General features: G+C 47.8%; 9 protein-coding genes across 15 annotated transcripts; 1 reads left to right on the forward strand and 8 right to left on the reverse strand.

Annotated features, from left to right (window-relative positions):
* Positions 1-30769: 30769 nt before the first annotated feature.
* On the reverse strand, positions 30770-70921 carry LOC116978509 (homeobox protein EMX1-like). Its single transcript, XM_033029690.1, has 3 exons — positions 69813-70921; positions 45765-45949; positions 30770-31693 (listed from the first exon to the last, which is right to left on the reverse strand). Exons 1-3 carry the CDS (start codon positions 70162-70164, stop codon positions 31526-31528), a joined length of 705 nt encoding a protein of 234 aa, XP_032885581.1. The 5' UTR covers positions 70165-70921; the 3' UTR covers positions 30770-31525.
* Positions 70922-92225: 21304 nt separating this feature from the next.
* On the reverse strand, positions 92226-105044 carry mat2b (methionine adenosyltransferase 2B). 2 transcript variants are annotated; one of them, XR_004413465.1, is made up of 8 exons: positions 104863-105004; positions 99782-99976; positions 97904-98018; positions 97015-97167; positions 95979-96172; positions 95499-95612; positions 93616-93976; positions 92226-93426 (listed from the first exon to the last, which is right to left on the reverse strand). XR_004413465.1 is itself a non-coding variant. In XM_033029691.1 (7 exons), the coding sequence occupies exons 1-7, from the start codon at positions 104923-104925 to the stop codon at positions 93806-93808; spliced, it is 1005 nt and encodes a 334-aa protein (XP_032885582.1). In that variant the 5' UTR covers positions 104926-105044; the 3' UTR covers positions 92226-93805. The 2 variants fall into 2 exon arrangements, 1 of the variants encoding a protein (XP_032885582.1); XM_033029691.1 differs by having other exon boundaries at positions 92226-93976; positions 104863-105044.
* Positions 105045-109015: 3971 nt separating this feature from the next.
* hmmr (hyaluronan mediated motility receptor) lies at positions 109016-136161 on the reverse strand. Its single transcript, XM_033029692.1, has 22 exons — positions 136012-136161; positions 135755-135853; positions 131848-131930; positions 130932-130997; positions 130058-130246; positions 129479-129565; positions 127276-127387; positions 126787-126852; positions 125411-125484; positions 124690-124776; positions 124119-124219; positions 123485-123571; positions 122419-122597; positions 121362-121498; positions 120121-120335; positions 119599-119715; positions 118973-119131; positions 117715-117852; positions 115817-115919; positions 113384-113560; positions 112150-112303; positions 109016-110262 (listed from the first exon to the last, which is right to left on the reverse strand). Exons 1-22 carry the CDS (start codon positions 136055-136057, stop codon positions 110243-110245), a joined length of 2496 nt encoding a protein of 831 aa, XP_032885583.1. The 5' UTR covers positions 136058-136161; the 3' UTR covers positions 109016-110242.
* A 4750-nt stretch (positions 136162-140911) lies between these two features.
* On the reverse strand, positions 140912-156985 carry nipal4 (NIPA like domain containing 4). Its single transcript, XM_033029694.1, has 6 exons — positions 156872-156985; positions 148766-148993; positions 148159-148215; positions 144310-144400; positions 143792-143952; positions 140912-143071 (listed from the first exon to the last, which is right to left on the reverse strand). Exons 1-6 carry the CDS (start codon positions 156894-156896, stop codon positions 142455-142457), a joined length of 1179 nt encoding a protein of 392 aa, XP_032885585.1. The 5' UTR covers positions 156897-156985; the 3' UTR covers positions 140912-142454.
* A 2124-nt stretch (positions 156986-159109) lies between these two features.
* On the reverse strand, positions 159110-196422 carry cyfip2 (cytoplasmic FMR1 interacting protein 2). Of its 4 annotated transcripts, XM_033029695.1 has the most exons (31): positions 196377-196422; positions 195686-195775; positions 195017-195094; positions 192644-192745; positions 192208-192389; positions 191051-191147; positions 190514-190642; positions 190296-190400; positions 189366-189457; positions 187473-187590; positions 186649-186768; positions 186150-186275; positions 185786-185952; positions 185099-185246; positions 184207-184360; positions 183289-183445; positions 182365-182461; positions 181708-181784; positions 179797-179905; positions 179145-179264; positions 178017-178216; positions 176226-176313; positions 175185-175328; positions 174680-174770; positions 172233-172363; positions 171199-171271; positions 169251-169345; positions 168196-168234; positions 167321-167559; positions 160582-160729; positions 159110-159709 (listed from the first exon to the last, which is right to left on the reverse strand). In XM_033029695.1, the coding sequence occupies exons 3-31, from the start codon at positions 195044-195046 to the stop codon at positions 159542-159544; spliced, it is 3546 nt and encodes a 1181-aa protein (XP_032885586.1). In that variant the 5' UTR covers positions 195047-195094; positions 195686-195775; positions 196377-196422; the 3' UTR covers positions 159110-159541. The 4 variants fall into 4 exon arrangements, with proteins under 4 accessions (XP_032885586.1, XP_032885589.1, XP_032885588.1 ...); XM_033029698.1 differs by lacking the exon at positions 168196-168234; XM_033029697.1 differs by lacking the exons at positions 195686-195775; positions 196377-196422 and adding an exon at positions 195460-195494.
* Positions 196423-208067: 11645 nt separating this feature from the next.
* Positions 208068-238361, reverse strand: itk (IL2 inducible T cell kinase). Its single transcript, XM_033029506.1, has 18 exons — positions 238135-238361; positions 233678-233782; positions 228895-228976; positions 225728-225856; positions 224171-224208; positions 223498-223661; positions 220091-220156; positions 219592-219646; positions 219026-219105; positions 218858-218951; positions 217751-217883; positions 217034-217108; positions 215305-215476; positions 214031-214247; positions 212362-212426; positions 211163-211281; positions 210558-210715; positions 208068-208451 (listed from the first exon to the last, which is right to left on the reverse strand). The coding sequence occupies exons 1-18, from the start codon at positions 238270-238272 to the stop codon at positions 208377-208379; spliced, it is 1965 nt and encodes a 654-aa protein (XP_032885397.1). The 5' UTR covers positions 238273-238361; the 3' UTR covers positions 208068-208376.
* A 7307-nt stretch (positions 238362-245668) lies between these two features.
* On the reverse strand, positions 245669-249784 carry med7 (mediator complex subunit 7). The gene is made up of 2 exons (XM_033029704.1): positions 249706-249784; positions 245669-247936 (listed from the first exon to the last, which is right to left on the reverse strand). The coding sequence occupies exon 2, from the start codon at positions 247914-247916 to the stop codon at positions 247233-247235; it is 684 nt and encodes a 227-aa protein (XP_032885595.1). The 5' UTR covers positions 247917-247936; positions 249706-249784; the 3' UTR covers positions 245669-247232.
* Positions 249785-252614: 2830 nt separating this feature from the next.
* Positions 252615-267112, reverse strand: rell2 (RELT like 2). 3 transcript variants are annotated; one of them, XM_033029701.1, is made up of 7 exons: positions 266655-267112; positions 259823-260025; positions 258393-258455; positions 257354-257417; positions 254663-254851; positions 253780-253945; positions 252615-253648 (listed from the first exon to the last, which is right to left on the reverse strand). In XM_033029701.1, the coding sequence occupies exons 1-7, from the start codon at positions 266681-266683 to the stop codon at positions 253571-253573; spliced, it is 792 nt and encodes a 263-aa protein (XP_032885592.1). In that variant the 5' UTR covers positions 266684-267112; the 3' UTR covers positions 252615-253570. The 3 variants fall into 3 exon arrangements, with proteins under 3 accessions (XP_032885592.1, XP_032885593.1, XP_032885591.1); XM_033029702.1 differs by lacking the exon at positions 266655-267112 and adding an exon at positions 263897-263969 and having other exon boundaries at positions 253066-253648; XM_033029700.1 differs by lacking the exon at positions 266655-267112 and adding an exon at positions 263686-263856 and having other exon boundaries at positions 253066-253648.
* Positions 267113-267282: 170 nt separating this feature from the next.
* hdac3 (histone deacetylase 3) lies at positions 267283-284853 on the forward strand. Its single transcript, XM_033029699.1, has 15 exons — positions 267283-267404; positions 268352-268434; positions 269630-269772; positions 271112-271193; positions 272511-272567; positions 273263-273318; positions 274091-274224; positions 277098-277178; positions 278093-278166; positions 280088-280152; positions 280585-280674; positions 281313-281371; positions 282822-282901; positions 283256-283413; positions 284050-284853. The coding sequence occupies exons 1-15, from the start codon at positions 267350-267352 to the stop codon at positions 284117-284119; spliced, it is 1287 nt and encodes a 428-aa protein (XP_032885590.1). The 5' UTR covers positions 267283-267349; the 3' UTR covers positions 284120-284853.
* The last annotated feature ends 3505 nt before the right edge of the window (positions 284854-288358 follow it).

Below are 288358 nucleotides of genomic sequence, written 5' to 3' on the forward strand. Positions count from 1 at the left end.
TATTGCCTACGCATGCTGACGCATTGGCTACGCACGCTGACCCATTGGCGTCGCACATTGGCGTCCTGACGTCTCACGTGTATCGCGTGGTGACGCATGGTTACGTCACCGTGCGTCGACGTCCATAACCATGCGTCGCTGCGCGCCACAGGGTATTCTAATGATGTCACGCGCACCAGACGGCTGTGCTGATGCGTGATTTGTGCGCGACATAGCGCATCACGACGCGTCAATCTATTTTACATATGACGCGTAAATGAGGCGCAAATTCACGGCCAAGTGGGACAGGCCCTTCAGACATTAAGAAGGTGGGCCTGATATGTTCTGAAGGCTACTGCAAGTAAATTGCAACGATGGACATTCTCCAATAACTCACCAAAGTTTCTACACTTGCCACCTTCAATGAGATGTGTTGTCAGAGAAAGATAGTTTTGAAGTTGCAATTTGGAGCAAATGTAAAGAAAGACAAGAACAACTTGGGATGTCAGCAACAAGATTTGCTCTATTGATGGTCTAGTCCATTAATTGCTTGAAACTCTTTACTATTCTTTTTCCTGTAAACCTGAGAATAAGCCAAAATATACAGAGTGTTTGAAGAGCAACCTTTCCTATGCATTGATGGTCTACTAGATGTAAACAGGTGGATTGAACAAGTGCTGCAGCGGTTGAGATCTATCAATTATAACTGCTCAGGCCTTCCTGTAAATAAAATGCTTTAGTTCCCCCTTTCTTCCTCGCAACTAAAGGTATCTATGACTGATGGTTCTCACAACAAAACAAAACTAAAATTCCCGAAGTTTTCAGAAAAAAAAACCTAAAAGGCAAGAGTGGAAAATGTTTTGTGTTGTAAGTGACATTCAATCTGCAAACAGGTGTGAAGTTCTGGTGTACCGTTTCCTCAGCTCAAATTCTTGTCATAATCAGGGATCGAAAGCTTTTCTTTGCAGTGAGTTCCCCAACCTCTGGTCAAACACTCAGTGTCATAACTGCTAAAGGCAGAATTAGAGCAGAGAAAGGAAATCTCCCTTGACTTTCAACCCATTTGCCACTTTTTTTACTTCACTCTCCTGCTATTTTCTCCATTGTTTAAAAATTCAATGCGAATAGCAGAGATATGCATGAGGGGCTGGGAGGAACACAGCACCTGATCAAAACACTGCCAGAATATCTCCATACACCTTCAACCCACTGCTGCACAAGTGACATCAAAACAAATTGGCTCTTTGGAATTCCTTTGATGGATTTCAGCTGAAAACAGTACATTAAACACAGATTTTATTTTTGTAAAGACGTAACATTACTATCACAGTTGAGGTGTCTTTTTAGATAAGTTTCAAAATAGAAATCTGCTTTCAACATCAAAAATGTTCTACTTTCCTACGGCAAGCAAGACATTAAAATTGAGTTCATGGAATCTAATACAGGATGGAATGTAATACTTTGAGACTTTGGAGATACAGTGTGGAATCAGGCCCTTCGATCCACCGAGTCCGTGCCGACCAGCGATCACCCCGTACACTAGCACTATCCTACACACTAGGGACAATTTACAATTTCACTAAAGCCAATTCACGTACAAACTTGTACGTCTTTGGAGTGGGGGAGGAAACTGGAGAACCCGGAGAAAACCCATGTAGTCATAGGGAGAACATACAAAATCCGTACAGACAGCCCCCATGGTCAGGATCGAACCCAGGACGCTGGCACTGTAGGGCAGCAACTCTAATGCTGCACCAGAGTGCTATTCACTTCAATATTTTGTTTTAACCAGCAACTGCAGTTGTTTGTTTCTACTACTTATACAATGATAATACCATACACAGTTATAGCGGACAATTGACAATAATGGACACCATTTCCCTCCCCCTACAGTCTGTTATTACGAGGGTTCACTATATATGGATTTCAACAAGGCATTTGATAAGGTTCCACATGGCGAACTACTCTGGAATGTTAGATCGCATGGGATCCAAGGCGAGCTGGCCAACTGTATGGAAAACTGGCTTCACGGAAAGAAGCAGAGGTTGACAGTGAAAGGTTGTTTTTCGGACTAGAGGCCAGTGACCAGTGGGTGTGCCTCAGGGATCGGTGTTGGTCCCCATTGCTGTTTGTGGTTTATACCAACGCTTTGGATGACAAGGTACAGGGCATGATTAGTACGTTTTCAGATGACAGTAAAGTGAGTGGTATGGTAGATAGATATGATGTTATCAAAAATTACAGCAGGATCAGTTCGGCAAGTGGACTAATGCCCCTGTCCCACTTAAGAAACCTGAACGGAAACCTCTGGAGACTTTGCGCCCACCCAAGGTTTCCGTGCGGTTCCCGGAGGTTCCTGGAGGTTTTTGTCAGTCTCCCTAATGGTCGAAAGTGTTTTCCGCTTCTTCTATGTCCCGGAGATTATTTCAAAAAATTCAAAACCGGCCGCGACTATAAATAGGTTACCGTTTTAGAAATCGGTAATTTTTTAGTTGAAGCCGGTTGCGATGCTAGTTGAAGGTGGTTGCCGGAGGTTGCAGGTAGTGGAAGGTCTTACCTTCCACTACCTGCAACTTCCGGCAACCACCTGCAACCTCCGGCAACCACCTTCAACTAGCATCGCAACCGGCTTTGACTGAAAAACTACCGATGGTACCAATTAAGGAATGGTTAATGATGTTCCATGCAGATAAGTGAAGGTGTTGCATAGTGGGGTGCCAAAGCAGGGCAGGTTCTTCACAGTAAATGGCAGGCCTCTGGGAAATGTTATTGAGCAGAGGGATCTAGGAGTGCAGGTACATAGTTCCTTGAAAGTTGCATCACAGGTAAATAGGGTGGTCAACAAGGCTTTCGGTACATTGTTCTTCATCAGCGAGGGTATTGAGTATAGAAGTTGGGATGTTATGTTACAGATGTACAAGACATCGGTGAAGCCATATTTGGAGTAGTTATGTTCAGTTTTGGTCAGCCTGCTATAGGAAGAATGTTGTTAAGCTGGAAAGAGTGCATATACGTTTTTATGAGGATATTGCCAGGACTCGAGGGCCTGAGCTATAGAGAGGTTGAACAGGCTAGGGCTTTATTCCTGTGGAAGATTATGAGGGGAATAGATAGAGTAGATGCGTCAAGACATTTACCCAGAGTAGGGGAATCAAGAACCAGAGGACATAGGTTTAAGGTGAGGGGGGGAAGATTTCCTCCGAAAGGAAATGGAGCAGCATTTTTTTCACACAGAGGGTGGTGGGTATATGGAATGAGCTGTCAAAGGTGGTAGTTGAGGCAGGTACTATAACAAAAATGTTAAAGATATTTGGACTGGCACATGGATAGGAAAGATTTTGGAGGATATGGGCCCAACTAGTGTAGATGGGGCATTTTGGTCGGCATGGGCTAGTTGGGCCGAAGGGCCTGTTCACATGTTATATGGTCTATGACTCTATGTCCCTTTATCTTGCTTGCCAGATCCATTTCATGTTCTCTTTTTGCCCTACCACTTGCCTTTTAGTGAATTCCTGTACATACTCGAGGAGGCATTCGACTGATCCTGACCAGTTATATCTGATACATGCCTCCTTTTTCCCGATCAGACCCTCAACATCTCCCATCAAACAGGCTTCCCTCAAACTGCAAGACTTATCCTTCACTCCAACAGGAACATGCTGCCTCCGTATCTTATTATCTCATATTTGGAAAAGGTCACATTTCCCAGCCATCCCATTACCTGCCTAATGCCTGCAAAATCGGCCTTGCCGCAATGTAGCGCCTTGGCTTGGACCAAAGATAGACACAAAGTGCTGGAGTAACTCAGCTGGTCAGGCAGCATCTCTGGAGAAAAGGATGGGTGATGTCTCAGGTCGGACCCCTTCTTCAGACTGGACTAGTTCTATTCTTCTCTATTAATACTTTAAATCAGTGATTCCCAACCTGGGGCCATATGGCCCCAAAGGGGCCATGGCAAATTTCAGGGGGGCCACAGAAAATTTTGGGGATTTAGGGGGCCACAGGTTCAATGAAGGGGGCCACAGAGCTACCACCCTGTTGCCTCAAGCCTCAAATTTCAGTTCTAATAAATTTAAATTTATGTAGTTGAAATATTTTTGATGTTTGTGGAATAGAATAAAAGAGAATATATGTGCAATTAATAGACACTGATATTTTTATGGAAGGTATTATAATATTGAAGTACAGGTACTTTTTTTCCGCTAATAATGTCAGGGGGGGGCCACAGTAAAATTAAAAGATCCCAAGGGGGCCATGAGCTAAAAAAGGTTGGGAACCACTGCTTTAAATCCTCATCATCGTTGAAAACATCAACGGGCACGGTGCCTTACAATGCTATGTACAACAATCATCGCAACTTCTACTGAAGTGTGGATGGCCGTTGGCTCGCTAGGAGCTCATCCGCCCTTTGACAGGTCTTGTTTTTGGTCCTGCTGGGGGTCCACAGCCCCCTCCTCACCTGGCAAACCAGGTGGGGGAGACAGTTTAGTCGCCGACTATCCGACCATGGAGCAGGTAGCATGGGATTACATGGTACCCGTGGCGGGGGGGAACCCGACCTGACCTAAATACCTCAAAGTGGTGATACCTTTCCCCTATAGCTTCACTGGGCATTTATCTCTAAGCACTGTAGTTATGAACACCCAGATCAAAAAGGCAATGTACATTCAGCTGCCAGTCCTGCCCTTCTCTCAGAGTTTGCTGCCTCACTTACTAAGCTTCTAGATCTCTGTTCTAGATCTTCTAGATACCTGCCTGCTCTGTATGCTGAGCTTCCTCTTGGACTGCCGTATTTGTTCCCAACTTCTCATGTGCCTCCTTTTTGCCCTGTGATCCTACCCCCTACCAATCTTGTTTAACCCATCTGAATAGCGCTAGCTCCCGATGTTGGGGAAGTCCAGGACAAGGGGTCACAGCTTAAGGATAAGGGGGAAATCCTTTAAAACCGAGATGAGAAGAACTTTTTTCACACAGAGAGTGGTGAATCTCTGGAACTCTCTGCCACAGAGGGTAGTCGAGGCCAGTTCATTGGCTATATTTAAGAGGGAGTTAGATGTGGCCCTTGTGGCTAAGGGGATCAGAGGGTATGGAGAGAAGGCAGGTACGGGATACTGAGTTGGATGATCAGCCATGATCATATTGAATGGCGGTGCAGGCTCGAAGGGCCGAATGGCCAACTCCTGCACCTAATTTCTATGTTTCTATCTCGTTCCTATGATATTGGTCCCACTTCAATTCAGGTGCATCTCCCTCTTGTACGGGTCACCTCTGCCCCAAAAGAGATCCCAATAATCTAAAAACCTGAAACCCATTCACATTCATCTGTCCTCGCCAGCAAGTGGCACTTGGAGTAATCCAGAGTTTGCCAACCTCATGGTCCTGATATTAACCTCTTAATACCTGGATTCACCCCACAGGATCCCATCTATTTTCCTACCTATGTTGCTGGTACTGATGTGCACAACAACCACTGCATGTTCACCATCCCCCTTGAAAATATCTTGCAGCCGCAACCGAGGCATTCAGGATCTTGGCACCAGAGAACTAACACCCGATCCTGGACATGTGCTATACAGAGAGGTTTGGTATTTTCGGATTTTATTACATGGAGTGCAGAAGGCTGAGCCATGATCTTGTGCAACTATAAAATCGTGAGGGGAATAGATAATGCTGAATGCACATTTTCTTATTCCCAGGGAATCAAGACCTAGAGAGCATAGGTTTTTTACACCACCAATTTTGGTGTCATCTGCAAATTTGTTAACTACATTGTCATCCTAATGGGCCCGTCCCACTTAGGTGACTTTTTAGGCGACTGCAGGAGACTTTGCAGTCGCCGCATGGTCGCATATGTTCGCGGGTGGTTGCCGGGGAGTCACCTTCATGGTCGTGAGGAGTTCCCACATTCTGGGAACTAGTCGCGGCCTCATTATGGTCGCCGAGAATTTTTCAACATGAGTAGCGAGAATTCTCGAGCCGTAGGTGGGTTGCCAGGAGGTCCTAGTGCGTTGCCAGGAGGTCCTAGTGCGTTGCCAGGAGGTCGAAGGTTCTCTTAGGTTCTCGTAGGCTGTAGCCGGTGCTGACCGGTGAATTTCATTGGCTCATTGGGGGAAACAAAACTTAACCAGTAGTTTTCAGAACCAAGGATAACCGACCGGTAATGTTAAATGTCCGCCGAGCTTCACAGCCGTGTGTCTCTGGCTTCTTAAATGTTGTCTGGCTTCTTAACAGGTGTCTCCACTCTTTCACCCTCCTTCTCCCCCCCCCCCTCTTTTAAAGGACTTACCGTGCACTGTGCTAGCCATCTTAATTGCAGCGCCAATCTTCCTGTTCATCGCGGTGTGTGTCTGTATCACCTTGGCTTTGCACTGTGTGAATTTCAGACAGCAACTTGACTGTCGCCGGCAGATGCCTGAAAAATCGCCTAAGTGGGACAGGCACATAATTGTTAACATAGATACCAAATAACAGTGAACCAAGACTGATCTGCATCAAAAAAAACAACCCACCACAACTACCCTTTGACAGCTGCCTTTGTGTTCTGATATCTGGGTGCAAAACCATACCATTGTATTAAAGGAGAATTGGTCTGGCAATACCATTGGATTGGGAAAGTAACTGGGAATGAGCTGGGGATGGGCCGGAAACAGCAGCTAAAATAGCACAGGAAACAGAAACATGCCCAAGAGCAGCGGCCTAGGTCAGGCTGGCCCAGTCTTCCCACTTAAAATCTATAATGCAAAAACCACACCCCCCCCCCCCCCCCCCCCAGTAAAATAGGCTGGTTGCGGAGAGTCTATAGGTTTAGAAACGTATAAATTATTTAACAATTCAACATTTTAGAAAATAAATTTAATTAAAAACAGATGGAAAAAGATATCCAGTTCAAAACATTCAGTGACATATGTAACTTGCTTTCGACTCTAATATCTTAGCCTAGTAATTGCCATTAAAATGAACAGGTGTGACCTGACGGAGGCCACAAGTGGCAATTCCACAGGAGAGGCCTCAGAGAAGACCGGGCGGGCTCTGTCATTGCACTCAATGTGCATTCAAAACTTAGTGATCTGCTCGTTAAGATCAGTCTGCCAGTCTCATACTTTGTTTCCCAGATCTTGTGAGGAACTCCAGGACTCGCTTTGGTTTTGAACACTGTCTGAATGCCTGCTATTTTCACCGAAGCTTTCATCCCATTGTTCATAAAAAGAAAATCAGCACCATGCCTGCAGTGGACCATTACAACAAAAATACGGAAATGATTAGTTGAAATGTTCTCGAGCTTCCTGTTGCATACATTGGGGCAGTGGGCATGTGCTATAGACCGTCACGGGAAGGTATATGCTCCCGCCCCCATGAGTCTCGGGCAGATGGGGCTTGTCAGCCTGGGAAGGCAGTCCATCTAGGAGAGGGGAAACTCTGATTTAAAACCTCCACTGCCTTGTGGCCATATCCAGTCATGGAAAAGGCTCCTGGAGTAAACCTCAAGAAAATCCGGCGTCGGAGCCCCTAAGGCAGTTCGTCGTTGTCTCCAACCTCGCTCTGGCAGCTCTTGCGACGGCGCTGGTGCCAACTGTAACGGCCCTTTGGATCGATCAGTGACGTGGAGAGGGGGGACGTGCTGCAAGGGGAAAAGCCTGTCCTCCATATGACATCGCCCAGCCTTGCATCCGACCACACATCACCTGCAAACTAGGATGCATCACCCATGGTCAGTCATGACCGAGGGGGGCCTTCTACTACATTGTTGAGACAAATATCAATACCTCCAGCAACCAATTGAAACCATTAATGATTTTCTCATGTATTCGAAACAATTTTGCTAATTGAATTATGGACATTTATCGCGTCCACTAACAGAATGCTGTGAGAAGATCTATTTTTTAGAAATGGTTAAACTATACATCTAATGTTTTACATAATTTAAATGTTATGCTGCTCTTAAAACATATTGTTACTTGGAAAGTATTGGAATTTTGATTTGAACATCTACTATAACTATAATTCCTGGACATAATTCATACATATGCATAAATACAGTGAAATATAAATACAGACTCCAGGAATGCACATGTGGAGAGAAATTTATATAGTACATATAATTAGCGCTTTTTTCAAAATACACATTGCAAGTGCGTACAAAGTACGATATGAACAACACTCTGCATCAAAGTGCTAATGTTGTCCAGGAAACGGCTGATTTTCTCATTACATTCTAAGTATTAATTAAAGAAAACTAATTATATCAATTGAAAAAAGCTGATGCAAACATAAAATCTAAGTAGCTGCAACTTTTGAAGCTGTTGTATATGATGAGCAATTTAAGGCGCAGTTATAGTGTCACATTCAATGCAAAGTAGTTTTGACTGTGAAAGTTACTGTATAACTCTGTATATAAATATGTCAGGTTGGCAAGTTCACTTCAAGAACACTAAAGCATATTTCATCAGTGGCAAGGTGGAATGTATCAGAACTCTTGAAGCCTTTATACATCAGGATTCCAATGTAACATTTGTGGGAGTCTGCTGCTCTGTCATAATCTCCTAACATTAATAAGTTGCCTTTCAGGGAGTGGAAGTATGTGCATAAATTCTTTCATCACTTGGTCCAATGTGACCTACCTTGAAATGACTCGAACAGCATTAATAGTAAGATTAAACGAGAACTTACCAGTTTGAAGTTTGATCTGTATTTTATGAGGAGTTACAATGAGGGATTACGTGAAGAACCCGTCCAGCACGCATGCGCAACATACTTCAAAGCAGCGGTGTGGAATCACAGAAACAACACAATAATTGAAATAAACATAGTAAAGACAAGGAGAACTAAGTTACCAGTTGATCTCTATAATTGAGGGCGGGAGCGCGGGGCACGTAATCCCTCATCGTAACTCCTCATAAAATACAGATCAAACTTCAAACTGGTAAGTTCTCGTTTAATCTTACTATTTTACTTCGGAGTCACGTGAGTGACTACGTGAAGATTTTAAAGCTCTGTGATTTCAAACCGTGTAACAGTTCATACTTCACTCGCTGCCGAAGTCATCCAAGGGAGGAAGTATGTTATCGTAATCAACCATGAATCTGTTTGTAAAACAATAATGGTATTTATTTGAACAATAACAAAAATAAAATAATGCCACCCCGGGCTTAAATTATATGTTTGCAGATTCTAAAACTCTTTCTGCAAATAAAACAGGTTCTGCTAACGGCTTGTCGTAGAACGTTTGGAATGTTTTCTCCATGGACCACCCTGCTGTAGCCAAGATGTGGTCTAATGGCACGTCCATCCTTTTAGCCGCCGATGTGGATGCTGCCCTGGTGGAGTGAGATGTGTAAACGTCAGTATCCACTCCAGCAGCTCCCAGTACCTGCTTGAGCCATCTGGAGATGGTTTGGCTCGACACCCAACCATGAGGTTTTTTGTGGCTGACCCATAGAGCTTTTTCTCTCCCTCGGGAATATCTTGTTGTGTTGATGTCAACCAGCAAATGAGTCATGACACATAACCGTGGGTCAGGTGGGTACGCCCGGAAATCCATAACAAGGCCTAAAGTCCCTGGTCTGCTCTGCTTTACCAGCTCCTGAATAGTAAATGTGATACGGTCTGGTGTTATAATCATGTTGTCCAGTCTGAGTAAGTGAAGGGACTGGACCCTTTGTGCTGAGCCTGGCGCCATCAACATGACCGTTTTCAGGGTTAGCTGTTCCAGAGTGAGGGATCTGGCTGGTGACCATCCCCTTAGGTGTGTCAGGACAACACTGACATCCCAGATCTTGGTGTACCTAGGTCTTGGGGGATTAGAATTGAAGATCCCTCTCATTAGTTTGATCACCAGCGGATGAGACCCTATGGCCTGTTGTCCTGGTGCCTGTTTTAAGTAGGCTGACAGAGCACTTCTGGCGCTATTGATGGCGCTATAGCTCAGTCCTTCATTATGGTGAAGGCCGGCCAGGAACTCCAGTACATTAGTTACGGTGGTTGATGAATATGTTGTCCCTGTTTTCGAGCAGTATGTTTCCCACTTCCTTATGCTCGAGAGGTATTGTTTCCTGGTGGACATACGGGGGGGCGCTGTCATCGTGTTCATGGTCCTGTTAGATAATCCCAGGCCCAGCAGTGGTCTTTTCAGAATCTGCAACCCAGTAGGTTAATTCTGTCATGGCATGGGTGACTTATGCCTGACACCGGGTGAATCAATAGATCTGGACTACTGGGAATGGTCATTGGAGTTTCAATGACCCTGTCAAGGACCACTGGGAACCAAGGCTGTGTAGGCCAGTCGGGTACTACCAAAATGCCTGAAGCAGAGTCCATCTGTGTTTTGCGTAGTACCCGACTGATGAGGCAGAAGGGGGGAAAAGGCATAGAAGAAATAGTTTCCCCAGTCCAGCGCGAATGCATCTATCGCTGCTGCCTCAGGGTCTGGTTCCCAAGCACCATACATTGGTACCTGGTGATTCAGTCGGGATGCAAAGAGATCGATATCTGGTGTGCCATATTGCTTTGTGATTTCAGCAAATACTTTAGGGTTTAACATCCATTCGGTGTTATCATTGAACTTGCGTGACCTGGTGTCTGCCACTGTATTTAGCTTACCTGGTAGGTAAGTTGCTGAGAGCCAAATATGTCTGTCGGCACACCATTGCCAGATTATGTTGACCAAATTGTCACATGATATCGATTTTATCCCGCCGATATGGTTAATATAGGCCACCACCGTGGTATTATCAATTTGTAAACGAACATGCAAATGGTGCATATTTGTAGAATATGCTTTTAAACCATAGAACGCACCCAACATTTCCAAATAGTTTATGCCCAGTGTCTGTAGTAGTGATGATTCTAGGTTAGTCCATCTACCACCTGTGCTGGACATGGTATTAGTTGCTCCCCAGCCTTGAGCACTGGCATCTGTTTGTATAGTTAACATTGGGTTATTGATGATGATAGGACTGGAACTATGCCAAATGTTCTCTATCCACCATTGTAACTCTGATATTGCTTCAATGGGTAATTTCATGGTTTGGTCAAAATGACCTGCATGTCGTTTTAATGCTTGCACCTTTGCTCTTTGTAAGTTTTGATAGTGCAAAGGTCCAAATTGTGTAGCTGGAAATGCTGCTACTATTTTGCCAATTACTCTTGCCACTTGTCGGATGGTTGGTCGATTGTTAACCATTAAATTGTTACACGTCTGTGCCAATTCCGCTGATTTCTCTTTTGGCAACGTTACAGACATATGGACTGAGTTCATTGTGAATCCCAGATAGTCCATAGTTGTGGATGGCGTCAACTTAGATTCATCTGGATGTAAGACAAATCCCAAGGTTTCAAACAATTGTTTAGTAGCTAACACAGCTGATTTAGCCAATTCCATGGTTTTGCCTACTATCAAAATATCATCAAGATATGCCATGACAATATGTTTTTGTTTTCTTAATATTGCCAAGGCTGGTTTTAATATCTTGGTAAACAGTCTTGGGGCTGATGTTAATCCATTAGGCAATGCTTTGAACTGCCATTGTTGCCCCATCCAGGTAAATTATAGGTATCTACGATGATCCTTTTGAATAGGTACCGAATAGTAGGCATCTTTTAAATCGATGCTTGCCATAAAGTATCCTTTGGAAACCAGTTGTTTGGCAATTACAAATGTTTCCATTTTGAAATGTATATACTTAACGAAAGTATTTAATGTAGTTAAGTTAATGATGATGCTACATCCACCATCTTTTTTGTTTTTGGTAAATATATTTGAGACAAATTCCAAAGGTTCATGTTTAGATTTCTCAATGATACCCTTTGTAAGTAACATCACCAGTTCTGCTTGACCCTCTAGTTTTTCTTTTACTGAGAGGGTAAAGGCCCTTTGGGGTACATGCTGAACTGGTGGCATATTTTCTTGAATAAATTCAATTTTGTATCCACAAATACTGTTAAGTATATAACTATCATTTGTGATAGTCCTCCATGCTTCCATGAACAGGTGTAATCTCCCCCCTGTTAGTATGGTTCCCCCACTTTTTATGTGCTGGTAGGAACCAGACCCACCTACCTCCATATTTATTGGTGTGTTCCTTTCTTCTGTTTCTGACTCTTCGTCTGTCGGGGTGGAGCTGGGTGGGGGTGGCGCATTTTCCATGGGGTCCGCTCTGGGCCCCGGCCTAAAAAAGGCTTCCGGGGATGGTATGCGGACCCCGAGCTTTCACCAGTCCCATGAGGTTGACGTCGACTGGCGGATGCGATGGGGTACTGCCGTCTGGGTTGAGTGGGTCTGCTCGATCCGGGGCCTGCCCTCATGAGGCCAAATGCTTTTGACTCCTCCTCCAGGTCTTTGACTTGTTTGGACAAGTCCTTGCCAAATAGCAGGATCTGTGGCTCTGAGGCCGGTGTTTTGCACTGTCCTGCAAATTTGGGATTGAGGGCAGGTCTTATTGCTTCCTCGCGGAGGTTATTGATCTCGTACTGAGTATTACACAGTAGAGCCAGGGTATCTTGCTGATTAGTAGTCATGTCTACCCCGTCCACGGAACGAGAATAGGAGGTGATAGCTGACGTCAGGAGCTTCAGTATGCGCTGCAGTTTCAGTTCTTGGGTTCTGATACCCTGCCCAACGTACCCCCAGATTTGTCTGTTTACGGCGGGTACGTTGAGTGAAACGCAGTTCTCCGGAGGCGAGTAGAGTTCCAACGCCTCATTGACTACCTGTTCTTGCACAGGTTTAAAGGACAGGTAGTCAATGCTGGCCGCCAGTTTTGGCTGCAACGGCCGCCCCGCTCGTGGTGTAGCCACGTAGCGGTTTACCACACCCAGCAGCTCTTCCTGTTCCTGTACCCCGTGCATACTCCCGACATCTTCGGCCAGTGACCCCTGTTCTTGACCAGCCCAGCCCTGGTCGCCAACGCTCCCCTCGGCTGAGGGAGATGGGATGGCCAGTGCATTGTAGTGCACTGGTGCGGGAGTGCCTGTGCTCCCTTGGCGAGCTTGCCCCAGCTCCCGGAGCAAGTCTCGCTGGAGCATTTGCTCCATGAGCCTCTCCATGCGGCTCAGGCGGCTGCCTCTGCCGCTCTCGGGCGGCGAGTCTTCCTCTCCAGATTCATCAGAAATTACCGGCCGGTCCGACTTCCTTTTTGCTTTGCTCCAGTCCGCTGCTGTTGATCAGGCTGTGCTAGCGGTACTGGGCTCGGCTCGGAATCAGTGATTGTGGACCGCAGCGTTTGCGGTCCAGGTGCCGCCGATCGTCCCCCACTGATGGAACGCTCCTGTTCCGTCGGAGTCGAACGGGGAGCGACCTTCTTTCCCTGGTTTGCCTTGTTCATTCTGCGAGTGCACAAAACAGAACAAGGATTTGGAAAATCAATACCTCAGGGCAAGTTACTTACCTGAAGGTCCCGTTTTTAAACTTCTCGCGGGAGCGCCTGTACTCCCGTTCGTCGCTGTTGCACTGCGTGTACGCTCATGTCGCGCATGCGTGCTAGACGGGTTCTTCACGTAGTCACTCACGTGACTCCGAAGTAAAATCAAGACTTCCAAGACTTCACACTCCATTAATGTCTGTTTGAGAGCAATATCTGCAGCCTATGCACTTTCAGCAGTAGATATTTACTACTTGTATATTAATGTTGCAGATTAGGTTTATTACTGTCATGTGTACTAAGGTACAGTGAAAAGCTTTGATTTGTATGCTATCCAGTCAAGTCAGGTAATACTAAACATTAATGCAATCAAGCTATACTCAAGTACAATAGATCGAGCAAAGGGAAAGATACAGATTCAGTATATAGTTCTCAGCATTGTAGTGCATCAGTTCCAGAGACAAAGTCCAATGTCCTCAATGAGGTAGAAAATTAGATTGCACCCTAGTTTATGGAAGAACCGTTCAGAAGCCTGATAACATAAGGAAAAAAACTGTTACGTGGTAAATGCACTAAAGAAGACAGAATCCAATGTGCGAATAGTCCAAAGTTGGGAAGTGGATAATGGAATGAAGATTGGAATCCCAATTGTAGGATCTCTTATTGTGGACTAGGAAACCCCAGAATACCTGGGGTATCCTTTAAAGGGGAGTTTGGGCCTCAGTGTAATAGGCTTACCCAGGGAACAGGAAATGGCCAAGGGGTGTGCAGCACTAACAAGAGGCCTGGAAAACTTGACAGACTCATCTGTTTTACGCTTCCTCTCACAACCACAGCAAGAAGCAGGAAACAACAAAAAGGGGGAGGGGGGGGGGCTCAAGACGAAGAGCCATATGAGAAGAGGTATAGTTAATGATGTAGGCACAGCCTTTAGTGCTACAACATCTACTGACAATGCCCTTGATCGGGAAATACTAAATGGCAAAGCCTAACTCAGATAATCAAAGAAGTTCTGACAAAATTGAATAATAAGAAGAAGCTAGACACGAAGATGCAGGGAAATTGGGCAGAAGGACCGGTGGTCACAATTCTAGAAGGCCGTGCAAAAACAATGAATCAGATCATAATGAAGATTAATGTTTATGAGCTCCAGCAAACCAGGGCCCTGTGTAATATCTATGGGAATTGGACGCTAGAACAACTGAGAGAAAATCCTCAGAGCAGGACGACCAAAGAAGAGTCCCCTCTTGGATTAGCCATGAACAATTGGGAAATTTAACAAATAAAAACTACATCCAGGGATACCAAGGTGTCAATTCTGCTGATTAATGTAAGTCTGGTGCAAGGAAGATTGTGGTGGAACTTCTAGAAAGCCTTTGGAATGATACTGAGAATTCCAATAATTCCTTAGGACAAACATCTTTACCAGATAGCAAATATAGGCTTTATTAGAGAAGGCGTACAGCTTGGAAATGAAGACATTCTACCTTATGAAAAGCATGAAGGATTGGTAGGTACAGCCCTGACTAAATGCTGAAAACCCTGAAAGATTGTTGTCTGTCCATACCCTATACCCTATATACGCTAATGACCAAGATTTGTGTGGATTTGAGACAAAACAAAACTTAAATTGTATTATGGAAGCTAGGACACTCAGGGCTGATATCACCAAGGTGGCATATAAAAGGAAATAGAAATCCTGTATCACCACTTACAATACAATACGGGTTTATTCGTCACATTGCACATAAAGTGCAAGTGAAATGAATATGTCAGCAGCGATACAATGTGAAAGAACACACAATACACAATAAAAATTTAACACAAACATCCACCACAGCATTCATCACTGTGGTGGAAGGCACAAAAATTGGCCAGTCCTCCTCCATTTCCCCCCGTGGTCAGGTCCAGAGCCAGTCCATAGTCGGCTCTTCCCCACCGGAGACCGCGGCTTCAGGATGGTGTAGGCCGCAGGCCGGCGGTCGAAGATTTAAAGTCCCCGCCGCGCCGCAGCCAGAAGCACTACAGACTGCAGGGAGGGCGGTCGAAGCTCCCCTCCAGGGGTGATGGTAAGTCCGCGCCGGGCCCACGGTAGAAGTTGGCCGCGGGCCGGCGGTGGAAGCTTCTTCTTCCCCAGGGTCCCCCACGAGGGATCCCGGGCTGTAGACGCCGCGCCAGCTTGAGCTCTGCAGACCGCGGCTTCAGGCTGCCGGCTGCCGCGGGCCAGCGAAACGGAGCGCTCCCCTCCGGCGAGCCACAGCGAGGGCTCGCCCGCTCCACGCCGAGAGTCCCCGCTGCGCCCGACGCTGGAGTCCCGGGCGCTTCTCCAGGAAACTCCACGCCGATCCTTGCTGTTAGGCCACGGGGAGGCGACCTGGAAAAAGTCACCTCTCCATGGAGGAGGCGACCGAAGCGGTTTCCCCATCACCTCCCCACACCACCCACCACACAAAACACACAGAGAAACACACAGAAACACAAAACACACAGAGAAACACACAGAAACACAAAAAACATACTTCAAAACATTACACTTCTTTACAGGAATGTCAGTACTGTGTTCAGACATGTCCTATTACCAATACTACCTTGTGTACTAACCCACAAATACCTGCCTGAATATGTAAAATCGAGTTGATTGATATCCATGAACATAATGAAATCACTGTGGAAGTTACTGAGGGAATAACAAGAGATTTAGGCTAATACTTTAAAGTATATAACTGAATTTAGGCTTCTGCCTGAGGACTTAAAATGGATTAAGAAACAGCTAATTAATGCCCACAGTACATTCATTAAGGTCATCCAGCACACTGGAGAGATTGAGAAGGATATTAATGAAATTAAAGAAACCAGCTGGTGGGATGATATTTGGAACTGAGCAACAAATCTACAAATTCACCCATGGGGAATGATTACATCCCATAGTGCTATCATTGTAATGGCTTTAATTTTTATATCTGAAATGTATACATTAATGATGTTTAAACGTTGGAAAGTTGGAATGGAGAGAAAGCTAAACATAGAACTGTACCTGCAAAAGCGTGATCTAAGATCAGAAACGTGAAATGTTAAAGAGGAACGAATAACAACTGCTACGTAAATTATAGAGGCAGCAAATAGCATTTAAAACATGTACCGATACGGTAAATGTGAAGGGAATTGATGCTAAAGGGATGGAGGGAAGGCAGGTACAGGATACTGAGTTGGATGATCAGCCATGATCATATTGAATGGCGGTGCAGGCTCGAAGGGCCGAATGGCCTACTCTTGCACCTATTTTCTATGTTTCTATGTTTAAGAGTAGCATAATAGTTTTAATTTCTATTTGCATGGGTATGCTTTGTAGAAAATTGCAACATAGCATGTCCTCAGATAGCTACGTTGTATGAGAGGAAATATGGCCAGTGTGATCCAATGGGCTAAACCCTCAATGGATCAAAGGTGGGATATATGTAGCCGGAAACGATGTCAAGTGCTCCAGCAGGCTTTGGGAAGTTATTGCTAGCTATAGAGAGAGAGAGAGAGAGAGAGAAGTGCTGGGACCACATAAACAAAAGATACTGTGAAAACGGTCACGTGATTGACATCGTTGGTTGGCGTAGTAGAGTTGCTGCCTTACAGCGGCAGAGATCCGGGTTCGATCCGGACTACGGGTGCTGTCTGTACGGAGTTTGTACGTTCTCTCTGTGACCTGCGTGGGTTTTCTGCAGGAAGTTCCAGTTTCCTCCCACACTCCAAAGACGTACAGGTTTGAAGACTATTTGGCTTTGGTAAAATTGTAAATTGTCCCTAGTGTGTGAGTAGGATAGTGTTAGTGTGCGGGGATCGCTGGTTGGCGCGGACCCAGTGGGCCAAAGGGCCTGTTTCCATGCCATAGTCTCTAAACTAAGCTAAACTAAAAATCCGGTGAGAGCATAGTTGAAGGTAACTTCATGGCTATGTAGTGTGGGCTTGAGAAGATAAAGTGTCAGAGAATGGCCATCTTGCAAAGGGTCCGTATGATGAGACCAGTTAACATAACTAAAAGCTCTCTGTCCTGTGAAGGAACGGTTTTGTTTTGTTTATTCAGTTCTTGGATGCGTGACAACTTAAAATGATTGACCTCAGAGCCACGAGAGCCTTAGGATAGAACAAAGGCTTCCTTTAAAAAATTGAAGGACAAAATAGTCTAAAAGAAGGGCAGTCTGACGCATCGGCAGTGACAACCCAGAACAGCCATCGCAAGAAGGAGGGAGCCGAGCTCGAAGCTCAGAGATTACTCCCTACCATCAGAGTGCAACTGGCCAATGCATTCATACGGGTAATATCTGAGTCCCAAGTCATGAGTCTTGTGATTTAGTGTAAAAAGTGATAACATAAACTAGTAAACCAAATGAGAACTTATTACAAGTCAGTGGTTTGCATGCATGCTTTAGTCATTTGAGTTAATATAGATTAAGTTGTACTAATCCTTGGTTTGGACTCTTTTATTCGACATGTCAGTTGATATCCTAAATGGGGTAATAGAGTCAACACCTCAGAATAGCACAGTACAAGTTTCTATTCTGGATCCTCCCGCTTCTGGTTGTGAGCAGGGAGTACAAGAACAGGCAAATGGTCAGATTTACCAAAGGGCGATCAGGGATGGAGTGATATGCATCTTTGATGGTTGAGTAGCGTGGTCAAGGGTGTTTGGACCTCTGGTTGAACAGGAAATGCTGTCAGGATAGCTGTAGTGAATTCAGCAGGCAGCACGGAACGGCAATTCTCGTAAGATATTCCAGGTGTGGGTAGCAGGAGCTTGCCAGGGCCACCACTTCTGAGCATTTTGAAGAGTTAATTAGGAAACAGACCCCTCTGCCTTCTGCTATCTGCCCTCTGCCCTTTACCTTGCTTGGGGACATTGTGTGGTCTATCAGGTGTCGTGAGAAGCCTTCACGTTACATGGTACAGTCAGATGAGGCAAGGGAGAACCATGACTGTAAAACATCAGTCCCTCAGTTCTTTGAAGACAGACACAAAAGGCTGGAGTAACTCAGCAGGTTGGGCAACATCTCTGGAGAAAAGGAATAGGTGACATTTCGGGTGGAGACCCTTCTTCAGACTGAGTGTCAGGGGAGAGGGAATCTAGAGATATGAAATGGTACAGAACAGATCCAGCACCGATGACCAAAGAGCCCACAATGGTTCATTGTTGGTTGTGGAAGAGGTGATAACAAGGCGATAGAAACTATAAAACTAGCAAGACAGCTAGGGTGGGGGAGAGAGGGAATGCAAGGGCTAATTGGAATTAGATAAATCAATATTCATACCTCTAGATTGTAAGCTGCCTAAATGAAACAGGAGGTGCTGTTCCTCCACTTTGTGTGTGGCCTCATACTGACAGTGGAGGGGGCCCAGGACAGAAAAGTCATTATGGGAATGGGAAGGGCAGTTAAAATGTTTGGCATCCGGGAGATCGAGTAAGCCACGACAGACTGAGCGGAGGTGTTCCGCGAACCAATCGCCCAGTCTGTGCTTGGTCTCACCGATATACAGGAGTCCACACCGAGAATAACGGATACAGTAGATGAGGTTGGAGGAGGTGAAAGTGAACCACTGCCTCATCTGAAAGGACTGGTGGGGTCCCTGGATGGAGTCGAGGGAGGAGCTATAGGGACAGATGTTACATCTCCTGCGGTTGCAGGGGAAGGTACCTGGGGAGGGGGCGGTTTGGGTGAGATGGGATGAGTTAACCAGCGAGTTGCAGAGGGGATGTTCTTTGCGGGAATCAGAAAGGGGTGGAGATGGGAAGATGTGACTAGTGGTAGGAACCCATTGGAGGCAGTGAAGCCTTCGGAGAAGTATGTGCTGTATGCGACGGCTGATGGGGTGAAAGGTGAGGACAAGGGGGGACTCTGTCCACGTTGCGACTGGGGAGGAGGGGGAGCAAGATCGGAGCTACGCGATATCAACAAGACACATGAGAGGGCATCATCAATAACAGATGAGGGGAAATCCCGTTCCCTAAAGAATGAGCACATCTCTGATGTTGTGGTATGGAACACCTCATCTTGGGCGCAGATGCGGTGGAGGCGGAGGAATTGGGAATTGTGGATAGAGTCTTTGCAGGAAGAAGGGTGAAGGAAGTGTAGTCAAGAGTCGTCAAGAGAGAGTCAAGAGTCAAAAGCGTTTTCTTGTCATGTGTCCCAGATAGAACAATGAAATTCTTGCTTGCTGCAGCACAACAGAATATGTAATAGTCTAAATAGCTGTGGGAGTCAGTAGGTTTGTCATAGATGTCAGTGGATAGTCTATCTCCTGTCTTGGAGATGGTGAGATCAAGAAAGGGGAGGGAGGAGTCGAAGATGACCCGTGAATTTGAGCGCTGGATGGATACTGGTAGTGAAGTTATTGAAGTCCATGAGTTCTGCATGGGTGCAGGAGGTATCCCCAATATAGTCGTCAATGTAGTGGAGATATAGTTTGAGGATAGAGCCAGTGTACACCTAGAATAGGGATTGTTCAACATACCCTACAAACATGCAGGCATAGCTGGGGCCCGTGGAAGTGCCCCTAGCTACGCCTTGGATTTGGAGGAAGTGGGAGGGGTCGAATGAGAGGTTATTCAGAGTGAGGTGCAGGAGAGTGTTCATAGAGGGAAATTGGCAGGTTCTGCAGTCAAGGAACCAGCTTTTTGATCTTCCTGCTGGGGAATAGAGGTGTAGAGTGACTGAATGTCCATAGTAAAGATGAGGGAACGGGGGCCTGGGAAACAGAAGTCATTAAAGAGATGAAGGATGTATGAGGTGTCTTGGACATAGGTCGGGAGGGATTGGACCTGGAGAGTTAGGGTGGAGTCAAGATTCATGGAAATGATTTCTGTGGGGCAGAAGCAGAAGCAGAAACAATGGGTCTGCCATGGCAGTTCTGTGTATGGATTTTGAGGAGAAGGTAGAACTGGGCTGTATGGGGCTTGGGAACTATAAGGTTGGAGTCTGTGGAGGGCTGACAGCTGGAAGTGCTGGAATCAGAGATGGTCTGTGAGATAATGGCCTGGTGCTCACCTGTGGGGTCATGGTCCAAGAGGAGGGGTCTGAGAGCTGGCGCCGGGACTCAACCCAGTCGAGGTCACAGTGCCAGACTACCACGGCACCTCCCTTGTCAGCAGGTTGTCATAGGGCTTGAGGTTAGAGTAGGTAAGGGTAGTGGAAAAGTTAAGATGGTTGATGTCACGCCAGCAGTTAGAAATGAAAAGATCTAAAGTGGGTAGAAGGTTGTCCGGGGGAGTCCAAGAGGAGGGGGACTGGTGAAGATGGGAGAAGGGGTCATCACTGGGTGGTGAGGACTCCTTTCCATTGAAAAAGGCACAGAGGCGGAGACGACGGAAGAAAAGCTCTACATCATGGCGGGTGCTGGAACTCATTGAGGTGGGGGCAGAGGGGAACAAAGGTGAGGCCCTTTGTTAAGGACAGACTATTCAGTATCGGATAGGGAGCCAGGGGGGGCAGTGAAACCCCAAGGGTCTGAGGGGGGTGGACAGAGTTTAGAGCTAAATCCTGAGGGGGATGGTGGGGGTTTAGAGAGCAGGAGGGCGTGAGGGTTCATGTATGGGTGGGGGGTAGTTGGGGTAACCTGATTAAAGAGGGGGAAGGGGAAGACCCAGTGGGATAATTACTGAGGTTTCCTGTAAGAGGAGAGGGGGAGCAGTAGGATCCAGGAAAGTCAGACCCCGTGGTGTAGGAGTGTGCAGAATGGAGGCTGTGGGCCTGGAGCTGGGTCATGGAGCCTGCAGCATGGAGGCTGTGGGCCTAGGTTCTTTGAGGTAGGTGAGTCTTGCTTTATGTTCATCTATTTTGTTTTCAATAACTTGAACGTTTGCTAGCAGTAAGCTGGGGGGGCCTTGAAACCACACTGTTTCAGTTTCACCTGCAGTCCACCTCCCATGTTTACAAATTTCCTGAGTGGATGGCTGCACCTGATCTCCAACAGTTGGAGTGTGCGGTGGGCTGCTCCATAAAGTAGGTGGTCGGGCTAGGTGTTGTCCTGGAGTTGGGCAGTGGTGGTCGGCAGTCCATGAGGATGAGCTCGCAGTCGAGTCAGGCCTCGACATCATGCACATAATCATCAATTATATGCCCATTTTATTAGAAAATGGTCTTTGTTTTAGCTTTCTGTTTTTCCTTCCCCTTAAAGCTATAAACAGGCATGAAAATACAATGTGGTATTTACTGCTGTATATTGGGCTTTGTTGCTTGTTGAATGGCAACCTTCATGTCTTGAGCAGACTCATCTCTTATTCTAAAAAATGTATGGGTTCAGATCCCACACTTCAAAGTAAATGCATCATCTTGGCTGATACTGCAGTCATATTTTGGAAAAGGCTTTAAACTGATGTCTCCTCTGGACTCTCATTTAAAGGACTTCACTGAAGACCTGAATCCAGATCAATATTCCTTTCCAGTAATGAGGATGTGGTGCAATCAACGAGAAACGATGTGCCCTCTATTATACAGGGAGAAGATCCCATGGCACTATTTTGGCAAAGAGAAAAACTGTTTTTTCAGTATCCCAGCAAATAAATTTTGACGCACTGCTTAAAAAAGGTGATGCAATTCATTATTATTGGTGTAACCTTTTTGTGCGCAAATTGGCTGTGAGTTATTAATTATTAGTTGTAAGACATTTAGGGGACTTTGAGGCACAATACAAATAAATTATTTCCATTTGTTTTTTAATTCCTTTAATTCCTGTGATTACCAATCTACATCAAGAGTATTGTGGAGCTAGCGTCCCCTTGTTAGGGATTGACTGCAGGAGCTCCAGCCGCAGGAGCTTCTATCGCCCCGATCGCGAGAGCTTCGATCGTCGACTGCGGGAGCTTCGATCGTCCCGACTGTGGAAGTTTCGACTGCCCCGGCCGCGGGAGAAAAGGAGGAAAGAAGGTATAAGTTATTTGCCTTCCATTACGGTGGGGAATGTGAGGTCGCAGAAAAAACAAGATGGACGTGCTGCCTGCACTGTCGAGGACTCGGAGGGAACGCCGTGTGTGCAGCGATCTCGGTGTTTTGTGGGGACATGGCTCCATGGGGACAGCCCGGAGTCTAGTGCGAGTGTGAACGGCTTTCTGACGGTTTGGGCGGACAGGGACTGCAGAGAGAGTGACAGCGGTCGGTACAACTCTGGTCACATAATGGTGAAGGAGCATGTGTGTTGCCTGAACATTGAACTTATGGCTGTGGGTCTCCGCTTATGCTGTGTGTCCTGGGGATTCTCACATACCGTTGTGGTGACTGTTTAAGGTTATGTTTAATTTTTATGTGGTTATGTATCTTGTCGCTTTTTTGTATGACTGTTGGCAAATCAAATTCCTTGTATGTTTGCATACTTGGCTAATAAATTAATTACAATTACAACTACAAAAAAACAATGACGATGGTTATGTAGATTCTGAAATCATTTGTGTAAGAAGGAACTGCAGATGCTGGTTTAAACCGAAGATAGATACAAAATGCTAGAGTAACTCAGCGGGACAGGCAGCATCTCTGGAGAAAAGGAATAGGTGACCCAATAGGTGACCCATTTTGGGTCAAGACTGAAGAAGGGTCTCGACCCAAAACGTCACCCATTCCTTCTCTCCAGAAATGCTGCCTGTCCCTCTGGGTTATGGTCCTGTCCCACTTAGGCGATTTTTCAGGCGACTGGAACGGCGACTGTCAGAGTGGAACACACACACACATCGCTTCCTTCACCAGCCCGTTATGCAGGTGGGGGACAGGGCAAGCGGGGGAGAGCACGGTCTGAGTGAAATTCACACGGTGCAAAACCAATGTGATACAGAAACACATCGCGATGAACAGGAAGGTTGGTGCTGTAATTAAGACGGTGAAAGCACAGTGTACGGGAAGGGTCACGTAAGTCCTTTAAAAGAGGGGTGGAGAGGGGGGAGAAGTGGGGGGAAGGAGTGAAGACAACTTTTAAGAAGCCAGAGATACACGGCTGTGAAGCTCGGCGGACATTAACATTACCAGTCGGTTATCCTTGGTTCTGAAAAGTACTGCTTACGTTTTGTTTTCCCAATGAGCCAATAAAATTCACCGGTCAGCACCAGCTATAACCTACGAGAACCTACCACAACCTTCGACCTCCTGGCAACCCACTACCACTGCACCTGCGGCACGAGAATTCTCGCTACTCTCCATAGTGGCTTCATTCTGGTCGCCGCAAATTTTTCAACATTTGTTGAAAAACTTGCAGCGACCGTAATGAGGCCGCGGCTAGTTCCCAGAATGCGGGAACTCCTCACGACCATGAAGGCAACTCCCCGGCAACCACCTGCGAACATGTGGCGACCATGTGGCGACCGCATAGTCTCCTGCAGTCGCCTAAAAAGTCGCCTAAGTGGGACAGGCACAACACTCCAGCATTTTGTGTCTATCTACTGAAATCATTTGACTTCCTTCTAATTCTTTCTTTCAACTTCAGTGCAATATGAAGGCTTGCCATGAAATAATTGAAAATCATTGCTTTTCTGAAACAGATTTTGTGGCGCATTTGTTGTACTTCAACCCACAGATCAACAGCAAATATGTGCTTTCAGCAATAGCAAAGGAATCTCTTGGAATATGAACAAAAATGTTAAACGATAACTATTCTGGCTGGAGGCCATATAAGGAGCAGAATGTACAGGAAACTCATCGAGTTAGAATGTCATAATTAAGTATTAAGAAAAAGGAAATTAAAAATGAGTAGCTTTTATATAAACAAAGGTATCCGTCTAATAAGAACCAATTGCCAATAAAATGCATGTGTATAGTGCAAGCAATGATTAATGTGTTTAGTGCCACACTTATCATTTAACATCAATTATAACATCATTTATTTAATCTTCACGGGATTTTCTGTAATTTAACTATAGATAGTAAATGTTAGAAGCATTTGCCAACTGGCACTTAACTGCACTATTGCTATTCGAGGTAAATCTTTTCTGCGTTTAGAATGACCATTTGGGTGTGTTGGAGATAGGCAACGAGAAACACCTCAAAAAAAGGAAAAGAAAGCTTTGAAGGCAGAATACATTGATAGGAAGAGCACAAAGACTTTAGAAGTAAACTGGAAGAGTATAACATTTTTAAGTCAGTAAGGATTGAAAAGCTGAGCAAAGGCAGAGAGAGCAGCACGGTGGTTCAGCAGTGGAGTTGCTGCCTTACAGCGCTAGAGACTCGAGTTAGATCCTGACTACGGGTGCTGTCTGCACAGAGTTTGTACGTTCTCTATGTGACCATGTGGGTTTCCTACCACACTCCAAAGACCCACAGGTTTGTAGGTTAATTGGGTTCAGTAACATTATGAATGGTCCCCAGTGTGTAGGTGCTAATGTATGAGGTGAGTACTGGTTAGTGTGGATTCAGTGGGCCGAAGGGCTTGTTCCCGCACTGTATCTCAAATGTCTAAAGGCATTCAGAAATGCATTTGATAAGGTTCTGCATTGTAGGCAGCTCTGGAAGGTTAGATTGCATGCAATCCAAGGAGAGCTAGTGGACTGGATAGAAAATTGGCTTCATGGAAGGAAGCAGAGCGTGTTGGTGGAAGGTTAGTTTTGGACTGGAGGCCGGTGACCAATGGTGTGTCTCAGGGGTCAGTGCCAGGCCCATTGCTTTTTGTGGTTTGTGTCAATGACTTGGATGAGAATGTACAAGGCATGATTAATAAGTTTGCAGATGTCACTAAAGTAGATGGTATTGCAGATGGAGAAGATGGTTATCAAAAATTAGTTATAGGGCGAGGTTGGACAGGCTAGGATGTCATTCCTTGGAGTGCAGGTATATGATTTTATAGAAATATGGAAGACATGTGGGAAATAGTTGGGGTAGACACGCAAAGAGTCTTTTACTCGGAGTAGGGGAATCAAGGACAAGAAGACATAGGTTTAAATTGAGAGGGAAGGATTTAATAGGAACCTGGGGGGCAACATTTTCATGCAGTGGTTGGTGGGTATACAGAATGACCTGCAAGTGGGGGTAGTTTAGGCAGGTACTATAACAGCATTTACGATATTTGGACATATACATGCATAGGAAAGGTTTAGAGGAATATGGGCCAGTGGGATGAAGTGTGTATACCTTGAATATGGGAGTGTAGATGAAGCATCTTGGTCGGCATGGGCCATAATTCAGCGGGTCAGGCAGCATCTCTGGTGAAAAGGAATTGGTGAGGTTTCGGATCATCAACTACGTATTCAAGACCAGTCTGAAGAAGGGTTCCGACCCAAAACATCACCTACTCCTTTTCTCCAGAGATACTGTCTGACCTGCTGAGTTACTCCAGCATTTTATGTCTATCTTCAGTTTAAACCAGCATCTGCTTTGCCTTCCTACACATTTGAAGTAATGTGTGCAGTTCTGGTGGCCCCAATACAGGAATAATGTGGAGGCCTTTGAGAGGATGAAACGTCAGGTTGAGAGGAAACTTGATAGAAGTATATAAAATTATGAGAAGCATAGACAGGATAGACAGTCAGAACCTTTTTTTTTCCCTGAGTGGAAAAGTCCAATATTAGAGGACGTAGCTATAAGATGAGGTAGCTAAAGATGACGTAGATGGCGTAGATGACGTAGCTAAAGTTCAGCTCAGGTGCAGGAAGTTTAATGGAGATGTTGAGGGCAACCTTTTTTTACACAGAGAGGGTGGGGGTCTGGATCATAATGCCAGCAATGGTGGTGGAGGCAGATACGATAGTGGCATTTCAGAGACTTTAAGATAGGCACATGGAAGTACAGGAACTGAGTAATATAGATCAGGTACAGCCAGATGAGATCAGTTTAACTTGGCATCATGTTCGGCACAAACATTGTGCTCCAATGAGCCTATTCCTGTGCTGTACTGTTCTATGTTCTATGCAGGGAGACAGCGTAACAAAACTAACTTGTATTTCCAAATGCCTTTGATAAAGTAAGTCATGTCAAAGCTTTTAGAGCAGAGTTTTGAGGATAGTGTGAGTTCAAGGTATACACGCTCCTTGTAGAATGTGGAACCGGGGAAGGGTAAGGAACCCTGGATGACAAGAGAAATTGAGACTGTTCAGGAAAAAGGAGGCATGGGACATGGGAGATATCCAGGAGGAGATAAGGAGAATCCAAAGAGATTTATGTATATTAAGGGGAAAAAGTAATTGGAGAGAGAATAGGGCCCCTAAGAAATAAAACTGGTCATCTAAGTGTATAGCTGCAGGAGATGGGCGATATCCTCAATGAATATTTCTCTTCTGTTTTTACGATAGAAAAAGTCATGAAGATGAGGGAATTTGGGAACTTAATGGCGATGTCTTGAGGACAGTCCATATTGCATTCTAGGAGTTTTGGGAAGTCTTAAAACGTGTGGAGGTAGATAAATCTCATGGGTTTGATCAGTTCATATCATAGGAGCAGAATTAGGCCATTCGGCCCATCGACTCTACTCTGCCATTCATGGCTGATCTATCTTTGCCTCTCAACCCCATTCTCCTGCCTTCTCCCCATAACCTTTGACACCCTTACCAATCAAGAACCTGTCAATCTCCACTTTAAAAATACCCAAAGGTTTAACCTCTGCTGCCATCTGTGGCAATGAATTCCACAGAATCTCCACCCTCTGGCTAAAGAAATTCCTTCTCATCTCCTTTCTAAAGTTACATCCTTTTATTCTGAGGCTGTGTCCTCTGATCCTAGACTCTTCCATTAGCAGAAACATCCTCTCCACATCAATTCCATCTAAGCTTTAGTCTTTATGGATACAGCATGGAAACAGGCCCTTCAGCCCACCGTGTCCGTGCCGACCAGCGATCCCTGGACACTAGCACTATCTTACACACTTGGAAACAATTTACAAATTACCAAAGACAATTAACCTGCAAACCTGTACTTCTTTGGAGTGTGGGAGGAAACCAGAGCACCCAGAGAAAACCCACGTGGTCACATAGACAACATACAAACTCCAACGTAAAAACAGACAGCACTCGTAGTCAGGATCGAACCCGGGCCTTGGTGCTGTAAGGCAGCAACTCTACCACTGACCTCGCATTATTTGGTAAGTTTCAATGAGGTCTCCCCTCAACCTTCTAAACTCCAGCGAGAACAGGCCCAGAGCCATCAAACACTCATCATACCCAATCATGAATAACCTGATCATCCCTGGGATTATTCTCTTAAACCTCCTCTGCAACCTCTCCAATGCCAGCACATCCCTCCTAAAATATGGGGCCCAAAACTCACAATACTCCAAATATGGGCTAACCAGTGTCTTCTAAAGCCTCTACATTACATCCCTGCATTTATATTCTAGTCCTCTCAAAATGAATGCTAACATTGCATTTGCCTTACTACCGATTCAACCTGATAATTAGCCTTTTGGGAATCCTGCACCAGCACTCCCGAGTCCCTTTGCACCTCCCATTTCTGATTCTTCTCTACATTTAGAAAATGATCTACACCTTTATTCCTACTACCAAAGTACATGACAGCACACTTTGCTACTCTATATTCCATCTACCAATTCTTTGCCCACTCTCCCAACCTGTTTTTCTGCAGACTTCCTGCTTCCTGTTCGTTACCTATCCACCGATCTTCATATCATCTGCAAACATGGCCACAAAGCCATCAATTCCATCATTCAAATCATTGATATATAATGTAAAAAGTAACAGACGAAACACCAACCCCCGTGGAACACCACAAGTCACCTCCATCCAACCAGAAAAAGCCCACTTTATTCCCACTCTTTGCTTTCTGTTATTCAGCCAATCTTCTATCCACTCTAGTATCTTCTCTCTAATACAATGGGCTCACATACAACACTTTATCAAAGGGCTTTTGAAAATACAAGTAAACAACATCCACTATACTCTTCTTTGAGACAACCTTTTTCTGATCATGTTCTAATGTGTGGGACTTTTTGCGACATTAAAAGTACTATAATGATTAATTTTGATTTGACAATAAAAGGCTATTCTATTCTATTCTAATTTTGATTTGATTTATCCAAACTCTGTTATCATTTGTGCATCAAATGTAACCATATATAGTGGCACTTTGGAGATATCCAGGATGAATCAACTAGGATGGGATAACTGGCTCTTCTTCCTTGTGTTGACCATCAACTGTAAGGATTGTTGTTGATTTGTTCGTGTGTATTGATTACGGAAATCCACAGCAAATAATTCACTAATCTGTTGTTGCTTTGTGTGTCCAATTTTCGATCTAGTTTACATCCAAGTGAATTTCGAGTTTTTACCACGTGCTATCTAAATCAGTGATTTCCCAAATTATCCACAACTGTGGTGTGTCATTTGTATTTGTGTGTTGACTTGTGAATGCTCTCTTGGGTGAATCTTTGTATGCATGTGTCAGTGGTGTCCTAGAAGAAATATTAAAATAGCTAGTTTTATGCTTAAGTGCTGGAGGAGTTCAATGAGTTCCACACAGGCAGAAACCTTGGAGGGAGATGGACACGATGAATATTTTTCAAGATTCCAGCGTCTGCAGTCTCCTGTGTCTCCATTTTGCTGCTCCACAAAATCTTCCCAACGTATATTACTTTGAAGAAATCCTCACTCTTCCCACCCACTAGATGGCTGGATTATGGGCTATTATGTACTGGGAGTGCTTGGACAGACTTAAATTGTTAGCCTAGAATGTCAGAGGTGAGGAAGACCTGATAGTTGTATATAAGATTATGAGAATGGTGAATCTGTGGAATTATTTGCCACCGAAGACTGTGGAGGCCAAGTCAATGGATATTTTTATAGCAGAGATAGATAGATTCTTGATTAGTACGTGTGTCGGGGTTGTGGGGAGAAGGCAGGAGAATGGGGTTAGGAGGGAGAGATAGATCAGCCGTGATTGAATGGCGGAGTAGACTTAATGGATCAAATGGCCCAATTCTGCTCCTATCACTTATGACCTTATGACCATAGATAGGGTACAGTCAGAACCTTTTTTCCCAGAATGGTAAAATCAAATAATAGGAGTTAATTTCAAGGTGAGAGGGGCAACAGTTAAGGGAGATGTGGGAGGCAAGTTTGTTACCCAGAGGGTGGCAAGTGCCTGGAACAAGCTGCCAGGGATTGTGGTTGGGCAGATATGACAGTAGCATTTAAGAGACTTTTGGATAGGCATTTTGTTTTGCAGAGAATGGAGAGATATGGTTTATATGCAGGTAGATAAGAGATGGGCTTGGCATCATGTTTGGCACAAAGGACCTGTTGCTGTGCTGTATCTGCCAATCACTCTCGTCACCTGTATCAACTTATCACTTGCCACTCTTTGTACCACCTCTTATCCAGCTTTCTCCCCCATCAATCCATCAATCTGATCCAGACCCAAAACGTCATCTGTCAATTTCACTCCACAGATGCTGTCTCACCTGCTGAGTTCCCCCAACATTTTCTCTTTGTTTTCTCAAAATTCCCTCGTCCACTCTCTCTTGTGTCTTCGTTCTACTGCCCCAAGGCAACATCTCCTCAAAGCAAGCTCACTTTGAAGAAGGTCTCACTATCCCCACCCATCTGCCAATTGCCTCCACCCACCTTTCACCAGTACCCACAAATCATTTGCCCCTAACTCTCTTTTTGTTCGCTTTCTCTCCCCACTCAATCACTGAAGAATAGTCAGCCATGATCATATTGAATGGCGGTGCGGCTCGAAGGGCCGAATGGCCTACTCCTGCACCTATTTTCTATGTTTCTATGCTTCTATGTAATAGTCCCCATCGGTTAATTGTCTATTCATAGAATTATAGACATAGAAACATAGAAAATAGGTGCAGGAGTAGGCCATTCGGCCCTTCGAGCCTGCACTGCCATTCAATATGATCATGGCTGATCACCCAACTCAGTATCCTGTACCTGCTTTCTCTCCATACCCCCTGATCCCTTTAGCCACAAGGGCCACATCTAACTCCATCTTAAATATAGCCAGTGAACTGGCCTCAACTACATTCTGTGGCAGAGAATTCCAGATATTCACCACTCTCTGTGTGAAAATGTTTTTCTCATCTCTGTCCTAAAAGATTTCCCCCTTATCCTTAAGCTGTGACCCCTTGTTCTGGACTTCCCCAACATCGGGAACAATCTTCCTGCATCTAGCCTGTCCAACCCCTTAAGAATTTTGTAAGTTTCTATAAGATCCCCCCTCAATCTTCTAAATTCTAGCGAGAACAAGCCGAGTCTATCCAGTCTTTCTTCATATGAAAGTCCTGACATCCCAGGACCTCCATAGATGCCGGCTGGCCCGCTGAGTTCCTCCTGCACTTCGTTTTTTTTTTAAATCAAGATTCCAGCACCTGCAGTTCCATTATAATGCTGCAAACGTGTACGTTCCCGGCCAACCCCGTATCGCCTGATGTTATCAGGGATAGCAGACACCCCCTGCCCACGTACTTCTCCGCATGGGCATTGGGCGAATTAATTGGCCATATGTAGCCTTTACTAAACATGGGGGTTTTTTTGCAATATATTTTATTGTGGAAAAAATATTTCCTTATTATTTTGTGGTATGGGACATATCATTGGTGACACGTTTATTTACAATCGACCAAAAAGACCATTATAAAACAGATCTATGCGGAGGGGGTGAGATGAGACATTAACATCAAGTAACGGGAATCACTCAGTGCCATTCCGGTACAGGAGGTCTTCGGCGCTAACCTCCTTTAAGACCGTCCCTTCCTCAGTTTAAAACCCGTAGAAACTTGCAAATGAATATTTTTTTTGTTCCTTGTGTTCAGGCTGCACGCAAGGCTACGCCGGGCCTTGCGGTCATTTATATTTAATTTTTTTAATCCTCCAACCTAAAACGAGAAAAGAAAACACAATCCCGTGGCATTAACTGCGAAGACGCCGGATGCTACCAAATCCATGTGAAACCAATTCAATGGTGAATGAAGGGCGTGGGCCCAAGTGGGCTCCACCCACGGCCAGCCTGCCTGCCAACCTCTAGCGAGAACGAACGCTCCTTCTTCCACTTGCTGCACTCAAACTGTTTTCTTAACAAAGATTCTTTTTAATTAAACTATAATCACACGGTTGAAGTTTTTTTAGTCCACCTTTGTGTCGTGTGACTTGATCAGAAGTGGAATCGGGAATTCCATGATGGGCCAGGTTGGATATTCAAGCCATCTATCTGGCTGCTCGCAGTCATCATTGCACGAATTATACTGAAACATTGGAATGGTTTATGTCTGAATCCAGGCGACCTCTAATCTTCTGAAATCACATCAATGTCCTCCGGGCTGGTCTGCCTGGTGGCCATTCTCCACCTGCTCACGTGTTGTGTCCCTTTTCGTTTCTGCTGCGTGTCGGGGCTCTCTTCCTCCAGCTTCTGTCGTTTGTACTTGGTCCTTCTGTTCTGAAACCAGACCTTTACCTGAAGGGAAAAGCAGAAAAATGTGAGTCCTTCTGTTTCCATTTCGTGGTGAAATAATATTGCTCAGAAATATGGGGGGGGGGGTTAACAGGAATGGTTTGAAAGGACCAAGTCCCGAAATAATGCAGAAGGTGTCACCGTGTACGTGGACGGGGAGCTTTTGGTGTTAAATTCGCCTTCTCTGGGTTTACCTGTCTCTTACTCCATCTCATTGGTTTTCGCGGCAGGAAATCGAACACTAAACTGGACAACAATGCTTGAGAAACTCAGCGGGTGCTGCAGCATCTATGGAGCGAAGGAAATAGGCAACGTTGCCTATTTCCCTCGCTCCATAAATGCTGCTGCACCCGCTGAGTTTCTCCAACATGTTTGTGTACCTTCGATTTTCCAGCATCTGCAGTTCCTTCTTATACGCTAAACTGTACAAAACGACTCCAATCTTCCAACTCCATTTCCTTGCGTTCCGGACTTCTTCTCGAGGTCCTTGTTCATTTGTACGGGGACATGATCTGTGGTGAACTATGCTGAAAACGTGCAAGCCGCTACGAGCTCCACTGACCCCGTCTCCTTCTACACACACAACAGCCGCATTAATTTGGAATGCCATAATAAACCAACCCCCTCCTGTCCTTTCTCAAGCTACTGTTCCCTTTCTTCCCGGAGTATTTAAGTAACTTTTTGTCTTTTCTAGTTCAGCAGAATTTCCAGAACTATGCGCAATATTGCATGCACAGGGTGCTCACTGCTTTCCACGGAGACGGGGTCATCATTCTGAGTTAGAGCAGTACACTAGTTTGATGCATTTCTCCCATTTTCTTTTCGTGGTCAATAATGTGCACCCATTAAACCTGTGATCTCTCTGTCGGTTCCGTGTCAAGCAATCAATCAAAAATGTGAAGAGAGAAATCAGGGAATTTACATTTTGTGAGGACTTAGAGGATAATATTTTTTTATTTCTCCTCTAACTATTTTTTTATTTCTCCTCTAACTCCTCACAAAATCTAAATTCCATGATTTCTCGCTTCACGTTTTTAATTGATTGCTTGATTGATTGATACTTTGTTATCACATGTCGCGGTGAGATTCTTTGTTTTTGCAGACCATACGCAAGGTTACATCATATTAACTGCCTCTGGTACATTTAGTTCACATTCGGAGACCGGGTGAACATTCTGTGTGGAAGGGTTTCCTTGCATTTTAAACATTGTCATTTACCTGGCGGTTGAGTGATCCGGGGTCATTGTATTGTCAATTGACTTGCAATTACAGAAGGGAATCTGCACTTACATGATAATCGATTTGTGTACAAAAGGTTAAACTGGTAGAATCAACAGAAGTGTGGAAGAAGTCATTCATGGGTCAAGTCCGCGCCACAAGAGCAATCTAGTTAGTTCTACTTCCGCACCTTTTCACAACGCGTCTAATGAGATAAATGGCCAGATCATTTGTTTTGTTGATGTTTGCTGAGAATATATACGACATGGAAAGCATATTTTAAGAGAAGAAACTTAATCATGTCTTGACCATCAATCCTGTTCCCAATGTCATCCTCGGTCCCTACTTTTCCACCTCTTATTTGTCTTCTCCAGGGATATTTACACAGAACATAGATCAGTACAGCACATGAACGGGCCCTGAGGCCCACAATGTTTGTACTGAACATGATTTCAAACGCATATTATTTGAGATGGTATGCAATATATCATTGCACAGATTATGCTCTTCAGAAATGGTTTTCTTATTTCCACGTATTATTCTCTATTGATGTTCTAACTGAGAAGATAACTTTGATCCCAAGACACCAAGTTGACCACTAAAATGTGAGCCGATATTTCCACCCACCCCGAAAATAAAGCATTTCTAGAAATGAAAATCAACGTGAAGAATGGTCTCGACCCGAAACGTCACCCATTTCTTCTCTCCAGAGATGCTGCCTGTCCCGTTGAGTTACTCCAGCATATGTTCGGTTTAAACCAACATCTGTAGTTCCTTCTTACACAGATAGATACACATCTTGTTCTCAACTTCCATCAATGTATCCGAACATAACACTACCAGGGATTAGAAACTGCAGATGCTGACATCTAAAACAAAGACGAAGGAGGAACTCAGCGGATCATAGAACATAGAATAGCATGAGCAGGACCTTCGGCTTGCAATATCTGTGCCGAACATGATGCCCAGACCATCTCTTGTCCACCTGTGCCTAATCCATATTCCTCCGATCCTTGCATGTCCAAATGCCTAACCAAAAGCCTCTTAAAATACACTGTAATTTCTACCTTACACAGAGGGTTTGAGGCACTCACACCCTCTGTGTAAAAAAAAAGTTGCCCCGCACATCTCCCTTTAACTTTTCCCCTCTCAACTCAAAGCTGTACCCTCTTGGGTTTTTTTCCATCCTGGGATAAAGGTTCTGATTGTCTACCCTATCAATGCCTCGCATGTGTATATACTTATATCTGGACTCCCCGTTCCAGAAAAAAACAAGATCCAACTTCTCCATCGAGCTCATATCCCCCTAATCCAGGCAACATTCTGCTAAACCTCCTTTGCACCATTTTTTTCTCCAAAGCCTCCACATCCCTCCTCTAATGGGGTGATCAGAACAGCGCGCAACATTCCAGGCATTACCTAACCCGTCCTATAAAGATGCATCATGATATCCTGACTCTTATACTCAGTGCCTTCTTTACCACTCTAGTCACTTGTGTTGCCACTTTCGGGGACCTATGGTGTTGGACCCCCATGATCCCTGTGGACCTTAAAGCTGATGAGGGTCATGCCAATAATTGTATATTTTCCCCTTACATTTGAGGGTCAGGCGGCAGCTGTGAAAGGGATAGACCGAAGAAACAGTAGATGATGGATCAGTAACCAGACTGAATAAGAATGCTGACCCGAAACGTGGTCTGTCCATTCCTCTACAAATGCTGTCTGATCCGCTGAAATCCTCCAGGCTTTTTATCTTTTTGTGCTTACAATACTACCATGTTTGTTTTCTTGAGCTATTCTGCAAAGAGACTGCACCTTTGAGAATGGGATTTTGAGAAGATTTACAGAAACCTGTTAATGTTACCCTTTGATGCCTTAATTTCACGAGTTATCAGTTATCAGTTATCAGTTATCCAAAGGCCTTGATTTTGATTGTTATGCCTAGAATCACCGCAGTATTTATGTGAAATTATTCGACCCACTCGGCCTCGGCCCAGATTTCCTCCCACGCCTCCCAGTTCCATTTTTAGACAGGGGAAGTATATTTTATCTTCTCCCAATCGGCCACGTGGGAACTAGACTTCTCCAACGGCACACGAGAAACAACACATTGTATATTTCTTTTGAGGACAGAGAAATTATGCGCTCAGTCCCTTAGCCCGGGTAATTTATTATATAAAGCTATTTTTGTACCCACGATGCATTTCTAAATGTATGACAACAATTTCAAGGTTCTCGAGGGTATTTCTTCGAGTGGTGTGAGTTTCCTTAGAAGCAGAACAATAAAACGAGGGCATTTTACAAAGGGCTAATTAACCTGCAAACCCACGTCTTTGGGATGTGCGAGGAAACCAGAGCACCCAGAGGAACCCCTCGCGATCACAGTGAGATCGGACAGCACACAGGTCAAAATCGAACCCATGTCTCTGGCGCTGTGTGGCCGCTGTGCCGCAAAAGGGTTGTGTCAGTCCGCTTGTGCGCAGAAGGATCCGATGTGATCAAATATTACCTACATGATGGGAATGAGAAACATTTTCATATTTACGATTTTGGAACACGGCATGATGAAATATTTTTGAAACGAGAATAACATTGAACGTGAAGCGTATTGAAATTAAATAGGAACCTGAGGAGTAACTTGTTCATGCAATCAAGTCAGGGTTATTAGAGTCAGAGAGTCGTGGAAACAGGCCCTTCGTCCCAACTTAACCACACCGACCAACATGTCCCAACTACACTGGTCCCACCGGCCTGCATTTGGCTCACATCCCACTAAACATGTCCTATCCATGTGTTTAAGAAGGAACTGCAGATGCTGGAAAATCGAAGGTACACAAAAATACTGGAGAAACTCAGCGAGTGCAGCAGCATCTATGGAGCGAAGGAAATAGGCAACGTTGTACCTGTCTAAATGTTTCTTAAACGTTGCGATAACTACATCCTGCCTCAACTATCTCCTCCGGCAGCTCGTTCCATACACCTATTACCCTTTGCGTGAAAATGTTATCCCTCAGGTTCCTATTAAATAAATCTCTTCCCACCCCCACCTCCCTTAAACTTAACCCTATGTCATGTGGTCCTCGTTTACATTAAACAGAACCTATTTCTTCACATTTAACTCTAATGCTTGACAAAATATATTACATATATTAATGGAAAATATACTTAGAGATAATATATATAAGCATCTGGATAAACAGGGTCTGATTAGGAACAGTCAGCATGGATTTGTGCCTGGAAGGTCATGTTTGACTAATCTTCTTGAATTTTTTGAAGAGGTTACTAGGGAAATTGACGAGGGTAAAGCAGTGGATGTTGTCTATATGGACTTTAGTAAGGCCTTTGAAAAGGTTCCTCATGGAAGGTTGGTTAAGAAGGTTCAACTGTTGGGTATAAATGCAGGTGTAGCAAGATGGATTCAACAGTGGCTGAATGGGAGAAGCCAGAGGGTAATGGTGGATGGTTGTTTGTCGGGTTGGAGGCAGGTGACTAGTGGGGTGCCTCAGGGATCGGTGTTAGGTCCTTTGTTGTTTGTCATGTACATCAATGATCTGGATGAAGGTGTGGTAAATTGGATTAGTAAGTATGCAGATGATACCAAGATAGGGGGTGTTGTGGATAATGAAGAGGATTTCCAAAGTCTACAGAGTGATTTAGGCCATTTGGAAGAATGGGCTGAAAGATGGCAGATGGAGTTTAATGCTGATAAATGTGAGGTGCTACACCTTGGCAGGACAAATCAAAATAGGACGTACATGGTAAATGGTAGGGAATTGAAGAATACAGTTGAACAGAGGGATCTGGGAATAAATGTGCATAGTTCCTTGAAGGTGGAATCTCATATAGATAGGGTGGTAAAGAAAGCTTTTGGTATGCTAGCCTTTATAAATCAGAGCATTGAGTATAGAAGCTGGGATGTAATGTTAAAATTGTACAAGGCATTGGTGAGAGCAAATCTGGAGTATGGTGTACAATTTTGGTCGCCCAATTATAGGAAGGATGTCAACAAAATAGAGAGAGTACAGAGGAGATTTACTAGAATGTTGCCTGGGTTTCAACAACTAAGTTACAGAGAAAGGTTGAATAAGTTAGGTCTTTATTCTCTGGAGCGCAGAAGGTTAAGGGGGGACTTGATAGAGGTCTTTAAAATGATGAGAGGGATAGACAGAGTTGATGTGGACCAGCTTTTCCCTTTAAGAATAGGGAAGATTCAAACAAGAGGACATGACTTCAGAATTAAGGGTTAGGGGTAACATGAGGGGGAACTTCTTTACTCAGAGAGTGGTAGCGGTGTGGAATGAGCTTCCAGTGGAAGTGGTGGAGGCAGGTATGTTGGTATCATTTAAAAATAAATTGAATGAATGAATGAATACGTTTATTGTCATTGCCCAATACTGTGCAACGAAATTCCATTACATCTCCTCCGGTTAAAAAAAATACAAACACGACAACCATTAACACATATGTACACTTATTAGTTAAAAATAAATAGGTATTTTAAAAGAATTTAAAAGAATTTAAAAGAATTTGGCGGCATTTCTTGGAATTACATTTTGCTTCCCCAGCATTCTCTGTTGGAATTTACCTCTTTTATCGCACATGGGTAGAAACTATTTTTTAGTCTACCGGTGCGAGCCTTCAGAGTCCTGAATCGCCTCCCAGAGGGTAGCAGAGTAAAAAGGTGGTTGGCAGGGTGGGATGTGTCCTGCTTGATATTTGTGGCCCGGCGCAAGCATCGGGCCCTATACATGTCATCCAAGGAGGGCAGTTGGGCGTTTGTAATGACATATGGATGAGAAGGGAATGGAGGGTTATGGTATGAGTGCAGGCAGGTGGGACTAAGGGTAAAATGTTGTTCGGCACGGACTTGTAGGGCCGAGATGGCCTGTTTCCGTGCTGTAATTGTTATATGGTTATATGGTTATATACTGAGTTTTAAAACGTAAACTACAGAAAGAATAGCAATGTTTATGTTCCAGACTTACTAGAACATCTGTTTTACAATTTGTTTAACAGATGAGTTAATAACTGGACACGTAAATCAATTCTACACAAGTTAAACGAGTGGATATTAATGATAACGCGAGCAGCACTAGCGTCTGTCTGCGGGGATCGCTGATCAGCGCGGTGGGCCGAAGTGCCTGTTTCCGTGGAGAATTGTGTAATTGTGGTATGCGGTGGGATTGGCGAGGGGAGTTCTGTCGTTTCGTCCTTCAATCATCTCTCCAGTTTTGATTTATAAATCAGTATTAAGCAAATGCCTCATTTGCACGAAGTATTTCCAGTTTCGATAAACTCAGAAAAAGGCAATCTGGGTATGGATTGTCCAGTGTGGCAGAGGGATGCCTAGGGAAACATGTATTTTTCTAACACAAAAAAAATCTAATACATGTATTCAGTCTCCATGCAACGAATTTCTCCCTGTTCTCTGGTTGACAATGATAGTAACTGAACAGGTTGGCATTATTTGTACAATATATTATGTTATGTTATATATATATATGTATACACACACACATATGTACACATATATATATATATATATATTTATATATATATATATATATACACACACACACACACACACACACACACACACACATATATACACACACACACACACACACACACATATATATATAACATAATATGTGTGTGTGTGTGTGTGTGTGTGTGTGTGTGTGTGTGTGTGTGTGTGTGTGTCTCTGTGTGTGTGTGTCTCTGTGTGTGTGTGTCTCTGTGTGTGTGTGTGTGTGTGTGTGTGTGTGTGTGTGTGTGTGTGTGTGTGTGTGTATGTGTGTTTTGTATCTGTCCAATGTTATAAGGAGCCTATGGATTCCATAACACAATGACTGTAGAGAAAAAGCACGCTAAATCCTATCATCGATTTTACGTATAATGCATAAATCCCTGAGATCAGAGCATGATCTAATCGGCATTTCCACTGATTAAACACGGACTCTGCAAACCAGCTAAGTTCCTTATCGTAACGAAACATCCTTGCAAAAATGCCATTCAGTAATAATATGGCACTGAATGAATTAAAGCGGAATTAAGGTGGATGCAGAAAATGTGCCGAGAATGTTTACGGGGACAAGGTTTAACACGTCGAGAATACCAAATGTATTCAATCTGGATTAATAGACGTCTAAATCAAAGGTTGCTTTTATTTAAATTATTTATGTCAATTTACTGACATGAATAATGTGAGTTTGTACAACCTGGCCATCGGTTGATCGCTGCCTTCAGGCACAACATGGAAAGAATGACAGTGTTTCGATGTGATTTCAGACCCGAGTTAGCCCGCTCACTTTTACCTTTAGCGTTTAAAACTTTCAGACAAGTTGGGAGAAGTCAGTAATCTGTGAGAAGGGCGGCTGCGTGCGACCAACACATTTTTTCTAATGTTCTCAAATAACCGTGCGGCGTGTTTTTGAGAAGATAGGTTACATGAGAAGGACCCGCAGAACCTTTCGTGAAGTATTTATACAATTATAAGGACTTTTGCTTTGTACTTCCGACAACGACTGTGCCACTTCAGTGAAGCATTTCGAGCTCATAATATATAAAGAGCTTTGAAACTTTCGCAAGCTATGGTGCAGGCATTTTATAAATATATTTATGTACATTTCTCCTTGCAACAATATGTCCCATCCAATTTAAAATTATATCCTTGTGCGCATCAAATGTTTGATCATCAAGAAATTCCAAACCGATACAAATACCCTGGATTGGTTCATTTTGGGAGGTGATTGATTTTCACACAGGTACAGGGTGCAATTTAACCATAACCAACTTTCCGTCCTGCTCCCGGGGTGGATCTGGGGAAGGTGGTAAATTATAGACTGGGACATGCAATGTTATGGAAACCCAGAGAGAAGTGGAAACAAATATAGAAAGCAGCAAAATAAGCAATTGCAGAAGATTTGACACATTTAACATAACTCGGTCTACTTTAAACCTTTTCTATCAAATATTCTTTATGACCCAATACATTTCTTGGACGATTTTCTATTAATCCTAACTCAAAATATATTACCCCATTTCGATGCCTTTTAACTTTCCTCATCCCATTCATTCATTGGGTCTCTCCTCCTACCTCTCTCTTTAGTGCCCGTGTTCTAAAGAAATTGAACTGTCGGGGATCTCTGCGTTTTATTTGAAGAAGGGCACATTACCATTAACTCGAATGAATAGTGGAGGGGATTAGCCACATCCCCGTTTTACTTTCATTTCACACACTGCGTCGAGAAGCTCTTTGAATCCTCGGCGTTCATGCGCAGCCCACTAACTATTTTTGTTGTTCTCCTGGCCCCCAGAATTATTCAAATCCGAGGCACATCGGTGGCTCATTTTGCTCAGGGTGTGCTTGAAATTACACGAGCGTGGAACAAATGAAATGTAAAGGCCCTTAGTAGTCAGAATCAGCACAAGTGTGGAGTGTTTGTCAGCACACTTGTCATGAAATCTCATAGTCGTGAAGGGGCATGTCCAGTTCCTTCTGCTCTTTAAATTGGGGTTGAATCATTATTAAGGGAAAGTTTCTGTCTGTGGCGTAAGTACCTGTCCATTAACTCGAAACGTTTCAGAAAATATTCAAGCTGTTTAGAAAAAAAAATGCTTGCCTCAAAATATCGGTTTGATAACCAGAAATGAAATATATTTTCCTCACTCAATAAATGCAATATCCAGTTATATTTCGACTAGGACAGTCTTTGAGATATATTCTGCGGTGTACAATGTATGACCTAACACGAAGAAGGTCTGAAGAAGGGCCTCGACCCGAAACTTCACCCATTCCTTCTCTCCAGAGATGCTGCTTGTCCCGCTGAGTTTTTGTATCTATCTTCAACCTAACGTGGATCTTGGATAATCTACTGACAACCTGGAATTGATGTTGAAAGACAACTTTATCGTGGTGTCCTTTAAAACCAATGAATTCGACTCCGTCTTAATACGGTGTGATTATACGGTCTGGGCAATTGAAAGCATGTTTTTTCCCCGGAGTTACCAACAGTCCTGTTCTGTCGATTCCGTGAAAGGATAGCACAAATAAAATAATTGACTGCGATGAATAAAAACCTGAACGAATTTGGCCACCGGGGGAAATATCTTTTCTTTTACATCTTTACATTTCTCGAATAGATTGTGGGACTAGTGTTTGAAACAGCGGCTGTACATACATGGCAGCGATCCAGTTAAAGGGATTAGGAGATGTGCTAAGTAAATACTTGAGGAGAACAGGCCAGGCTTGTAACCGCCGATGCTATAACACGCCCAAACGATATTAAAGATTATGAGTTTAAAACAAAACCAAAAAATATCCATTATTTTTAATCTAACAACAGATAATGAATGAAATGTACACGAAGGCACTCGCTCTTTTTCACCATTGAACAACAATAGCCATACACATTACCCCTAACTCTTGAGCCAGTGGCGTTGGTGACAGCATGGAAGTTCATTATCATTAAAATAAATTTGAATATAATGTTGCTTCACCAATATTTTAATAGAGCTTTATAGTTTAGACACTTATTCTGGACAGTTCGGGTGCCAATGCAAATATTGTGCCCGAAGGAGAACTGTTTCATATTTCAGTAACAAATGCATTTCTTGCAGAAGAACCACGACCCGAAAAGTCACCCTATCCAAAGATGCTGCCTGTCCCGCTGTTAGTCCAGCATTTTGTGTCTATCTTCAGTTTAAAGCAGCATCTGCAGTTCCTTCCTACGCGTTATTTATGTGGTCAAAATCGAATATGATTCACGGGGAGAGTCCAGTGCATTATTCTGCAACAATAGGACGCACGCCAGCTTCTTCAATGCTCTGAGCGGTACCGGACTCCATATGTCAATGTACAATTAACACTGTAATAATTCCTTGCGCTCGGACAAAATAGCCATGAAAGAACTGTCAGTTCAGATTTCCTTCCTTCTTTTCTAAACGATCAGTGCTGTAATGTTAACCAATTTATTAAACTTGACAGTAAGTCAATGGAAAATTATTACAGTTAATCGCCAACATCTTTAAGCAAGTTTTGATCAATGATTAGATTTGCAACTCTGGTGGCTGCAAATTTATTTAGCTATGGAAACTTCTTTAGCTATGGAAAGAAGGAATGCGCGTTAACTGGCAGGGGTTTGGGGGCCTGGGTTGGATAGTCTTCCAATTAGTCGGAATGAGCCGGAAGCCACGTCCCTTCTTTTCTTGTCCACGAGAAAATGAAGATTGATTATTTAGTATTCAGCCTCTTTTTATGAAATTGGGGAAAATGGGCCTAACGTCTAATAAATATCCTCTGAAAGAAGGCATGTCGAGAGTTTGACGGATTGCTGAACCGATGTTCAACATAAAACAGAAGGCAGACACAGAATGCTGGAGTAACTCAGCGGGACAGACAGCATCTCTGGAGAGAAGGAATGAGTGACGTTTCGGGTCGAGACCCTTCTTCAGACTGAAAGTCATGGGAAAGCTTTCGACCCGAAACGTCACCCATTCCTTCTCTCCAGAGATGCTGCCTGTCCCGCTGTGTTACTCCAGCTTTTTGTGTCTACTGTTTAAACCAGCACCCTTCAACATAAAACAACCCGAATCCATGTTTTGCAATTAAAGGCCTGTCTCACACTGATTTTTTTTTTTTATGTATTGAAAGAAAATTAACTCATCTTAAGACTGCACATTACACACTGATTCCCCTCAAAAAAAAAGATTCGGGACTAAAGTTATTAGATTTAGTGTCCCAGTTAAGAACAAACCATACTTAATCTCCTCCCCTCTCCCTTTCTCTCTCTCTACGTTGCAAAAGAGAGAGTGAGGTTGCATGCTTGTCGTGTATGTATGTGTGTATACAATACAATACAATACAATTTATTGTCATTTATGTATGCCCCTGTATGTGTGTGTGTATGTATGCGCCTGTGTGTGTGCGTGTGTGTATGTATGCGCCTGTGCGTTTGTGTGTGTGTATGTATGTGTGTGTATATGCGCCTGTGTGTGTGTGTGTGTGTGTGTGTGTGTGTGTGTGTGTGTGTGTGTGTGTGTGTGTGTGTGTGTGTGTGTGTGTGTATGTATGTGTGTGTGTATATGCGTCTGTGTGTGTGTGTGTATGTATGTGTGTGTGTGTATATGCGCCTGTGGGTGTATGTATGCACGTGTGTTTGTGTGTGTGTGTGTGTGTGTGTATGTGTGTGTGTATGCGCCTGTGTGTGCGTGTGTGTGTGTGTGCGTGTATGTGCCTGTGTGTGTGTGTGCGCGCCTATGTGTGTGTGTGCGCGCCTATGTGTGTGTGTGCGCGCCTGTGTGTGTGTTGGTGTGTGTGTGTGTGTTTTTGTGTGTGAGCGTCTGTGTGTGTGTATGCGCCTGTGTGTGTGTGTGTGTGTGTACGCGCGCCTCTTTGTGCGTATGTGTTTAAATCTACTCGTGCTGATTTTATACCTCCGTTGTTTTGTATGTGTATGTGTGCCAGAGTATTTCTATATATCTAACTGTTTGTACATGTGAATTCGTATTCTGTTCCCGTACGTATTCGTGTTCGAACTAAAGGACCTGAATGTGTGTTGCTTGTACGTATCGCACGGGTCTGCAAATATTTGTTTTGTTATGTGGAAAACAAAACAATATTTGTAAACCTTTATAAATTGACATATGATGACAGGTATTTTAACTCTTTCTTTCGCCACAGACACCGTCTAATAACCTGATGAGAATTTCTGCTCCAGGATTTTCTGTTTCACGGGCAAAATTATGTAAGGTCTCCTCGCTTTACTCAGCCGACCTTGATAGTTGTGGCTGTATACTTTATCTCCAAACGTTGAGATCTCCAGGCACAGTGAAGCTGCACAATGCCGCAGCGTCTGAGACCCGGGTCCGTTCCTGACCATGGGTGCTGTCTGTACCGAGTTTGTACGTTCTCCCTAGGTGACCGCGTGGGTTTTCTCTGGGTACTTCGGTTTCCTCCCACACGTTAAAGACCCACTGGCTTCCTCCCTCACTCCAAAGACTGAATTGTCCCTAGTGTGTTGCACAGTGTTAGTGTACGGGTGATCGCGCGGACTCGGTGGGCCGAAGGGCCTGTTTCCGCGCTGTGTTTCTAAAGTCTAAATGAGTTGCATCTTATGAGTTGATTCTAAAGGGCAGCATGTGGGACGGCAGAAATTATATTCTTCACCTAAATTACAATTTCACTGCGATTCGACTTACCTATCTCACATGAGTTGTGAAAGAAAAAAATATCAGTGTGTGAGTCAGGCACAGATTTGTATAACAATTCAACGATCATAGGATTTGATTAATTATCAGTTTCGTTCACTCCATACGTAGACAACTAATGTGTCAATATGATTCACAGTTTGATTCAACAGATTCCTAATGCATTGTGTAAAGCAGAATTTCTGGACAAATTCGGTTTGTGTATTAAATTCCAATACATTTATCGCATCCACTTCTGTTAACAAAATGGTTAAAAATGTTCTGTGTGCAAACACATTTTCTGATTCCTTATGATTACAATGCCAGCGCACTGGGGACTGTTGTCCTCACAGACTTGTTCTCTCGGAACTGGCCCCTTTTTTCAAACACTTATGTAGATCAAATATAAGCATTTGCACCTCTGTAGCCGAGCCTTCTCGACACCATTTAAACACAGTGCGAGCATAATTCAGACCTCAATGCGGGATCGCAGATGATACAGGCTGAGGAGTACATCCTAACACATGCATTTGTTCATATGCAGTCTGTCCGAACGCCAAGCCAACTGACAATGACTAACATTGCATTTGTCAACACTGTATAATTCTAAGAGACTCCATCTAACTGCACCTCTTTAGAATACCCTTTTATGTTTAAAGTTCTGATAATTTGTTCCCAATAAGCGAGTATCCCTGCTTGTTCATTTTTGGTTTTAATGTTCTTATTTTGGAACATGTGACCTGTTACATTAGTAAAAGGTGATACTTTCCATTTTACACCAGACTGTTTATGGAGATGGCACAATAATCACAAGAAACCCATTCTACAGCAACACTTGTGTGTGCCGACAGAAGGTTCCATTTATTACCAGCTCCTTGTCATTTGCCTTTCTGCTTCAGGAAGACAACAATGCCCGCGGAGTAAGTTAGTACACCGTCCCGTCTTTAATTTCAACCCGAGATGTCTTTATCTCAGGGAACTAAAGGTATTCCGTGCATTTTCTTTATGCTCAATTCATACCATAATCCGGAAGGTCCCGGAAACCCAGTGGGACAATAAGATGGCATCTTGTCAAAACATTGTCAGATTCAAAGACGGTTTAGTGCCCCGATATGGAAGCAGAAACGCTCGGTGTATTTCCGAGATTTGTCATCATTGTAGCCCTCCCCCACCCCCACTGCATGCAAAATTAAATTGGTTGATTTTACTTTTTGTTTTAATTGCTCAATGTAATTCATTAAATGATAGATTAGGCATTCACATGTACAAAGATTTCTTGCTATTTGTAAGCAGACAGGGAAACAGGTGAACTTTGATTCAATTGTCCACCAAATATTTCCCTTCCGACAAATGCAGGGACCCTAAAGGCATTGTGCGTGCGTGCGTGCAGCGGAGAATGAGGTCGATCGGCCATTTCAGTCTTCGGCAAATCGAAAGAGTTATTTAATTAATCCCACTCTCCCGCTCTTTTCTCACAGGTCCGCAAGCATTTCATTGTCAAACATGCATCTATCCTCCCCAGTAATTACTGCTTCCACGTCGTTCCAAATCGTTGCATAAAGACCGTTTTCTTATCACCCGCTTATCCTCTCCCACTCAGCTCGCGTTTCTTTTTTGCCAGCTCCAGGTATCCCCCACCATGGCCCATGTAGTTCCATATTCCTACCTGGGTTTCCGTGAGACACAAGCTGCTTGCTAATTGTTTTCGCTCGGCGCCCACCACGTAGTGGTTTTTCTCGAAAGCTCTCTCTAGTCTAAGGAGCTGGGACGGTGAGAACGCTGTTCGAATCCGCTTAGGCTTCCTGGTGAAAGGGCCGTGGAGAAGCAGGCTCTCCGCTCCTCCCTCGCCACCTAGAAATAGAAAACACCAGTACACTTATTCGGAAGAATACATTTCTGGTTAATGTCCCAATGCTCTAGCATGAGATTTGATTTGTTTGATTGGGATATACGATTAAGTATAACGATTTTATATTATGAGTTCTTTAGCTATCGATGGTTGTAATTATACACGCACGGCTGTCACTACACTTCAACATATTGGTAGCTGTATAGCAGCAACAATCGCACTTTAGCCAATATGTTTTTTCTCCGTGCCAATACTCGTGATACTTTTAATTTATCACTTCAAATTGTTCCATAGCCGTCCTAATGATAAACCTGTTAACAGCAATACATCACCCCCGCGATGTACAGTTTTAAATACTCTCTCCAATTACATAGCACATTTGAAGGACAATGTTGTCCTTCATTTCTTTGCTCTATGTCTACTGGACGTAATCGCGAATTTAGGCGGTTCTGTTGCCGTATCACTGGTATCTTAGAGGCAACACATGGTAGCTATCTAAATAATATGCCTGGTGTCAAATGTAGCTATGAACTTTAAACCAATTATGTTTATTCAATGTACTTAGCTGTCCTATCCATCAGATAGAAATGAAATGAGTCCAACTAACATTATTTTGTAATAAAGCAATTTGCATTAGTAAAGAATACATATTACTTTGCAGTTATTAGTATCTGTGTGATCGCTGTAAATGTAAGAATGTGTTATAAATTAGGTATGCACAGTGCAATTAAACACTATTATTCTGCAATTTGCCAACAAAATTCACACTTTAAAAGGAAAAGAAAAAGAACACTGATTTTGGCACAATTCCCATTCAGTCAACAACATCACCATTAGAGTAGATTCAGCAAAGATTTATTTTGGGACTAACTTAATTAGATTCGCAATCTTTTGTTCAGGATATGGTGAAGAATCGGTTGACAATTCATGTAAATTACCTTATCTTTTTGAGTTTACAGTTATTTCGGCTAGGATTATGAAGGGGGTGGGGTCGATATGATTGCATTATAACAATCATGATAACTATAGTGAAGGATAAGAACATTGCTATTTTATTTTGGAATTAGTTTAAGCAGAAGTGACCATCTTGTTTGGAGGTTTGAGCAAAATGGAGACACAAGAATTTCGAGTTTATTAGCCCTTGGTTGAGGGATTGCAGAAAGTGATTTTTATTGAGAATTAAATTCAATATTAGAATTAGATCCAGGTCTTTTGAGATGAGTATTTTATGCAAGGATTGGGGTTTAGTATTTAGTTATCAATATGATATAATTAAGGGTTAGAAATAGATGCTTTTTTTTTAAACATTGATTAGCGATTTAGATTTAGATGTAAGAAGCTGGGCTTGATTTTAAAGGCGTATCAGGTTGTCGTAATAAACTTGAAGTTCGCTCTTGGTTTAAGATTAACAGTAACGGCACGATTGTTAAACTCAACAACACAATGATAGACTGGGAACCGATGTTTTTTTATGATGGCTCACTTTATCTTGGTGTTGAAATGATATCTGTCACCGAATGAAGTTGTCATCCTTTGCTCCCCACACACTCGAATAATTCGACAACTCGCTAATTTATATAGCCAGCAAAAAATCATTACTGCTTTTGCAAAAACAAAATTAAACGGCGACTTGCGCGAGTTTGTGGAGGAATCTGATGCTCCGTGGGTGCTTCGTGGGGGAATCTGATACTCAGAACGGTTGTCAGCTTTGGTGAGGTGAAGTGAGGTATAGCGTGGTTCTGACTAGGAAACCCTTTGCGGCAAATGTCGGGCGGCCATTGTGTCTGATAACCTTTACCTTCAAGTCGAAAGTCAGCTTGCAGAAGAAGTCCGGATGTCTATGTGGGTTTTTTTTTAAAGTATTTTAGACTTTTCATTTAATATTTACTCTTCGCCCTATCATTTTCCTACACTTCTTGTATTTATGATGCTTCCATCGTTCAACCGTTAAATAATCAACACACTAATCCACATACTACACAACCCAAATACAAAAAGCCATCAGCACAAACGCCCTACATGTTTTTCTTGTAGCTATGTTTTGTTCCGCACTTTAAGTTTGCGCACAGAACCGTACGCATTAATTCACAGGCACGGCATCCAAAGATAACGCTTAGATCTGTATGCCAAACCCCTCCTATTGACTTAAACAAGCGAGAAGCATTGTAGATGGGTCCATTAAAGTTTATTACAAAGGGCTACGCTCCGAATCCATGTACGTTTCATAATTATTTCTGACAACGAACAGAAGACACGCGTTAATTACATCGACCAAAGACTCTCGGTCAACGGAAATATGAAGCTAACGAATAGCGAGGCTTTAAAAGCTTCTCGGTTAGTTTTGCAAATGCTTAACCCAAACAAGCTTCCTTGAAATGTTGGTTCGCAGTCCAGTTTCTGCCGACCATGACACCATCTGAAGAAAGGTCTCGACCCGAAACCTGACCCATTCCTTCTCTCCAGAGATGCTGCCTGGCCCGCTGAGTTACTCCAGCATTTTGTGTCTAAATCAGTATTTTCAACCAGAATCCGGAATCGCGGTAAATTACACTGTGAAGAAATGCAAGCTTTTGTTCCGGAGATTGGAGGGGGGGGATGAAAAAAGAGCATGATGATTGTGTTGGTCAGCCGAAAATGTTATGTTCACCAGAAGTATATGGCTGATATGTACTGCAATGGAGAAATATTTGCATGGATATAGGAATGAAATAGCGAGAGTTTCAGTATTACCGTCTACATATATACCTAGAGTGAGAGAGAAAGCTCGGCAAGGAGAAACTACCGTAGGTCAAAAGACTTTGTTTCATGAGTTGTTACTGTTATATCTGTATTTGCCAGAAATCGCCGCATGGATCAAACTGAACACTGAAACGTAAAACAGCTCGCTCCTAGGGGAGGGGGAAAGTGTATCTGTTCAGAAGAGATTTTGGAAGACAATACATCATATAAATCCTCAGTCTGGTGAAGGGTCCCGACCCGAAACGTCATTCATCCATATTCTCCAGAGATGCTGCTTGACCTGCTGAGTTACTCCAGCACGATGTATATTTTATTCACCATCTCAGGGCTTAGAACCATAGAACACGGAAACTGGCCGGTCCAACTCGTCCATACCGAAGAAAATATAATCTCACCATTAAGCTAGTCTCACCCCCCTTCCCCGTTTGGCTCATATTCCACTAAATATTTCCTATCCGTGTACCTGTCCAAGTGTCTGTTAAGTGATGTTATGGTAACTGCCTCAACTTCCTCATCTGTTAGCTCGTTCCATATACCATCCACTTTCTGAGTAAAAAAGTGCCCCTCAAATTCCTAAGATGCGTTCTCAGTCCCCGACCATACTACCTTGCACTAAGGGGTGTACGTCCAAATTCGCCTCTAATTCCATCTACAAGTCTGCAAATGACAGCACGGTGGTGGGCCGGGTCACTAACGATGACGCGACCGATTACAGGAGGGAAATAGTGAATTTAGTCACATGGTTTCAGGACAGTAATCGCTCCCTCAATGTCAGGAAGGTGCCCATCATGGACTTCAGGAAGCATGTTGGAGTACATGCCCCAATCAGCATCAAAAGTGGAAATGGTTGAGAGCTTCAAATTTCAAAATTACCAATGATCTATTATGGACCAACCACATTGACGTGGCAGCAAAGTAGGCACTTGGCAATACTTCCTCCACTGAAGAAATTCAGCGTGTGTCCAATGACTCTTACAAACATCTACAGATGCATTATAAAAAGCATACTGTTGGGTAGCATCATAGCTTGATTTGGGAACAGCTCTGCCCAAGACACCAAGAAATTGCAGAGCTGTAGATGTAGCCCAGTCCAACACACAGATCAGACTTACCACTATTGACTCCATCTGCACTTCACGGTGCCTTGGAAAAGTAGCCAACATAAGCAAAGACTTGTCCTACCTTGGTCATTCCTTCTTCTCCCTACTCCTGTCTGGCATAAGGTACATAAGCTTGAATGTATGCACACTAATCTCAGAAACAACTTTGTCTCCTCTGTTGTCAGGCTTCTGAACAATCCTTCCAATAGCTAGGATACTATCTGATTCACCTCTACCCCTTTTTAGTGCCTTCTCTCACAGTGAAAAGTGTTGATTCTGCTGTGGGGGGACGTTCATGTTAAATTCTATAGTGTGTTGTGTCTTTTTAATTTTTTTATTTTATATGGGTGTATGGTAATCTGATTTATTCTCTGTAAAACACTTTGGCTTCAAAGTGATTTGATTTTAAAGTGCTATATAATTTAAAATTACTTACATAGAAACATAGAAACATAGTAAATAGGTGCAGGAGTCGGCCATTCAGCCCTTCGAGCCTGCACCGCCATTCAATATGATCATGGCTGATCATCCAACTCAGTATCCTGTACCTGACTTCTCTCCATACTCCCTGATCCCTTTAGCCACAAGGGCCACACCGAACTCCCTCTTAAATATAGCCAATGAACTGGCCTCAACTACCTTCTGTGGCAGAGAATTCCAGAGATTCACCACTCTCGGTGTGAAAAATGTTTTTCTCATCTCGGTCCTAAAAGAATTCCCCCTTATCCTTAAACTGTGACCCCTTGTTCTGGACTTCCCCAACATTGGGAACAATCTTCCTGCATCTAGCCTGTCCAACCCCTTAAGAATTTTGTAAGTTTCTATAAGATCCCCCTTCAATCTTCTAAATTCTAGCGAGTACAAGCCGAGTCTATCCAGTCTTTCTTCATATGAAAGTCCTGACATCCCAGGAATCAGTCTAGTGAACCTTCTCTGTACTCCCTCTATGGCAAGAATGGCTTTCCTCAGATTAGGAGACCAAAACTGTACGCAATACTCCAGGTGTGGTCTCACCAAGACCCTGTACAACTGCAGTAGAACCTCCCTGCTCCTATACTCAAATCCTTTTGCTATGAATGCTAACATACCATTCGCTTTCTTCACTGCCTGCTGCACCTGCATGCCTACTTTCAATGACTGGTGTACCGTGACACCCAGGTCTCGTTGCATCCTGGGTGTCATGGTACACCATCATTGAAAGTAGGCATGCAGTGCAGCAGGCAGTGAAGAAAGCTTACTTACTTACATTGCAGACATTGGACTTTGTCAATGGAGCTGATGCAATGCTGACAACTATATTCTGCAGTCTGTATCACCTCCTTTGCTCTATATATTGCACTTATGTTAGACTTGATTACATTTCATATTGCAGTTTATTGTTAGACTTGATTATATTTTGTATTATGTATCGTATTATCTATTCTGTTTTCACAGTACCTCAGCACACGTGGTAATAATAAACTCGTACCTAAACCTAAATCTTGCTCCTCTCACTTTAAACCTTCTTATCTGTTTATGATACCACCTCTCATCTGCAAGCTTACTAATCAAGTCTTGCCTTGTGGCCCAAAGCATGCTATCTGAATATTTTATGCATTGAACTCTTGTTACTAATTCAGAGCTTGTATATTTAATAATAATAATATGATACTGAAAATAACAGAGAGAGATGATACATGGAACTGCAGATGCTTGTTTACAAAAAGAGGCACAAAGTGCTGGAGTAAATCAGATTAAAGAAGAGTCCGGCCTGAATTATCACCTCTCCATGTTCTCCAGAGAACTACCTGACCTGCCGAGTTACTCCAGGACTTTGTGATTTTTTTCATCCATTTGTCCTATTTGCTGTTTCTATGGCAGATGTGTTTGCAAGGGAACCCAGTTGCTCGCTTGTCAATTAAATAGCATCCACCATCTGAACACATCCAGCATCAGCATAAGTGCAATGGACAATGAGAGAAGGAGCAAGGGACAATTCAACATGGAAAGCATGTTACAGTTTAAATACATTCAGCTGATCTAGAATGGTGCCCATCTCATGTGGAAGAAGGAACTGCAGATGCTGCTTTAAACTGAAGATCTTACTCAGCTGTATGGGGAACATTCTGTGGACGTACTCTAATGCTGAACCATTGCAATGTGAAATCATACATCTCTTTGCATATTATATTGAAAGCTTACTTTAAATGTGTGGGAAGAATGAACAGGCATTTCTCACATGGCATAACATGGCAGATTGCCACTGAACATGTGATATCTGCAGAAACATTTGTAAAATGGGTCATAGGCAGAGCAGAAGCATATCTTACAGCTTCATGGGTTTAGGAGTTCTGGTAGAGCAAAGACACAATGCATGGGTTCCTTTCAAGCAAATATTCAGACAATAAATACTGAGAAATATCATTGCTTTGTGGATTTGCAACATTAGATGCCATACATGATGGTGAACAAAATAAGGTAGAGTTCAGGAGGTGCACAGGAGGAATATTTTTAAATGGCTCGAAGGGCCGAATGGCCTTCTCCTGCACCTATTGTCTATTACTTTGTTCTCAGAACAAACATATTGTATAGGAAGGACCTGCAGATGCTGGTTTACACTGAAGATAGACACAAAATGCTGGAGTATCCCAGCAGGGCAGGGAGCATCGCTGTAGAGAAAGAATCGGTGACGTTTCGGGTCGAGACACTTCTTCAGACTGAGAGTCAGGGAAAAGGGAAACGAGAGATATCGACAGTGATATAGATAGATATAGAACACAGAAATGAAAGATAAGCAAAAAAGAATCATCAAGGATCCATTGTTAGCTGTGGGCTAAGTGAAAACGAGTTATACAGACAACGAAACTCACCAGGACGCCTGTGCAACTAGTACAATGACTAGGGTGGGGGAGGGACGGAGAGAGAGGGGTGCAAGGGTTACTTGAAGTTAGATAAATCAATATTCATACCACTGGGTTGTAAGTTAAACATATCGTATACTGTACCAGTAAGCACGACCTGTCAAAAGCATTGAGCAATCCACCAAAGTAAGACCCTACCACTCATCCAGGAATTATAAGATTGATCACTCATCCAGACACTCTGTATGTCCTGTATATCATTCTTGGTTTTGCACCAACATACCAGCATTTTGTGTACAAGTACTTGAAATTAGAATATTTGCAAAAAATCTCTGTTTTCCTTTGCCTTTGCGATCAATAGTTAATTAGATGTGTGGTAAAGAAAGTAACAGTTGTAGAATCATACAGCTATGCTGCATGGAAACAAGTCCAACTCATCCATGCCGACAAGTTGCATAATAGTCCACCTTGCCTATACCTGCCCCATATCCCTCCAACACTTTCATATCTACGGATCTATCCAAGTTATTTTTAAAGGTTGTATTTGTCCCGCATCAACCACCTTCTGTGGCAGCCCATTCCATGTATCCACTTCACTCTGTGTGAAAACGTTGCACCTTGGATTCCTTTTAAATCTTTACCTGGTAATTGAGTTTCACTGTACCTTAATTAGTACACGTGACAATAAACAGACCTTTGAACCTTTGGGCAACCTGAGAAGTACCTGCAGCAACAGACTGGTTTCACCAAGATGCAGGGCAGAATGCCACAGGAGATCCTTCTTCCCTGTGGCTATCAAACTGTACAACTCCTCTCCCCACTGTCGTGAGGTAGACTAAGGCTGACTCAGATTCACCACCCTTTGACTAAATAAATTCCTTCTCATCTCCTTTCTAAGGGTACTTCCTTTTATTCTGAGGGTATGGCCTCTGGTTCTAGACCATCTTCTCCACATTCCTTCCTTCCAGGCCTTTCACTATTCAATAAGTTTCAATGAGGTCCTCCTCATCCTTCTATACTCCAGCGAGCACAGGCCTAGCACCTTCAAATGCTCATCATACATTAACCCAATCATTCTTGGAATCGTTCTCGTAAACCTCCTCTGGACCCTCTCCAATGCCAGCACATCCTTCCTCAGGTATGGGGCCCAAAACTGCTCACAATACTCCAAATGTGGTCTGACCAGTGCCTTATAAAGCCTCAGCATTACATCACTGTCTGTATATGGTAACCCTCTCGAAATAGATGCTAGCATTGCATTCACCTTCCTTACCGATTCAACTCGCAAATTAACTTTTTGGGAATCCTGCATCCCAAGTCCCTTTGCATCTCCGATTTCTGAATTCTCTTCCCATTTATAAAATAGTCTACGCCTTTTTTCCTACTACCAAAATGCATGACTCCACACTTTGCTGCACTGTATTCCATCTGCCACTTCTCAGCCCACTCTCCCAACCTGTCTAAGTCCATCTGCAGAGTCCCTGATTTCACTACACTACCTCCCCCTACACCTATCTTCGTATCATCTGCAAAACTTGCCACAAAGCCTCAATTCCCTCATTCAAATATTTTACCTACACCGTGAAGAGTAGCGGTCCCAGCACCGACCCCTGCAGCCAACCAGAAAAAAAACCTTTATTGCCACTCTCTGTCTTCTGCTATCCAGCCAGCCTGCTATCTATGTTAATATCAAAGATCTTATAGCCTCTGCTATAGGATCTTTGGTTAATATATACCCTCTGATACCATGGCCTCATGTGTGGCACCTGATCAAAGGTCTTCTGAAAATCCAGGTAAACCACATCCACCGACTCTCCTATGTCTATGCTGCTATTTACTTCCTCAAAGAATTCCAACATGTTCATCAGGCAATATCTCCCTTTAACAAAACCCTGTTGACTTCAGTCTATTTTATCGTGTGCTTCTAAGTGCTCAGAAACCTCATCTTTTATAATGGACTCTATTCTTACCAACCACTGAAGTCAGGCTAACTGGCCTATGGTTTCCACTCTTCTGCCTCCCTTCTTGAACAGCGGAGTAATATTTGCAATTTTCCTGTCATCCGGACCCACCCCTGCCTCCAGTGATTCTTGAAAGTTACAACTACCGCCTCCATAATCTACAAAGCTACCTCTTTCAGAACCCTGGGGTGCAGCCCTTCCTGTCAAGGTGACTCATCCACCTTCAGACCTTTCAGCTCCCAAGCACCTTCTCTTTAGTGATAGCCACTCCATTAACTTCCACACCTTGACTCTCTTGAATTTTTAGCACGTTGCTAGTGTCTTCCACTGTGAAGACTGATGCAAAAAACATATTCAATTCCTCCGCCATTTCTTTATTCCCCTATTATCACTTCTCGTGCATCATTTTCCAATGGTCCAACGTCTACTCTTGCCTCATTCTAAACACTTTATATACCTGAAGAAATTTTTGTAACCCTATTTTATTGGCTAGCTTACTTTCGTATTTCATCTTTTCTCCCCGTATTGCCTTTTTAGTTACCTAATGTTGTTTTTTAAAAGCTCCCCAATCTTCCAGCTTCACACTAATCTATGCAATGTTACATGCCTTCACTTTTAGTTTTATGCTAATCTCCCTATGGTAGTTACAAATCTGCTTGATGGCACTGGGAGGAGTAACCACCACATAGTCCTGTGGAGTCGAAATATCATCTTCATACTGAGGATACATTCTATCATTTTGTGTGGCACCCCTATTGTGCCAATGGGAATGTCCCCAGTCTCAGCAATGGTGGGACCCTGCACACAAATGCTAAAGTCGGTTTTCACAACTAAGTTCAGCCTAATGTCCCAAGTGAATGATCCCTCTTTTCATCCTCTTGAGATCCCCCAAAAACAGACTACAGCCAATTCGATTCACTCCACATGGTATCAAGAAAAAGTTGAGGGACCTGGATACAGCAAGGATTACAGAACAAACAATATTTTGGCAATAGAACAGAAGATTTCCAAAAAAGAGCCATGCCTCTTTCTTTTAGCTGTTCTCATTCAATGGTACATACCCAATAATTTGGAAAACTGCATAGACAAGTGCCTGGAAGAACCAGAGAAAATCCAAAAAGATTAATTATCACCAAATCAGTCTATTTTCAATCATCTGCTATCAAGTAATCAACAGTGCTATCAAGCACACATCTTATCCAACATAGCCCAAAGACTCTAGCATCTGGCATGGACATCAAGGCAGCACTTGACTATTCAGAGCATATCAAGAAGAAAACTGTTCTATTGTTCGAGACACACCATTCAAATTGGAAAATGATTGCTTTTTTATGCCAATTAATCATTTTAGTCCAGAACATCAATTTAGGTTGTTTCTCAGGTCAATGTCCAAGGCTCAGCCATGTTTGAAAGTTTCATTGGTGATTTTCCTTCTACTATAATTTCAGAGCTGAGAATGTTTGCTGATGACATCTACAATGTTCAATCCATTCACTACTCCTCAGCAAATTAAGCAGCTGCAAAGTCTATACAACACTAAATCTGGACTGGACGTGGCAAATAATGTTATAATGTAATAATATTAATTACACAAAAGTTTACTTTAGAGATACAGTTCAGCTTTAAGATACAGCGGCGACACAGGCCCTTCAGCCCACCGTGTCCATACCAACCAGCGACCCCCTTACAATAACATTAGGGACCAACACTCTAGGGACAATTGTTGATTTTTCACAAAGCTAAATTAAGCTGCAAACCTTCACGTCGTTGGAGTGTGGGAGGAAACCAGAGTACCCGGGGAAAACCCACATGCTCACGGGGAGAATGTACAAATTCCACGCAGGCAACACCCATAGTCGGGATTGAACCGGGGTCTCTGGCACAGTAATGCAGCAGCTTTCCCACTGCACCACCATGCTGCCCTAAAAGTGACCATCTCCAAAATGGGAGAGGTATAATCATGCAGCTCTGACATTTAGTGCCATTACTGTCATTTAGTCAACTACCATAAACATCCTGGATGGCCAACAATTTGAAACTCAAGTGGACCATCCACATACAGTAGTAGGTAAGAGGTTGGGTATCCTTGGGTACGTGATTCACCTCTGAAAACCTTAAAGAATATCTGTCATCCACTCGGCACAAATGAGGAGCAAGATAGAAGAAATGGATGTCATGTGGCATGGATCAAGTCTTCTTCTTATCGAGTCCACACCACAAGATTAGAAATAGTTCAGCCAGAGCTGAACACACTTCTCGGCATCTGCATACAATGACGTCTTGCGCTTCTTGTTCTTCTTGTGCGTAGTGGTGGAAAGATTGGTAGAAACAGGGCCGTAACATGAACTCTCTTTCCTTGACCCCATGGATCAAGTGAGAAAAGTATTCTAAAAGAAAAGGCCACAGACTTAAGGTGAGAGCAGAGATAATTTAGGGACCTCAGGGCAATGCTTTCACTTAAAGGGTAGTCTATATCTTGGACAAACTGCAAGAGGAAGTATTAGAGGAGAAACAGTTACAACTTACAAAAAGCATTTGGACACCTATATGGACCAGAAGTGCTTCAAGAGATGTGGACCACATGCAGGTAAATGGGACTGGCCCAGAATGCCAACTTGGTTGTCAAGGATAAGTTGGCCAAATACTCATTGAGTCATAGAACTATACAGCATGGAATCAGGCCCGTCAGTACCTCAGTTACTCACCTAGGCTACCCTAACCGCACCGCCAAACCCACGTTTCATTACCAGGATGGACACGAGCAACAGGTGCCTATGAGCATCGCCACCCTACAAGTTTCCTTTGAAGTCACACATTAATCTGACTTGGAATTAAGTTGCCAATCTTTCATCCTTGCTGGGTCCAAGTCCTATAACTCCTTTCCATGCAACATCCTGGGTTATTTTCACCAGAAGGATTACAGTGGTTCACCACTGCTTCTAAATGGCAAATGTGGATGGATGTCTAATAGTTTTCTGGCCTGTTGGTGATGTCCAAATCCTAAAATATGAATAAATATAATAACATTGGGGGGCTTTTGAGACCAATGCTGTCAAGGGTGACCAATGGTGCAGGTACAGTGGCTTGCAAACGTTTTCATACCCCTTGAACTTTTCCACATTTTGTCACGTTACAACCACAAACGTAAATGTATTTTATTGGGATTTTATGTGATAGACCAACACAAAGTGGTGCATAATTGTGAAGTGGAAGGAAAATGATACATGGTTTTTTTACAAATAAAAAACTGAAAAGTTTGGCGTGCAAAAGTATTCAGCCCCCCTGAGTCAATACTTTGTAGAACCACCTTTCGCTGCAATTACAGCTGCAAGTCTTTTGGGGTATGTCTCTACCAGCTTTGCACATCTAGAGACTGAAATTTTTGCCCATTCTTCTTTGCAAAATAGCTCAAGCTCAGTCAGATTGGATGGAGAGCGTCTGTGAACAGCAATTTTCAAGTCTTGCCAGAGATTCTCAATTGGATTTAGGTCTGGACTTTGACTGGGCCATTCTAACACATGAATATGCTTTGATCTAAACCATTCCATTGTAGCTCTGGCTGTATGTTTAAGGTTGTTGTCCTGCTGGAAGGTGAACCTCCGCCCCAGTCTCAAGTCTTTTGCAGACTCTAACAGGTTTTCTTCCAAGATTGCCCTGTATTTGGCTCCATCAACTCTGACCAGCTTCCCTGTCCCTGCTGAAGAAAAGCATCCCCACAGCATGATGCTGCCACCACCATGTTTCACAGTGGGGATGGTGTGTTCAGGGTGATGTGCAGTGTTAGTTTTCCGCCACACATAGCGTTTTGCATTTAGGCCAAAAACTTCAATTTTGGTCTCATCTGACCAGAGCACCTTCCTCCACATGTTTGCTGTGTCCCCCACATGGCTTGTGGCAAACTGCAAACAGGACTTCTTATGGCTTTTTTTCAACAATGGCTTTCTTCTTGCCACTCTTCCATAAAGGCCTGATTTGTGGAGTGCACGACTAATAGTTGTCCTTTGGACAGATTCTCCCACCTGAGCTGTGGATCTCTGCAGCTCCTCCAGAGTTACCATGGGCCTCTTGGCTGCTTCTCTGATCAATGCTCTCCTTGCCCGGCCTGTCAGTTTAGGTGGACGGCCATGTCTTGGTAGGTTTGCAGTTGTGCCATACTCTTTCCATTTTCGGATGATGGATTGAACAGTGCTCCGTGAGATGTTCAAAGCTTGGGATATTTTTTTATAACCTAACCCTGCTTTAAACTTCTCCACAACTTTATCCCTGACTTGTCTGGTGTGTTCCTTGGGCTTCATGATGCTGTTTGTTCACTAATGTTCTCTAACAAACCTCTGAGGCCTTCACAGAACAGCTGTATTTATACTGAGATTAGATTACACACAAGTAGACTCTATTTACTAATTAGGTGACTTCTGAAGGCAATTGGTTGCACTGGATTTTATTTAGGGGTATCAGAGTAAAGGGGGCTGAATACTTTTGCACACCACACTTTTCAGTTTTTTATTTGTAAAAAAATTTGAAAACCATGTATAATTTTCCTTCCACTTCACAATTATGCGCCACTTTGTGTTGGTCTATCACATATAATCCCAATAAAATACATTTACGTTTGTGGTTGTAACGTGACAAAATGTGGAAAAGTTCAAGGGGTATGAATACTTTTGCAAGCCACTGTAGCAACATTTAAATTCTTAGCTCCAATTCAGAGCCTCTGGATATTGTGGGTCTCTGACCTGATCAGGAACACAATGGTCTAGGCTTCTAGAATGGGTGAATCCTCTGTAACTTAGTATTGCTCCTCATTTTCATTTTGTTCTTTGTGTCATAATAGCCAACGGCAAACACAACATTGACAAAATAAAAATACATGGTTGCCTTTGACTTCTGCCATAGCAGGTTAATAACACCTTCAGGTCAACGCTGAAGTGATATACTCACTTCAATTCAACTAATAAATGCGGAAACTAATATTGTTTATTATTCACATAAATACCAAATTGCGAACATGTAAAAAAACATATTTATTTGTAAAACTACTATGCATAACATTGAAAAAATTGTTATATGAGAACAATGATGCGACCATTACTCTACAAGTGCTTTTTACTTATACTAGTACATATCGTTATATCTATGGTGACTGTCTGATGAAGACAATGTTTGTCTCCAGTCTAAATATGTGCTATAGTTTTATTTTCCACTGAAGATATATGTTGCTCTTAAAATAATATTCTATTTGATTCATACAACCTTATCCAAACAACACTGACTGACAAGCAATGATCCTAATTCAAAATTAAACAATCCTATTGACATGCCTGCTACCTGAATAATCTGTTGCCTATTATCAATGTTCTATTCTCTACCACCCTATCCCCTCCACCCACCCCCCACTCCTCAATGCGCTCCCACCCTGCTTTCTTATTGGAATAGTATATCCTTCTCTGTCTTGTACAGATTAATCGCAGTTTAATCTGGAATTTGTAACCAATAGTTAGAAACTGCAGAAGACATTGTGCCCAAGTCTCGTTCTCATCTCACGCAATATTTAATCAGTCAGACTTCAGAAGTGTAAAATCTGGCCACATTAGTTTTCATTAATGTAACAATACAAAGACTTATTCAATTCCTTAAAATTACACCTTTGAATTGAATCTTAAAATTGAGTCTGAATCTGGAAATGTCTTGACTTTAGCTATTATCTGCTGGTGGAGATGATACAAGTATCAGTGGTAACAGGGAGCCTAACCTGCTCTTTATTGCATATCAAAACATCCAGAGCATGTAACCTGAGATTTTAATATTTAGAGACAATGAATGATGTTCATCACTGTCACTTTATATGTTTGCAAATGTTCTCCCTGCATTGGCACAACAGCAATGTCGGCTCGAGTTGAGTTGTGCTGATGAACCTCTGGGCAGCTACATATTCTGTCTGCATTCAGTTAGGGAAATAACTCAATTTCTCTGTTAGACATTCTCTCTGTACTATCATTATTTCATTACAGAATAGGAGCAGTATAAATCCAGTGTGTCTCTGCAATAGCACAAATATCCTTTTATAGTGGAGAATCAATGAGAATTCATTACCATTTATATCTGATTTGCACATTAACTTTGCTCACTAAAGCAATTGAACTTTACTCTGTGGTACCTCACTCTGCTCTATTCGCTATAGAAATAGGAAGAATAGTTTCCCCGATCATTTATCAAGTTAAAGCTATATGTTCAAAATTTATACTCATATTGCAGAAATTGCATCGAGTTGAATTTACTTTCAATTGATGTGCGCACATTATAAGTGGCCCAGTGATTTCTGAACAGGATTCTGATTGGAATGATATTCCAAAAACAACAGAAGGGAAAAGGGACGTTTATTAGTACCAGAAAAAATAGGCAACAAATCATTCAGTTAGCAGACATGGCAGTAAGAGTGTTGATTTGTTGATGTGATTAGGACCTGGAACAAGATTTGATCAAATCAAAATCTTGGGAACCAGGAATTAATGCATGGTGCTAGCCTAAATTTTATACAAAGTGAAGTGACTACCTCGTTACTCAGGCACCCTCCAGAAACAAATCTGAGAGGAAATGTTTGTTTAAGGGATATGACTGTTCAATAAATACACCCTTTAGAATCTGTGCAGTTTGTCACATCCTAACTCCTATTTCATAAACAAACCCTCAGTTTCAAGAGGAATGATTATTCCTTAAATTAATCTTCATACAGTGTCAAAGAAAGATAATTATTTTCTTTAATAGCTCAAGCTATTGGGAGTAAAGTCCACAACATGTCTTTATATAAAATTATATAGTTTCAAATCTGTTAAAAAATCAATTTTAATAGGATTACATGTTGCTATAAAACATCATTGATTTTTCTTGCAAAACATGAACATTTACACTTTGTAAGGAGGCTATAGAACCACGTGTTAAATCTGGATTTTTACTATAATAATCCAGATGTTCCACTCTCCACAAATGTTGGCTTTAAAATTTGTATCTAATAAATTTTTGTTTGAATTTTTACCAAAGGCAAAGCTCGAAAAACCGTGTTAAAATATGTCTCATGCCTCTCTCTTTTTGTCTCATTTTCAATGGATAACCATGCATTTCTGACTCACTAATGGAAACTGTACTTAACTGTTAAATATATATTTAATATATTCAAACAAATCCTTCTCATATCCTTCTCCACTGCGATAATCCCAGTATACAGTAGTATCTAGAATTTCAAATCACAGCAATAGTTTGTCACCTTTTGTGTCGCCCAAGTGAATCTATGCTCCATATTCCCTTGGTCTTATGCCCTTGCTATAATTATTCTTTAATATGAAAGCTTCAGACAGGAACAGCAGTGGAGACAATTATCAAGAGCTCCTAAAATTGCAACACTTTTAGAGAAAGCATTTCCATGATATTGAACATTTCTGCTAAAAGAATGATTATAATCAAAAATAATAGGAAGAATTGCATGAAATTTAATTTTCTTAACCATGGTATATGTGGCTAAATGGTGAATTTAAAAAATGCCATACAGTATCATTCCAGCTCATCAATGCCTCTACTTCCTTTGAATACTGAGGAGATTTGGTATGTCACAAATACGCTATCAAACGTCTGCAGATGTACAGTAGACAGCACACTGAATGGTTGCATCAAGGCCTTGTTCAGACTTATACGCTCATGAATGAAGAAGGATGCAAAAAGTGATGGACATTGTGTGGTCCACCATGGGTATTGAAATCCCCAACACAAAAGGATTTACAGAAGGTGCTGCTGCCTCAAAAGTAGTTATTGTCATCAAAGATCCACATGACCTGACATGCTGGCTGCTACCATCAGGAAGAAGATAGAGGAGCCTGAGAACTGTGACCTCCAGGGTCAAGAACAGCACAACACTGACCACAACCCTATCCCAGCAATGATCTACTATGGAATGTGTTTTTGTTGCACTCCCTACTTTGGTTTTGCACTATTATGTTCTGGATACCTCACATTACTTTCTGTTTATTTATTGTATTATGGATTATTGTATTCTGTTAATAGGATTGCAAAGCTATAGCAAATTAGAATTTCATTATTCCTACCCTACTATGTATGACAATTAAACACTTGCGACTCTATCTTAACTCTTGACCTGGAGATACAAAAACCTAACAGTGTCAAACATATTTTCCCTCAGCAACATATCCATGTCATCATCAAGACCACCTCTTTTTATTTAGATTCAGAGTTTAGAGTTTCGAGATACATGGTGGAAACAGTCCCTTCAGCCCACCGAGTCCATGCCAACCCTGCACACTAACACTATCCTACACACACCAGGGACAATTTACAAATTTATCAAAGCCAATTAACCTACAAACATGTACATCTTTGGAAATGAAGACATCATCCATTTCTGGCCTTGTTTCAACTTACATTCTGTTGAAACACTTGTGTTGCCTTTGTTATCGGTTTTACACATACTCTTCATGCCTTCTTCAAACATCCATAAATCTGAGGTCTTGCAAAACTGCTCCTCATGACCTAGCACACCAAGTTTTCTTCACCGGTTGTCCCCATACTTACTGACCTGGGGAAGCAATTCCATTTCTGATCATTGTGTTCAAATCTCTCCATATCTCCATAATTTCCTCAAGCCCTATAATTCTCCAAGAAACTTACATTCCTATGATTCTTCAACATCTCCAGATTTAACCATTCCACCTGTGGTGGCCACAGTTGCCATGACTTCAGCTGTCTGCTCTAACCATTGCAATTTCCTACCAACAGTCTCCTGTCTCTCTATCTCACTTGATACCTTGAAGATGCACCTTCTAATTTATCTCTTTAACAGAGGCACCCGTGAAGCACCATTCTCTTTTACCAAGCGTTTGGTCAATGGTCCTGCTATGTTCAAACAAGGAACTGCAGATGCAGATTTACAAAACGAACACAAAATGCTGGAGCAACTCCGTGGGTCAGGCAGCATGTCAGCATAAAATGGATAAGTGACGGGAGAGAGGATAGGCGGAGGAGATGACAGGTGATAGATACAGATGGGGGGGAGGGGGGGAGAGGGGTGGAGGGGGGGGGGGGGGAGTGGGGAGGGGGGGGGGGAGGGGGGGGAGGGGGGTGTTATAGGCTGATGGTTAGAACAAAGGCCAAATATTAAAATAGAAGATCTGAGAGAAAAAGATTAAAGAGTTGAAATTGTGAAGCCAGAGGAAGAAATGTGGGCAGAGGGCTTCGTAATTCACAACTCTTCATTCCTATTGGGCGGCATAGTGGCACAGCAATAGGGTTGCTGCCTTACAGTGCCAGAGACCCGGTTTCAATTCTGGCTACGGGTGCTGTCTGTATGGACTTTGTATGTTCTTCCTATGCCCATGGTGAGTTTTCTCCAGGTGTTCTGGTTTCATCCCACATTCCTAAGGTGTGCAGGTTTGTAGGTTAATTGACTTCTGCGAATTGTCCCTAGTGCGTAGGATAGAACTACTGTACGAGTGAACGATCGCTGGTCAGTATGGATTCGGTGGGCCGAAAGGCCTGTTTCTAAGATATATTTCTAAACCAAACTTCTGACTCACACCCTCAGTTTTAATCTTTGGCCTTTGTTCCAACCATCTGCATAGCAAACAATTCCTCACCTGTGCCTACCTGTCACGCTTTGTCCTGCCTCTCCTCTCTCCCACCTTTCTCTCCCCCACCCTCACCACCCCCCCCCCCCCCCCCCCCCCCCCCACCCCACCCCCAACAATCAGCCAGAAGAAGTATCCCAATCCAAATAACACCTATCCATGATCTCCAGAGATCTTGCCTGACCCGCTGAGTTACTCAGGCACTTTGTGTCATTTATTACCCTGTATGGTGTTGAACATAAATTTTTCCTGATATTGATCCCATGAAATCTCTTTGTACATTTCTTCTACGTCATTGTTTCATGGTCCAGCGTCATGTTGCAGAGAACTTTGAATAGTTTGGTTTAACATGTCAGTAGGCAAGCAAGCAAGCAACTCTCTGTCCTGGGCCTCCTCCACGGCCAGACCGAGCAGCACCAGAAATTGGAGGAACAGCACCTCATATTCCGCTTGGGGAGTCTGCATCCTGGTGGAATGAACATTGATTTCTCAAAATTCTGTTAACCCTTACTGTCTCCTCCCCTTCCTACCCCAGCCCTCGGGCTCCTCATCTTTTTTCCTTTCTTCTCCCCGCCTCCTCCCACCCCCTATCAGTCTGAAGAAGGGTTTCGACCCGAAACTTTGCCAATCTCCTTTGCTCCATAGATGCTGCTGCACCCGCTGAGTTTCTCTAGCATTTTTGTGTACCAAGCAACAATTAAGTCACTGCCAATTTAACAACCTCAATTCTTCAATAAATGTTCTCATATTTTACTAACTGGAAAAAATTGCAAAAAGGTTTACGAGTTAACTGTCCAAACATAACTGCACCGCAAATATTAAATAATAACTCAGAATGGGTTCTGTGTTCCAACTTGCAGAACTATTTTCAAACATTAGCTAGCAAATGGTGAACAATAGTGATAACTCATTTAAAACACACTCATATAATTAGAGTTTCAGGTATTAAATAATTTGATGTTGGAGAGTTGAGTCCACACCTACATCATACACACGTATATACATTTGACATAGGGGATGAAATTCTCGGGCACTAATATAATCAATAGCTCATCCAGCCATCTGTGGAGAGAGGAACAGAGTTAATATCCCAGATCATTGATCTTTTATCAGAAAGATGTGATCACAGGTCAGCAACATATATAATGAATTGAATTTATCACACCGTAGATGATACTTGACTAGCATTTGCAGCACTTTCTGTACTTATTCTGTACTTGTAAAGGTGGCACAATCATGGCATAGCTGCTAGAGCTGCCGCCTCAGGTTAATTGACCTCTAAAAACTGCCTCTAGTGTGTAGGTAGTGGATGAGAAGATGGAATAATGGAGAACTAGTGTGAAAGGGTGATCGATGGTTGGTGTGGGCCTGGTGAGCCAAACGCCCTGTTTCCATGCTGTATCTCTGAAACTTCAATCTAAAAACTAATACTATTTAAGGTTTGTAGCATTGATAATATTTTTCAAATTTAAATAATAATTTAGGTTATAACATCAATAATAGAACGATAAGTTTTGTCTTTATATATCTCTGTCATCTTCCCCATCACCACAAATCGCCAAGGTCTCTGTTCTGGTGCTGTGATCATGCCTGGTTGCTTTTCCTTACACAGTAGCAGCTTCTGCCACTGTCCCCAAATATTGGAATTCCCATCCTAAGCCTCTCTACCATCGATGACTAATTGATCTAGCTTTTGACACTTGCCATAATTACTCATTGTTGTACTAAGTAAAATTTGCCTGAACATGTTCCTCGGAAATGCTTTGGGACGATGTTTTGTTATTGTGAGATATATATATATATATATATATATTATTGACGGTTTAGCCAATTTGAAGTGTTTACAGCTCATGCCTCTGATTTGACTTTGGCCTAATTACAGGGCCCTAATTTTAGATTGTCCTAGTCACATGACAGTATTTTTTCTTCTCTCCAACCTTCTCTGGTCGTTGGGATTGCACTTCGTATTTAGCAGGCAAGCTCTGATTCAATGTACACACTCCATTTAAAAGGCCATCGGTAATGTATGCCGTAAGCACCAGTTTCCTTTGGCATCCGTTCAACGCTTTAAATGTGTGTTTTTTTCTGTCTGAGTTCGTCTTGTTATTTGAGTTTGAAGGTCGTGGTCAACCCGTGAACAGAGAATGAAATTAAGTACCAACCGCATTGGTATCACTACAGGATGATATATATCCTCCGCTGAAAGATATTAATAAAACAAATGTTCTTTTTTAATTCGATCCATTAGTTTAGTATCCTCCATCTCCCCAGGTTTATTTAATTACTTCAATTTAAATACCCCAGCTTCACAGGGCGATGCGAATTCTTGTCTCATCTCCGGAAAATAAACAAGTAATTTTACTTTTTTTGTATAAATATGCCACGTTTCACACATTTGACATAGTGTGCAAAATGCGTTATTTTTTTCCTTACGAACCACACTCTGAAATATGCACACTTGTGCTATGATGGGTACATACACTACTTCGCAGCTTGTAAGCTTGCAGTAGGCAGTTTAGGACAAGTCACCGGGTTCCACAGTAAAGTCACCTTGCTTCATAAATATCCAAGTTCCCTTGTCTCCGTGTTGTACAATATGGACAAGTATTTTGACCCATTTTGTTGTTTTATTTTGCGTAGTGCTGATGATGATAAATATACATTTGCATCTGAAGTCACAACATAATGTTCCAGAGCCAATTCACTCCGTCGATGGACATAAAAAGCTGGAGTAACTCAGCGGGTCATCTCGACCCGAAACGTCACCTATTACTTTTCTCCAAAGATGCTGCCTGACCCGCTGAGTTACTCCAGCTTGTTTGCCCATTCCCTTTCTCCAAAGATGCTGCCTGACCCGCTGAGTTACTCCAGCTTGTTTGAGTCTATCTTCGGTTTAGAGCACCATCTGCAGTTTATTCCTACACTAATTTCTTCCGTCTTTCCTTTCGGTTGCGACACTTGGTTTAAATTTACAGGTCGCGTGTAAACACAAACTTTCCTCAAATTGCGCAAAATCTCCTTTCTCTAATCAGCTGATTTGTGGTTATTCGAACCAATGTGTCAATGTATTTTTATCTTTTTCTAAACAAGAGTCAAGATAGTCAAGAGAGTTTTATTGTCACATGTCCCGGAACGAAACAATGCAATGCACAGGCAATGCAGCAAAACAACAGATATGTAAACATGTTTAGGAAGGAACTGCCGATGCTGGTTTAAACCGAAGACAGACACAAAAAACTGGAGTAACTCAGCGGATCAGGCACCATCTCTGGAGAAAAGGAATAGGTGACGTTACAGGTGGATGCCCTTCTTCAGACACAGTACTATGTAAACACCACAATAAACAACAAAAATATTCAATATATAAATACATGCGCCAGCGTCCCACCTATCCCCTATCCTAAACCCTCATCCCCTGCTCTTCACCGCTCTAATTCAGCAGCAATATCCAATTTCACCCTACCCTACCTCTTTCTCTTAATCCAACTACTGTCCTTCAGAATTGGTTGAATTTAAGGCTAGAACAGAACTGGAAAGTACAGCATATTAACAGGCCATTCGGCCCACAATGTCTGTGCCGAACATGATGCCGAGATAAACTAATCTGACCTGTCTACACATGATCCACAGCCCTAAACTCAGACCTCGCCAGGATCCATACCCTGCCGAGGTAAGGTTACTTCGTCCTTCCGTTCTGGAAACCTTTTTTCAAAGTTTAAAGGACCATCGTTCTGTGTTACTGTTCGTGTATTAAACGCTCATTCACATTCATAATGTTGATTTCTGTATATTTTTCATTTGTCCTTTTAATCCATCCAGTTTAATTCTAGTAAATTTAGTACACAGACGCAAATCCCATTAACTGTTGCGTCTTTCATGTCCAAAGGCCGGAAATATTGGTCATTTTACGGAACAAGTTGATATTATAGAACGTATTTTCACTAATGATATGAACCAATTATTACATATATTGACCATTTGATTTAATGATATCATCATACAACGATAATTCTTTAAATACTAAGGCAGTTCAACTGTTACTAAAGAACCATATATTTGCATTCCAAACATCGCGGTGCAATATTTGTGAAACATTTGTGCAAAACTATTAGGTACACAAATTGCTCACTCTTGTAACTTGTTTTTAATTTATTTACCAGAAAAGCTCGTGCAAAAATACGGCATTGCGCCGTCTGCATGTATAGCAATACATCTCCATACTTGAAGAAGTTTGTATTAAAAATCTGCGCATTGAAGACGGATATTAATAGTAAAGAGAGAATACATTTAAAAAAAAAGATTCCAAGCGTTTACAACAAAGGGCATCATTTTCAACATTCATAACATATACTTTTTTTTTTAGCAGGAATGTTCATAACGATTGAGCAAAATCAATGTGAATTCTTTGATTTGTGTTGAAATGTTGGTGGCTTATGACCGGGCCGCGCTGCATTCCATCTTGTGAGTTAGCACGTTGTTTGCTAGTAACAGTTACAGAGACTTCGATCTTTCGGATAAGCTGAACTACAAACTAGATACGGGGTGACATCGCGCACCTAACCCGCCGGTAAAGTGTGCAAGGTAACCATTTGACAGAGGCTACATCCGACAGACAAAGCACCAGCCGTCTTCCCCATTCCCCAGTGAATTCAAGGCAGACCGCGATTTGAGGGGTTGGGAAACTTTAAACCAACCCATCAACTTTCAAACTAGAGTCGGGGCGCTGATGAGTACACTATCAAATACTTTAGTGGTTGTTCTCTCTATAAACCTAAATTAAATCCACATTGAGAACGCAGATTTTTAAGTCCACAAAGCGCTGCGCCTGTCTTAATACTGCCGTAAATTCAAAACCTCGCCGGGAATCTTCCATGACAACTGAGGCTGACGGGGTTGGGTGCACCATTCTTGATAGAGCCTGATTCTCACTGAGTATTGTGTAGGAAGGAACTGCAGATGTTGGTTTAAACCCAAGATAGATACAAAATGCTGGGGTAACTCAGTGGGACAGGCAGCATCTCTGGAGAGAAGGACAGGCAGCATCTCTGGAGAGAAGGACAGGCAGCATCTCTGGAGAGAATGACAGGCAGCATCTCTGGAGAGAAGGACTCAAGTCTGAAGAAGGTTTGCGACCCGGAACGTCACCCATTCTTTCTCTCCGGAGAAGCTGCCTGTCCCGCTAAGTTACTCCAGCATTTTGTGTCTTACTGAGTATTATTATTTTTAAACGATCGTCGCCTCTTGACACTCCGCACATTGCTTGCATGTTTTAACTTGATTTCCATATGAGCTGGCCTAGTTCTACTTTCTGTTGCAGTCCGGTTTACCAGCGTGTATGGCCTGCGCCTCGCTGGAGCAACGTTTAGTTAATTAGCAGAAATCGTTTCCTATGGATTTACTCGTTTAAAGCAAAAGTCTAAAAATAGACTGACAAAATACAAGCCCGTCTTGTGTTAGCAAACGCCAGGTATTTAAGACATAACCTTTCCATACAAGCGTGTTCAGGTGTAAAACAACTGATGTTACATTAATACAGGGTTAAATTGCATTACACAATATATTTATTGGCGCAATAATCGTTACAATCGCGTTCATTTACCTTGAAATCTGTGACCCAGGTATCTGTTCCTTAAAACCCATGGGTAAAAACTTAGTGCTTCTCTCTGCTGGGGCGCAAAGAAAGACTGTGCGGACAGATGATGTGCGTTGCCTGGGTGAATTGAGAGAGCGGGGCTGGCCGCGTGGGTTACCGGGTCGGGAAACAAGAGCTCGGGGCTGCTGTAGAGAGTCCTGCCGGCGTTCTGAAAGCCACTTCCGAAGTGGGAGGCGTGCAGCGAGTCGGCGTATCTCAGAGCTGTCGGTCGGAGCGGTTCATCCCCCAGAGTGGACGCGTTGTCTTTGCCTACCAGAGCCTCGATGGTGAAGCATCTCTTGGCCGGAGGCTGGAACATGGCTTTCGCCAAATGCGTTGGCCCTGGCGGCGAAGATCAAGATTTAGGGAAGTCCAAAAGAGAGTCGAAGTAAGTTTATTTCCCCCACCCAGTAGGCACAATTCCTTGGATCCAATGTGGACTTTAATCTATAAAACAATCCATATGCGCACTTGGCGACGTGCGATTCGGTTTAGGAAACTTGTATTGCCGATTTGGAGCTGGATGATCTAATTAAAAGGGGGCTGACACTAAACAACCCTCGAATGCCAGCAGTTTCTCACCGATTGGCTCCATTTACCTGCCTTGCTATTCGTGTCATTTACAGGCGTGGTGGACATGCGCAGAATGCGAAAGAAAATAAGGTCTATCCTATTCAAACAGGACCGAGAAGCCAAAATCCAACACCCGGCTCTGCGTAGAATAATAACAGAGAGGATGAAATATCCCTGGAAAAGCGCCAACTCCTCCAGACTCAATCAAATTCACCAGACCCATTCGCCTTTATAATCAGAATGATTAGAGTCTTTTCGCCGTGAAATAAATACAGTAACAACTCTGTAAAAAAAATCACTGTATTTTTGCAATATACATTATATCTGCCTTGATTTATCCAATGCCGAAGCCTTAAGTGATATGTTTTTTTTTCCATCTATACTTATACCTTTTACATCTTTCTGGTAATAGTATAGTACTTGCACTTGTTATATCCGCCCCATAACATTTGCGTATATTTCTTTTTCTCCCCGTCTATCATCTAGTCGTAACTTCGCCCAGCATCTGTCTTACGGCAACGCACTGTTGACATTACTCTGAAGTGCAGGTTATTCTCACCTGCTACAGGCTTGGCCGAGACTGATTGCCCAAAAGCATCCATGCGTTCGACCGTGTCGAACCGCGCGGGGAGCTTCATCCTCATTGGAAAACTAAGTGAAATAAACGCCTGAAGTATCTGTAAGCAGACGGGGGGGGAAGCTTACGGAAAGAATTGAGACATCTCGCAAGGATGGAAGTAATTCTTGCAGGTGAATCAACAATGATCCGAGGGGTTGAGACTAGGCGCCTTTGACACCTCCTGCTGGACATCTGTGCACACTTTACCGGCTAGAATTTAAATTAAATGATGACAGAAACATATCAAAACTTTTTTGTTGGCTTTCCTCTATCTCTACAACTGTGGCATTAATCAGCGACAGACGAAATGTGTAGGAAGGGACCGGAGCTGTTGGTTTACACCAAAGATAGACACGAAATGCTGGGGTAACTCAGCGGGTCAGGCAGCATCTCTGGAGAGAAGGAATGGGCCATTCCCGCCTGTCCCGCTGAGTTACTCCGGCATTTTGTGTGTCAATCTTAATCAGTGACATTCTGTTTCGCTACGGGCACGTTTGCTTCTTTAAGAATTGTTCTGTACGAAAAGATTGTTACTTAAAAAATGGTTACTATTCCGCTACTTATAGAATTTTACTTTAAAATAATTAAGTTGTTGATATCCTATTAATAATTTGAATCCACTGTTGCACAAATTAATACGAGGTACTGGGTTTTTTTCCCCGCTGTGCCATTACTAAGTGCTGAGACTATGCCTGGTTTTCAAGGAACTGCCATTTGTACAGTTAACCCGAGCGAACGTCTTGGTGCTAGATGCGCATTTCATCCCTCAATGGAAATGAATTTCAAGGAATTTGCACCGAAGCAGGCCAGCGTCTGAAACATATAGTTACATCCCCGATTTCATCCCGACTGTGAAGATGGAAACTCTCCCGTGTTCTATTTCGTTTATAATATTTTCACCCTTCAAACAGCCCCTGTTAATTATTTTCTGTCGCGAATTTAGATATTTGGTGACAACAGACAAGGAGTAATTTTTACATATCCAATATTGCTATCAGTTTTCACACTAACGTGAAAGTGAAATTCATATGCGTGAATTCACACAGGAAGGAACTACTTTGCCTATGTACATAAATAAGAAAGGCTGGAGAATCCACTTCTCACATTTGAACATTGCTGTAGACAATTGCGCGTCCACACAACTATGTGTATAATCACACGTAACCAGAATGTCCTCCCTGTGAAACATCATGGCAAGTAAGTGAGGATGTTGCCAGGACTCGAGGACCTAAGCCATAAGAGTGGGTGAGCAGGCTAGGTCTTTACTCGGAGCGCAGGAGGATGATATAAGATCCATAAGATCATGAGAGAAATAGGTGGTGTAAATGCACAGTGTCTTTTACACAGAGTAGGGGAATCAAGAACATGAGTTTAAGGTGAGGGGGGTAGATTTAATAGGAAATGGGGCGGGTTTATGGAACGAGCTGCTAAAGGAGGTAGTTGAGGCAGGTACTATTACAATATTTAAAATATATTTGGACGGGTACATGGGTGGGATAGGTTTAGAAGGATAATGACAAAACGCAGGCAGGTGGGACATGTTGGTCGGCATGGGCATCGGGGCTGTTTCCACGCTGTATGATTCTATGATCTTCCTCGCCACAGCTAACAGTATCGGAACACTATTGTAGTTAATCTGCACTTTCATCTCAATGAAACATTGAAACAGTTGTCTGCGCTTCTCTTTGAATGAATCTATTTCCTTCCAGGTGGTTCTAGCACGGCATCGATTCTCCCTTCGAAGTGCGTTAAATGTTCAGATGGGCTGTCAAATGCAGCACGGGACATTTTGTGGGCAGCCCTGCCGCTGACACACTCGCAGATCTTCAAATGAGCAGCTGAGTGAAAAACGCCAGTGATAACACCTGAGACGGCGCCATCAAACTGCACACCATTGTGGGCAGTGAATTTCCAAAAAAGTTTCGTTTTAGGTAGCAGCTGTCCTTGTCTGACACTTCATACATTAATATATTCACAATCTAAGTGAGTTGATGTTTCATGTTTGCTCAATAATCAAAAGCTCATAAGCGCCCATCAAGTCTACTTCGCCATTCAATCATGGCTGATCTATATACCCCTCCAAACCCCATTCTCTTGCCTTCTCCCCATAACATCTGACACCTGGACTAATCAAGAATCTATCTATCTCTGCCTTAAATATATCCACTGACTTTGCCTCCACAGCCTTCTGTGGCAAAGAATTCCTCAGATTCACCACCCTCTGACTAAAGATCTGTTACTATGCTTCAGCTGTTTCGTATAGTATCACTGAACCACAAACAAATTGATACCTTAAGATGTTTAATTACAAACCTATACACAACTGCAGGTAAACAGTGTTTTGCGATTAATTGTTTGTGAGATTCTGCTTTGCACTAACGCCCCTCTCCCATCATCCGAAAACAGCATCATTTTTATCTAAATTCTTCTTTATTCCACAACTCTTGTTATTTGAACATCTACACAGTTGTCGAACTGAATAAATTAGTTACAAAGGTGGCTACTTTTATGAAAAAACGAAATTATATGTATTTTATATGTTTCATTCCTGAGTTCGCAACGCCTAATTGACATCGGAAGCTTCACACTCAGTAATCACATTACAAACAACAGTTTTTACATTGGACTCGGTGTGTAGTTTCCTATTGCACTTGGCGATCTTGCGTGTGAAAACCTTATATTAATTTTACATTGACTTTTTAGACGGATTTTTGAGTTTAACAAATTGTAATCTTTGCAGACAAGGACCCATTTTAGACCTGTATTTAAATTAGTACAAATCTTAACATCTACACATATCAAGCTGAGATGGCTGCGATTTGAAAATTGAAATGTTTCACTGCATTCTGCCTGGGTTTTACGTTTTTATTTATTCGGTTCTGGTTCTAATGCTTTAAGTAATAAATATCGGCGATGTCATAGGTTTGCAACTGGGACGTCGAGCTCCGTTTTGGCTACATTACAATAGTCCAGATACTGCAAAGTAATTCATTATGGGCGAAATGCTTTGAGATGCTCCCGAATGGTAATGATGAAGACACGTGTAAACAGGCCGTTTACTGTTCATAGTAAGATTACCACAAAGGGGTGAAGTGATTGCAAACGTGTTTTTCTTTCTAAACCACTATTAGTTGGAAACTACTTATCGCATGGAATATAAAGCGTGTAGGAGAGAACTCAAGCTGGCCTTTAGAAGGGGCAAAGAGGGGAATGGAATGGGAAGGGCTGGAAAGATTAAGGAAAATCCCATGTTTTTTTATACATTTGTTAACATTCAGAGGGTGATCAGGGAGAAGGTAGGATCCCTCAAATATAAAGGAGGGAAGTAATGCTTGGAGTAGGAGGATGTAGGTAAGGTAGGAAATGAGCACGTTGCATCTGTATTTGCCAAGGAGACTGACTAGGATATCAGCAAGATCAGTGTGGAGAATACAAAAAAGCTAGGGCAGTTTGAGATCAAGAAGGAGGTGATGCTGAGGCTCTTGAAGAGCATTAAAATGGATGTCCCCAGGGCCTGATGGGATCTATCCCAGGTTATTGAGGGAGGCAAGGGAGGAGATTGTGGGGGCCCTGACGAGGATCTTTGTTCCTTCTCTGGCCACAGGGGAGGTTCTGGAGGACAGGAGAGCAGCCAATGTTGTTCCTTTGTTTAAGAAGGGAAGGAGTGAGAATCCAGGCAACTATAGGCTGGTAGGCCTTGTGTCAATGTTCGGGAAACTATTGGAGATAATTCTTCGAGATAGGATTTACATCCACAGATGTGAATGGGCTAATTAGGAATAGCCAGCACTGCTTTGTACATGGCCGGTTCGTGTCTCACTAACTTGATTGAGTTTTTTTTGAGGAGGTGGCAAGGCAGATTGATGAAGGTGAGGCAGTGGATGTTGTATACATGCATCTTAGTAAGGCATTTGATAAGATAGCACATGGTCGGCTGATCCAGGAGATTAAGATGTACAGGATTCATGGTGACATGGTCATATGGATTCAGGACTGGGTCATTCATAGAAGACATAAGTATTGTGGTTGACGGTAGACAGTCTGGCTGGCGGTCTATGACCAGTGGAGTTCTGCAGGCTTCTGTGCTGGGTCCTCTGATGTCTGTGAAATGACCGAGACACAAATGTAGATGGGAAGACAAGTAAGTTTACTGACGACACCAAACAGGAGGAGTTGCAGTCATTGAGGAATGATGTCAGAGATACAGCGGGATATAGACCCGAGAAAGTGAAATGTTGCACTTTGGGAGGTTGAAAGTGAGGAGAGAGTATACAATTAATGGCAAGACTCTCAACAGCATTGATGTGTAGAGGGATTTTGGAGTCCAAGTTCATAGCTTACTTAACATGAATAGGGTGGTAAAGGAGGCATATCGAATGCTTGCCTTCATTGCTAGGCATTGAACATAAGAGTCAGGAAGTCATGATGTATCTCTATAGGACTTTGGTTAGACAGCATTTGGAGTATTGCGTGCAGTTCTGCTTGCCCCATTACAGGAAAGACGTGGATGCTTTGGGAAGAGTGCAGAGGAGGTTTGCCAGAATGGTACCTGAATTAGAGTGTTTCAGCTGCAGGTAGAGGTTGTTTAGACCGGGATGTTTTTCTCTGTATTCTCGGAGGTCGGGGGAAGACACGATAGAACTATAAGAAATTATGAGAGGCATAGATAGGGTAGAGTCAGAACCGTTCACTCAGGGTGGAAATGTCCAATACTAGAACCATAGCTATGAGGTGTGTGGGCCTGGTGAGGGCCTGGAACACATTGCCAGCGGTGGTGGAGTAGGCTGGTACATTAGGAATAGAGGAATATTTATCAAGTACAAGCAAATGAGATCAGCTTATCTTGGCATCATGTTTGGCACAAGGGCATATTTTTGTACTGTATTGTTCTATGTTTAATGTTTTATGTTCCATGTTCCCAACTTCTATCTCTTACCATGCCACAGATTTTTTTTTTGAATTAATTATTCTTGAACGATGTCATGCGAATTTATATGCTGTACCAATAACAAATATTTGTTACTGGTCAATATAAAGAATGATATCACATATCAAAAGTACCAGTAACATCACTGTTTTCTACCTAATTAGTAGGAAATATCCTAATTCCCACAGACTGTTAAAAAAAGACGTGGCCTATAATTTCCTTTTCATTCCCTGTATAGGGAATCAACAATGACTTATATTCCACACATCAGGAGCAAATTCAGAGTAATATCAATTACATTCTATATGTCAGGAATAAAAATGTGATTTTTTAAAACATTTTTTTTGTAACCCAACATCTGCGCTTCCATGTTTCTACATTTCTCTATAAAAATGTGTAATTTCATTTCTAGCCCCATAAAAGAGGATATAGAGTATATTGGCCTTGATCATATTTGGTTGGAATTGACTTGATAGATTGAAATCTTTAGCCTTTTTAACATGATTAATATTGCCAGGAATGTCTATTTGTCATGCAGTCATGTTTATCTGCATTTGTAACATAATATTTGGATCCACTAACTTAAATTGAAAATTGCTGTTTTAATAATTTTCGTCAGTCTTTATTTTGACCTGTAAGTGGAATTGTAGAAATGTTGTTTTATACTTGAGGATACTTGACACTTGAGGATGCCCTTCATCATGTTTCAATGCTGCAGTTCACACTATTGAAAATACCTGCAACCTACTTGCAAGGGACACATGTACCCAGCAAGTTCAGCAAGCTTGGTTACAAATGGACAGTCCCATGGTTTGGGATCATAAGCATATTCACGGACGCAGCTGGAGTTTCTCTGTGTAAGATAACTTTGTTTCATCTAAATGTGTGTTGTGTGCAGCTATACTTGCTGACCAGCTACATTTTCGAGAACACCATGCTGTAATCGGATAGCCTTCCATTTATACCTCACCTGCATGAGAGACTCCAGTGCAAATTGATCGAAGCCTATCATTTTCACTCAGAAATCATCTTTCACAACAGGACTGAATAATTAATCTTATGGTGATTTATTGCTGTTTACGCTATTCAAATATGCCTGCAATCATCAGAACTCCTTCAATTCCAATATTGCTTGAAACTGTAATATTAGGAAGGTGTAGGTTTAAGGGAAGGCAAGAATTTCTCCACAACATTTGATAACCCACCGTTAACCCTCAATAGTGCAGCAGCTATACATTCCTGGCAGTTATCTCAGTAATATGTACTTGAGTTGCAATTTCATTTCAATTTATTGCACCATTATAAAACCAAACTCTTCATTTTCTAGATTAGCTTTAAATGTTAATGGGGAGGTGAAATCACAGCAGTGCAATGATTGGGAACATTGCATTGGTGTCTCTGTGTGAGTCAATGACACATTCAGATGCAATCTTTTCTCATTACAGCGAAATTATCACATTTCTCAAGAATCAGATTAAAGGTGTGAAAGCTGGCTGCTGTTTGAAATTTCTTTAATCATTTGTGAGTAGGAGGACATGCTGTACTGAATTTCAGCTTTTAACTAATGAGGTCGGTTATTATCAGAGATTCAACAATACAACATCAAACAGGCAAAGCATCTCATAAAAGTTATCAAACATCTCATTACTTGAGTTGGAAAGTATTTCCACAAGAGTTTATTACCAACATTTTCCGTGTTCCTATCTATTGTTATCTCCCTTCTTTGTTTAGTTTAGTTGAGTTTAATGATACAGCTCACCGTGTCCACGCCAACCAACAAACCCCCATGCACTAACATTACCCTGCACACTAGGGACAATTTTTACCAAAGCCAATTAACCTACAAACCTGTCTTTGGAGTGTGGGAGGAAACCTGATCAACTGGGGAAAACCCACACAGTCATGGGGAGAACATACAAACTCCATACAGACAGCACCCGTAGTCAAGATCGAACCCAGGTCTCTGGTACTGTAAGGTAGCAACCTTGCTGCTGCACCACCATGCTGCCAACAAACTATATTTTACCATTTTTAGTGGCTCTCTGTATCTATCTTTCTTTACAATTAATGTTCTTTGTCATTGTTGATTTATGCTCAGCATTACTATTTTAGTTTATCGATTCAATGTTTATTCTACTTTACTTCTTTCTCAAAAAGCGAAGAGATGGGCAGTACAGCTGGTAGAGCCACTACCTCACAGCGCCAGAGACTCAGGTTCAATCCTGGCCTCGGGTTCAGTCTGTGCAGAGTTCGCATGTTCTCCCTGTGACAGTCTGTGGGCATCCTTCGGGTACTCCAGTTTCATCCCATGTGGGTTTGTAAGTTAATTGGCTTCTGCAAATTGCCCCTAGAGTGTTGGGAGTGAATGGCAAAAGTGGTACAACATAGAGCTATTGAGAATGGGTCAGCATGGACCCTGTGGGTTGAAGGGCCTATTTTCATGCTGTATGATTAAACTATCCCATGAAACTTCCCATGAAAGCCTCTAGTCCGAAGAAGGTCCTGACTCAAAACATAGTCTATCCATTTCCTTCCACAGATGCTGTCTAACAGGTCTGCTGTGTTACCCCACAAGTTAGTTATTTAGACAAGAGTCCAACATCTGCAGTCTCCTGAGGAAGTAGAGGTGTTGGTCTGCATTCGTGACTCTTGCTTCAATGTGGTTGCTCCACAGCAGATCGGTGGTAATATTTATGCCAAAGCTCGCAAACATTTACTCTTCTCAAGCTCATGAAGTTCTCAAACATTTCCACTTGGGCATCATTGATCTGTTTGAGCATACTTCATCACACTTCCTGAAGTCATCTTGCTGATATTGATGTTGTTGTCTTGACACTATGTTACCAATTAGTTCTCTAGTTCCTTCCTGTACTCCGTCTCATCATTGTTCATGATCTGAAACCTTATTGATGGAGTTTGAGCTGAATTTGGCTGCAGTGTCTTGCGTGTATTGGCAGTATAGTGGGGGGCTAACACCACATCCTTGTGGGGCACTGATGTTGAGAGTTATTATGGAGGAGGTGTTAATATATATCCACTGATTGTGGTCTGTGAGTTAGAGAGTCAAGGTTCTAGTGGGATAGGGGTCCAGACTCCTAAATTCAGGAGTTTGGAGATGACTTTGTCTGGGATTACAGTGTTGAAAGCTCTGTAGTTGACAAATGAGAATCTGCCATTGTTGTCCTTGTTGTCTGTGTGTTACAGAGATGAGTTTAGGTCCAGAGAGATGGCACCTGTTCTGGCAATAGGCAAACTGAAGTGGATCAAGGCTGTCCGGGAGGCTGGAGTTGATATGCGCCATCACCAGTCTCTCAAAACACTTCATGATGGTGGATGTTGAAGCTACTGGATGCCTCTACTATGGCACCGGGATGGAAGTGGTCTGAAAGCAAGTGAGGACTGCAGAATGGAGTCGTGAAGTCCACGAATACCTGTGACAGTTGGTCCATACAGGTCCTGAGGATCCAACTGGGGGCTCCATACAGTTTTCTTCTGAGGATTCACCCTCAGGAAGGCAGATCTTAAGTCTGCAATCGTAACCGTTGGTACTGAGACTGACGTAGCGGGTGGCATTCATCCACCAACCTTTCAAATGTGTGGGGAATGCATTGAGCTTATCTGGGAGGGATTGTTGTTGCAATCGATACTGTCTGCCTTCGCTTTGTAGCCTGTTATAGCACGGAAGCCTTGCCATAATTTACAGATATCTCTGTCATTCGAACTCCGCCTTGGTCCAGAATTCTCTCTTGGGATCTTTAATGGGCCTGCAAAGATCGCAGGCACATCTCTTGTACCGCTTCAATTGATTTGAACGTTGCAGACTTGGATTTCATCTGGGAGTGGACCTCACAGTTCATCCATGTTTTCTAGTTGGGGAACACATGTAGCGTCCTCTTTGGTCCACAGTCCTCTACACACTCATTGATGAAGTCTGTGAACAGCAGTGGCTTATTCATCTAGGTTAGCTACAGAATCTTTGAATATGGACCAGTCCATCGACTCAAAGTAGGGTCTTACCTGTTACCTCAGACCAGCCTAGTATTACTTTCTGAACTGGATCCTCCTGCTTCAGTTTCTGCTTCTGCACGGGGAATAGAAACACAGCCAGGTGGCAGATAAAGTGCATTTGGGGGATTTATGGGTAGGCATCTCCGATGTTTGTGTAGCAGTGGTTGAGGTTGTTTGGCTCTGGTTGGGCATGTGATTATCTGGTAGCACGCTCTTGAGATTGGTCTGATTGAAGTCACCATCTATTATGAACAAGGTTTCTGATTACTTAGTTTAAAGGCTCTTGGTAATGGTGTGTAGTTCCTCAAGAGCAAGCTCAGCATCAGCAAGGGGTGGGATGTAGACTGCTGTCAGGATAGCCGAAGTGAATTCCTGTGGCAGGAAGTAGGGGTGACACTTCACTGTGAGATATTCCAGTTCTGGCGAGCAGGGATCTTCAGGACTACATCCAAGCACCATGCAGAGTTAATAAGGAAGCAGACCCCTTTGCCCTTTACTTTGCCCAAGGACACCATGCTGTCCATCGGTGTAGCAAGAAACTCACAGCTTTATGGCATATTCAGATGAGGCAGGAAATGAGCCATATCTCTGTACAACAGAGCGCAAGCAGCTCTCTGAGGTAGGTGAGTCTAGCTTCATCCAGTTTGTTTTCAATAGCTTGGACATTTGTCAGCAGTGTACTGGGTTGGTGGATTGCAACCTTACTGTTGTAGTCTCACATTCAGTCCAGCATGTCTCCTCCGTTTCCTTGGAGGATGGCTGCTGTGGGTCTGGCCAAGGAGCTGGAGCATGGCATTGGTTGCTCCATGAGTTAGGTGATTGTGCTCAGTGCACTGTGAGAGTTGGGAAGCAGCGTCGGGTGTTCCGGGAGGTCAGGACTTTAGTAAAGTCCTGGATGGTAGGCCACTCTGGAAAATTGATCACATAGAATTCAAGGTGAGCTATCCAATTGAATTCAAAGTTGGTTTGGAAGTAGCGAAAAGGCAGTTGAGGAGGTGAAGGGTTGTTTTTAGGATTGCCCATATTTAGGCCTCTGACCAGTGGAATGCCACAACAGTGCGGGGTCCACTGCTGTTTATTACACACATTAACAATTTGAATAACAATGGAGTTGACATAGTTAGTAACTTTGCAAATGATACCAAAATAGGTGGCAATAGTAAACAGTGAGGAAGGTTATGTAAGTTTATAAGAGAATCTAGATGAGTTAGGAAGGTGGATTGAGAATGGAATTTAATTCTGACAAGTGTGAGGTGTCGCAATTTGGTCTGCAAAGCCAGTGTAGGACACAAAGTGCTGAAGTATCTCAGCGGATCAGGCAGCATCTTTGAAGAACATGGCTTAGATTGGGGGGGAATTGTCAAATGTGTTCAGGAATGTTTCTTCAGGCAATATGTAAAGAATGCTATAAACGATAGGGCAAAGTTTGTCCTGCTTTTAGGGAATTGGACAGGGCAATTAACCGAAGTATCAGTTGGGCAAGAATTCTTCAACCAGCAACACAGTACTACTAGCTTTAAAATAGTTATGGATAAGGGTCGCAAGTTAAAATTCTAAATTGGGGCAAGACCAACTTTGATGGTATTATATAGTCACTTGAAAACGCTGATTGGAATAGGTAAAGGGACATCCAGGGGATACTTCTAAAAGTGTGAGTGAGAGTTCAATACAGGAACGTTCCTGTTAGTGGCAGATGGATGTAATGAAACCTGGCTGTTGTCAGGAAAACAAAGGATGTATGGGTCAGATAAAGAGCTAGGATCAAGTGTATCTCTAGAGAGGTACAGGGGATTGAGGAGCAGAATTTAAGAAGGAAATTATGAGGGCAAAAAAAGGGACATGAGATAGTTCTGGCAGATAAGATTAAGGAGAATCCAAAGGGATGAAGGGTAACTAGAGAGAGAACAGGGCATCTCAGGAAACAAAGTGGTCATCTGTGTTTGCAACCACGGGTGATGGTCAAGGTCCTCAATGAATATTTGTCCTCTGTTTTAACTGCAGAGAGAGATATGAAGATGAAATAACATGCAACAGTTAATGGAGTTGCCATGTGGGCACTGAGGTACAAAGTGGTCCAAAGACGTATGAGGTTAGATACATTTCCGGGGCTTGATCAGATATATCCAAGGACAATGCGTGAAGCTTGAGACAACATTGCAAAGGCCCTGGCTGAGATACATGAATCAAGTGAAGTGCCAGCAGACTGGAGGGTGATTATTGTCATGCCTTTATTTAAGTAGTGCTGCAAAGAAAAGTGTTGGAATAAGAGAATAGTAGACCTATCATCTGCAGTAGGGAAGCTACTGGTGTGTATTCTGAGGGATAAGATATACATGATTAGAGATTGTCAGCATGGTTTGGTGGTGGTGATGGATGTTTGTTTTTTGGTCTGCAGGCCTGTGACTAGTGGGGTGCTTCAGGGAACATGTTGGGACCATTACGTTTGTCATCTATATCAACTATTTGGATGAGAACGATCAAGACGTGTAAATTTGCAGATTATACTAAAATAGGTGGTATCATAGTAAAGATGGTTCTCAAGAATTACAGTGAAATATTGAACGGCCAGGCAGGTGGGCCAAATTTAAAAAGGAAGGAATCCAGAATGTATCACATGTCTTTGAAAAGTGACAAAGAGCAGGAGTTATTGAGAAATAAACCACCAGGAAAGTTTCCACTGAACTTACTCAATCATTAAATCAATAAGAGTGATTCACACTACACCTAATACCTGATAGTTTCGTTTAGAGGTTAGAGATACAGTACAGAAACAGGCCCTTTGGCCCACCGAGTCCATACCGACCATCAATCACCCGCTAGATCAGTTACAATGAACAGATCCTTACAAAATCCCTGTCGGTGGTTATGGTATTGCAGTAGATTGAGAATATGAAACCTGAAAATAAAATTAACTCTGGAATCAGCTTAAAAACCACAAACCTGTGTAATTGATAGGACCCACCTGGGAAGAAAAACTGCTGACTTTACCATCCAACTCATACATGACTGCAGTCAACTACCAAACCTCTCTGGGTGAAATGTCATATGTCCTAGTGATACACACATCTTCAGAGGTGGACTAATTTATAACGCGCTATCTGCCAAGTGCGTTCGTCTCCAGTGTTCCAAATGTGCTGTGCAAACAGACGCTGGAAGGGGTTAATGAGAAAATTCTTGCCAGTTGTTCTCATTTATGTGCCAGTTACAGATCCCGTAACTCCTGTAATCTCCTTCTCCATGGCTTCTTGCCGCCAAGGGTCTCAGTAATAGCTATCTGAGGTGTCCTCTTTGTACAGAGACTAAAAGACAGTTAGTTCTGTGAAGCTTTGCTCATACAAGGGGAAATAATTACTTTTAACTGCACACAGCCTCTGTTCGCCTTTATTTTCTTGCAAAGTCCAACCACTAAACCCCACATAATGCTTTCTTTCAGCAGACCACAGCTCTTTGCTTGTAATTAATTGCTGGAGGCAAAAGTAATGAATGTTAATTGATGATTTGGACAATGGCTGATATAAAGCCAGCATGTTAGGTATTAATTAAATACCTGGGAATTTAGGGGAAGTAGACAGAGGGAGTCTACAAGGCTGTAATCCTACTCGGTCACCCGGACAATCCCTCTCCTGCCAGGTTCACATGGGATTGCGGGGCCCAAATAGTGATCAGCAGCAGGGAGGCACTTTTTCAAGGGAATCCTAGCATTTTGTTCAGGAAGATGAAGAAAACATTAAAGAGACCAGAATGAGTCAAATTAAGACTAGTCTGCAGATACCAGAGTGACTTGGAATAATAGATTCTGAGGTTAGAAATAAAAAATGGATTTTGAAGGCAGTACGAATCAATCAATATTGGCGTGACCAAGCACAGTCTGGGCGATCATTTTGCTCAACACCTTCACTCAGTATCTTGGCCAACATGATGTCCTGGTTGCCAAACACTTCAACGCTTTTCCATTCCCATACTCACCTTTCTGACCTGTGCCTCCTCCATTCTTAGAGTGAGGGCAAATGCAAATTGGAGGAACAGCACCTCATATTTCGCTTGGGCAGCTGACAAACCAGCAGCATGATATTGATTTCTCTAACTTCAAATACCCCTTGCATCCCCTCTCTCTCTGTGCCTTCCCCACCCTAGTCGTTGCACTAGTTTCACTGACATTCTGTTGAGTTTTACTGTCAGTATAATTCGTTATCATTTACCCCACAGCCAACAATGGGCCATTGTGGGCTCCACCTTTCCTTGGTCATCACTGCTTTCTGCATATCTTTCATTCATTTGTTCTATGTGCAGTCTATATCTCACGTTTCCCTTTCCCCTGTCTCTCATTCTGAAAAAGGGTCTCGACCCAAAATGTCACCTATTCCTTTTCTCCAAAGATGCTGCCTGACCCATTGAGTTACTCCAGCTTTTTGTCTTCAAGTTATGAGTTAGGAAGGGGAATACTCAACTGTTGATAATTACTTAGCGATCTCTGTTGTTAGTGTTTGCCACTGGATATTGGAAAAGAATGGAAGCTGATGCAACAGTAAAGTGGTCAAATAATCCTGCTTTTACTTCAGACTTTACTTTAGACTTTAGAGATACTGAGCAGAAACAGGCCCTTCAGTTCATGCTGACCAGCGATCACCCCATACACTAACACTATCCTACACACCAGTGACAATTTACAATTTTACTGAAGACAATTAACCTACAAACCTGTACATCTTTGGGATGTTGGAGAAAACCACGTGGTCACAGAGGGAACGAACAAACTCCGTAAAGACAGCATCCGTAGTCAGGATCGAATCCGGGTCTCAGGCGCTGTAAGGCAGCAACTCTACTGCTGCGCCACCACACGTCAATAATGAACATATTGGACATATTCTGAAACCCAGTTCAGCCATGGCACAGACAGGGTTTAATATCCTTTGAACAGGAATACACAGGAAAACTATTGCAGCTAGGAGAACGAAGCATAATTGTTGGAGGCAACAGCTGAAGCATTAAGAATCTGTTGATGATCAGGTACTCGGGCTGGCAAGTTCTACTGAATGGTGATCATAACTCACAGAAGGTTTCATGACTGTTGAGAGTTGATAGGGTTGTCATAATAGGAGATATTAACTTTACCAATATAGACTGCCACTATCATTGTGTAAAAGGGTGGAATGTGTCAAATGTGTTCAGGACGTTTCCTCAGGTAATATGTCGAGGGCGCTACATGGGACCTCTTGATCTAGTTTCAGGAAATTGGGAAGGACAAGTGACTGATGTGTTTGTGGGTGAGCCTTTTGGGAGAGTCAAACAACATGGAAACAGGCCCTTGGGTCCAAATTGTTCACGGCGACTAAGATGCCCCATCTACTCTAGTCCCACATGCCTGCATTTGGCCCATATCCTTTGAATCCTTCCTATCCATGTACCAACTGTTCCACGTGTCCACTGTTCCATGAGATGGTATTAGACAGGAACTCGTGCAACTTGATTTGAGTAGGTTGTTTGCAGGCAATGGAACCTCTGGAAAGTGGGATGCTTTCAAAAGTGTGAGGGTGGAGTGCAGGGCATGCATGATCCTGATAGAGTGAAGGGCAAGCAGTTGAGTGTAAAGAAGCTTGGATGAAGAGAGTAATTGAGACTCTGGGCAGGAAAAAGAGGCCTGCGACAGGTATAGGCAGCTGGGAGCAAGTGTATGCCCAGAGGAGCTTCGGGAACTGAGGATCATACTTAAGAAGGAAATCAGGAGGGCAAAAAGGGGGCAGGATGGCAGGATAGCTCTGGCAGATAATTTTAGGGAAAATTCAGAGGTTTTATGTACATGAAGGGATAGAGGGTAACTAGAAAGAAAATCGGGTCCCTCAGAAACTAAAGCAGTCACTCCTGTGTGGAGATGGGTATGTTCTACTGTGCTGAAAGACATGAAGACTGGGGAACTTGGGCTAGTCAATGGAAGTGTCTTGAGGACAGTCAGTATCACAGTCATAGAGGTGCTGAATGGACAAAGGCGTATGAAGTTAGGCAAATCTCCCAGGCCTGATCAGATATATCCAAGGACGCTATGAGAAGCTAGAGAAGAATTTACAGGGGCCCTGGCTGAGATATATGAACTCATCATTAAATACGGATGAGGTGCTGGAAGACTGGAAGGTGGCTAATATTTGTGCTATTGTCCTGCAAGGGGCTGCAAGGCTAACTCTGGGAACTATAGACCAGTGAGCCTCACATCTGTGTGGGCAGGTTGCTGGAGGGTATTCTGAGGGATAAGATACATGTACAGCTTGTTAATCAGTGGCTGATTAGGAATAGTCAGCATGGTTTTGTACATGGGACATCATGCGTCACGAGTCTGATTGGTATTTTTGAAGATGTAAACAAAAAAGTTGATGAGGGCAGAGCTGTAGACATTGACTGTATGGCTTTCAGCGAGGCATTGAATAAGATTCCCCATGGTAGGCTGCTCTGGAAAGTTAGATCGCCGAGAATCCTGGGATAGAAAATTGGCTTTGTGGAAGGTACCAGAGGGTGATAGTGTAAGGATGATTTGCGAACTGGAAGCCTGTGACAATGGATGTACCTCAAGCATCCAAACAGCCTTTGCTGTTTGTGGTTTATATCAACAATTTGGATGAGAATGTACAAATCAGGATTATGAAATTTGCAAATGACACTAAAGTGGGTGGTATTGTAGATAGTAAAGATGGCTAACAAAGATTTTGGGCAGTCAAACCAGGGCACGATCTTCATATGGAATGGCAGGGCTCTGGAGTGTAGAGCAGTGTGATTTATGACTGCAGGTATATAGATCCTTGAAAGTTGTGTCACAGGTAAATAGGTAGTTACACAAAAATGCTGGAGAAACTCACCAAAAATGCTGGAGAAACTCCATAGATGCTGCTGCACCCGCTGAGTTTCTCCAGCATTTTTGTGTACCTTCGATTTACCAGCATCTGCAGTTCCTTCTTAAATAGGTAGTTAGGAAGGCTTTTGGCACATTCGCCTTCATCAGTCAGGGTATTGAGTAAAGAAGTTGGGATGTTATGTTACCATTTATAACATGTTGTTGAGGCCACATTTGGCATATTGTGTTCAGTTTTAGTCATCTTGCTATAGGAAAGATATTGTTAAGCTGGAAAGAGTGCAGAAAAGATTTACGGGGATATTGCCAGGAATTGAGAGCCTGAGCTTTTGGGAGAGGTTGGGCCGGGTATGACTTTATTCCCTGGAGCACACGAGGATGAGAGATAATCTTATAGAAATGTGTAAGATTATGAGGGCAATAAATAGAGGAGGGGAATCAAGAATCAGAGGACATAGGTTTAATGTGATGGTAAAGATTTAATAGGAATATGAGAAGCAATCTTTCCACAGAGAGGATGGTGAGTATATGGAATGAGCTGCCAGAAGAGGTAGTTGAGCCAGATATAATGACAGCATTTAAAATACATTGGAACAAGTATATGTAGACATGAAAGGTTTAGAGGGATAAGAGCCAAACACAGGCAAACTAAAGGTTCTTTAGTAACTTGTCAGTTTCTTTGTTGAACTAAATTAAGGCGCATGCTGCAATCAAAAGCGCTTGAACAATTGGTTGGGAAGAAAGCCAAACACAGGCAGGTAGGACTAGTGTAGATGGACCATCTTGGTCAGCATGGCTAAGTTGGGCTGAAAGGCCTGTTCCGCTTCTGTATGACACTATGGGTGCCAGAAAAAGAAATAAGATATTTGAAATGTAAAACCAGAAGGATGGATATGGGTGGAAGGGGACAGGAAAGGGGGAACTAGGGAGCTAAAAGGACATTTCCTTTTCTCCTTCAGAATTCATCACCCATCTGCCAATCACCCCCCTCAGCTGGATCCACCTACCATTTGCCAGACACTACAGCACCACCACTTCTCTTTTCCAGGGTTCTCCACCCTACCCCATCAGGATGGGTCCTGACCTGAAATATTCAGTCCATTCCCTCCAGAGATGTTGCTTCACCCGTTGAGTTCCTCCAGCACTGTGTGTTTTGTTCAACATTCCAGCATTTGCAGTTTCACATGTCTCCCAAGGTTGTGAGAGTATTGAGACAGGAGAAGAATTGTCAAAGTACAGTGTTGGTTGCAGTGGTCTTCTCAACAGGCACATTAGATGAAGCAGTATAATGGTAAGCTTTGGAGGAAATGTGAAGCATCTGAGTCCATTGTCCCAACTACCAAGCTGCATGATAATTCCTTTCATACCCTTGAACTGAAAAACAGCTTAAATTGGGAAATAGCTGAGAAAAAAGTACAATTTTTAGCCAGTAAAGTTTCCTAAGGAAGAGCAAGACAATTGGAATCTGATGATCAGACCTAGTCTGCCATCTGCTGGGAATTGTCTTAACTACTCATGACCGATTACCTTGAAAATGTAATGTTTCAATTAACACAGCTCCTACTTGATTTACTTTTCCACTCTTTTTGTCTTCCATTATATCCTTCCTTGAAATATTTTGTCTAAGACATGCAGCAAGACAATTGCCCTCATCCAGAATATGGATGAACTCCTCATTCTACACAGACATGTCCATCCAAAGAGTCAATATGAACAAAACAGACGATACTGGATCTTGATCAGAGGCTGGAAACATGACTTTTTTTCCTTCCCTTGGTACCCAAAAACTAGCAAGCAATCTAAGTTTGTTTACACTCTCATCTAGTTGAGATGACAGAACAGGTCAAACCCTAAAACGTGCCAGAATGGTTGTAATCCATCCCAGAAGTGTGGTGAATAATTCTCAATGTCAATCACTATCCTGAGATTTGTTCTAAGAAAGCCGTGTACACAGATAATGATTATGCATGATGTTCTCTTCTTGGCTTGATGCTCAGTGTGGAAGAGTCCAATGGTGTTTTGCCTCCCTGGTGTCAGGGTCCAGGATATCTCTCAGCTGTTGCACAACATTCTCAAGGGGGAGAGCGAGCAGCCAGAAGTCGTTGTGCATATTGGCACAAATTGCATAGGTAAGAAAAGGGATGAGGTCCTGCAAAGCGAATATAGGGAGTTAGGCAGATTAAAAAGCAGAACCCTGAGGGTAGTTATCTCTGGATTACCCGATGGCTTGTGTTAGTGTGGTAGACATAGAAAGATAGGACAGATGAATGCTTGGCTCAGGAGTTGATGCGGGGAGCAAGGATTCCAATTTTTAGACCATTGGGATCTCTTCTGGGTCAGAGGTGATCTGTGTATTGGGGACAATTTGCATTTGAACTGAAGGGGGATCAGTATCCTTGCATGGAGCTTCACTAATGTTACTGGGGCACGTTTAAACTAGAGAGGCAGGAGGTTGGGAAACAGAGTAGTAGATCAGAATTGGAAGGAATGATGGGAAGGGGGACATTGGGACAAGTTAGTATCAAAGGAGGGACAGGCAAGGAGAGGTGAAAGAATAAGATGATGCTGATGGGCTGAGGTGTGTTTATTTCAATGCAAGGAGTATTGTGGAGAAAGCAGACGAACAGAGCCTGGATTCTGCTTGAAACTATGATGTCATGGCCATTGTAGAAACGTAGTTGCGGGAGGGACATGACTGGCAGCTCAATATTCTGGGGTTTCAATGTTCCAGACACGATCGACAGGGAGGCAAAAGGAATGGAGTTGTGCTATTGTCCAGAGACAGTCACGGCGACATACTGAAGGCAGTGTGGGTGAAGATGCAAGCACTCAAATGGTTTTGTACTATAGGCCCCCTAATGGAACATGAGAGATACAAAGCAACAGATACTGTATGTGGACCCATTATTGAAAGATACCAAAGCAACAAGGTTGTCTTAGTAGGTGATTTTTACTTCCCCAATATTAACTGGGACTTGCTCAGTGATGAAGACTTAGACAGGGCAGAATATCCAAGAGGGTTTCCTGAGACATTATGTGGATAGGGCAATGTGAGAGGGAACATACTGAACCTTATGTTGGGAAATGAGCCTGGCCAGGTGACTGGTGTTTCAGTGGAAGAGCATTTTGGGGGTAGTAATCATAACTCTATAAGTTTTAAGATTGTTTGAATAGGGAGAAGACTGAACCTTCTGGAAAGTTGCTAAATTGGAGTAAGGGAAACCACAATGTTATTAGGCAGGAGCTCGGGGAATACACTGGGAGCAATTGTTATTGGGTAAGTCCACATCTGACATATGCATCTCGCTTGAAGGCCAGTTGATCGATGTTCAGAACTGGCATGCTCCAGTAAGGAGGAGCAATAAGGATGACAAAGTAAGGGAAGCTGGGATTTCTGAAGGTTGTAAATTTTGTCGAAAAGAAAAAGGAAGTGCATGCAGGTTGTGAGGTTGAAATCAGATACGGGCTTTGAGGAATAGAAAGGAAAGAATTCAAGCATGCGATTAGAAATGCCAAAACGGGCCACAAATTGGCTTTGGCAATTCAGAGGAAAGAAAATCCCAAAGCATTTTATATTATAAATAAGAGGATACCCGAGAGAAGGTAGGACTGCTCAATGATGAAGAAGGGAAATTGTGTTTCAAGTCTGGAGATGGAGGCAAGGTATTAAGAGTATTTTGCACATGTTTTCACCAAGGCAAAGGACATGGAGGACAGTGTGGAGAATACTATGCCCTGAACTCGGAAGTTGCCTGTACAGTGTTTGTACCAAAGATCATAGAGCGGATCTATGATCTTTGGTTTGTACGTTCTCCCTGTGACCACGTGGGTTTTCTCCGGGTGCTCCGGTTTCCTCCCACACTACAAAGGCGTGCAGCTTTGGTAAAATTGTTAAATTGCCCCTAGTGTGTAGGATAGTGCTAGTGTATGGTGTGATCATTGGTCAGCACGGACTCGGTGGGCTGAAGGGCCTGTCTCCGCGCTGTATCTCTAGTCTAAAGCTTCTGTCAGACTGTTAAACCTAGGCATGTTGTCAGGGACACACAGCAGGAGCCTGGGCATCAGACCCACGTGACCCTCCTCTCAGATCCAGCACACACTGCACGTCTAGGGAAGATGGCTGAGCTTACCCTTCACCACCATTGGTGGTAGACACAATATAAATTTATAACATCTAGGAACAGAATTAGGCCATTCGGCCCATTGAGTACTCTGCCATTCAATCATGACTTACCCTCTCACCATTCTCCTGATTTTTCCTCGTAACCTTTGACAACCTCACTAATCAAGAACCTATCAATCTCCAACTTAAAAATACCAAATTACTTGGCTTCCACAGCAAGAGCAGGAAGGCAGATTATTATCTGAATGGTGTCGGGTTAGGAAATGGGGAAGTACGAGATCTGGGTGTCCCTGTACATCAGTTACTGAAAGTAAGCATGAAGGTACAGCAGGCAGTGAAGAAAGCTAATTATATGTTGGCCTTCATAACAAGAGGAGTTGAGTATAGAGGTCCTTCTGCAGTTGTACAGGGACCTGGTGAGACCACGCCTGGAGTATTGTGTGCAGATTTGGTCTCCAAATTTGAGGAAGGACGTTCTTGCTATTGAGGGAGTGCAGCGTAGGTTCACAATGTGGCGGGATTGTCATATGTTGAAAGAATGGTGCGACTGGGCTTGTATACACTGGAATTTAGAAGGATGAGAGGGTATCTTATTGGGACATATAAGATTATTAAGGGATTGGACACGCTAAAGGTAGAAAACATGTTCCCATTGTTTGGGCCACAGTTCAAGAATAAGGGGTGGGCCATTTAGAACGGAGATGAGGAAAAACGTTTTTACCCAGAGTTGTGAATCTGTGGAATTTTCAGCCTCAGAAGGCAGTGGAGGTCGATTCTCTGGATGCTTTCAAGAGAGTGTTAGATATAGCTCTTAAAGAGAGCAGAGTCAAGGGATATGGGGGAAAAGGCAGGAATGGGTTACTGAAAATGGATGATCAGCCATGATCACAGTGAATGGCAGAGCTGGCTCGAAGGGCCGAATAGCCTACTCCTGCACCTATTGTCTATTGTTGTCTGTGGCAAATAAAAATCCACAGATTCAACGCCTTCTGGCTAAAAGAATTCTAAAGGCAAATCCTTTTCAGTTCCAGGTATCAGAGCGTTGGAAGCAGGATGCCAGAGGCCACTCAGCCACTCTAGCCTGCCCCCCCCCCCCCCCCCCCCCCTTCCCCACACCGTCCACCATCTCTCGATCCCCTCAATGTTCAGTAATATATTGACGTCCACGGTGACAGACAATCCGCCACTCGAACTAACAAGCACTCCCCGATTTTGTACTCAGCTCCCAGTGAGGTAAAGACGTCCACAGTCGCCCGCCGCTGAGGTGCTTGTGGTGATATCAGCAGTGAAGCACAGCTATAAAAACATTTTTATTGAATGACTGTAAGAAGAGTTGAGAACATCAGAGGGGGTTGTCACAAAGTGGACCACAGTAAATCAAAATGTGGAATCTCCGAGTTCCTCAAACTACAGACAAGAGACCGGAGTCTGGTGATGACGGCAGGAGCGAGTGTGGTGGGGGAAATACAAGCAGCAGGAAAGTCAATCTTCAACAGCGAGAAGCGGCAATGCGTTGCTGTTTGGCAACGCGGGCAGTGCATCAGAACAGGACGGGTCCGTTCTGGGGGGAGGGGGAAGACGCAGTGCCACACCAAGCCCGGGAATGCCAGCGGTTCCCGTGTCTGTACCTAGGGAAGTCCGGCCCCGGCACCTGGAGAAAGAGCGGTAGGGAAAGGCGAGGGGACTGGATTCTGAGAGGGACCGACGCCGAGACGTTTGGCAGGACACCCTTTGGCCGGTCGTTCTCTGCTGACTTGTGGAGAATTTTCTTCATTGACCATCCGAGTCTCCAACCTGCTCCCCATAGGGCTGGAGCTCGGCACTGCGGAACATCAGAGAGGGTGGACTATCAGCTGGGCGATGAGCAGTGGCGCCGCGGCCGAGGGTGGGGGCCTGATGGACGGGCCGCGCACATGGGAGAGAGCGACCGGTGTAGTCTCACTGCCAAGCGGGCTGGCTACAGGCTGGCGAGAGGAACCCCAACCGGAGGCTTGGGACTGCGAGGGGAGACACTGAGAAGCATTTACATCTCACAGCCCCCCCCCCCCCCCCCCCATAGGTTCAGATGCGCTGCATTCGTTGGAATGAGGACATGGACGGGGATTGTAGCGAGGTCAGAGGGTGGTCTACACTGAGGGGAGACTGAGGCAGACAGAGAGGGCGGGACCATCCGCTCCTCACTTACACAAGCAGCCGAAGCAGCCACTGCCAAAGCCTTAGTTCTGGCGCCGGGAGAGGGGGGCGAGGGGGGGAGAGAGGAGTGCTGACCACTGCACAGGGCAGCAGAAGGGCAACAGAGTGGGCGTACACTCTCTCTCTCACTGCGGACGGCGGTCAGGAGCGGGCCGATAAACCCTGACCTGCAAAGGGGCGAGAGGGCAGGGAGCTCCGACTGTCCCTGGGATGAGAGGTGGGTGTGTCAGTATCTCTGTCTGTGCGTGTCTCTGTCAGACCGTGTGTGTCTGTGCACCTATGTAGGTGTTTGCATGTGTGCGTCTGTCTGTGTATCTGTGTTTGTGTCTGTCTGTCTATGGGTAATAAATACTGTGTAAGTATTTGCGTGTGTATGTGTGTGTCTGTCTGGCTGTGTATGTGCGTCTGTGCCTGTCTTGAGTATGTGTTTGCGTGTCTGTCTGCATGTGCGTCTGTGCCTGTATGTCTGTGTATGTGTTTGCGTGTGTGCGTTTGTCTGTCTGTGCCTGTATGTGTTTTCGTGTGTCTGTCTGTGCCTGTCCATGTGTTGCGTGTCTATCTGTCTGAGTATGAACGTTTGTGCCTGTCTGTGTCTGTGTATGTGTGACCCAGACGGGCCATATCCATGGTGTGGCAGTGAGTAGCCGGTGCAGCCCCTCCGGCCACCGTGCCGCCCCACTGGTCAGTGGAAGACCGTCTGTTGGCACTGCTTGTCCCGCAGGAAGGGCCAAAGGCAGCGCCTCACACCCGCCCGGAACGGCGTCCTGTGCCCCAGCCCCATCCTCTCCAGACGCGAGCAGTCCAGGCGGCAATCCCGCGGCCTCGCCGTGCCCTGGGCTGGGGGCTCTGTCACCTGGGGGCGGCAAGGGGGGAGAGGTAAGGAGAGAGGTGTAAGGAGGGAAGGAGAGGGGTATGTTGAGGGGGATGAGAAGGGAGGGGGGGGGGGAAGAGGGGAAGGGCAGAGGTGAGATGAATGGCCCGTCAGAGATGAAAGCCTCAGTCAACGGCTCAGTATCGCACGACGCTGGGGTGAGGATGGGATGTCACCACCCCCCTCCTTCCTAAAACCACCACCACACAGCTCATAAAGCAAGTGTCGCAACCGAAAGGAAAGACGAAAGGAATTAGTGTAGGAAGAAACTGCAGATGCTGCATTAATCCGAAGATAGTCACATAAAAGCTGGCGTAACTCAGCGGGTCAGGCAGCATCTCTGGAAAAAAGGAATAGGTGACGTTTCGGGTCGGAACCCTTCCTTAGACACTGTCTGAGAGATGCTGCCTAATCCGCTAAGTTACTCTAGCACTTTGTGTCTATCTGCGGTTCCTTCCTACACACCTCAATTCATGTTCGGGACAATTGACAATACTTTCTTCAAACATGTGCCCCACGCACCCTTTCCATATCCCACACCATTCTAAACTGGAAAGGAGATGAACAAGGATGTTATCGGGTCTGGAGGCTTTCAGCCATAAGGAGAGGATGCAGGGGCTGGGATCTTTTTGCCCTGGAGCCCAGGAGACTGAGGTGATCTTATCAAAGAATATAAAATCAATATTGGAATAGATGAGGAGAAGGCAGGAGAATGGGGTTGGGAGGGAAAGAATGACTTGATCGGCCAAATGGCCTAATTCTGCTCCTATAACTTATGGACTTAGCTAGTCTTTTTCCCCAGGGGTAGGCTGAAAGTCTAAAGCTAGATGGGTCAGTCTAGGGTGAGGGGGGGAAAGATATAATAGGGACCCGAGGGGCAACTTTTTCATTGCGAGGGTGGTGGGTATATGGAACGAGCTGCCAGAGGAGGCAGTTGAGGCAGGTACTATAACAACATTTAAAAGACATTTCGACAGGTACATAGACAGGAATGGTTAAGTGGGAATGCAATAACAAGAAACTGCAGATGCTGGTTGATAACAAAGATACACACAAAATGCTGGAGTAACTCAGCGGCTCAGGCAGCATATCTGGAGAATGTCTGATGAAGGGTTCCGACCCGAAACGTCACCTATCCATATTCTCCAGAGATGCTGCCTGACCCGCTGAGTTACTCCAGAATTTTGTGTCTGTCTAAGGTTTAAAGGGATACAGGCCAAACGCAAGTATTTGGGACTAGGGTAGATGGAGCATCTTGGTCAGCATGGAGGAGTTGGGCTGAGAGACCTGATTCTATGCTGTACAATCCCATAACACAGGTACATGGATAGGAAAGGGATATGACCCAAACGCGGGCAGGTGGAACTAGTGTAAATGGGGCATGTTGGGCCTGTTTCGGTGCTGTGCTATGACACATCACGGCACTGCACGGGTGCTACACAGCAAGGTTTCCAGCGGGGAACACTGCAGGATGCAGCGCCAAACAACACCCACACACACTTACCGGGCGCAGGTGGGCATTGGGGAGTCTGAAGACGTCTGCCATGGTGCAAGCCATCTGGAACTTGGTCATCTGCTCATTGCCAGACCAGTGGAAAACCCCACTGACCGAGGAGTCCTGTAGGGAGGTATTCCGCATCAGCAGAGGGACCGCACAGTAAAGCAAAGCAAGATTCCAGCTGTGATAGTTTACAGTCAACTGTTCTCCCTCTACCCCCCCATCTCTCCCCCTCGCTCGCTTCCCCACTCCCACCCACCTCCCCTCCCTCTCTCCCGGGTGGGGGAGAGGGAGGGGATCGGGGGTTGGGGCTCTACTCACCCACAGGTGGTGCTCGGACAGCTGCTGACACACCAAGGCACGTGGATGGGGATTGAGTGATGGGGGGGGGGGGGGTGAGTGATGGTATGGGGAGGGGAGGGGAGGTGAGTGACGATGGGGGGGGGGGGGGGGGGGGGTGTGAGCGTTGGAGAGGGGGGCACTGACCTGTAGCCATCGCTCGGACAGCTGCCGGCACACCAGGGCCACATCGGCCACGTGGGTGGGGTAACGTTGCTGCCAGTGGTCTACGCTGGCCATCCGCTCGCACCCCTGCACTGGCCCGAAGAGGATGGTCACCGCACTCTCGCCCAGTTCCTCCACCGGCCCGTACAGCACCGGCACTCGCAGCACCGCCGCACCTGTGGCAGGGAGAACGGCAGTGAACCCCAGGGAACGCACCCCATAGTCTCCCCCGGACCCAGGCGCCCCACACTCTCCCCCAGCTCCTCCATTGGCTCCTACAACACTTTGGTGCCGGGGCTGGGAGATCAGGAGTGACCCCTCGGGCTCACCTACCCCATGCCCACTGACCCCAGGTCTCTCCCAGCTTCTCCGCCAGCTCGCCCAGCACTGGGAATCACAGCACCACTGCACCTGCAGAGGGGCAACACACTCCCTGACATATGTACCCCACAATCTCCCCAGACCCACGTACCCCCCTCACAGCACTCCCCCAACCATAACCCCACCTGCCAAGCCAGTCCTGGGGGTCAGGACCCTCTGCTAACGATAGCAATGCATAAGGCACTCCCATATTGTGTGTTTGCCACCCTCTCCACACTGCATCTCCACCCCCCCCCCCCACGTCAACCCCCGCACCTTCCACTGCAACACCCCCACCGCTCCACTGCACCTCCAACACCCCTCCCCTTCACATCGGTGGTGGGGCCCATGACCCTCAGTTAATGATGAACACTGCATAAGGCACTCCCCCCCATTGCATGGACTCCTCCCCCCTCCCCCTACTGCACCCCCACCCCTCCCCGCACAGCAGTGCTGACAGCCAGGACTGTCAGCTAATGATGAACACTGGACAAGGCATTCCACTCACCCCACCCCCCCCTTCACTGCCCTCACCATCCCACCACACCCCCCCTCCCACAACTGCTCCCCCTCACAACCCCACCCCCCCTCCACAGCGGTGAGCAGTGCAGAGTGCTAACGGTGACCACTGCTCAAGACAGCTCTGCTCCTGCCTCACCGGGGTGATTGTGCAAAACCTGCTTCTCCCCTTCCAGCTTGGTTTTGCCGTAGAGGTTGAGAGGGTTCGGAGTGTCGCCTTCCCGGTAGGGAGGGTGTGATCCATCGAATATATAATCTGTGCTCAGGTATATCATGAAGGCTCCGATTTCAGCTGAAGGGACCAGAAAAATGCTTTAGTTAAAGTAACTATTTTTGACTAATTGGTTCTATTAACATAAACATTTGGTTTTAGAGTCAGAGTCTACTTCATCTGTAGTTCATGTTGCGTTGGGAGTGCAGCCATATAATCCCTCCCACCGTGTCCATGTCAACCATCGATCACCCGTTCACACACGTTCTATCTTTTCCACTTTCACATCCATACCTTGCACTCAAGACATCCACTACCCTCTATGTAATAAAAATCTTGCTTTGTAAATCTCTTACAAACTTGCCATCTTTCACCTAAAATCTATACTCTCCGGTATTTGACAATTTCATCCAAGGAAAAGACGGACTCTCTACCTTATCTACGCCTTTCATATTTTATATACATCTATCAGATCTGCGCTCAAGTTTGTCAAATCACTCCTTGTAGCTAATACCCTCAAATGCAGGCATCATTTTACAAAGCCTCCACATCCTGTAGTGGGGCAACCTGAACTACACATAATACTCCAAATGCAGCCTAATCAAAGTTCCTATAAAGTTGCATCATGACTTCCTGACTCTTATATTCAATGCACCGACCAATGAAGATGAGCATACTGTCTACAGATGTTGCCACTTTCAGGGAACTGTGGACTGGCACCGTCAGATGATAATTTGTACATCATCAGAACGAGTTGCCCAGTCGGTCAGCGGCTGACCAGTCAGCGTGAAGTAGCCAAGGCCACGAGCTGTACTACCTGCTTCCCTGGCGAGGCATCCCGAGCTGCTGACGTTCAGCTGCCTGGCGTAATCGGGCCGGTTTTCCACCACGTCTGGTCTTCGCTCTGCTGCGCAGTGAACGACAACCTGCGGCTGAAACCGATGAACACAAGAGGCCAGGTCAGTGTCCAGACTATCCCTCGTATACCCCCTGAAGGTGACCCTTCATATTTAACCCCATTTTATTCTTCATGGAAAGTATTCAAGTGAATGAAGAGGGTCCCAACGCAAAACATCACCTATCCATTCTCCAGAGATGCTGCCTGACCCGCTGAGTAATTCCAGCACTTTGTGTCTTTATTGGTAAACTAGCATCTATATTCAAGAGACTTGCCCAGTAGTCTAGGCACACAATCCAGGAGTTGGGAGGTTATGGTACAAGCTGGCCTTGTGTGGGTCACGGTGCCAGGTTTGCTACTTGGCCTGGCCAAGTTGGCCATTCATGCGTCATGGCACCAGGCAGAAGAGGGCTCTGCCCGAGCCCACTGCCTGCCCCTTTTCCTGAGTTACATCTGTGCCTGGGTGTCCATGGAAAAGAACACATGGTATCCACAGGCACGATGGGAGGTTTCCGGGACCATTGGGCACCGCGGGGGCTTGACTGTAATCTGGATCAGGATTGTAATATAGTAAATTGATGTTTAAGTGTAAGGAATATTATGGTGGGCAATTTGTTATAGTGCAAATAATTCAATAAATTTAACTTAAGTTAAAAAAAAAAAGACAGTGGAGCTCTCCCTGCACCATCCCATCACATTCCCAGGGTCAGACACAGTATGAAGCTCTCTCTACACCATCCCATCACACAATTCCAGGGTTAGACACAGAGTGAAACTCCCTCTACACTGTCCCATCATACACTCCCGGGCTCAGACACAGAGCGAAACGCTCTACACTATCCCTTCATACACTGCTAGATGGACTGGCTTCTTTTATTTGAACATCATAGCAGTGAATTTCCGATCACACTATTTGGGAGAAGCAGGGAGGCTCCTCCTCGATGTTTAGTTTATTATTGTCACATGTACTGAGGCACAGTGAAAAGCTTTGTTCTTGTGTGCTATCCAGTCAGCAAACAGACTAGATATGACAATAATCAAGCCATCCAGTGTACAGATACAGGATAAAAGAAATAATGTTTAGTGTGAGATAAAGTCCAGTAAAGTCCAATTAAAGATAGTCCGAGGAGCTCCAATGACGTAAATGGGAGATCAGGACTGCTCTCTAGTTAGCGATAGGATGGTTCAGTTGCCTGATAACAGCTACAAACCATCCCAGTCTGGTGTTCCAACACATCCTTTTTCTTCAGAGATGTTGCCTGACCCACTGAGTTACTCCAGCACTTTGTGTCTATCTTTGGTATAAACCAGCATCTGCAGTTCCTTGTTTCTCTGGCACTGCCATTATGCTTGCTGGTGGGAACTGTGGGCAAATTGGTCATAGCCTTCTCCAATCTACAACTGGCCCTGACGTGCTTTCTTATGTGAAAAGCTCTGCAGAAACACACCCCTCTCCATGAGCTGGCACATCCCCTGATCACACACCAGGAGCACTGCAGGAACAGACCAGTGCAATGCACCGCCATGGTCTGTACTTGCAGGTTCTGCACATGACGTGGGCTATCCCACCATCCACAACAGCCTCTGACCTCACTCTAGGCTCTCCAACTCCCCGCCCGCCCCCCCAAAAGTAAGTACCCCCAGAACAATGCCCACTCATCCCCGGCCCAGACGAGATGTGCCCCTTTCCCTCTCCCGAGCCCACACACAGCAGGGACCTGGGCCTTCCCTCCATCAGCCCCATGCACCTCTGTCCTCAGGACACCCAGCAGCCAGTAGAACCTCTAGGCCCCGCACCTTAACGTCTTGTATGATCCTCCGCACGGCCCCTGGGTCCAGCAGGTTCACTGTCTCGAACCGGGGCCGAGCCCTCCTGTAGGCACAGCCCACTGCATCCCAGTCGTTCTCCAGGAACTCCTTGTGCACGGCCCGGCCCAGTAGTCCAGAGGCTCCGGTGACCAGTACCCGTCGGTCGGGAACGTATACATCCTCCTTCAAAACAAGACTACAAAGGTCAGTTCCGGCTGCAAACAATGGGCAGGGGTGCTGTCGCCAGCAGTGACACCCCCACCCCCTCCCCAGTCCCCACCAGCGAGATCCACCCCCAGCAAACATATCCTCACAGGGGTGCGCACACAAGATTTCAAATAGTGTGTATACATGATCATAAGACATAGAAGCAGAATTAGGCCATTCAGCCCATCGAGTCTGCTCAGCCATTCCATTGTGGCTGATCTATCTTTCCCTCTCTACCCCATTCTCCTGCCTTCTCCACATAACCTTTGGTGCCTTACTAATCAAGAACACATCAATCTCCACTTTAAAAATACCGAGTGACTTGACTCCACCGACGTCTGCAGCAATTAAATCCACAGATTCACCACCATCTGGCTAAAAAAACTCCTTATCTCCTTTCTGAAGGTATATCCTTTTATTCGGAGGCTGTGCCATATGGTCCTAGACTCTCCCACTGGTAGAAACATCCTTTCAATATTCAGTCTATCCAGCCCTTTCATTATTTGATAGGTCATCCTTCTAAACACCAGCAGGTACAGGCCCAGTGCTATCAAACATATCAAGAGTCATAGAGTAATACAGTGTGGAAACAGGCCCTTCGGTCCAACTTGCCCACAATGGCCAACATGTCCCAGGTACACTATTCCCACCTGTCTCCAAACGTGTACTATCGATGTACCCGTCTAATTGTTTCTTAAATGTTGCGATAGTCCCTAGTCATCTACCTTCTCTGGCAGCTCGTTCCATACACCTACCACCCTTTGTGTGAAACAGTTACCCCTCAGATTCATATTGAATAATTTCCTCTACACCTTAAACCTATGTACTCTGGTCCTCGATTCCCCTATTCCATTGCAAGAGACTTTGTGTATTTACCTGATCTATGCCTCTCATGATTTTATACACCTCTATAAGATCACCCCTCATCTCACTGCGCTCCAATTTTGGGACATCCGGTGGCACTGTTGATGGCTGCCTCCGCCTGCAGTCTGTTTGTCTTGTTATCTTTTTTATTTTTAGTATGCTTAAAATATGTTTTTTTTTTTTTGTATTTTATGTGGAGGAGGGGGGTAAGATAAGGGGAAAAACGTCCTTCAGTCACTTCCTGGCGAGGATGCGACTATTGATCGCTCCCTCGCCCCACTCCTCGCGGCCTTCCCAACTGGATTGGCGCTGCCTTTCCTGCCGGGACAGGACCAGAGCTTCAGCATCGGCGGCGCAGTGCTGGATACATCCCTCACCTGGGATCGCCGTTTGAGGCTCCGGCGTGTTAGGCCTGCTGCAACGACATCGCGGAGCTGTGGTTTGCGGAGCTCCCAACGCGGGCGGAGCTGACCAACATCGCAAAGTCCTGGGACCTTTTGCCGGTGGCCGCCAGCGTTGAATCTCCGCCCAGCTCGGCCTGTGGACTTCGGGAGCCGCGGATTCCGGTGGGAGGTGGCCGATTCAGAGGTCTAGGCCACTGAGGATGTTCTTCCGCCCGACATCGGGGTTTCATTGTTCCCGGCAAGAGGGCCTGAACATCGGGCCGCCCATAGTGGACTGCAGTGGGCTCGGGAGGCCATGACCAAGTGTGAACATCAGGGAACATCAGCGAGCAGGTTGACTGGACTTTGGTTCCTTCCCTCACACTGGGGAACTTTGGTGGCGCTGTGGGGATGTTTGTGTTGTGGACTATTGTGTTCTTGTTTTTTTTTTAAATTCGTATGACTGCATGGGAAATAGCATTTTGTTGCTCTTACTTGATGACAATGACAAAATTGAATCAAATCAAATCAAAGAAGAGTCCCAGCCTACTCAACCTCTCCCTATAGCTCAGACCCTCGGGTCCTGGCAACATCCTTATAAATCTTCTCTGTACCCTTTCCAGCTTCGCTGTACCCTTTCCAACGTCTTTCCAATAACATGGTGCCTAGAACTGAACACAATACTCTAAATGCGGCTTCACCAACGTCTTTTATAACTGCAATATGACCTCCCAACTTCTATACTCAGTACTCTGATTGATGAAGGCTAATGTGCCAAAAACCTTTCTGGCCACCACATCAACCTGCGACTCCATCTTCAAGGAACTATGTACCTGCACTCCTAGATCACTGCTCTACAACACTCCCCAGAGCCTTACCATTCACCGTATAGACTTCCGAAAATGCAACACCTCACATTTCTCTATATTAAATTCCATCCACCATTCCCCAGCCCACCTGCCCAACCGATCACGATCCTGCTGCAATTTTTCACAACCATCTTCACTACCTGCAATACAACTCACTTTTGTATCATCTGCAAATGTGCTAATCTTGCCATGTACATTCTCATCCAAAACATTAATATAGATGACAAACAGCAACAGGTCCAATACGGAACCGAGGCACACCACTAGTCACAGGTCTCCAGTCTTAGAAGAAACCTTCCACCATCACACTCTGCTTCCTTCCATGACGCCAATTTTCTATCCATTCAGCTAACTCTCCTTGGATCCCATGCGATCTAACCTGCCAGAGCAGCCTACCATGTGGAACCTTGTCGAATGCTTTGCTGAAGTCTATATATATAGCAAGGATATTTTTGCTATTGAGGGAGTGCAGCGTAGGTTCACCAGGATAATTCCCGGGATGGCGGGACTGTCATATGTTGATAGAATGGAGCGGCTGGGCTTGTATACTCTAGAATTTAGAAGGATGAGAGGAGATCTTATTGAAACATATAAGATTATTTGGACTCGCTAGAGGCAGGAAACATGTTCCCAATGTTGGGGGAGTCAAGAACCAGGGGCCACAGTTTAAGAATAAGGGGTAAGCCATTTAGAACGGAGATGAGGAAAAACTTTTTCACACAAAGTTGTGAGTCTGTGGAATTCTCTGCCTCAGAGGGCGGTGGAGGCTGGTTCTCTGGATGCTTTCAAGAGTGAGCTGGCTAGAGCTCTTAAAGATAGTGGAGCCAAGGGATATGGGGAGAAGGCAGGAACGGGGTACTGATTGTGGATGATCAGCCATGATCACAATGAATGGCGGTGCTGGCTCGAGGAGCCGAATGGCCCACACCTGCACCTATTGTCTATTATAAATTAACAACTCTGCCTTCATCAACCTTTTTGGTCACATCTTCAAAAAACTCACATCAGATTCGTGAGACACGACCTCCCACGTACAAAACCATGCCTCATACGATAACCCACATCTGCAGCCTCTGTGAGTTCATGTTCATAAGTTATGGAGCAGAATGAGGCCATTCAGCCCATATAGTACAATGCCATTCAACCATGGCTGATCTATCTTTCCCTCTCAACCCCATTCTCCTGCCCTCCCCATAACCCCTGCCACCCGTACTAATCTACCAGTTCATCCAGCTGATCGTACGTTGCTCCAAAATCTAGAATCCACAGTCTCCCAAGTCTGGATTCCAAATTCTCCTGCAGCCAGTCTATGAGTATCCCAGCAGGAAGAGGATGGATTACTCGTCCCAGAGGAGGAGAGCAGTGCCAACCAAAGATTTGGTGCCAACAACACGCGAGCAGGTCTCAACGGTTAAAGTCATTGCAAAATATCCAGTCCCAGCACATTCATCGCTGCTCCAGGATGCAGAGTGAGACTATGCCACACCCCAGTGGCCAAAACAAGCTATCCCTGAGCCAAAGGCAGAGCTGGACATAGGTTCCAGAGGCTGGGCATTTTCGGCAAAATATTTACATTTAAATCTATACCCATCAATGGTAAACATTACCAGATGCTGAAGTGGGTGCGAGTAAATTATTTGACACATCTAATACAGTGACTACTCTTTAGATTTTAGAGATACAAGCCCTTCAGCCCACCGTGTCCGTGCCGACCAGCGAGCAACCCATACATTAATACTATGCTACACACTAGAGACAATTTAAAATGTCACCAAAGGCAATTAACCAACACACCTGCATGTCTTTGGGTTGTGGGAGGAAACGGGAGCACGCGGAGAAAACCCACACGGTCACAGGGAGAACGTACAAGCACCGTACAGGCAACACCGTAATCAGGACAAAACACAGGTCTCTGGCACTATACCCATTGTGCGTAAACAGATAATCAGATGTGTGTGAGAGTAAACTGCTTCACACTCATCTAATACAGTGACTACTTGTGTGAGGTACTTCAATGTGCCCATTCCTGCTAGACAGTTAGATCCTGGCCCTCTTGAAGTGAAATGCAGAGGATGGGGGTACGGTGGGAGTTGAGCTTTGGGTGTGGTGGCAAATGTCGTGGAGAGATGGTTGAAGAGAGAGCAATGGGCAAAGCTTCCAAAACCTAACAACCAAACTACTTCACAGTGCCGCCTCAACGACATTGCGGCGCCCCCTCAGTACCACCCTCCCACAGTGCGGCGCCCCCTCACTGACCCTCCCACAGTGCGGCGCCCCCTCAGTACTGCCCCTCCCACAGTGCGGCGCCCCCTCAGTACCACCCCTCCCACAGTGCGGCGCTCCCTCAGTACTGCCCCTCCCACCGTGCGGCGCTCCCTCGGTACTGCCCCTCCCACAGTACGGCGCTCCCTCACTGACCCTCCCTCAGTACTGCCCCTCCCACAGTGCGGCGCTCCCTCAGTACTGCCGCTCCCACAGTGCGGCGCTCCCTCACTGACCCTCCCACAGTGCGGCGCTCCCTCAGTACTGCCGCTCCCACAGTGCGGCGCTCCCTCACTGACCCTCCCACAGTGCGGCGCTCCCTCAGTACTGCCCCTCCCACAGTGCGGCGCTCCCTCACGACGGTTCGGCCCTCCCGGCCTAGCCCCAGGGCGGGACCGTCCTGAGGCGGTGTCGGGGCCGCCGGGGCCGGGGATCGGGGCCCACTGCTGCAGAGGCCGGGGTGCGGGGACGGGGCATGGCGTACCTCGACCAGCCGCACCGAGCCCGGGCTGAAGTGAATGGTCAGCTCCTTCTCCTTGCCCACCATGGCCGGGCACCGCTGCTGCCGCTCGGCTCGGCCCGCCCCTCGCGTCCTGATCGACGGCTCGGTCCAAAGATCCTATAGGGCTCGGTCAGCCTCTGTGAGCCCGCCTTCCGCCGCTGAGTGACGTTGCTTCACACCAATCAAATACTCGGATTGTCAGCCGCCTCTTCCTATTCGCCCATGATCGTCACCTTGGCGATGGGCCGGCCAATCACATCAACGGGCATGACAGGACCCCGCCTTCAAAACTACGTCAGATTGACCGCGCTATAGGCTCGCCCTCTGCACGTGAGTGATGGACGCTCCACCAATCAGCTCGCTCTCCGCAGCTTTGCACCGCCTGCCGGAAACCTGTTTGCGGAAGATTCACTGCTGCTGCGGGAAACATAGAAAATAGGTGCAGGAGTAGGCCATTCGGCCCTTCGAGCCTGCACCGCCATTCAATGTGATCATGGCTGATCATCCAACTCAGTATCCTGTACCTGCCTTCTCTCCATACCCCCCTGATCCCTTTAGCCACAAGTGCCACATCTAACTCCCTCTTAAATATAGCCAATGAACTGGCCTCAACTACCTTCTGCGGCAGAGAATTCCAGAGATTCACCACTCTGCGTGAAAAAAGTTTTCCTCATCTCGGTCCTAAAAGATTTCCCCCTTATCCTTAAACTGTGACCCCTTGTTCTGGACTTCCCCAACATCAGGAACAATCTTCCTGCATCTAGCCTGTCCAACCCCTTAAGAATTTTGTAAGTTTCTATAAGATCCCCCCCCCCCCTCAATCTTCTAAATTCTAGCGAGTACAAACCGAGTCTATCCAGTCTTTCTTAATATGAAAGTCCTGACATCCCAGGAATCAGTCTGGTGAACCTTCTCTGTACTCCCTCTATGGCAAGAATGTCTTTCCTCAGATTAGGAGACCAAAACTGTACGCAATACTCCAGGTGTGGTCTCACCAAGACCCTGCACAACTGCAGTAGAACCTCCCTGCTCCTATACTCAAATCCTTTTGCTATGAATGCTAACATACCATTCGCCTTCTTCACTGCCTGCTGCAGGAGCAAAGATTATAGAGGAGCTATATCTATAAATCTTTGGCCAGGAGGCTCAACGCTGCAGCGGACGGGAACCTGTGTCAGGATGAAGTGCGTAGCGGGGAGCCACGACTCAGTTACCCATGGCTACATCCAGCTGTGGAGGGAGATGATGGGCAGTGGGAGCCTGATATTTTAAAATGTTTTTCAATAAAGTCATAGAGCACGGAGAGGCCCTTCGGTCCAACTCGTCCCTGCAAAGAAAAGCCCCATCCGTGCTAGACCCAAGAGACAATCGAGACTGTTTAAATGTCAATAGGGGGGTTGCACGTAAGGTCACTGGGTCATAGGGCTTGACGCACGGAGCCGCTCAATCCATCTGGAGGACATCTTCCGGTATATGTTATTAATGCTAGAAGCGCGTACTTTCCTACCTGTTAAAAACCGCCAAAATGTTTAATATCTGCGCTGAAAAAAATAGTGGAAGTCGAGGTAAGTGTGAGAGACATGTACCCAACTTTAGAATTCCAAAAGTGAAGCGAAATGAAGGTAGAGAAGCGAGAACTGAAGGGACTACAGCAGCTAAAGTGCTTGGTAAACATTGGCTGTGCAGATATCGGAATTGAAAATATTGGAAATTATCGCGTTTGCTCACTGCATTTCATCAACAGTAAGGCATTATTTATGTTTTTTCTTGATTCCTTTGGTATCTAAAAATTCTCAGAAGTAATAAATCTGGCTGTAAATTTTTCTTCGGATGCGTTTTCATTTTGTATGTAAAAACCCACGGGAACCATGGGTGATTTAAAAAAAATTTACAGCCAGATTTATCACTTCTGAAACTTTTTAGATGTCAAAGGAATCAAGAAAAAACACAAATAATGCCTTAGTTGATGAAATGCAGTGAGCAAACGGCCAATGTTCGCTAAGCACTCTGGCTGTTGTTGTCCCTTCAGCTCTCGCTTCTATCTACCGTCATTTCTCCTCACTTTTGGAATTCTGAAGTAGGCTAAATGTCTCACACGCTTATCCCGATTTCCATAATTATTACAGCGCAAAAATTGACAATTTCAGCGGTTTTAACGGGCCCGCTTGATTCTTGGTCCTCCAAAATATTCCAAATGGAATTTAAACTGGAGGTGGTGAAGGAAGGGATGGAAACATTTGGCGTAGCGTAGCACCAGTACGGGTCATGGGTCTTGACCCGACTGCCGTGAAACCTCCCTATATATACCGAAATGGCCAAGGATAAATGCCAGGCTAGCCAGCAACCCTTGCACAAAGCCCTTGGAGGCAGTGTCTATAAGAAGATAGGGAATTTTATAGACACACAAACCCTTTGGATTGGTTTAGACATGGGGTGAGATTAGTTTATTGTCACATGTACCGAGGTACAGTCAAAAGCTTTTGTTGTGTGCTATCCAGTCAGGGGAATGATAATACACAGGCCACCAAGTCCGTGCCAACCATTATCCCACTCCCTACACACTAAGGACAAGTCACAGAGGTCAATTTACAAACCTGCATGTTTTTGGAATGTGTGAGGAAATGCAGTCACATGAGGAACATGCAAACTCCACTCAGACAGCACCCAAGGTCAGACTTGAATCTGGGTCTTTGGCGCTGTGAGGCAGCAGCTCTACCAGCTGTGTCACTGCCTCCTCTTGCTTCTGATGCAAGTAAATATAGTCTAGTTAGGCTAAGTTCCCGTTCATACACCTGCATTATCCTGCCTGGATAATATCAGCAATACAGGAACCCACACTTCACAAAAATACTCCACCCAGTTCCCCGTGGATTTCACACAGTTTTCTCTCATGGGCAATTATTTGGGCTTTTATGAGTTATTATAAGTTTTCTCTCATGGGCAAATAACCTGATGTGTATTCAGTGTAAAAAGATCGCCAAATAGACCAAGAATATACTTAGTTGTAACATTTCATATGATAATTACTGACCATCGACAGCTCAGGACTGAGCAGCATTCTGGAAGTGCCCAAGGGAGTTTTGAGGAATAGAGGGACAAGTCCAAGGATTCCTGAAGGTGGCAGTACAAGCACAGGATACTAGCTATTTTTAGCAGGAGAGAGTACATGAGAACAGAATCCTTGGAATAACATTAAAACAAACAGAACTGCTGGAAGAGCTTAGCAAGTCATGTATAGGACATAGAACAGTATCGCACAGGAATAGACCCTTCAGCCCACAATGTCTGTGTCAAACATGACAAGACCAACTCTCATCTCCCAGCGTCTGTGGAAAAAGAAACCAGGTGACAAGGAACACTAGTACTGAGCATTAGCAAATAATTATTTTGAGGTCGGATCGTCAGGGCGCCGAGCAGCTGTGCTCAGTCTACCACCACTTTAATTCTCAATCCCATCCTCATTCTCACCTGCCTGCAGCCTCCTCCACAGTCAATAATGAGGCCCAAGGTAGATCAGGGGAGCCACATCTTACTGTAGCTTTGCAACTCTGGAATGATCACCAAATTCTCCAACTTCAGGTAAACTGTTTCTCCCCATTTCCCATCATAAAGCTTATATTCCTTTCTCAATGCACTTCTTTAAGAATCCCCAGTCACACACTATCCTGGTTCAACTTCCATTCTTTCATTGTCCTGTACCTCCCTCTCAATGGCATGGGCCACCTCCCCCAGAAGGATCAAGTAGTTCAAGCAGCAGTTTATCTCTCACCCATAAATACCACCCTTACCAATAATGCCAGATCCCAATAAAGATATTTACCCCCAAACACTCCTGTCAGAGCCCATTCAATTCACATAGCCCAGGGTTTTAGCTGCTTGGCACAGCAACAGAACCACACTGACACATCGTTCCAAGAGGACATGTAGTCAGTTCACAGACCTGCAAAACTTGGCCAGAAATGGTTAGCCTAGTGCACATCTTTCCTCAGAAATTGAAAATGACAAATGCATCACACAATGTCAATACTCATGCCCAGTGTTCAGGCAAGGCTGTCAGTCATCCAGTAATATTATAGCAGAACCTACAGCGTGATGTAAAGAAAATCAGGAGCTCTATCTGAAATTATCAAACACCTTTTAACACACATAAAAGCATCTTTATTCATGTTTCAAGCCTTGATTTAAGTCATCAGTGTTGCTAATTAATTTTATTAGTATTACAAGGTTTTGAAGTAATTCTTGTAAAGAAACGTATATATATCCACGGAGAAAATGTCCAGCAGGAACCTTCAATTAAACTACCTTTTTGTAAAGGGTATCATTCTGATTACTGGCACATAGTAATGTTACATGTTACATATTCACAGTAAATCATCAAAAGAGTGAACATTTCCGATAAATTGAACCTCACATTCCAAGCTATACACAAGAAGCATGTGCATGCACACAGACTTTGATGTAGGATTACACTGTAAACCATGACTAGGTATGAGCATGAAGATGGCTGTATTGAATCAAGAATTACCCACTGAACAAAAATCCAGAGGGGCTTTCTTGAAAATGTTGATACTTGAACATGATTGAGAATAACATACAAGAGCAAGCGCTTCACACAAGTACCCACTCCAAGCCTCAACACAAAGGTTTTCCTCACACAATATAGGATTGCGAAAGGACCAACATCTTGCCGACAGTTGAGTACAGATCTTGGACTTCAATAGGTGAAGTGTGCACATAGACTGGATGTCTCAGTCTGTGCATCAATGATATTCACTTGGCTGTTCTGAAGAAATGAGGCATTTACCACACCATCTCAGAACTGCTAAATGGTTAGGTTTACAATTTAGGATTCAACCCCAATCCAGCTTAGCATTAAATTATTTAGATGAATCCTTTGTACAAGTACTTATGAACCATGAGAGACTATAGAAATAACTTCTAAATTTTAAATCACCTGCTATCTTTGTCAACAGTATTTTGCAAGTAATTCCTTAGAAATATTTGCAAAACCAGAACCATTTTCCCCCAGACGTTAATTGACAACTGACCAGAAACCCTACAGAAATATTTACAATACATCACACCTACATTCGGTCTTTTGCAAACCAGAGTACGATTATTATAATAATAAAGTTAATTCTGAATTAATGTAATCCAAAGGGAGTTTATAACTAAATATGTAGTTAAAATTCAAGGCTCAACTCGTATGGAAAAATAAATCTGCGGAGCAAATCTTTTCCTGTGGTGCATAATGATCCATTTGTGGTCTCCTTCAACACAAGCCATTACCAGCATCTCAGTCCACTTGAATCCTCAGCCTGAATACTTGGAATCAGACCTCGGGTCATCAGATGTGCAGTGTTCAATGTACATTTATGTTCCCTACAAAATCAAAATTCATGCATTAGATTCTGTTCAGTTATCCAAGTATCCATCTTGAAACTTTACAAAGAAAGGGTCAATGCATGTTGATGGCATTTTGCCAACATTTACTACCATCCCCGATTGCCTATGAATTGACGGTAGCCTCCATGATAGACCACAGTAGTCAGCTTCAGGCTCTTCCCACCAAAGGTCTTATAGCGGAGCAAGATGGTCCGCTCCGCTAAAAAAAAAAAGCAGTAGTAGGGGCATGGGTAATCTTCATCGCCATTTCGGTAACCGGCTTCCGTCATGGCGTCAAGCTAATTCAGGGAGATTCTGCTATATCAGGCTGAGAGATTAAAGAATAGACACTAAATGCAGCGGGTCGGACGGCATTTCTGGACCAAAGGAATAGGTGACATTTCGGGTCGAGACCCGTCTTCAGACTAGTCAGGGAAAGAGGAACTCAAACCATCCTCCCCCTCCCCTTCCCTCCGACACGGACATGGAGTGATCGCCGGCCCCCCTTTTTTTAATTAAACATCTATTTCCTTCGGATGTTTTTTTAAAATTCCCCCTTACCATTTCCGTACTTTTTCGATAGCTGCCATGACCCGTTTGATGTCATCCTTCGCCCTGCTCCTGGTCTCGGCCCCCACCAATCTGCTGGACATGCTGTGTGCGCCCGTGTGTTTGTTTGGCGGAGATTGAGGGGAGAAGGTACCGGCACCAAGAGCGAGCGAACGTGCGGACAGACGGACAAAAGCAACGATCATAGAGCCGAATAGGTGACATTTCGGGTCGAGACCCTTCTTCAGACTGAGTCAGGGGAAAGAGGAACAAAGAAATATAGGCGGTTCTAAGGACAAATGAATGGAAGATATGCCTATATCTCCCGTTTACCTTTCCCTTGACTGTCAGTCTGAAGAAATGTCACCTTTTCGGCTCTATGATCATTGCTTTCGTCCGCCTGTCCGCGCGTTCGCTCGCTCTTGGTGCCAGCGCCTCTCCCCTCAGACTCCGCCAAACAAACACACACACACACACAGCATGTCCGGCAGGTCGGTGCGGACCAAGACCAGGAGCAGGGCGAAGGATGACATCAAACGAGTCATGGCAGCTATCGAAAAAGTTGACCCAAAATATTACCCATTCCTCTCCAGAGATGCTGCCTGATCCACTGATTTACTCCAGCCATTTGTGTCTGTCTTCAGTTTAAACCAGCATCTACAGTTCCTCCCTGTACAAGGTATGTGACGTTTAAAAAGAAAATGTAAAAAAACATTTAAAAACACATAAACTGTTCCCCCGCCACGCTCATTACACTGCGAGATGCATAACTGAACGGGGTTTACTGAAATAGGGGAAGTTACGCTCTGGTGCATACTACACGTCAGTCCATTGTATTTCACAGGAGTGGACCATCTTGCTCTGCTCTAAGATCTTTGCTTCCTAGTGTCAGAACCCACATACTCTCACAATTCCCATATCCATCAGACACAAGGAATTGCAGGTGCTGAATCTTGCATATAGAACACAAAGTACAGGAGTAACTCAGCGGGTCTGGCAGCATCTCTGGAGGACTTGGATTGCTACTGTTCCAGGTCTTCTTCAGTCTGAAGAGTCCAGACCTGAAACATCACCCATCCATGTCCTCCACAGATGCTGCCTAACCCGCTAAGTTACTCCAGCATTGTGTTTTACCCATACCAATCTGCCAACTTTCAATAGCTGCCCCCAAACATAATCTCAACTAGCTATCCCTGAAGAACTTCTGCAAACGATCACCTGAAACGCATCCCTGATCACGGGTCTGCAGAATTGGTACATAAATGCTCCATGATTCAGGAAAGTAAAGTACAATCAAATTCATCAACACTGTAGAAACACCCAAAAGTGAGTTACCTTCTCTCAGTGGCGTGGTTGGAACCACATTTTCCTTTGCAGTATGTTTGAAAGCTTTAGCTGGATCGAAGCCCTTGATGCTCTGGCCATGCGGTTCTTGGTTTTTCTTCTCAGCCTTCTCCCTGGATAGTTGGCTTCGTAATTTAGTCATCTCCTGTACATGTGACCAGAGCAAACACTAATGCCCAGGCTCTGCACCTTTTGCCATTAAATATATTTACATAAAGTTAACCTCACTAAAATACCATCCCCATGACTTCCATCCAGGAAACGTGCAGAATTTCCAGGAAAGGGAGGAAACCATAGCCAGGTCAGTGCACTAGTGTATTTATCAGACCCAGGACTAATTGCATCAGTTAATAAATACACTGCTGCGAGAATGAATGTGGCTAAAGTGGTATTGTAGTACCTGCAGTTAGCCTTCAGGTAGAGGTCAGGATTGTGAGGGTTTGTACTCAGGCCTAGGCAATAGTACTAGGGTGAAGGCCTGCCAAGGCTTCAGACCCCATACCTCTACAGTGCTGCAATAGGACACTGCATGTTCTCCCTGTGACAGCGTGGGTTTACTCTGGGTGCTCTGGTTTCCTACCACATCCCAAAGACATTCAGGTTTATAGGTTAATTGGCCTCTGCAAAATTGTACAGAGCCAGTCAGCAGTCACAGGGAGAACGTGCAAACTCCACACAGATAGCACCTGAGGTCAGGATTGCACTCCGGGTCTATGGCGCTGCGAGGCAGCGGATCTACCAGCTTTGCTGTCCGTCTGGTTCTGAAGAAGGGCGGACTGCTTCCACTTGGACTAGTGATGCCATGGGCTCTATCGAGTGAGAAGTACGCCAACAGCCCAACAGTTACTTTGATTCAAGTAACTTACTCCTGCTTAGATGGTCAGATCAGAGAACTAGACTGCAGCTTTGTGTTGGGTTAGCTTATCGCAGCTGAAGAAATGAGTTTCAACACTTTTATTCTCACCCTTAGTCAGATTTGGCTTAGACCCTCTCAGTCAAACATCTTCAGGATGATGCTACTCTGGCCCAGACAACATTAGCACTAGGGTGAAGGACTGCCAAGGTTCAGACCCCAATCCCTCTACAATGCCGCAAAAACAAAAAGCAGCTATGTTTAGGACGAGAAATATTTTGGTTCAACTGGCCCTCTGAATCAGAAGATCCCTCCACATGGAGACAGTATGATTTAAAGGAAAGCTGATGCTATTTGCAATTGGACAGTTACCTGTTTTAGCTGCGCGTTCTCCTGCTTCAGCTTCATCACGTGCTTTATCTTTTGTTTCTGGTTTTGATGGCCCAGCAGCTTGGCATAATCTGTGCTCAGGTTATTCAGCTCTTCCTGGGTTGCCCCATGCTCACTCAGGACGGCATTCTTCTCCCTTTCAAACGAGTCCAGTTGGTCCTGCTCACATTAAATGTCATTAGTCTTTACAGTTGTTATTTATATCAACTAAGTGTCCTTTTAAGATTTAAACACAACCAACTCTCTGCAGAACCAGTCATTGATACATCTTGTGGTACAATGCATTCAGAAAGTATTCAGACCCCTTCACATATCCCACATGTTGTTACATTACAACCTTATTTTAAAATGGATTAAAATATTTTTTTATCATCAGTCTACACACAATACCCCAGAATGAAGAAGCGAAAACAGGTGTTTAGAAATGTTTGCAAAGTAATTAAAAAGAAATAACTGAAATATCACATTTACATAAATATTCAGACCCTCTGACACTCAAAATTGAGCTTAGGTTCATCTTATTTCCATTGATTATCCTTGAGATGTTTCTACAACTTGATTGAAGTCCACCAGTGTTAAATTAAATTGATCGGACACGATTTTATAAAGGCACACACCTGTCTATATAAGATCCCACAGTTGACAGTGCACATCAGCGCAAAAACCAAGCCATGAAGACGAAGGAATTGTCCGTAGACCTCTGAGACAGGATTGTGTGGAGACACAGATCTGGGGGAGCGTATAAAACAATTTCTGCAGCATTGCAGGTCCCGAAGAGCACAGTGACCTCTGTCATTCTTAAATGGAAGAACTTTGTAACCACCGGGACTCTTCATAGAGCTGGCCACCTGAGCAATCGGGGGGAGAAGGGCCTTGGTCAGGGAGGTGACCAAGAACCCGATGGTCACTCTAACAGAGCTCCAGAGTTCCTCTGTAGAGATGGGAGAACCTTCCAGAAGGACAACTATATCTGCAGCAGTCCACCGATCAGGCCTTTATGGTAGAGTGGCCAGACGGAAGCCACTCCTCAGTAAAAGCCAAAAGGCACCTAAAGGACTCTCAGACCATGAGAAACAAGATTCTCTGGTCTGATGAAACCAAAATTGAACTCTTTGGCCTGAATGCCAAGTGTCACGTCTGGAGGAAACCAGGCACCGCTCATCACCTGGCCAATACCATACCTACGGTTAAACATGGTGGTGGCAGCATCATGCCGTGGGGATGTTTATTAGCAACAGGAACTGGGAGACTAGTCAGGATCGAGGGAAAGATGAACGGAGGTAAGTACAGAGAGATCCTTGATGAAAACCTGCTCCAGAGCGTTCTGGACCTGACGGGCGGAGAGGTTCACCTTCCAACAGGACAACGACCCTAAGCATACAGCAAAGACAACGCAGGAGTGGCTTTGTGACAAGTCTGTGAATGTCCTTGAGTGGCCCAGACAGAGCCCGCCCGGACTTGAACCCAATCGAACATCTCTGGAAAGACCTGAAAATAGCTGGGCATCGACGCTCCCCATCCAACCCGACAGAGCTTGAGAGGAGCTGCAGAGAAGAATGGGAGAAATTACCCAAATACAGGTGTGCCAAGCTTGTAGCGTCATACCCAAGGAGACTAGAGGCTGTAATCGCTGCCAAAGGTACCTCAACAAAGTACTGAGTAAAGTGTCTGAATACTTATGTAAATGTGATATTTCAGTTATTTCTTTTCAATTACTTAGCAAAAATTTCTAAACACCCGTTTTCAGTTCTTCATTCTGGGGTATTGTGTGTAGATTGATGATAAAACAAATGAATTAAATCCATTTTTAAATAAGGCTGTAACAAAATGTGGGAAAAGTGAAGGTGTCTGAATACTTTCTGAATACACTGTATATCTCGGACTCCATGTTATGCGTGATCAAGCTATAGACGCCACACGTAGCAACAGAAACCAAAACAATGTGCAATGATCACCTCCTCTTGGAAGATGGCACAGCACAAGAACCACCGCTGACAATGATACCAATCTAAAGTAATCCCATCAGGCTGCACATGATCCATATCCCTCCATTGCCTGCATATCCATGTGCCCTTCTCAGAGCCTCCCAAATACTACTATTACATCTGCTTCCACTACCATTCCTGGTAATGCATTACTGTGTGTAAAACAAACTTGCCCTACACATCTCTTTAAAATTTTCCCCCTCTGAGTTTAATCTCCCCTCTAGTAATTAACATTTTCATCTGTCCAGATACTAGAACATTTTCATCAGAAAGATACTGACTATCTATCTTTTCTATGCCTTTCATAATGTTATAAACTTCTATTTAATCTCCCTTCAGCTTCTGGATGTACCAGAGAAAAACAAGGAAGTTTGTTCAACTTTAGCCATAAGTTGTTTGCCAGGATTAGAATTTGATGATGATCATGTACCTGGAAAGGTTTGACCTTGTTGTGTAATTCTTCATAAAGAGCTTGCCACTTCTGTACTTCAGCTTTTAGTTCTGCAAGAACATGCTCCTCCACAGCTACACCCCTGTAACAAAAACCATCTTTTGGAAAAGGAACTCAATTTACTATACAAAAGGACTCCATTATTTGGAGGAATAACAAACTAAGGCACAGCGAGTAGTGCTGCTGCCATACAACTCCAGTGACCCCAGGTTCTATCCTGACTTCCAGTGTTATCTGTGCTGAGTTTGCATGCTCTGCTCGGGTGCTCCAGTTTCCACCCACATCCCAAAGGATAGTTTAGTTTAATATTGTCACGTGTACCAAAGTGCAGCAAAAACTTTTTTTTGCATGCTATCCAGTCAAAGACAAGACTATACATGATTACAATTAAGCCATCCACAATGCACAGATAAAGGGTACAGCATTTAGTACAAGATAAGTCCGATTAGAGATAGCAAGATGTGCTGGATGGTTGGCAAATTAGCTGCTAGTGCTTGTGATGGTAGGAGAATCAACAGGTTAATGGGCATTATGGAGAAGTGAGTTTCTGGGAGGTAAGTGCCTGAGCGTGGTGTGGGATATCTCACAGATAGCATAGATCCAATGGGCAAAGCAACATCCTTGTGTCATAAGGAAAACAAAATGTAAAGCCACAAATATTGCATTGTTAATAATCACTGAATCATTATTCGCAAAACTAGCAAGTAGCAGAACACTAAATTAGTGACTACCCCTGATTAGTAGTTGGTGTTTAAACTAATGAAACCACAGCATCTATTCTTCAGGCAATTTTGTGTCTATATCATTAATTAATTTGAGTCTGGACCCTTGTTCAGACTGATGACGGGGAGAAGGCTGGTCAGCTTGCTCAAAATTCCAACATCTGCACTCTCTCATGTCTCCATTTTGTACTCCCTGTCCTTGTAATGGTTACTATAAGCTCCAAGTAAAGCAAATTTCATCAGTTCAGTTTCGTTTATTGTCACATGTACCGAGGTACGGCAGTTGTGAAACTGTCTCCGGAGAGAGGAGAACTTCTTCAAAGTAGGCATACCTTGAGGAGTTTTTGCAGTGGAGTAGACAAAGTGTTTAAGAAGGAACTGCATATGCTGGAAAATCGAAGGTACACAAAAATGCTGGAAAAAACTCAGCAGGTGCAGCAGCATCTATGGAGCGAAGGAAATAGGCAACGTTTCGGGCCGAAACCCTTCTTCAGACTGATGGGGGGGGTGGGAGGAGGAGAAAGGAAAAAGGAGGAGGAGGAGCCCGAGGGCTGTGGGAGATTGGTTTCTGTGATTGTCTGGGCAATTCGCTGCAATTTCTTGTTGTCTTGGCTGGAACTGTTCCCAAACCAAGCTGTGATGCATCCTGATAAAATGCTTTCTATGGTGTTTTTGTAGAAGTTGATGGGAGTTGTTGGGGACATGCCGAACTTCCTAAGCCTTTTAAGGAAGTAGAGGCGTTGGTGTGCTTTCTTGGTCGTTGCTTCAATATGGGTGGTGCAGGAGACGTTTGTTGGTGACCACCCATAAGTAAAGCCAACTTCATACCTTCACTAATCCATTGCCTTCTGATCTTAATTCTTAATAAGAAAGGAGCTAATAAAATTATCCAGCCAGCACCTGTGGAGAGAAATGAACAAACAAAATCTTGGGTTGGGACCCTTCTCCAGTCTGGAGTCCCATCTGTCCATTTCCCTCCACAGCTGCTCTCTGACCCACTGAGTTCCTCCAGCACTCTGTCTTGCAGTAAATTAGTCAAGACGAGACAAACCAGTGAACCATTCACATTGGAATCATAATAGACTGCAGATAAAACAAAGCAATTCCTTTCATGTCAGAGATTCCAGCACATTACATAACACGAGCTATCTTTACCTTTGTTTCTCGACTTGGAATGCCAGAGCCTGTTCCAGCTTTCTTTCCAACTCATTTACTTTCAGGTTGTAAGTTTCCTCCAACTTTTTAAGTTCAGGTTTCTTCTGAGCCAACTTCATCTGTACTTCCAGCAGCATTCTTTGCGATGAGTGAGGAAGAACACAATCCAATTAATGATTGGGGTTAGGTCAGAGGAGAATCACAAAAAAAGTTGGGCTTTTAATTCTTTAATGAATACAAAAGTAAAGAACAAATTTGGAGCAAGTTTCATTTACTATTAATATTTATCACTGTACTGTGGAGTCACTTGTAAAACAGTTGATAAACATTAACAGCAAATGGAAATGCAAACCCCTTAGACCTACATGATTTTAATGAGAACAAGTAGACCCTTCAAGCCTGCTCCACCATTCAACGTCAGACCGCAGTTCTCCGCTATCATTGCCTCATTCTTTCTCCTTAACCTGCAACAATTTAATCTTCACAACGCTTTGGGTAGAAAATTATAGGGATTCACCATCCTCTGAGAAGTTCATACCCACTTCAGTTCTAATTTTTTAATATTTTGACTTTAGGGTAGTTCCGGGGTGGTTGAGTGGAGAAGGAATAGTGATGGAATTAAGTAGTGCTTTGATAGGGATTCTGGCCCACTGACAGGAAATCCTTGTGGGATCTTGTGGAGATTTGAACTCGTAAAGAGCATTGACATCACTGGAGAATTCCTACACATATTAGGATGTTTCTTTTGCATTTTGTTCCCTACCCCTTCCTGATAAAACAAGCTTCGCAATGAATTTCAGACTTCCTCCTGGATTTACAAGACACTATTTCAATTAAGTGCTGAAATGGCTGATCAAGATAATTTCTAATTTCAAATACTACACATGGAACAAAAGCTCAGACAATTATGTCACTTAATAGAGCATTAAAGAAATAAGAAATTTTGTTTTAAGGGAATGAATCAAGCAGTTTTTAACTGTGCAAGGCAAAATTGGTTCAATGACGTTCATGTGAGGTTATTGCCACAAATTATAAACTGATATCAGAATTTGTAGAAACTATTTACTATTAATGGAAGGTAGACAAAAATGCTGGAGAAAGTCAGCGGGTGCGACAGCATCTATGGAGCGAAGGAAATAGGCAATGTTTCGGGCCAAAACCCTTCTTCAGACTGATGCAGGTGTAATGCTAAATTGGTGTAATGCGGAACCTTCAGGGAGCTGTATCAACACGATGTGGGCAACAGCCATCGACATACCTTGCATATTCCTCTTTTGCCTTGTCTTTAGAGAGTTGACTCTCTGCCAGCTGCTGCTGCTGTTCCTTGATCTGGTTCTGGAACTCCGCAAGCTCCTTGGCCAATGTTGTGTTACTCTCCTGTCGAGATTTCAGCTCCACAGTTACAGAAAGTCTGTAACTAAAGCAGTTTTGGACAGTTAACATGTTACAGAGGGAGGACTGCAACTTTGGGACATAATCTTCAAATTAGTAGTAGAGGATGCTCACCTCCAAAGACAAAAAGCATTTATGACATTGGGAGGAAAGTGGTTTAAATGATACAACAGTAATATACAATTGACGCTGGAAGCTTACTACAAATGCTGGAAACATACTACAAACATTGGAAATCCTCAAATAATCAGGTAGCATCCGTGTAGAGAACTCTGAAGTTTTAATTCAAAGGTTATCACCCTGAAATATATTCCTTTCTCTCTCTAACAGTCAGATCTTTCTGGGCCTTGGGGAGTCACAACCAACATTTATGTATGGAACTAATGCCATGGTGCAAAAGAGCAAACCTCATGTGGTGTGCTGTCACATTGGGGTTTTATCAGACCATTAACACATTTAGTTGATCCATTATTTACACGTGATCAAGCGTACCTTTCAAATTGTGCTTCAACATCTCCCAATTTCCGCAGTGCTTTTCTCTGTTCCTCGCGTAACTCATTGACCGCTTTGTTGTGAATCTCATTGATCTTCCCCAGTTCTGCAATTTTCCTATGGAGAGCAAAGAAAAACTCAAACTATACAGTAAACTCCAAATTGACAGGAACACGATCAAACTACAACCAAAGGAAGCTGGAGCGGTTTAGATACAATGTGCTAAAGTCAGGATTTACAGTCAATATAGGAGATTGTCAGTTGCAAGGAATTTTGGCGTTACAAGAACTACCTACAAGCACATCATCTTGGCTGTAGGAAGTTGTATAATCAGTGGAAATATATGATTGATAATGGTTTTACAGGAATTGTATTTCAATTAACTCACCGAACCAATATAAACCCTCAGACCCTCTCTCTTGCACTGGACTTAATAGCTTTGTTCCTATAGTAAAATAGTGGCTTGGCCCTTTAGCGTTTCCCTTCATCCAGCAAAGAATGGCACATAGGAAGCATACTGACCCATCCAACTCTTCCTGCAATTTATCTAGCTGTCTTGTTTTCATTTCATTCTCTTCCTCCAGCTGTCCAACCAACTTCTCTACCTCCACCTCCTTCAGCTGCAACAGTTCCAGTTCATCCAATGCACATTCCAGCTCTTCCTCCAACACCAGTTTCTCCTTACTCATCTCCCCATGGATGGCATAAAGTTGCTCATGGATGGAAACGGAAAATTCCTGCAGAACAAAGTGCAAGGGTCAAGTCAATATTCAAGTACAAAGTAATCAGGACAAGATGACCATCCGAGATTTACAAAGCAACAATAGGAGATACAGGACCAGAAGTTTGGTACCAGAGAATGTGGCTGCTGTTTCCATGGCAGACAGCGATGGGCTATAGGATATGACACCTATGATACTTCACCAATGGTTTTAAATACCTGGAGTATTTCTCCACAAACATTTCAAGTAGCAAGGTCTGGAGTTTAATCAGTGCAAACATAAATTCTCAACTTATACAACCCTCTATATTATTTTAAATTAAGGTCTTCGTACAGAAAACAGTTGATTCTGATAGCAAGCAAGCCACTTGCCTCATCACCATTCTATCAACCCGTGTTGGCACTTTTACCGCAACCCAAGTTGCACTAGGAATGGTGAGTGAATAGAGGAACCTTGGAGGTTCGTCCATATGGATTCGAACCTCCCTCGCCATTCAATCACCATTGCTAGCAGCCTACCATTTATTGTATATTTGACCATTGTACTTAAATTAAATTCCACCAGCCAATGCTCTACCCAATGTTCCATGATAAACCAGGTAAATGGCCAAAGCCACACATTCCAACAGGGAAAACATCCCTACCAGAACACCAACGGTTCTTTTAAACTCGTGTTCATTTTACAGCAAAGGGAGAACTCGTGTGAAAAATAACACCTTTCCAGGAACAAGAAATAAAAAAATATTTCCCCACAGCTAATCCAATCACAAACAATTAGCCAGTTAAACTGCCTTCACACTATTCAAGATGTTGGTCCATCCCATCCACCCTTCCCTATGGAGTCATTGCCATCAATGAGCAAGAGCTCCTGGCTGACACACACTTTCCTCAGTATCCTGTACAAAGCAACAGATACACTAATTAAAATAAAGTAGTGCCAAATATAATTCTGACTGTAGGATTTCAGAATAAACCATGAAAACAAACTACAGTGGTAAATTCCATAAGTAGATATATAATTTTCCAATTTTTTGTTTTATACCTTTTCTTGTGTGATGGAGAAAATTAGATCTTGTTTCTGCTGCAGATCTTGCTCCGTTTTGTCCAGCTTTTCCTTCAGTAGAGCCAGTTCTCTCGTTAAACTTTGCTCCAGCTCACGGCATTCTGCCTCTACTCTTTCTGCAACGAACAAAAGTTAATTGTAAAGTTGCCATATTCTCAAGTTTAAATCCTTTGCAAAAACGTGTTAACCTAATAGACTCAGTCATAGTTATATAGCACAGAAACAGGCCGTTTGGCCCAACTCGTCTTTACCAACCAAGTTGCTCTAAGCCAAGCTAGTCCCATTTGCCCCCATCCCCGTAAATCTTTCCTGTCCATGTACCTGTCCAAGTCTTTTATAAACTGTTATAGTGTATATATATCAACTACCTCCTCTGGAAGCTCGTTCAATATACCCACCACCTTATATTTAACATTAATATGTAGACAGCAATTAACAGTAGATACAGACCAGCTGCAACAACATCTACGGAATCACGTCTGGTCCTATCTTAAGACAGACTCGATTGGCTCATGCTTGAAGCAGTACCCATCCAGTGGCAGTGCAATGGCTGTGCTGGCCATCATTGGGCCAAACATCTTTTGACCACTTCTGTCGCCATGTGTAAAGTGGCAAGAATGAAATGTCTGACCAATCAAATAATTCAGATGCAGCATTAATAATAACACCAAGCAGTCCTCAAGACAACAGACAACCAAGTTCATTCATCAATATATACACATCACTATTAAACTGTGCAACACAAACATCTATGATCAAAACATAAATGGAATGATTCCTGTTATTATAAATTTCCAGAAAAATAATCTTAAGTACAAATTAAATTCCATTTTAATAGATACAAGTTTTTTTTTTAAACGTCACTAACCAATCATTAGTTAAGGGGCCACTTGTCAAGTTTTCATTGCAAGAGAATTGTCAGACTTGTCAAAATGGGGTGGCTTCTTCTGTATGTTAGTGCTCACCAGTAACACATTAGACACAATTAGAAACTGAACCATGGCTAGGACTGTTGACCCTCAATGCCCAGACATACCTTTCTCCTGTTCAAGAAGCTGACACTTTGTATTTATTTCTTGTATCTGCTCACAGTGAATCGCCTCCCTCTCCTTGAGACAGTTTTGGAGGTTTATGGTTTCCCTTTCCTTCTCAACAAGCTGCTCTGCTGACAGGTTGATTTCTTCTTTAGTACCTTCAAACTGTATCTTTATTTGGCTGAAAGAAATGTTGTTTTTTTTTTTATACACTCTGCACTGTAGCATATCCATCTAAATTAAAATGATTTCATACCAAATTGCTAAATTCACATCAAAATAAACCAATTCCAAAATGGATTTAGAAAAAATTACACTTTGGCATATAGGGAGTTGAAAATAATATTTCAAATTTAATTTGCTTGAGGTATTTCAAAGTGCAATGTATTCTGTTAGAAAACTAAGGCACAAAGACAAGAATCAGATGGGTAGTATCTGTGGCATCAAATGTAGATCTATAGACCTGCAATTTCTCTCAACATTGTGATAAAACACCCACACCTTCACTCGTAAGTACATACATTAAATGTGAGATGGATAATGTCAATCCTTATCACACCCATTTGTCAATTACTATCTGAAATGTTGCTCATCACTACAGCCAAATTTCAAAAGAAGAATATGATGGTTAAAAAAAAATAATTTTGCCAGTGTTAAGTGAATTTCTCTCTCTCACTGACTAGCTGAAGGTCGAGTACATAGGAACAGTCGACAGAATAACCATAATCTGATCATAAAGCTCAATTTATATGTGCCTAGGCAGATACTTCGACACAAGTGTTAGGACACTTGTATTACATAAAAGTAATATAATTGAAAATAATAAACAGAAATCTATAGGCTTTGGTTAATTATTTGTTAAAATAATCCAATACCAATCTTAGGTTTGTTCTCCACATGTAGAACGAAGGATGAAAAATTATGCCATCAAATAATATACACCATTGATATATGCACCTTAATTATAAATTGCTTTTAGTTTATCAAGAATTATAATTTAACATTAATTTCCGATCCCAGTACAAAATAATCAAAATTCACATCCAACATGCCCCAATACCCAAGTACCTGAGTTCTTCCAAACAGCAGGAGAGTTTCAGTTCAGTTTCAATTTTGGCTTCCTCCAGTTTCAGTTTGTGCTCTTCAATTAAAGTTCTGGGCAATGTTAAAGTAATACAACAGTAGTTAAAATCAAGCCATATCGACAAGTCAAGTCAAACACGCAACTCAAACTGCAGCGATTCACTCTTCTGTAAGACGAGCAATGCAAATTTCACACCTTTTAGTTGAAACTGTAAAGAAACTGGTGCTCTACAATTCCATGACTACACTCACCATGGACTTTCCCCAATGGCACCCATTCTTATTGGAAGTTTGTGCACAGACTTCAATATTTATTTGACCATTCCACCAATGGCATTACAATCCTGTATAATCCCATCTCCATTCCCTAATGTGAATATCAGGTAACAGACAAGGAATAGTAAGAGCCTGTGCTAATGCTTCAACGGAAAATAAAAGCAAACTGGGCGCTGAACTGTCCATTACAAATTAGGACTGTGTGGAGAGCAAACCAGTAGCATTCTGTATGTTCAGCCTTCATACAGGGCCATCAAGACACAGAGTAAAAGACAGGCATGAATACAACAGATCACTGTCAGTGATCAGGTAGCTTCCATAAAAAACATCTCTATGTACATACAGTTTTTCCTGAAGATCAGCAATGTCGTCTGTGGATTGCTTCAGAAGATCCTGCATGGCCCCTAGGTCTTTCTCAGTCTGTTGTTGTTTGACTGTTGAAGCCTGAAATTGAAGTTATTAACAAGTTAACACTACTATTAACAAGTAGTAAACGGTCAGGATTATCTGATCAAGCATACAATAGAAATTAACTTCATCCTGCTGCAGAATGGCCATAACCAGTCAGATACAGCGCTTGCTCAGTGAATTAAGATGTTAAACAATAGTTGCTTTGTCCTCTTGCTTTTGAACATGGAGTCAATGGAGCTCACAACCAAAGCAAAGGACGCAGATTAAATTTGGCCAAGGAAATGGGCACAAGGCAGTATGGATAAGATAATTCTAATCACTTCAGATGGCTGTCTGCAATTCCACCTTCCAGGGAATTTCGCCAAGATACTCAAACCTTTATAGAGCTATGGGCTGATGTGGTCATTATAGCAAGAGTGTGTTTACTTTCTCAGTTACTGGATCCTCATAAATCATATGCTATCTAACCTTTGAATACGACAACTAGAGTTATCAAATCTTACCATGCATTTTTCTTCCATGTCAGTGGACATCAGCTGTAATTTATTCTCATATTCACTCACGTTAGAGCTCAATTTTAGTTGAAGATCCTACAAGGAGATCACAGAATCACAAAATGGCTGTCATCAGGAACACAATGTATTAACAATTCAAAAGAAATTGTTAACCCCCTCCCGTAACCATTCCCTATACATCCCATTCCCTTTTGAATGCTACAATAACCATGTGCTGAAAGATTTTCTCCATTTTGGATCTTTTGCCAATTGCCTTCATTCTATAACCAGTGGTTTGCAACACTCATAATTGTGTTGATTCAATAAAGCACTGACATAGAGAACGGTCCAGGGGGATGGATAAACCATCCCTCAAGCAAACCATCTTCAGTTCAAATGCAACTGCTAAATAGTGATCCTGACAGCTACATACATGAAAAACACAGACAACTCCAAGACAATGCACAACTTATAGCTGATTGATTTCCAACTGTCACTACTGACATTAGATCATGAATATTACCAACTCAGATTCAATTCAAAGCAGTTACATTATAAGAAAATAGAGGCAAACAGTTAGAGTTATGCAACTTGAAAGCAGGCCCTTTGGTTCAATTCGTCCAATAACAGCCAAAGTATCTACCAAAGCAAGTCCAGTTTGTCTGCTTGTAGCCATAACCCTCTCCTATCCATGAGCATGTACAAAGTTTTTCAAGCTTTGCAGAATTACCTGAATTTTTTCATTGGCTTTCTCCAAATAATCTTGCAGGACTGTATTCTCTTGACGCAATTCCTCAGTTAGAGCTGTACAAAAAGAAAGCACATAACCGTACAACATGGGAACAGGCTCTTGGTACCACCAAGTCTGCATGATGCTAATCAAGAACATTGTTGTGTATCTGCTTCCACCACTCCCACTGGCAGCACATTTCAGGCACCAGCCACCTCGACACAAAAAAAAACCTCACTAATGTTTTAACTTTTCCTGTCTCACCTTAAACCCATGTTTTTTAGTATGTGCCATTTCCACCCTGGGACAAAGACTGAGTAACCTTATGGGGTTACTCGCATAGGTTTTATATATTCTCATGTTGCCACCGTGGCCTCCAGCACTCTATAGAAAACAATGCAAACCCTCCTTGTATCAGATTTACTCTCGTCAACATTTTGTAGTAAATCTCTTCTACACTCTCTCCAAAGCCTCAATATCCTTCTTGTAATGGCCATACTACTACAAATGTGGGCTAACAACAATTTTACACAACTGTAATATGACCTGGCAACTTTTATAAAGTCCCAAACATTCCTTATGCCTTCATTCCTAACTTTACACTTGTATATCATTTTCTGGCAGTTATGGACTCGCACCCCGTACATCAATGCTCCCAAAAGACCTGTCATCAATTATATGCTTTGCTCTTGCATTTGATCTTCCACGTGTGTACTTACCGACATCTGTCATTTCTCCATCCACGCTTCCAATATATCTATATTTTGCTATATTCTTGACAACCTTCCTTCTTATTCACAACTCCATTTTTTTTGGTTGTCTTATTAATTAGACCACTTAAGGATACTTATCCACCATAATGCTCCCCACCCCACCAAGAGACCCAACTCCACCATCTTTTTAAATATAGACATAGAACAGAACAGCACAGGAACAGGCCAGTCAGTCTACGATGTGTAGAACATTATGCCAAGTTAAACTAAGCCCTTCTGCCTGCACATGATCTATATTTGTATTTGTTTATTGTCATGTGTATTAAGGTAGAGATAAAGACCTGCTTTGCGTGCTGTCTAAGCAGATCGTTAAGTGCAACAGACAGATGTAAACAAGAGAAAGGAGAAAAGAGAAATGTAACATTTCAAGGTGATCATCATTGTATTGTGCCCAGTGCCCAAATACACTGGGCATTGTGCCCAGTGTATTTGCACAAAATGGCCCATAAAAGCTAGTCTAGCCTCTCCAGCAAAAACCAGCAAAGAAAATATTTAGTTTCTTTTCATTTTAGTGCAAGTATATAACTTTTCATACATCAAACTAGCGAAGTAAAATGCCTTGCTTAAGGTTGTTTGAGTCAGTAATGTTTCTCAATCATTTACCATGGAACTTGTCCATTTCCTTTTCCAGATCTTCATTATGGAATTTTGTTGCCTGGTGCATCTCTTCTGTTGGAACAATGTATACTTAATCAACAGGAACATCCAGAATTATGATAAAACTAGGAACTAAGATTTTAATCACAGTATCAAACCTGTTCTTCCCTTACTTACAGGAATGGATGGAATTGCTGTCAAAGCTAAGGATGCCTTGACTACCCCAATCAAACTTCCCTTGCATTCCATTTGATTTACAAAGGCAAATTTGTGCCCCTTCCAAAACAGTTCCATTTTCTAAAATCAGTTTGAGGTGTGTGGACAATGACTTTGCAATTTTAAGTCTGCCTATGATAAGGAAGATCAGTTCAAAACTCCAGCTGAAGGCTCATTACAATGGCGCAAGAATCCACAGGCCCTTACAAGTCCTTGCCACTAAAGAACAAACTTTACATATATCAAACAATGTAAAATTATACAAGATTGAGTACTTGCCCAATGATCGGTTTCTTTCTTGCAATGCAGCCACTGTGGCTTTGGAAGCTTCCTGGTCAGCTTGCAAGAGTTTCACTTGACTTTCCAAACTAATCTGAAGGTAATTAATCTCCTACAGCATTGGATTTGAGCAGATATAGCACAGCAAAGTTTATATCACATGATACAGCACTTCACAGAAGCCACAAGTAATAGAACAATAGCTAGAACATCAAACAGGGAAGGGTAGAGCATTCCAAAGATGTGGAGAAATTGTGCATTGTTATGCCTCCGTGCTGGGACAGGTAACCCATAAGATGCAATATTGGTGCACCCAATTTTGTTATGATCGATTCAAAATGAGTGTTTGCCCAATACATATTAATCACAATTTTACTAATCAATTAAACAATCTACAATACATTACTTTTGAGAGAAAAGTGACCTCAGAAAGTCAACTGCACTGATTCATTTAGCTGAAGCAAAAAAAAAATAGAAACTGCAAATGATGGCTAAAATCAGCAGCTCATGTATTTTTCATTAAAATGTGGTGACTGATTTTTATTAAAATGTGGTGACTGATTTTTATTAAAATGTGGGACTTCTGTCCTTTTCTCAGGTGGCCTGCAAACTCCGAACACTTGAGGCAAAAGCTTTTCTGCTCTCTCATCTTATTTTGTCGCTCACCTTACAGCCAAAAATCAAACTTCAATTAATCCAAGCTTCAATCTAGTCAATGTACAAAATGTGAAGTGAGCGAATCGGTGAATTAAAATCTGAACGTTTTATGCAGTTTAAAAACAAATCTAGCTGTGAAGTGTGAGTTGTTGCTCATTATTCCAGAAAGTCCAGGCGTATCAGGCTGCACAGTCGGATGTTGGACTTTTGGTTATTGTCAGTGCATCACATTCCCTCCTCAACACATTGTGTACAAGGTAAAGAAAGAATGATTTCACAGCTAATGACACTCAAGAATGAATTTGCAGGACTCTGGATGAAGCAGGAGAATTGGACATTTGACTTTCAGCTTGGAACAGGCAGACTCAATGGACAAAAATCTTCTTCCTATTCCTTAACAATTCTAAGTTACATCTAAATCTTTAATTTTTTTTCAACCTATAACTGATCTTGGGCTCAGTCATTAATTTGATAAAAAAACAATACAGGCAAGGATTTAAGTAAAAGGGATGGAAAGAAAATATAATAAATCTGATGGGGTATTTTAACTGCAGAAGATTTCACTGATGCCCTTTAAAGCCAAGTGAAATAAATTCTCGATAATTTGTGAGTGGTGTTAGTATGTTCCCAGATAAATCAAACCTTCAGTACTTCTTCCTCCTGAAGAATTAGAAAACAGATTTACAAAGGATGTATTAGACTTCGTCATGCTTTGTAAGAGTTCAATTAACTATCTGCCTTCTGAATTCAGGAAGAATTTTGAGGGGGGGTTGTAGGATAAAAGGGCCAGCGGATCAGCTCATTCAGTGCAGAAGTAGCCATCCAGAGGTGAGGAAATGAGCTTCAGTGACAGCTCACTCGCATCCATCAACAATTAAATATATCATACCAATTAGATTTTTAATGAAAAAAGGGGGTGAAGAGAAGCACAGGCAGCTCCCTCAAAGGAACGGTACATTATTGTGCCTGCTGCACATGCCAGCTAATGGCTGTTTTGTGCCTCAAGTGTCGAGAATGATTCCAGGAATGAGCAGGTTAACGTATAATGAGCGTTTGTCGGCACTGGTCCTGTACTCGTTGGAGTTGAGAAGAATGAGGGGGGACCTCATTGAAACTTACAGAATAGTGAAAAGCTTGGATCGAGTGGATTTGGAGACGATGTTTCCACTAGTGGGAGAGTCTAGCACTAGAGGTCATAGCCTCAGAATTAAAGGGCATCCTTTTAAGAAGGAGATGAAGAGAAATGTCTTTAGTCAGTGGGTGGTGAATCTGTGGAATTCTTTGCCATAAAAGGCTGTGGATATATTTAAGGCAGAGATAGATACATTCTTGATTAGTACAGGTGTCAGAGGTTATGGGGAGAAATCAGGAGAATGGGGTTAAGAGGGAGAGATTGATCAGCCATGATTGAATGGCAGAGTAGACTTGATGGGCTGAATGGCCTAATTCTACTCCTATTCCTTATGAGAGTAGAAAAAAGACTCCCATTTCCTTGGTGCAAAGTATATTTGATTCCATTCCTCCAGAACAAATAAAGTGGCAATACCTTATCCTTGGCATCAGTCTTGTTCTTCACTTCAATCAATTCCAAGCAAAGAGCATTAATCTTCTTCTTCTTACTATCATCAGAACACTGAAAGAAAATAAAACATTTACACTAGCTGTGCTTACACATAAACAAAAACATGTACAGCAATGTCAACTAGTCATCACTGGTCATGCACATTAAATAAGCAGCATTGATCAACTCCACTGTACTCCATTTGTGTACGTCTCCCTTTGAATAGTGCAACTGAAGTGTCAAATACCGATATCAAAAGCAACCACATTTAATAATTTACCAGTAGTGACAAGTACCTAGGTTTAAGGTTCAGCCCTACCTGGGACCAAAAATATGTTTACAATTGCAGATGGATCACAACATAAAACCTTTCATAAGCAAGCTGTGTGGAGCTTTCTCATAATATGTTGCATATCAAGCAATCTTAGTGCTGAACCACAACTGAACATGAAAGTATAATAAACTCTAGATAACCAGTACATAGAGTAAGTGCAAGAGCTAAGAGAATCGGTATCAAATTTAAGTCCAGTCAAGAGAAAGAATCAGTGATGCTAACAACAATACCTTTGCCTTGAGTAACTCATTGGCTTTATGGAACTCCGAAAGCTGTCTTTCCAAGGTAGCAACATTTGATGTCAGGGACGATTTCTCCCTCACAGCTGCAGCCAGTTTGCTTTCAACCTTTTTCAGCTCTTCTTCCAGGGCCTGAAGCCTTTTATCCTGTTCCCCTCGATGTTGCAGCAGGCCCCGGATCTGCATTGGACGAGTTTAATTACTAAGAATTATATTGTATTAAAAGGCACTGCATTAATGTTTATTTTTAGATACGATACATTTCTTATCCACATACTGGAAATAGCCTTTTACAGACTAAAAAAAAGACTTCCAAGCTCTGCTTATGAGAGAACAACAGAGTGTAAAGAATATTTATTACACCAAAGTTAAATCGTCAGCTCTCTTGACAACTATTGAACAGAAAAAAAAGTACAACCCGACTTGGAGCTGATCTTCCACCCAATGTAGTAACTGCAAGAGATGCCCAACCCCAGCTTCTGGGGAGAACAAGGAAAGGCACTTGAAACAACCATAGAACCCACTGCAGCATTCTAAAGACAAAGAAATATCTGCAAATACCCAGATCAAGGCATTCGACAAAAGATTTTGGACCCGAAACATTAACTCCATTCTCTTCACAGATACATCTGACCTGTGAATATTTTCAGTAGTTAGTTGTTTCAGATTTTCAGCCTTCATGATAAATCTTTCTGTTAAATTTCTAATATAGAATAAAGTCTCAAGCTTTAACATCCGTTACAATGATTTAACATTTAACTGCAATTCCATTTCATAAACCGACAACGCAGCCACCAAACAGCTTCATCCCATGCACCGGAAATAACCAACAAGAAGTTACAAAACTGTGCAAAAGTCTACTTGCCTCTTGTTCCAACATTTTCTGCTTCTTGTGTTCTAGAGCCAAGGTTGCATCCATTTGACCAACGGGCTAGACGGAATTCAAAAAGCAGTACGATTATTAAAAGTGATAGAACATCAGGGACTCAAAAACAGGAGACCAGCACAACACCCGCCCACACATAGACAAGATAAACATCTCCTACTCTTATGTAGAAGATCGTTATATCAAACTCATCAGGAGGCAGAGTGAAGGGCCTTGAAGCTTTTCATTACTGGAAGCAAAAATCTCATTGATCGTATCAAGGATCTTCTGGCATTAACCTGCATTAGGAGCATTAGTGCTGTCTTGATACAGCTCAGACATCATGAGTACAAACCTTGAAGAAATGGAGAAGCAGTAGCAATGGGCGATTGTAGTTATCCAGCAATGACATTTGCATGAATAACCTATCCAGTGGCCTCTAGCTACACACTACCACAGTGAGCTGGCTATCTTGACACTTTCTCAATCACAAGAGGAGATATCACTCATTTCACCCATCCCAATGTCAACTAAAGCCTACACAGATGGCGTTACTCATAATTATAAGCTCTTCCTTCTCAGGCAACAACATCAACTGTTGCTTGAAGGTTTTTTGAGCAACACTGCCACAGTGTTCATTTGAACCACAAAGCTCATTGTTCATCAGGCCAGGCAGAATAGAAAACAATCGGATAGCAGCACATTCTCCACAAGGTAAAAGCATTAAGGCAGCAGAGGTGCAGCAACGAGAACAGCTATGATCATTTTAAATGAAAGATTCTACAAAATAGAAAAAAAGTACATTTTGTTTAAAAATCTGATGGCCATATCATGTTCAAAAATACAAAAAACAGTGACGTACAAGGCTAGAAAACCTTCTAAATTTAAGTAAGTCAAATAAAACAATTTTACTAACTGCAGTACAGTTGGGATTCTTCCTGGAGCTTGCTGGTGAGACCAGTCCTTTCTCAACATCAAGATCAACTTGGTCTCCTGCATCTAGAAACAGCGATGAAAACCTGTCAGAATAATACTTTAGGGAAATGCAACACCAATTTTTGATGAACAGTCACATTTATTTTCCTATTTCATCTATTGCGAAAGATTTAACATGCCCGCCATCGCTCATAGCTACTATTGTATGATGGTTGTGCAAGGATTTTTCTATTCACACACTGGTACTGACAGACCATATCCAAATGGCCTTAAACCTGACTCGATTGTTCAAATATGTCTCTGACTAATCATAAAAAAGTGGCCCGCCATATCTGGTAAAAAAAAAGACACCTTCAGACACTCTCCATCGTCTCCGGGCATTCCATTCTCTAGGCCCCCATCCCCTCATCTTCACCATGGACGTCCAGTCACTCTACACCTCCATCCCCCACCAGGATGGTCTCAAAGCCCTCCGGTTCTTCCTCGACCGGAGAACCAACCAATACCCGTCCACTGATATACTCTCCTCTGAATAAAAACCTAGTTGGTCCTTACCCTCAATAACTTCTCATTGAACTCCTCCCATTTCCTCCAAATACAAGGGCATGCGCATGGGCCCCAGCTATGCCTGCCTCTTTGTAGGGTACGTCGAACAATCCTTGTTCGAGACGTACCAGGGCCCCATCCCCGACCTCTACCTCCGCTACATCGACAATTGCTTTGGTGCTACCTCCTGCACCAATACACAACTGACTGACTTCATCCGCTTCACCACCAACTTCCACCCGGCACTCAAATACACCTGGACCATTTCCGACACTTCCCTACCATTTCTTGACCTCACTATCTCCATCGCAGGTGATAGATTCCTGACCGACATCCACTATAAACCCACTGACTCCCATGGCTACACTTCTTCCCACCCTGCTTCCTGTAAGGACTCCATCCCCTACTCCCAATTCCTCCGTCTACGCCGCATCTGCTCCCAGGATGAGGTGTTCCACACCAGGGCATCGGAAATGTCCTAATTCTTCAGGGAACAGGGGTTCCCCTCCACTACTATAGATGAGGCTCTCACCAGGGTCTCTTCAATACCCCGTAACACTGCTCTCTCTCCCCGTCCCCCCACTCGTAACAAGGGCAGAGTCCCCCTAGTCCTCACCTTTCACCCCACTAGCCGTCACATACAACAAATAGTCCTCCGTCATTTTCGCCACCTCCAACGTGACCCCACCACTCGCCACATCTTCCCATCTCCCCCCCGTCTGCTTTCCGCAAAGACCGCTCCCTCCGTAACTCCCTGGTCAATTCTTCCCTTCCCTCCCGCACCACCCCCTCCCCAGGCACTTTCCCTGGCAAACGCAAGAGATGCTACACTTGTCGCTTTACCTCCCCTCTCGACTCCATTCAAGGACCTAAGCAGTCGTTCCAGGTGCGACAGAGGTTCACCTGCATCTCCTCCAACCTCATCTATTGCATCCGTTGCTCTAGATGTCAGCTGATCTACATTGGTGAGACGTTTTGCCGAACACCTCCGCTCGGTCCGCATTAACCAACCTGATCTCCTGGTGGCTCAGCACTTCAACTCCCCTTCCCATTCCGAATCCGACCTTTCTGTCCTGGGCTTCCTCCATGGCCAGAGTGAGCACCACCGGAAATTGGAGGAGCAGCACCTCATATTCCGCCTGGGCAGTTTGCACCCTCGCGGCATAAACATTGACCTCCAATTTCCGGTAGCCCTTGCTGTCTCCTCCCCTTCTCAGCTCTCCCTCAGCCCTCGGGTTCCTCCTCTTCCTTTCTCCTCCCCGCCCCTCCCACCCTACATCAGTCTGAAGAAGGGTTTTGGCCCGAAACGTTGCCTATTTCCTTCGCTCCACAGATGCTGCTGCACCCGCTGAGTTTTTCCAGCACTTTTGTCTACCTCTGGTAAACTAATGGCATGCAATGACAAAGTAAATGATCAATACATTATGTAAGGAAATATATCACGGATCATTCTAAAATTGAACTATTGCATAAATACTTGGAATCATAGCAGCCATGCAACAAATACTCCATAATTGAAATAATTGCAAAGAAATAGGTGGATGAAGATTTATAGCACCTCATTGTTTTAAGCAGCTTAGTAATTTAACGCTAGTTATAAATGTCAGATCAGCACACAAACACCTCTATTTCCCAATAAGGCTTAGGAAGTTTGGCATGTCCCCAACATCTTCTACAGATGCTCCTTAGAAAACATTTTTATCGGGATGCATCAGAGCGTGGTTTGAGAACAGCTCTGTCCAAGACCGCAAGAAATTGCAACAAATCATCAACGCTGTCCAGACCATCCCACAAACCAACCTCGCTTCCATTGACTCCATTTATACCCCACACTGCCTCGGCAAGGCCAGCAGCATTATCAAGGACGAGTTACACCCTGGCCACTCCATCTTCGTCTCTCTCCCACGGGCAAATGGTATAGAAGTGTGAAAACACACACCTCCAGATTCAGGGAGTTTCTTCCAAGCTGTTATCAGGCAACTGAACCATCCCACCGTGGCGGCACAGCGGTAGAGTTGCTGCCTTACATCGCGAGCAGCACCAGACACCCGGGTTCGATCCAGTCTACGGGTTCTGTCTGTACGGAGTTTATACGTTTTCCCCGTGACCTACGTGGGTTTTCTCTGAGATCTTCGGTTTCCTCCCACTCTAAAGACATACAGGTATGTAGGTACATTAGCTTGGAATAAGTGTAAATTGTCCCTAGTGTGTGTAGGGTTGTGTTAATGTGCAGGGATCGCTGATCGGTGTGGATTCAGTTGGCCGTAGGGCCTGTTTCCACACTCTATCTCTAAAACGAAAAGTACTAAAACTACCGCAACCAGAGAGCAGTCCTGAGCTACCATCAACCTCATCGGGAACCCTCGGACTACCTTTGATTAGACTTTATCGGCTTTAACTTGCACTAAACGCTATTGCCTTATCGGGTTTCTGGACACTGTAAACGGCTCAATTGTAATCATGTATTGTCTTGCCGTTAGCTGGTTAACACATAATAAAGCTTTCCACTGTACCTTGGAACAGGTGACAATAAACTAAACTGAGCTAAAAATTGATCCCCAAGAGAACATACAGCAGCAGATTCTAGACAGGCACTGCAATCCCAAATCTGGTAGAAAGCTCAGTTCAGCCAATTGATGTCATTAAAAATTAATTCATGTAAATGGTTGGTCGATGGTTGGCACAGACTTGGTGGGCCTGTTTCTGTGCTGTATCGCTCCTCGACTCCACGTCAAGTGTCCAGTGTCAGATAATAACTTGATTTAACACCAATTTGTGTAGGGATATAATCTGTACCGACAAGAATGCAACAATTGAGGCTGCACAGTGGTGCAGCAGTAGAGTTGCTACTTAACTGCGCCAGACCCGGTTTGATTCTGACCACAGGTGTTGTTTGTACATAGTACAGGAGTACACTTTGATTTATTCCATCCGGTCACTCAATATTGTGCAAGACATTTGAATGGGGTCACTAACATTCATTAAAAAGTATATTAGCTTTGTGTTATTTTATTTATTTTTCATCCTTTCAGTTGATTCAAATGGGATTTGGGGTTATTGTGAATAGATTAGTTTTAACATTTTCGCATTTAAACAGATCTATACTGATGTATAAATATTTAGATAAATAAAAATACTTCCCACTGGTCACTTTAATTTCATGTATCTTGTTGTGTTTAACTGTTGGCCGACCAATGTCCCTCCTGGGATAAAGTTCTATCGTATCGTATACCCTCTTAGTCTTACCGTGTTGGTGTTCGTACCGTCACGACTATGCCTCATGATAGCAGGTCTCCCCGACACACTCGTGATAACCCAACAACCCAGTACTAAATACACACCTTTTTGTTTTCGAAATCGGTTTGCTTTCTCAAAGGATACTGGGCCCTTGGACCCCTCCGCCTGTTTAACGTCATAATGGCCCGGTGCAGGGGCACAACCTGAAAAAGGGCGAAAGAAACATCAGAGCTGCATTCATCAGGACAGGATCAAACAAATAAGTAACCGTGGTGCTCAAGAGCAGCGTGCAAGGTCAGGGGGGGGGCGGACCGGGGTTAGAACCAGTCGGAGTTAAGGTAGCGACGACCTCGGGCCTCACCCATTCTCTCGTTGAAACGTTTCAGCGGCGCCCTGGGGAAGGACATGGTGCCGGCTCTCCGGGCGGTGCGACGGCGACGCTGCTGTGGCGATGGTGATACCGCTACTGATGATGCAGGGCCGCTGCTCACTTCTCCAACCGCCGTCTGTTTGAATTCCGCTCACGTGGTACAACCGTCCACCCAGGGGCTCCGCGGGTGATCACGTGCTTTCTCTGGCCCCGCCCCTCGGGAGGCGTTAAACACCTGGGCCCCTCCCCTCCCCTCCCCCCAACAACATACAGTGTGGAAACAGGCCCTTCGGCCCAATTTACCCACAACCAAAGATTATAGAGGAGCCTCCTCTAGTATCTTTGCCCCCAACAGTGGTACACAAAAATGCTGGAGAAACTCAGCGGGTGCAGCAGCATCTATGGAGCGAAGGAAATAGGTCCTTCGCTCCATAGATGCTGCTGCACCCGCTGAGTTTCTCCAGCATTTTTGTGTACCTTCGATTTTCCAGCATCTGCAGTTCCTTCTTAAACACTTTACCCACAACAGTGGTGCCTGTTCAGATGAGGAAGCTAGATTAGGGGATGCGAAGGAAATCCTAAAAACTAAGAAGCAGTGATGCTGCAGCATCCCTATCACCTGTGTGAAGGAACCTTCCAGACAGTATTGGTGTAATCAGCCATCTCTGTACGTCGCAATTTAGACTGGATGTTCTGGTCTTATTCAGCAATGAGGGATGAATAAAAGGAAGCATATATCTAAGCTGGAATTGACACAAAAGTTAGTGGTGTAGTCAATGGGAACAGGAGAGTGAGGTTACAGTCATTGGTGGACGAAGTGCACTGGGTCATAGGGCTTGACGCACGGAGCCGCTCAATCCATCTGGAGGTCATCCGTAACTTCCGGTATATGTTATTAATGCAAGAAACGCGTACTTTCCTACCTGTTAAAAACAGCCAAAATGTTGAATTTTTGCGCTGTAAGAAATTGTGGGAGTCGGGGTAAGTGTGAGAGACATGTACCCAGCTTCAGAATTCCAAAAGTGAAGCGAAATGAAGGTAAAGAGAAGCGAGAGCTGAAGGGACAACAGCAGCTAAAGTGCTTGGCGAACATTGGCTGTGCTGATATCGGAATTGAAAATATTGGGAATTATCGCGTTTGCTCACTGCATTTCATCAACAGTAAGGCATTATTTGTGATTTTTCTTGATTCCTTTGGTATCTAAAAAGTCTCAGAAGTGATAAATCTGGATGTAAATTTTGCTTCAGAGGCGTTTTCTTTTTGTCTGTAAAAACCGCCTTGAGAACCATGGGCGATTTAAAAATTTTACAGCCAGATTTATCACTTCTGAAACTTTTTAGATGCCAAAGGAATCAAGAAAAAGCACAAATAATGCCTTAGTTAATGAAATGCAGTCAGCAAACGGCCAATGTTCGCCAAGCACTTTGGCTGTTGTTGTCCCTTCAGCTCTCGCTTCTATCTACCGTAATTTCTCCTCACTTTTGGAATTCTGAAGTAGGCTAAATGTCTCTCACGCTTATCCCGATTTCCATAATTATTTACATCGCAAAAATGGACTATTTCGGCGGGTTTTAACGGGCCCGCTACGCTGGAAACAATAGTAAGTGCTTACCTGCAGTTCATCGCGTGTACTCCATTTGGCGTAGAGTAGCAACAGTACGGGTCATGGGTCGTGACCCGACTGCCGTGAAACCTCCCTATTGGTGTAATCAGCCATCTCTGTACGTCGCAATTTAGACTGGATGTCTGGTCTTATTCAGCAATGAGGGATGAATAAAAAGAAGCATATATCTAAGCTGGCATTGACACAAAAGTTAGTGGTGTAGTCAATGTGAACAGGAGAGTGAAGTTACAGTCACTGGTGGACGAAGTGCACGTGAAATAAAGCTAGATAGTTTTCAATACAGGTAATCGTCAGGGTCATCTGATTTGGACCCAACACAGGCAGTTTGATTTAAATGGCATAAAGCTAACCACTGAATAATCATATTCAGCAATGAATAAAGACAAATAATAAATGTAAAGGCAAATGGAATATTAGCATTTGTAAGTAGACAGCTGGAAGCAAAGGGAAGGTCTGCTACAGCTGAGGAGAGGTGGTTGGACTGTTTCCAGAGTGCTGTTTTATTTACCCACATGATGTTGAGGCCATCATTCATTGCTATTTCAATTGCCCTTGAACTGAGCGCATCACTGAATCTGGAATCGAATGTTTCCAAGGGTAGGATCAGCTTTCCTTTGAAAAATGGTGCCTGTTTTGGGCAGTGTACCTTCCTGTACCTGGCACTGTGCAAGTTTTGTTCCCTTTTTGTCTAAAAGTGTGGAGTGCAATTGATCTGAGCTTTATCATTTATCTACATTTACACACACTAAAACCTTTATCATTTCAATACTTGCATTGTTCATGAAATTCATTGTCTCCACACCCTTTGCCTCCCTTTCCAGGTAAATAAAAAGTATTTGATAATGAAAGGCCTGGATAGAGTGGATGTGGAGAGGATGTTCCACTAGTGGGAGTCTAGGACCAGAGGGCACAGCCTCAGAATAAAAGGACATATTTTTAAAAAGGAGATGGATGAATTTCTTTAGTCAGAGGGTAGTGAATCTGTGGATTACATTGCCAGACGGCCAAGTCATCAAGTATTTTTAAATTGCCGATTGACAGGTTCTTGATTAGTAAGGTGTCAAAAGTTACAAGGAGATGGCAGGAGAATGGGGTTGAGAGGGATAGTCCAGCCATGGTTGAAAGGCAGAGTAAGACTCGATGGGCTGAATGGCCTCATTCTGCTTCTCTCATTATCATTTATTCTGCCTCGTGTCTCTATATTATCTTGTGGTTTTACTTAACTTTACCTCCAATCATTTAATGCACATCTTCGCCTTTAATTTGCCCTTCTGCATCTTCTTTTGACATGTGGTACTGAATTTAAACTAGTCAGCATAATTATTTTAAACTTGTAACTGGCAGATGTATAATAGCTGGGGCAGTAAGTGATCTGGAGCCAAGAGTTCTGAATAACTGTAACCTTCAGAGTGCATAGTTGGCAGGGTATCGAAACACTGCAGGGAATATTGAGACAATTACAGATGCTGGAGATTTGGAGCAAATTACAAAGTGCTGAAGGAACCCAGTGGGTTAGGCTAGGGACTTGACCCCAACAGGTCGACCATCACTGTGCGACCATAGATGCTGCCTGGCCGGCCGAGTTTCACCAGCAGTTTGGATTTTGTTCAGTGCAGTGTGTAACAGGCATGCTGTTCAAACATCGGGTCCCACTGAAAATGAATTGAGCTTCCCCGCCTGCACTTCAGTGACAGTAAGATGCAATGGCAGAGAATGTGAAATCCATCACTTGTCAGTCACGATATAACGAGCAATTCAGTAATTGAAAGGTTTATTAATTCTACATCAGGTAGCATGGAGATGGTGTTCGGCCAAATCAACTCTTTCCGCTGGGGTGGAAGATTGCAACTTCACGTGGTCCGCCCTGTTTCGCCTAAAGCAATCAACTCGACGTGCACAAATGGAAAATCAAATAGAACAGGTTGCCTAACAACTTTAGGCTGTGCACGCCGCACGATAAAAGAAGAACCCTTTCCGCTGAGTTGTAAGTGGACTTCCTTTTCACGATGGACTGAGTACGTGTACAAGTTTATTTAAGTGGGATTTTTTTAAAGATGGAAACAATATAATCACTTTGTCCTGTGGGGATTGAATGGGAGCAGATTGTTGTTTGTTGTGTGTTGAGTACTACTGCTCTTTGCGTGTCATACAGCCCAGGGGAGTTAGTGCTTTCAGTACACAGAGTACAGCACACACAGAGGACAAACTGGAAAAACTTCCATATAGTGGAACAATTGTAAAAAGCCATTGAAAGGCTCATTGCACACGAGCAAACCTATCCCACGTAGCTACCGTATGTATCCCTGTCCTCACTAGCTCACCTTCCTTATGTGCACAGCCCACCCAGCTAACATACCTCCCATCTCCATCTTCTACCTTAACTCCTTATCGCCTCACCTTCTGCACCAACCCATCTTACACCAAGTACAGAGAAGGTTCATCAGACTGATTCCTGGGATGGCAGGACTTTCATATGAAGAAAGACTGGATAGACTCAGCTTGTACACGCTAGAATTTAGAAGATTGAGGGGGGGATCTTATAGAAACTTACAAAATTCTTAAGGGGTTGGACAGGCTAGATGCAGGAAGATTATTCCCGATGTTGGAGAAGTCCAGAACTAGGGGTCAGTTTAAGGATAAGAGGGAAGTCTTTTAGGACCGAGATGAGAAAATAATTTTTTACACAGAGAGCGGTGAATCTGTGGAATTCTCTGCCACAGAAGGTAGTTGAGGCCAGTTCATTGGCTATATTTAAGAGGGAGTTAGATGTGGCCCTTGTGGCTAAAGGGATCAGGGGGTATGGAGAGAAGGCATGGATGGGATACTGAGTTGGATGATCAGCCATGATCATATCGAATGGCGGTGCAGGCTCGAAGGGCCGAATGGCCTACTCCTGCTATTTTCTATGTTTCTATTATCCCGACTTCACTGATGCTCTCTCTCTTACACTTCTCTCCCTATAGCTACATCCTCACCCACCCACCTTCTCCCCAAACATTCTTGCCTATCTTTCCACTCGCCTGACACTAGACTCGGACACCCTGACACTAGACTCGGTGACCCCTGCATTGGTGGTGCTGCAGAGCGAGCAGACAACAGGTGTATGCGAAACCCAGGGACTGCAGATCGTGTGCTGTATCCAATACCCTCCGTTTCAGAATTCAACAATCTCAGCATAGGCCACCTTCAAACATCTAGGAGAATCTTGCTGGGTGACTCCAGAAGACAAATTAATTCATTTTAAGGCAACAATACAGCAGGATAAGTTTTTACGCTCGTCAAAAAATGTAATTATATCCTGTCAGAGACATTCATTGCTGCTGCTCCATCTGGAGCATGCTTCTTTTCAATAGAGTCAAATGTTAAATGCACTCAGCACTGAAGTGATCATTGTGTGTTAACAGAGACATGGAATTCACCTTCACAAAATAAAATTAGTAAAAAGATATTATAAAAATACATTTGAAATAGAAAAATACAAACCGGGTGACTGTCCCAATGTGGTGGCTCCTCCCAGTACTAGTGATTAAACATCTTTCTCTGCCTCGGGTTACAAACACAGATCCGGCTTGCTGGAACTGGTAGAACCCTTAAGCAGCAGGATCACATCCAGAGCCCACAGAAGCAGGTTATACCCAGAGCCTCAGGGCTTGGGAGAAACAATCAGAAAGCCAACAAGGGTGACAACCGGCACGCCACAGAACTTATGATAATAACTGGACACCCACAAAACCAGGGGTAACATCCAGCACCTTGTGGGCAGCACTCAGGGTGCGGAGCCCCACAAAACCAAGGATAACACCTGGAGCCCCACAGAAGTAGGGGTGACAACTGCAGACCCACAGAATCAAGAATTACATCTGGAGCCCTACAGAACTAGAGATAACAACTGGAGGCCCACAAACACGAGTAACATCCAGCACCTTGTGGCCGTCAGTCTCTGGGCTTGGAAGTAGCATCTGGAGCCCCTTGTACCCGGGTGTCAGAGTGTCACAAGCCAGGAAGTAACACAGATTAGTGAAGATTGAGCACGTGAACTTGCCAATCACAGGCAGCACCACTCTCTGGGCCGAGACACACTGCACAACTCAGTCACATGGCACACCCTCACACATTTACATAAGTTCAGGAGCAAAATGTGTGCCAATTCTCCCTGTTCATATTTTCCATATGTCCTCGCAACAATCCCATTCTCCCTTTAGCCTATTCTCCCCCCCACCCCACACAATGAAGCAAACCACAGTCCTCAAAACAGATGAACAAACAGGCAAACAACTCTAAACCTGCAAGCAGTCAGAGGGTCTGGTCATGTCAGCTTTGTGTAAATGGGAAGAGACTGGTAAATTTGATAAATTGCATGTTTGCAACAGAGAGATTTTCACCCAGGACAGAGAGCTGTAAAGTTATAACATTTAGAGTGCCCTGGTTACTGCCAGTTGGCCACAGGCCTGACTGTATAACCGGATATGTTGGCAATTCTGACCAGAGAAGGGCTGATCTGGCGTAAAGCTCCAGCAATAAACTAATTGAAACCCCACTCAACATGGATTGTGCAGATTGTGGTTGTCTGTAGAGGATGTATTGGGTCAGACCTGGTCTGGGTTGGATCAGCGGCTTCCAAATGCAACATAGGCTTTGGTTGGACACTGAATGCGATCCTGTGGGCTGGTCCGATGTTTCATCCGTGAAACCCCGGGCTATTAATCGCAGGAAATATTCCTGCTTGTTTACACAGAGCTGCAGCATCAAATCATTAGGTGTGGCCCAGTCCACTCCAGTCTGGCTTTCATAGTTGCACTTAAACCTCTTTCACCCATAAATTACAAAGACCCGAGACCTATCTTCTGTGAACACGGCATTGTCTGTGCTTTCTATTAGGATGTGTTTGTCATCTAGTTTTAGCATGGGAGCCACACACACCATTTCCTTTGCCTTAAGGGCTTGCGGCAGGTTCTTGAGACTGAAGTTTAGATCTTTGAAGACATGAAGCATGAAGACACCTAGAACAATGGTTCCAAAGCCAGCAATGGTGCCCACAATGTCCACTGCAGACATGCTGTACCACTCTTTGAACAGGATGACAGAGGTGGTGATAACCACTGTGGTGAAGAACACATAATAAATGGGGTAGACGACGGATGTGTTGAAAGTGTCCAGGGACTTGTTCAAGTAGTTGACCTGGGTGATGATGGAGGCCAGCAGGGAGAGGATGAGAATCCACGTTAGTGGGTGTCTGTACACTGGCAGGTCATTGAAACACCCTCTGATGGCAATGTCAATCCCTTTCACAGAGGAGACGGAGAAGGCACCGATGAGGGAGCAGATAGCGATATAGACCAGGACGTTGTCGTGTCCATGCCTGGGAGCAGCGTAGAAGATGAGGATCAGCACGGCCATCAGTAAGAGGCACGCAAACACCAGGAACCCTGCAGCACAAAAACAACATCACTGGAAAACCTGCCGGATGACAGCCCTCCTCCACACCAGCCCCACACGTTTCTTCACCCTTTCCCAAGCAGATGATACAGGTCTTTCAAACCTGACAGGAATTTACTCTTCTTCCATTCATTGAGCCGAGACATACAGTGCTGAATCTTGACCGGCTCCGGAGAACATGCAACAAGCAGATTAGTGTGGATAAAGTGTGGTTAATTATTGGATGAATCATCCAGGAAAAATGAGTTCAGCTGTGGTGGGCTCTGAATCAAATTCAGTTTTCATAAAATCTTGAATTAAATTAGGTTTCAGTGTTAAATTAGTGTCTGTAAAGTTGCCAGACTGTGATATAAAACCAGTTGGTTCAATAACATTTACAGGAGGATACCAGACCTTCCTCACTGTCTGCTGGTCCTGCGATTCCAGAACCACATCAGGGTGAGAGGCTGACAGCTGCCCTCTGTAGCGAGCCAGTGACACACTTGGGGCACAGCTCCCAGCAAAACACAAAGTGCTGGAGGAACTCAGCAAGTCAGGCAACATATGGGGAGGGAATGGACAGATGACATTTCGAGTTGAGACCCCTCTTCAGACCGATAGTATGGTGCTTGCTCTCAGCATGGTGAAGACTGGATCAGCAATGTTGGCCATTTCCCAAGGAATGAATAGTTTACCAAACAAGTGACACCATTGTCTGTTCCCAAACTGACCTGGATCTTTGAGTTTCTGCGCCATTTCTTCCAAGGTCTTCACTTTCTCCTCCTGGGGAGCGTGAATTACCATCACCGTCGAGCCCAGGATGCAGAGCACACATCCCAGCTTCCCCAGCAGGTTGAGACACTCCTGTAGGAGGTAGGAAGACAGGATGGCACTGCAGTTGGGAGGGAGAAATGGAGAAAAGAGTAAGCTCGAGCAAGGTTTTCAACACAAATATCAGCTGGCCCATTTATTGATGGGAATGTGCAGCTAGTCAATGGTTTATTGACGGGGATGTGCCGCTGGCTGGTCGGTAGTTTATTAATGGGGATGTGCGGTTGGTCGGTCGGATTATGGTTTAAGGATGGGGGTATGTGGCCAGTCGTTCAGTGGTTTGATGACGAGGGTGTGCAGCTGGTTGGCCGATAGTTTAATGGTTAAGGGTGTGCTGTCGGTCGGTTGATGGTTTAATGATGAGGATGCGCCATGGATCAGTGTTTACGGAGCCAGCCGGGAGTGTGCGTTCCAGTACCTGATGAGGACACTAAGTGCTCCGAGAGGAGTGACGACTGTTGCAGGAGCGAAGGCGTACGCAGCAAAGTTCATCGCTTCTCCAGCGCCCACTGGAAGAGACCAGACCTGGAATTAGGGCCGGGTTTAGCATCCCGAGCTTGCACCTTTTAAAGGAAATCTTCCTGAATGCGAACATCGCTGGCAGATCCATGCTTGCCCGGAGATGGTGATGGTGGGCACCTTGGTCAAACATGGCGCTCCTGCTGACGGAGCTCGGACAGTGCGGCTGGGGAGAGAGCTCATGGGTTTACACCCAGCGTACAGTGAAGGAAGGGTGGTATATTTCCCATTACTTGATGAGTACAGCTTCACTGCTATGCCTAGGGTGGTGCATGACTTGGAGGGGATCCTGCAGGAGGCGGAATCTTCCTATACACCTGTTACCCTGGGCCGTGTTGGTGGTCACAGGCCTATAGGAGGCTAGCCAATTCACTGCCGGCTATTATGTAGCTGGACATTGCAATGGTCAACTACCACTGGTCGTCATACACTACGTGGTAACAGGAATGGTGGATGAGGGCCAATCAAATGATCTACTTTGCTGTAACAACTTGTTTAGTCTAAAGATATAGGTAGAAACAGCCCCTTTGGCCCAAGTCCACACCGACCATCAATCACCTGTACACTAGTTTTCTGGTATCCCAGTTTCACATTCTACATACTAGGGGCAATTTACAGAAGCCAATTATCCTACAAAACTGCATATCTTTGCGAGAGGAATCAGGCACACCTGGAGGAAACCCACTCTGGCACAGGGAGAATATGCAAACTCCACACAGACAACAAGTGGGGTCAGTATTAAACCACAGTCCTTGGCGTTGTGAGGCAGCAGCTCTACTGCTGTGCCACCCTAGGCATGGCAGTGAAGCTGTACTCATCAAGCAATTAGAACATAACCCGTTACACTCTTGTCCTAGACAGTGGAAAGGCTTGAGAGGCAAGAGGTGAGTCACCGACAGAGGAATATTCAGCCCCTCATCTGCTGCTGAAGCCTCAGCATTACCCTTGAAGGACCAAGGCTGTTGTGACCATCGTCACACTGAATTCATAACTGCAGGATACCCGCGACCAGTAACAGAGTGTAAGAGCAGCACGATGACGCAGTGGTAAAGTTGCTGCCTTACAGCGCCAGAGACCTGGGTTCCATCTTGACTACATGTGCTGTCTGTACGGAGTTTGCACGTTCTCCATGGGGATACATGTGGGTTTCCTCCGGGTGCTCCCGTTTCCACCCACATCCCAAAGACTAGCGAGTTTGTAGATTAATTGGCTTCTGTAAAAATTGTCCCTAGTGTGTCGGATAGTGCTAGTGTCAGGGGATAGATGGTCGGCACGGACTCAGTGGGCCGAAGGGCCCGTTTCCACGCTGTGTTCATAAACAGAGCCTTCCTTCCGTCTGGTGTTACATTTCCATTACAATGGTACACTTCAAACATTTAAATCACTTCAAAAGCAACAACAGGCTCCAGCAGTATAATCATTGTCGGCTAGGAGACACTTAGAATTACATCACAAATCAGCTTCAATTTCAGTGAAGGTTGAAACAAGTTTGAGCGGTTGAGTGACCTCAGTTCTGTCGTGAAGCATAATGAGATTTATTTTCATCTGACTGCCCCACCCTGCCCTGATCTATCTCGTCCTGTCACTGACTTAATCATAGCGACAGCCACTGGCATCTCGCAGCCACTCCAGCTTGGATTTGGGCTGCGGAGAAATCAGTGGCAGCAAAGTAATAATCACAGGGGGTTCTCAAGTTAACCCACAGTCTGTATGATTATCATTAATAGAGGTAGGTGGGGCTCTCAGCAACACTGCACAATGTGTCACCGTGTTTCAGCTACAGCCAAGGTTTCATCCGCCTCATAAGTTTGGTAATGGTGATCCAGGCACTGTGGAAATAGTAGTGATGTACTGGGACAGCACTTCCATTAAAGCCTTCATCTCAAACACAGCAAACAATGTGTGCTGACAAAATACACAGGGAACAAACAGAGGCCTTTCAGTCCTTCATGTGCTGCATTTGATAGGATCACGGCTGATCCCTCATTCTCAACACCCTACTCCAGCATTTTGTGCCAATCTTCAGTGTAAACCAGCATCGACACCACATTCCTTCCGACACCATATTCTACCACTCCTCCCATATCCTTTGGTGCATAGAAGCACAACTGGGAAGCAAATCACAGCTGCACAAGAGTCATAGTCACACAGCGCAGAAACAGGCCATTGGACCCAACTTGTCCATGGGTGACCAAGATGCCACATCTAAGTTAGTCCCATTTACCCATGTTTCACCATTCCTAAACCTTTCCTATCCATGTACCTGTTGAAGTGTCTTTTAAATATTAATGCATCTCCTGCAACTCGTTCTATATACCCACCATCCCCTGTGTGAAAAAGTTTCCCCCTCTGGTTCCTATTAAATCTTTCTCCTCTCACTTCAAGCCTATGTTCTCTGGTTCATGATTCCCCTACTTTGTGTAAAGGACTGTGCATTCATCCTATATTCCCCTTATAATCTTATAAAATCACCCCTCAGTCACCTGTACTCCAAAGAAAAAAAGTCCTAGCCTGCCCAACCTCTCGCTGTAGAAGCCCTCATGTCCAAGCAACATCCTCGTAAATCTCTACGCTCTTTCCAGCTTAAAAACATCCTTCCTATAGCCGGGTCACCAAACGCTTCACCAACGTCTTATACAATTGTAACATAACATCCCAGAGAAAGTGGCGATTTAGACCATTGATCCTGAACTTGCTCTCATACCTGAACACCTAAATTGTGGGAAAGAGCTGCAAATTCCTACTGTTCTATGAGGAAGAGCTCTATGAGGAAGAGCTCCCCAATTTCATCCCTGAAGGTCCTCTCTCTTACGTGTGGATTATGTCTGCCAGTCCCAGAGTACAAGTTGTCTATCTGTGCTGTCCGTTTTTCTTTTCTTAACAAAGTGAATCCAACCACTGACTAACTTTCCTCATTCTGGAACCATTCCTCGTGATTTAATCTGGAGTCCAGGTCTGACTCTAGTAAACCTACATCCCTCTCTCCAAGTCTGTTTAGCCTTCCTGAGGAAAATGACTCGGAATTCAGCTACAACATAAAGAAGAATATCTGGATGTGTAAACAGCCTCAAATAGAAATTTCATATTGAATGTGTCAAGGAAAATGAGGAATAATAATGTTATTTCAATTAAAGAGAAGATTCAAAGCGTGTGTGTAAAACCATCGCAGAAAATATACTTGCAAAATAAGTGTCATGTAGGTTTGTTGCCTCGGTTTTCTTCAAGAGACCACACATCTCTGATGAATGAAAATAAACTGCAGAGTGTTGCAGAGGCGAGTTGTAATGTTATCTTCTGTGACCATCATGGTTTTTGAATAATTCAGTAAATTTAAGATAAATAAATGTCATGGGCTGAGTGTCACACAGTCCAGACGGATGCTGAGCCCATCTGTACCTTGCACGTTCCCGAGATCTTGCTCTGAATGCTGGATCTCCTCCTTCATCCCTGCATTCTATAGAACACTGCTAGTTTAATCATCAGGAAACAGCGTGCCTTCTCGGACACATTCAATGAATACTATTAGAGATTATGAACACCATTATTAAATCAGCCTTTAGAAGAAAAGAGGGCCTTTATTTTTCTAGCACCGGGTGTGTCCTCAGGGGATATACAGCTGATGCGGTCATTGTTTTGAATATTCTCCGCTTACTTCCTGGCACTTGCTATTCTCAACGAGAATCAGGCCATCTCTAGTTTCAGTAAACACAGCCAACAGACTTTGTCATGTAAAAGGATTACTACTTACTGGTCAACAGGCCAGCCCACCACATCCAATCCTTCAGGTAGCCATGGCCACCTTCCCCTGTAACACACAACAAACACAATCAATGCATTGAGTTTAACCCACCTCTGCTACTAGAGCCGAGGACGGAATATCCAGAGAGAGTTGCTGTTTGGGTTAGCGGGAGAACCTTGGGAGAGTGGCGTGTTGGACTGGGGGTGTGTACGGGGAGCTAGGGTCTGGATTAGGGTGTGTGTATGCACGGAAGGGGTCAAGGGGCTGTCTACTGAGTCCAGCTGAGAGAAGAGGTCCTGGGTCAAAGTCTCGCACAGTGTGGATTCACAATGACAGACTCCCATCATTACATTGCTCCTTACTGAGACCCCACTGGCCATGAATCTCTTCTGGGCATGTTGATGCTGTGGCTCAGGAAGGGGGAGATTACTGTGGACCAGGGCCCTAGAGAGCCAGTGTCAGTGATTCCCAGGTAGTTCTGTGGACCAGGGCCCTCAGGACAATATATGACTCTCTGGTAGTACACCCCTTTCATCTCAGACTGACAAACCACTGCCCCCACCTCAGAGGGTAGTGGGGTTGGTGGGGGATAATTGGAGAATAGAGACCATCTTACCTGCTCTGACATTGCCTACTTGAGCTAACCGCAGCAGCCCCTTCTTCTTCAGGATGACACTGATCCCGATGAGGAAGCTGGAGAAGGTGGCCAAGGCGAGGCCAATGTAAAAGTCCGCAGATCTCCACGAGGGCTGCAGAGCCAGGGTTGCATTCAGATCGTTCACCTGGACAACGTGGCACAGCTCATCACACGAATCCGTCGAGCACACCAAGGTCACATATGAACCTTTGGAGAGAGCACAGCTGGTTCAGGAAGCAGGACAGGACAGATGCAAACACTCATTTCAGAATTTCTGATGGCCAGCCACCAGCGTTCCCTTGCCAACGACAATTCCTTCAGCTATTCGTAATAGTAAGGGTGTCAAAGGTTATGGGGGGGGGGGGGAAGGCAGGAGAATGGGGTTGAGAGGGAAAGATAGATCAGCCATGATTGAATGGCAGAGTAACCACAAGGGCCACAAGATTTAGGAACTATTCCTAACAACAGCACAACCAATGTTTAAGAAGGAACTCCAGATGCTGGAAAATCAAAGGTAGACAAAAATGCTGGAGACACTCAGCGGGTGAGGCAGCATCTGTGGAGCTATGAAGGATTTCGGCCGGAAACGCTGCTGATTTCCTTCGCTCCATAGATGCTGCCTCACCCGCTGAGTTTCTCCAGCATTTTTGTCTAACAGCACAACCAATCCGTCTGCCCCAGGACCACTCTTCCCACACCACAACAGAGGTCTTCTGTCAGACTGTGCAATAGTTGCACTGGAACTGGTTCAACAGCTGTGTGGGGAGGGCTACTAATTCTTTCAGGAGGGGTTCAAACTAATTTTCTGAGGGAAAGGACAACAGAGCAGATGTACATTTGGTGAGAGTTGCGGTCACATGTAGAAGGCTAACCAAGCCTGTCAAACCAAAACTGACATGTGCATGAGAGCACTTGGGTAGAGTGCAAGCGTAATTTGCATCAGTTTTAATGCAAGGAGTATAAAGCGGTTGAACTTGGAGCGTGATCAGCTTATAAAATTATGAAAGGGATAATAGATAGGATAGACAGTCAGAACCTTATCCTCCCAGGGTGGAAATTGAGTGCATAGCTATAACATAAGAGGGGAAAAATATAATTGAGATGTGTGGGGAATTATATGTTTTTTTGCATAGATAGTGGTGGGGGCCTGAAACACATTACTGGGGTGGTGGTGGTGGAGGCAGATATATTACTGGTGCTTAAGAAGCTTTTAGATAGACACATGGGGTTGCAGGGAATGGAGGGATATGGATCACTCGCAGGCAGATGAGATCAGTTCAGTTAGGCATCATGTCCGACACAAACATTGTGGAATGAAGCCCGTTCCTGTGCTGTACTGTACTATGTTCATTAGAATATGGTACTGTTGCTAACATAGAGACATCGTTGAAATAAAGGGCAAGACTGGCAACTCAACATTACTGATGGTTTCATGGGAATGCACTAGACATGGGTCGCGGAACTTTTTTTGCGAGACACGTTTCAATCTCTCGGGCTTTGGACGAGGCGCTGCTGTGCTCTGAGCAACCTGGTCCTGGGTGTTGGAGAGCCGGGGCGGAAGGAGGGATGGAAGCAGAAGCAGAGGCGGGGGCAGATGCGGACGGGGAGCCGGGGCTGGCGAGTGTTTGCAGGGGTGGTGAGTCGCTCGCCGCAGCTCCGTCCATGGAGCAGCCTCAGTGCAAGAGTCCCGGGCCGTCGGAGGTGGCCAGGCCTCGGGTCGAAGGCGAGGAGGAAGCGTTGTGCCGCTGCCGTGAGAATCTCTATGCCGAATTCGCCCAGGTGACCGGCATGAATCAGGCTGCGGCTCGGTGCTGCTGGAAGTAGGTACCAAGCACTGGGTAGAAGCGGTGGAAGATAGTGGCCTTCAAATGGGAGTGGTTGGAGAAGGCATCCTGCTTGCCTGCTAGATTTTCACTATTGTAACTGCAAGAAAATGTTCTTGATGTTGGGGGAGTCCAGAACCAGGCATCACAATTTAAGAATAAAGGGGTAGGCCATTTAGAATGAGATGAGGACAAACCTTCTTCACCCAGAGAGTTGTGAATCTGTAGAATTCTCTGCCACAGAAGGCAGTGGAAGCCAATTCACTGAATGTTTTCAAGAGTTACATTTAGCTCTTGGGGCTAGTGAAATCAAGGGATATGGGGAATAAACAGGAAAGGGGTACTGATTTTAGATGAACATCCATGATCATATTGAATGGCAGTGCTGGCTCGAAGGGCGGAATGGCCTATTCCTGCACCTATTTTCCATGTTTCTATGCTTGAGTATATGGCAACAAAACTTGACCACTTGATTTTGAAGCATTCATGCATGGTGGAGGTGTAATGTAGTCATAGAGTGATACAGTGTGAAAATAGGCCCTTCGGCCCAACTTGCCTACACCCGCTACACTACCTGCTTTTGGTCCATATCCTTCCAAACCTGTCCTATCAATGTATCAGTCTAACTGTTTCTTAAATGTTGGGATAGTCCCTGCCTCAACTACCTTCGCTGGCAGCATGTTCCATACACCCCCCACCCTTTGTGTGGAAAATGTTACCCCTCAGATTCCTATGAAATCTTTTCCCCGTCACCTTAAATCTGTCCTCTGGTCCTTGATTCACCTACTCTGGGCATTGAAATGTATTTTTCTAATGCATTTTAGATTTCTCGAAAGTCTTACGTTAAAAAAAGTAAAGTTTCCACAAACATGTACCCCTTTATTAATGTCATAGTTTAATGATTCTAAATTCAAATCAAAATGAAATATACGTCAAAAGAACACACACTTTCAAATTACTCAGATTTTTACCCCTAGCAAAACATAACTTGTATGACTTTGCAAAAACAGGAAATGTTATGATTTCTTGTCCCTTTTTCCAACTACAAACAAAAAAAGCACTTGAAATTATAACACATTTAAAAGTTTTGTTGTCAAATTTTCTGTACCGTGGAAGGCACTGGTGTCAATCCAGGCGGGGGAGGGGGGGAATTGGGGGATATATCCCCCCCCCCCCACACTTTTTGGGAGATGGCCTGTGTTATTATCCCCCAGTTTTTGGTGGTCGAGCAATAACAAAAATAATAATCACCTGCTCCTCTCTCATGTAGGCCCTACATTATCTTAAAAATACTTCAAACAAAAAACATTGAAATCATACTTCTCGAATGCACTAAAACATGATTTTAATACATCAAATTTCAAAAAGTCCCAACCGTGGGAGGGTATACCCCAAGGCCAGTGATCACAGCCCCCCCCCCCCCTCCCACTTTCAAAAACACTCCACAGCCCCCTGCTAGAGGCCTGCAATTATTCAACAGGAATTAGAGAACAAATATGCCAGGAGAATACAGGCAGCTGCAAGAAATGGGGTAGGAAGGAACTGCTGGTTTAAACCGAAGATTGCCACGAAATACTGGAGATCAAGCGCGGGCTCGGCGATCGTTTTGCAGAACACCTCCGCTCAGTCCGCCTAAATCTACCTGATCTCCAGATTGCTAAATACTCCCCCTCCCATTCCCACTGACCTTTCTGTCCTGGGCCCCTTCCAATGTCAGAGTGAGGCCCAGCGCAAATTGGAGGAACAGCACCCCATATGTCGATTGGGCCCCAGCGGTATGAACATTGACCTAACTTCAATAACCCTTGCTTTCCCTCTCTCTCTCTCTCTCTCCATCCCTCCCCCTTCCGTTCTCTGAACCAGTCTTACTGTCTCCGACTACATTTTATCTGTTTGATTTGTTGTTACCTTCTCCCAGCTAACAATGATCTATTCTACATTTTCCATGATCTGCATTCCCTTTGTCCTGCTTTCACACCTCACACTTCCCTCTCAATGTATCCCCCTCTCCCCTGACATCAGTCTGAAGAAGGGTCTTGTCCCGACATGCCACCCATCCTGTCATAATACCTGCCTCAACTACCTCCTCTGGCAGCTTATTCTATATACATCCATCATCCTCTCTGTGAAAATGTTGCTCCTCAGGTTCTGAGGACATAGATAGAATACAGCACAAAAATAGGCCCTTTGGCCCACAATGTCTGTGCTGAGCATGATATCAAAACCATCTATCTACCTATATAACCCATATCCATGAGCCTACCCAATATTATCTTAAACACCACTATCGTATCGTATTTGATCTGTCTGAAGATGGGTCTCGACCTGAAACGTTACCCATTTCTTCTCTCCAGAGATGCTGACTGTCCCGCAGAGTTACTCCAGCATCTGCAGTTCCTTCCCACACTATCGTATATGCTTTGGATCTGCCAAAGGTCATAGTTTCGACCTGGAACATTCGGACAAAACCAATCCGAAATGTCACCTAACCATGTTCTCCAGCCATCTGATCAGCTGGAGTTACTCCAGCACTTTGTGTCTTTTCCTGATAAGCATACACTGAGAGCGCCGGCCTGGAGGTTGCGCCAACAAGAGCCGAAGCCGAGCATTGCTACAGACATCCATGGATGTTGTGGGCTGGGTAATGGGAGAACACAGGAACTCATTCTAGAGAATGTGTGGGAAAGTATTTAAGGAAACGAGGAGAGCAAAGAGGAGACACAAGATAGAACCTGAGAAGAGGGGTGGTGCAGCAAGGAAAACAACAAAACATTTGTGAGTATATTAAAAGCAGAGGGTAGCCATGGAAAGAATGGAACCAAAGGGTCGATTAATATATGGAGCTTGAGGACAATTTGTAGGGCGGGAGGGGGGGGGGGGGGGGGGGGGGGGGGGGGGGAAGAGGACGGGACGAGAGGTTACATGATCTTACATTAGTACTTCTCATTGTATTCACTAAGGCCAACATCATTCTGGTTGAAGAATTCAAGGAGACTGACTGCGAAATTCTAAAGCATCAGATTAAAAAGGAGGTATTAGATGATTTAGTAGGTTTAAAGGCAAATAAATCCTCAGTGGGTGGATCCCAGGCTGCAGTAGGAGGCGAGGGAGGAGATTTTCAAACCTTCACCAGCCACAGGCGGGGCACCAGATGACTGGGGGGCAGCAAATGTGGTTCCTTCATTCAGGAAGGATAGCAGGGGGAGGGGGGGGGAGGGGGGAGCCAGGAAACAGCAGGCCAGTCTAACATCAGCGGTAAGGAAGTTGGTGGGATAAAAAACCTGAAAGACCAGATTAATCTATTTTAAGTTTAAGAAGGAACTGCAGATGCTGGAAAATCGAAGGTACACAAAAATGCTGGAGAAACTCAGCGGGTGCAGCAGCATCTATGGAGCGAAGAAAATAGGCAACGTTTCGTCCCGATTAATCTACTCTTGCAAGGACAGGGATTAATCAAAGATATTCGTCAAGGCTTTGTTTGGGGAAATGCCCCGTCTGACCAGTTTAAAGAGATAACAAGTTGCATTAATGAGGAAGGCGTGTTAGAGCCAAGGCACACTGGTCTAAACTGGCCTGGTACCAGACGGCAGAAGGTGATCGTGGAGGATTGTTCTTCTAAGCAAGGTCTGTGGCCAGTGACGAGTCACAAGGCTTGGTTGTCGGGTGCTCCGGTTTCTTCAAAGCATGCAGGTGTTTAGGTTTATTGGCCTCTGTAAATTGCCCCTAGTTTGTAAAACATAGAACTCGTGTATGGGTGAGCATGGACTCGGTGGGCCAAAGGACCAGTTTCTGTGCTTGGTCTCCAAACTAAACATGGATATGCCCTGCAGGGTGTGCGATTAGTAGTTTTGCAAATGACATGTAAATGGGCGGAGTTGTGGACAGTGACAAGATAATCTTGGGCTACAGGTGGATGTTGATGAGATGGTAGGGTGGGCCGAGCAAGAGCAGATAGAACTTCATCCTGATAAGTGTGAGGTGATGCACAGCAGGAGGATTAATCAGCGTAGGTCGTACCCCAAAAACAGAGGGGCCTCGAGTGCATCCAAGGATTCCTGAAGGTGGCAGCACTGAGCCACCTACACCTGATGCAATGAAGTGAGGAATGACTGGATAAGAAGAACGGTATGTCCTTCTGTACTGCACGTTTCACAGATTGCTGTTATCTCCAAATGTGTCCTGGTGTAGGTATTATTATGCAGGATGTGGGCAATCAATTTAACAATGCCCAAGGCAATAGTATTAAATGAAGATGGGTTCCGACCCGAAATGTCACCTCCTTTTCTCCAGAGATGCTGCCTGACCCACGGAGTTACTCCAGCATGTTGTGTTTATCTTCAGCATTAAATAACTGTTGAGAACAAGACTTGGCTCTCAGGGATCATGAACACATTCTGCACAAAATCAGGCCCTTTGCATCCATGCCAACCAACAAATATCCATCTATACTAGGTATACAAAAATGCTGGAGAAACTCAGCGTGTGGCAGCATCTATGGAGCGAAGGAGATAGGCAACGTTTCGGGTCGAAACCCTTCTTCAGACTAGTCCCATTTACTAGCATGCAATCTGTAGCCTTCTGTGCCTTGATGATATAATATTGAGAGGCATAGATAAGTAGACAATTGTCGTGGTCACCACGTGATCGGAGATATGTGACAAGTTGGGCTGAAGGACCTGTTTTCGCGCGGTATAACTCTGAATATAGTCACAGCTCTTCAGCCCACCACGTCTATGCCGACCATCGTACCTATCTACGCTACATCCCACATCTGCATTTATAGACAGGGATCTTGGACTCCAAGTCTATAGCCCCCAGAGAATGGCAACACAAGTGGACAAAGTGGTAAAGAAAGCATATAACATACCAGACGTCATTAATCAGAACATTCAGTATAAGAGTAAGAAAATTATGAATTTTTATCGGAATTTGATTAGGCCACGTTTGGAGTACTGTGTGAAGTTATCATTGCTCCATTACAGGGGTGGCTTTGGATAGGATGCAGAGATAGTTTGCCAGGATTGTCTAATTTAGAGGACATTAGTTATGCTGGAGGAGGTGAAAAGATTTACGAGGATGTGCAGGGAAAGGTTGGGCAGGCTAGGACTTTATTCCTTGGAGCACAGGGGGATGAGCGGTGATTTTATAGAGGTGTAAAAAAAATCATAAGAGGAATAGCTGAGATAAATGCAGAGTAGGAGAATCAAGAGTCAGATGACGTGAATTTAAGATGAGGCGGGGACGATTTAATAGGAACGAGCTAGAGGAGGTAGTTGAGGCAGGTACAATCATAACATTTAAGAAACATTTGGACAGATACATGGATAGGACTGGTTTAGAGCAATATGGGCCAGGCATGGGTATGTGGGACTAGTGGAGATGGCGCATGTTGGTTAATATGGGCGAGTTAGGCCATATGGCCTGTTTTCACGCTGCATTACTATGACATTCAGAACCTTTTCCCCCATGTTGGTAATGGCAAAGACGAGAGGAACTAGTTTTAAGGTGAGAGAGGCAAAATATGTGCGGAGCGGACAATGTGGGCCGAAGGGCCTGTTCCTGTGCTGTCCACATTCCGATGCTGAGTTCCAAGTGCCTGTGAGCTTACTCACATCTCCATCGCCACGACTGTACAACGTCAGTGAAGCCCAGAAAACCCAGCTACTGGTGGGGCAGAGGCCGCGTCCCGCTGAACCTACCCCAGCCCTCTCTGCCTGGCCCAGCCCAGCCCCTGGTCCACAGCCCAGCGCCCGGTGAGGGTAGCCGTGTCCCCGCCGGCCATCAGGGGGCCAGTGTACGGGGAGCTCTCCCCGATCCGTCTGCCGGCCCCACCATGTCCCGGACCGACTGGGACTGTCCACTCCGTCCCGAGTGGTCACAGTATCCAGCATCTGTGTACCAGCTGCCGAGAAATGGGGATCTCCCCTCTATCTCGCCTCCTCCTCTTCCTCCCACCCCTCTTCTCTCTGTCCCCCTCTCCCCCAATCTCTCTATCCCCCTCTCCCCAACCTTCTCTCCCCATCCCGCTCCCACCCCCTCCTCCGGAGAGACCGGTGAAGCGTTTCAACTGCGGTGGGTCGGGTGTAGCGCTTGAACTGGGGGTCCCGGTGAATTCCAGCCGCACAAAGACTTTCCCCACTCACTCACCGCCCCAAAGTTCCAGATAATCCCACATGGAGAACCAGACCCCGTCCCGCCGGACTCACTCACCCCCTCACCCACCCACCCAGCCCCAGCGCCCGGTGCCGCCGGCCGCACTCACCTTCTGAGCAGTTGTACCGCGCCATGGCCGCCTGCCGCACCGTGCGGTGTCCCGGCGCTACCGCCACTGCTTACGGACAAACGTGGTCGTGGCTCCGGGAGCGGGTATGTGGGATCCACCCCAGTATCTGTCCCTGGCTGGACCCACCCTCTGGACTATAACCCGCCACCTGAACAGAGTCCCGCCTTCCCCCCCCCCCCCCCTCGCCACCTGGATGGCATTTTATCCAGCTACCTGAGCTATGTCACGCCTTCTCCCCACCCACTAGACGCTGGGACCCACCCACTGGAGTATCGTGAACACTGGAGTATCGTGAACACTGGAGTATCGTGTCCGCCTCCGATCTCCCACAACTGGTTCTGCAACTTCTTCCCCTCGCTCTGCTGAATCTATCATTCAATGACCACATTTAAAAGGCATTTGAACAGATAGTGGAGAGGAAGGGTTCAGAGGACCAAGGACCAAATGGGACTAGCCGAGTATGATAACTTGGTCAGCATGGACAAGGTGGGCCGAAGGGCCTGTTTCCATGTGGATAATATGGCAGATCGATTAGAGGATGAAGGAGGTGGGAGGTGGTCGGTTGGGAAAGGGTGGTGGGAGAGTTGATGTCTTACAGGGAAGGTGGGGGGTGTTGTGGGGATTAGAGATGGGATGGAGGTATGAGGGGATAGTGGTGGTACATCCCCAGAGGGTGAGAGGTAGGGATTCCCAACAGAGGCTGTCCTTCCCTGAGCAGTCTGGAAGGAGGAGGAAGGTTGTACACGGGATGGTCCACATTCTGGAAGGAAAATAGTTAACGTTGGAAGAGTGGGGCTGTAAAAGCACTGGAATAATGGGCCGAATGGTCGCCAGTTGTGCTGAGTCACTCTGAGCTCGAATCCTCCCGGGATCCGTGGATGAAGCAGGTGACCCAACCTTGGAGATTACATTCACCAAACACAGCAATCATCTCCCAACCAACGCCTTTCCCAAACTGTAGACACAAGGAACTGCAGGTGCCGGTGTATAAAACAAGACACGAAAGTGCTGGAGTAACTCAGTGGATAAGGCAGAATCTCTGGAGAAAATAGAGTGGTGACGCTTTGGTTCACTCATCCCTTCTCACCCAACCCACCCCGCCCTCCAGGTACTTTCCCCTGCAACCGCAGGAGATGCAACACCAGTTCCTTTACCTCCTCCGTCACCTCCATCCAGGGCCCTCTGATTCCGCGGTGACTGGAGAACTGGTTGTATGGAAATCCCCGGGGCTTGAGATGTTGCCTGGCCCGCCGAATTACTCCATTACTTTGTGACCTCTCCCAAACTGCCCAATCTCACCCCCCTTCCCCCCCATCACCGGCAACTGCACAGGGGATAATTGGGGGTTCGGGGTGCTTAAAAGACATAATCAGACACCACGATATAGGCCGTTCGGCCCAACTAGTCTATGTTGACGAAGTAGTCTATGAGCTATGGTGAGGTGCTGCAGTGTGGGAGGGGCGGTACTACTGCTGATGACCAATAGACCCCCCCACCCACCCACCCCAATGAAAGAGATGGTCTGAAAGTGTGGGGGAGATGTAGTTATCGTAGCTCCAGGAACTTTCCCTGGGGCAGCAGTGAGACTTTCCAAAGCAGGCTGGATGTAAACAATGTGCGGCTGCACTCAGCTGGCGCAGAGCTGGGCCACAGCCCAGTAACGTTGGAGCAGACTGCACAGGTGAACAGTAAACACGCACGGCTGCTTTTCCTGGCCTGGTCCGTTCCTCATCTTCACTCAGCGTCCACTTACGGCTCCCAACGTCTCACCGTGGACACCTCTGCACCTTCATCTCCAACCACCTATCATCCAACCAACCATCATCATTCAAGATGCCATGAAGCTAGAGATGGTGCAGAGAAGGTTTACGAGGATGTTGCCAGGACTAGATTGTGCTGCTGCATGGGAGCTGCATTGCACTGTGCACGGGCTGTGTGCGGTCGCATGGGAACTGCATTGCACCGTACGCGGGGCCGGGTGCTGCTGCATGACTGCATTGCACGGTGCACGGGCTGGGTGCTGCTGCATGGGAGCTGCACGGCTGCATTGCACCGTGCACGGGCTGGGAGCTGCACGACTGCGAGCGAGCTGACAGTTCCCGTACTGGGAGCCGTGCTCGTTCACACTGCAGCAGGGGGCGGCGCTGAAGCCGATTTGAATGCCGACACAGGGAACTTCAGAAGCTGGTAACAAAAAAGGACACATAAACTCAGTGGTCCTGTAGTTATAACGCGTTTACCAGCAGCGCGGGTTGGACAGCACATGGCGAACATTGACATATGGGCCGGGCCGGGCCGCGAACCCTCGCCCACCGCCGGCTGCGGGTCGGGCGAACAGTATCCCCGACCCCGGCATCACTCAGAGCAAAGACAGGAGCCGAGCCGCAACTATAACATCACGTTTTAAATTATAAGCTCACATTTCACACATTAATTAACTCGTTAAATCTCTCGCTTTTACAGCGCAACTCTCGATATTTTCTGGTTGCACTCGATAAATTATATATTATCATCTGTTTGAGACGTTTCTCTTGAAAGCGCCCGAGGGAGCGCCGCACTGTGGGAGGGTCAGTGAGGGAGCGCCGCACTGTGGGAGGGTCAGTGAGGGAGCGCCGCACTGTGGGAGGGGCGGTACTGAGGGAGCGCCGCTCAGCAGGTGGTCGCCAGCGACTGGTGGATGGGCGGCTGGAAACAGCGGACGTGCTCCACGGTCGAGCTCTCGTTCTCCACCGACTTGAGGTACTTGTTGAGCATGGCGAAGATCTCGTTGTTGAGGATCTGGTACTTCCTGATGCGATCTGCCATCTTCTTCAGGGACTTTGGGGAGAGTGAATCAACGGTCAGAGCCCGCAATCTACCCCCACTCCACCTCCCCTCGACTCCACCCTTGCCCCCCACTCCACCCTCCACACACCCCTCCACTCTCGCCATCCACCCTGACCTTATCTGAAAAAGATGTCCTGACCCAACAAGTCACCTATCCATGGTACACAAAAATGCTGGAGAAACTCAGCGGGTGCAGCAGCATCTATGGAGCAAAGGAGATAGGCAACGTTTCCGGCCGAAACCCTTCTTCAGACTGATAGGGGGTGGGGGGAGAAGAAAAGAAAAAGGAGGAGGAGGAGCCCGAGGGCTGAGGGAGTGGTAGGAAGGGGAGGAGACAGCAAGGGTTAACTGAATTGTGAGAAATCAATGTTCATGCCACCAGGATGCAGACTACCCAAGTGGAATATGAGGTGCTGTTCCTCCAATTTACGGTGTTGCTCACTCTGGCCGTGGAGGAGGCCCAGGACAGAGAGATCGGATACGGAATGGGAGGGGCAGTTGAAGTGCTGAGCCACCGGTAGGTCAGGTTGGTTAGTGTGGACCGAGCGGAGGTGTTCGGCGAAACGATCGCCCAGCCTGCGCTTGGTCTCACCGGCATTTTTGTGTACCTTCGATTTTCAAGCATCTGCAGTTCCCCCTTTAACAAGTCACCTATCCATGTTCTCTACAGATGCTGTCCGGCCCGCTGAGTTACACCCGCACTGTGCCTACTTTAAGACTTTATTCCTTGGAGCTGAGGAGCTGGAGGGGTGATCTTATAGAGGTGTGTAAAATCATGAGGGGAATAGACGTCCCATCCTCCCCACCCCACCCCCCCCCACCCCCCCCCCCCCACCCCCCACACCCCATGAGCCGGCATTTACCACGTTCTTGATCATCTCATCCTTGCCGTCCTGCCGCTGCACCTTGAGCAGGTGATAGCAAAAGTCAAAGAGGTCGAAGCGTCGCTGCTGCCCCAGTAACACCATGATGGAGCAGCCCGCCCAGTTCAGGCCGTCGCCGAAACACTGCCTGTGGGTCAGAACGAGAGGGGGAAGGGGAGTTAGTTGGGCAGGCTCTATCACAACATTTAAAAGACATTTGACAGGTGCATGGGTAGGAAAGGTTTTAGGAAGATGTGAGCCAAGCACGTGGGACTTGCCCAGAATGCCAACTGGGTCGACATCGACAAGGAGGGCCGAAGGGCCTGTCTCCGTGCTGTGCGGCACCGTGACTCTAGGACCGTGAGGGGCAGCGAGTAGACGTTGGCCTTGCGAGCAAGTGCCTGGTCTCGGACCCTCGCTGCTCCCACCCTTCTCCCCTCTCCTATCACTCCCCATACCCTCACTCCCCCTCCCCCACCATCTCTTTCAGAGTTTAGTTTACTTTAAACTAAATAGTGGGACAAATTGGAAATACGAGGATGGAGTTAAAGGGAAAGAGAGTGTAGGAAAAGTTACGAAAGGCACCAGAATTAACGGGGCAGAAAGCTCACGAAGCGATAAGAGAGTATGACCAAGTGAAACGGGAATCGATGTGAAAGGTGAGGAGAGTAATGTAATAAAAGTATTACATATGAATGCACGAAGTATAAGGAATAAAGTGGATGAGCTTGAGGCTCAGTTAGAAATTGGCAAGTATGATGTTATAGGAATTACAAAGACATGGCTGCAAGAGGGCCAGAACTGAATATTCAGGGGTATGCGTCCTAATGAAAAGACAGACAGGTGGGCAGAGGGGGGTAGAGTAGCTCTGTTTTCAGTCACTTGCGAGGGGTAACATAGAATCAGGAGATGTAGAGTCAGTATGGATAGAACTCAGGAATTGTAAGGGTAAAAAGACCTGAATGGGAATTATCTACAGACCCCCAAAGAGTAGCCTGGATATAGGGTACAAGTTGAATGAAGAGTTAAAATTGGCATGTCGCAAAGGTAATGCTACGGTGGTTATGGGCGATTTCAACATGCAGGTAGACTGGGAAAATCAGGTTGGTACTGGACCCCAGGAAAGGGAGTTTGTGGATTGCCTCTGAGATGCATTCTTAGAGCAGCTTGTACTGGAGCCCACCAGGGAGCAGGCAAATTTGGATTTAGTGTTGAATAATGAAGTGGATTTGATAAGGGAATTTGAGGTAAAGGTGCCATAAGGAGGTAGTGACCATAATATGATGTCTTAATCTACAATTTGAGAGGGAAAAGGGAGAATCAGAAGTGCCAGTATTACGGTTGAGCAAAGGGGACTATGGAGCCATGAGGGAGGAGCTGGCCAAAGTTGACTGGAAAGATACCCTAGCAGGGATGACAGTGGAACAACAATGGCAAGTATTTCTGGGAATACTACAGAAGGTGCAGGATTCCAAAGAGGAAATAAGATTCTAAGGGGAGTAATAGGCAACTGCGGCTGACAAGGGAAGTCAAGGACAGTGTAAAAAATTAAGAGAAGAAGTACAACAGAGCAAAGATGAGAAGCCAGAGGATTGGGAAATGTTTAAAGAGCACTGCTACACGGGTGGTTTTAAACTGAATAAGGGGGGTGGGGTGTCGAATGGGCTAGTGGAGGATGGAGTTAAAGGGAAAGGGTTTCTTAAATGTGTGAGCGTAGAGACAGAGGGGTGTAAAATGAGGGTAGAAGCAATAGGTAGCAAGGTGAAAAGTAAAAGTGGCAGGCCGGAAAATCCAGGGCAAAAATCAAAAAGGGCCACTTTTCAACAAAATTGTATAAGGGGTAAGAGTGTTGTAAAAACAAGCCTGAAGGCTTTGTGTCTCAATGCAAGGAGCATTCGTAATAAGGTGGATGAGTTGAATGTGCAGATAGCTATTAATGACTATGATATAGTTGGGATCACGGAGACATGGCTCCAGGGTGACCAAGGCTGGGAGCTGAACATCCAGGGATATTCAATATTCAGGAGGGATAGAGAGAAAGGAAAAGGAGGTGGGGTAGCGTTGCTGATTAGAGAGGAGATTAACGCAATGGAAAGGAAGGACATTAGTTTGCAGGATGTGGAATCGTTATGGGTAGAGCTGCGAAACACTAAGGGGCAGAAAACGCTGGTGGGTGTTGTGTACAGGCCACCTAACAGTAGTAGTGAAGTTGGAGATGGTATCAAACAGGAAATTAGAAATGCGTGTGACAAAGGCAAAACCGTTATAATGGGTGACTTCAATCTACATATAGATTGGGTGAATCAAATTGGCAGGGGTGCTGAGGAAGAGGATTTTTTGGAATGTATGCGGGATAATTATCTAAATCAACATGTAGAGGAACCAACGAGAGAGCAGGCTATTTTAGACTGGGTATTGAGTAATGAGGAAGGGTTAGTTAGCAGTCTTGTTGTACGTGCCCCCTTGGGCAAGAGTGACCATAATATGGTTGAGTTCTTCATTAGGATGGAGAGTGACATTGTTAATTCAGAAACAATGGTTCTGAACTTAAAGAAAGGTAACTTTGAGGGTATGAGACGTGAATTGGCCAAGATTGACTGGCAATTAATTCTAAAAGGGTTGATGGTGGATATGCAATGGAAGACATTTAAAGACTGCATGGATGAACTACAAAAATTGTTCATCCCAGTTTGGCAAAAGAATAAATCAGGGAAGGTAGTGCATCCGTGGATAACAAGGGAAATCAGGGATAGTATCAAAGCGAAGGATGATGCGTACAAATTAGCCAGAAAAAGCAGCATACCGGAGGACTGGGAGAAATTCAGAGACCAGCAGAGGAGGACAAAGGGCTTAATTAGGAAAGGAAAAATAGATTATGAAAGAAAACTGTCAGGGAACATAAAAACTGACTGCAAAAGTTTTTATAGATATGTGAAAAGAAAGAGATTAGTTAAAACAAATGTAGGTCCCTTACAGTCAGAAACAGGTGAGTTGATCATGGGGAACAAGGATATGGCGGACCAATTGAATAACTACTTTGGTTCCGTCTTCACTAAGGAAGACATAAATAATCTGCCGGAAATAGCAGGGGACCGCGGGTCAAAGGAGTTGGAGGAATTGAGTGAAATCCAGGTTAGCCGGGAAGTGGTGTTGGGTAAATTAAATGGATTAAAGGCCGATAAATCCCCAGGGCCAGATAGGCTGCATCCCAGAGTATTTAAGGAAGTAGCTCCAGAAATAGTGGATGCATTAGTAATAATCTTTCAAAACTCTTTAGATTCTGGAGTAGTTCCTGAGGATTGGCGGGTAGCAAACGTAACCCCACTTTTTAAGAAGGGAGGGAGAGAGAAAACGGGGAATTACAGACCAGTTAGTCTAACATCGGTAGTGGGGAAACTGCTAGAGTCAGTTATTAAAGATGGGATAGCAGCACATTTGGAAAGTGGTGAAATCATTGGACAAAGTCAGCATGGATTTACAAAAGGTAAATCATGTCTGACGAATCTTATAGAATTTTTCGAGGATGTAACTAGTAGCGTGGATAGGGGAGAACCAGTGGATGTGGTGTATCTGGACTTCCAGAAGGCTTTCGACAAGGTCCCACATAAGAGATTAGTTTACAAACTTAAAGCACACGGCATTGGGGGTTCAGTATTGATGTGGATAGAGAACTGGCTGGCAAACAGGAAGCAAAGAGTAGGAGTAAACGGGTCCTTTTCACAATGGCAGGCAGTGACTAGTGGGGTACCGCAAGGCTCAGTGCTGGGACCCCAGCTATTTACAATATATATTAATGATCTGGATGAGGGAATTGAAGGCAATATCTCCAAGTTTGCGGATGACACTAAGCTGGGGGGCAGTGTTAGCTGTGAGGAGGATGCTAGGAGACTGCAAGGTGACTTGGATAGGCTGGGTGAGTGGGCAAATGTTTGGCAGATGCAGTATAATGTGGATAAATGTGAGGTTATCCATTTTGGTGGCAAAAACAGGAAAGCAGACTATTATCTAAATGGTGGCCGACTAGGAAAAGGGGAGATGCAGCGAGACCTGGGTGTCATGGTACACCAGTCATTGAAAGTGGGCATGCAGGTGCAGCAGGCAGTGAAGAAAGCGAATGGTATGTTAGCTTTCATAGCAAAAGGATTTGAGTATAGGAGCAGGGAGGTTCTACTGCAGTTGTACAGGGTCTTGGTGAGACCACACCTGGAGTATTGCGTACAGTTTTGGTCTCCAAATCTGAGGAAGGACATTATTGCCATAGAGGGAGTGCAGAGAAGGTTCACCAGACTGATTCCTGGGATGTCAGGACTGTCTTATGAAGAAAGACTGGATAGACTTGGTTTATACTCTCTAGAATTTAGGAGATTGAGAGGTGATCTTATAGAAACTTACAAAATTCTTAAGGGGTTGGACAGGCCAGATGCAGGAAGATTGCTCCCGATGTTGGGGAAGTCCAGGACAGGGGTCACAGCTTAAGGATAAGGGGGAAATCCTTTAAAACCGAGATGAGAAGAACTTTTTTCACACAGAGAGTGGTGAATCTCTGGAACTCCCTGCCACAGAGGGTAGTCGAGGTCAGTTCATTGGCTATATTTAAGAGGGAGTTAGATGTGGCCCTTGTGGCTAAGGGGATCAGAGGGTATGGAGAAAAGGCAGGTACGGGATACTGAGTTGGATGATCAGCCATGATCATATTGAATGGCGGTGCAGGCTCGAAGGGCCGAATGGCCTACTCCTGCACCTAATTTCTATGTTTCTATGTTTCTATGTAACAGAAGATAACTAAAAAGGCATTACGGGGAGAAACGGTGAGGTACGAAGGTAAGCTAGCCAAGATTATAAAGGAGGATAATAAAAGCTTCTTTAGGTATGTGAAGAGGAAAAAATTAGTCAAGACCAAAGTTGGACCCTTGAAGACAGAAACAGGTTAATTTATAATGGGGAACAAGGAAATGGCAGATGAGTTGAACAGGTACTTTGGATCCGTCTTCACGAAGGAAGACACAAACAAACTCCCATATGTACTAGTGGCCAGAGGGCCTAGGGTGATGGAGGAACTGAAGGAAACTCACATTAGGCAGGAAATGGTGTTGGATAGACTGATGGGGCTGAAGGTGATAAATCCCCAGAGCCTGATGGCCCAGTCAGGGTATTTAAGGAAGTGGCTCTAGAAATCGTGGACTCATTGGGGATCATTTTCCAATGTTCTATAGATTCAGGATCAGTTCCTGTGGATTGGATGGTAGCTAATGTTATCCCACTTTTTAAGAAAGGAGGGAGAGAGAAAACAGGGAATTATAGACAAGTTAGCCTGACATCGGTGGTGGGGAAGATGCTGGAGTCAATTATAAAAGATGAAATAGCGGCACAATTGGATAGCAGTAACAGGATCTGTCCGAGTCAGCATGGATTTTCGAAGGGGAAATCATGCTTGACTAATCTTCTGGAATTTTTTGAGGATGTAAGTTAAATGTAACTAGGAAAATGGACAGTGGAGAGCCAGTGGATGTAGTGTACCTAGACTTTCAGAAAGCCTTTGATAAGGTCCCACATAGGAGATTAGTGGGCAAAATTAGAGCACATGGTCTTGGGGGTAGGGTACTGACATGGATAGAAAATTGGTTGGCAGACAGGAAAGAAAGAGTAGAGATTAACGGGTCTCTTTCAGAATGGCAGGCAGTGACTAGTGGGGTACCGCAAGGCTCGGTGCTGGGACCGCAGCTATTTACAATATACATTAATGATTTAGATGAAGGGATTCAAAGTAACATTGGTAAATTTGCAGATTACACAAAGCTGGGTGGCAATGTGAACTGTGAGGAAGATGCTATGAGGATGCAGGGTGACTTGGACAGGTTAGGTGAGAGGGCAAATGCATGGCAGATGCAGTTTAATGTGGATAAATGTGAGGTTATCCACTTTGGTGGCAAGAACAGGAAGGCAGATTATTATCTGAATGATGTCAAGTTGGAAGAAGGAGAAGTACAACGAGATCTGGGTGTACTTGTTCATCAGTCACTGAATGTAAGCATGCAGGTACAGCAGGCAGTGAAGAAAGCGAATCATAACAAGAGGAGTTGAGTATAAGAGCAAAGAAGTCCTTCTGCAGTTGTACAGGGCCCTAGTGAGACCACACCTGGAGTACTGTGTGCAACTTTCGTCTCCAAATTTGAGGAAGGACATTCTTGCTATTGAGGGAGTGCAGCGTAGGTTCACAAGGTTAATTCCCGGTATGGCGGGACTGTCAAATGTTGAAAGAATGGAGCGACTGGGCTTGTATACACTGGAATTTAGAAGGATGAGAGTGGATCTTATTGAAACGTATGATTATTAATGGAGTGGACACGCTAGAGGCAGGAAACATGTTTCCGATGTTGGGGGAGTCCAGAACCAGGGGCCACAGTTTAAGAATAAGGGGTAGGCCATTTAGAACGGAGTTGAGGAAAAACTTTTTCACCCAGAGAGTTGTGAATCTGTGGAATTCTCTGCCTCAGAAGGCAGTGGAGGCCAATTCTCTGGATGCTTTCAAGAGAGAGTTAGATAGATTTCTTAAAGATAGCGGAGTCAAGGGATATGGGGAGAAGGCAGGAACTGGGTACTGATTGTGGATGATCAGCTATGATCACAGTGAATGGCGATGCTGGCTCGAAGGGCCGAATGGCCTGCTACTGCACCTATTGTCTTTCCCCTCCCCCTCTCTCGCCCCACTCTCCCACCCTGTCTCCTCACTGTTACTCACTCTGCGGTAAATTCGTGTGTGCCCACAGGGATGCAGTACACAAACTGCATGGCGCTCCAGAGACGGTGAAACTCCAGGCACTCATCCACATGCATGACGCCGTTAGTGGCGGGCGGCCCCTTCCACACGGGGTCCTGCAGGTATGTGCGCACGCGTGTCAGGATCACCTCGAACATGGAGAGGCCGCAGCACAGGCGCTCCTTGGTCAGCAGGTCGCCCTCCCGGGCAATGGCGATTTGCTGCAGGGAGACAGGAGTGGTGACTGGGCGGCTGGCTGGCTGGCTGGCTGGGGCAGGGGTCACCAGGGTGGACACATGGGCAGTGGTCAGTGCACCCTCTCCAGGGCAAGCCAGGACCTCCGGTCAATTCCTCCCCCTCCCCCTCAATGTCCCGTACACTGCAGCAACACCCCCCGTCTACCCCCTGCCCCCCCAACACCACTGCTGCAGCCCCCACCCTCACCCACAAAGCCAGGTGGCCATTACTGCACATCCTCCTCTACAACCCGCACCCTCAGTACAAAACCCTCCCCTAGTGACCCCTCATGCAGACCCTCACTGGGGGAACAGGTCACACACACAGACCCTCATTGGGGGAAGAGTCTTCCCCCCCCACTCCCCCTCCCCCACACAGACCCTCACTGGGGGACAAGTCACACACACAGACCCTCATTGGGGAATGGGTCACACACACAGACCCTCATTGGGGGAAGAGTCCTCCCCCCCCCCCTCCCCCACACACACCCTCACTAGGGGACGAGTTCACACACATACCCACTGACCCCCTCCCCCCACCCCCTTAACCCCCCCAGGGAAGGGGCACTCAGTCCCTGCCCAGCCAGCATGGAAGTAGGCTGATGTGATGGAGGTACTTACACTGACTGGCAGGCAGTCTTCCCATGGCTGTGAGAGGTTCTGGGGGTGTAAAACAAGCTTTATTTAGGAGGCAAGCTCTTCAGTCACCCCTCCGCTGGCCGAGTGGCTCTGGCAACCGTCCGGCCACGGGTCAAGGGCAAGCTGTGTCCAAGCTTGGGGAGCAGGGTCGCCATGGCAACTCCCCCATACCGCCACCCCTCCCCCAGACCCGCCTCGTGCTGGGGCTACAACAACAACTTGTCTTTACACAGCAGCATCAACATCCCAAAGTGACCTCCCTCCACCCCCTCCCGAACGAGCACCGCACGCGGATACGGATCAAGGTGTGAGGAGGGCCAGAGCCCCGCCACAGGGGGGGGGGGGAGGCTTCATGGAGCAAATTAGAGGGGGAGAGCGCGGGAGGAGGTGTGAGAAGGAGGGTAGGAGCTGGGAAGTGGAAGGAGGGAAATCAAGGCAGCTTGTCAAAGTCCAGAGTGTCTGATCTAGTACCGGACAGAGGTTGATCGGTGTGAGGGGTGTGTGTGGGACTGTCCCCTAGTTAGGGGCTGAGTGTGTGTGTGAGAGACCCAGTGGGGGGGTCAGTAGGTGTGTGGGATGTTTTACAGTATTAATGTTCATCTCAAGGACATGCCCTGGGGATTGGTATGGCTGTGGGCTGGGCAGGGGCACCGGCAGAGGAAAGGGGTGGGCAGGTTGAGCGTGGGCCGGTTACCGTGGCTACCGCCAGCGATTAATCGGGGGAGGAGGTGAGTGGGAGGGGTGAGGAGGGATGGGAAGGTGGCCATGGAGGAGGGGAAGAGGGGAGGTGGAGCCAGGAGTAGGGAGAAGGGGACTGGGGGGAGGGGGCGGGCAAGAAGGCTGGCCAGTGGGTGGGGGGGGTGTGAGCAGAGGGGGAGTGAGTCCCTGAGAGGGACGGGGTGCAGCCGGGGTGGAGGGCAACGAAGGGGAGGTGGGTTGTTGCGGGAGGTGCAGCTGGGAGGGGGGATTTGTGCAGGGGGAGGCAGATGGGAGCAACTGGGAGGTGGATGAGTGCAGCCGGAAGGTGCCTCCCTTACCTGAGGTGTCCCCAGCCTCTCGATGAGGGGCACGAGGTGCAGGGGGGCGTACTTTGCCTCCAGCCTCTTCATCCTCACCTCCAGCCGCTCCCCCTCTGCGGACGAGACACAGGGTGAGGCCCCAGCATTACCCACGCCGACACCCCCATCCCTCCCTGGGAATCTGCTCCACATCCCTGCTCCTTGGGGGTCCCACAGCCTTCACTCTCCTCCCAGACCCAGGCACAGTTGAACCGCCCACCTGCCCAGATCCCTGTCTCCACTCCCCTGTTTATCACAGACCAGACTCCCCACCACCAACTCCATGTACACCTAGAGAGAGGGGGATGGGATGTTGTTGGTGCAGAAATCATCAGTTATATGGAGAGTCATTTGACAGAAGTGTGAACTCTTTCACACCCACAGGCAGACATTCACTTGCACCTCCTCCAACCTCATCCACTGTATCCGTTGTTCAAGATGTGGACTCTCCAAGATCTGCGAGACCAAACGTAGACTGGGCGATCGTTTCGCTGAATGTACCTTGGCTCAGTCCGCCTGGACCTACCTGATCTCCCAGTAAAAAACACTTTAATTCCCCTTCCCATTCCCACACTGATCTTTCTGTCCTAGGCCTCCTCCATTGTTAGAGTGAGGCCAAACACAAATTGGAGGAACAGCATCTCATATTTCGCTTGGGCAGCTTTCAGCCCAGTGGTATGAATATTGATTTATCTGACTTCCAGTAACCCCTGCATTCTCTCTCTCCATCCCTCCCCCACCCAAGTCGTACCAGCTCCAAAGTTACCAAGTCTCACTGTCTGCACTCATTCTCACCTGTTTCATTGTTACTTTTTCCCATATCTTTCATTCATTTCTTCTCTATCACTCTACATCACAGTCTATATCTCTCATTTCTCTTTCCCCTGACTCTCAGTCTGAAGAAGGGTCTCACCTATTCTTTTTCTCCAGAGATGCTGTCTGACACGCTGAGTTACTCCAGCTTTTTGTGTCTGCACATACAGACACACGCACACACACACACACAAAAAAACCCCACAAACTGCTGGAGTCTCTCACCGGGTCAGGAAGCATCTCTGGACAACGTTTCTAGTCTGCATTCAGACGGGGTTACTCCAATACTTGTGTTTTGTTGGAGCCAGTCTCTCCGGTTCCTTGTGTCTCCACACATGGACATACAAACGCATGCACATGCAAACACATAGAAACATAGAAAATAGGTGCAGGAGTAGGCCATTCGGCCCTTCGAGCCTGCACCGCCATTCAATATGATCATCCAACTCAGTATCCTGTACCTGCTTTCTCTCCATACCCCCTGATCCTTTTAGCCACAAGGGCCACATCTAACTCCCTCTTGAATATAGCCAATGAACTGGCCTCAACCACATTCTGTGGCAGAGAATTCCAGAGATTCACCACTCTCTGTGTAAATTTTTTTTTTCTCATCTCAGTCCTAAAAGATTTCCCCTTTATCCTTAAACTGTGACCCCTTGTTCTGGACTTCCCCAACATCGGGAACAATCTTCCTGCATCTAGCCTATCCAACCCCTTAAGAATTTTGTAAGTTTCTATAAGATCCCCCCTCAATCTTCTAAATTCCAGTGAGTACAAGCCAAGTCTATCCAGTCTTTCTTCATAGGAAAGTCCTGACATCCCAGGAATCAGTCTGGTGAACCTTCTCTGCACTCCCTCTATGGCAAGAATGTCCTTCCTCAGATTAGGAGACCAAAACTGTACGCAATACTCCAGGTGTGGTCTCACCAAGACCCTGTACAACACGCATACACGCAGGTGCCACTGGTGCATACATACACATGTACACACACACACTCAGAGCCACACAGTGCCGCAGACATGAACACAGACCTACGCACACCCTCCCACACACACTTCCACACACGCTCCCGGCACACGCTACCCATGGTGGGGGCGATAACAAACAACTGACCTTTGATGTAGACCCTGGGTAGAATATTCTGGAAGGGGGCCGCATGCAGAAGATCACAAACTTCCTCTTGAGACTGTGAACGAGACAAATGGATGTTACGTTACAACTGCACATAACTCTGGTCAGACTGCACTTTTCTTTACAGTTTTTAAAAAGTTATTTACGGATACAAAATCACATTGAAAACACCGACTGCATGTTGCCATGACCCACGCAGGCTCAGCAGCAAACTGGCCAAGAGATTTCGACTTTTAGACTTTAGAGATACAGCCTGGAAACAGGCCCTTCAGTCCACCGAGTCCACGCCGACCAGCGATCAACCCATACACCAACACTATCCTACACACTAGGGGCAATTTACAGAGGCCAATGAACCTCCAGATTCGCACGTCTTTGGAGTGTGGGAGGAAACCGGAGCAGCCGTAGAAAACCCACGCAGTCACAGGGAGAACATGCAAACTACATAGACAGCCCTTGTAATCAGGATTGTATTCGGGTCTCTGGGCGCTGTGACCAGCAGCTCTACCGCTGCACCACTGTGCCGCCCAGATCTCCCAAGCGACCCACCTCCCTCCACATGGGATGCCCAAAGATCAGCAGAGTGGAGTAGCCCCAACACATTCCCGTGTGCACGTGGTTACACAGACTCCTCCCGACCTCAGGAGGATGAGTCCGGGAACCGACTCACCAAGCAGTTGTATGGTACAGCTCTGTGCAACACTCTCCACCCAAGGTCCCTGATGTAAAGGGGAAGGACACTCATGTACAGAGACCACCACGGGGGACCCCCTTCACCATCAGGTGCCTAAACTGCCACAGCATCCCTGGACCTGGAGCATTGTGTGCAGTTCAGGTCACTACATTATGGGCTGGGCTGGGGAGGATGTAGAGGAGATCCTCCAGGACCTTGCCTGGATTGCAGTCTAGTTATGAGGAGAGATCGGATGGGTTGGGCTTGTTGTCTCTTGTGTGAGGGGGACTAAGGGGGGTCCTGATATAATTACGGGGGGAGGGGATGGGTCGGACCACCTTACCAAGGCCTGCTCAATGAGCAGGCAGAAGAGGATGGCGTTGCCCACCTCCCTCAGACTCTGAAACACGTCCGTTTTCAGCTCCGCGTACTCAATGATGTCCTTCAGCTGGTGGTGGAAGAACTCCAGGATCCCTGCACAGAGGACAGAGGTCACCACCCCTCACACCGATCAACCTTCCCGCCATCCCCGACCCATCACACTGACCTCTGACATTCCACCACCCCATCACCCCAACCCTGACCCCTGACAGTCTGTGCATCTCACACCAACCCATGATCCCATCTTTTCTCACTGAGTCATTCATAAGGACGTTAATAATTTCATATGTTCTCGGAGCAGAATTAGGCCATTCGGCCCATCAAGAATCAAGAACATCTCAATCTCCACCTTAACCTTCCGTGGCAATTAATTCCACAGATTCACCACCCTGCTCAAGGGTCTGAGCTACAGGGTGAGGTTGGGCAGACTAGGACTTTATTCTTTGGAGCACAGGAGGATGAGGGGTGGTCTTATAGAGATGTACAAAATCATGAGAGGAATAGATTGGGTAAATGCACAGTCTTTTGCCCAAAGTAGGGAAACCAAGAACCAGAGGACATAGGTGTAAAGTGATGTGGGAAAGATTTAATAGGAACCTGAGTGGCAAAGAAAGGTGGGTATCTGGAACGAGCTGCCAGAGGAGGTGAGGCAAGCACAGAAGTTTGAAAGCGTACTCAGAAACAGCTTCTTCCACTCTGTTATCAGACTTCTGAACGGTCCTTCCATAAGCTAGGGTACTGTACGATTCACCTCTACCCCATTGCAGACATTGGACTTTGTGTCTGGAACAGATGGGCTACAATGCTGAGAACTATATTCTGCCTTCCCTTTGCTCTCAACCTATTGTACGAGTTTGGCTTGATTGTATTTATGTATGGTATTATCTGATCTGATTGGAAAGCATGCAAAACAAAGCTTGTCACTGTATCTTGGTACACGTGACAACAATAAACCTAAAACTAACACATTTGAGCCGGTACATGGATAGGAAATATTTAGAGGGATATGGGCCAAATACAGGCAGGTGGGACAGTGTAGGTGGGGCATCTTGGTTGGTGTGGACGAGTTGGGCTGAAGGGCCTGTTCCTGAGCTCTTTGACTCTGTCCTGTCACTATGTTGGAATAAAGCGGGGACACGTCATACTGGGGCTGATCCCATACCATGTTGAGGCCATTCCCGAGGCAGGGGGATAGGAGGGCACTGACTCGCCGAGCAAGGGGACCAGGTGCCTTCTGGCCGGGCCTGGAGATGTTGCTGGGGAGAGTTCAGAGGGGCCAGCGGGGACGACTATCAGAGTTATACAGTGGGTATGGATCGGCTACAGGAACGGGCAGAGAAATGGCAGATGGAGTTTAATCCGAGTGAGTGTGAGATGTTGCTCCTTGGGAGGTTGAATGTAAGGGGAAATTAATGGGGACCCTTAACAGCATTGATGTGCAGAGGGATCTTGAAGTCCAAGTCCCTAACTCCCTGAAAGTGGCAACACAAGTAGATAGAGCGGGAAAGAAGGCGTGCATTATGTTTGCCTTCATCTGTTAGGACAAACTGTCAAACTGTGCAACTCCTCCCCCTTCTGTTGTGGGGTATACTGACTCTCCCTCCCCCCCCCCCCCCCCCCCCAGATCTTTGCACATCCACATTCCTTTCCACTAGTCACTTTAATTTCATGTATCATGTGTTTTATGACTGTTGGCAGATCAATTTCCGTCCTGGGATAAATAAAGTTCTATCGTATCATATCGTACTTTGAGTATAAGAGTCAGGAAGTCATGTTGCAACTCCATAGGACATTTGGCTGCATTCGGAGTATTGCGTGCAGTTCTGGTCGCCCCATAAGAGGAAGGATGTGGAGGCTTTGGAGAGGGTGCAGAGGAGGGTTACCAGAATGCAGCCTGGATTAGAGGCTGGATTAGAGGGTATTGGCTATAAAGAGGTTTGACAGGCTTTTATTTTCTCCGGAGTGTCAGAGACTGAAGGGAGACTCGAAGTATATAAAATGATGAGAGGCATAGATAGGGTAGACAGTCAGAACCTTACAGTAAGAAATATCAAATGCTAGAGGGCATAGGTTTAAGATGAGAGGGGTAAAGTTTAAAGATTGAGGCAAGTTATTTTTACCGATGTTGGTGGGAGCCTGAAATGTGTTGCCAGGGATGGTGATGGAGACAGATATGATAGTGGTGTTTATGAGGCTTGTAGATAGGCACATGGATATGCAGTGGAGGGATATGGATCACATGCAAAGAGATAAGAGTTGGTCTTGCCTTCATGCTTGGCACAGATATTGTGGTCTGAAGGGCGTGTTCATGTGCTGTACTGTTCTATGTTGTGTGGATGTAGGGAAAGGGCAGGTGGGGAACGGCTGAAGGGCCAGGTGCCCACCCACCCCCCGGCCGCTCCCACTCACCTGGCGAGCCGTACTCGTGGCGGGGCAGACGACAGATCTTCGGCATCACCTCGATCAAGGTCTTCACGTACTGCAGGATGGTGCCCTGGAGCTGTGCGATGGGCAGAGTGTCAGCCCAAACCCTACCCCCCTCGTTACCCATTCCTTCCCCTCCCCCTGCACCACCTCCAATGGGCAATCGGCAGAGGCATCAGCCCGGCCCGTACGCCCCTCCTTCTCCCACCACCCCCCCCCCCCCCCCCCCCCCCCCCTCCAAGCCCCCTCCTCCTCAGGCTCCCGCCACCCAATGCTTTGTCTTTTTAAATGTAAACCAGCTTCGGTATTTCCTGTGTCTCCACCACCTCCTGACCCACCTCCATCCTCCCAACCTTTGACCCACCTGATCATCCCCCCCCCCCTCACATTGCCCCCACAGTTACACCCTCACCACCTCCCTCCATACTCCCCCCTCCCTGTGACCACTGTTATCCCACTTGCTCCATACTTTCCCTTCCGCATTACCTACCAGGCTCTTGACGATCTTCAGCAGCTCCTCCATGACCACAGCGATACCCTGGTACCCCAGAAGCCGACAGATGGTCTTGAAGTGGGGGGGGCCCACAAAGTTGCGGAAGACGCTGTAGATGTGGGTGAAGGCGATGTTGAGGGGCTGTGGGGGCAAGGTCAGGGGTCAGCGGGAGGAGGAACCTGACTTGGTGCCCAGAGGCTCACAACACTGCCACACACAGAGTACTGGAGTAACTCAGCGGGTCAGGCCGCATCTCTGGAGAACATGGACATGTGACGTTTCAGGTCAAGACCCTTCACCAGATTGATTGTGGCAGCAGGAATCACAGGGACAGGGGGTAGGGTGCAGAGATAGAGAGAGAGAGGGTCTCCTCTGGCTCAGGAACATCATGGGCAGATGTTTCCTGTCGCTTTAGAGATACTACATGGAAACAGGCCCTTCGGCCTACCGAGCCCACACCGACCAGAGAGCACCCCGTATACTAGCACTATCCTACACACTAGGGACAACTTATAACTTGCAGAAGCCAATTAACCTACAAACTTGCACGTCTTTGAAGTGTGGGAGGAAACAGGAGCATCCAGAAGAAATGGACACGCTCACAGTGAGAGAACGTACAAACTTTGTACAGACAACACCCGTAGTCAGGATTGAAGCCAGGTGTGTGGTGCTGTGAGGAAGCAACTCTACCACTCTGCCACCCGGTGTAGACATATAGCACAAAAACAGGCCCTTCGGCCCACTGTTCCCATGCTAACCTTTCCGGACATGCACTAATCACGGTTGCCCACACCAGGTTCATATCCCACCACTCTATGATTCTTCTACTACTCTATGTCCCTGACACAAGCTACACTGACACAGGATGGAGGTCCCAGAAGACCACTGCTGGGCCACGGGTCCCCCCACCCCTGGGGGTGCCCGCCACACACGCAACGCTCTGATGAACCATCAGGATTGGGACATGTGTTGGACAGTGACAGGTCAACAGGACACCAGCCCCACTGATACCACCAACAGCCTGTGCCCTCGACTCACCTTGGAGCCGTACAGGTAGTAGGGCTGGACGCTAGCCGGCTTGTCCCGCTGCGGCTCATCCGTGAAGGGAATGGCAGTGCGGACAAACCTGGTCACACACATGGCAACAACGAGGTCCATGATCACCAGCAGAGAGAGACAGAGAGAGAGGAATCACAGGGTTAATGTCACACACTCCTGGGGATCAGGCACAGAGTGAGCCCCCTACATCATCCCATCGCACACTCCCAGGATCACTGGACTCTAAAGACTTTCTTTGTTTTTTAAATGGCTTTAATTTGTGAGGAATTTGAGTGTGTCGAGAGTCATAGGAGCGGCAGAGGCTGGTGGATTGCCAAGGGTGCTTGGAAACGTGGGACCTGAGATTTGGATCAATGTTGTGGTTGTTTACATTGAAAACTTCCCTCCCATATCAATTCACCCAGCCCAGGTCAGCTGCATTTTGGATTCCCACTGAAGCTGGAGGCAAGCACAGTTGCAAAGCACTGGACCTGGCAAAGAAGCCTTCAGAAGCTGCAACTTCAATGAGGAAGATCGACACGAACATTCCTTGTTCATCTGGAGAATAATGCTTTTGTTGTTTTTCTGGACTCTCCTTAATGAGACTGTTCATTAAATGTTGGAGCAACAGCAGTAGGATTTTAATTTAATAACATTTATCGAGCCACTGCTCAAAGATGGCGACCACTCAGAGCAACGCAACTCCTGACCCTCCACCATTGTTTAAGTTGATGGGGAGTAAATATGGAGTTATAACAAATTTACAAAATAACCTCACTTTGGAGGCCATTGCAGCCTTGGAGGTCAGTGGGAAGTCATAGTTTTCATAGAAAAATCTGAACAGGTGGTAGCCAGACATAAAAACAGTTTTTATCCACGAGTAGTTGCTCTACTCAACAGCCAAACATTTGTAGCCTCCCTTTGATCTGGTATTTTGTTGGTTCACATGCTTGATCAATGGTGTTTTATCATTAATGTCTTATTATTATTAATGTTTAGTGTTTTACGAGTCATTCGTAACTGTCACTGTATGTCATGTGGGCGGAGCACCAAGGCATATTCCTTGTATGTGAATACTTGGCCAATAAACTTACTTACTCCCAGGAGGCTGCTCCTCAAGTTGTGGCTGCATTTCAGTCTGACACTTGTGAATGTTTGCAAACTAATTGGAAGTATTGATCCTTTCCAGTATTTCGTAACTGTGATTGTGTAAACTGACTAACCACTGGGATCTGTTGATTCACAGCAACAGTAGAAAGATTTTGATTTATAAAGTATTACCAACGTCTGATGAGCCGCTGTTGATATTTGGTCACGGTACAGAGGGGGGACGGGGGGAACGCTTGCTGGGGGAGGATTTTCCCTGTCGGTTTGCTCCTGGAATTGGTCGTGGTGACCAGGCTGTGGGTCCAGGCTGCGGACAGTCGAGGGTGCTGCCCGAGTCGACTGCCTGTCCCCCTTCCGGGCCTACATCCGTGCCCGCGTGTTCCCTGGAGAGGGAACACTCGGTGTCTACGGGCACTTTGGAGACCTTCCGTGAACACTGGTCGCCCCGGGTGGCCGAGTGTACAGCTGATGAGAATTACGTCATTTAAAAATTGATTGGTGTTTAGTAAACTGCCAGATGAGGCAGTTTTGATTGTGCTATGTATGTTTGTTTTTGTTTTCTGAATAAAAGTATTTGTATAAATTAAAAAATTAAAATAAAAAAGTGGTGAGGGACAGAGTGCAGCTCCCTCCGTCCCGTCACACATTCCAGGGGCAGGGCAGGGACAGACTTGGGGCACTGACCGGTTGGTGGAGCCGTTGTAACAGTAATTGGGAAGGAAATCAAAGTTGAGTTCCCAGAAGACGTGGAGCGTGATTCGTCCATAGGGAGCAGAGACGTTGTGGTTGGCCTCGCGGAACATGGCGTCAAAGCTGTCCAGCGTCATGTGTTTGGAGAGCAGGCGGTGGGTCAGGCGGTTCACCTCAAACAGCCACTCCAGCTCCTGTGGGGGTACAGAGTTACAGCTGCAGTGCCTCACAATCCCCGCCCCAACACTCCCTGCCTCCCCCCCAACCCCACCCACTACTCCCTCCTACTTGACCCGACCCACCACTCCCTCCCCCTCAACCCAACACTCCCTGCCTCCCCCCCCCCCAAACCCGACCCACCACTCCCTCCCCTCCTGCTCCCTACCCAATCCCCCCACCCCGCCTCTCCCGCCCCCCAATCCCTCGCATCACACCCCCACCACGCTCCCTCCCCCTCTGATCTTTCCCCAGGGCCTATCTGCTTGAACAATTGAGTAAATGGAATTGAAGCACACCGCATGGAAACAGGTCCTTCGGCCCACTGAGTCCACACCTACCATCAATCACCCATTTGGTGCAATTTACAGAGGGCCAATTAACCTACAAACCCGCATGTCTATGGGACGTGGGAGGAAATGACCCATAGATCGAGAGGAAACCCACGCGGTCACAGGGAAAACGTGCAAACTACACACAGACAGCACCCGAGATCAGGATCGAACCCGGGCCTCTGGAGCTGTGAGGCAGTGGCTCAACACACTGCGTTTATCTATGCTTGTGGATCCCTCCAATTATCAAGCCGTCAACTCTTGTTAGCCGTTAAACGTAATACACAGTAGGTGGTGGGTGGAACGAACTGCCAAAGGAGGTCGTTGAGGCAGGTACTAAAACAGCATTTAAAAGACTTCGGACGAACATGGATAATAGGATAGATTTAGAGATATGGGCCAAATGTGGGCAGGTGGGACTAGTGTAGATGGGGTATCTTGGTTGGCGTTAGCAGGTTGGCCCAACTCCTGTTCGCTATGCTGTATAGCCGCGTCGCACACTGTGAGATGGGCACTTTGGTGGCTGGAACTGCGGTCAGTCAGCAGCACGAGGGTGAGGATCCCGACTCCTTACCACCACAGAGGTGAGGTCTTCACTCTCGAAGCGACTGATGGCGTGATCCAGGGACTTGTACATGGCGGCTGAGATACGCTGCGTGATCAAGCGGTTCAGGTCGATGGACCGGCCCAGGAGCTGTAGAGACAGCGGCAGATCAACCCCAGACCCTCACCCACTCCGGGTTCCTTCCCTCTCTGCCCCCCCCCCCCACCCCTCCCCTCCAACCCCCCTCCCCCACCCCCCCTCCCCCACCCCTCCAACCCCCCTCCCCCAACATAGAGGCAGCGGCAGATCAACCCCAGATCCTCACCCACTCTGGGTTCCTTCCCTCTCTGCCCCCCCCACCCCTCCCCTCCAACCCCCCTCCCCCTCCAGCCCCCCTCCCCCACCCCCCCAACATAGAGGCAGCAGCAGATCAACCCCAGACCCTCACCCACTCTGGGTTCCTCCCCTCTCTGCCCCCCCCCCACCCCTCACCCACCCCTCCACATTATCCTCCAACACCCCCCCCCCCATCCCCAACACCCTCTCACCCCTTGCCCTGGGGCATCCTGGCCCCCACCGCTTACCCAGCACTCTCCCACCCCTCAGCAACTTGGCCCTCGCCCTCGCCCTCGCCCCTCTCCCACCACCCCATCCTTCTCCTCACCCCTCCCTTTGCCCGCACCTGTACGTGCCGTTGCTTCAGCAGGGTCTCGTAGCGGTTGGAGGGGGGGTAGGGGATGATCACTCCGTAGTTCTTGCACTCGGCCCGGAACCTCTTATCCAACAGCACGCTGCAAAGAGAGAGCCGCTGTCATTGAGTCCGAGACTGACCCGGCCTTGTGGCCCAACGCACCCGCGCCAACCAACATGCCCCATCTACACTAGTCTACCCGTCTAAAGAAGGGTCCCGACCCGAAACGTTGCCCATTCCTTCTCTCCAGAGATAGTGCCTCACCCGCTGAGTTACTCCAGCATTTTGTGTCTCCCATCTACACGTCCCATCTACACCAGTCCCATTTACACCAGTCCCATCTACACCAGTCCCATCTACACCAGTCCCATCTACACCAGTCCCATCTACACCAGTCCCATCTACACCAGTCCCATCTACACCAGTCCCATCTACACCAGTCCCATCTACACATCCCATCTACACCAGTCCCATCTACACCAGTCCCATCTACACCAGTCCCATCTACACCAGTCCCATCTACACCAGTCCCATCTACACCAGTCCCATCTACACCAGTCCCATCTACACCTGTCCCATCTACACAAGTCCCATCCACAACAGTCCCATCTACACTAGATGTGCACTTTGCTCCCGACTTCACCTCCATCTCCAACAGATGCACTCTAGGAAGCATCCTGACATTGCACAAAAGCCCGGTACGGCAATTCCAACGCACAGGAACGCAAGAGGCTGCAGAGAGAGGTGGACTGCCTGGGCCATCCCAGGTCCACCCACCCCTCCATCCAAACATCTACACCAGGTGCTGCCTCAAGGCGGCATCTACCATCAAGGATCTCCACCATCCGGGCCGCGTCCTCTTCTCACTGCTACCATCGGGCAGGAGGTACAGAAGCCTGAAGTCACACACCACCAGGTTCAGGAACCGACCCGCACAACTCTAATCCTACCTCAGTAATAGAGCACTACTGACCACCTCTTGCACTCCCGGAGACCTGTATGAATTTTGAATTGTGTTTTTGCAGTCTTCATTCTTTAAGAAATGACATGCGATTTATGTGTGATTCACTACAATTGATGTGTGTCTGTCTATACGTGTGATGCTACTGCAAGCAAATCTCTCATTGTACCTGTACTTCACTGTACTCATGCAGATGACAATAAATCTGACCTCGAACCTGAAACTAGCCCCACCTTTGAGCAACAACACAAAGGTTGAGACATAGAACAGTACTGCCCAGGAACAGGCAGCACAGTGGTTCAGCGGTCGTGTTGCTCCCTCACAGTGCCAGAGACTGGGGTTCGATCCTGACTATGGGTGCTGTCTGTATGGAGTTTGTACGTTCTCTCTGTGACCTGGGTGGCCTTTCTCTGGGATCTCTGGTTTCCACACACACTCCAAAGACGTGCAGGTTTGCAGGTTAATTGTCTTGGTATAATTGCAAATTGTCTCTAGTGTGTAGTATAATGTTAGTGTACGGCAATCGCTGGTTGGCGTGGACTCGATGGGCTGAAGGGCCTGCTTCCGCGCTCCATCTCTTAACTAAACCCAACATACTCTTCAGCCCAAAATGTCTGTACCGAGCATGTCAAGATCAACTCTTATCTGCCTGTAGATGAACCATATCCCTTCATTCCCTGCATATCCATATACTTATCCAAAAGTCTCTAAAACACCACTAATATATCTGCCTCCACCACCACCCCCGGCAGCACGCTGAGTAGGATAGGCAAATGGTCAGCATGGATCTGGTGGGCTGAATAGCCTGTTTTTGTGCCGTGCCACCATCTGAGCTGAGGAGCTGGCACAGTCTCAATGGGGCAAGTTGTCTCTAGAGATGCTGCTCCCGTTTTCATGGAGGTTGTTGACGGGGTTGAAAGCTGCAGATCTGGGTCACCCACCTGCCGGCCATAGCCTTGTAGTAAGCGAAGATCTGATCGGCCAACTTGTAAACAAACTGATCAAAGCACAGGTTCACCTAGGGCACAAAGCAAGAGGATCAGGACCAGGGGCATCTGCTGCTGCCGCCACCTTCACAGGGAGCAAGGGCAGCTCAGTCTCCCGTGAACCCACACTGTTACCCCAGGGGTCTGCTCTCCCCCGTGGCCCCTCACCATTACCCTAGGGGTCTAGTCTCCGCTGTTGCCCCACAGATGATGGTTGATGATTCAATGGTTCTTTATTATCATGGGTACCAAAGTACAGCGACATTCATTTCAGATCAGTAAGATTACTGCCATCTGATGTCCACTTTGCTCCCAAGGCTTCAAGGCAGGACATCCCAATAGCAAATTGCTGCTGAGGTTCCCCGCATTGAGTTCCACCTTTGTCTAGAGATAGCAGGACCAGCCCGGGATGTCCCAGCTTGGAGAGGGGGTGGAGGGAAGTCAGTGCTGAGCTGCCCCTGGAGAGGAGAGAGAGAGAGTGAGTTGGGGACATGATGTCCCCATGACTGCCAGGCTGGCTGATGGGGTGAGGGAGTGGTGATGGTCGGCTGGTCACATCTGCCCTCTCTCTCCCTGCCGTCTCCCAGGGACCCGCGCAGGGAGATCTCTCACCTCCGCTTCAATCTCATCGTACAGGAACTGCTTCTTGAACTTGGTCAGGGTGTAGTAGGCACTGTCGTTGTACAGGTCCAGTGGGTACAGCACGTATCTGAAAACCACAACACATCAAAGGCTGAACATGGTGCTGGCAAACATGGTGTCTGCGGTGGATCTTGGTCAGGTTAGATGCGATGGGCCGAAGGGCCTGTGGCTGTGCTGTGTGACTACCTCAGCCACACAGCACAGAAAGAGGCCCTTTGGACCATCGCACCCAGGCCAACCATGATGCCCCAACTACACTAGTTCCACCTGGGCCCATACCCCTCTAAACATTTCCTATCCGTGTACGAGTCTATAATGTTCTAATGTTTAATATAAATCTATACAAATGCTATATGGTGTGAAGAAGGGTCCGACTTGAAACAACACCAATGCATGTTCTCCGGACATGCTGCCTGACCCATTGAGTTTCTCCAGCACGTTGTGTCTATCTTTTAAATACTGTTATAGTTCAACTAATACCTCAACTACCTCCTCTGGCAGCTCAATCCATATACCCACAGCCTCTATGTAAAAAGTTGCCCCTCAGATTCCTATTAAGTCTTTCCCCTTTCTCCTTAAACCTCTGTCCTCTGGATCTTGATTCCCCTACACTGGGTAAAAGACTGCATTCACCCCATCTATTCCTCTCATGATTTTATACTCCTCGATAAGATTGGTGGTCATCCTGAGTTCCAAGGAATAAAGTTCTAGGCTGCTCAACCTCTCCCAGTAGCTCAGGCCATCGAGTCCTGACAACATCCTTGCAAATCGTCTCTGCACTCTTTCCAGCTTGACGACATCTTTCCTATACCAGGATTACCAAATCTGAACACAATACTCAATATGTGGTCTCACCTATGCCTTGTACAATTGTAACATGACCTCCCAACTTACTCCATCATGGAGGGTTCCTTGGTCTCCAGGATGTGGTCGGTCAGGATCCAAGGCATGGACATCTCGATGGGGAACTGGATGCGGCGACCCATGGTCAACTCCAGGAAGAACTCTCGGAACCAGAGCTGGGACAGGTCACAGCACTGCTGGAGGGACTCTGCAGGTACAGCAGTGCATCAGCAATGGTCACTGCGCTACACAGGCAGGGCATTGAATCACCCACTTCTCACCTCCCCCATCGACTCCCCACCCAACGCACCCCTCCCAACGACACTCCCCCCCATCACCCACTTCCCCTACCCCACCACACCCACCCACACTCCCCCCATCACCCTCCCCCACCACACCCCTCCCACCCACACTCCCCCCCATCACCCACTACCCCAACCCACCCCCCCACTGACACTCATACCTATCACCCACTCCCCCCACCACACCTATCCCACCCACACTCACCACACCCACACTCCGCCCCATCACCCACTCCCCCCACCACACCCCTCCCACCCACACTCCCCCATCACCCACTCCTCCCACCACAACACCCTCCCACCGACACTCCCCCCCCATCACCCATACTCACCCCACCACACCTATCCCATCCACACTCCCTCCACCACACCCCCACCCATCACCCACTCCCCCCACCGACACTCATACCCATCACCCACTCCCCCCCATCACCCACTCCCCCCACCACACCCCTCCCACTGACACTGCCCCCCTCATCAATCACCCTCCTCCCACACCGCACCCCTCCCATGGACATTGCCAGGGGGGAGGATGGGGTGGATTGAAGGGTGCCCACCCTTGTATGAGGCAGGGTGCCCTGGCCTCATGGCATGGTTCAGCCCCACTGTTGAGGACTGCCCCCCCTGCCCCCACCCCCTTCCCGTCAAGTGGCGAGACGGCCCGTACCGCTGAAGTTGAGGAGGTGGGTGTGGAAGAAGGACTGCTTGTGGAAGTCCTCAATGGCGGTGACAATGGGCCCGTCCAGGCTGCTGCGCAGAGTCTTCTTGGAGCCGCTCTTGTCAGCGATGAGAGACTCCAGCATGGTGCGCACCATGTACAGCTGTGGGAGGACAGGGCAGTCAGTGTCTGCTGGTCAGGGTGGCAGCGGTCAGAGTTGCAGCGGTCAGTTATGCCCGGTCAATGCCATGCCGGTCAGTGCCATGCCAGTCCGTGCCAGCCAGTCAGGGTAGGAGTGGTCAGTGTGGCAGCGGTCAGTGTGGTAGAAGCCATTCGGCCCATCAGCCTCTGCTGCCATTTATGATCCATTCAAGTCTCCTTGTCTAAATGTGGCCTGACCAGGGTCCTATAGAGCTGTATCATGACTTTGTGACTCTTGTCCTCAAAGCCCAGACCAACGAAGGCAAACATACCGTGTGCCTGCTTTAACACTCTGTCTCCTGGTGTTGTCGCATTCTGGGAATTATAAACTTGGACTCCAAGATCCCTCTGTACAGCGGTGATGCCATTACATGGACAGGAAAGGTTTAGGGGGATATTTCTATGCTGTACAACTTTTAAATGTAGACTTTCCCCTTACATTCTGTGGCACAGTGGTGCAGTGATTAGAGCCGCTGTCTCACCCGGACTCGATCCTGACCTTAGCTGCTGCCTGTCTGTGTGGGGTTTGCACATTCCCCCTGTGACAACGTGGGTTTCCTCTGGGTGCTCTGGTTTCCTCCCACACCCCAAAGATGTGCAGCTTCATAGGTTAATTGGCCCAGTAAAATGTCCCTAGTGTGCAGGGAGTGGATGAGACAGTGGGATATCATAGAACTAGTGTGAACGGGTGATGGCTGACCTGGGTGCTGGAGGGCCCCACCGCCCGCCTGGGCACCTTGATGTCGAAGCCTCCCTTGGGGTCTTTCTCCCCCTTCAGGCAGGGGTCGTTGGGGGGCTCACGGCCGTTCTCCCAGTCGCAGATGGTCTTCCTGATGGCCTGCAGAACACTGGGGGTGGGGGGGGGAGAGAGAAACGGGGGGAGTCAGCTCTGGTCAGTGATGACCCACCAAACCTACACACGGCCCCCAGCACTCCTCACCCCCACCCCCCTCACCTCACGCTCACCCCACCCCCTGCAGTGCTCACTGCGGGCTTAGGCCCCCCTCGCTAGCCCTTGTACCCCGTCACTCACTCCTACACATTCCCCTCCCCTTCCAACACTCTGTCTCATGCCCCCCCTCCCCCCTTCCGCTCTTCTCCCCTTTCCCTGGTCCCCGTCCCAACCCCTTCCCCCTACGCCCTTCACCACCTCCCCCGGTACCTGACAAGGACGTTCTTCTTCTTGCAGGTGGCCCACCTCAGAGTCTCAATCCCCTCCCCCACCCCCCAGTCTCCCCATCACTTCTCTCTCCCCCTCCCTTGCACCCCTCCCCCCCCCCATCTCCCCTCTCCTCCTTCTTTCCCCACGTCCCTAGTCTCCCCTCCCCTTGCCCCCCCCCCCCCCGAGTCTCCCCTCTGCCCCTGGACACCTTCCCCCTCCCGGTACCTGACGAGCACGTTCTTCTTCTTGCGGGTGGCCTGCCTCAGGGGCTCCCGGAGGGTGATCTGGGCAAAGTCCTGCAGCGCTGCGTAGATGGTGTTGCGCACGGCTTGGTTAAACACGCTCTCCATTCGGCCCATCAGCACCTGCAGCCCCTTGATCATGGCGATCACCTGTGGGGGAGGGGGCAGGGTGAGGGGCAACTCGGCCCACGGTGGACAGGACGCGTCACCCCGTCCCCCCTTCTTGTCCCCCTGAATCCCGTCCCTTATCGCTGCCCCCACGTCCCCAGTCGCCCCCCCCCCCCCCCCCCCACTCCCACACAACCCATTCCCCGCCCCCTGCCGCTCAGCTCCCGTGCCCCGGTTACCTCGACCAGGGCGAACTTCTCCTCGCTGGTGTAGTTGTAGCGGGTGGCGCGCTCGTACTCCTCTGCCGTACCCGGGCAGTCCTTGTTGCAGAACTTGTCCGTGGGGTGCACCAGCTTCCACGAGTACTAGGGGCGGAGAGACAAAGTGTAGGCGCCGTCCTCACCCCACCCCTCCCCCCTTCTCCAAACCACCCCCACTCACCAAACCCCTCCCATCCCCCACCCCCCAGCCCAGTTTGTCCAAGGGGTGCAGCAGCTTCCACGAGTATTGGGGACGGAGACAGAGGGTGGAGACAGCATCCACTCTGCCCCCAACCCCCTCCCACCTACCCCACCCACACACCCCCACCCTCCGTGCCCGTTGATCAGTGGATCAGTGGCCAGTGTGTCAGCCCGCCGCGGCCAAAGGGTCAGAGGTCAGCGTGTCTCTCTCGGCCGCGGCCTGACCCTGGGTTCAGAGGTCAGTGTCTCCCCGGCCGGCCGCAGCCAGGCCACTCACCACCTCCATGACGTGCGTGCTCCACTTGGACAGCAGCTGCAGGCCGCGCAGCGCCAGGTCAAAGAGCTCACGGGACTCCTCATCAGACTTCTGGCTGTCCAGCCCCGAGCCCGTCACCACCTGTGGGGAGAGAGCAGGGGGTCAGGGAGGGTGGGGGATGGGGCGGGGCGAGCAGGATCTCACCCAGTCCTCAGGGAGGATGGGGGGGACGGAGGGAAGGGGTGGTGTCCGTGCAGAGAGAAAGAGTAGGAGGGGAGGCGGTCAAGAGCATGGCTGGGGTGGGGTTGGCAGGGGTCCGGTAGGGCCAAGGGTCCAGGGGGGGTCAAGGGTCGGGGATATCAGGGTTTGACGAGTAATCAGGGGTCGAGGAGGGTTTGGGAGGGGGATCAGGGGTGAGGGGTGAGGGGGGATCAGGGGTGAGGGGTGGGGGGTCGTGAGAGCCACGTGAGCCGGTGGGGTCTGGGGTGGGACGTCAGGGATGGGGGGTCAGAGGGTAAGGGTCAGGGGGCATCAGGGGGGGCAGTGCAGGAGTGGGGGGTCAGGGCTCAGGGGTTGGGGGTCGGCAGTGGGAGGTCAGGGGTCGGGCGTCAGGGGGGCAATGCAGGAGTGGGGGGTCAGGGGTGGGGGTCAGGAGTGGGGGTTCAGCAGTGGGGGGGTCAGGGCTCAGGGGTCGGCAGTGGGGGGTCAGGGGTGGGTCATCGGGGGGGGGGTGGCGCAGGAGTGGGTGGTCAGCAGTGGGGGGGTCGGGGGTGGGGGCTCAGGGCTGGGGCACCAGGGGGGGCGGCGCAAGGGTGGGGGTCAGGGGTGGGGGTCAGGTCACACACCTCGCTGTTGCTGTAGCGGGCCAGCTCGGAGATGAAGCGGATGTGGTCGTCACGTATGTGCACCATCTGTTCACAGATGTTGTACTGGGGGCTGCTGCTGCTCTGGGTGCACGTCCACCTGTGGGGGAGATAGCGTCATGCCTGGGGGGGGGGGGGGGGGGGGTCGGCGTGGGGAGAGGGCCACGTGAGGCTGGGAGGGAGTGTCTTAGTTGGCCCACGACCGAGTTCCCCTCCTCCCCATTACCCCCCTCATGCCCCACTGCTGACCCTAATCCACCCACGTCAGTACTTCGGGAGGGGTGGGGTGGGGACAGATCACGGAGCACCCCCAGTCCTGGTGGATTCAGACCCATATCAGTGAGGGAGGGGGATCAGAGTTGTGTCATACAGCACGGTAACAGGCCCTTCGGCCCAACTCGCCCATGCCGACCAAGATGCCTCGTCTACACTAGTATTTGGCCCATATCCCTCAAAACCTTTCCTATCCATGTACCTGTCCAAATGCCTTTTAAATGCAATCTGCCTCGACAACCTCATCTGGCAGTTCGTTCCATACACCCACTTCCCTCTGTGTGGAAAAAGTTGCCCCTCAGGTTCCTATTAAATCTTTCCCCTCTCACCTTAAACCTATGTCCTCTGGTTCTTGATTCCCCTACTCTGGGAACAAGACTCTGTATTTACCCTATCTATTCTCCTCATGATTTTATACACCTCTATAAGATCACCCCTCATCCTCCTGCGCTCCAAGGAATAGCCGTAGACTGCTCAACCTCTCCCTGTGGAACAGGCCCTCGAGTCCTGGCAATTTCCTAGTAAATCTTATCTGCACTTTCCCGCTTGACAACATCTTTCCTTATAACATGTCGACCAAAACTGTACACATTACTCTAAATGTACTCACCTATGTCTTATATCATTGCAAAATGACCTCCCAACTTCTATACTCAATACTCTGAGCAATGAAGGCCAATGTGCTAAATGTTTTCTTGACCACCCTATCTACCTGTGATGCTACTTTCAAGGAACCATGTACCTGCACTCCTAGATCCATCTGCTCTACAACACTCCCCAGAGTCCTACCATTCACCGTGTAGGTTCTGCCCATATTAGACTTCCCAAAATTCAACCTCACACTTCTCTGTACGAAATTCAATCAACCATTCCTCGGCCCACCCTGCCCAACCTATCAAGATCCTGCTGCAAATTTTGACAGCCATCTTCACTATCTACAATACCACCCACTATTGTGTCACCTGCAAACTTGCTTAACATGCCATGTATATTTTCATCCAAATCATTGATGTGGAGGACAAAAGGAAATGGGCACAACACCGAACCCTGAGGCACACCGCTAGTCACCGTGGGGGGGGGGACAGTCCGAAAAACAACCTTCCACCATCACCCTCTGCTTCCTTCTATGAAGCCAATGTTTTATCCAGTCGAATATCTCTCCCTGGATCCAATGGGATCTAACCTTCCAGAGCAGTCTACCTTGTGGAGCATTGTCAAATGCAAATTATGGGGTAGAGTCCGTGGGAGGGGCTCAGTGTTTGGGGAGAGTGGGTGCTGGGGGAGTGTCCGTGTGTGGGGAGAGTTGGCGACAGGGGGAGAGACCGGTGGCGATGACCCGCCTACCCCCACTGAAGACCCACCTCCCCCCCCCCCGTACCTGTATCCGTCGTCTCCGTGGGGGGGGGGAGGGTGGGGGCTCGACCCTCCCGGCCGGGGGAGACAGTCACTCCGGGGGAGACCCGCTCCAGGAGCTTCCCACCGGGAATGGTGTTGAGGTGGGAAGATCGGGGAGCGCATACTGCCAGGGGGCTGTCTCCCCGGCCGGATCCACTCTCCCCCCACGCTGCCAGTGGCAACGGGAACATTACGACTTGAACTCACTTGGACTTGTTCTCCTCAAAGTGAGCACTGGTCTTAATGTAGCGCGCCAGCTCAATCTGCATGTCCCCAAACAAGGGCACCACTTGTAGCTGCTGCAGGGGAGAGAGGGGGGTGAGTGCAGGCAGAGAGGGGGAGGGAGGGAGGGAGGGAGGGGCAGAAACGATGGGGGAGGGGAGAGAGGGATGGGGGTGGGAGAGAGAGGGGGAAGAGCAGAGAGAGGGAGGAGATAGACAGATGGGGAAAGCGAGGAGGAAGAGAAAGAGAGGAGGGAAGACCACACCACAACCATGCCCACATTGCCCTTCACCATCCTCACCTCTCCCACTGCCCCATTAACCACTGATCCACTAACTACTCTCCCCTGGCCCACTGTCCAAGTGTCCACTCTCCCCGTTGCACCACTGCCCACACACCCCCACTGCCCACACACCCCCACTGCCCACACCCCCCTGCCCACACCCCCCTGCCCACACCCCCCTGCCCACACAACCCCCCTGCCCACAACCCCCCTGCCCACACACCCCTGCCCACACCCCCACTGCCCACACCCACACCCCCACTGCCCACACCCCCACTGCCCACACCCCCCCATTGCCCACACACCCCCACTGCCCACACACCCCCACTGCCCACACCCCCCCATTGCCCACACACCCCCACTGCCCACACACCCCCACTGCCCACACCCACACCCCCACTGCCCACACCCCCACTGCCCACACCCCCCCATTGCCCACACACCCCCACTGCCCACACCCCCACTGCCCCACACCCCCCCCATTGCCCACACACCCCACTGCCCACACACCCCCACTTGCCCACACCCACACCCCCACTGCCCACACCCACACCCCCACTGCCCACACCCACACCCCCACTGCCCACACCCCCACTGCCCACACCCCCACTGCCCACACACCCCTTGCTTACCCGGAAGAACTTGTCGATCTTGCCCAGGTTGATGCGCCGCTTGGCGTCCAGTTTGTAGATGTTGCTGACGTTCCCATCCATCAGGTACAGACCGAAGCCCATCACCTGCAGGGGGGAGAGGGTCACACCGGCTCCGCACCTCCCCTCGCCCCGCTCCCTCCCGTAGTGCAGTGCTCCATCGCCTCCCCGTCACCTCCCTTCCCCCACCATCCCCTCACCTTGAGCAGCATGTGGCGCTCGCTGGGAGTGAGGTACATGCGGTTCTCGTAGTAATCCACGCAGATGTTGACGATGTCAGCTAGCAGCTCCTCGTAGCCCCCAATCACCTCCAGCTGCTGGTGCAGGCACTGTGGGCGGGGGGCACAGGTCAGAGGGCACGGGGCAGGGGTCCTACACACACACACGCACAGCTCACACCCCTCATCCCCCCACACCCTCCACCCGACCCTCTACCCCTCAATCACACCCCCACCCCCACATACACCTCCTCCACCACCACCCCCCCTCCCACCAGCACCAACACTGACGGCCCCATCCACAATCCTTGACCCTCCTCACCTCCCAAGCCGTATCTCTGACCCCCTCCCACGCCCTGCCTCCTTCCCACTCCCCAAACCCCGTTTGTTTGCCTCCCCCATCATGCCTCCCCCACCACCGCCCCACCCCATCTCTCCCCCACCAACCTCCCCCCACCGCCTTTCCCATCCCATCTCACACCTCCCTCCCCCCCCCCCCCCCCCCCCCCCCCCACTCACCTGGGTGATGCGGTTGTGATTGGCCAGGAACATGGAGAGGTTCTGGGACTCTTGGATGGATTGGGGATCGGCCATTTTCCGGAGGAACTGTGCGGCTCTGGACAAGGACGGAGAGAGGGATGGTCACAGGTTGGTACAGCACAGGAACAGGCCCTTTGGCCCAACCTACCCATGCTAACCAACATGCCTCAACTAAGCTAGTTCCACCTGCCCCCCCATTGGCCATATCCCTCCCTGTAGTCCAAGGCAATGCCAATACGATGAATTTAGATGGGGAATCTTGGTCGGCATGGATTGAGTTGGGCTGAAGGTCCCACATCAACTCCTTGGTTCATTCATCCCTCCCCCCCAGTTACTTTCCCTGCCACTGCAGCGGCGTTCCCGATGTGGCTTCCTGTACATCGACGAGATGAAGAGTCAGTCATACAGTATGTAACAGTTCCTGCGGCCCAGCTCGCCAATGCCGACCAAGATGCCCCATCGACACCACTCCCACCTGCCCGCATTTGGTCCATATCCTTCTAAACCGTTCCTGTCACTGTACCTGTCCAAGTCTCTGTTATGGTGCCTGCCCACCAACCCCATCTGGCAGCTCGTTCCATAAACCCACCACCCTTTGTGTGAATAAATTGCCACTCTGGTTTGGAACGGCACAGTGGTGCAGCGCCAGAGACCAGGGCTCACTTCCAACTATGGGCGCTGCCTGTACGGAGTTTGAATGTTCTTCCTGTGACTACGTTGGTTTCCGGTTTCCTCTCACACTCCAAAGATGTGCGCGTTTGTATGTTAATTGGCTTTGGTAAAATTGTCATTGTAAAATTGTAGGATAGTGCGAGTGTACAGGGTGATTACTGTCTTGGTGGGCCGAAGGGCCAGTTTCCGCACTATATCCCATTAAATCTTTTCCCTCTTACCCTAAACCTATGCCCTCTGTCTCTTGGTTCCCCTACTCTGGATAAAAGGCTCTGTGCATTCACCCTATCTATGCCCCTCATGGTCCTATACACCTCCATAAGATCACCCCTCCAGTTGAATGTCCTCCACATATCCCAGAGACATTGAGGCTATCCTGGGTGCTGTGGGATGGGCCGAGTGGCCTGCTCCTATCCCGGAGGGCCCTGAGATGGGCCGAGTGGCCTGCCGTGGTCGGTGCTCACCGTTTGTAGGCAGAGTGGTCGTTCTTGACGCTGCACTTCATGTTCTTCAACTCATCGAGCACGGCGAACATGTTGATGAACTTGCCCAGGGTCAGTAGATAGGCCTCCGACACAAAGTCCTTGCGCCGCTCAGCGTGGCACAGCCGCTTCACCTCGCCACAGAAACGCTCAATCGCCTTGCGCTAGGGTGGGCACAAGGCAGTCAAACCACTGGTGGACACGGCTGGTTGGAACGGCGGGACGGGGCGGTACAAGCGGAGCGGCGTGTTGTGGGAGGGATGATACTATTACAGGGGTGGGTAGACCCTGGGAGCTGTGTTGTAGACCACCGACGTTCTGCACTCGAGGTCTGGTAATGACGTGTTGGGTTGGGGGGTGGGGCGTGTGCGATTGAGGGGGATGAGGGAGGGAGGGGGGGGCGACCCGAGGCCGTTACCTGGAAGTACATGAACTTCATCAGCTTGTTGACCTCAGGCTCCAGCACCTCCACCGTCTTCTCGTAGATCTCCACCCGGTTGGGCTGCTCGTTACATTTGACCTGGAGGAGGTACAGAGGGTGGGATGTTAGCTCCCTGAAGCCTGACCTGGACCAAGGAACACCGGACCACAAACTGGCCCTGCTTATCTTGGCGCTATAATATCGTTTAAGACACTTGGACAGGGGTTTGCAAGTTATGGTGGGGGTGGGGTGCAGGGAGGGTGATGGGGGTGGGGGGCACGGTTACCTGTGGGGTGGCCCATGAGTGGTTTAGTTTATTGTCACTGTGTCACAATGAAAAGCTTTTGTCAGAAGAAAGACAATACATGATTACAATCGATCCATTTACAGTGTCAAGATACATGATAAAGGAATAACATTTAGTGCCAGGTAGAGCCAGTAAAGACCGATCAAGGATAGTCCGAGGGTCACCAAAGAGGTAGGAGTTCAGTCCTTCTCTCTTGTTGTGATAGGATGATTCAGTTGCCTAATTTCAGTTGCTGGGAAGAAACTGCCCCTGAATCTGGAGGTGTGCGTTTTCACACTTCTATACCTTTTGCCTGATGGGTGATGGGAGAAGAGAGAATGGCCAGGGTTCGACATCCTTGATTATGCTGCAGGCCTTGCCGAGGCAGCATGAGGTACAAATAGAAGGGAGGTTGGTTTGTGTGATGGTCTGGGCTTCGTCCATTATTCGTTGCAATTTTAGTTTCGTTTAGTTTAGAGATACAGCGCGGAAACAGGCCTTTCGGCCCACCGGGTCCGCGCCAACCAGCGATCCCCGCACATTAACACTATCCTACACCCACTAGGGACAATCTTTACATTTACCAAGCCAATTAACCTACAAACCTGTACGTTTTTGGACTGTGGGAGGAAACCGAAGATCTCGGAGAAAACCCAAGCAGGTCATGGGGAGAACGTACAAACTCCGTACAGACAGCGCCCGTAGTTGGGATCGAACCCGTGTCTCCAGCCCTGAATTCGCTGTAAGGCAGCAACTCTACTGCTGTGCCACCGTGATCTTGCGGTCTTGGATGGAGCTGTTCCCAAACCTAGCTGTGATGCATCCTGATAAAATGGTTTCTATGGTGTATCTGTAGAAGTTAGTGAGAGTTGTAGGGAACATGCCAAACTTCCTTAGCCTTCTAATGAAGTAAAGGCATTGGTGTGCTTTCAAGGTCATTGCTTCAATATATGTGGTCCAGGAAAAGTTGTTGGTGAAATTGACGCCTAGAAACTTGAAGTTTTCAACCATTTCTACTTCAGCGCCATCAATGCAAACTGGGGTATATGTATCACTTGGTTTCCTGATCGCTATCACCTTGGTCTTGCTGTAATTGAGAGAAAGTTTGTTGTCTCAACGCCAGGACACGAGGTTCTCAATCTCCTTCCTGTACTCCGTCTCATTATTATTTGATATGAGGCCCACGATGGTGGTGTCATCTGCGAATTTGAAAATTGAATTAGATTTGTCCATGGCTGCACAGTCGAGGGTGTACAAGGAGTAAAGAAGGGGCTGCGAATGCATCCTTGTGGAGCACCCGTGTTGAAGATTATCGTAGAGGATGATTTGTCCCCTATCCTCACTGATTGGGGTCTGTTGGTCAGGAAGTCGAGGATCCAGTTGCAGAGATGAGTGCTGATTCCAAGTCCCGCGAGTTTGATGATAAGTTTGGATTGTATAACGGTATTAAATGCAGAGCTGTAGTCTGTGAATAGCAGTTTAAAGCAGCTCTTATGCAGGTGTTCTAGGGCTATGCCGATGGCATTGTTCGTGGACCTGTTGTGGCGGTAGGTGAACTGCGGTGGGTCAACTGGATTTAATGCATTCCATAACTAGTCTCTCAAAACATTTCATGATGGTGCATGTCAAGGCTACTGGACGGTAGTCATTTAGGCATGAGGTCCTGCTTTTCTTCAGCATTGGGATGATGGTGGTCTTCTTGAAGCAGGTGGGTTCTTCAGAACAGAGTAGGTGGAGATTAAATATGTCCGCGAATACTCCCGCTAGCTAGTCCATGCAGCTACTAAGGAACCAGAAACTCCGTCTGGGCCAGTTGCTTTAAGTGAGTTTACCCTCAGCTCCAGTCACCCTGGGGAGAGGCACACTGGAGTTTGAAGGGCCAGGAGTCACCGCCCTGATGGTCTTCTGCTCGAAGGGAGCATTCAGTTCATCAGGTCAGGCAGCACGATCACCAACTATGTTGCCTGACCTTGCTTTGCAGCCAGTTAGCTTATTCAGACTGCGCCACATTGTCCGTGTGTCCGAGTGATGATACTGGGACTCAGGTTTGTCTCGGTATTGTCTCTTGGCATCCTGATGGTTACCTGTGGATGGCCCGTGAGCAGCTCCTCCATGTGTACAGCATCACCGCGTATTCATGACCCTCCCTCCAGCATCTCGTTCTGCAAACCACAAGAGGGAGGGGGGGGGGTCAGTCATGGAGGAGAGGGAAGGGGGTCAGTCTCAGGGGCACGGTGGCGGTCGGGGAGGGTTCAGGCGTGGGAGGGGCGAGTTGGCTGGGAGATCTTCGGTCACGGGGCGGATGGTGTCGATGTGGTGGGGGGGAGGGGGGGGGGTGATGGTCCTCTGGTGGACTCACCCCATAAGAGGCACCGTGGCATGCTTGATGGTACATGGGGCCGGGGTTGCCTTGTGGGCGGGTGTGTGTGTGTCGGGTGGTTGTGGAACGGGGGTGGGGGCTGTGGAGGGGGAGGGTACTCACCATGCTGGAGTGCACCGTGGCCTGCTTGATGTCCATGGTACTCACCATGCTGGAGTGCACCGTGGCCTGCTTGATGTACATGGGGCCGGGGTTGGCTGTGGGTGAGTGTGTGTGTGTCGGGGTGGGGCCTGTGGAGGGGGGAGGGTACTCACCATGCTGGAGTGCACCGTGGCCTGCTTGATGTACATGGGGCCGGGGTTGGCTGTGGGCGAGTGTGTGTGTGTCGGGGTGTGGACCGGGGTGGGGGCTGTGGAGGGGGGAGGGTACTCACCATGCTGGAGTGCACCGTGGCCTGCTCGATATACCGGGCGATCCCCGTAACAAACGCATTCCTGTCCTCGAAGTTGGTGTCAAAATTAGCCTGGGAGCAAAGCAGAGATGAGAAGTTTCCGGAAAGACTTGGACCCGTCACAGTCTGGCTTTGGACTGTCTCCACACCCCGCACCACCCGCCCATCGATGATTCTCTCCGCAGTTCAGAGATCCAATACGGAATCAGGCTCTTCAGCCCATCGAGCCAATGCCGACCATCGATCACCCATTCACACTAGTTCCATGTTATCCCACTTTCTCATCCACTCCCTACACACTAGGAACAATTTTCAGTCAAATAACCGCACGTCTTTGGGATGTGGGAGGAAACCGGAGCACCTGGAGAAAACCAACACAGTCACAGTGAGAACGTGCAAACTCCACATACACTCAGCACCCGAGGTTAGGATTCAACCCGGGTCTCTGATGCTTCGAGGCAGCGGTTCAACCCGCTGCTTCAGCGTGCCGCCCCCTTCTCCGTCACTCACTGATGAACCCGTCGTCACACCTGGGACCGGGCGGGTCAAAGGGCGATCCAATCCGTGCCTGGGATCCCACTGCAGGCTGGGATAGATAGACACAAGGAGCTGCAGACTGACCAGTGCTCACAGCAGCACTGACCGCTGCCTGCGGACGGCCGGACTTACCTACCTGGTACATGATGGAGGAGGGGGGCGGCTCGATGCATGGCTGCTGGTCAGGCAGCGGCAGCTCCTCCAGCAGGTCCACGTTGGACAGAGCGTCCTCCAGCGTCACGTGGGTTGTCATGGCGACGGCGTCCGGACGGGTTCACCTTGGGGGGCACACGGGGAGAGGGTCAGTGTGGCTGGAGAGAGGGGGGGTCAGTGTGGCTGGAGAGAGGAGGGGCCAGTGAGTGTGGCCGGAGAGAGGGAGGGGGGCGATTCCCTGAGGAACACGTCAACACTGACCAGTCCTCGGCCCACAATGACCGGCGGCCCCTCTCCCTCACGCTCCCCTCCTCATCGCCTGCCTCTCCCCCACTCCATCCTGCCACCCCGGCCTCTCCTGCCCCAGGAACCCCCCCCCCCCCCCCCCAGCTGGGCTCACGGCCTGTAGGGCGGAGATTCTACCCCCCCCCCCACCCCAGGGAGACACAGGCCACTGGGTGGGGTGGGGGGGTTAGTCACCAAAGGAAAACCCTTCACTGTCAGTGGGGGAGGTGTTAGGGCCAGAGGAGCCGGAGAGAGGGAGGGGGGTAAAGGACACTGTTACTGCCCTCCATTCCCAGCGCTCCACCCACCACATAAACACCCTCCCCTTCCCCTCACCCCGCCACCCACCCATTCTCCTTCTATCCCACCGCCCTCCCCTCCCCCACCCCACCCCTCTGCCCTTTCTCCACCCAAGGACAGATAGGACTGGTTCTCTCCCCCTCCCCTCTCTCATCCACCCAACTCTCACCCTCGCCTCTCCCTCCCCCTTTCCCCCTCTACTATCCTCCTCCCTCCCTCTCACATGTCCACTTGCCTCCCCCCCCCCCAATGATGTACCAACCCCACTCAAGCACAGCCACAGAACCAGGCCTGGTGTTCCTGCTCCACCTACCCCCCCCCCCCCCATCTCGCTCGACCTCTCGCCCCCCCCCCCCCCCCGCCGCCCCACCCCACACTCCCAGACACTGAGAATGCCTTGACCCCCCTCCACCCCATGAGAGACAAACAGTCCAGTTCCCCAGGCAACAGCCCCTCCAAACCCCCACCCTCCCCCGGGGCAGAGTCTGACCATGAGAGGGGGGGGTGAGGGGGGGGGGGGGGGGGGGGAGTGTGAAGAGGGGAGACCCGGACATACTCTCCATGATCAAACACAGAGAGGCACGGAAAGCAGAACAGAAATGAGCACAGGAAGCGATCGCAGGGAGGGGGTGAGGAGACAAGCAGCACACACTCTTCACGCAGTCTCCCCTCACTCACCGTCTACCCCCCCCCCCCCCCCATCCCCCCACACTCCCCTCCCCCAACTCCCATCACTCCCAGTCTCCCCACTCTCCCCCCGTCTCCCCTCAACCCCCAAGCTCAGCTCGAGACAGAACTACACGCTCAAGTCTCGAGGGGGAGGAAGGGGGGAGGAGGGCAGTGAGCTGGAGGGAGAGAGTGAGGGTGGAGGGAGTGAGGGCAGAGGGAGAGAGTGAGGAGGGAGGGAGTGGGAGTGAGGGTGGAGGGAGTGAGAGAGTGAGGCAGAAATCCATTGTAGTGCAGGAGCCTGGACCACAGAGGAAGTGTCAGCATTGGCTTCACTCAGAGACACGCAGGTTGGAACTTTATTCCCTGCTGCAGGAGGTGAGGGGTGATCTTGTAGTGGTGTATAAGATCATGCGGGGGATAGATAGGGAGAAAGTACAATGTATTTTACCCAGGGTAGGGGAATCAAGAACCAGAGGAAATGGGTTTATGATGAGAGGGGAACTATTTAATAGGAAGTTTTTCACACCGAGGGTGGTGGGAGTAAGGAACCAGTTGCCTGAGTAGGTAGTTAAGACAGGTACGATAACAGCAGTTACATGGCACATGTACACCCAGTACATGGATAGGAAACGTTTGGAGAGATATGGGCCTAACGTGGGCAGGTGGAACCTTGGTCGGCATGGACAAGTTGGGCTGAAGGGCCTGTTTCCGTGCTGTATGACTCTGTGACTAGAGGGCACAGCTTTAATCCGAGAGGGGAAAAGTTTAAAGGAGATGTGCAGGGCAGGTTTTTTTACCCAGAGGGTGGTGGGTGCCTGGAACTCGCTGCCAGGGATGGTGGTGGAAGCAGGTATGATAGTGGTGTTTGACATAGGCACATGGATATTCAGGGAATGGAGGAACATGTTCAGCACGGACATTGTGGGCTGAAGGGCCGCTTCCTGTGATGTTCCATGTTCATCCAGGACAAAGGCAGATCATCGCCAAAAACACACGCTTACTTCAGCACTCTTCCTCTCAACCCCACTCTCTTGCCTTCTCCCCATAACTTTTACAATCCTTTGAACCTATCAATATCTCCACAAAAATACCAATTGACAGCCTCTTGATCTGTGACAATCAATTCCACAGATTCACCACCCTCTGGCTAAGGAAATTCCTCATCTTTTTAAAGCAATATCGTTTTATTCTGAAGCTGTGCCCTCTGGCTCTAAATCCTCTCCACATTCACTCTATCCAGGCTTTCCACTATTCGGTAAGTTTCCATGAGGTTCCCCCTCATCCTTCTAAACTCCAGCGAGTACTGGCCCAGTGCCATCAAACACTCATCATACGTTAACCCAATCATTCCCAGGCTCATTCTCGTAAACGTCCTCTGGACCCTCTCCAACGCCAGCACGTCTCTCATCAGAAATGGGGCTCAAAACTGTTCACAATACTCCAAATGCAGTCTGACTCGCGCCTTATAAAGCCTCAACATTACAGCCTCGCAAGCAACTGAACACAACCCAGACATCAACTTCATGACACAGTCCAGTCTCTCTCCCTCGCTCCCGTCACCCACACCGGCACACGTCTGCTCTCACAGACTTAACACTGACCCAAGGTGTGTCCAGCAGCAGAGGGGGCCAGAGTGACCGCACACCCAGGGGTGGAGGCTGACCCGACCCCACTGACTTCCTCCCTCTGCCCGCTCAAGCCTGGTGACCGGGAGAGGTCACTTCACCCACACCTCACCCTCGAGAAGAGAAGCACGAGAGACCCAGGCAGTCAATGAGTTAAAGCCACAGATCCTGCCGGTCAACGATTGACTGGCCAATGGCCAGAGTGGTCGATAACCTCCCAGCCACACAAGCAGCAGACCAGCTGACCGTGGACTCTGCCCTCTCCACCTTCTCAACATGCAAGACTGATTACTTGTCATTTGTCATTATGCAGCAGATCGAGTGAATGCACATGTCTTTTCCCCAGTGTAGGGGAATCAAGAACCAGAGGACATAGGTTGAAGGTGAGAGGGGAAAGATTTAATAGACACATGAGGGGGTAACATTATTACACAGAGGGAGGTGGGTGTATGGAACGAGCTGCCGGAGGAGGCAGTTGAGGCAGGTACAATAACTTTTAAAATACATTTGAACACCTACATTGACAGGAAAGGTTTAGAGGGATCTGGACCAAACACAGGCAGGTAGGACTAGTGTAGATAGAGCATCTTGGTTGACATGAGTGAGTTGGACCGAAGGGCCTCAGCTCTGCTCTGAGCCTGAGAGCGGGCAGAGCTCGCACTGACAGCAGGGAGGGGGGGGGGGGGGGGGTCAGAGTCACACAACACAGAAACAGGCCCTTCGGCCCAACTCGTCCGCACCGACCAACGTGCCTCATCTACATTTGTCCCATCTGCCCGCATTTGGCCCCTTATCCCTCTAAACCTTTCCTATCCATATTCCTGTCTAAATGTTTCATAAACTTTGCGATAGTACCTGCCTCAACTACCTCCTCTGGCAGCTAGTTCCATACACCCACCACCCTCTGTGTAAAAATGTTACTGCCTCATGTTTCTATTTCATCTTTCCGCTCTCACCTTGAACCTCGGTCCTCTGGACAACACGGATGCTGGCCTGAGACTGGGCCAGAGCAGGCACTGACGGCGGGGAAGGCGTGGTCAGCCGTGGTATCGGTCCAACACCAAGTTACCCGGGAAACATACAACGTTCAGCAAACTGCAATAATCGCAGGTTGTTGTGTTGAGAACACATCCGCACTGACTTCCCCTTCCCCTCGCTGTCAGACTCACCACAATCGAAACGTTCCCCCTCCTCACTGTCAACTGGCCGCTCTCAGTCACACACCCGGCCTTGCACCGGCACGACCCCACCCACACTCACCCCTCACACACCCCACCCCCCCCCCCCCCCCGCCACAAAGAACACCGCAGCACAGGAAACACCACAGCCAATCCACGCACAGCACGGTCCCACCGACAACGGCACGTTATAGACCGGAAAACCTGCCTCACAGCAGTCTCGTTGTTCCGTTTCATAAACACTCGCAACTCTTGATTCCGAGGGATAAATATCATCCCCTGGACCTATCGAGGATCCCCACCATCCGGGCTGTGCCCTCTTCTCACTGCTACTGGTTTAGGTTTATTTAGGTCACATTTAACTGAGGTACAGTAAAGAGCTTTGTTTCGCACGCTGCCCAATCCTTTTTTTCATTTTAAAAATTTTATTTTATTAGAAGTAAGTACAATGATGTGGTACCTTGTAGATACCTAATATATGTTGACGTGTTACATTTTATGTATAACTTCTTTTTTTTTTTTTTTTTAGCAGTAAAAGAAAGAAAAGAAAGAGAATAGTAGAAAAATAGAGAAGGGCGTGAAACCGAACAGTGAGAAGAAGGAAAGAAGAAAAGAGAGAGAATAGAGAGAGAAAAAGAAGAGATAGAAAACAGAAGATTGAAGGAGAAATAGCTGCCCAATCCTGTTCCCAAGTTATACAGTAGGAGTAGAATTTAGCCAATCGAGTCTACTCCACCATTCAATCATGGCTGATCTGTCTTTCCCTCTCAACTCCATTCACCTGCCTTCTCCCCATAACCCTTGACACCCGTACTAATCCTGTCAATCTCCGCTTTAAAAGTACCCAATGACTTGGCCTGCACCTCCGTCTGTGGCAATGAATTCCACAGATTCAACGCCCTTTGACTAAAGAAATTCCTCCTCATCTCCTTTCTAAAGATATGTCCTTTTATTCTGAGGCTGTGCCCTTTGATCCTAGGCTCTCCCACTACTGGAAATATCCTCTCCCCATTCACTCTATCCAGGCCTATCACTATTCGGTTAGTTTCAATGTGGTCACCCCTCATCCTTCTAAACTCCAGCCATTCCCAGGATCATTGTCGTAAACCTCCTTTAGACCCTCTCCAATGCCAGCACATCCTTCCTCAGATATGGCCCAAAACTGCTCACGATACTCCAAATGCAGTCTGACCAGTTTCTTATAAAACCGCAGCATTACATCCCTGCTTTTAAAGTCTACTCCTCTCGAAATAAATGCTCACATTGGATTTTCCTTCCTTACCACCGATTCAACTTGTAAATTAAGTTTTTGAGAATCTTGCACCAGCACTCCCTAGTCCGTTTGCACTTCCGAAAATTGAAAGTAGAAAATACTCTACACCTTTATTCCATCTACCACTTCATTTCCCACTCTCCCAACCTGCACAAGTCCTTGTGGTAGCTCTGTGGCCCCCTTCATTGAACCTGTGGCCCCCGAAATCCCAAAATGTTTCTGTGGCCCCCCTGAAATTTGCCATGGCCCCAGGTTGGGAATCACTGCCCTAGCTTATGGAAGGACCTGATTGCAGAGGGGAAGGGCAGGAGATACCGAATCCTGAAGTCCCACACCACCAGTTTCAGGAACAGCCACTTTCCTACAACCATCAGGTTCTTGAACTGACCCGACAACCCTAATCCTACAGCCACGGATCACGAGGGGCCACCTCTTGCACTGCCTTGTTTGCTAATTGTGTTCTGCACAAATGTCTTTTTGCAGTCTTCAGTCTTTTAGACATTTTGTGTAAAATTTACAAATAATTTATGCTTGAATTATACATATTGATGCGTGATTTATGCAAGATTCCTGCATGATTTAAGTGTGATTTACTTGTATAATTGACGTGTCTGTGTGCTGTCTGTGTCTATGTGCGTGTGATACTACTGTAAACAAAGCTCTCAGTGTACCTGTACCTCACTGTACTGGAGCAGATCACAATAAACCTGATCTAAATACACCGCTGGCACTGGGCCATACCAGTTTAGGCTCGCAGTTAATCCCCCCACGTGCCACCCCCTCCCTGTCTCCCCCACATCCCCCTTTAGTGGTGTTCAGAGCGATATGGGCCAACACGGGCAGGTGAGATTAGTGTAGATGCGGCAGCTTGGTCGGAATAGGCAAGTTGGGCTGAAGGGCCTCTTTCCGTGCTGTATGACCCTATGATGAATGGGAAATATTTAATAGGAACTATTTGGACATGTACATGGACCAGACAGATTTAGAGAGATATGGGCCAAACGCAGCCAGGGGGGACTAGTGTAGATGGGGCATTTTGGTCGGCATAGGCAAGTGGGCTGAAGGGCTGTTTTGGTGCTCGGTGACTATAACTCAGCGGGTCAGTAGCATCTCTGGAGAACTTGGATAGGTGATGTTTCAGGTTGAGACCCTTCCTCAGACCCTTAACTACAACATCGGGGGCGGGGCAGATTCTTGATTAGGACGGGTGTCAGGGATTATGGGGAGAAGACAGGAGAATGGGGTTGAGAAGGAATGATTGATCAGCCATGATTGAATGGTGGAGTAGACTCAATGGGCTTATTCTGCTGCTTATGAACTTACGCATAAAAGAAGAACAGGGCAAACAAGAAGTGCCTCTGAGGGGGCGGGATACCCGTGGACGGTGGGAGGAAGTCCCTTTGACAGATGGCCAGTTTAATTTGGAGGTTGCAGCTGGCAGACTAGATAAGGGAAGCATTGCCTGTGGTGAATTTTGATGTGTGGCCCTTCTCGATATGTTGCCACACAAGGCTGCTGGAAAGGCCAGTCAGCAGAGCTTTGTGTGTGGGGAATCATAGTGCAACTATTTGATGGAGATTTTTGAGGAGGCAATAAATTAAATTGACAAAGCCACAGCGAACGATGTCTGAAGATAGACACTAAGTGCTGGAGTAACTCAGCAGGTCAGGCAGCATCTCTGGAGAACATGGGTGGGTGACGTTTCAGGTCAGGATCCTTCTTCAGGCTCATTGCGGAGGGGGGGGGAGAAGAACGGGGGGGGGGGGGGAAGAAGAAGGATGGAAAGGGGGTAGATGCAGGACAAAGCTTGGCGAGTGATTGGTGGATACAGATGAAGGGGATTAGCAGACTGGTCGACAAAGGCCAAATATAAAAGGTTTTGGCCCGAAACGTTGCCTAGTTCCCTCGCTCCATAGATGCTGCTGCACCAGCTGAGTTTCCCAGCATTTTTGTGTACCTTCATTGTTTATACCATTGGGTCGTAAGCTGCCCAAGCGAAATATGAGGTGCTGTTTCTCCAGTTTGCATGTGGCCTCACTCTGCCAAAGGAGGAGGCCCAGGACAGAAAGGTCAGTGTGGTAGTGGCTGATCTACATCTCCCTCCTAACCCCATTCTCCTCCCTTCTCCCCATAACCTCTATCACCTGGACTAATCAAGAATCTATCTATCTCTGCCTTAAATATATCCACTGACTTGGCCTCCACAGCCTTCCGTGGCAAAGAATTCCACAGATTCGCCATTAAGTGTGTGGTAGGTGCATCAGCCGAGGCGGCCTGACCCAGCGGCCAGGTTTGCCCGGGGTGGAGGGTCTGCATGTGACTGGACATCGGTGAGCTGTGGGATCCGGCCAGTGGGCAGCGACGTGGACACAGCTCGCACTGACCACAGGACAGTGGCCTGCGACCAGGACACAGCTCGCACTGACCCTGGGGGGAGGGAACGGGTCACCTCAGACTCTGATGGAAATCATTCAGAGTTTAATGAACAGAAATATCCAGCGCTGGCCCTGGGGGAGGGACTCCATCCTTCCACATTCACCTCCTCCCTGTCCAGCTCATCACCAACCTTCACAGCTGGTTCCATATCTCTGTAGTCTTGGCACACCACTCCCTGTCTCTGTAAACCTCCTTCCCCCCTCTCTATCCCCGTCTCTGTTACGCCTTCTAACCCCCCTCTGTCACCCCCCCCCCTGCAACTTCCTATACCCTCCCTGCCTCTGTAACCATCTCTGGCTCGCCCTCCCCGTCTGTAATCCCCTCCCTCCCTCCCCGTCTGTAACCCTCTCCCTGTAACTGCGGATCCGCACGGCTGATTGCGGCGATACCGGGCGGGGGGCGTCTGCGCTGCGGAGCCGGTGCCGGGATGAGGACGCGGTGCGGGTCAGGGTTACCGCTCCTGCTCCCTCATGTGGATGGGATACAGTTGCGGGGATGGCGGATACAGGTGCGGAGGGGATGCGGATCCGCAGCCTGGGTTGCAGAGAATCGCTGCTGATGCGGCTCCGGGAGCGGCAGGTTGTGGATGCCTGCGCTGCGGGGCTGGGGTCGGGGCCGGGGTCGGGGTGGGGGGTCCCCGGGAGCGGGAGCGGGGGGGCTGCGGACTCACCTCCTTCCCGCAGATCCGCCGCTCCGACACAAAGCCAAAGATGGCCGCACCGCAGCCCCGACCCCTCCCCACCGAGGGAGCGCCGCACTGTGGGAGGGGCGGTGAGGGAGCGCCGCACTGTGGGAGGGGGGGTGAGGGAGCGCCGCACTGTGGGAGGGGGGGTGAGGGAGCGCCGCACTGTGGGAGGGGGGGTGAGGGAGCGCCGCACTGTGGGAGGGGGGGTGAGGGAGCGCCGCACTGTGGGAGGGGGGGGGTGAGGGAGCGCCGCACTGTGGGAGGGGGGGGTGAGGGAGCGCCGCACTGTATGTGGGGGGGGGGGGGGGTGAGGGAGCGCCGCACTGTGGGAGGGGGGGTGAGGGAGCGCCGCACTGTGGGAGGAGGGGGGGTGAGGGAGCGCCGCACTGTGGGAGGGGGGGTGAGGGAGCGCCGCACTGTGTGTGGATGGGGGGGATGTTCTGGGTCCATCACATCATGTTCAACCCCCACAGGTTCTTCCCCTCATTCACGCACTAGTTCTTGTTATCCCACTTTCACATCCAGGGACAATCTATCCCAACACACCAGGGGCAATTAACCTACAAACCTGTCCGTCTTTGGAGTGTGGGAGGAAACTGGAGCACCCGGTGGAAACCCACACGGTCACAGGGAGAACGTACAAACTCCACACAGACAGCACCGGAGGTCAGGATCGAACCTGGGTCTGTATTAGGGTACAGTGAAAAGCTTTTGTTGCGGTCAGTGGGAAGGCTACACATGATTACAATCAAGCCGTCCAACAGATTGAGGATAAAGGGAATAATGTTTAGTGCAAGATAAAGTCCGGCAAAGTCCGATTAAAGATAGTCAAAGGGTCTCCAATGAGGTCGATGGGTGGTCAGGCTCTCTAGTTGGTGAGAGGATGATTCAGTTGCCTGATAACAGCTGGGAAGAAACAGTCTCTGAATCTGGAGGTGTGCGTTTTCACACTTCTGTACCTCTGGGAGACGGGAAAACAGGGAGTGATGGGGTGAGACTAGTCCTTCTTTATGCTGGTGGCAGCGTGGCGTAGATGGAGTCAATTGAATGGAGAATGGAGAAACAAAGAACTGCAGATTCTAGTTTATACCAAAGATAGACACAAATGCTGGAGTAACTCAGAGGGTCAGGCAGCATCCTCGGAAAAATTGGATAGGTAACATTTTGGGTCGGGAGCCTTCTTCAATGTGATTTTATTGAGGGGGGGGGGAAGCTGGAAGACAGGTAGGAGTGGGACAAAGCCTGGTGAGTGATAGGTGGAGACACAAGGAACTGCAGATGCTGGTTTACCAAAAGAGGACACAAAGTGCTGGAGTAATAGAGGGTGTGCAGCATCTCTGGAGAAATGGAATAGGTGATGTTTTGGGTCAGGACCCTTCCTCAGGGGTTGGTTGGTGTGACCTTGAACGGCAGGCCACTTTGTGGAGCAAGGCTGGGATTTACTGCCGAGCAGCTTAGTGTCGGTGACGTCACTGAGTCGGGTCAGCTTTGCCCAAACCTGTCCTGTCCTCTCCCCAGCGATAGCTAAAACCCACTCACTCGAGTTAACTGCATTGATGGGCAGGGAAACCTGTTCACAGTTCCGCACACCCTCCGCATTAAAATCTGAATTGTCGTGTTAAAAATAGGATGGAAATTAAAAATATAATCCAGATTTAAACATCAGAATTAGCCGCTGCAGATTAACGAGGTCTGCATTCGCCCAAGATAATCTGCTCTACCCACGTCTGTGTGAAATCGCAGAGTTGTGGATGTAACCCAGTCCATCTGCACTTCACCCTGCCTCGGGAAAGCAACCAACATACTGTAATCAAAGACTTGTCCCAGACGCAACCCAGTCATTCCTTCTTCTCCCCGATCCCGTCCGGCAGAAGGTACAGAAGCTTGAAAGTGCATGCACCACCAGACTCAGGAACAGCTTCTTCCCCTCCGTTATCAGGTGTCTGAACGGTCTTTCCACAAGCGAGGGTACTGTCCCCATCTCCCACCTACATCATGGCAAACCTAGGACATTTTCTCTGTAACTGTAACACTATAACGCTGTAACACTATATTCTTCATTCTGGTCTTTTCCCTTTTACACTACCTGTTGTATTGTGTGTGGGTTGTATTGTTCTCATGTGTGGTATGATTTAACTGGACAACACACAGACAAAGCTCCTCACCATATGTGGGGACACGTGACAATAATACATTATACCCACTAATTCACAGGAGAATAGTTCTGTACCAGGAGCTTCTCTGTTCACCTCCGAGAGCTTGTTTATTTTATTTACATTGTACAATAAGAATGAATGTTCACAGCAGCACAGTCCTGAGTGTTTATTCATTTAGTTTAGTTTAAAGATACAGTGTAGAAACAGGCCCTTCAGCCCACCCAGTCCATGCCGACCATCGATCACCTGTTCACACTAGCTCCATGTTATCCCACTTTCTCATCGTACACACTAATGGGAATTTACAGAAGCCAATTAATCGACCAATTAGTCTTTGGGATGTGGGATGAAATTGGAGTACTCAGAGAAAACACACATGGTCACAGAGAGAACATGCAAACTCCACACAAACAGCATCCGGGGTCAGTTTCAACCCGGTGTCTCTGGCACTGCGAGGCAGCAGCTCTGCCACTGTACTGGGTGATTGGATGATAGTGGGGTGAGAGGAGGGAGGGGGAGAGAAAGGGAGTGATTCCATGGACAGTAAGAGGGGTGAGGGGTGGTTTCAAGTTCCATCTCACCCACACTCAGGTGTCCCAGGGAACCTCGGGATGTGTAGCTGATCCTGAGGCTGGTGAGTGTGGAGGGGAGTGGGAGAGGGTGGGGGTGAAGGGGTGGAGGTTCCCTTGAGTTCATAAGGTCATAAGACAGGAGCAGAATTAGGCCATTCGGCCCATCAAGTCTGCTCCACCATTTGACCATGGCTAATCTATCCCCCTCAACCCCATTTTCCTGCCTTCTCCCCATAACCCCTGACACCCGTTCTAATCAAGAATCTGTCCATCTCCACCTTAAAAATACCCAATGACTTGGCCTCCACAACCTTCTATGGCAATATTCCACAGATTCACCACCCTCTGTCTAAATAAATTCCTCCTCATCTCCTTTCTATAGGTGCATGGTTTTATTCTGTGGCTGTACCCTCTGGTTCTAGACTTTCCCGCTAGTGGAAACATCCTCTCCCCATCCACTCAATCCAGGCGGTAAGTTTCAATGTGGTCCCCCCTCATCTTTCTGAACTCCAGCGAGTACAGGCCCAGTGCCGTCAAACGCTCATCATACATGTTGAGGGGTGTGAGTTTCTGTGCCTGTGGGTTGGTAGCAGGCAGGATTCCTCCTTCATCTACACCCAGCCACACCAATGAAGATTCCACAGGACGTGCCCAACTTCTCCGGAGGATTCCAGTTCCCCAGGAGAACAAAATCATGTCAGTAATGTAATAAATAAATATTTAAGAAGGTTGCCCAGTATTGGGAGTGTTCGTGTGTGTAGAGTGCGTCGCTCCGTGTGAAAGCACAGCGGTCCCACAGTCTGTTCAGGGTTCCTCGCACTCAGAAAGCTCGCTGATATCATTCAGCAGGTCATAAAACGGAGGCCTGTCCTCGGGTCTCTGGGTAAAGAGAGAGGAGAGAGAGAGAGCATTGTTGTTACTTTCTAACGAAGTGACGATGGGTGAACAATCCACAACCGGGGGCAATAACTGACCCAATCCAGGGGAGGGGGGGGTTGTGGATGTGCCGGGGCTTATACCCTGGGCCAGAGGAGGCCGTAGGATAATACAGCACAGGAACAGGCTATTCGGCCCACAATGATCAGCTACATGGAGAGGAAAGGATTAGAGGGATATGGACCGAATACGGGTTTGGATAGGGCATTTTGGTCAGTATGGACGAGTTGGGCCGAAGGGCCTGTTTCCATGCTGTATTACACCATGTCGCTGCCTAACATTATGCCAAGTTAAACTGATCTCCTCTCGTGATTCATTCCCTGCATATCCATGTGTTTATCCAAAAGCCTCTTAAACACCACTATCATATCTGCCTCCACCACCACCCCTGGCAGTGCGTTCTAGGCATTCATCACCCTCTGTGTAAAAATACTTGCCCCACACATCTCCTTTACAATATGCCCCTCTCACCTTACGACTGTCCCCTCTAGTGTTGGACATTTCTACCCTGGGCAAAAAGGTTCTGACTGTCTACCGTATCGATGCCTCATCATTTTATTTACTTCTATCACAGGGGTTCCCAACCTTTTTCACTCCGTTTACCCCTGGCAACTTTAATAGCTCATAACACTGTTATTTCACTTATTTATGAACAACTAATGATGAACAGATACCGGTATACCAGAACCAAACACACTGTCAATGAGAAAAAATATGTACAAATACAGAATCAACAAATTTACACCCTGGGTAGGCAAAATTTACCCCAGGTTGGGAACCCTTGTTCTATCAGGAAGTAGCCCTTGCAAAGAAAGTCTTAGAGAGGTGTATAAAATCATGAAGGGAATAGATAGGGAGAATGCACAGTCTTTTACCCAGAGTGGAGGAATCAAGAACATAGATTTAAGGTGAGAGGGGAAAGATTTTCACTGAACTACGACATTTGAAGCCACTTGGACAGCACATGGATAGGAAAGGTTTAGATGGATGTGTAATGTTAACGCTGCATCTGTCTCCATGGAGGCTGCCCAACCTGCTGCGCCCGTGGTACCCCACCACATCCTACCCCACTGCCCCGTACCCCATTGCCCCCACCCCACTGCCCCGTACCCCATTGTACCCCATTGCCCCCACCCCACCGCCCCGTACCCCATTGTACTCCACCTCCCCGTACCCCACTGCTCTGCACCTCACTCTTCTGTACCTCACTGCACTGTACTCCACTGCACTGGACCTCACTGCACTGTATCTCACTGCACTGGACCTCATGGCACTGGACCTCACTGCACTGTACCTCAGTGCTCTGGACCACATGGCACGCCGTACCTGCACTGCTCTGCTCTGATCTGCTCTGCCTGCTCCCTGGGGCTTTCCACCAAGGGGGTTTCCGCTGTAACGCTGCTCGCTGTCAGCACAACACCTAACCACAGGAAGTCTGAGAGCAAAGAGCAAACCCAGGCATCGCACTCACGTAGCCTCGCATCTCAGCTTGCATGACACTCCCGCAGCCTCCCGCTGCACAGAGCAGGCTGCATCACTGCTGCATCACCTCTGTTGGTTGCACATCTGCTGGGGTTGAGGGAGAGGGGTGAGTGGAGGACGGGCGCTCGGGTCTCTGGGCAGCTGATAAACATCAGCCCCTCCAACCCAGTGAGAAAGGCAGAGAAATGACCTCACACCAGAGACAGAGGCCATTCAGCCCATCGAGTCCTTGCCGTAGACAATGGTTCAGGTTTGTTATTGTCACGTGTCCCGGGGTACAGTGAAAAGCTTTGTTTTGCTCGCTATCAATGGGACAGAGATAAGTCTTCGATTATGTTGGTTGCTGTCCTTAGGTGGCGTGGGGTAGATGAAGTCGATGGTTGGGAGTCTGGTCTGTGTGAGGGACTGGGCTACGTCGTCAACTGCAATTTCTTGTGGTCTTAGACAGAACCATTGACCCTTTGACCCGGTGAGTGCGGTCTCCCTGGGACAGCCCTGGGGTGTAGACAGCCCAGTGTACAACAGCCGGTCCCCAGGGAAGGAGAGAGAACATTCGGCCACACTCACCTCCAGCCAGCAGCGACCCATCAGCCGATAAACCGGACTGGAGGCCAGCTTTGGTTTCTGAAGCCGGAAGCCGGCCTCGATCTCTTCCACGACCTCCGTGTTAGTGCAATCATCATAGGGCATCCTGCCCTCAGAGAACACCTCCCACATCAGCACTCCTGGGGGGGAGGGAGGGCAGGAACGGCTCATTACTGCTCTCCCCACTGTGGAGACACCACCCCCTCCCCCACAGGCATGCTCCTCCATCATCCCCCGACCCCCACTGACCACCCTCTCCCACCGACCACCCTCCCCCACCAGTCCCAGTTTACCCACCCGTCCCCAACTCTGACCCCCCACGTCCCCATCCTCTCCCCCACCTGCCCCCGCCCCCACCTGCCCCCCCCCCCCCTCCTCTCCACAAAACTGCTTTGACGCTCCACATCGCTCGGCCCCCAGCTCGCCCTTGGGGCAGGGTTATGGGGGGCAGCATTACAGATAGACAGTTCCTCTCCCACGGATGCTGCTCGACCCACTGAGTTCCTCCGCATCCCCCGTCCTGTCCTGTTCCTCTCGCACCCCCCCCCCCCCCCCCCGCTTCACCCAGGGACAGGGCATGTTCTCACCAAAGGACCAGACGTCGGACTTGCTGCTGAACTTGGAATATCGGAAAACCTCGGGAGCCGACCACTTAACGGGAAACTTGGACCCAGAGGAACTGGTGTATTGGTCATCGAGGACAAACCTGGGGAGAGAGGGGGGGATGGGGGGTAGAGTGGATGGGAGAGAGGGCGAGGGGGAGGGGAAGAGAGAGGGGGGAAGAGGGACGGGGAAGAAAGAGGGGAAATGGGGGGGAGAGAGGGGGTGGTGGAAAGGGAGGAGGAGAGGGGGGGAGGGAGAGAGAGGGTTAGGTTTCGTTAGAGACACAGCATGGAAACAGGCCCTAGCCACTGAATCCATGCCGACCATCGATCACCCGTTCACGCTAGTTCTACATGATCCCACTTGCTCATCCACTCCCTGTGCACTAGGGACGGTTTAAAGAGGTTAATTAATGTGCAAACCCGGGAGGAAACCAGAACACCCGTCAGAAATCCCAGCACCCAGAGGAAACCCACGCGGCCACAGGGAGAATGTGCAGACACAAAGTCGGGATCAAATCCGAGTCTCTGGCGCTGTGAGATTGCGGCTCTACTGCTGCGCCACTGGGCCACCCTAAAGAGAGAGAGGGTTGGGCCTGGGATCCCTGTAGAAACCGCTAGGAGACAGGAGGGTCTTATCTGGGACCCCTTATACCCCCCCCCCCCCCCCCCCCCCCTCCCCCTCCAATCTTCTCTCTCCCCCCTAATCCAGTGTTCACAAACCTCACCCTTTATCTGGACATTACTGGACTTTATCTTGCAGTGAATGTTATTCCTATATCCTGTATCTGTACACTGTGGACGGCTTGATTATAATCATGTATAGTTTTTCCGCTCACTGGATAGCACGCAACAAAAACAGTTTTCACTTATCTCGATACACATGGCAATAAACTAACCTAAAATGTCTTGGCCTCCGCAGCCATCTGTGGCAATGAATTCCACTGATTTACAATTCACTGACTAAAGAAATTCCTTCTCATCTCCTTTTTAAAGGTACGTCCTTTTATTCTGAGGCTGTGCACTGGTCCTACACTCCCCCACTAGTGGAGACATCCTCTCCACATCCATTCTATCCTGGCCTTTCACTATTCAGTGAGGTTCTCCCCTCATCCTTCTAAACTCCAGCGAGTACAGGCCCAGTGCCGTCAAACGCTCATCATATGTTAACCCAACCCAATTACCTGGTCATTCCAAAGTCGGACACTTTGATGATGAGCGAGTTTCCGATCAGACAGTTGCGGGCTGCCTGTGAGAGACGGCAGAGAGCGGTTACAGTCCGTGTGATTCCAGAACTGCCAGCACCCTGCACCCACCCAGCACTCTGCACCCCACCCAGCACCCCACCCAGCACCCTGCACCCACCCAGCACCCCGCCCAGCACCCTGCACCCACCCTGCACCCACCCAGCACTCTGCACCCTGCACCCCACCCAGCACCCCACCCAACACCCTGCAACCACCCAACACCCTGCACCCACCCAGCACCCTGCACCCACACAGCACCCTGCACCCACCCAGCACCCTGAACCCACACTCACACCAAGCACCCTGCTGCACCCTGCACCACCCACCCAGCACCACCAAGCACCCTGCACCCCACCCAGCACCCTGCACCCACCCAGCACCCTGCACCCACCCAGCACCCTGCACCCACCCAGCACCCTGCACCCCACCAAGCACTCTGCACCCCACCCAGCACCCTGCACCCACCCAGCACCCTGCACCCCACCCAGCACTCTGCACCCCACCCAGCACCCTGCACCCCACCCAGCACCCTGCACCCACCCAGCACCCACCCAGCACCCTGCACCCACCCAGCACCCTGCACCCACCCAGCACCCTGCACCCACCCAGCACCCTGCACCCCACCCAGCACCCTGCACCCACCCAGCACTCTGCACCCCATCCAGCACCCTGCACCCACCCAGCACCCTGCACCCACCCAGCACCCTGCACCCCACCCAGCACCCTGCACCCACCCAGCACTCTGCACCCCACCCAGCACCCTGCACCCACCCAGCACTCTGCAACCCACCCAGCACCCTGCACCCCACCCAGCACCCTGCACCCACCCAGCACTCTGCACTCTGCACCCCACCCAGCACCCTGCACCCACCCAGCACTCTGCACCCACCCAGCACCCTGCACCCCACCCAGCACCCTGCACCCACCCAGCACTCTGCACTCTGCACCCCACCCAGCACTCTGCACTCTGCACCCCACCCAGCATCCTGCACCCTGCACCCCACCCAGCATCCTGCACCCTGCACCCCACCCAGCATCCTGCATCCTGCACCCCACCCAGCACCCTGCACCCACCCAGCACTCTGCACCCCACCCAGCACCCTGCACCCACCCAGCACTCTGCACTCTGCACCCCACCCAGCATCCTGCACCCTGCACCCCACCCAGCACCCTGCACCCCACCCAGCATCCTGCACCCCACCCAGCACACACACACAGGAGGGGAACACAGACACAGTGGAACAGTGGTAGAGCAGGCGGGGGGGTGGTTCGGGGAAGGGGGACAGGGAGGGGAGGTTAGAGGGTTTAGGGGGAATGAAGAGGGGGAGAGGTGGGGGGGAGGGGGTGGTTACAAGGTCCCTGTGGATGAAGTTATTGCTCTCCAGGTAGCGCAGAGTGAGGGGGGATTAGGTGGGAGGGGGATATGGGGAGATAGTGATAGGCGGGGCGAGGTGGGGTGAGAGGGAGAGGGGAGAGGTGGGGGGGAGAGGTGGGGGTGACAGGTGGGGGGGGGGGAAGGTGGGGGGACAGGTGAGGGGACAGGTGAGGGAACAGGTGGGGGGGAGGCATTAGTGGGGTGGGGTGGGGGGAGATGGAGGTGTATTACCAGGTCCCTGTGGATGAAGTTGTTGCTCTCCAGGTAGCGCATGCCCTCACACACGTCCCAGCACATGGTGAGCAGGGCGTGGTGGGTGAAGGATGCCCGCTTTGCCTGCAGGTACTCGGAGAGGCAGCCGAACTCCATGAACTCGAAGACCAGGTAGATGGGGCTGCCCTGGGTGCAGACCCCGTACAGTTGCACCAACTTCTCATGGGACAGCTTCCTGTAAAGAGACGTGCAGGGAGTCAGTACGTGTAGAGGGGGGGCTGCTGAGCCGGCCACTGCTGGTCCCCTGAAGACCAGAGGCCGGGCGGATGGAGCCGGCGACGATGGATACAAAGGGCGAGGAGTGGGGCCGGTGGTGGAGGAGAGGGCACCGGAGTCTGGCCTACCACACCCTCGAGGTTGGCTATGGAGATACCCCCGGGGAACAAAGGTGGACGGGCGGGGAGAGGGACGTCAGTTCACTGGTCGATCCACACGTTCAAGGGAAGGCGATGGCTGGAGGCCCTCAGTAGCCAGGGGCTTGCCTGGATCAGGTACCACTCTTCATACCTAGAATGCGGACTGGACTATAACCTGGCACCTCCTGCATGCAGGACCAGTGGACTATTCCTGTACACTTGCTAATCGGGGATGTGCTTAGGTATGGCAACACTACTGGACTGTATGTAAGAAAATAATTTCACCGTGCATTTGCACACATGGCAATGAAGCACCACTGAGCATTGAATTGGGTCACGGATAAGGCAGGTTTAGTAATATGGGCCAAATGTGGGCAGGTGGGACTATTGTCGTGTTAGTCAGTGTGGGTAAGTAGGGCCAGGTGTGGCCAGGTGGTCCTGTGCTGCAACTGTCCTGTTTCAGGAGGATGGCCGGTGTTTCCCTGACGATGGCATGTCCCCTCCCCCCTCCATTGGTCCCAGGCCTTGGTTAATGAGGGAGGACCACGGGCCTTGGATAACAATGGAAACCACAGGGACACGTCAATGAGGGGAGGTACATGGGCCCTGGTTAACGATGGAACCATGGATCATGGTTAATGAGGGAGGGCCACGGGCCCTGGTTAACGATGGAACCATGGATCATGGTTAATGAGGGGAGGTACATGGGCCCTGGTTAACGATGGAATCATGGTTAATGAGGGAGGGCCACGGGCCCTGGTTAACGATGGAAGCCCCAGGAGCACGTTAATGAGGGAAGTACACGGAGCCTCAGGAACGAGGGAGGTCCACAGACCCTGGTTAATGAGGGAGGACCACGGGCGCTCGGTGACTCACATCATGACCTGTGCCTCCTCGATGAAGTCCTCCTCAGACATGGCTCCCTCTCGAACCATCTTGATGGCCACCTTGTACGTGTTGTTCCAGTACCCCATGTGGACCACTCCAAACTGGCCACTGCCAACCTCCTCCTGGAAGGTCAGGGCTGTAGCTGCGATTTCCCACGCCCCTGAACAACACACACCACCAGCTTTACTCATTCATTCCTAGTATGGAAACAGGCCCTTCGGCGCACCGATTCCACGCCAACCATCGATCACCCGTCCACACTAGTTCTATGTTATCCCACTTTCTCATCTGCTCCCTACGCACTAGGGGAAATTTATAGAAGCCAATTAAACTACAAACCCGCATATCTTTGGGTTGTGGGAGGAAACCAGAGCACCCGGAGAAAACCCACCGGGTCACAGAGAAAGCGTACAAACTCCGTGCAGACAGCAACCGTAGTCAGGATCGAACCCGGGTGCAGCGGCTCTACCTGCTGCGCCAATATGCTGCCGTGAGATTTATTGCACTGATCCACATAATCACCCGTTCACTGTGATCCCCACCCCTCCCTCTGGATCTCACCACTTCATTCCCCACACTCTCCCCTCTGGCCTCCCCATCACACTCTCTCAATATCTACCCTGTCTGAAACAACCCCTGCTCACCTCCAACCCATGGCTGCCTCGCCAACGGTCTGGGTCGTCTTTTTCCTTCTTTGTGTTTTTAGTTTGTTGTAAAATGTATGTTTTAGTTTATCTTTAGTTTTGTGTTATGTGGGGGGAAATGTTTAAATCTCTTTCCTCTAAGGAGATGCGACTTTTCGATGTCGTATCTCCGTCTGCACCGCGGCCTAACATCGTGGAGCTGGCAGCCTCTTGCTGGGACTTTGAGAGCTCCAATGGTGGGAGCCTGCAGACTTAACATCGTGGAGCTTGCGATTCCTTTGCCAGGGATCGACCTGAAAGCTCCAACTGTGAGAGCCTGTGGACTTTAACTACGTGGAGTTCGTGGTCCCTGTTTGGCGACCGACTTCGGGGGCTCCAGGCCGCGGGAGCTTCGACCTCCCCGATTGCGGGAGCTTCGATCGCCGGCTGCGGATGGTTCGACTCCCCCAACAGCGGGAGAAAATGAGGAAAGACTTTATTGCCTTCCATCACCGTGGGGAATGTGGAGGAGCCACTGTGGTGGATGTTTATGTCAAATTTTGATTTAGTTGTGTGTCTTTTGGTTTGACTGTATGGCAAACTGAATTTCTCGTATGTTGCAAAACATACTTGGCTAATAAATGATGATTATTATTGTGATGATGATTACTGTTTAGAGTTTAGAGTTTAGTTTATTGTCACATGTACTGAGGTACAATGAAAAACGTTTCTGTAGACCATGATCGCCAAAGATGTAGAAATGGTGAACTGCAGATCCTGGTTTACACAAAAGGACACAAAGTGCTGGATTAACTCAGCGGGTCAGACAGCATCTCTGGAGACGGGTCCCAACACAAAACGTCACCTATCCATGTTCACTAGAGATGCTGCTTGACCCACTGAGTTACTCCAGCACAGTGTATCTTTTTTTGTAAAGCAGAACCTGCAGTTTCTTGTTTCTACGTCAACACTCGTTCTCTCTCCGCGGATGCTGCTTGACCTGCTGAGTGTTTCTGTGTTCTCTGGTTTGACGTGACACCTCTCTACCATGTGACGACCAGTAACTCTTCCCCCAAGGATGCAGACTGGTTTACCGTAACTAAATCCTGCTGTTGTTGGGGCCGTCTCTCTCCAGGAACACACAGGGTATCTCAGACGAGTGACCAGACCTGCAACACACAGTCAAGAGGCAAAATTAGTGCTGATGTCAGGGGTTTATGGGGAGAAGGTAGGAGAATGGGGATGAGAGGTAAAGATAGATCAGCCATGACTGAATGGCAGAGTAGACTTGATGGACTAAATGGCCTAATTCTTCTCCTATAACTTCTGAATTTATGAACTTACGAAGAGCGTTTATTGTCATACATGCAACGCAAGAATGAAATTCTTCCCAGCAGCAGAACTAAAGATTTGATAATATAATAAACAAACTAAACGTTCAATAAATAAAGAACTCAATATGGTGCAAACAATATGGGGGGAGCGAGGGGGAGAATGGGGAGGGGGAGTGAGGGGCGGGAGTGAGGGAGGGAGGGGGGAAATGAGGGGGGGAAGGGGAGGGGAGGGAAGGAGGAGTGACGGGGGAGTGGGAGGGAGGGGGAGAACTGGACGGGGGGGGACGATGAGGGGGGGACATGAGGGGGGAGTGGGGGGGGAGTGGGGGGGGAGGAGGGAGGGGATTGTGTAGGGGAATGGAGTGTAGAGGGAGTTGCGGGTGGCGGGACAGTGAGGGCGGGAGAACAGAGGGGGGCCGAGGGTGAGGGGAGTGAGGTGGGGCGTAAGGGGGGGCTCGAGTAGATATGCTGCTGGACTTCCAGCTGCGTTGTGTTGGTGGTAGGTGATGAGCTCTGGAATGGAGTCGAAGATGTGTTTCTCTGCCACAGGTATTAGCGTTTGTGGATGTCCATGAACTCCTGATGTGGTAATGTTGACCATGGCTCCATACTCACGTCAGAGGCAAACGTGCAAGCTGAAGGTGGAGCAGTGTCCCCCGAGCATAGAGTCTTATAGTCACATCGCACGGAACAGGCCTTCGGCCCAACTTATCCATGTCCACTACTATGCCCCATCTACACCAGTCCCACCTGCCCACATTTGGCCCATATCCCTCCAACCCTGTCCTATCCATGTATCTGTCCAAATGTTTTTTAAACCTGCCGCAACTTCCTCCTCTGGCAGCTCGTTCCATTTACCCACCAACATTTGTGTAAAAATATTTGCCCCTCAGGTTCCTATTAATTCTTTCCCCTCTCAACTTAAATCTATGTCCCCTGGTTCTTGATTCCCCTGCTCTGGGTAAAAGACTTTGGGTCTTTGGGTCACCCTATCCATTGTACATCTTTATAAGATCACCCCTCTGCCTGCTGCACTCCAAGGAATAAAAACACAGCCAGCTCAACGTCTCCCTATAGCTCTGGCAACATCCTTGTATATTTTCTCTGCACCCTTGTGTAAGAAGAAACTGCAGATGCTGGTTTAAACCGGAGATAGACAGAAAAAGCTGGAGTAACTCAGCGGGACAGGCAGCATCTCTGGAGAGAAGGAAACGGTGACGTTTCAGGTTCACGTCACCCATTCCTTCCCTCCAGAGATGCTGCCTGTCCCGCTGAGTTACTCCAGCTTTTTCTGTCTATCTTCTCTGCACCCTTTCCAGCTTGACAACATCTTTCCTAAAACATGGTGACCGAGACTGAAAACAATACTCTAAGTCTAAAGAAAGGTTGCCTATTTCCTTCGCTCCATAGATGCTGCCGCACCCGCTGAGTTTCTCCAGCACTTTTGTCTACCTTCGATTTTCCAGCATCTGCAGTTCCTTCTTGAACAATACTCTAAGTGTTGCGATAGCACCCACCTCAACTACCTCCTCTAGCAGCTCATTCCATATACCCACCACCCTCTGTAGTCCTTTTAAATCTCACCAATGACTTGTACAACTGCAACATTGCTTGCCCGCCTCTATACTGAGCTCCCGTTCTCTCCCCCTGCTCCTGTTGCCCCTGGAGTGGCCATTCCCTCTCGCCGGGGGCAGTGGGTTACATCCCCCCACACCCCACACTCCCCCCTCACCCGGTAACACACGGCCTCACCTGGTGGCTTTGGCGAAGACAGAGACGGTGTAGGTACCCGCCTGCCTGGAGTCCCGCACCATGAACGCTCCTTGTCTATCCTGAAACAGAGCCATCAGCACGATCACAGACTCACCCAGTCTCACCCAGGCCTGGCCCTCCCGCAGCAACAGGGAGAGAGAACGACAGACACAGTAACTGTGCTGCAGTAACACTGTGGGCGGCACGGTGGTGCAGCGGGTAGAGCACCAGAGACATGGGTTCGATCCTGACTCCGGGTGCTGTCTGTACGGAGTTTGCACGTTCTTCCCGTGACCACGTGGGGTTTCTCCAGGTGCTCCGGTTTCCTCCCACATTCCAAAGACGTGCAGGTTTCGGTAAATTGTCCCCAGTGCGTAGGGTGTTGGTGGTGCTAGTGATCGGTGGTCAGCATGGAGTCAGTGGGCCAAAGGGCCTGTTTCCATTCTGTGTCTAAAATCCCCAACACAAAGCAGGGGGAACTGTGTTTCCTGACCCCCCTGGCTCTGGGATAGGAGAGGCCGCCGCAGACAGAGTGGCCTCTCGGGGCCCCCCCCTCCCCCACTCACCTCCTTCTGCAGCAGCTGCTCCGCTTTGTGACGAGTGATGTTCTTGTTGTACCACCTGTGGGGGAGGGGGCAGGGGGAATGTCAGCAGCAGCATTGCCCTACCATCTACTACCCTCCCCCACCTTTGCCCCCTCCCCCAGCCTCTCCCCCCCCATGTCCCCTATCCTTACGAGTCTTCTTCACACCCATCCCCTCTCACACCTCCTCCCTCCCGCTCCCCCTCTGCCCCTCAATACCTCCCCCCCTCCACTTCTCCCTCCCCATCTCCCCTCACCCCCTACCTCCACCTCCATGTCTGCTCCTCACCACCTCCCCTTCCCCTTACCCCTTCCTTCAACACCTCCCTTCTCCCCACCCCACCTCATCCACTACCTGCTTCCCCTTGCCCATCCCCATCTCCTACCACACACTCCCCCCTCCCTCTCTCCATCCCCCCCCCCCCCATCCTCTGACCCTTCCCATCTCCTGCACCCCCTCCCCCCTCCCCCGAGGGTCTCACTCGTAGGCCTGCAGATTGTCAGCACTCTTCTCCACCACGTAGCTGCTGGGAACGTAGCCCGTGAGTCTGTGGGAAGAGAGAGAGAGAGAGACATCAGTCCTGCAACTGGGTCAAGTTGAAAGGTGAAAGGTGAAAGCCACAATGGGGAATTTGTCGATGATTCGAAGCTGGGGTTCTCCAGAGATGCTGCCCGACCGGCTGAGTTAATCCAGCACCAAGTTGAACTAGTCTCCCCAGCATGTGATCCATATCCCTCCATTCCCTGCAATATCCATGTGCCTATTTAAAAGCATCTTAAACACCACTATTGTATCTGCCTCCACCCCCACGCTTGGCAGCGTGTTCCAGGACTCCCCCCCCACAAAATGTGCCTCCTTTAAACTTTACCCCTCCCACTTTAAAGCTAAGCCCTCTCGTCTTTCACATTTCCATCCTCAGGGAAGAAAGGTTCTGACTGTCTACCCTATCTATGCCTCTCATAGTAGTTTTATAAACTTCTATCGGGTCTCCCCTCTGCTTCTGATACTGGCCATTCCCTCTACAGATGCTGCCAATAGACAATAAACAATAGGTGCAGAAGCAGGCCATTCGACCCTTCGAGCCAGCACCGCCATTCAATGTGATCATGGTTGATCATCCCCAATCAGTACCCCGTTCCTGCCTTCTCCCCATATCCCCTGACTCCGCTATCGTCAAGAGTCCTACCTAGCTCTCTCTTGAAAGTATCCAGAGAACCGGCCTCCACCGCCCTCTGAGGCAGAGAATTCCACAGACTCACAACTCTCTGTGTGAAAAAGTGTTTCCTCGTCTCCGTTCTAAATGGCTTACCCCTTATTCTTAAACTGTGGCACCTGGTTCTGGACTCCCCCAACATCAGGAACATGTTTCCTGCCTCTAGCGTGTCCAAACCCTTAACAATCTTATACGTTGCAATAAGATCACCTCTCATCTTTCTAAACTCCAGAGTGTACAAGCCCAGTCGCTCCATTCTCTCAGCATATGACAGTCCCGGGAATTTACCTTGTAAACCCACGCTGCACTCAATCAATAGCAAGAATGTCCTTCCTCAAATTAGGGGACCAAAACCGCACACAATACTCCAGGTGTGGTCTCACTAGGGCCCTATAGAACTGCAGAAGGACCTCCTTGCTCCTATACTCGACTCCTCTCGTTATAAAGGCCAACATGCCATTCGCTTTCTTCACTGCCTGCTGTACCTGCATGCTTACTTTCATAGACTGATGTACAAGGACCCCCAGATCCCATTGTACTTCCCCTTTTCTCATCAACGCCATTTAGATAGTAATCTGCCTTCCTGTTTTTGATACCAAAGTGGATAACCCCACATTTATCCACATTAAAATTCATCTGCCCTGCATCTGCCCACTCCCCCAACCTGTCCAAGTCACCCTGCATTCTCATAGCATCCTCCTCACAGTTCACACTGCCACCCAGCTTTGTGTCATCTGCAAATTTGCTAATGTTACTTTGAAGTAGCAGCCTGACCCGCTGAGTTCCTCTAGCACTTTGTTTTACACTCTGGATTACAGCATCTGCAGTACATTGTGCCTCAGACTACTGACATTCCCATTTCTGGATTTCATGCCTGGACAGACCCGGGTCCTATACGTCTGACCCCATCTCTCCTGCACATCCACAGCGTCCCACATCTGGCAGGCTGCGATCCAGCTGTGGCAAGCGGCACTAACTGCTGCCGGGGCCGCTAACGTGTGTCGGGTTGTGTAGAGACAATGACAGAGGCTGTTCCTGTCCCGTGACCCAGCACAAAGCCCTCTGGTCAGTGCAAGTGTTGTTACACGAAGCCGGCAGAAAACAAGCGGCAGTGATGAGAGAAACAATTACAGGCATTGTTAGCCATGAATACTCATTGTCCTGTCCTCAGTGAACAGCACTAACTAGCACTAACCAACACTAACCAACACTAACCACTGCTAACCACTGCTAACCAACAGTATCCAACGCTAACCAACACCAATTTCTGCACCTCTGAACAACTGTGGAAGACACAAAGTGCTGGAGTAGCTCGGCGGGTCAGTCTGCATCTCTAGGTGATGTTTCAGATCTTGACCCTTCTTCTAGGTATGTTGCAAAGCCTACCTGAAGCGTCTTTGAAAATCTGCCGCTACGGGTGTGCGCGATTTTGGCGCCGTTTAGAGGGGGCGGGTTTAAAACGCGATTTTCTCTAGGCTGTTCAAATCGAAGATGTTCAGCCTAGTTAATTATTAACGAAAAATCGCTGGAAGACCCCGTCGCAAAAGCTATTATTAGGTTTAAAGGCCTTGAATAATAGTTATAGTAGTTTAAAAATCAATCTCTAAACCCGCGACCGCCAGCAACCGCAGGGTCTCATAAAGCAGACAACTGAAGGAAGGTTGTATATTTTTACATTAAAAAGGGCTTCTAAAGATCCCGTTATACAAAGTTTAATATTGCGAGTAGCTCATTTTGGGCCCATTATATCCCGCAGTATTTTTCTCGGCATTTGAGGCACAAATCTACCGCAATGTGAACGTTCTAAACCAGCGCGTTCCACAGGGACCCACTGGAAAGCTGATTTAAATGGGCATTTATTTACAGCAATTGAACACTGAATTCCTTCCATTTGGCCTATAAATTAATGTAAATGAGATTTAAAAATCATGTTTTATTGTGAATTATTTGTGAATATTATTTGGACATTTAGGCTATTTAAAAATGTTAATCATTTATTAAGAAATGGATAGATGTTTAGATCTAGTAATTGAAGTCTGAAATTAGCTACAATTAGGTAACTAACTAATTATATGCTTTAATTTCAGGTCATCCAAGTAAGATTATTTTATATTTGTTTCAGAATGCTTCAATCTATGATAACTGAAAATTTCATTCAGTTCTCTTAATTTTTAAGAAAGTTATGGGCTTTTGACTGTTCACGATCACAACTTTTTTGTTATGTCCATAGAAAATCAATAGGGAACAAGATGCTCATTTCCGAGTATGAAAATGGCCATAACTTTTTAAATACTTGAGATATGAAAGTGAATTAGGTGTCAAATTAAACTTATTTTTATGCTTTATCTGATGGGATAAATTACAGACTTGATTTTTTAAATCTCAAAATTTTGTAACATTGCTACTTCTTCAGACTGATGAGGGAGAGAGGAAGGAGGGAGAGAGGGAGTGAGGGAGTGAGGGAGTGAGGGAGGGAGGGAGGGAGGGAGGGAGGGAGGGGAGTGGGGGGGAGAGAGAAGGAGGGAGAGAGGATGGAGATGGTGGGTGGGAGGAGTAGGCTGGCAAATTTCATTGTTGCGTTTCGGGATTTAGGACAATAAGGCACGCTTGACTCTTGAGGAGCAGGGGGCCAGTATGTTACGAGGGGCCGAGTGGCCTGGGCGGGAGCTCCATACCCGTGCCTGTCCCGTGCCTGCCACCAGTTGGCGTCGTCCTTGCCGACGATGACGTACTCCTCGTTCCTGATCAACGACAGGTCGCGCGCGGTCTGACCCTGGAAGTCGTACAGCGCCACCACCACAGGTTCCAGCTCTGCCGGCTCCGGGGGGAGGGGCTTCGGCTGGGGGTAAAGGTCACAACGTCAAGGTGAACCACGGGGATGGGAGGGCAACAGCCCAGACCATCTCGCAAACCAATCTCCCTTCCATTGACCACCCGCATAATCAAGGAGCAGTCTCACCCCGGTCACTCCCTCTTCTCCCCTCTCCCATCAAGCAAGAGGTACTGAAGTGTGAAAATGCACACCTCCAGATTCAGGGACAGTTTCTTCCCAGCTGTTGTCCCGCAATTAAACCATCCTATCACCAACTAGGGAGCGGTCCTGATCCCCCATCTACCCCATTGGAGACCCTCAGACTATCTTTAATCGGACTTTACTGGACTTTATCTTGCACTCAACATTATTCCCTTTATCCTGTACCTGTATACTGTGGCTGGCTTGATTGTAATCATGTATAATCTTTCTGCCGAATGGATAGCACACAGCATAAAAAGCTTTCCCCCGTACCTCTGTGCAATAACAAAACTAAACTCTAAGGAGCCTGGGCAGGGGGACATGGGCAGACTCACCTTGTTCTGTACCGGAGTGGGTGGAAGCGGTTTCTTAGCTGCGGAGGACAGAAGGAAGAACTTTAGGCAGCCGCACAGTCGAGGACTTTGCAAGGAATGTCAACGCTGCGATTCAAGGACTCTGAGTTGCAAAGTTGGCAGACAGATGCACGAGGTAATTTACAAAGAACATGGAATAATACAGCACTGGAACCTTCTCGCAAACCAACCTTCGGCCCACAATGTCTGTGCCCAATATAATGCCCCATGTTAAACTGGTCTCCTCTGTCTGCACGTGATCCATATCCCTCCATTCCCTGCATATCCATGTGCCTTTCCAAAATCCTCTTAAACGCCACTGTCGTATCTGCCTCCACCACCACCCTCTGTGTAAAAATGTCTTGCCCCGCACATCTGCTTTAAACTTTGCCCCTCTCGCCTCAAAGCTATGTCCTCTACACTGTGACATTCCCACCTTGGGAAAAAAGTTCTGACTGTCAACTCTATCTATGAATTATAATATTATAAACTTCTATCAGGTCTCCCCTCAACTTCCGACGCTCCAGAGAAAACAATCCAAGTCTGTCCAACTACTCCCTGCAGCCGGGACTCCCTAATCCAGGCAGCATTCTGATAAACCCCCTCTGCACCCTCTCCAAAGCCTCCACATCCTTCCTGCAATGGGACGACCAGAACTGCGCACTAATAAATGTTGGGCCCCGACCCAAAACATTGTTTCTCCACAGATGCTGCCTGACCCGCTGAGTTCCTCCAGCACTTGGCCCACAGTTTGATACTCTCCCCCTTCAGCTACTCTCCCCAGCCACCGTACCCTTCCCACGGTCACTCTCTCCCTTCATCGACTTTCCCACACACTCAATCCCCTCCCATGGACACGCTTGGCTGTTGACTAAACCGCAAGATTCCTTCCCATGTGATGGGATTGCTCTGCATTTGTCTGACGCCACATTCAACCCTGTTGTCTAATAAGTTCATACGTGCTCGGAGCAGAATTAGGCCATTCAGTCCATCAACTCTACTCCACCATTTAATCATGGCTGATCTATCTTTCCCTCTCAACCCCATTCTCCTGCCTTCTCCCCATAACCCCTGACACCCTCACTCATCAAGAACCTGTCAATCTCTTACTTAAAAATACTGAATGACTTGGCCTCCACCGCCGTCTGTGGAATTCCACAGATTCACCACCCTCTGACTAAATAAATCCCACCTCATCTCCCTTCTAAAGGTAGGTCCTTTTATTCTGAGGCTGTGCCCTCTGGTCCTAGACTCTCTCACCAGTGTAAACATCCTCCCCACTTCCACTCTATCCAGGTACTTGGTAGGTTTCAATGAGGTTCCCCCTCCCCCTCCATTCAATCGTGGCTGATCTTTCCTTCCCTCTCAACCTCATTCTCCTGCCTTTTCCCTGTAGCCGTCCCTCTCTCCCACATGGGATACTGGGGGAGGGGATAGATTTTCCGCTAGGGGGGGAGGGGGGGAAACAGATCTGCCGGTCTGGGTGGGGGGGGGAGGTGTTGTTGCCCAGCAGCGGAGGGGGGGGGGCTTCCTACGTACAGTCACGGTTGGGGTCATAGAACTGGCAGCCCATGGCCAGTTTGTCGAGCTGAGCACAGCAGAGCCAGTGGCCATCGGCCCAGAAGTTGGGGTGAAACTTGTTGGTCAGGATGTTGTTGTTCTTGGACTCTGAAAGACACAAGGAGGGAGGAGAGGGTGAGGGGTGATTGACACAGAAATTCCCCCCCCCCTCCCCCCCACCCTCTCCTGCCGGAGAGCTCCCCAACCCCCGAGACCCAGCATCTGGATCCAACCCAAACATCTGGAGCAGATGGCCAGGCCACATCTGGGTCACGATGCCACATCTGGACCTCGTGCCGGCTGGTGGATCACACGGACACAGGTGTTGCAACCCCCCTCATCCTGCATCCCCACCCGCACCCCCTCCCCCACCTCTTCCTCACCCTCTCCTCCAACCCCACCCACTCCACCATCGCAAATCATCACCCTCCCCCCCATGCTCTCCCCAATCCCCCTCCCTCCCCCCCAGTACTCCCACTGCCCTTCCCCCCACCCAGCTCCACATCCCCACCCTCCCATCTCCCACCCTGCCACACCTCCTCCCACCTCTCCCCAAACCCCACATCCCCACCTTGATCCCCACCCCCCCCTCCCTTCCCCATGCCCCACCTTCACCCCATCTCTCCCCCTCACCTCTCCCATTCCACACCTCTACCCTGATACCCCACATCCTCTCCCCCCCATCTCTCCCCCTCACCTCTCCCATTCCACACCTCTACCCTGATACCCCACATCCTCTCCCCCCCATCTCTCCCCCTGTCTCAGTATCCCTAAAACCATCAAACCACCATAGACCACAAAGCTGTCCAGCACAGGGACAGGCCCTTCAGTTGTCGTTGTCGAACATGATACCCAAGTTAAACAAATCTCCTCTGCCTGCATGTGATCCATATCCCTGCACATCCACGCGCCCGTGTCAAAGTCTGTTCAACGCCACTATCACATCTGCCTCCACTATCCTTGGCCGCTCGTTCCAAGTCCTCACCGCCCTCTGTGTAAAAAAACCTGCCCCAAGAATCTCCTTTAACCTTCCCCCTCTCACCTTAAAACTGTGGCCTCTGTGAGGCTGGGAAAAAGACTATCTCTATTTATAAACCTGTAACAGACACCCCACAGCCTCCAACGCTCCAGCAAAAACCATCCAATTCTGTCCCTCTCATGGTCAATACCCCCTAATTCTGGTAAAGCCTGAAGAAGGGTTCCAACCAAAAACGTCACCTATCCATGTTCTCCAGAGCTGCTGCCTGACCCGCTGAGTTACTCCAGCACCGTGTGCCTGTCATCATTCTGGTAAACCTTTTCTGCACTCTCCCCAAAGCCTCCACATCCTTCCTGTAATGGGGGCGCACAGAATTGCTCACAGAACTCCAAATACGGCTTAACCAAAGTTTTATATAGCTGCAACATGACTTCCTGATTCTAAAACAGACACTCATACACATGTCATGCAGCACCCTTGACAACCTTCCTCACTCTCACAGCTCCATCAGTTGGCCTGCCAGTTGCATACCTACCGATCAGACCACCAACACTATCACCGTGATCGGAGGAAAGACGTTGTCGAGCTGGAATGGCTGCAGAGAAGATTTACCATGTTGCCAACTCAAGGACTTGAGCTATTGGGAGAGGTTGGGCAGGCTAGGAATTTTATTCCTTAGAGCCCGGTTGGATGAGGGCTGATCTTATAGAGGTGTATAAAATCATGAAATGAATAGATAAGGTAAATGCACAGTGTCTTCCGCCCAAAGTAGGGGAATCGAGAACTAGAGGACATGGGTTTAAGATGAGCGGAGAAAGATCTACTAGGTACCTGAGGGGTAACCTTTTCACACAGAGGGTGGTGGGTGTATGGAATGAGCTGCCAGGGGAGGTAGTTGATGCAGGGACTATCCCAATGTTTAAGAAACAGTTAGATAGATACATGGATAGGACAGGTTTAGAGGGATATGGATCAAACGCAGGCAGGTGGGCCTAGTGTAGATGGGACATGTTGATCAGTGTGGGCAAGTTAGGCCGAAGGGTCTGTTTCTACACAGTGTGACTATGACTCAATGTTCCCCACCCTTCCTGAACCCCTGATTCAGGGTGCGTTGGTGAACGAGCTGGAAAGGCTTGTTGGTGGGGAAGAGTTGAGGAGGAGGGCTATCTGGAGGGACTTTCACTGGGCCAGACCTGGTCTGGTCCAGTCCGATCACCCCTCTCGCTCTACTCAGACCTTGCCAGACCACTCCGAAACCCTTCCGGGTGCAGAGGGTTTATAGGGAGAGGTTGGATAAACTTGGATTATTTACTCTGGAATGTCAGAGGTTGATGGGGGAGCTGATAGAAGTATGTAACATTATGGGAGGTATAGATAGGCAGTGGAGGCCACCCCCCCCCCCCCCCCCCCCCCCCCCCCCCCATAAACGTCCAACACTAGAGGGCAAAGCTTTAAGCTAAGACAGGGAATGTTTAAAGGAGATGTGTGGGGCAAGGTTTTTTACAGATGGGTGCCTGGAATACACTGCCAGGGGTGGTGGTGGAGGCAGTTACGATAGTGGTGTTTTAGAGGCTTTTGGATGGGCACAAGGATATGGAGGGAATGGAGGGATGTGGATCTCATGCAGGCAGAGGACATCAGTTTAACTTGGCATCATGTTTGGGATGGAGATAAGTTCATAAGTGATAGGCGCAAAATTAAGCCATTCGACCCATCAAGTCTACTCTGTCATTCAACCTATCTGCCCCCTCAACCCCTTTCTCCTGCCTTCTCCCCGTAACCCCTGACATCCTTACTAATCAAGAATCTGTCAATCTCCGCCTTAAAAATACCCATTGACTTGACCTCCACTGGCTTCTGTAACAACGAATTCCACAGATTCACCACCCTCTGGCTAAAGAAATTCCTCAACTCCCTTCTAAAGGTACGTCCTTTTATTCTGAGCCTATGACCTCGGGTCCTAGACTCTCCCACTAGTGAAAATATCCTCTCCACATCCACTCTCTCCAGGCCTTTCACATTATGGGCCGAAGGCCCTGTTCCTGTGCTGTGGACACAAAATGCTGGAATAACTCAGCGGGTGAGGCAGCATCTATGGAGAGAAAGAATGGGTGACGTTTCGGGTCGAGACCCTTCTTCTGTGCTGTGTTCCACGTTACCCACTCACCTTCCTTCAGCGCTGTCACCCACTTATGTCGACTCTCTTTGTTCGGGGCAAACACGTACAGATAATAATTCTCATGAAAAACCTGCGAGAGAGAGAAGGGAGGTTTAAAATGTGGCCCCATGGGCTCCAAGTCTGGGTCCCTTTGTACAAACCTTTTGTCAGTGCATAGTTCCTGCTGACCATTCCCACACTGATAAAGCTGGCGGAGACAGGGAAATCTCAACGTGTCCACAGCTACCTGTCACAATCCACCTCCCCACCCAGTGCGGCACAGTGGTGCAGCGGGTAGAGCTGCTGCCTTACAGGTCCTGACTACGGATGCTGACTACGGATGCTGTCTGTATGGAGTTTGTACGTTCTCCCTGTGACCATGTTGGTTTCCTTTGGGTGCTCCGGTTTCCTCCCACATCCCAAATTATAAATCGTCCTAGTGTGTACAATAGTGCTAGTGTACAGGATGATCACTGGGTGGAGTGGACTTTGTGTATCTCGAAGCTCTAAAGTAAAGTCGCCTATCCTTGCAGACTCAAGGAACTGTAGTTGCTGCTTTACGCAAAAGGACACAAAGTGCTGGAGTAACTCAGCGGGTCAGGTAGCATTTCTGGAGAACAAGGTCGGGTAACGTTTCGATTTGGGACCCTTCTTCAGACTGATTGTAGCATGCGGCCGGGAGGGCGGAAAGAAAGCTGGGAGAGAGGAGAGGCAGGACAAAGCGTGGCAGGTAACAGGTGGATAAATGTGAGGGGGAATTTGATAGGCAGATTGTTGTGACAAAGGCCAGAGATTAAAACACAACCACTCTATCCAGGTCTTTCACTATTCAGTAAATTTCAATGAGGTTTGCCCTCATCCTTCTAAACTCCAGCGAGTACAGGCCCAGAGCCATCAAACACTTATCATACGTCAACCCAGTCATCCCCGGGATCATTGTCGTAAACCTCCTCTATACCCTCTCCAACGCCAGCACATCCCTCCTCAGATATGGGGCCCAAAACTGCTCACGATACTCCAAATGTAATCTGATCAATGCCTTGTGTAAGGCCTCCCCTGTTTTTATATTCTAGTTGATTTCCAATCCCTGGAATCATTTGAGTGAATCACTTCCATACCGTCTCCAAAGCCGACGCATCTTTGACAACGAGTGGCACTTTACACTGAGCATCTTTCTACACAAGTGGTCGTGTTTGTATTTTTTTTAACCGGAGGAGATGTAATGGAATTTCGTTGCACAGTATTGTGCAATGACAATAAACGTATTCATTCATTCATTCATTCATTCATTCATTCATTAATTCATTCATTCATTCAAGTGGCTGAACCACCATAGAAAGCATTTTGTCAGGATGCATCACAGCATTGTTTAGGAACAGCTCCATCCAAGAGTTGTGGATGCAGCCCACACCATCACACAAACCAACCTCCCTTCCATTGACTCCATCTACACTTCATGCTGCCACAGCAAGGCCACCAGCATAATCAAGGACCAGCCTAACCCCGGTCACTAACTCTTCTCCCCTCTCCCATCAACAGGCCCTTCAGCCCACCGGGTCCGCGCCGACCTGCGATCCCCGCACATTAACACTATCTACACACATTCGGGACGATTTTGTTTAGATTTACCAAGTTAATTAGCCTACATACCTGTACGACTTTGGAGTGTGGGAGGAAACCGAAGATCTCGGAGAAAACCCACACAGATCACGGGGAGAACGTACAAACTCCGTACAGACAGCGCCCGTAGTCGGGATCGAACACAGATTTCCGGCGCTGTGTCTCTAAAGTCTAAAGTAACGAATGACTGGGGTGGGCCAAATATTTAATTATGTTGGCTGCTTTCGTTAGGCAGCATAAAGTGTAGATAGAGTTGTTGGTGGGAAGTCTGATCTATGTGATGGACTGGGCCACAACCACTACTCTACATTCCTTCTTCTGGCTTCCCAATTCACACCTCTACTACCCTTATCTCACTCTTTTAGTCTTTTCATCTCCAGCCTCAGTTCAGTTCAGTTTAGTTTACATGTACCTAGGTACAGAAGTGTGAAAAGCTTTTGCTGTGTGTGAACCAGTCAGCAGAAAGACAATACATGATTACAATCAATCCATTTACAGTGTCTAGACACATGATAAGTAGAGCCAGGATGTTTAGGCACTAAAAACCTCTGAAATAGGCAGGCAAATAGGCATAATAACATTACAAAAAAGCGCACAAAAGGCATTTATTGACCCAAAAAGGTAAAAAAACATGTATTTCCACCACCAACATATGGTTAAAAATGATAATTTTAAGGTATACTACATTAAATGACCAAAGTTGCCTGGTTGCACATAATTACTAGCATTGTTTTCAAATAATCTGGTGTTAAACTATGCCATTTGTCAGACAGAATATGCTTCAGTTGTGAAAAACTTATTTCTACCCCAGTTGAGGTCGCTGGTGCATACCCGAAAAGCTACAGACTCTATATTCATGTTGATATCTTGTGCATTACAACTACCTTTGAGAACTTTAGCTATGTTTTGTATGTCTTCAATATCTTTGTTACCTAAAATCACACTCTTACATTTTCCTTGTATGTCTTTACCGACATCGCCAGGAACTTTATGAATATCGTCAGTTACTTTGTTGAAAACCTGCACGTTATTCACTAATGTTTCGCCACATTTCTCAAGGGAAGTGATAGCTTGTGGGAAGTTTGCAAAATTGGAAGCAGTAAACACAAGATCGCGGTGGATGGACTTTTTCTGCATGATTTCACTGACGATCCTGACTGCAGCAGATTCTTCTTCTTCAAAACAGTGGACGTTTTATTTTATCTTTTCAAAATTTGCAGCATAGTAGAGCACAGCAGAGAGCCATGTTCCCCACCTAGTCAAAACAGGCTGAGGAGGTAGCGGAATCTTGGGTGCCATTTCCTGGAACAACTGCACACGTGACAGTGTTTTAGAGGAAGATTTTCTTGACATTGGTAACTATGCGATTGACATTTGGATACTTCCAATGTCAACAAATACTCCTTTGATGGTTGACCTGCCTCCAGTGTACCGATGACCACATTGGCAACATATCTCCCCACAGCATCGGTTGTCTCATCTATTGAGATCCATATTTTGTTGCATGCAACTTCATCTCTAATTTTCCAGCACAACAATGTTGAAGTTGCTGTCAATGATGTCTCGCTCGGTATATGTTCCTGTGTGTATTTCTCTAAAACACCTCTAAGAGATTTGTTTTCCAATTTCCACAGTGGAATTCCAGCATCAATGAATGCCTTGCACAGATCACTCGAAAACTCAGATTTGCGACTGGAGTCGGCAGTAAATGTTGTGAGGAGACAAGCTTGCGTATTTCCCACCTTCAGTTTTTCTGCCGCCGACTTGTGTTTAGCCGTCTGTACATACTGGGAGACAAAATGTTTCTTCTCATGATTCACTGCTTTCTCACATGCTTTGCAAAACAGCACACAGTTGTCTGTAGAGTATATATCACTCCCGTACACTCTCACCAAATCGTTCTGTTTTTTACAAGGCGTTGACTTGACTTTAGGCATTTTGAAGCTTGCAGGGGTAGATCCTACAGGAGTGGGGATGCAGACCTCTACAGGCAGGCCAACTACAAGCTGAGAAGAGGAATCAGAGCTGCCAAGGAAAGGTACTCTGAGAAGTTGAGGAGCAAGTTCTCACCTAATGACTCTTCTTCAGTTTGGAAGGGCTTGCAAGAAATCACCAGCTACAGAGGAAACCCCACTCCTTGGACAATCGTCAGCTGACCAACGACCTGACGAGTTCTACTGCAGGTTTGACAAACAGAAACTTAACCCTGGTACCCCCTCCCACCTCCCCAACCAGCCCTTCACACCTACTCACAGCCTGACTCCAGTTTGAAAAGACTGGACCCTTCCCCACCCACTCCTCCCCAATCACCACCTTCACACCTACTTAAAGCATGACTCCAGTCTGCAAAGATTGGACCCTTTCTCACCCACCCCTCTACAATCACCACTTAACACGCACTTACAGCCTGAATGCAAAAGACTGGGGCCTCGTCCACTACCCACGAATGAACGACCGATGGTGGCGCCCTCGGTTTCGCCCCAGTGGTGGAAATTTTCTTGTTAGTTACGTTAACACGGCAAAAAAAAGCTGATTGAGGCATTATGTGAAAAGGGCATTAACTTGCTGAAATCATCAAAAAAGGCATGAAAAGGCACAGTCTGAAGGGTTTCGTCCCGAAACATTGCCCATTTCCTTCACGCCATAGATGCTCCTCACCCGCTGAGTTTCTCCAGTTTGAGTTTGTCTAAATTCGATTTTCCAGCATCTGAAGTTTCTTCTTAAACATGAAAAGGCACATGGCACTTTTGGCAAAACCCTGGCTCTAATGATAAGGGAATAACGTTTAGAGCAAGGTAAAGCCTGCAAAGTCCGATCAAGGATAGTACGAGGAACATCAAGGACAGTCAGAGGGACATCAACGAGGTAGATAGCAGTTCAGCACTGTTTTCTGGTTGTGGTGGGATGTGGTGGTCTTCATCCAACCATCTGGCCATCAAGCCCCCACTCACCTGCATCCACCTATCACTCACCATACTCTGTCCTGCCACCCCCACTCTTCTAGCCTTCATTTCCCCCCCCCCACCACAATCAGTCTGAAGAAGGGTCACGACTATCCATGTTCTCCAGAGATACTGCCTAACTCCAGCACTGTGTGTTCTTTTGTAACCCGGCACCTGCATTACTTGAGCCTCTGTCGTACTCTGGCCCTGGCTGGGAGCCGCACACTGACCTGGAAGGGGTATTTGTAGTTACACGGTAGACTCATGTCGGTCAGCACGATCTCCACGCACTTGATCCTCGACACCTCGATCGATCCCTTCAGCACGAATTTCTTCTGCAGGACACAATCACAAAGCAAGCCCATCAACATCAACATCAACATCAACATCAACATCAACATCAACATCAACATCAACATCAACAAGAAGCTGAGGAGATTCAGTATGTTGAGTTTAGTTTAGTTTAGAGATACAGCGCGGAAACAGGTCCTTCGGCCCACCAAGTCCACGCCGACAACAATCCCATACATTAACATTATCCTGCGCACACTAGGGACAAATTACAAAGCAGTACGTCTTTTGAGTGTGGGAGGAAACAGGAGATCCCGGAGAAAACCCACGCGGTCACAAGGAGAACATACAAACTCCGTACAGACAGAACCCGTAGTCACAATCGAACCTGGGTCCCTGGCACTGTGAGGCAACAACTCCACCACCATATTAATGAATGCTCTTGAACTTATACAGGTGTACAGGAGAGAGCATCACTGCCTGGGTCAGCAACTCAGCCACACAGCAATGAAGGAGATTACAGAGAGTGGTGGACACTGCCCTGTCTGACCTTCCTACCATCAAAGGGGATCTAGAGGGGTGAATGCCTTAAAAAGTCAGTCAGTATCATTAAAGACCCACACCACCCTGGCCACACACTATGTTTGTTTGTTGAACTTTTGGGGGAGTTTTTAATATGTGTTTTACATAGTACGTACTATGTTTCCATATCTGTCGAGCTACTGCAAGCAAGAATTACATTGTTTCGTTTCCGGACGAATGACAATAAAACACTATTGACTCTTTCAGAGGCAGGGAGATCATAGGAGAAGGGAGCCGAAAAGCCCTGTCCCACAGTACGAGTTCATTCCAAGAGCTCTCCTGAGTTTAAAAAAAAAATCAAACTCGTGGTAAGCACGGAGAATGATTGTAGCGGGTACGTCGGAGCTCGGGGACGTCTCTTAGCGCTAACGGCAGGTACTCGGGAAGACTCGCTAGCGGCAGGTAAGCACGGGAAGACTCGTGATGATTTTTCAACATGTTGAAAAATGTCCACGAGAGCCCCGAGTACCGACGAGTGGCCATTTACCGTAAATCTCCGCGTTCAAATCAGGGCAAACTCGGGAGAACTCGTGGAATGAACTCGTACCGTGGGACAGGGCTTTAAGGCAGGGTTATTGACAAACCCAGGGGAGGTACACTTTTCTTTGAAAATGGCGTCACAGGTGGACAGGGATTGCTGTGGAGCAGAGGGATCTAGGCGTGCAGGTACACAATTCCTTGAAAGTGTGGCATCACAGATAGATATGGTGGTCAATAAGGCTTTCATAGGACTTAAAGTTTAAAGTTAGGACTTTATTCCTTGGAGCGCAGAAGGTTGAGGAGTGAACTTATAGTAGTGTATAGATCATGAAGGGAATGGATAGAGTGAATGCAGTCTTTTACCCAGTCGGGAATCAAGAACAAGACGACATAGGGAGAGGTTGGGCCAAGTAGAACTTTACACTGTCTATTCCCTTTTATACATCCTTATAGGATCATCCTCCCACGATGCAAGGAAGAGTCCTAGCCTGCCCAACCTCTCCATATGGTCCCGGCTCTCGCATTCTGGCAACATCCTCGTAAATCATCTCTGCACCGTAACCACCTCCTCCCTCTCACTGTATGTGCTCCTCGCTTTGCATCTTCCTCCCCTCCTCTCACTTGAAAGGATTTCAGATGAAGCTCGATGTAAATCACATGTGGGAGTGCAACTTGCCCTCGTCACAGGCCTACACTGGGCCAGGCCCCAGCATCAGGGAACTACGAGGGCCCGACAGGCCGACAGACCCTCAGACACAGCAGCCTGTTTCCCCAGCGGGTCAGGGAGTGGCGGCGTTACCGATAGATTCTCTCGCCTGGCCTGGTGCTGCAAGAGTATCAGATTGGCAGCTACTTCACACATCTCCACCGTCCTCAACCCCCTTGAATAACCACAGGCTGACGGGGCGGGGCAGAGAAAACACTCACACACACATGCACGCACACACGCATATGTACACACATGCACGCTCACATGCACACACACACACATGTACACACACATGCTCGCTCACATGCACGCGCACACACACATGCACACACATGCACACACACACGCACATGCACACACGCACATGCACACACGCACATGCACACACACACGCACCTGCACACACATGCACGCTCACATGCACGCACACACACAGATACGTACACACGCACGCACAAACACATACACACATGCGCAAACACACATGTGCACACACACACACTGACACACACACTTTCTCACATGCACACGCTCACACATTCAGCCTCTCTTTCACGCACTGACCCACACACACAGCCTCTCACACATCACTATCTCTGTCACACACACGCTCTCTCTTGCACCACTGTCTTTCATTCATATGCACACACATATGCACGCACACATACACACGTTTATACACACGCATTCACACAAACCCACACACGTATAGACACACAAGGACCCACTCATACAAACACACCCATACATGTCCTTACACATGTATGTACACACACACACAAACGTACACACATATACACGCACATACACCTACATGCACACATATACTACATGTACATGCACATATATATGCGCCCGCACACAGTCAGCTGATTACCTGAGGCCCATCACAGGGTATTTCTGACTATCCTAAAAGATGACAGAGGCAGTGGTGCAGGGAGGGAGGTCCAGAGGTCAGGGCCGCAGCAGTGAGTGTCAATGTAGGCCGTTTACAGACTACACCAAACTGCGTCTGCTTCACGACCTGGCAAATGCGATATAATGTGTTGGGATGCATCACAGTTTGGTTTGGGAAGAGTTCTGCCCAAGACAGCATGCGATCGCGGAGAGTTGTGGATGTGGCCCAGTCCAGCACACAGCCCACATTCCCCACCATCTACACTTTACGCTGCCTCAGGAAAGGAGCTGACATTATCAATGACCGTCTGAAGAGGGTCTCGACCCGGAACGTCACCTATTGCTTTTCTGCAGAGATGCTGCCTGACTGACTGAGTTACTCCAGCTTTTTGTGTCTTTAATCAAAGACTTGTCTCACCCCGGTCATTCCTTCTTCTCCCCGCTCCCATCCGGCAGAAGGTACAGTAGCGTGAAAGCGCACACCACCAGACTCAGGAACAGCTTCTTCCCCTTCTGGCCGAACCCCTCATAATTCCCGATCTTCCAATCTACCTCGTTGTGGCACTTGTACCTTTTTTTATCTGTATTTTCCCTGGAGCTGTAACATCACATTCTACACTCTGTTTGGTTTCTCTTTGCACTACCTGTTGTACTGATGTGTGTGTGGTCTGATTGTACTCAAGGTTTAGAATCAGGCCCGTTGGCCACAATGTCCGTGCCGAACATGATACCAAGACAAACTTATCTGCCTGCACGTGATCCATATCCCTCCATTCCCTGCATATCCACGTGCCTGTCTAAATGCCCCTAAACCCCCTTATCGTATCTGTCTCCACCAGGCATGTTCCAGGCTCCCACCACCCTCTGTGTAAAAGACCTGCCCTGCACATCTCATTTAAACTTTGCCCAGCTCACCTGAAAGCTGTGCCCTCTGGTCTTTGACATTTACCCACTGGGAGAGAGAGAGGTTCAGACTCTCTACCCTGTCCTTGCCTCTCATAATTTTATATACTTCTATCAGGTGTCCCCTCAACATCGGCATTCCAGAAAAAAAGTTCCAAGTTTGTCCATCCTCTCCATAATGTTACAATGAAGCAAACAAACCATGTGGTCTTAGTGCAGGGGAGTGATACTGAGGTGTAAGATCGGTCATGATTACAGAATGGCAGCAGAGGGACTCGGGCCACAATGGCCTCCTCTCGATTCTACTTGTCACGTTCTCAAGCAGCAACGGCAGAATCCCTGTAACATCTCTACTCTGGACCATACCTTCTAAAGTCACACCCAGGCAGGCAGCTCGGAGGCAAGAAGAGAGGGGGTGAAGGGGGGGGGGGGGGGGGGGGGGGGGTGAGAAAGCGAGAGAAAGGGCCAAAAGAGGGAGAAAGGGGGATGGAGATAGGAGGTGGGAGAGGGAGGGAGCAGGGAGGAAGTGGGTGTGAGAGGGGGAGCAGGGGGAGGTAGGTGAGCGAGGGAGAGTGAAGGGGGAGCGAGCGGAGGGGGGGAGCGAGAGGGGAGTGAGGGAGGGGAGTGAGGGAGAGCAAGGGAGAGTTAGGGATGAGCAAGAGGGGAGTGAGGGAGGGCAAGGGAGAGTGAGGGGGGAGCGAGCGGAGGGGAGAGCGAGAGGGGAGTGAGGGAGGGGAGTGAGGGAGGGGAGTGAGGGAGAGCAAGGGAGGAGTGGGGGAAGCAAGGGAGGGCGGTAAGGGGAGGGGTGGAGTGAAGTGGACCTACCCCAGGGCGACACTCATAGTAGGCGAGGCGGGAGGTGGTGAGGATGAAGTACCGCTCTTTGTAGTTGGAAGGAGAGGTGCGTCGCTTCTGCTGAGAGCGTTTGATGAGGAACTCCTCCAGGATGGGGCTGGGATCCATGCTAATGGCAATTGGCCCACCCCATGGAGAGCGTTGAGGGGCGAGGGGTGGAGGGAGAGTGTTGGCCGCCGAGGTACAGGAGCGTGGGCGAAGCCTGCTGTGATCTCACACTCTGCAGCAGCGCGTTCTACACAGGGTTCAGTCTCTGATAAAACACAAACCCAGAAACCACTTCCTTTGGATCAGCCTCTGCAAAACGCTGTGAACAAGAGCGGCGGCCTGTACGGTTTGCCATTTCAAATTCCCGCTCCTCCTACCTGATTTTTTTTAACCAAAAATAATTTATACAATTATTTACAATAATATGTACAATACAAAATAATTCAAAACAAAACCCACCACCATCATACAAAATCACCCAGTCATCTAAACAAATATTCTTAAATGTCAAATACATTCATAAAAAAGTATATTACAATCCATGTCAAGGATGCATTCCACCCCCCGCGGAGCCCAGCGGTCCTGGAAACCCCCCAGGGGGTCCGTGGACAGCTTGTAGTCCCTCTTTATAACCAGCCGGGTGCGGACGTATCCCTGGAAAAGGAGCAGGCAGCCGGCTCGGGCAGAGTCCTCTTCCACCTGGCGCTGTGACTCACGGATGGCCAGCTTGGCCAGGCCCAGGAGCAACCCAACCAGGACGTCTTCAGCCCGACCCTCTCCCCTACCCACACGGTGTCCAAAGATGAGGATGGTGGGTGTGAAGTGCAGCCAGAAGGCAAGGAGCAGGCCCTTTAGATATTGGAACAGGGGCTGCAACCTCACACACTCCATGTACACATGGAACACTAAAGAGGCAGGCGGCTGGCGAGTTTGTGAACCGCAAGAGAAACAGGTTGCACGGGACTACTCGATGCAGAACCCTCCACCCCAGGTTCCTGATGTAGAGGGGGAGGATCCTTGCGTAGAGGGACCAAGGCGAGGAAGTGCAGGGTGTGGAGGAGCCCGTACAGGAGACGCCTCCCTGAGTCTTGGAGGTAGATGAAGGGTGTCGAGGAAAGGCCACTCATGTTGTGTGGGACCGGATCCCGGGAAGTATTATGGTGCCTGGGTCCGACGAGTACTGAGTTTGCTCAGCCGCAAGTATTCCACACGTTCGAGCCTCCCTGACACCCGGTGGGGCGGGACAAGAGCCGGCTGCTCTCACAACCGGGCCGTCACCCTCTGCCGGCGGGGAGGGGCCCTGGTCAACGGCAACCGAGTTCCAGACTCTCAGCAGAGAAAACAATCATTGTTTGTTTGTTTCAATGTTGGCTTCTGTCGTCGTCCAACATGTTGACAGAATTGGTCGCCCAATGCGTCACAGAGTGCATCGTGTCGTCGTTTCCGAGGATCGCCACGAGGAGGCTTCTGTCATGATTCCCAGCATCCTAGTAAACTGGCTCTGCACCTTCTCCAAAGCCTCCACATCCTTCCTGCAATGGGGCCGACCAGCGCTCCGCTGCACTTTCCCCTCATATTTGACCTCGTTCACACTGGCTCTAGTTAAACTGCTTCTCATACTCTTGGAGATTCCTATTTCAGCCACGTCGAAGCCTCTTGCACTAAGGGATATTAAAGTCACCCGTGCTTGGGTTGGCACTGCTTGGAGTTGGAGCCCTTCCGCCCAGTTTAGTTTAGGGATAGAGCATGGAAATAGGCCCTTCAGCCCCACATGAACCATCACTCACCCGTACACTAGCACTATCCCACACACTAGGGACAATTTACAATTTAAGATTCAAGAGAGTTTATTGTCATGTGTCCCAGATAGGACAATGAAATTCTTGCTTTGCTTCAGCACAACAGAATATAGTAGGCATGACTACAGAACAGATTAGTGTGTCCATATACTATTATATAAATATATACACACATGAATAACTAAACAGGTAAAGTGCAAATAAACACATAATGTGCTATTAATGTTCAGAGTTTTGTTTGAAGAGTTTAATAGCCTGATGGCTGTGGGGAAGTAGCTATTCCTGAACCTGGACGTTGCAGTCTTCAGGCTCCTGTACCTTCTACCTGAAGGTAGCAGGGAGATGAGTGTGTGGCCAGGATGGTGTGGGTCCTTGCTGATACTGCCAGCCTTTTTGAGGCAGCGACTGTGATAGATCCCCTCGATGGTAGAGGTCAGAGCCGATGATGGACCGGACAGTGTTTATTACTTTTTGTAGTCTTTTCCGCTCCTGGGTGCGCATGTGTGCACCTGTAGAAGTTCGAGAGAGTCCTCCTTGACTTACCGACTCTCCGTAATCTTCTCAGGCAGTAGAGGCGCTGATGTGCTTTCTTTATAATTGCATCAGTGTTCTCGGGCCAGGAGAGATCTTCAGAGATGTGCATCTTGAAGCTCTTGACCCTTTCCACCATTGACCAATTGATATAAATGGGACTGTGGGTCCCCACCCTACCTCTTCTAAAGTCCACAATCAGTTCCTTGGTTTTGCTGGTGTTGAGAGCCAGGTTATTGTGCTGGCACCATTTGGTCAATCGGTCGATCTCTTTTCTATACTCTGACATCCCCATCAGTGATACGTCCCACAACAGTGGTGTCGTCAGCGAACTTGATGATGGAGTTCGCACTATGACCGGCTATGCAGTCACGAGTATAGAGTGAGTACAGCAGGGGACTGAGCACGCAGCCTTGAGGTGTTCCCGTGCTGATTGTTATTGAGGCTGACACCTTTCCACCAATTCGAACAGTCTGTGATCTGTGATTCAGATTCAGATTTCAGATTCAACTTTAATTGTCATTGTCAGTGTACAATACAGAGACAACGAAATGCAGTTAGCAACTCCCTGGAAGAAGGACATAGAATATGATTTCAATAAATTAATCTGTTTACATGCATACAGTCATAGACTTATTTTTTCCTGTGGGAGGAGTGTCCGGGGTGGGGGGGGGGGTGATTGGCAGTCACCGAGGTACATTGTTGAGTAGTGTGACAGCCGCAGGGAAGAAGCTGTTCCTGGACCTGCTGGTCCGGTAACGGAGAGACCTGTAGCGCCTCATGGATGGTAGGAGGGTAAACAGTCCATGGTTGGGGTGAGAGCAGTCCTTGGCGATGCTGAGCGCCCTCCGCAGACAACGCTTGCTTTGGACAGACTCAATGGAGAGGAGCGAGGAACCGGTGATGTGTTGGGCAATTTTCACCACCCTCTGCAGTGTTTTCCGGTCGGAGACAGAGCAGTTGCCATACCATACTGTGATACAGTTGGTAAGGATGCTCTCGATGGTGCAGCGGTTCACCAGAATCTGAGGAGACAGATGGACCTTCTTCAGTCTCCTCAGGAAGAAGAGACGCTGGTGAGCCTTCTTGACCAGAGTTGAGGTATTGTGGGTCCAAGAGAGGTCATCGGAGATGTTGACCCCCAGGAACCTGAAGCTGGAAACATGTTCCACCTCCGTCCCGTTGATGTGGATGGGGGTGTGCGTGCCGCCCCTAGACTTCCTGAAGTCTACAATGAGCTCCTTGGTCTTCTTGGAGTTAAGGGCCAGGTTGTTGTCAGCGCACCATGCTGCTAGGAGCTGGACCTCCTCCCTATAGGTCGACTCATCGTTGTTGCTGATGAGGCCAATCACCGTTGTATCATCTGCATACTTGATGATGGTGTTAGTATCATGTACAGGTGTGCAGTCGTAGGTGAAGAGGGAGTAGAGGATCCAATTGCAGAGGGATGCGCAGAGACCCAGTTCTGTGAGTTTGGTAATCAGCTTGGAGGGGATGATTGTATTAAATGCCGAGCTGTAATCAATTACATTTGAGTTTTTGTTTTCTAAGTGGTCCAGAGCGGAGTGGAGAGCCAGCGAGATTGCATCTGTTGTGGCGGTAGGCGAACTGCAATGGGTCCAGGTTTTTGTCGAGGTAGGAGTTGATTTGCGCCATGATCAACCTCTCAAAGCACTTCATCACCACCGATGTTAGTGTCACTGGTCGATAGTCATTGAGGCACGTCACCTTGCTCTTCTTGGGCACCATTATAATTGATGCCTTTTTTACAGAATTGATTTACAGAAGGCAATTGACCTACAAACCAGCATGGCGTTGGAGGAAACCGGGGCACCCGGAGGAAACCCACGCGGTCATAGGGAGAACGTGCAAACTCCATACAGACAGCACCCGGTCAGGATCGAAGCTGGGTCTCTGGCGCTGTGAGGCAGCAACGCTACCTGCTGCGCCACTGTGTGCGCGCGCTGGCAGTTGGAAATCCCACCGCTAACCGCAGGGGAGTGATCTCGCTGGATGGCGGGTCCAGCCTCAAAGTCTGACATTGCTGGCAGCAGGAACTGTGCAAATCCAGCTCGTTGACTACTTGAAGCCTAAAATAGGCACCACCAGACTCGGGAACAGCTTCTTCCCCTCTGTTATGAGGCTTCTGAATGGCCTTTCCATCATCATGGTACTGTCCGATTCAACTCTACCCCGTTGTGGACTTTGTATCTGGAACTGATGTGCTACAACACTAAGAACTATATTAGAAACAGAGAAAAATAGGTGCACGAGTAGGTCATTCGGCCCTTCGAGCCAGCAACACCATTCAATATAATCATGGCTGATCATCTAAAATCAGTACCCCGTTCCTGCGTTTTCCCCACATCCCTAGATTCCCTTAGCCCAAAGAATTAAATCTAACTTGCTTGAAAACATCCAGTGAATTAGCCTGCACTGTCTTCTGTGGCAGAGAATTCCACAGATCCACATATTCTGCACTCTGTATCTCCCCCTTTGCTCTCTTGCCACTATCATATCTGCCTCCACCACCATCTCCGGCAGCGCATTCCAGGCCCCCTCTACCCTGTGTAAAAATCTTGCCCCGCACATTTCCTTTAAACTTTCACCATCTCACTTTTATAGCTGTGCCCTCTAGTGTTGGACATTTCCACCTTGGGCATTTTTAAGGTGGAGACTTACTTGATTAGTTATGGCCCTGTCCCACGGTACGAGTTCATTCCAAGAGCTCTCCCGAGTTAACCCTGATTCGAACTCGGAGATTTACGCTAATGGCCGCTTGTCGGTACTCGGGGCTCTCATGGACATTCTCTCGTGGAAAAATGTTGAAACATCTTCACGAGTCTTCCCAAGCTTACCTGCCGTTAGTGAGTCTTCCCGAGTACCTGCCGTTAGCGTTACGAGCCGCTGAGAGACGTCCCCTAGCTCCGACGTACCGGCTACATTCATTCTCCGTGCTTACCACTATTTTGATTATTTTTTTAAACTCGGGAGAGCTCTTGGAATGAACTCGTACCGTGGGACAGGGCCATAAGGGTGACTAAGGTTACGGGGAGAAAGCAGGAGGCAGGTTTGAGAGGGAAAGATAGATCAGCCATGATTGAATGGTGTAGATCTGATGAGCCGAATGGCCTAATTTTGCTCCTATGACTTATTCTTTTTATCGAGTCCACATACAAGATTAGAAGTTGTTCTGCCAGAGCTGAACACACTTCTCGGCATCTGCATACAATGGTGTCTGTCTTGTCGCTTCTTGTGCGCAGTGGTGGAAAGATTGGTGGAAACAGGGCCGCGACGTGAACGCTCTTTCCTTGACCCCTATGACTTATTAACTTATGAAAGGTTCCGAAAAACCTACCCTATCAATGCCACTAATTTTTTTTTTTATCCATTGAGCATTACCTTTACATATCTGTTGTGCTGCTGCAAGTAAGAATTTCATTGTTCCGTTTCAAGACATACGACAATAAAATACTCTCACTCGTCAGTAAACAGGCTGCAATAGTGCAAACCTACAAAGCCCAAGTACACCTACAAAGCCCAGCGTAGTTCGGTGCTGAGGTAGGCTTTTGGTTAAGGTTGCGTTGTGTGATTCAGGAGACTGATGTTCTTAAACCATGAGGTAATGGTTCTCAGGCTCCTGAAGTCCCCACCCCCATCTCCCCTCACTGTGGTGGGATAAGAGTGCAGTTAGGATGGTGTGTGGGTCTTTGATGATATAGGCTGTCCTTGTCTGGAGCGTACAGCGTGTGGGATTTTGTGCGTGAGTTGTCAGTTCTGTTTCCCCACCTAGTGTTAGAGACCGTTGCAGGATGGTGCGTGGGCTGTGAGCCATTGTGGAACGTGATGAGGTGTTGCACGGGATCTCACAGCTGAACCAGCTAAAGGTGCCGACATCTCCAGCCACACCTCGGCAGGCTGGAGCCCACCCGGTGAATCACCGGTTCCTCAGTAGCACCGGCTTCGAGGGACAGGCAGCAGCTCCACTGAACCGCACCAGGCCAGTAGGAACAGCAGACGCTGAGATCTGGGGCAAAACACAATGTCCATACGTCCACAAGACATAGCAGCACAATTAGGCCATTCAGCTCATCAAGTCTACTCCACCACTCAATTATGGTTGGTAGATGAAGGGGAATTTCTTTAGCCAGAGGGTGGTGAATCTGTGAAATTCTTTGCCATAGACAGCGGTGGATGCCAAGTCATTGGGTATTTTTAAGATGGAGATTAACAGATTCTTGATTAGTACGGGTGTCAGGGGTTGTGAGGAGAAGGCAGGAGAATGCGGTTGAGAGGGAGAGATAGATCAGCCATGATTGAATAGTGGAGTAGACTTGATGGTCAAATGGCCTAATTTTGCTCCTAGAAGTGATGAACATATCTTTCCCTCTCAACCCCTCTTTCAGTGCAAGTTGGGCTGAATTGTTTGTTTCTGTGCTGTGTGGCTATGTGAGGTGGTCGGACCAGGGATGGCCAGGGAATCGGTAGATTGGAGATTAGTAAAGTATCAGCCATGCCAGTGGTCAGTGCCACACAGAGGTGAAACAGCTGTTTCTGTGCAGCATCGCTCCATGACTGAGCACCAACTCCAAACCGTCCCAACATCAAACCTCACCATGTCACTTCACCGCCCTCCATCCACACCAGCATTCGCCCTGTTTATCACAGATTGAATCAAGCTTTCATTAGGCAGTCTGAAGCCCCCCCTCCCCCCCGGAGTGAAAACGTGGTCTGTCCATTCCCTCCACAGATGCTACCTGACCCGCTGAGTTCCTCCAACCTTGTGATTCATTGGTAAACGTCATCTGTAGTTCGTTTGTCAACTGCAGAAATGTTGTCTCCTTCTCAGCATTGTCCCACCTCAATCTCTCTTTCCAGGCTTCCTTCCCCCACCCACCCCCCCGCCCCATCAGTCTGAAGAGGGGTCCTGACCTGAAATGTGCATTCCCTCCACAGATGCTCCCTGACCTGTTCCTCCAGCACTCTGTGATTTGTTCCAACATTCCAGCATCTGCAGTTCATTGTGTCTCTTGGATTAAAGTCACTGGTTTGTGTCCCTGGGTACCTGTGAACCCAGCGCCCCAGGTAGTTACCTGCACTCTTTAACCCCGCACCCTCTCAGATTAAATAAAATGTCTCAGCACACGTATCAGCAATAAACCAAAGATTCACACAAGGACCAGGTATACGCGTCTATGAAAAGAGATTTTAATTGAAGACATACATGAGACTAACATTCAGTACAGCGAGGCAAGGGTGTGCAATTACCCCAGAAGTGAAACGCACAGATCCAGTCCCCTACATAGTTAGAGATGCCCACAGTTCCATGTACATAGAGGGATGTGCACTGGCCACACTTGCTGCCCCCGGGTCAAGCATACTCCCCCCTGGGGTCACACATACTTCCCCATAGGAGCTGATCCAGGTCTCCACTGGCTGTGACAGTACCTGGAGAGTTACTGTGTAGCTGCGTCTGGCTTCAAAGAGCCGGGTAACCGAGGACAGGGTAGAACAGTGGCCCACAATCTGAGCAACACTTTCCCTCGAGGTACTGCCATTGGCTGGGGTAGGTGCAAGACAAGGGGGGGGGGGGGGGCAATGGCATCACGTGGTCACAATCCCAACCCCTACGCCCGGCCGAACCTCCGACCAATACTCAGCCCAATCACCTCATGAGAGACAGTAGGCGCCACTCAGCGTAGGAGAATGGTTTTGGACGTAGGTTCACCGAGATCCAACAATGGTGGGTTTGTGAAATGATGGGCTCGAACACTGCAGGGGAATGTACCATCTGGGATTCTCAACACTTCACTGGTGAACCTCGTGGGACGTCCCAACATGGAAACAAGGAAGGTAGGCAGAGATTGACAGATTCTTCATTAGTTTAGTTTAGAGATACAGCGTCTAAACAGGGCCTTCAGCTCACAAAGTCTGCACTGCCCAGCAATCCCTGCACCTTACCACTATGATACACACTAGGGACAATTTACATTTATACCAAGCCAATTAACCCACAAACCTATACGGCTTTGGAGTGTAGGAGGAAACCAAAGATCTCAGAGAAAACCCAGGCAGGTCATGGGGAGTACGTCCAAACTCCGTACAGACAGCACCCGTAGTGTAACCTGGATCTCTGGCAATGTAAAAGTTCGTTAGAAGACAGCAAATCTACCACTGCACCACCGTGCCGCAGGTGCCACACGTGCTGTCGTGACAGGTATCAGGGGTTATGGGAAGAAGGCTAGAGAATGGGGTTAGATAGATCAGCCATGATTGAATGGTGTAGTAGAATTGATGGACCAAATGGCCTAATTCTGCTCCTATAACTTATGAAAAGTACTCAAAGTGCTGGAGTAACACAGTGGGTCAGACAACATGGAGAACATGGATAGGTGACGTTTCAAGTCAAGGCTGACGAAGGGTTCCGACCTGAATGGTCACCTTTCCCTGTTCTCAAGGGATGCTGCCTGCCACGCTGTTACTCCAGCATGCTGATCCTTTGGGGATGTTCCAAGGGTGGCCGAGGCTGCCCGGCCTCCGCAGGGCACGTCTGCTGTGAGAATCCGCGGTGTACAGTCTCCAGCCTGGCCGTCCCCCCTCTGCACGGACTGTCCGAGCCCTCACGCCCCACCACACCTCAGGGCAGGCTCTCCTACAGCACTAACTACCATCACAAACCCTACCCGTGTGTTCGGCCTCTGCAGCAGCCTGGCACACAGAGCGGGCGCGGCTCACTGGCTCACGGCCGCTCTACGTCATGTCATCGATGATGGAGCACATGGCCAGGTCCATGTCGCTGATCTCCTCCTCCTTCACCAAAGCTTCGGCCTCCGCTCCCGGCTGGGCACATGTGCCTCCCTCCTCCATGTCCATGGGCTCGGACTTGGGCCGCAGGTGGGGGGTCGTGGACAGGTCATCAGGCAGCGAGGACAGGCTCCCCTGGATCAGCTCCAGCACCCGGTCCAGGTGCTTCTGGAAGCGCTCGGCGGTCTCCAGCCGCTGCCGTTTCTGAACCTCCATCATGACCCTCAGCGTCTCGCGGGCCTGGTGCGGACGGTACTCGTTGATCAGGTGGTGCATGTGAACAAAGAGCAGCTTGAGGTCCTCCAGCTTCTCCTCCCGCTTGATGCTGCCTGGACTCTTGATCAAGATGTCCAGCAGGTCCAGGAAGTTCACCAGGATGGACATGTTGAGTTTCTTCAGCTCCTTCTTGTGGTCAAACTGCGTAGGGTGCAGCCTCTCGATGCCCTGCCCCTCCAGCGGCCGGATGATCAGATCGTCACACAGGAACTGGTTGCCGAACATTGTGTAGTTGTCCCGGATGGGTGGCGGTGGCTTGGGGGCAAAGCCCTTGCGCACGTTCTCATCCGTGTACTCCTTGTAGTACTGGGCTGGAGGGAGGGGCAAAGCACTCACCTGCTGAGGCTCACCCATGGTGCCTGATCTCAGTTGGCCTGAAAGGGAGAGCAAAATGTTCGTTAGACAGTCAATAACACTTTATCGTCACGTATACTCAAGTAGACATCAGTCTGAAGAAGGATCCCGACCTGAAACGTCACCCGTTCTTTCTTTCCAGAGATACTTCCTGACACAGATAGACACAAAATGTTGGAGTAACTAAGCGGGTAAGGCAGCATCTCTGGAGAAAAACGATAGGTGACTTTGGGACCCTTTTTCAGACTTTAAATGTCTGTTACTCATTAATTTTCTTTAGGGATGCTGACTGACCTGCTGAAATACTCCAGCACTTTGTATCTATCTTTGGTATAAACCAGCATCTGTTGTTCTTTGTTTCTGCACACAAGTTCTATGTTATTCCACTTTTGCATCCACTCCTGACGCATTATAGATGCAATTTACAAAGACCAATTAACCTACAAGCTTGAACGTCCTGGGGATGTGGGAGAAAACCGGAGCAACAGGAGGAAACCCACACGGTCACAGGGAGAACGTGCAAACTCCACACCAATAGCATCCAAGGTCAGGATCAAATCGGAATCTTTGGCGACATGAGACAGCAGGTCTAGAATATTCTCCCTTGGGATGCGCCTCCAAGTTTAAATCTGCTGTATAAATATCCCTGTAGAAAATCTGAGACACTAAATCATTTCTAGTAGTCATAACTGTCACTGACCAAGAAATTTGTGATGACAAAGTGTTAAGTCGTCATAAGCTCCAGTAACAAATGGCCACTGAGCCCATAGCCTCCGACACACCAGGTAAAATGACCCAAGCTCTCCTTAAAGCTCAAAACTTCCAGATCCGCACCTTCATCTCTAGCCTATTCTATGAACTGCATCCGTAAAGTATTCTGACAGACAGTATGGTTGAGTATAGAAGTTTAGGATGATATGTTACAGCTGTACAAGGCACTAGAAGTATTGTGTTCAGTTTTAGTTGCCCTGCAATAGGCTGGATGTCGTTTAGTTCAGAGAAGATTTGTGAGGATGTTGCCTGGACTCGAGGGGCTGAGATTATAGTGACAGGTTGAGCAGGCTGGGATGTAATTGCTTAGAATGCAGGAGGATAAGGGGTGATCTTAAAGACGTGTATAGGATGATGAGGGGAATAGACAGAGTGAATACACAGTCTTTTACCCAGAATAGGGGAATGGAGAACCACAGGACATAGGTAACATAGAAAATAGGTGTAGGAGTAGGCCATTCGGCCCTTCGAGCCTGCACCGCCATTCAATATGATCATGGCTGATCATCCAACTCGGTATCCTGTACCTGCCTTCTCTCCATACCCCCTGATCCCTTTAGCCACAAGGGCCACATCTACCTCCCTCTTAAATATAGCCAATGAACTGGCCTCAACTACCTTCTGTGGCAGAGAATTCCAGAGATTCACCACTCTCTGTGTGAAAAATGATTTTCTCATCTCGGTCCTAAAAGATTTCCCCCTTATCCTTAAACTGTGACCCCTTGTTCTGGAAGGTTTCTGGGTAGGACAGGTTTAGAGGGATATGGGCCAAACGCGAGCAGGTGGGACTGGTGTAGATGGGACTTGTTGGTCAGCACGGGCAAGTTGGGCCGAAGGGCCCATTTCTGTGCTGTATGATGCTCCACTCCCAGCTCACTCCCTCCAACCTCTCCTCCTCCCACATCCCTCCCTGGCCACCTCTCAACCCCCATGTTCCCTCCCCTCCCCCTTCATCTCTCTCCCCACCTTTCCCTATAGCCCTTCCCTTTTGCGCCCCCTCCTCCCTCTTCCTCCTCACCTCTCCTCCTCTTCGCCTCCTCTCCTCACCGCCGCCGCCGCCGGACCTCAGGCCGACACTCACCGCGGTCTCGCCCCGCCCCCGCCTCGCGCTCATTGGCCCAGGCCGGGACAAGCAGCGTCTGATCCGCGCATCCCATTGGACAGCCGCGCTGCCACTCCGCCCCAGGCACGCGCAGTGGGTGCCGCGGGACCAGCGCCCTCTGCGGCGAGCGGAGACATGGCCCCCGGGGACGCGAGTTCGATCCCAGCTCCGGCCTCTCCACCAGCATCGATCCCAGCTCCGGCCTCTCCACTAGCATCAACCCCAGTCAGCCCTCCACCCCTGCGCCCCATTGCACGGGCACAGTTACACAGAGAGTGAAGGGAAGTGGGCAAACTTACTCAGCGTTACACCGTGATCTTTTATTGATCTTGGTTTAAGATTGTCACCTGCGAAACTGATGACACATCACCCATTCCTTCCGAGGCACCAGAGATGCTGCCTGTCCCGCTGAGTTACTCCAGCATTTTGGGTCTCTACTCCAGTATTTTCTGCCTATTATTGCAAACACTAAGTTTCACGCAACTGCGGTGGTAAAAGGCAGCCGCTGTGAGCAGGGTTCGCCAGGCGAGGGGAGACCACAATGACCAGACGCTGAGTGACAGGAGCCCGGGAGAGTGACGGGAGCCTCTTAAACACCAGTATCGCATGTGCCTTCGCTGCCCCCTTGGCAGTGCATTTTAGGCACTGACCATCCTCTGTGTATAAAAACTTGCCCCACACATCTCGTTTAAACTTTCATCTGACATCTATGTCCTCTGGTGTTGGACATTTCCATCCTGGGAAAAAGGTTTCCACTGTTTTATATACTTCTATCTGGTCTCCCTGCAACGTCCGGTGTTCCTGAGAGAACAATCCAAAGTTGAACAGGCAGTGCAAAGAGTGGACCAACTGTATTGGGCGGCACAGTTGTAGAGTTGCTGCCTCACAGTGTCAGAGACAAGGGTTCAATCCTGACTACAGGTGCTGTCTATATGGAGTTTGTACGTTCTCCCTGTGATTGGGTGGGTTTTCACCACGTTTCTTCCCACCCCAAAGACGTGTGGGCTTATGGGTTCTGTAAATTGCCCCTAGTGTGTAGGGAGGGATATGATTTCTGTATCTCTAAAATAAACTAAACTAAAGGAAGGAACAGGAATGATGATGTGGGGGGAGGGGGATGGAGAGGGGGCAGGAGGTTGGTGTAGAGCAGAGATAGCACAGACTAGAGGGACGCGTGATCTCTGTCCACCACGCACACTGTGTAATAACATAGACTCGTTGAGCTGATGGAGTCAGACCCCAGGCCTGAGTCCGGGATTGTTCAGCTCATCCCGGATATGAAGGGGGTGGCCCTTGGGTCACATCTCCAAAGGGCCTGTTCCATTTTTCAACTTTGCCATTGATGTGAATCAGCGGACCACAGAAGATTTCAAAGGACAGAAGAAGGGACCTGACCCAAAGCCTCACCAATCCACGTTCCCCAGAGGTGGGCAGCACCGTAACGCAGCGGTAAAGCTGCTGCCTTGCAGCACCAGAGACCCGGGTTCGATTCTGACCGTCGGTGAAGTCTGCATGGAGATTGTGCGTACTGTGACAGCGTGGGTTTGCTCCGGGTGTTCCGGTTTCTTCCCACACACCAAAGACGTACAGGTTTGTAGATTAATTGGCTTGTGTAAATTGTCCCTAGAGTGTAGGATAGTGTATGTGTAGGGGGTGATAGCTGGTCAGTGCGGATATGGTGTGCCAAAGGGCCTGCTTCCACGCTGTATCTCTAAAGTAAAGATGCTGCTGAGTTACTCCAGCACTTTGTGTGCTACTATCAAAGGAAATTTGGCTTAATCCTCATGGGGTAGAGAGTGGAGGGGTGTCTTCCTCAGAGACACCACAGGGTAGATGGTCCGAGCTGTACACTGTCACAGAGCTGCACAGTATGAAAACAGACCCTTCGGCCCACCTTGTCCATGCTGACCAAGTTGGCATTCTGGGCTAGTCGCACTTGCTTGTACTTAGCCCATATCCCTCTAAACTTGTCCTAACCATAATGTACAGAGTCTTTCACCCAGAGCAGGGGAGTCAAGAACCAAAAACCTTGAATTAGGTTTAAGGTTAAAGAGGAAAGATTTAATAGGAACCTGAGTGCCAACTTTTCCACAGAGGGCGGTTGGTATACAGAATGAGCTGCCAGAGGAGGTAGTTGAGGCAGGTACTATAACAACATTTAAAAGACAATTTAACAGGTATATGGGGTGGAAGATTACAACCTTCACGTGGTCCGTCCTGTTTCGACGAATGCAATCAACCTGGCGTGCACAATAAAGTAAGATCAAATAGAACAAGTTGTCCTACAACTTTAGGCTGTGCACGCCATACGCAAGAAGAAGAACAGATACATGGATAGGAAAGGTTTAGAGGGATATGGTCCATATGCGTGTAAATGGGACAAGTGTAGATCGGGTAGCTTGGTCGGCATGGGCAAGTTGGGCCGAGGAGCTTGTTTCTGTGCTGTATGTCTGTCCAAACGTGCTTTAAAATTCGAGGGGACATAAAGTGCTGGAGTAACTCAGCAGGTCAGGCAGCATCTCTGGAGAACATGGGAAGATGACGTTTTGGGTTGGGAACCTTCTTCAGACTTTTCTTTTAAAGGCCGTAATTGTATCCGCTTCTACAGATTCCGCTGGCAGCTTGTTACAGATACAGACTGCCCTTTGAGTGAAAATGTTGCCCCCTGTAGTCTCACTTAAATCACTCCCCTCTCTCCTTAAGTTTAAGAATCATCTAACTTCCGAGAACTGAAGATCATTCCTAGTGAGGAGTAACGCTGGCTCCAAAATCAGTGTGGGTTTGTTGCACTGTTAATTAATCCCCGACAGGAGCCGGAGGTGTGTGTGCGTGTGTGTGGCCATTGAACACATTCATTAGCATTGGTTTATTGTTGTCACATGTATCCAGATACAGTGTAAATTGTTTGTTTGTGTGCTATTCAAACGCATCAGATAATACTAGACATAAATACAATCAAGCCATACGCAAGTACAACAGGTAGTGCAAAGAGAAGAATACCAGAGTGCAGAAGTGTTATGGTGTTACAGCATTATGCTATTACAGTTACGGAGAAAAAGTGCAATGTTGTCAATGAGGTAGGTTGGAAGATCGGCCACCCTAGCTTATGGAAGTGCCGTTCAGAAGCCTGATAAGAGAGGGGAAGAAGCTGTTTCTGAGTCTGGTGGTGCGCGCTTTCAAGCTTCCGTATTTTCTGCTGGATGGGAGCGGGGAGAAGAAGGAATGACGGGGGTGGGACAGGGGCAAGTCATTGATTAGGTCGACTGCTTTCCTGAGGCAGCGTGATGTAGATGGTGTCAATGGTGGGCTGTCTAGTCTGTGTGATGGTCTGGGCTACATCCACAATTCTCTGCAGTCTCTCACAGTCTTGGGCAGAGCTGTTCCCAAAAGAAGCAACCCGACGGAATGCTTTCTAGGGTGCATCTGTCGGAGTTGGTGAGGGTTCTGGAGACTTGGTGAGCTTCCGCAACCCCCTGAGGAAGTGGAGGTGTTGGTGTGCTTGGTGGTGATGTTTACGCCCAGGATCGATACTCTCCCGCAGCGCCGCTGATACAGACGGTGATTCCACACTTCCCGCGTGCGGTCACAGCCTGGGGGGAGGGGTTGGAGTGGGGGGGGCTCTTTCCTGCCCCCTCCCCCGTATCTCTCCGTACCCTGCGCTCCGGCCGCACACCACGTCTCCCTGGAATCCCATGGCTGCGCGGGCCACCGTGCCACCGGGAGGGGGGACGGGGTTGCCGGTAGACTCTCCCCTCCATCATGGGCGGCCTATGACCCTGCGTCACCGGTCATGGGCCTCGCTTCCTCCCGTCATCACCGTCAACAACGGGCAGCCTGGCGGCAGCGGGGCCAATGGCTCCTGGGACAGGACAGAGAGCAGCACCGGTTAGTGACACACACACACACAGATACACACCGAGACACACACACACACACACAGACAGACACACACACAAAGACAAAGACACACACACACACACACAGACTCACCACTGGTTTGGGCTCCGACGCCGCAGTATCAGTGATCGCCGACTCCACGCTCCCGTCCCCCCGATCCGTGGCCGTGTCCTTGACCGACCCGACATGTGACTCCTCTCTGGGCGGCGGGTTTGGCTCCTTCCCCGTCCGAAACCGCTCGATGTGGGTGACCCTAAACCTGGCGCAAGAAGAGAGGGTGAGAGACCAGCAGACAATCCCAGCTCAGAGACCAACAGATAATCCGAGCTCAGAGACCAGCAGACAATCCCAGCTCAGACAGAGACCACCAGATAATCCCAGCTCAGAGAGAGACCATCAGATAATCCCAGCTCAGACACCAGCAGACAATCCCAGCTCAGACACCAGCAGACAATCCCAGCTCAGACACCAGAAGACTATCCAAGCTCAGGCTCCAGCAGACAATCCCAGCTCAGACAGAGACCAGCAGACAATCCCAGCTCAGACTTGGTCCACGCCAACCATCATTCACCCATTCATACTAGTTCTATGTTATCCCACTTTCTCTCCACTCCTACACATTTTTTGATCAGTAAGGGTGTCAGGGATGATGGGGAGAAGGCAGAAGAATGGGGTTGAGAGGGAAAGACAGATCAGCCATGGCTGAATGGCAGAGTAGACATTAATGGGCCGCATGGCCTGATTCAACTCCTAGAATTTATGAACATTGGGGGAAATTTACAGAGGGACAATTAACCTACAAACCCATGCGTCTTATGGATGTGGGAGGAAACTGGAGCACCCGGAGGAAACCCAGACTTATAGGGAGAGCATGCAAACTCCACACAGACAACAGCAGCGGTCAAGATTGAACCCGGGTTTCTGGCGCTGCGCTCTCTCACACACACACACACACAAGGGGGGGGGGGGGGTTTACCTGCCCACGGAGAAGACAGTCACCTCGCCCCGCAGTGGGTGGCTCCGTGCCTGACCTATCGCTGACCTCCCCTGCCGGCTACAGTGCAGACACACCGCGCGGGGAACCCCAGTCCCGCCCCCGTGCACGGTGTGGTGGTGAGAGGTCGGAGCGGCGGAGAGTGTAGTCAGCGGCTCCGGGAACAGCGGGCTGCAACAACAAACGGGCACAGGTCAGACACAGAGTGAAGCTCCTTCTACATCATCCCATCACTCACAACTACCTTCTTGGGACTCTGCAAGCGTTTGGACTTGGGCCGCATTTTGTGGCCGGGATCCGGCTTTTGTACGTGCGAGCAGATCGCCTCATTAACGCTAACGGTTCTTTGTTGGCCCCCATTCACGCCAGGGATGTCGCATGTCAGGCCCACTGTACTCGGTCTATGTGGAGCCATTCCTGTGCCTTCTTCGGAGGAGGTTGACAGGCCTGGCTTTGCCAGGACCGGGGGTGGAGGTGGTTCTCTCGGCCTATGCCGATGGTATGCTCCTTAAGTTCACCGACCTGCGGAGGATGTGCGAGTGCCAGCAGATTTTCTCGGCTGCATAATCCGCCAGGATCAACTGGGAAAAGTGTTCCAGACTCCTTGTGGGTCAGTGGGAGGTGGACTTCCAGCTGGAGGAGATGACACCTTATGCGTGGAGCACCGCGCACCACCTCTACCTGGTGGTCTACCCGAGTCCCACTGAGGGGGCTTGGCCGGAGATCTGGCAGGAACTGGAGATGAAAGGGCGCTGGTCAGGCCTCGTTGGGGTCCTCTCTTACCGGGTTAGAGCGCTGGTCATAAATCAGATGGTGGCCTCTATCTTGTGGTATAAGCTGGCCACTCTGGTCCTGTCTTCTATCTTTGTCACCATGATCCAGAGGTTGGTGAACTTCTTCTGGGGAGATAGGAATCACTGGGTCTCTGCTGGGGTTCTGAGTCTCGCGTTGGAGGAAGGCGGTCAGTCTCTGATCTGCGATCGTACCCAGGTAGCGGCTCTCCATCTCAGGACCCTGCGGAGGTATATGTATTCTGAGTGCCTTCCTAGATGGCACACGTTGGCGATGTACTTTTTCAGCCTGGGGCACTGCCTTTAGGAGGGCACACAGCTCCCGGTAGCGGGCATCAGTCGACACGCCATGCAGGACTTGCCTGGCTTTTACCGCAATTTACTCAGGGTTAGGAATTTGGTTACCTTCAGCCAAAGCGTTCCTCAGGGGGGGGGGGGGGTGTTGTAGCTGCGAGAGAGGCCGGTCCTCACCCTGTCACAGTGGGTGTCAAGGTGAGGCGTGTGCGTGGAGCGTTTCCGACCGAGCTTACCCCCGCTCCGTCGAAATTGCTCATAGGACCCAAGGCCCGGGTTCTTTCCCGAGAGCCGGCCCCACGCAACATGAGCCGCCTTTCCAAGATGCCCAGCGTGCCGTTCCGTGATGCTGAGAGGCGCGTATTGTGCAGGCTGCTCCTGCACACTCTACACTTCCTCGCCCTCGTCTTCCATCCAGACATACCCTGGCGGTCCGTGTTACCACCTGATGGCGGGAGCGGTGCCGGTGGAGGTCTCTCTATAAGGGAGTTCTCCCCCTTTACATCGGGGACCTGGGGTGGACAGTGTTGCACAGAGCTGTGGCATGTAATAGATATTTAAGTCGGTTCACGGACTCACCAGCTGCCTGTCACTTCTGTGGCAAGGAAGAGACCGTGTTCCATATGTATATGGAGTGAGATGTTGCAGCCCCTGTACAACCGTCTATGGGGCTGCTCCTCAAGTTTTGGCTGCACTTTAGCCCCACACTCCTGATATTTGGGGCAGTGGACAGTCGAGGGTTTTGCCTGTCTACTGTCTGCCCCTCTTCCAGGCATACGTCCGTGCCCGCGTATCCCTGGAGAGGAAGCAGACCGTCCACGGGGGGGGGGGGGGGGGGGGGGGTGGTGGGGGGGGGTTCGAGTGTATTGTTGATAAAGTTGACAATATTTTAATTTGGTAACTGTTTGTTTGTTTTAAAAAAATGGGTCAGACACAGTCTGTGACATCCAGGTTATTGAAACAAAGACAAATAAGGGTATGGTATAGCCAGCTTAAGAAGAGAAGAAACATTACCCATTCCTTCTCTCCAGAGATGCTGCCTGTCCCGCTGGGTTACTCCAGCATTTTGTGTCTATCTTCCAGCAAAATTATAGGCCATTAAGGAATGTTGATGAACAGAGGGACCTTGGGATCCAAGTCCATTGTTCCTAAAAGTTGCAACACCTGAGGATAGTTGAGGGAGTGAATGGCCTTGCTTGCCTTCAGAAGCTGGGGGGGGGGGAATTCTTGTTTACTTCTTCAAGTAGTTGAATCAAATTTGTGAGACACCATCTTCCGCGTCTAAAACCATGCTGATCACCCCGAATTAATCCTGTCTTGGCAGGTTTTAGACAGGTTGAAGGTTTTTTCTGAAAGATTCAGCATGGAAACAGGTCCTTCAGCCCAATAAAGTCCACGGCAACCATCGATCACCCGTTCACACTAGTTCCATATTATCCCACTTTCTCATCCACTCCCTACACACTAGGGACAATTTACAGAGGCCCTACCTCTGCACCACGTGGGATGGCAGATGGTGTCGGGTGGGTCGGGGTGGGTCAGGCTGCGTGACCGGTCCCACGCGGCCCGGCGCTCAGCGTCCCCTCACCTGTGCTCTGGCAGCTTCATCTCTTCATGCTGCTTCAGCATCTCCTGCAGAGCCTCCGCATTAGCTGGTGGAGGGGGCGGGGGGGGGGCACAAAGAGGGGGGGTCATCACCACCAACATTCATACATTCATCCCCTCCCCCCCTACAATCAGTCTGAAGAAAGGTCCCGACCTGAAACATCCCCCATCTGTATTCTCCGGAGATGCTGCCTGACCCGCTGAGTTACTCCAGCACTTTGTGTCTTTTTCAGTAACAGATTCATCCCAACAACCATCAGGCTCGTGAACACTACGAACTCCAACTAAACCCCAAACTACAAACTGCCTGCACTATACTAGGGACATCAGCTTTGTATTGTGATGGTTACCTGGTATAATGACCATTAATTAATTGCATTATTGATTTGTAAATATTTATCTGTGTTATTGTGTTTACAGGCCTGTTAAGCTGCAACAAGTAAGAATTTCAATGTTCCCTTTTCATTACACGATAATTAGACACTGGAAAAAAGGAATAGGTGACGTTTCGGGTCAGGACTTTTCTTCAGACTGATTTTGCCTGACCCCCTGACTTTCCCCGCTTTTTGTGTCTATCTCCGGCATAAACCAGCATCTGCAGTCCCTTCCCACACATTATTAAACACTCTTCCCTCTAAGATTTAATTTAAGATTTAGAGAAGAATAGGGTGCAGCAGTAGAGCCACTGCATCACAGCGCCAGAGACCCAGGTTCGATCCCGACTACGGGTGTTGTTTGCACGGATTTTTCACCGGGTGCTCCAGTTTCCTCCCGCACTCCAAAGACGTACAGTTTGTTGGTTAATTGTCTTGGTATAATTGTAAATTGTCCCTAGCACATGGGGTAGAATTAGCGTACGGGGTGATCGCTGGTCGGTGTGGACTCGGTGGGCAGAAGGGCCTGTTTCTGCACTGTAGCTCTCATCTAAACTAAACACCGCTCTGACCATGGTGTGTTTGATGGGACGGTGCAGAGACAGCAGCACGTCAGAGACCCATCTTTGCCCCGCCGAAGGATCTCACCTGTGTTGTTGAGGATACACTGCACAATCTGCCCCAGCGTGTCCTGGTTTGTATCGTGTACATCTACAGGGGAAGGTAAGCACAGGGAGAGGGACAAGTATTGAGTATAGGCTACAGTTGTACAGGACGTTGGCGAGGCTGCACCTGGAGTATTGTGTTCAGTTCTGGTCGCTCTGCTGTAGGACAGGTACATGGATGTAGTTAAGCTGGAAAGAGTGAATAGATTTACAAGGATGTTACCAGGCCAGGAGACCCTGAGAGGCTAGGCAGGCTAGGACTTTATTCCTAGGAGCGCAGGAGGATGTGGGGAGATCTTATAGAGGTGTATAAAATCACGAGGGGAATAGATAAGGTAAATGCACAGTAATGAGAAGCATGATCGATAAGTTGAATGCCTACAATCTTTTACCAAGATTATTTGGAATCAAGAACGAGAGGATGTAGGTTTAAGTTGTGAGGGGAAACTTGAAAGGCGACATTTGTCATGCAGAGGGTGGAGGGTATATGAATCAAGCTGCCAGAGGAGGTAGTTGAGGCAGGTGCTAAAACAGCATTTAATGGACACTTAGACAGGTAAATGGACAGGAAAGGTTTAGAGACATATGGGACAAACGCGGACAGATGGGACAATTGTAGATGGGGCATTTTTAAGTCGATGAGGGCAAGTTGGGCTGCATGGTCTGTTCCCATGCTGTATGACTGTGACTTTAGTATATTGAGGGCCGAAGGCTCTGTTTCCATGCTGGACCTGTCGAGGCCACCACTGTGGGAATGGGAAGGGGAGTTAAAATGTTTGGCAATCGGGAAATCGTGTTGGCCAAGTGTAAGTCTGCTCGGGCTCGTGTGGTGTGGCCTTGACTACAGTGGACATTCAGGTTGGGGGTGGACACTGACCCTTGGCCTCTGGCCATATGTGGTGCAGTGTGATCCTGGTCACAGTGGACACTGACTCTCGGCCTCCGGCCCAACCTCTCCCCCGTGTGGTGGGGTGGGGTGTGGTGGGCTATGGTGTGGGGTGTGGTGGGCTATGGTGCGGGGTGTGGTGGGCTATGGTGCGGGGTGTGGTGGGCTATGGTGTGGGGTGTGGTGGGCTATGGTGCGGGGTGTGGTGGACTATGGTGCGGGGTGTGGTGTGGGGTGTGGTGGGGTATGGTGTGGGGTGTGGTGGGGTATGGTGTGGGGTGTGGTGTGTGGTGAGGTATGGTGTGGGGTGTGGTGTGTGGTGAGGTATGGTGTGGGGTATGGTGTATTGTGGGGTATGGTGCGGGGTGTGGTGTGGGGTATGGTGGGGTAGGGTGTGTGGTGTGGCTGGGTATGGCGTGGAGTGTGGTGGGCTATGATGTGGGGTGTGGGTGGGGTATGGTGGAGTGTGTTGTGGAGTGGTGTGAATGGACCGGTGTGGTGTGGCCCTGGTCACAATGCACACTGACCCTCGTCCACCAGCCCAGCCTCCCGCTCCGTGTTCAGCTGCCGGGACGTGCGGCACCGGTAGCCTCTCTCCTGCAGGAGGCGGCACAGCAGGATGCCCAGCAGCCCCATCACGAAGAACACCAGGATGGCAGCGAATATGGTGTAGAGGCCCTGAGGACGAGTATCCTCTTCACTTTCCTCATTCTCCATCCTCCACACTCGTCTGAAAGCAGAAAGATCCCTCGATCAGTGCAGTCCTTTATAGTGTGGCCATTACCTCTTGTGTCACAGACTCACATGGCACGCAAACAGACCCGTTGGCCCAGCTCATCCAACAAGCCCCATTTACACTAGTCCCACCTGCCCATGTTTGGCCCATTTACCTCAAACCTTCCCTGGAGAAAAACGATGGGTGGCGTTTCGGGTTCGGACCCTTCTTCAGACAGTCTCACGACTGTTCTTCAGGGTCTGAAGAAGGATTCCAAACCAAAACATCACCTATCCTTTTTCTCCAGAGATGCTGCCTGACACGGTGAATTACTCCAGTACTTAGTGTCTATCCTTCTAAACCTTTCCTATCCATGTACTTGACCAAATGTATTTTAAAATGTTGTTATAGTACCTGCTTCAAGTACCTCCTCTGGCAGCTCATTCCATATACCCACCACCCTCTGTGTGAAAACATTGCCCCTTTGGTTCCTATTAAATATTTCCCCTCTCACCTTAAATCTATGTTCTTGATTCCCGTATTCTGGGAAAATCCTCTGCATTCACCCTATCTATCATGATTTTGGACACCTCAATAAGATAGACAATAGACAATAGGTGCAGCAGCAAGTCATTCGGCCCTTCGAGCCAGCACCGCCATTCAATGTGATCATGGCTGATCATCCACAATCAGTGCCCCGTTCCTGCCTTCTCCCCATATCCCCTGACTCCACTATCTTTAAGAGCCCTATCTAGCTCTCTCTTGAATGTATCCAGAGAACCGGCCTCCACCGCCCACTGAGGAAAAGAATTCCATCGACTCACAACTCTGTGTGAAAAAGTGCTTCCTCATCTCCATTCTAAATGGCTTGCCCCTTACTCTTGAACTGTGGCCCCTGGTTCTAGACTTCCCCAACATCGGGAACATGTTTCCTGCCTCTAGCGTGTCCAATCCCTTAATAATCTTATATGTTTCAATAAGATATCCTCTCATCCTTCTAAATTCCAGAGTATACAAGCCCAGCCGTTCCATTCTCTCAGCATATTCATTCCCGCCATCCCGGGAATAAAAGGGCCTGTCCCACGAGCATGCAACTCCATGCGGCAAGCGCGACCTAACGTGGTCGCTTGAGCCGTACGGCCTCGCTGGGCCGGTCCCACTTCGATCGCCGGAGCCGTATGGAGTTGTGTGGAGCTTGTCCCGACATCACGAGGGGCTCCAAAAAACTGACCGTGTTCAAAAATTCCACGCGGCAATGGCCTGCCGGCCCGCAGCCGCCTCAAGGCCGTATGCATCGCCTCAACGGGCGTGCGCAGCGTCTTAACGCCGTACGCACGTCTTGACGCCGTACATCATGCGCGAACTTCCCGCGGACTCGCTCGAACTTCATGTCACTCACTCAACCTCCGCGCGGCCCCCGCTTCTGGTTTGGTCGCGCTCGTGGAGGCGCATGCTGGTGGGACCGGCCCTGTATGTGGATCACTCGACCTCCGCGCGGCCCCCGCTTCCGGTTTGGTCGTGCTTGCCGCATGCAGGTCGCATGCTCGTGGGACAGGCCATTAACCTTGTGAACCTACGCTGCACTCCCTCAATAGCAAGAATGTCCTTCCTCAAATTTGGAGAACTAAAACTGCACACAATACTCTATAGGTGTGGTCTCACTAAGGCCATGTACAACTACAGGAGGACCTCTTTGCTCCTATACTCAACTCTTCTTGTTATGAAGGCCAACATGCCATTTGCTTTCTTCATTGCCTGCTGTACCAGCATGCTTACTTTCATTGACTGATGAACAAGGACCCCCAGATCCCGTTGTACTTCCCCTTTTCCCAACTTGACACCATTTAGATAATAATCTGCCTTCCTGTTTTTGCCACCAAAGTGGATAACCTCACATTTATCCACATTAAACTGCATCTGCCATGCATCTGCCCACTCACCCAACCTGTCCATGTCACCCTGCATTCTCATAGCATCCTCCTCACAGTTCACTCCTCCACCCAGCTTTGTGTCATCTGAAAATTTGCTAATGTTACTTTGAATCCCTTCATCTAAATCATTGATGTATATTGTAAATAGCTGCGGTCCCAGCACCGAGCCTTGCGGTACCCCACTAGTCACTGCCTGCCATTCTGAAAGGGACCCATTCGTTAATGTTCAAGAAGGAACTGCAGATGCTGGGAAATCGAAGGTAGACAAAAATGCTGGAGAAACTCAGCGGGTGCGGCAGCATCTATGGAGCGAAGGAAATAGGCAACGTTTCGGCCCGAAACGTTGCCTATTTCCTTCGTTCCATAGATGCTGCCGCACCCGCTGAGTTTCACCAGCATTTTTGTCTACCTGTTTGTTAATACCCACTCTTTGTTTCCTGTCTGCCAACCAATTTTTTATCCATGTCAGCACTCTATCCCCAATACCATGTGCCCTAATTTTGCCCACTAATCTCCTATGTGGGACCTCATCAAATGCTTTCTGAAAGTCCAGGTACACTACATCCACTGGCTCCCCCTTGTCCATTTTCCTAGTTACATCCTCAAAAATTTCCAGAAGATTAGTCAAGCATGATTTCCCCTTCGTAAATCCATGCTGACTCGGACCGATCACCCTTCAACCTCCTGCGCTCCAAGGAATAAAGTCCTAGCATGCCCAACCTCTCCCTGTCGCTCAGGCCCTCGAGTGCTGACAACATCCTCATAAAACCTTTCTGCACTCTTGCCAGTTTGACAACATCTTTCCTATAACACAGTGCCCAAAACTGAACACAATACTCTAAATGTGGCCTCATCAATGTCTTATATAACTGTAACATGATCTCCCAACTTCTATACTCAATTCCCTGACTGACGAAGGCCAATGTGCTAAAAACCATATCAGGGTTACACAGAGTTGTGCAGTGGGTGGAGCTGCAGCCTAATAGCACCTGAGACCTGCTTTTGGTCTTAACTTTGGGAGATGTCTGCTGTCACCCTCTGTGCAAACAACTTACCCCACACATCTCCTTTAAACTCACCTCCTCGAGTCTTTGACATTTCCACCCTGGGTAAAAGGTTCTGGCTGTCTATCCTATCTATGCCTCTCATCATTTTATAAACTTCTATCAGGTCTCTCCTCAGTCTCTGATGCCCCAGAGAAAATAATCCAAGTTTGACCAACCCCTCCCTGTAGTTGATATCAGGCAGCAATCTGGCAAAGCCCCTCCTCACCCTCTCCAAAGCCTCCACATCCTTCCTGCAACGGGGCGACCAGAATTGCACACAATACTCCAAATGCAACCTTTTAAAAAAAATAAAGTGGCAACATGACTTCTTGACTCTTAATGCCCCCAACGATGAAGGCAAACATAATGTACACCTGAGATAGACACAAAATGCTGGAGTAACTCAGCGGGTCAGGCAGCATCTCTGGAGAAAAGGAATAGGCAAAGAAGGGTCTCTCCAGAGATACTGGCTGACCTACTGAGTTACTCCAGCATATTGTGACTTTCTTCGATGTCAGCCAGCATCTGCAGTTCCGACATCTGAAGTGCGACACCTCGGGGGTTAAACGAACAGGGAAATCCCTCCCGATATTGGGAGCAGTATTCCACGGGTGAGTATCATGCACAGAGCTCTAACCCCCTCCCCTCCCCCCCCCCCCCCCACTCCTCCCCCGCCGCACTCTCACCTGACGGAGCACCTGTACGACGCGGCTCTGTGTGTCGGTGTGTTCAAGCGGGGAGCAGTGGGCGTCCCGCCGCATGTGAGGGTAGGGGAGAGCGGCGGGGGGAGACCGCAGCCGGGGACCATGCACTGAAGCAGCAGCAGTCAAGGACATCTCACTGTCCCCGCAACACAGACGCAAATCTAATGCAGCCGAGGTGCCAGAGGTATCTGTTTACAGCACCAACCTTGACTTGGTGTGAAGGTCTGAATGTCAGCATCACGCTGCATCCTCCGTGTCTGTGTGTTGACGTCAGAACACTGATTCTCCCCCCCCCCCCCCCTCCCTGGAGAACAGAGGGGATGTTAATCCTCTCCTCCCAGACAGCTGAAACCCAGCCTCAGCATCCCGCCTCCTGCTCCATTAACCTTCTCTGTCTCTCTTCCCCCTTCACAACCGCTGCAAACCTTGTCTGCATCATCGCAGTGGGACAAGCTGCAGCAGCTGACTGCACCTGCTGCTGCCCCCCTCCCCCACTTGCATTTAATGCACTGCGGAAGGTGGGCTGCAGGTGAGGGGTGGTCGCATCTGAACTGCTGCAGCCGAGCGGGGCAGAGAGGGGAAAACAACACAGGCAGTGATGTACCCTGCAGAACGGCTCCCTCTCCGCACTACCCCTCTCGCCCTCCCCCTCCCGCCTCTCTCAGGGTAAACACAGTCGTTTACCCTCAGGGTAGGGGAGTCAAGAAGCAGAGGTCATAGGTTTAAGGTGAGAGGGCAAAGATGCTGCCTGTCCTGCTGAGTAACTGCAGCTTTTTGTGTCCATCTTCGGTTTAAACCAGCATCTGCAGTTCCTTCTTACACATTAAGATTTAATAGGAACCTGAGTGCAACTTTTCCACACAAAGGGTGGGTGTGGGGAACGAGCTGCCAGAGGAGGTAGGTGAGGCAGTTACTATAACAATATTTAAAGACATTTGGACAGGTACATGGATAGGAAAGGGTTAGAGGGATATTGGCCAAACGCGGGCAGGTGGGACTAGTGTAGATGGGCATCTTGGCTGGCGGCTGAAGGGAAACACAACATACTGGAGTAACTTAGCGGGATAGGCAGCATTTCTGGATAGGAATGGTTGATGTTTCCAGTCCAGACCAGAGATGCTACCTGTCCCGTTGAGTTACTCCAGCATTTTGTGTCTATCTTTGGTGTAAACCAACATCTGCAGTTCCTTCCTACAAGTTGAGCAGAAGAGCCTGTTTCTGTGACACATGACTCTATGACACCACTATCTGTGGTAATGAATCCCACAGATTCAACACCCTCTGGCTAAAGAAATTCTTAATCATCTCCTTTCTAAAGGTACAGTATGTCCTTTTATTCCGAGGCTGTGTTCTCTGGTCCTAGCGTCTCCCACTAGTAGAAACATTCTCTCCACATCCACTCTATCGAGGCCTTTCGCTATTTGGTAAGTATCAATGAGGTCCTCCCTCATCCTTCTAAACTCCAGCAAGTACAGGCCCAGAGGCTTCACATGCTCCTTAACCCAACCATCCCCGGGATTCTCGTAACTGGCACAGTGGCACAGCGGTAGATCTGCTGCCTCACATCGACAGAGTTCGGGTTAGATCCTGACAACGAGTGCTGTCTGTACGGAGATTGTACGTTCTCCCTGTGACCGCCTGGGTTCTCTCTGGGTGCTCCAGTTTCCTCCCACATTTCAAAGACGTACAATTTTGTAGATTAATTCGTTACTGTAAAACATAAATTGTCCCTAGTGTGTAGGATAGAGCTAGTGTATGAGGTGATCACGGGTCTGGACTCGGCCTAGTTCCACACTGTATCTCTAAAACGAAAACCGGGATGAACTGACCCTCTGGTCATTCACCAGACCCTCTTTGCAAATGCGCACTCTGGGAAGAGATGGGCAACCGTTTCCTCTCTGTCAAGTCAAGTTTATTCGTCACATACACATACGAGATGTGCACTCCCGGAGCTCCCGCAACGCGACTTCTCCAGCCCGTGTCGCGGGGTTGGAACGACCCGGAGCGGGGACGTACATCGCCCGGCACGGCTTCATGGCCGTGGGACATTCCAGCGCCCGCCGGGGGCTCCAACATTGTGACTTTTAGACCGTGAGCGGGGCCGTAAATCGCCCGGCACGGCCTAAAATGGCCGTGGGACTTAGCATCGCCCGCCTGGGGCTTGGATATCGGGAGAGAAATGGAGAACAGGGGAGAGAAAAGACTTTGCCTTCCATCACAGTGGGTTCACTGTGATGGATGTTTGTGTGAATTAAATTGTGTGTATGTCTGTAGGAAATTGTCTTTGTTTGTATGGCTGTGGAAACGGAATTTCGTTTGAGCCTCACTGAGGCTCAAATGACAATAAATGGTATTGTATTGTATTGTATTGTAAATGAAAAGTGGCAATGCTCGTGGACTTTGTGCAAAAAGACAAACAAACAACCAAACAAACTACAAACAGAATGGAACAGAATCACATATTATTTTACATATTGTGGGCGGAAGGAAAAAGGGAAAAAAACAGCAATTAAAAAAAAAAAACTGGAACACTCAATGAGCGGGAGTGAAACAAGAAGCGCTCCACGTATCCCACAGAGGCAGGCATGGCATGGCCTGGCCTCCTGCGGGCTCCCTGTAGACACTGCTTTGACCTGGGAAGCGAGTGGATCTGAAGGAGAAGCTGGTCAATGTCACAGTGACAAACAACATCCTCTACATCGGTGTTTCTGAACTCTCTCCCCGCGCTGGCGACACCAAAGATTATAGAGGAGCTATAATCTTTGGGCGGCACTAGCCTGTCATCTCACCACAGGCACCGTTGGGTATTTCCACACATCTCTTTCACTTCACATTCTCGACAACCACAGGTTTTGTATCTCAGTCCCAAAACAACGCCTTCCTTCTGTCTCATCCCATGCAGCCGAGTGGCACAGTGAGGAGAGCCACTGGCATACAGCGCCAAACCCGGGTTCGATCCTTACCTCGGGTGCAGTCTGTGTGGAGTTTCCATGTTCTCCCTGTGACCACGTGGGTTTTCTCCGTGTGGTCCGGGTTCCTCACACACCCCAAAGGCGTGTGTGTTAATTGGCCCTCTGTAAATTGCTCCCAGCGGATGAGAATGTGGGATAACATGGAACTAGTGTGAACGGGTGATCGTCTGAAGGGCCCCGACCAGAAACATGTTCTTCAATGATGCTGCTTGACCCGCTAAGTTACTCCAGCACTTTGTATCTATCAGCATCTGCAGTTCCTCCTTGCACTATACGGTTCTATATTCTGTGGACAACACCAAAGATCTTAGAGCAGCTATAAGATCTTTGGTCAACACATGCACTGTGAGCCGAAGGGCCTGTTCCTGTGTTGTCCCTCCCATCTCCACGCCTCCTACGCAGGGCGTGATGACGTCAGGTGGCTGCTGGATGGACGCAGTGCTGGCAGTGAGGTGTGGCGCAAGGACTTGGTACTGGCAGCGTGGTGTGACGCAAGGACGCAGTGCTGGCAGTGAGGTGTGGCGCAAGGACGTGGTACTGGCAGCGTGGTGTGACGCAAGGACGTGGTACTGGCAGTGTGGTGTGAGGCAAGGACGTAGTGCTGGCAGCGAGGTGTGACGCAAGGACGCATTGCTGGCAGTGACGCAGCGACGTGTGACGTGCCTCGGCGGGAGGCTCGGCCGGCCATGGCCAGGAAGGTGTCCTACTTCTATGACCCAGATGTGGGCAATTTCCACTATGGTGAGTGAGGGTGCCGGTCAGGGAGAAGGAGGGAGGGTAGGGGGTCAGGGAGGATGCAGGTGAAGGGGTGTAGAGCATGGACCAGGGATCGTGGGGGGTTGGGAGAGGGAGGGAGGGTGTAGACCAAAGATACTAGAGCACGAGCCCTTCTATTATCTTTGGTGTAGACTATGGACCAGGTGTGGTGGAGTGCTGGCCAGGTGGGGGGTTAGGTTGTGGGGATACTGGTCGGGTGTGGGGTCAGGGGCTGTAGGGTCAGGGTACTGTGGCGATGCATGGTGCTGGGTCAGGGTTATGGGGCCCGGGAGCAGGATGTTATCCCGGGGAGCAAAGTGTGGGCTTGGGGGGTGTTGTGGAACGTGGTATCACAGGGATTGATTGGGGTGTGGGTTCAGAACGTGCAGGGTCAGGGGCTTCAGGGTGTGGGTTCAGGGCGTGGGTTTGGGGTATAAGGGGTGTGGGTTCAGGGAATGGGATGTGGGATGATGGGCTGTGGGTTTGGGGTTTAAGAGGTGTGGGATTATGGGCTGTGAGTTTAGGGGGTATGGATTTGGAGCGTGCATGACCAGGGGGTTCAAAGTGTTTGAATTTGTTCAAGTTCTGACTGATTGTGGTGGAAGGTGGGGGCTGCTGGAGGTGAGGAGGGACAGGAAAAAGCCTGGCGAGTGATCTATCTTATCAAAAACCCCTATCACTTGCCAGGCTTTGTCCCTCCCATTCTCTCTTCCAGCTTTCACCCAACCCCACGAAATTAAAGCATTGCATGAAAATCAAATTAAATCATTGGAAACAAGATTCATGCATGAAATAAAATGCAAATTAAATATTTGGTCTCCCTTATGGTGGTGGTTTGGAGCCATCGCTTTCCTGTCCATGTTCTATCCCGTGTGTTGGCTCTATGGTGTCTTGCTGTTTCTGTATCACACTGAGTTATGTTTGTTGTTTAGGTGCCGGTCACCCCATGAAGCCACATCGCCTGTCCCTCACACACAGCTTGGTTCTTCACTATGGACTCTACAAGAAGATGATGGTTTGTGTCTTTAAAGAATAACACCTTCGGCTCACCGAGCCCGCGCTGACTAGCCATCACCCCGTACACGAGCACTATCCTACACATTAGGGACAATTTACAGAAGCCAATAAACGCACAAACTTGCACGTCTTTGGATTGTTGGAGGAAACTGGAGTAGCCGGAGAAATCCGGAGAAAGGTCATGGGGGAGAACGTACAAATTCCGTACAGATAGCACCTGTAGTCAGGATTGAACCCGGGTCTCTGGCATTGTGAGGCAGCAACTGTACCGCTGTCCTGCTACGATACCACAGATATTTATTGCACGGGATCCACTCACACAACAGGCGACACAAACCATCTGTGGATAGTTCTACTCCCCAACTCCCGTTTATTCTCCTGCCTCGCTTTAGCCTTCCTTTCTTTAAAGACAGCAGCTTGTGATCTTAATCGGCATTTAATTAACATAGACCGTCCCTAGGATAGCAAACGGGTTCTGTCATTAGACGTCCATAAGTCAATTTTGTCCTTAAGTCAGAAAATACAATATAAAACTATTTCCCAGGGTGGAAAAGTCTAAGACGAGAGGTCATGGGGTAAAGTTGAGAGAGGACAAAAGGAGATTTTAAAAAATTGAATTGGTTTGAAAGGTACAGCATGGAAACAGGCCCTTTGACGCACCGAGACCACACTGACCATCGATCACTGTTCACCCTATTTCTATGTTATTCCGCTTTCTCATCCTCTCCCTACACACCAGGGGCAATTTACAGAGGGCCAATTAACCTACAAACCCACATGTGTTTGGGATGTGGGAGGAAACCGGCACAAACGTCACCTATTCCTTTTCTGTAGAGATGCTGCCTGACTCGCTGAGTTACTCCAGCACTTTGTGTTTAGCACATGGGGAATGCACAGGGAGAACGTACAAACTCCGTATGGACAGCACTCCGTATGGATCAAACCCAGGCCTCTGGCGCTGTGAAGTAGCAACTCTACCGCTGGATCACTGTGCCACTGATGTGAGAGATGTGCACTTCTTGCACAGAGGGTGGTGGGACCTGAAAAGCGCTGCTGGGGGTGGTGGTGGGGGCAGGTGTGATAGGGGTGTTTAAGAGGCTGTCAGATGGGCATGGATATGTGGAGAGTGGGGGGATATGGATCAGGTGCAGGCAGAGGGAGGTTAGTCCTGATGACTCTTCCCCTCTCCGCAGGTCTTCAAACCGTACCAGGCCTCGCAGCACGACATGTGTCGCTTCCACTCGGAGGATTACATCGACTTCCTACAGCGCGTCAGCCCCAACAACATGCAGGGGTTCACCAAGAGCCTCAACACCTTCAACGTGGGCGACGACTGGTGAGGAGGCATCGTCCGATAGTGTCCCTGCCGCCCACCGAGTCCACGCCGTCCATCGATTACCCGTTCACACTAGTTCTATGTTATCCCACTTTCTCATCCACTCCCTACACACTAGGGGCAATTTACAGAAGCCATTTAACCTACAAACCTGCACGTCTTTGGGATGTGGGAGGAAACCGGAGCACCCGACGAAAAGCCACAGGGCGAATGTACAAACCCTACACCAGGGGTCGGCAACCTTGGTCAGCAACATTGGGGCCAGGACGCATGTCTGTGAGAGAATGGCAGGCCATATCTATCACGTGAACACATGGGTCCCGATCCCGCCCTGGATAGCAGGCATCGAATCACGTGTTCACAGAAGGTAGACAAAAATACTGAGGAAACTCAGCGGGTGAGGCAGCCTCATGCAATCCTTGCACGTCTCACCCGCTGAGTTTCTCCTGCATTTTTGTCTACCTTCGATGTTTCCAGCTTTTGCAGATCTTTCTTAAACATGTTCACAGAAGGTGCGCGCACGTGCCGGTGGCTTTGCGCAGGATGCGGCACAGCCAGAGCTCTACACGCGCTCAGGGCAGGCGCTCGGCGGGCCGGATGATTACGGGGGGAAAAATCCGCCCGCGGGCCAGATGATTTTGGGTTACGGGCCGCATTCGGCCCGGGGGCTGTAGGTTGCTGACCCCTGCCCTACACAGACAGCACCCCGTAGTCAGGATCGAACCCGGGTCTCTGGCACTGTAAGGCAGCAGCTCTACTGCTGCGCCACTGTGGTGCCCGACACAACAGTCTCACAACTGCCCTGTTTATTTGAAACAAAACTGCCAAAGTCCGCCCAATTATTCCTGTCGATCTGCTTGTAAATCTCTGCACTCTTTACTTTTAGAGTTACAGGGTGGAAACAGGGCCTTCGACCCAACGAGTTCCCGCCAACCTACTTCTATGTTATTGCACTTGCTCATCCACTAGGGGGGGCAATTTACAGAAGCCAATTAACTTTCAAACCAGCACGTCTTTGGGATGTGGGAGGAAACCGGAGCAGTCACAGGGAGAACGTGGAAACTCCACACAGACAGCACCCGAGGTCAGGATCGAACCCTGGTTTCTGGCGCCGACGTAGTGGTTCTCCCCGCTGCTTCTTTGTATTTCCCAAAGAATAATGGACGTGCCATGTATTGGTCAACGTGGCTGAGTGTCACAGAGCTGTGATTGAGGTGGCCAGTATGTGTGGCCGTTTACTTGTTGTAGGAAGGGTGTGAGGTTGCCTCAGTGGCCTTAGCCCGCACCAGGAGCGCAGGCTCCCAGCTCCAAGCTGACTGCATCCTGTTTGATTTTGCAGCCCCGTCTTCCCAGGGTTGTTCGAGTTCTGTTCCCGCTACACCGGGGCGTCTCTGCAGGGAGCCACGCAGCTCAACAACAAGGTAACTGGGCGCGACGGACGGGACCTGGCGTCGGGTTTGAGTGCATGGTAGGCGGACGGGGTCAGCGGTGTGCATGTGGACACCCCTGCACCCCACTCTCAATGATGCAGTCTCCCCTGCCTCTGGGCTCACATCTATTGCTCCAGCTTGCAGGCTGCATGTCCCCCGCCTCCCTCTCACTCCCCACTCACCCTCTTCCTCCTCTCACTCTCCCCCACCCCCCTCTCACCCTCCCTCACATCCCTCACGCACCCTCTCACTCCCCACATGCCTCTATTGATTGATTGATTATACCTTTAATAATCCTTTACAGGAAATTACAGTGCCACGACAGCTTCAAGACAGACATAACACCACACATTTCCTCAAATAGCTTCCATACTTAACAAGTTAAAATACAAGTTAAAATACAAGTTAAAATACAATTAATGAAAAAAAGTGCAGTTATTTATGCGCATTATATAACCTTATAGCAGCTGGTAAACAGGACTTCCTATGTCTCTCAGTTTTGCACATTGGTGCAATCAGTCTCTGACTGAAGATGCTGCTCTTGATCACCTTCAGGGCATGGAGTGGGTGAGTGGGGTTGGTCATTATTGAACCCAGTTTGTTCAGAGTTCTGGCCTCTGCCACCTGCTGGACCGTTCGTTGCTCAGCCCCGACCACTGAGCCGGCCTTCCTGATCAGCTTGTCCAGTCTGTTTTTGTCCGCTATGCGGGCGCCATCTCCCCAACAGGCCACAGCAAAAAACAGAGCACTGGCCACCACTGAATGGTAGACACTGCACAGTAGGAGTTGGCAGATGTTAAATGACCTCAGCCTCCTTAAACAATACAGTCGGCTTTGTCCCTTCCTGTACACCGCCTCTATATGACACTTCCAGTCCAGCTCACTGTCAAGCTATCCCCGTCTTTCCTCTCCCTCCTCTTGTTCTCCCCACCCCTCTCTCTCTCTCCCCCTCCCCCACCCTCCTCTTGTCCCCCCCACCCTCCTCCCGCACGCCCCACCCTCCTCTCGCCCTTCCCCCCACCCTCCTCTCGCCCCCACCCTCCTTTCGCCCCCGTCACACTACCACATCCCCTCTTGCTCATCCCCATGTCCCATCTCCCTCCTTATTCCCTTTATCCTGTATCTGTACACTGGGCAGCTTGATTGTAATTGTGTACAGTCCATTGACTGTATAGCAAGCAAACAAAAGCTTTTCACTGTACCTCGTTACAAGTGACGATAAACTAACCTACTGCAGGTGGTGTTCACTCAGCCACTGCTGGCGTTGGGATTTTGCTCAGCTGTTGACATTTGTCCTTGTGTTTTTAGGTGTGTGACATCGCCATTAACTGGGCAGGAGGCCTTCACCACGCCAAGAAATTTGAGGTACTGCACCTTGAGATGAACAGAACTGGTTAAACACACCACACGCGCACGAGGCCTAAAATATACCCGGTCTTTTCTTCTCCTCCCTGCTCCCATTCGGCAGAAAGTACTGAAGCTTGAAGCGCCCATCACCAGACTCGGGAACAGCTTCTTCCCCACTGTTGCAGGCATCCAAACAGTTCTTCCATAAGCTAGGATCTCAGTCTCGTTCCGCAAGAAATTGTATTGCATCACAGTCCATCACACAGACCAGACACCCCACCATCGACATCATTTATACTTCACGCTGCCTCGGGAAAGCAGCCACCATAATCAAAGACATCCCACCCCGGTCATTCTTTCTCCCCGCTTCCATCCGGTAAAAGGTACTGAAGCTTGAAAGCGTGTACCACCAGACTCAGGAACAGCTTCTTCCTCTCTGTTATCAGGCTTCTGAACGGTCCTTCAATGAGCTAGTGTACTGTCTGATTCACCTCTACCCCATTGTGGACATTGGACTTTGTCTCTGGGACTGATGCGCTACAATGCTGAGAACTATATTCTGCACTCTGTATCATCCCCTTTGCTCTAGTTATTGTACTTAAGTTTGACTTCATTGTATTTATGTCTGGTCTGATTGGATAGCATGCAAAACCAAGCTTTTCACTGTACTCGGTACATGTGATAATAATAAACCTCAATTCTTCTTTCCTCAGGCCTCCGGATTCTGTTACGTGAACGATATTGTCATTGGAATCCTCGAATTGCTAAAGTAAGATACCTTTACAATTAGAATAATGATGTTTGAGGCTTTTGGATAGGTACATGGGTTTGGAGGGAATGGGGGGGATATGGATCACGTGCAAGCAGAGGAGATCAGTTTAACTCAGCACAATGATCATGCAATTCTCTCTGGGAGCGGCACAGTGACGCAGCGGTAGAGCTGCTGCCTCACAGCGCCAGAGACTTGTGTACAATCCTGACAACGGAAGCTGTCTGCACGGACTTTATACGTTCTCCCTATGACTGCGTGGGTTTTCTCTGGGTGCTCCAGGTTCCCCCCCCCCCCCCATATTTGGTTAGTTTAGTTTATTGTCACATACTAAAGATGTACAGGTTTGTAGATTAATTGGCTTCTGTAAATTGCCTCTCGTGTGTAGGATAGTACTAGTGTACGGATGATTATTGGTTGGTACGGACTCGGTGGGCGGAAGGGCCTGTTCCCACACTCCATCTCTGAACTAAACTAATCACGGACTATCAAGGGTCCTGTGCTGCACTGCCCTATGTTCTAAGTCTTTAAATCTCTGTCAAAGGCTGTGGCTGTGGCTGTTGTGCTTTTAGCGTTTGCCGCTTGTGGGCGGGTGGTGATCTCTGAGGAAGGGCCTCGACCAGAAGCGACACCTATCCATGTTTGTTCTCAAGAGATGCTGCCTGACCAGCTGAGTTACTCCAGCATTTTGTGTCTTTCGTTGTAAGCCAGCAGCATCTGCAGTTCCCTGTTTCTACTCACCGATCTCTGACCTGATGTCATTATCCTCCAGGTATCACCCTCGGGTGCTGTACATCGACATCGATATCCATCACGGTGATGGGGTGCAGGAAGCCTTTTACCTCACTGACAGAGTCATGACCGTATCCTTCCACAAGTACGGGAACTACTTCTTTCCTGGGACAGGTGAGACCTTTCGGGGTGGGCTGGGGTGAAAATTCAGTTGCACAGGAGACCCGTGCTACAAGGGGTTGTGTGACTAGGAAAGCACCTGTATCCTGTATTGCATTTCCCGTAACGCAAGCTTAATTTTATCCATTCCTCGCAGTGATGATGCGTTCCCAGGGGAAAATCTTCAATGATTCAATGATACTTTAATGTCATGTGTACCTAGGTACAGTGAAATGCTTTACTTTGCCTACAACCCGATAAAACCATGCAGCTGACCTCACCTGGGCAGTACACAAGAGTCGGCGTGTTTCTGGAGCCGATAAAGTTACAAAAAGTTGACTGAACAGTCTTATCTACTGCCTGTCGCTGTATGTGGCAGCGGGAGGCCGAATCCCCCCTTATTTCTGAGCGGCCCCTACTGCTGGGTCCCCCTTCGTTCTCCCACCCTCCCCCCCCCGGGTCCCTCTACGGTAAAGTCCCTGTGGATTTGCAGTCTATAGGCAAGGCAACTCTGACTGTATTGTGGGCAAAAGAGAAAGGATTGTTTGTTGTAATTAACCAGAAATCGATGTCATATTAAAGTATCGTTTCACAAGTTTCAACAGAAGAGATTGCCTAGTCGGTTTCCAAAGCAAATTTCTTCAAGGACCCGCTGTGAGCCGAAAGCCTGCTACCGTTGTTATTGGTAAACTAGTTGTTCTCGGTATACATTTCGTGGGGGTTTTTTCATTTGTACATAAACGATGTAAGAGTGGATTTTCATTCCGTATCTCGACTTTTGGGTGATAATTTGTAAATTCTGTATGGGTGAATTTCTAAAGTCGGAACTCATAAGGTCATAAGTGATAGGAGCAGAATTAGGCCATTTGGCCTATCTATTCAATCATGGCTGATCTATCTCTCCCTCCTAACCCCATTCTCCTGTCTTTCTCCCCATAAGTCCTAACACCTAATCAAGAATCTATCTATCTTTGGCTTCAAAATATCAATTGACGGCCTTCTGCAGTAATAGAAGGGGGTGGAGCACTTTAAACCAAGTGACCTTCATTCATCAGTGTAGCAGGAATTGTTGATGATATTTTTGATCTGGCCAACAGTGGTGGCATGAAGTAGCAATGTTACAAAATTTTGAGATTTTAAAAATCAAGTCTGTAATTTATCCCATCAGATAAAGCATAAAAATAAGTTTAATTTGACACCTAATTCACTTTCATATCTCAAGTATTTAAAAAGTTATGGCCATTTTCATACTGGGAAATGAGCATCTTGTTCCCTATTGATTTTCTATGGACATAACAAAAAAGCTGTGATCGTGAACAGTCAAAACCCCATAACTTTCTTAAAAATTAAGAGAACTGAATGAAATTTTCAGTTATCATAGATTGAAGCATTCTGAAACAAATATAAAATAATCTTACTTGGATGACCTGAAATTAAAGCATATAATTAGTTAGTTACCTAATTGTAGCTAATTTCAGACTTCAATTACTAGATCTAAACATCTATCCATTTCTTAATAAATGATTAACATTTTTAAATAGCCTAAATGTCCAAATAATATTCACAAATAATTCACAATAAAACATGATTTTTAAATCTCATTTACATTAATTTATAGACCAAATGGAAGGAATTTAGTGTTTAATTGCTGTAAATAAATGTCCATTTAAATCAGCTTTCCAGTGGGATCCTGTGGAACGCGCTGGTTTAGAACGTTCACATTGCGGTAGATTTGTGCCCCCAAATGCCGAGAAAAATACTGCGGGATATAATGGGCCCAAAATGAGCTACTCGCAATATTAAACTTTGTATAAAGGGATCTTTAGAAGCCCTTTTTAATGTAAAAATATACAGCCTACCTTCTGTGGTTTGCTTTATGAGACCCTGCGGTTGCTGGCGGTCGCGGGTTTAGAGATTGATTTTTAAACTACTATAACTATTATTCAAGGCCTTTAAACCTAATAATAGCTTTTGCGACGGGGTCTTTCAGCGATTTTTCGTTAATAATTAACTAGGCTGAACATCTTCGATTGGAACAGCTTAGAGAAAATCGCGTTTTAAACCCGCCCCCTCTAAACGGCGCCAAAATCGCGCACACCCGCAGCGACAGATTTTCAGCGACGCTTCAGGTAGGCTTTGCAACATACCTACATGAAGAGGTGCAGATTGCAAGGGTCCAGGAGACTGGCACAGATGTGGGGCATCACCAGTCCGTCAAAGCACTTCATTATCGTCCATGTCAGAGCGACTGGGGCAACAGTCAATGGGACAGGTCACATTACTTTTCTTTGGCACTGAAGACGGTTTTAACCTCCTAGTATATTTTATTGTCACATGTACCGAGGTGCAGTGAAAAGCTTTTTGTTGCGTGCTATCCAGTCAACGGAAAGACTATACATGATTCCAATCAAGCCGTCCACAGTGTACAGATACATGATAAAGGGAATAGCGTTTAGTGCAAGATAAAGTCCAGTAAAGTCCGATTAAAGATAGTCTGAGGGTCTTCAATGAGGTAGATGGGAGATCAGGACTAGTTGGTGATAGGATGGTTCAGTTACCTGGTAACTGCTGCGAAGAAACTGTCCCTGAATCTGGAGGCATGCGTTTTCACACTTCTGTGCCTCTCGTCTGATGGGAGAGAGGAGATGATGGAGTGACCGGGGTGAGTCTGGTCCTTGATTATGCTGGTGGCCTTGCCAAGTCAACGTGAAGTGAAGATGTAGTCAACGGAAGGGAGGTTGGTTTGTGTAATGGTCTGGGCCGCGTCCACAACTCTTCTTGCGGTCTTGGATGGAGCTGTTCCCAAACCGTGCTGTGATGCTTCCCGATAAGATGCTTTCTACTGTTGTGTATTTGGGACGACTGCTGAGTTGCGAATCTCTCTGCAGGTGACATGTACGAAGTTGGAGCTGAGAGCGGACGGTATTACTGCCTCAATGTCCCTCTCCGCGATGGAATCGATGACCAAAGTAAGGAGGAAGTTCTCAATCGCCACAAAAACTATCCGCTTCTCCCAATCCTGTTCCTTGTTTGGAGCAGGTATCGGGCAACGCTGGTGTGATGGGTGTAACGCGGTAACGTAGACTTAGGCACGCTGACCTTCATCAGTCCAGGGATTGAGTATAGAGGTTGGGGGCGTTATGTTAGAATTGTACAAGACGTTGGGGAGGCCACATTTGGAGTACTGTTCGGTTTTGCTCACCCTCCTATCGGAAGGATGATGCTGAGCTAAAAAGGGTGCAGAGAACATTTACAAGGTTGTTTAATTTCTTGTCAACGTGTACCAAGATACAGTGAAAAGCTTTTGTTGTGTGCTATACATCAGCGAAAAAACTACACATAATTACAATCAAGCCGTCCACAGTGTACAGATACACGATATAGGAATAATGTTTAATGCAAGATAAAATCTAGTAAAGTCCGATTGTTTCCGGGACTCGAGCTACAGCGATAGGTTGGGCAGGCTAGGACTTTTTATCTTGGAGTGCAGAAGGATGAGGGTGATCTTATAGATGAAATCATGAGGGGAATAGATAGGTTTAAATGCACTGTCTTACCTAGGGTAAGAAAATCAAGAACCAGAGGACATAGGTTTAAGGTGAGCGGGGAAAGATTTAATAGGAACTTGAGGGGAAACTTTTTCACACCAAGGGTGGTGGGTATATGGAACAAGCTGCAGAGACGGTAGTTGAGGCAGGTACCATAACAATATTTAAAAGACATATGGACAGGTACATGGATAGGAAAGATTTAGAGGGACATGGACTAAACGCGGGCAGGTAGAACGAATATAGATTAGGCATCTTGGTCGGCATGGATGTGTTGGGCCGAATGGCCTGTTCCCTGCTGTGTGACTGTAATGCTGATTCTCTCGGTGTTGCAGGTTACAGGTTGCTGTTCCAGCCGGTCATCAAACAGGTTGTGGACTTCTACCAGCCCACCTGCATCGTTCTCCAGGTGAGTCTAGACGGCCGGTCAATCCCCATATCCATCCGTGGGCCGTGGGGAGGGCGGTGTTCAGGGGGTAACGGGGGCCCGACCTGTCCCAGCATACTGCCTCTTTCACACATTAGACTTTAGCAGCGCGGCAACAGGCCCTTTGCCCCACTGACTCTGCCGACCCTGTACACTAACACTATCCTACACACTAGGGACAAATTACAATTTTACCAAAGCCAATTCGCCTACAAACCTGCACATCTTTGAAGTGTGGAAGGAAACCGGAGGAAACCCACGCAGTTACAGGGGGAATGTACCAACTCCGTACAGACAGCACCCATGGTCAGGATCGAACCCGGGTCTCTGGCGCTGTAAGGCAGCAACCCTACCGCTGCGCAACTGTATCTCTCCCCCCTCCCCCCCAAATCCATGCTCCCTAAAACGACACCGGGAGGCGGGATCATTAGAGGAATGTGGTGGATTCTCTCCACACCGCATTCTCTCCGCTCTGACAGAGTTTGGTGTGTCGGATACAGATGCTATATTTAAGAGGGAATTAGATGTGGCCCTTGTGGCTAAAGGGATCAGGGGGTACGGAGAGAAGACAGGTACAGGATACTGAGTTGGATGATCAGCCATGATCATATTGAATTGCGGTGCAGGCTCGAAGGGCCGAATGGCCTATTCCTGCACCTATCTTCTATGTTTCTATGAAGGGGAGAGGCTGGGTTGAAAACGCAAAGTGATGGAGGCACTCAGCGGGTCAGACAGCATTTGTGGAGGGAATGGATAGACGGCGTTTCGGGCTGGGACCATTCTTCAGACTGATGGAGTAGTGGAGAGAAAGCTGGTAAAGAGAGGTGGGGGGCAGACAAAGCCTGGCAAGTGATGGGCGAATACAGGTGGGGGATGGGGGGGGAAGTGACAAAAGCTGGAGGTCACAAGAAGACAAAAGGGTATCAGATTCATACAGCACGGACACTGGCCCTTCGGCCCAACTTGTCCATGCCGACCAACATGTCCCATCTACACTAGTCCCACCTGCCCGCGTTTGGCCCATATCCTAAACCGTTCCAATCCATAAGGATAGAAGAGAGGGAGTGAACTGTAAAGCTGGAGGGAGGGATTTAGCTGGAAGGTGGAGGGGGAAGGGGAAGGGGGGGGAATGAAAGGGAAATGTTCGACTCGGGGATGGGAGATTAGTGTGCGGAGGAGGGGGGAGAAGCAGGGTGACAGGTGGAGAAATGTGGGTGCACGGATGGGGGGGAGGGGGGTGGGTGGGAAGGAGGTGGAGAGGATTTTATTTGTAATGGGAGAATTCAGTCTTCATACCACTGGGTTGCAAGCTGCCCAAGCGGAATATGAGGTGCTATACCCCCAGTTCGTGTGTGACCACACTCTGGCAATGGAGGAGGTGCGGGGATGGGGTGGCGGGGGAGTTACAGTGGTCAGGGTTGGGAAGAGGGCGAGTTCCCGGGGCCAGGGGATTCCAAAAATCTGGCTGACTTGAGACACAAAATGCTGGAGTAACTCAGCGGGACCCGAAACGGCACCCATTCCTTCTCTCCAGAGATGCTGCCTGTCCCGCAGAGTTACTCCAGCGTTTTGTGTCTACCTTCAATTTAAACCAGCATCTGCAGTTCTTTCCTACACATTTTGCCCGCTCCACTGCAAAATCTCCTCAAGGTATGTCTACTTTGAAGAAGTTCTCCTCCTCTCTCCGACGAGTTCAGCAACATCCTCTCTCACTGCTCCTCCTCTGTGATCCTTCCCTCCCTCCGACTCTACGACCACGTCTTTACCCAGACCCAGAGTCTGAAGAAGGGTCTCGACCCGAAACGTCACCCATTCCTTCTCTCCAGAGATGCTGCCTGCCCCGCTGAGTTACTCCAGCATTTAGTGTCCACCTCTGGCTAACGTTGGTCTCTCCTCGTTGCAGTGCGGCGCTGACTCGCTGGGGTGTGATCGTCTCGGCTGCTTCAACCTCAGCATCAAAGGACACGGGTAACGTCCACCTCTGTCGACCCCACCCCCCATCCTCTTTCCCCACCCTGTCTCTGCCCCATCACCTCTCAGTATCACAGGGCACAGTTAACATCCACCCCTGACCCCACCCCCCGTCCCACTGCTCCCCGCCCCGTCTCTGCCCCATCGCCTACCCCCCCACGTCCCACCCCTGTTCCCCCATCACCCCTCCCTATGTCTACCCCATCCCCCCCCCCCATCTCTACTCAACCTCACCCCAACTCCACTCAACCGCCCCCCATCTCTCCCACCCCTCCCTCTGCCCCTAGTCCCATCCTCCCCCAGACAGTATCAAAGGGCATGGGTAACATCCCCTCTCCTAGTCCACATCACCCGTCACCCAACCTGTTCCCCGCCCCCTGCCTGTGCGGTCACTGGCTCACACGGTCCCTCTGCTCGTTCTGTTTGCAGGGACTGTGTGGAGTTTGTGAAGAGCTTCAACATCCCTCTGCTGGTGATGGGCGGTGGCGGCTACACCGTCCGCAACGTTGCCCGGTGCTGGTGAGTTGCCGGAGCCGGACAATATCGGGAGTCGGGGAAGAGTTGCGAATAGTAAAGCCAGAGGCAGGAATATACATGGAAGGGGGGAGGAAGGGAATGAATCCAGGTGGGGCACAGGGGGGGGGAGGGGAGGGCGTTTTGTTTATAGGTTAGTTAACAAAAAGCTGGAGAATTCACTGGGTTAATCGTGGAAGGAGAAGGGTTGTGGGGATGGGTGAGCCCATCGTATGCCCGTCATTGACTCCTACCGGGACCAGACCGCGGGCTAGGCGCTGGTCAGTTTAGAGATACGGCACGGAAACAGAAGCCTCAGCTCACCGAGGCCACACCGACCAGCGATCACCCCGTACACTAGCACTATCCTACACACTAGGGACAATTTACAATTTTTATTGACGCTAAATTAACCTACAAACCTGTACGTCTTTGGAGTGTGGGAGGAAACCAGGGCACCCCAAGAAAACCAACAAGGTCACAGGGAGAACGTACAAATAGCACCCGTAGCCGGGATCAAATCCGGGTCTCTGGCGCTGTGCTACCCCTGGTGAGGCGGCGGAGAGGGAAGGAGTGAGGCAGGTTGGCGGTGGGAACTGGGGTGTTGGGGGCAGCTCTTCGCTCACTGTGGATGTCTCCCCCAGGACCTTTGAAACCTCGCTACTTGTGGACGAAGAGATAAGTGATGAGCTGCCGTACAACGGTAAGTGACTGGGCGTCAGAGGTGGGGAACTCCCAAATCCAGCTCAAAGCGCATGTTACAACACCAATGTAATATTGGTCAAATAAAGCGGGATACCGGGAGCACCAACGTAGCTCAAACAACTCCCAGAGTCCAGAGTGTTTTATTATCATACGTCCTGAAATTTGTAAGATAGACACAAATTGCTGGTGTAGTGAAGGTCTATTCATAAATTCGAGGAGCAGTCTTCTCTGCCATTCAATCTATCAGTCTCAACCCCATTCCTGTGCCTTCTCCTCTTAACCCCTGACACCCTTACTAATCAAGAAACTGGCAATCTCTGCCCCCAAAATGTGGCACCTAGGCCGGGTAGGGCAGCAGATCTCGACCTCATCTGGACTTCTGTGGCCAAGCGGCGGGTAGAATTTGCTCCCTGTTGCCTGGTCTCTGAAAGTCGACCCTGACTGGAGCCGACAGATTCGTTGCCAAAGCCGAGCCGCCCTTTCCACGGCTGACTTTGTGGGCCAGTATCTTGGGCCCCCCCCCCGGCAGTCTAAGCTCACCATTCCTGTATCGTTGGACACCTTTCGCCAGCCGTGACCTCTGTTGGTCTGTCAAAACGGATAACGCAGAAAGGCTCTGAAACCAAGGGTGCTGGAAAATCAGTGGTGGACCTGTACTAGAGGGCATAGATTTAAGGTGAGAGGGGCAAAGTTTAAAGGAGACTAGACCAAGTGGGACCCGTTGGGCCCCTGTCACACGGGAGGCCTGGTCCCCTAACGCAACCCGTTCCCCAACGCAATATTCCACCACTCACCCATAGCCCCCATGGGAGGCCTGGTCCCCCAACGCAACTCGTTCCCCAACGCAATATTCCACCACTCATAGCCGACAACTGCGCAGGGGCTGCTCATTTTGCCTTATGCACCCTCCCTCATTTTTAAACTTTAAAAAAATGCATTTGCGCTTGCTAGCTAGCAGAACTCAGTGTACTGTGACTTAAAAGATAATGCATTTGCACTTGCTCGGGCTAGCAGAACTCAGTGTACTTGGATAGCAACAATGTTGCGAGCAAGGCTGCAATCCCATTGTGACGTCACAGCTGCAAGCACAGGGAAAAAGCAGTTATGTTTTCCGAGTATCTGCACATTTGTGAACATTTTCATAAATAACTCAAAAAATAATGCATGAAATTTTCAGATAAGGCGATTTTTGACAGCACGGCGTAAATCTCTATCGGAATATGTAAAAATATCACCGTTAGCGCGTCGTGTTTTCGAGGAGATGTGAAACGCACACGAACATCACACAAATAAATACACATCCAAGATCAGTTTTACAAGTATAATAAAGATAGGTGGGGCCGATAGAGGGTGGTGGGGGATTGGAACACGCTGCTAGGGGTGGCGGTGGAGGCAGGAAGGGCTGGGATCTCTAACAGAAGCAGTGACCCAAGATCTCTCTCCCACAGAATACTTTGAGTACTTTGCTCCCGACTTCACCCTTCACCCTGATGTCAGCACCAGGATCGAGAACCAGAACACCCGACAGGTCAGTCCGGGACCCCTGAGACCCCCCTCCTCGAGATCTCCCCCCTCCCCGTGTCCTCCTTTTCCTCTGTGTCCTTCCCCCTCCCCATGCAACCTCTCTCCCCCCCGTGTCTCTGTGTCCTTCCCCCTCCCCTCCCCCGTGTCCTCTCGCCCCCATTTCCTCCATCTCTCCCTCTCCCATCGCCCATCGCCCCGTCCTCCCCTCTCCCAAACACCCACCGATGCCATGTTAGATGTGGGAACCCCCATGATGGAGTGAAGGAGGGGTTTGTTGGGCTGGGTCACTGAGGGTTCAGAGGGTATGAGAGGTGGTTGTGTCTGTGAGAGTGACTGAGATCTCTGCTTCCTCCCCCAGTACCTGGACCAGATCAGACAGACCATCTTTGAGAACCTGAAGATGCTGAGCCACGCGCCCAGTGTACAAATCCACGATGTGCCCTCTGATCTCCTGACCTACGAGCGGCCGGACGACCCCGACCCTGACGAACGAGGGTCCGAGGATAACTACAGCAGGTGGGTCTGGCACCAGCCGCACTCGCTCACCACACTGGCCACGCTCACTCACCGCTCACTGCCCACTGATGGCTGCACTCACTGGCCACCGAAGGCCAAACTGAATGGCCACCAATGGCTGAGGTGTCTCTGTCTCTGGGGTCAGATGTCCCTGATATGATGCCAGCTCCATTAGGCGAGGGAGCAGTGTGGGCCGAAGGGCCTGTCACTGTACTGTTTTGTGAGAGTCATAGTCCAAATTGTGGAAGCAGGCTGTTTGGCACAACTTGTCCACGCTGACCAACATGCCCCGTCTGCTCTAGTCCCATCTGCCTGAATTTGGCCCATATCTCTCTAAACCTGTCCTATCCATTTACGTTTCCAAATGTTTCTTAAATGTTATTCTCGTACCTGCCTCAACTACCTCCTCTGGCAACTCGTTCCATACACCGAACACCTGTGTGAAAAAGTTGCCCTCAGGTTCCTGTTAAATCTTTCCCCTCACACCTTAAACCTATTCCCTCTGGTTCTCGATTCCCCTACCCTGGTTAAAAGACTCCATGTGTTTGCGCAATCTATTCCTCTGATGATTTTATACACTGACTGCGTTTCCTGGTGCTGTGGGTGTATGAGTGAACTCCCTCTGCCTCCCCTCAGGCCCGAAGCGGGGAACGAGTTTTACGATGGTGACCATGACAACGACAAGGAGAGTGACGTGGAGATATGAGGGGAGTCCGTGCCCACCAGCCGGTGGCACGTCGTGGGGCAGGGGGGCTTCCCTGTCCCGGGACCGAAGTGGCGATTCTACACGCTGTATCCCCTGAGTTTAGTGTTTGGTTCTGAATGTGGTGCGATGCGCGGACGGGTTGTTGGTTGGATTCACCGGCTGCCGAATGGGGCAGGGAGCCGCTGTCTCCAACATCCGCCCAGGTAACAGCCCAAACCGGGCATCAGGGGGTTCAGGGAGGTGAGGGGGAGAGACAGCAAGGGAACATCACCCCTGAGTAGCAGCGAAGGGTGAACGTGCCACAAATTCCATGGTTCCCTCTCCACGGACCCTGCCTCTGGGAGGCCCAGGATAATGGCCTGTCTAACGCAGTTCCCCAGACGGGCTGTTCTCCCTCACGTGATCAATGTTACCCTCCCCTGTATCAATGTATTGTCAATTTTAGCCACCCTCCAGTCTCATTGTTTGTCGACAGTCTGAAGAAAGGTCCCGAAACCTCACCCACCCATGGTCTCCAGAGATTCCGCCTGACCGGCTCAGTTACTCCAACATTTTGTGTCTACAGTATTTTTATCGTTTACATTGAATCTGTCCTTTGTGCAGTAGCATATCTGGAATATCGCTGTTACTCTCCCATGCCCCCACTTCTCTCTCCCTGCCCCAACCCCCTTTCCCCCACCTCCCTCTCCACGCCTGTTTCTCCCCACCCCTCTCCCCGCCCCCCCCCCTCTCCCCGCCCCCCCCCTCCTCCTGCCCCCCCCCTCTCCCCCTGCCCCCCCTCTCCCCCTGCCCCCCCTCTCCCCCTGCCCCCCCCCTCTCCCCCTGCCCCCCCCTCTCCCCCTGCCCCCCGCTCTCCCCCTGCCCCCCCCTCTCCCCCTGCCCCCCCTCTCCCCCTGCCCCCCTCTCCCCCTGCCCCCCCCTCTCCCCCTGCCCCCCCCCTCGCCCCCTGCCCCCCCTCTCCCCCTGCCCCCCCCTCTCCCCCTGCCCCCCCCTCTCCCCCTGCCCCCCCCTCTCCCCCTGCCCCCCCCTCTCCCCCTGCCCCCCCCCTCTCCCCCTGCCCCCCCTCTCCCACTGTCCCCCCTCTCCCCCTGCCCCCCCCTCTCCCCCTGCCCCCCCCTCTCCCCCAGCCCACCCCTCTCCCCCTGCCCCCACCCCTCTCCCCCTGCCCCCCCACTCTCCCCCTCTCCCCTGCCCCCCCTCTCCCCCTCCCCCCCCTCTCCCCCCGCCCCCCCCTCCCCCCGCCCCCCTCTCCCCCCGCCCTCCTCTCCCCCCCCCCCCCCGCCCCCCCTCTCCCCCTCCCCCCCTCTCCCCCCGCCCCCCCTCTCCCCCCGCCCCCTCTCAGTCACAGTGTGGGGACGATGCAACAAAGAATGCCTCGCCCCCAGTGCATCCGACATGCCTCGGCTGCAGCGACAGATGCCAGTCTGCCGGAGCTGCACTGCCCCCTCTCCCCCTGCCCCCTCTCTCCCCCTGCCCCCTCTCTCCCCCTGCCCCCTCTCACTCTCTCTCCCCCACCCCTCTCTCTCACCCTACCCACTCCTGAAGGGCTCCCACTAGCTGGAATGGTTATTGGGGCCATGGGATTGCTGTGCTCCACAACTCTCACAGCTGGGCTTGTGGGGAGGCTGTGAACTATGAAGGATGTGATCGGGATTAATGATGAGGAACAGCCACAGTTCAGGGGAAGATTGTGTGCACGGATGGCGTTAGGACAGATAATGATGCAGTACAGTGGCTGGGGAATCAGTCACAGTGCGGGGACGATGCAACAAAGAATGCCTCGCCCCCAGTGCATCCGACATGCCTCGATTACGGCGACAGATGCCAGTCTGCGGGAGCTGCGCTGTTGCCCGCTGCAGGCATTGCGGCAGTGAGGTGGGTGTGTTATACGCATGGCCCGTACAGTGGTCAGTACGGTGTGACCAAACTACCCCACCACCCTCACTGGGGCTTCCGTCTCACTATCCGGTTCATGTACAGAAGCACAATCTGCTTTTTTTAGAACATTTCACATTAAAACGCTTTTTGTAACGCTTGTTTTGTGTAACTTCTTTTCTCACGTTATTTGCGCAAATAAGTTCACCACTTATAGGACAAAGGAGCAATATTCGGCCCATTGAGTCTACTATGCCATTCAACCGTGGCTGATCTATCTTTCCTTCTCAACCCCATTCTCCTGCCTTCTCCCCATAAACCGGCACCCTTACTAATCAAGTATCTCTCAATCTCCGCCTTAAAAATACCCAATGAATTGGCCTCCACTGCCGTCTGTGGCAATGAATTTCAGATTCACCACCCTCTGGCTAAAGTCATTCCTCCTCATCTTTCTAAAGGTACGTCCTTTTATTCCGAGGCTGTGCTCTCTGGTCCTAGACTCTCCCACTAGTGGAAGCATGCACCCTTTCATTGTTCGGTTAGTTTCAATGAGGTCCTCCCTCATCCTTCCACACCCATGTGATTACAGGCCCAGTGCCTTGAAATGCTCATACGTTAAAATATTTGAAAATGGGAACATCAAAGGTTGCAGCTTAGTAACATTCGTACAACAAGGGAACAGGCCCTTAACGCCAAGTCGTCCATGCCGACAAAGATACCAAATCTACATTAGTCCCAACTGTCCGCATTTGGCCCATATCCCTCCAAACCCTTCCTATCCATGTAACTGTCCAAATGTTGTTATAGTCCCTGCCTCAACTACCTCCTCTGGCAGCTCGTTCCATTTACACACGACCCTCTCTAGATCCACCATGGGAGGGACTGCTGATTGGCAAACTTTGGAGAAACAGTGTGGAAACAGGCCATTCAGCCCACCGAAACCAAGCCCGCCAGCGATCACCCCGCAAGTGACACCGGAGCACCCATAGATAAATGGAGAATATACGAGAAGGTAAATCATGTCTGACGAATCTTATAGAATTTTTCGAGGATGTAACTAGTAGCGTGGATAGGGGAGAACCAGTGGATGTGGTGTCCCACATAAGAGATTAGTATACAAACTTAAAGCACACGGCATTGGGGGTTCAGTATTGATGTGGATAGAGAACTGGCTGGCAAGCAGGAAGCAAAGAGTAGGAGTAAACGGGTCCTTTTCACAATGGCGGGCAGTGACTAGTGGGGTACCGCAAGGCTCAGTGCTGGGACCCCAGCTATTTACAATATATATTAATGATCTGGATGAGGGAATTGAAGGCAATATCTCCAAGTTTGCGGATGACACTAAGCTGGGGGGCAGTGTTAGCTGTGAGGAGGATGCTAGGAGACTGCAAGGTGACTTGGATAGGCTGGGTGAGTGGGCAAATGTTTGGCAGATGCAGTATAATGTGGATAAATGTGAGGTTATCCATTTTGGTGGCAAAAACAGGAAAGCAGACTATTATCTAAATGGTGGCCGATTAGGAAAAGAGGAGATGCAGCAAGACCTGGGTGTCATGGTACACCAGTCATTGAAAGTAGGCATGCAGGTGCAGCAGGCAGTGAAGAAAGCGAATGGTATGTTAGCTTTCATAGCAAAAGGATTTGAGTATAGGAGCAGGGAGATTCTACTGCAGTTGTACAGGGTCTTGGTGAGACCACACCTGGAGTATTGCGTACAGTTTTGGTCTACAAATCTGAGGAAGGACATTATTGCCAGAGGGAGTGCAGAGAAGGTTCACCAGACTGATTCCTGGGATGTCAGGACTGTCTTATGAAGAAAGACTGGATAGACTTGGTTTATACTCTCTAGAATTTAGAAGATTGAGAGGGGATCTTATAGAAACTTACAAAATTCTTAAGGGGTTGGACAGGCTAGATGCAGGAAGATTGTTCCCGATGTTGGGGAAGTCCAGGACAAGGGGTCACAGCTTAAGGATAAGGGGGAAATCCTTTAAAACCGAGATGAGAAAAACTTTTTTCACACAGAGTGGTGAATCTCTGGAACTCTCTGCCACAGAGGGTAGTTGAGGCCAGTTCATTGGCTATATTTAAGAGGGAGTTAGATGTGGCCCTTGTGGCTAAAGGGGATCAGAGGGTATGGAGAGAAGGCAGGTACGGGATACTGAGTTGGATGATCAGCCATGATCATATTGAATGGCGGTGCAGGCTCGAAGGGCCGAATGGCCTACTCCTGCACCTAATTTCTATGTTTCTATACGAACTCTGTACAGACAGCACCCGTAGCCAGGATCGAACCCTGGCACTGTGAGGCAGCAACTTTACCGATGTGCTGCCCCTCAGTCTGTCCCAGAGCTGGCTAGTGCC

The sequence above is a fragment of the Amblyraja radiata genome, chromosome 11, assembly GCF_010909765.2.
Source record: "Amblyraja radiata isolate CabotCenter1 chromosome 11, sAmbRad1.1.pri, whole genome shotgun sequence".
Classification (NCBI taxonomy): domain Eukaryota; kingdom Metazoa; phylum Chordata; class Chondrichthyes; order Rajiformes; family Rajidae; genus Amblyraja; species Amblyraja radiata.

Excerpts from the sequence above, each read along its gene's own strand:
- LOC116978509 (XM_033029690.1), bottom strand. The coding sequence starts at position 70,164 with ATGTTCCAGCCTCCGGCCAAGAGATGCTTCACCATCGAGGCTCTGGTA. Across the intron at positions 45,950-69,812 it reads CCTGGGTCACAGATTTCAAG|GTGGCGAGGGAGGAGCGGAG; the intron begins GTAAATGAACGC and ends TTCTATTTCTAG. Across the intron at positions 31,694-45,764 it reads TGTGTCTCACGGAAACCCAG|GTAAAGGTCTGGTTTCAGAA; the intron begins GTAGGAATATGG and ends TTTTCCCTTCAG.
- mat2b (XM_033029691.1), bottom strand. The coding sequence starts at position 104,925 with ATGGTGGGCAAGGAGAAGGAGCTGACCATTCACTTCAGCCCGGGCTCG. Across the intron at positions 97,168-97,903 it reads ATGCCTCGCCAGGGAAGCAG|CTGAAATCGGAGCCTTCATG; the intron begins GTAGTACAGCTC and ends TGGTCCCTTCAG. Across the intron at positions 95,613-95,978 it reads TGTCCGAGCGATGGCTACAG|GACTCCTCGGTCAGTGGGGT; the intron begins GTCAGTGCCCCC and ends ACCTCCCTACAG.
- hmmr (XM_033029692.1), bottom strand. The coding sequence starts at position 136,057 with ATGTCCTTCCCCAGGGCGCCGCTGAAACGTTTCAACGAGAGAATGG. Across the intron at positions 124,220-124,689 it reads ACATGGAAGAAAAATGCATG|GCTTCAACAGTCAAACAACA; the intron begins GTAAGATTTGAT and ends CTTCAATTTCAG. Across the intron at positions 113,561-115,816 it reads ACAAGGTCAAACCTTTCCAG|GACCAACTGGACTCGTTTGA; the intron begins GTACATGATCAT and ends TAATGTGAGCAG.
- nipal4 (XM_033029694.1), bottom strand. The coding sequence starts at position 156,896 with ATGGCGCGGTACAACTGCTCAGAAG. Across the intron at positions 148,994-156,871 it reads GCGGTACAACTGCTCAGAAG|GTTCATATGTGACCTTGGTG; the intron begins GTGAGTGCGGCC and ends CTCTCTCCAAAG. Across the intron at positions 144,401-148,158 it reads GTGGGCTGGCCTGTTGACCA|TGGGCGCTGGAGAAGCGATG; the intron begins GTAAGTAGTAAT and ends GGTCTCTTCCAG.
- cyfip2 (XM_033029695.1), bottom strand. The coding sequence starts at position 195,046 with ATGGAGGAGCTGCTCACGGGCCATCCACAG. Across the intron at positions 192,390-192,643 it reads TGAAGTTCATGTACTTCCAG|CGCAAGGCGATTGAGCGTTT; the intron begins GTAACGGCCTCG and ends TGCCCACCCTAG. Across the intron at positions 159,710-160,581 it reads ATGAGATGATCAAGAACGTG|TCCCTGAAGAAGATGGCAGA; the intron begins GTAAATGCCGGC and ends CTCTCCCCAAAG.
- itk (XM_033029506.1), bottom strand. The coding sequence starts at position 238,272 with ATGGATCCCAGCCCCATCCTGGAGGAGTTCCTCATCAAACGCTCTCAG. Across the intron at positions 233,783-238,134 it reads ACTATGAGTGTCGCCCTGGG|AAGAAATTCGTGCTGAAGGG; the intron begins GTAGGTCCACTT and ends TGTGTCCTGCAG. Across the intron at positions 219,106-219,591 it reads AGCAGCTGCTGCAGAAGGAG|GATAGACAAGGAGCGTTCAT; the intron begins GTGAGTGGGGGA and ends GCTCTGTTTCAG.
- med7 (XM_033029704.1), bottom strand. The coding sequence starts at position 247,916 with ATGGGTGAGCCTCAGCAGGTGAGTGCTTTGCCCCTCCCTCCAGCCCAG.
- rell2 (XM_033029700.1), bottom strand. The coding sequence starts at position 263,795 with ATGGTCCCCGGCTGCGGTCTCCCCCCGCCGCTCTCCCCTACCCTCACA. Across the intron at positions 260,026-263,685 it reads CACAGAGCCGCGTCGTACAG|ACGAGTGTGGAGGATGGAGA; the intron begins GTGCTCCGTCAG and ends TTCTGCTTTCAG. Across the intron at positions 253,649-253,779 it reads CGTCGGAGCCCAAACCAGTG|GAGCCATTGGCCCCGCTGCC; the intron begins GTGAGTCTGTGT and ends GTCCTGTCCCAG.
- hdac3 (XM_033029699.1), top strand. The coding sequence starts at position 267,350 with ATGGCCAGGAAGGTGTCCTACTTCTATGACCCAGATGTGGGCAATTTC. Across the intron at positions 274,225-277,097 it reads CTACTTCTTTCCTGGGACAG|GTGACATGTACGAAGTTGGA; the intron begins GTGAGACCTTTC and ends ATCTCTCTGCAG. Across the intron at positions 278,167-280,087 it reads CCACCTGCATCGTTCTCCAG|TGCGGCGCTGACTCGCTGGG; the intron begins GTGAGTCTAGAC and ends TCCTCGTTGCAG.